The sequence below is a fragment of the Eubalaena glacialis genome, chromosome 17 (assembly GCF_028564815.1).
Source record: "Eubalaena glacialis isolate mEubGla1 chromosome 17, mEubGla1.1.hap2.+ XY, whole genome shotgun sequence".
In the NCBI taxonomy this organism is placed as follows: domain Eukaryota; kingdom Metazoa; phylum Chordata; class Mammalia; order Artiodactyla; family Balaenidae; genus Eubalaena; species Eubalaena glacialis.
In genome coordinates this window covers 50,284,779-50,573,136 of record NC_083732.1, presented here as the reverse complement: position 1 = coordinate 50,573,136, position 288,358 = coordinate 50,284,779, and the positions used below count along the sequence as shown (strand labels likewise).

At 43.1% G+C, this 288,358-nt stretch overlaps 6 protein-coding genes, 1 long non-coding RNA gene and 2 other non-coding genes across 16 annotated transcripts; 5 read left to right on the top strand and 4 right to left on the bottom strand.

The window, feature by feature from the left end:
• Positions 1–15,928: 15,928 nt before the first annotated feature.
• On the bottom strand, positions 15,929–60,989 carry POP1 (POP1 homolog, ribonuclease P/MRP subunit). 5 transcript variants are annotated; one of them, XM_061171466.1, is made up of 17 exons: positions 60,903–60,912; positions 55,185–55,206; positions 54,796–54,936; positions 53,146–53,313; positions 51,260–51,435; positions 46,593–46,841; positions 42,789–42,876; positions 41,779–41,966; positions 40,833–41,089; positions 40,597–40,708; positions 38,316–38,427; positions 37,667–37,786; positions 30,707–30,822; positions 28,468–28,659; positions 27,218–27,372; positions 17,652–17,993; positions 15,929–16,692 (listed from the first exon to the last, which is right to left on the bottom strand). In XM_061171466.1, exons 3-17 carry the CDS (start codon positions 54,932–54,934, stop codon positions 16,038–16,040), a joined length of 3,069 nt encoding a protein of 1,022 aa, XP_061027449.1. In that variant the 5' UTR covers positions 54,935–54,936; positions 55,185–55,206; positions 60,903–60,912; the 3' UTR covers positions 15,929–16,037. The 5 variants fall into 5 exon arrangements, with proteins under 5 accessions (XP_061027449.1, XP_061027448.1, XP_061027450.1 ...); XM_061171465.1 differs by lacking the exon at positions 55,185–55,206 and having other exon boundaries at positions 60,903–60,989; XM_061171467.1 differs by lacking the exon at positions 55,185–55,206 and having other exon boundaries at positions 40,609–40,708; positions 60,903–60,989.
• Positions 48,136–50,091, top strand: LOC133077121 (sentrin-specific protease 2-like). The gene is given in 1 exon segment (XM_061171807.1): positions 48,136–50,091. A coding segment is annotated over 1 exon segment (1,752 nt). The 3' UTR covers positions 49,888–50,091.
• An 84-nt stretch (positions 60,990–61,073) lies between the features above and the next one.
• On the top strand, positions 61,074–69,146 carry RIDA (reactive intermediate imine deaminase A homolog). Its single transcript, XM_061171679.1, has 6 exons — positions 61,074–61,265; positions 63,442–63,547; positions 65,108–65,162; positions 66,471–66,539; positions 67,452–67,507; positions 68,479–69,146. Exons 1-6 carry the CDS (start codon positions 61,201–61,203, stop codon positions 68,539–68,541), a joined length of 414 nt encoding a protein of 137 aa, XP_061027662.1. The 5' UTR covers positions 61,074–61,200; the 3' UTR covers positions 68,542–69,146.
• A 12,171-nt stretch (positions 69,147–81,317) lies between these two features.
• ERICH5 (glutamate rich 5) lies at positions 81,318–101,259 on the bottom strand. 2 transcript variants are annotated; one of them, XM_061171966.1, is made up of 3 exons: positions 100,935–101,259; positions 83,531–84,466; positions 81,318–82,029 (listed from the first exon to the last, which is right to left on the bottom strand). In XM_061171966.1, exons 1-3 carry the CDS (start codon positions 100,990–100,992, stop codon positions 81,917–81,919), a joined length of 1,107 nt encoding a protein of 368 aa, XP_061027949.1. In that variant the 5' UTR covers positions 100,993–101,259; the 3' UTR covers positions 81,318–81,916. The 2 variants fall into 2 exon arrangements, with proteins under 2 accessions (XP_061027949.1, XP_061027950.1); XM_061171967.1 differs by having other exon boundaries at positions 83,531–84,436.
• LOC133077253 (uncharacterized) lies at positions 100,886–104,756 on the top strand. The gene is made up of 3 exons (XR_009697693.1): positions 100,886–101,236; positions 103,626–103,677; positions 104,638–104,756. It is a non-coding gene; the product is annotated as an uncharacterized LOC133077253 (long non-coding RNA).
• Positions 104,757–110,327: 5,571 nt separating this feature from the next.
• Positions 110,328–113,782, top strand: RPL30 (ribosomal protein L30). Its single transcript, XM_061171968.1, has 5 exons — positions 110,328–110,416; positions 110,535–110,586; positions 110,847–110,992; positions 112,813–112,943; positions 113,683–113,782. The coding sequence occupies exons 2-5, from the start codon at positions 110,566–110,568 to the stop codon at positions 113,730–113,732; spliced, it is 348 nt and encodes a 115-aa protein (XP_061027951.1). The 5' UTR covers positions 110,328–110,416; positions 110,535–110,565; the 3' UTR covers positions 113,733–113,782.
• Positions 113,373–113,504, top strand: LOC133077498 (small nucleolar RNA SNORA72). The gene has a single exon (XR_009697766.1). It is a non-coding gene; the product is annotated as a small nucleolar RNA SNORA72 (small nucleolar RNA).
• Positions 113,783–127,151: 13,369 nt separating the features above from the next.
• On the bottom strand, positions 127,152–127,289 carry LOC133077501 (small nucleolar RNA SNORA70). The gene has a single exon (XR_009697769.1). It is a non-coding gene; the product is annotated as a small nucleolar RNA SNORA70 (small nucleolar RNA).
• Positions 127,290–127,535: 246 nt separating this feature from the next.
• On the bottom strand, positions 127,536–280,826 carry MATN2 (matrilin 2). 3 transcript variants are annotated; one of them, XM_061171607.1, is made up of 19 exons: positions 280,601–280,826; positions 265,989–266,156; positions 229,764–230,333; positions 218,975–219,097; positions 197,734–197,856; positions 184,606–184,728; positions 165,299–165,421; positions 157,881–158,003; positions 155,039–155,161; positions 154,644–154,766; positions 142,747–142,869; positions 141,361–141,483; positions 139,016–139,138; positions 134,794–135,207; positions 131,919–132,071; positions 130,794–130,865; positions 130,370–130,504; positions 129,885–129,983; positions 127,536–128,103 (listed from the first exon to the last, which is right to left on the bottom strand). In XM_061171607.1, the coding sequence occupies exons 2-19, from the start codon at positions 266,128–266,130 to the stop codon at positions 128,048–128,050; spliced, it is 2,871 nt and encodes a 956-aa protein (XP_061027590.1). In that variant the 5' UTR covers positions 266,131–266,156; positions 280,601–280,826; the 3' UTR covers positions 127,536–128,047. The 3 variants fall into 3 exon arrangements, with proteins under 3 accessions (XP_061027590.1, XP_061027589.1, XP_061027588.1); XM_061171606.1 differs by having other exon boundaries at positions 130,370–130,447; positions 280,601–280,685; XM_061171605.1 differs by having other exon boundaries at positions 265,989–266,130; positions 280,601–280,675.
• Positions 280,827–288,358: the final 7,532 nt, after the last annotated feature.

The following is a 288,358-nucleotide window of genomic DNA, read 5'->3' as shown; positions in this document are numbered from 1 at the left end:
TTCTCTCTCATCATTTCTGTGCGTAGGGAATTTAGGAGCCGCTTGGCTGGACAATTCTGGCTCAGACTCTCTCATGAAGTTACAGTTGGGTTCCACCAAGGCTGCAACTATCTGAAGGCTTGGCTGGGATTGGAGGGTCCACTTCCAAAGTAGTTCACACACATGACTGGCAAATTGGTGCTGGGCTGTTGGCCTGGGGTCTCTGTTCCCGCCCATGTAGGCCTCTCCACAGGACTGCATGAGTCTCCTCCTGGCATGGAATCTGGCTTCCTCCAGAGCAAGTGATCCAAGGACCAAAGCAGAAGCTGCAATGCCTCTTTGACATAGCCTTGGAAGTCATCCATCGTCACTTCTACCATTGTCTATTCACCACACAGGTCAGCCCTGATTCAGTGTGGAGAGGGGCTACACAAGGTATGAATACCTGGGGGTAAAGGTCATTGGAAGCTCTCTTGGAAGCCAGTTAGCGCATTATGTTTTGTGACATCAAGTCATCTCCCCGAGTTGGGGTACATGGGTCTCTGGTTCCAAGCTTGAGTTAGAACTGGAGCTTGTGTAGCTGTGTTGCCCAGATCTCATTACTTAAACTTCCTTTGCCTCAGGTTTTCATCTGGAATGTGGGTCTAATGATATTGACCTGGGGATTCAAGATTAAGTTAGGTAACTGTCTTTGTTGGCTTGGGCTGCCCTCACAAAATATCATTGACTGGGCTGCTTGAACAACAGATACTTATTCCTCATAGTTCTAGAGGATTGGAAGTTCAAGATCAGGATGTCAGTGAAGTAGGTTTCATTCTGAGGCCTCTTCTCTTGGTGTATAGGTGGCACCATCTTGCTGTGTGCTCACATGACCTCCTCTTTGTGTGAGCGTGGAGAGAGTGCCAGCAAGCACTCTGGTGTCTCTCCTTAGAAGGGCACTAATCCCATCATAAGGACCCCACCCTCATGACCTCATCTAACCCTAATTAACTCCCAAAAGCCCCATCTTCAAATACCATCACATTGGGGGTTAGAGCTTCAACATACAAATGGGAGGGTGGCGGGAAGGGACAAAAACTTTCAGTCCATAACAGTAACGTACACTGAGGAGTCCCCGTGTGCCAGGTGCTAATTCCCTGGCCCTCATGACCTCCCTCTACCCTCCTTACACCCCAGCAGGGTGGCACGAGGCAGGGCAGCTTCGTGGCTAACAGCCCAGCTCAGAAACTACCCGCCTGACATACAGAATGTGCCAACCAGTATTTGTCATTATTTGCTTTACTTTCTGGATAAGGAAACTGAGATGAAAGAAGACAAGAAACTTGCCAGAGGGGTGAGCTGGGCTGTCAGTCCGGGCTCCCCAGCTCTAGGCTCCACATGGAAAGCACTTGGTGTGATTCCGGCACAAGGCAGAGAGATATTGAACAGGAGAGCGAACAGTAGTGCAGCCGCTGCTGACGACCGTGGTTTCCTTCTCCCTCAGGCAGCTGCCCGGCCACTGTTGCCTGGGTGCTGCGGGAGACCCCGCAGGGCCAAGCCCCCATCCCTGAGCCATGCCCACCACTGCAAACTGTTGTGTCGCCTTCCACCCTCTCCCACTCCCATCAGCCATGGCCCAACTGCAAGATGCAGCTTTTCTCAGCTGGTGCTTATGCGGGGGCTTCTGGTGGCCAAGGGAAGTCAGGTGTTGCTGCTGCAGGGTGGCCTTGGCCATGGTTCCAGCCTCCTTCCCAACCTTTCTGTGCACTTCCCATCAGGGGTCAGCTGCTCGGGCAATGCTGAGCGAGCTCCCGTGTGCCTTAGTCTGTGCTCCTCCCCGTCAGAGCTAAGTGGTACCATGTTCCAAGGGCTGGTGTGAAGACTCCCCAAATCACCCCCCATGCACCCTCTACACACACGCACAGACACACACGCATACACCCCTCCACAGGGTCTCACCCTTCTTTGTCTTCCGGTTATTAGAGCACATGCGTTCTCTCTCTCACCAAACTGCATGCTTCCTGCAGGCAGAAACCAAGAGAACATTGTGTTCTGAGTGTCCAGAGACGTGCCAGGCCCCCAGCACTCGCTCCAGGAATGTTTATCAAACTGGATTGAGTTGTTGGAGTGAAATCCAAAGCTCTCAGGGAATCTCATTATTGCCTGATCCGGGCCAGAAATGCCAGGGTGAAGGAATGTCTCTGTGTCCCAGACACTAATTTCAGGCCTCTCCTGAGAGAGGGAAGGGGGGATCAATCAACACCGAGGGTTTAAAACCTTGGCTTTTCTTTTTTTTTTCCCTTTAAGGCAGGTTTATTGTTATAATTGGCCCCAGTATCTTAATTCCCACAAAGACGCGTCACCTCCATTCTCTGTAATGTCAAAATGTCGTCAGGTAACCTCCCAGAAGTCGCTTTTAACCTCTACGTCAGCCATCAACACCCACAAGGCGGGCGCAGCACAAAGCCGCGAGGAGGGGGAGGTATAGTCACCCACTCTCCCTGCCTCTCCTGTTTCTATATATATGCAAAAGAATTATCAGAAATAAAACCTTTGTCTCTGGTGCTCAAGCTAAATCTTGCAAAGATGATGTTTTGCTGCTCCCGCTGTAAACCGCCCAGGAATGGCTTGTCTCCAGAGCTCTGTTATCTTCAGAAACAGAGAGAACATCGTTGTCTCTCTGTGTCATCCTTGCTTTCACCTGCTTGTCTGCTGCTCTTCAAATTTTCTCCCAAAACATCATTTTTTTTTTTCTGTCGTAAGCATAACACTTCGCTAAATAACGGTGGGGAAAAATAGCTTCTTTAAGAAATGCAGCCCTTTTAATTTCCCAACATGCAGATTCTTTTACACAAGTCCTTTCTTTTGGGACACACAATGTTCTGCAGACTCTCTGTGTCTATAGAGGTGGTTTCATATTTAGGACTTGTGTCAGAGCACAGTTCATAGGTGTGTATACTTCTGGTCCAGGCCAGCCCCTGTGTCTATGTAGTGGAAGATGTTACTAACAGAATGTTTGTGTTCCCCCAAAATTCCTATGTTGAAGCCCAAACCCCCAATGTGATGGTATTTGGTGGTGGGGCCTTTGGGAGGTGATTAGGCTTAGATGAGGTCATGAGAGTGGGGCCCGCATGATGGGATTAGTGCCCTTCTAAGAAGAGGAAGAGAGACCAGCACATCTCATTCTCTCCCTCTCTCTCTCTCTCTCCTATGTGAGGACACAAGCAAAAAGGTGGCCATCTGCAAGTCAGGAAGAGAGGCCTCACCAGGAACCAAATCTCCTGGCACCTTGATCCTGGACTTCCATTCCTCCAGAACTGTGAGAAATAAATGTCTATGGTTAAAGCCACTCAGTCTGCAATGTTTTATTACAGCAGCCAGAGCAGCAGTCTTGGAAAGATGTATTCTAGATGAAATAGCTTTGAGGTAGAAGAAGGCTATGGCTGTGATGTGAAATATAACTTCTGGTGTGTTACGCATTTAGATTTCAGGGTTGACCTGTTGCAGCAACTAGCATCACCTCACTTCTAAAATAATGCAGATAATACCAAGTGTACAGGGTGTTGTTAGGACTGAATTAGGTAATCACTGTTAAAAAAATCCTGTGTGCGGTCTCACTCAAGTAACTCAAATTCAACAAGTACCTAAATAGCACATTCTACCTGCCTGGAACTGTGCTGGATGCTAGGGATTCAAGTCCAAAAAGCCTGCCCTCAGGGACATTTTAGTCTAGCAGGGCAGACCTGTAAACAGACAGATTACTATACGTGGCAAATGTCCAGCCATTGGAGGGTACACAATACACAGGAGGGAGTGGTTAATTCTGGAGGATTCAGGAAAAGTGACACCAAAAGGGTAGATGGGTAGCTATTTGAGGAAGAACTAGAGCTTGCCAGGTTAGAAGAGGCAGAGGCCTGCCCCAGGTGAGATGGTTTTGGTCATGAATGGTGGGATGTGCTTAGTGAGGAAGGCCCATTACTGGTCTTTAGAACATTCATCTAAGCCCTGGGATTCCCAGATTCCACTTCCTATGGGGATGGGTCACTCCCAGTGAGCAGGCAGGGCTGGCGGAGGTCTGGGAAAGCATGAAGTTCTCATTTGCTGGTGGTAAAGAAAATACAAGTTTTAATTTTTTTTTAAGGCCATAAAAACCTGTCCTGTTTTTTTTTGTATTCACTTTGAAGGGACCAGCGGTATCCGTGTCTGCCTCCCCAGGTGGCCTGTGATTTCCTAGGGGACAGGGACAGACCTGGTCATGTATGCCCCCGGGTTCCCAAAGCCCAGGTCCTAGTCTGTGGCCAGAGCTCCTCAAATCCTGTTGAATCCAAAGGAGCGTAAACCTCACCTGTTCCCAGGCCGCAGCGCTGGACAACAAAACTGAAGGCTCCTCCAGGGCCTGCTTTCCTGAATATCCATCCACGGACGTGTCAGAGGCTGAACTGAGGCTCCTCTTCCGGGGACCTGGGGGAGCGCCTGTGTCGGTCCACGGCGCCACCCCGCGGCCAGACCCGGGAACTTCATCGTCTTGTACTGTGGGAGCCCGCCCCCCCCCCGGCTCCCCCCCCCGCCCCCGGCTTGCCAGTAGGATCATCCTCATCCCCCCGGTTTTGAGGGAAATAGGAATCCTGAGCTGGTCATCCTCAGCCCCACCTCCTTCCCCCTATGAAGTCTCTGAGAAAGGACAGGCAATGCTTTGACCTCCATTGTTTTGGCCCTTGATACCTTAAGCCCCTGTTTGCTAAGGGCCTATTAAAGGGAGGTCACTGTGACAACCCAGTTAAGGACTTGGACAGATGTGGGTTTGATCCCAATTAGCTGTGTGACCCTGGGCATTGCCTCACCTCCCTGAGCCTCAGTTTGCCTCTCTATAGAATGCGGATTATATAACTCACAGAATTGCCGTGAGGATTACAGAACATAAGCCGTGTAAACGAAGCCAAGGATCTGTGAATGGCATGTGGCAAGTGCTCGACAAATATAAACACAAGCATTTGCGCTTCTATAACTCCACTTGAGTCTTGCTTCGAGATGGTGAGGTGGACGTTAATATTATTTCCATTTTAACGGAAATCAAATGGAAATGGTGGATCCAACCGCTTCAGGGACCTGCCCGGGGGCCTTTCGGCAAAGGGAAGGCCAGGACTTGAACCCAAGTCTTGTTGTTCTTGCCAGCTTTCCAGGCAGCTTCTGAAAGAAGAGATGCAGAGGGCAGAACTGCCAAAGAAAAGTTGGGGGCATCACAGGAGAGGAAGAAAGAGGCGCTGCAGAACTCGAGTGCAGCATATAGACCTGCTCCATTCTCTTGTGGAGGTCAGACTCTTTCTGGAAACAGTTTTAGTTTAAAAGATGGTCCTGAGAAGCACCTGACCCTGTCAGGAGACCTGGGCTCTGGTCCCAGCTGTGACTGGGTGACAGTGCAACGTCCCCTCCTCGGCAAAATGAGCGAGGGGGTTGGCCAAGACGTCTCTCAGGGCCTTTCAGCTCCCAACCTGTCCCTGGACAGCCTGCCTTGCAGAGGCCCTGTATGTGTCCAGGGCCGGGGGTCATCACCGTTGGCCCTCAGAGACCTCGGATGGAAGGAAAGGAGGACACAGAGCTCTGGCCTGGGGGGTGACAGATGGAAAGAATAACTCAACTCACTCTCACGAACAGGAGATTAACATTAATCCTCGTTGGGCCTGCAGGGCTGGGCCCGAAGAGGCCCACACAAGCGGCCGGGGGAGGAACAAGGCTCAGAGGGATGCAGGCGGGGGAGGCGGGGGAGCCGGGGCCACTGATGGGGGGGCAAAATGAAAAGAATCAGATGAGCGGAGGCTTCGAAGACCAACACTGGGCAGAGCAGGAGGAGAGGCGAGGGCTGGGAGACCACCTCTCTGCGTTCAGAAAGACCATGCTGTGCTGTGTATCCACTCCTCTCTGGGCGGAAGAGTGGCTGCTTTTTTATTGCTTTGCTTTTTGGCTGATGTTTCAAACATGAGCAGGCCAATTGGGAGATGTAATCACGGGCCTTTCATACATGCCTATCAATGGCAAGATGAATGGTTTGGGTGGTGCTCGAATCATAAATAACAGCAGCATATCGGGGCAAAATGAAGAGAGAGAAAAGCAAGTGAAATAAATCTATTGGGACTCCAGGGCCATCTTTCCTAGAAAAACATCAGGATGAGAAAGACTTGATTCCTATGCCAGACCAAGAGCCAGAATTCTGAACACTCTTCACGTGGCACCAAAGGAGCAAGTTGTTGACCTTGAATGGCTTCAGGACATGCCCGCGTCTGATCCACGCTTGTGTCTGACCCTCCGGTGCCTGGCACAGAACAGACACGACTCTGATGGTCCAAATGGGTGAAGGACGGGGGGCAGCACAGCCTGGCGACCAGACCCTGAATCTGTATCTTTCCAGCAAATTACTGAATTGCTCTAAACCTCAGTTTCCTCATCTGTAAAATGGAGACAGTAATGAGTGTGGCTGTAAATAGTAACTGGAATATTGCACACAAAGCCTAGTGTACAGTGAGCACTGTGTCAGTGCCTCTTTGTCACTGCTAATGACTGAAGGAAGTAGCTGGAAACTGAAAATCCATCCCACATGCCACGCTGGTATAATTAAGTTTTTTCATACCACAGGGAGATACAGGCTGAGGAAGCACTGGTGACGATGATGAGGGAGGCGTTATGCTGGGGTTTGGGGGTCCCTAGCCACCCCTGCTCCCCTCTTTCCTCTCTCCACTCCCCCTCAGACTCGGGGAGGTGTCCGCTGATTCAGGCTGCAAACATGGCAGACACGCAGCCCATGGTCCCCCTCAACTCTGGCCTCTGGGAGGGTGGGGTGGGCAGAGCTGTCTGTGATGATGCTGGCCCAGGAAAAATTAACCCCAGACCCCAAACCCGCATTGACCCCAGGCTGAAGGCCAGCTTCCCCTTGGCTACCACTTCCTTCCCCGTCCAGGGTACCCTGTCCCCAGTGTGTTCAGCCAAACGAATGGCAAGCTTTTGGGGGAGCCAAGCTCTGCCCTGAGGAAAAAAACAATTCCTACCTTCTCTCCTCTCTGTTCCAAAGGGATAGCTCTGCCTGCCACAGAGAGGCAGAAAACCATGAATGACACATCAAGGAACTTAATGGGGTGAGATATTAGGCTTTGCATGAGAGCCCAAGTTCCAGGAGGACCTTCGAAGGAAACCTTTCTTTCGGTTTGGTGCCTCCTGCCACCCGGCTGGGGTGCCTGGAGGTCTTCAGCCGCCTCAGTGCTCTGCGCTCTGGGGCCAGTTAGTGCCAAGCCAGCCAAGCTCCTCTCCACATGAGGTGCCACCACAGATGCCCCCGCCAAGGCGCCCATGGCGAAGGATTGTAGCTACTTCTCAAAGGCTGCTCAGGCTTGCGTGGGCGTGAGGTCGGTGGACAGGACCAACTCGGGGCATCCGAGACGCCTGATGAGACCAAATGCAATCAGACACTCTGACTTCTCTCCGTAGACGCTTCGGGCTCCATCTCTCAATAGCATCACCAGGGAGTCGGGACCGGGCATCTCAGGCACGGCATCCAGCGCTTAACGCCTGAGGGGCTGAGGCAAAACGCCATCCCAGGCGCCACTGGAGCGTCTCCAGTGGGAGCTTCCAGGGCTTGGCAAAGTACCCATGAGTTACTTAAAGGGACATCAGGACACTGGGACTCCAGGGCCATTAGATGTTGGAAGAAAGACAAGTTCCTGACCAGAATATTCAGAAATTAGAAACCAGGCCTGTTTAAAACACACACACACACACACACACACACACACACACACACACACACACACACATACATACAAAAACCTTAGGTCCTGCTAATTCATAACACCCAAAAAGAGCGACATTCAAATTTGTGAAAAGTCAGTGAGCGGCAAAAATGTCAGAATCTTAGAAGTGGAAAAAAGCCAAAAGATGCCAGTTCTGGTGATTCTCAGACATGATCCCACGAATGGCCTGTGTTGGAATCACAAAGGGAGCTAATAAAAATTACAGATTTCAGGGCCACCGATGCTCAGAAATTTGTGTTTTTATCAAACTCCCCAGGTGCTCCTGATGACAACCAAGTTTAGAAACCACTGAATCGATCTGCTGCTCCTGCAACTTTCCTGTGGACGTGAATCCCCTAGTGACTTTCTTCAAATGCAAACTTGTTTCAGGAGGTCTGGGGTGCGGCCTGAGACCCTGCATTTCTAATGCAGATGCTGCTGGTCTCAGGACCACATTCTAAGTAGCAAGACTGTTCTCCAACCTCCCCTTTATTGAAACCGGCAGAACGTGTCTCGGGACTTAGTAGAGCGTAAGTTCTTCTGTCTCAGCGCTGAAGGAATTCAGGGGGAGGCAGATGACAGGTAAGGAGAGAGTTTATTAGTACAGGGTGCTTGTGAGAGATACAAGCGGGCGGGCAAAGGAGTGGTGCCCTGAGAACTTAGTGCGCTACAGTTTTATAATCAAAGGAAAAGTCGGCGGGGAGAGGGGAAGACCACCTTCTTCCTCATGCTTGAGTAGACGTCACCGTTTCATCATCGGTTCCTCCTGCATATTGGGCAGGGGAGTTTTCTTGTCCCTACATGGTCAAACTGGGACTGTCATGGCACAACGGAAAGAGCAAAAAGGCAAGTAACGTATACTAAAATATGATAAACCATCTCAAGTTTCAGTCTAATTTCATCTTTTCCTTGTATTTTTGTGTTTAGTGTGTGCAGAGGAGCGTGCCCTAGGAATCATTAACTTACTGACCTCACTGGGCAGGATATGGGTCTCATGTTACCATTGTTTTGTCGTTTTGGGGCATGTTTCATGCTTCTGTTGCATGTTTTGTTGCTAAGCAAGCCTGCTTTCTTGAGTGATCATTAATTTACAGGGGACTCCCATACTTTTTTTGTCTACTTGCAATCCCCCAGTGGGATTAATTATTTAATCACCTACTTTGGCCCTTTTCTCTGTCCCTATCAATATTACCGAGGAAATGGATAAACTGAGCTGCAGGCATGGGGGAGGCTGAGAGAGGAACCGCTGAGTTAGGAGGAAAAAATGAGATGGGTAGGGATAAGCCAAAGGGAGCTGGAAGCTAGCTGGGCAAAAATGACGGGAGAGCCAGCCCTGGAGCCAGCAGGACATCTCCACGGGGGGATTTCCTTACCAGACACGAGTCTTGGGACTTGTTTCCTAATGATGGTTGCAGGCGTACAATGGGGAATATTCAGAACCGTGCCAGGCAGGGCTCACCAAAGGAGAAAGGCTCTCCGCAGAGACACCCCACCCCCGGTCGGAGAGCTGGCAGCGGCTGGACCATAGCTGTCCCCACTTTGGCAAGATCAGCTTCAGAGTCTTCATGCCAACTGCTGGCACTTATTCCAGAAAGCTCATCAAGCACCTCCCCCATACAAGCGTGCACACACACACACACACACACTCCTTGGCTTCTCAAAAGTGGCACCATGAGAGAGTCACCTATCCCGAGGGCTCTACCCCCGGGCACAGCTTTTGTTCAGCGCTTGCTGCAGCCCTGCCTTAGCTGCACCTCTTCTGCCTCGGGGCTTTGCACAGGCCTCCCTGGGATGCCCACGAGCAGACTCTGCCGTTCTGTTTGCCCTTGTGCAAACCTGGAGGTGCAAGGAAATGAAGACTCCCTGGGGCAGCCCTTTCCCCGGGAGGAATGAGAGCTGATATAGAGATTCCCCTCTCCTGGGCCTCACGCGGACAGTGCGGGGTGCCCTTACTGGCCTCCACGCGTGACCAGCTGAATAACGCACGCTTCATCGGCTCTCACTCCTTCCCCAGTTCCCTTTGCCCCGGCTCCGCATTCCCGTTCCCTTAGGTCACTTCCTAAAACAAACTACCTGCCCGTAAGCCATCCAGGCTCTGCTTTTGAGGAAAACCACGCTCACAAACGCCTCAAGCAGTAGCGGCTAAATCCTGCAGGGCAAGGGAGGAGAAGGCTGGAGACTTCAGAGAGGACCCACAGCGAGCCAGAACGTTCGACGCGCTCCCTAAAGCCAGCAGCCCCTGCCCGAGGCTCATGCAGCAGTGCAGGGGTGTTCTGAGAACAAATTATGTCTTGTCCAAAAAATAATTTAAGGTCCTCTGTGAGATGCTGGAAACAAGAGAAGGGAAGCTAAAAGAAATGAGGCTTGTTTAGCCTGGAGAAGAGAAAGCAAAAAGGTTAATAACTGACTTCCTAAAAGTAAAGTGCTGGTTCTCAATGTTAGCCGACGGAAGCAGGGAGGAGGGGAGACAGGCTGAAGCCGGGGCTAAAGGGCCAGGTCGCCCATCAGCATGCTGCCAAGGGGGAGATGGCATCTTCAGGTGAAGTAATGAGCTCCCCGTCATTGGAGGCATTCAGCAAACTTATTGGGGATAATGTGTATGGGATTTATTTTTTAGATGACAGCTTTTCAAGTTGTTTCTTCTCTAGGCTCCTCTTTAAAAATCACGGAGCCTTTTCAAAGTAGGATCTTGGGAGTAGGGGTCTGCCCCAGAAGAGGGAACACTGCTTGATCTGTAACCTCATGAACTCCCCCGGTCCAACAACACACACACTACTGAATTGTACTCCAGTTCTGATGTTATTCCACAGCAGGCAGTTTTCTCATGAGGTCTTGGCACCACCTAGTGGCCCCTTAGTCCATTACAACATACACTGGGGATAAATGGTATTGTAGTTTGAACACAAACACCCTCTTTGATTAAGACATCGATTCAACAAAAATATATTAAATACAAGATATGGGTGAGGACTTCCCTGGTGGCGCAGTGGTTGAGAATCCGCCTGCCAATGTAGGGGACACGGGTTCGATCCCTGGTCCGGGAAGATCCCACATGCCACAGAGCAACTAACCCTGTGCGCCACAACTACTGAGCCTGCGCTCTAGAGCCCGAGAACCACAACTACTGAGCCCGCGTGCTGCAACTACTGAAGCCCGCGCACCTAGAGCCCGTGCTCCGCAACAAGAGAAGCCACAGCGCACCGCAACGACCCAACGCAGCCAAAAATAAATGAATGAATGAATTAAAAAAAAAAAAAGATATGGGTGAGAGACTGTGCTAGAATCTGAGGTGCAATGGTAACCAAATAAGACGTGGTCTCCCTTTCATGAAGCTCACAGGCTAATGGAAAGACAACAAACAAGTAAACAACAAAATAATCATTACACATTGTGCTGTCATCAGGAAATAAATCCATTGTGTGATAGAAAATAATGTAGGCAGGAGTGGGTCTCCCTAAGAAACATTAGGCCAAGCTCAGCAGGATGGGATGAGAGGGACAGGGGTGCAGAAAGCATGGGGGAGGGGTGACAACATTCCATGAAGGCAAAGCACAGCACATGTCTGGTGGCATCAAGAGCCTGGCTGGTCAAGGAGCCTAAAGATCAGTGTGTTCAGTGCAAAGTGAGGAGGACGAAGGGGGTGCAGTGAGGCTGGGGCAAGGACCTAGGAGTGGTCCGCGTTTGTAAACACTTCCCTAAGCGAAAGCACACGGGTGGTTAGCGTGGGTTCTTCCAGAACAGTACCTGGTTGAATTTTAATTTTTAAAAAAGAAGAAGGAAAATGCCATTATGTGACCTTGGCCGTTTGCTCCAATGCAGCAGGACCCCATCCGGGGACATCAGTGACAGCTGCATGCCCTGCTGAAGACAGCCTACATCTATCTGCTCCTGCCCTGCATGATAAGCTGATAAGCTTCTGTGTCCTTGGCTAATTGCATTGAACCTCATATTAAAGTCTAGACCACGGGTTCCCAATCCTGGCTGCAAGTCACCTGGAGCTCATAAGAATCCCAAAGTCAGGCCACACCCCTGACTCGTGAAGTTGGCATCCCTCGGGGTGGGCCTGAAGTAGGAGATAGATAGGCCTCTGGACCAGACAGCTGGTGTTTGTCAAATGGAGCAAAAGTGAAGTTTTGTCCTCAGCCAGACGAGAATGACACCCGTTTCCCTTCCTTCATTGATATGGAGGGAATGAACTAGCAGTGGGGAATTTCTTGCAGCAAAAATAGAAATGAATTTTCCTTTTCCTGAGAGCAAGGAAAAAAAAGGGAACAGCGAACAGACTAGAGAAGAAACATAACCTGGCCTGAAAGAGTTAATCACTCCTAGTTTTGTTTTTTTTTTTGTTTGTTTGTTTAATAAATTTATTTATTTATTTATTTGTGGCTGAGTTAGGTCTTTCTTGCTGCGCGCGGGCTTTCTCTAGTTGTGGCGAGTGGGGGCTACTCTTCGTTGCGGTGTGCGGGTTTCTCATTGCAGTGGCTTCTCTTGTTGCGGAGCACGGGCTCTAGGCTCATGGGCTTCAGTAGTTGTGGCTCACGGGCTCTAAGGTGCAGGCTCAGTAGTTGTGGCGCACGGGCTTAGTTGCTCCGCGGCATGTGGGATCTTCCCGGACCAGGGCTCGAAACTGTGTCCCCTGCATTGGCAGGCGGACTGTTACTAATCCGTAGTGTCTGTAACTAGATTTGTACTTCACAAAGCTAACCTCACTCCCTGACACTATGTAAATTACACTCTGCACCTATCACCCCTAACTCTGTGTGAGTTACATCCTGTGCCTATCACTCCCTAACCTTATTACATCCCGGTGCTTACCTTCCCTATGTCCCCCTCTAACAAATCACCCCCTGTAGGGTCACCATTTCAGAGAGAAGGTCGCCGGCCGATAAACCAGAGACAAACGGACCCAATTACCAGAATACCAGACCCAAGTTACCGGGCTGCCTGATGCCAGCTATGACTGCTTTGAAATAATGCAAAGGAAAAAGAATACAAGGCCTTCACTACTTTGATCCTTATCACATACCCCAGACTGCAAGCCCCGCGTATAAAATCTTCTCCGATTCCCCGAGGAGGGAGGCACAGTTCTTGAGGCTCTAGCCTGCTGTGTCTTCCCTTCTGCCTGGCAGAAAAATAAAGCCATCTCTCTCATCCTCCAAAACCTCTGTCTCCCTATTTCTGTTCGGCATCGGTGCACAGAGAAGCCGAGATTTCGGCAACACCACCTGCCACTGGCCGGGAAGAAAGAACTCACCCTGGGCAGGTGGCAGCCAAGACAGCAATGCAACATTGAGTACTAACTTCCGATAAAAGGAGAATGAACGTTAGGGTCACGATAATCAAGCTCCATAAGGAACTGGCAACATGCACTTAAGCGGCACATGTCCTGCATGGGTTTTTTATACATTATATATTGCTGATGCTATTTTCCTTAAAAGAAAACTGCCGACACACATCTCAATGCCTAGAAGGATATGCACCAGAAAGGTAACTGTGCCTACAACCTGGATGGTGAAAATCCAGGTGACTTAAGTTTTGTTATTGTTGTTGCTTATCTGCATTTTCTAGGTTTTTATGATGAATGAGGGTTATTAATATAAAAATGTTACTTATGTTAATGTTTTTAAAAAGCAGAGCATAATCACACAGACAGAATTCTGTTTCATGCACAATTCAGGCGTGCAGCTGGTCTCCAGGTGCTCAGCTCACAACTTGGCTGTTCAGGACACTTCCTGACCGAATGAAATCTCTGCTGCTCAACCAGAGGGCAGGAGCCACACTGTACTTACTCGGTTGCTCGGCAGACACCTAGTAGGATCACCATAAACACGTCCATTCATTTCATTGCTATAGAGAATAAGACCATTCTTATCAGTCTTTTTCACAACAGAAATGGACACTTTCCTGTTTATCTATTTATGCAAATTCTGTCACACTGTTTTGCAAGGTATATTCCACGCATTCTCCAGACAATAGGTATGCAAAAAAAAAAAAAAAAAGTGGTGGTCTGTGAAAGACAGATTTCCTTCCTATAGGTATTTGCAGAGCCTCAACTATACAAATATTCATTGTGGATCTGCACTAGGAGGGTACAGTATATGGCCTTCCCCAAATTTATGTAGCCATGAAACACTTTTTTCCCAGGAAACATCTCCAGGGACCAGTGCTCCCGGGAATGTATTTTGGGAAATGTTAGTCTATCCTCTCAGCACATGGTTCTTTGACCTGCCACCACAAAGCAGAGCAATTGTGCCCTGTCCCTTGTGATGAGGGCAGGGCAGCAGGGCCCACGCGGGGTGCTGTACGGAATGAGGCTCAGTGTCACAGCTCGCTCAGACTTCTGTCATCAAGCGAGCTAAGCCACAGAAGTGGCTTAGAGCCTAGAAAACAAATGAGGAATGGCCCATGAAATATTAACAACCAAGCACCAGGTGACATTTTAATTTATTCTGCTTACAGAAACCAAAAAAAAATTATACTATTTTTTTCAGTCTCATCTGCGTTGGACACAAATACTTTCAGAGGCAGGGTGAGAGGGAAAATGACAGACGTTTCACTGGCTACTGTAATACTGCTGTATCTCTCCCCAACTTGTCACTCCCAAAGACAGTCACTGCCAAATGCTACTGCAAAAACACAATGCATTTACGTCAATAACACCTAACTGTACATTTAAATAAAAAATTAATACTAATCCCATCTAAGCTCTGCTAGAAATGTATGGCAGAAAACGACGGAGTAAGAGTATGAGTGAGACATGCACAGCCACTAAAAGCTGATGAGCACCTAGCTTCCCTGCAAGTGAAAAAAAGCAGTGATGACGCCACTCTTCCTATGGGGCAGGAGGAGACCCCTCTTTTATACCCTGCTCAAAATGTCAGGTGGACAATGGGACTGCATGAACGTTTAAAAGCAGCTCGACATTTTAGCTATCACCTTGCAGAGGTCATCGCTGCACTGCACGGCCGCACTTCCCAAAGTATGTCCCTAAGAAGACGGGTCCTACAAAGTTCTCCTTGAAAACAGAATTTGGGGCTCAAAAAGATTTATAAGATACTATAGACTATTATCCACTTCTTAGAGAATCACAATGTACATTATCACATGGAAGGTTCTAGAAGTCCTTTAAAAAGAAGTGCTTAACTGTATTTATTTATTTATTTATTTATTTTTGGCTGCATTGGGTCTTTCTTGCTGAGTGCAGGCTTTCTCTAGTTGTGGCGAGCAGGGGCTACTCTTCATTGCAGTGCGCAGGCTTTTCATTACAGTGGCTTCTCTTGTTGCGGAGCACGGGCTCTAGGCGTGCAGGCCTCAGCACTTGTGGCATGCGGGCTCAGCAGTTGTGGCTCGCAGGCTCTAGAGCGCAGGCTCAGTAGTTGTGGCGGACGGGCTTAGTTGCTCTGCAGCATGTGGGATCTTCCCGGACCAGGGCTCAAACCCATGTCCCCTGCATTAGCAGGTGGATTCTTAACCACTGTGCCACCAAGGAAGTCTCGCTTAACTGTATTTAACCCAGAGTTTCCCACTCTGTCCTTGGACTCTTTTCCTTAGGTAACATACTTCATAGAATATATTTTGAGAAATGCTCCTCTATGGCTTTGAAAAATTCTTTGCAGAAACAAAACACAGAAAAATTAAGTAACTCCTGGAATCATGCGCTGGTCAACAACACAGAGGACGAGTGGTCATAAGACCACAGACCACCACTCTAGTTCCATCTCAACACTTTTGCCATAAACTGAACCTGTCTGAAAAGAGGCAACAATACATTTTCCATGATTTCCTTCTTTATGGTGTAAAGCGTTGGGCATGCTGATCAGAGTACAGAATTGAATGTGGCCCACAGGGGCCCATACTTCATGCACAGAGATCAGATGTTTCTAGTCTTTTCTTCTTCTGTAACAATCAAATCATTAAACAACCGTCGTTGCTTATCACGTGACTACAAGATTTTTCAAACAGACTTGACAGCCCTTTGTTCTTGATAGGACACAAGAAAACAATAGAGCTTCTAATTATTTTCAGCAAGAATTACACAGACCAAGAAATCAAAATACAAAAGCTTTTGGCTATATATGCCAAAAAATTTTAAAGTATTACAGCATGGACAGGGAAAGATGGAAATCAAGGACATTACTGGAATGAGGTAAACATTTCATCCATTTGCATAAATACATAATTTTTTTAATTCTCGTTTCCAAGGAATTTCACATGACATATTGAAACGGAAGACAGCAAAAACAACTCTCCAGTTGTGGGACTTGGCAAACACAGTTATTATCTGTGCCAGGATGTAAACCGACCTCACACCTCAATAGCGATTCTCGCAAATCGATACTGCAGAGAGGCAGGCGGCCTCAGCAACACGAGACCCCTCTCCACTCCTGGCTGGCTGGACAGCATATCCAGCAAGCCTGTCAAACTAACAAACCCCAGGGCTTCCCCACAGCCGACAGCCATGGAAAAATCTCCCTGTGTGACAAAGCCAAGGAGAACTCTGGAGCAGTGAGAAGTCACAACCGGGAGAGGGCCTGACCACAAGCCCAGGGTCAGAGGCTGGTGTCCAGCTGCAGGGTCCCCCTCTGCCAGGCCCTCAGATGCAGCACAGCCTCGCTTCTGCCTCTTCTCTAGTTTCTTCTTCTCCTTCTGTTTCCGGATCTGGCTCTTGAATGGGTCACTATGCTTGGGTTCCTGGGGCCCACAGTACAGCCGATCCTGGCTGAGCTGGAGGAGGTCCTCCTCAGCTGGAACACAGATCATGGTGTGCGGCTCAGGGCTGCCCTTCCTGAGCAGGGACAGCCTGACCCACACCAGGGCCTTGGGGAAGCGGTCCAGGATGGACGGGCAGGCCTCTCTGCTCAATTCTTGCTGCCCTGTGCCAGGAGCTCGCGGGGCTGCCCGACTGTCCCCAGAACTGGGCCCACACCAGGCTGACAGCTGCCTCAGTAATTTTCTACTCCTGCATGAAGTGGGAGACACACGTTTTGAGGATATTTTGTTCAAGGAGAAAATATGCAGTTAGAAGACTGGACATTGCTAGAGTTCATTTGATTTTTTAATACTCTATAGGGGGAAAGGATCAAAACTTCGATTTTTTAAAAATCAAAAATACACATTTACACATTTATGTAATGATACTTTTCTTTTTATGTGTCTACTATTCTGAGACTCAAGGATTAAAGGTTTAAAGTTGAAGGCAGAGAAAAATAAGACAGTGGAGTAGAATCTATGGCTATATTCACAGTGAGAGGATTAGAGTAAAAAGGAACTGATGTTTTGATGAAAAAAGAAACTCTAAGGGGCCCTTATCTGAAAAGTAAGAAGGAAGGATATGAAATTACTGTACAGAAAAATAAGTATAAAGCAAAGGGGTGGCACTCTTTTAAAATCAGAGCACAGAATAAAGGGTAAATGACAAGCAGAATCGAATAGCCTGCAGCAGCACTGAGAGAAGAACACATTTTACACAGTAACCTCTGTGATATGACAATATCACAATGAATGGGGATCTAGTCGGCCACGAACGCAGATCATTCAAAAGCAATGGGAAGAAATCTAATTCAACGATTTAAAGAATGCTTGCAGGGGTTCTTCATTACTTAAGATCACCATCGTGAGGGGACTGCTTTGTGAGCAAAGACTAAATAAAAAAGGTCATAAACTGCCTTGGTTTAGGTCTATTGATGCGATATTTTAAATCATTTCGTCAGTTAGCATCATGCCCCAAATCAAATGTATGTGATTTAGCCTTTTCCCTGGGCCCTCTATGATTCACTGGCTTTCCCTTCCAGAAGGTCCATAAATTCACTTGGGCTTTGTGTAAAGGAACAATGATAACTTTTACTTCCTGTAGCCTGGTCAGTATCAAAAAAAAAAACAGACAATCCAAAAACGTACCAGGAAGTCGTGCGCACTTACCTCAGAACGCAGAGGACACTGTCGGTGGCACCCTGGCCCACCACCCCCTCAGTCCCCGCCCAGGCTGGACCATCTGTGTCCATCACTCCCTTGGGCTCGCTGGAGTCGTTTAGGGGTGTGCCCTCGTCATCAGACAGCTGACGAGTCCTTCCAGGCATGGGAGCGCAAGGCACCACATCTCTCCTCGGGCTACTCTCCTCACCACCTGGAGAGGAAGCTGCAGACGATTCGTCTTGGGCCTGGACTCTTGATTCCCAGTCCCGAGTTAACTGCTCCCAGGGACAGCAGAAAGGTGCCAGGGTGCCAAGCTTAACGTAGTTGGGCCGTTTTGCCGGAGGGCGTCTGATGGAAATCAAAGAGGAGAACCAATTTTGAACAATTTAGGATGGACAATCAAAATAACCATGGCCACCGTACTCCATCTCTATTTTAAAAGCAAACATACAAAAAAGTTTTCTAAGAAATACGATTTTAAAAAATAATAATAACCAACTCTACTGGCTGAGCTTTTTTGTGTTCTTCGGTTTTTACTGTAATAGATAATGCACCCACAAAGTCGCCCTATGTGCACCACTCCGGGGAGTGCCACTCCTGAAGAACTGCAGGTAAAGGGTGCTCCTGGAGCTGTGCAGTGATGCCCCTGAATACTCACAGGGTTTGAAGTTCAAAAGGTACAAAAGGGGGACTTCCCTGGTGGTCCAGTGGTTAAGAATCCGCCTTCCAATGCAGGGGACGCGGGTTCGATCCCTGGTCAGGAAACTAAGATCCCACATGCCATGGGGCAACTAAGCAACTCTGAGCCCGCACACTCTGGAGCCCGCGTGCCCCAACTAGAAAGCCCACGCACCGCAACTAGAGAGCCTATATGCCGCAACTACTGACCCTGTGCACCACAACTAGAGAGAAGCCTGCGCACCACAACTAGAGAGCGCACCACAACTAGAGAGAAGCCCACGCGCTGCAACACAAGATCCCACGTGCTGCAACTAAGACCCAATGTAGCCAAAAATTTAAAAAAATTTTTTTTAAAAAGGTACAAAAGGGGTGATGGTGAAGTTTCTCTCTCACCCTTGACCTCTGGTGACCCAGCTGTCCTCCACAGAGACAATATCATCATCTGTTTCTTATATATCCTTCTAGAGACATTTTATAAACTTACAAGCAGATATGTACATATTTCTTTTTTTACCCATTTTACACAAATGGTGGCAAACCGATCCTGTACTCTTTTGCTTAACTTTATTCATTTAACAAAATATCTTGGAGGTCATTTTATATTAGCACATCAAGACATCCCTCACTCTTTTGCACAAGTCTTATCCCACTGGATGGTTATACCCTAAGTTATTTAGACAGTCCTCTCCTGCAGGACATTTTGGTTATTTTCAAGCTTTTGCTTCTACAAACGATGCTGCCATGAATGACCTTGAACATGTTGTACAAGTATATCCACAGGATAAAGTCCTGGAAGTGGAAGTGCTAAGGCAACGAGTATTATTAGCACTTGCAATTTTGACAGATATTTCCAAACTGCCCTCCACATGGGTGATACCAAATGACCTTTCCAGAAACATGTAAGTGAGGGAAAACCTTCAAAAAACCACAATCTAGTGGGAACCAGGGCCTGCTCTGGTATGTAATGACCCCAAGAGGTAGGGAGCAGCCTGGTCATGGGCCCTTCTGGGCTGAGGTACTCTGTGGGAGCCCCAGCCTGCACCCTCAGGCTGATGGTCTCCTCGGGGACAGGCCCAGACATTCCTTCCCCCCTTTGTTTCTTACTGTGTGCTATGCCCTAGGACCTCAAATGGAAATGAACCTGTACGCTTAATCAGAGGTTCAGTTTGAGCCTATATTCTGGAGATTGAACCAAATGTGTTCTGGCCTCCTGAGAGGGGCAGCTGGTGAAAAATCCTCTCAGGGTACTTGCCTCACCCAGAAACCTTTAAAAAGAGAGATGGGCAGTTTACAAAAAAGAGACAAAAAATGGTGAAAACACTTAAGAGTACCCAACCTCACTTGTAAGCAAACAAACAAAAAATGAAAACGGTAAGATGCCATTTTTTCATCTATGTTTTGTCAGTATTAAAAGATTGGTAAGGACTTCCCTGGTGGTGCAGTGATTAAGAATCCGCCTGCCAATGCAGGGGACACGGGTTTGAGCCCTGGTCCGGGAAGATCCCACATGCTGCGGAGCAACTAAGCCTGTGGGCCACAACTACTGAGCCTGCGCTCTAGAGCCCGCGAGCCACAACTACTGAAGCCCGCACGCCTAGAGCCTGTGCTCCACAACAAAGAGAAGCCACCACAACTAGAGAAAGCCCACATGCAGCAACAAAGACCCAACGCAGCCAAAAATAAATAAATTTATTTATTTTTAATTAATTAAAAAAATAAAATAAAAGATTGGTAATAGCCCATGTTATCGAGATGTGAGGGAAAACAGGCACCCTCAGAACTAGAGGTAAAATTCTACACTAATATAAATAGCAATTTGTCAATAGTACATCAAATCCTCAAAGCATGCATCTTTTTTTTTTTTTAACCAGAAATCTTATTTATGAGATTGAGCCTAAGGTCCTTCTTTGCTTTCTTTCCCCTACAGCTCCTCTCAAGTGATAGCTCTTTCTTTTTCACACCCCACAGGCCTAGGGGTGGGCACATTCCTCCTGATGCCCCCAGACGGCTTTTCTTCTCCTTCCTGCTCCCCTGAAGCATAAGCCATCAGATAAACCACTGGCTCTCCCTGCTCAGCCAAGTCCTTCGTCAACACCCCAGGCACCCCATTCCCCACCACTCTGCCTTCCCCTCCATCCCGACCCATTCTCAATGGCTTCAGCGGCTACATATATCATCCTTCTAGTACCCTGGCCCACCAGAAACTTCTCACACCTTTTACTTCACCCCATCTCAACCACCCACTCTCCTGGTCACACCTTACCTTTGGTCACTGCCAACACCTGCTCCACCTTAAAATCTCAATTTCAAGTATCCTTCACTCAGAATGATGCCTCCTATTTTGCCTGCCCATTTACCTCTCCACGGCAACAATTCCTCAACCACTGGAACTTACTACGGTAAGTCCCCTACATACGAATGAGTTCCGTTCCAAGAGCGAACTCATAAGTCCAATTTGTTCGTAAGTCCAACAAAGTTAGCCTAGGTACCCAACTAACACAATCGGCTATATAGGGCTGTAATAGGTTTACAATATCAATACTTTTCACACAAATAATACATAAAACACAAAAAATAAAGAAAACGTTTTTAATCTTACAGTACGGTACCTTGAAAAGTACAGTAGTACAGTACAACAGCTGGCATACGGGGCTGGCATCGAGTGAACAGGCAAGAAGAGTTACTGACTGGAGGAGGGAGAGGAGGTGGGAGATGGTAGAGCTGAAGGATCGTCAGCAATAGGAGACGGAGGGCAAGCTGCAGTTTCACTCATGCCTGACGCTGATGGAACACACGTTCACATCGTTGAAAGTTCGCAACTTGAAGGTTCGTATGTAGGAGACTTACTGTATTCGTTTACCACTTCATCACTGCTCACTACCGTCCTCACATCTCTCTCCTTGGAAGCCTAGATGCCACCGTTCCTAAGAGACTCACTCCCTTTACACATACCCCCAAGTCCCTCCCCCGGCAAAGCCCCTCCTGGTTACATTCAACCCTCCACTACCCCACGCCAGCACCTGATTGGGGAAGAACATGGCTGGGGAAGAACATGCGGTAGTCCTGAAGGGTCTCACTATCAACACAACTTAAGTGGACTCTTACATTTCTTACAAATCTGAGACGTTTCTCCAGTCAATTCTATCTTCCACTCTCCCAGAACACTGTTTATATCAATTCCTCTCTCCTCAAATCTCCAACAGCCTCTGTCCCCCTTATTCCTAGATGATAACCTTGTCTATTTTTCACTGAGAAGACGGTCACAATCAGACTACTACCCAACCTCTGCGCAGAGTCTAGCCTACCTAAATCTGTATTCACATTTTCAGAGTCAGCCTTCCAGCCTATTAAAATAAGACAGCTAAGCCTGATCCTAAGGAATGCCACTCCTCCCCTTATGCCCTGGATGCTACCCCATCTTCCTCACTCAAGGGCTTTGCTTTTGCCATTTTAGCCTCCCTCCCCTTGCCTGGATCCCTCCCACTAGCGTAGAAACATGTACTTCCATCAAGAATAAGCTCCATTGTAGTTTTGATTTGCATTTCTCTAATGATTAATGATGTTGAGCATTCTTTCATGTGTTTGTTGGCAATCTGTATATCTTCTTTGGAGAAATTTCTATTTACATCTTCTGCCCATTTTTTGATTGGGCTGTTTGTTTTTATGTTATTGAGCTGCATGAGCTGTTTGTAAATTTTGGAGATTAATCCTTTGTCAGTTGCTTCATTTGCAAATATTTTCTCCCATTCTGAGGGTTGTCTTTTCGTCTTGTTTATGGTTTCCTTTGCTGTGCAAAAGCTTTTAAGTTTCATTAGGTCCCATTTGTTTATTTTTGTTTTTATTTCCAGTTCTCTTTTTTTTTTTTTTTGCATCTCCCTCCCTCCCACCCTCCCTATCCCACCCCTCTAGGTGGTCACAAAGCACCGAGCTGATCTCCCTGTGCTATGCGGCTGCTTCCCACTAGCTATCTATTTTACATTTGGTAGTGTATATATGTCCATGACACTCTCTCACCCTGTCACATCTCACCCCTCCCCCTCCCCATATCCTCAAGTCCATTCTCTAGTAGGTCTGTGTCTTTATTCCCATCTTGCCACTAGGTTCTTCATGACCTTTTTTTTTTTCCTTAGATTCCATATATATGTGTTAGCATACTGTATTTCTTTTTCTCTTTCTGACTTACTTCACTCTGTATGACAGACTCTAGGTCCATCCAGCTCACTACAAATAACTCAATTTCGTTTCTTTTTATGGCTGGGTAATATTCCATTGTATACATGTGCCACATCTTCTTTATCCATTCATCCGATGATGGACACCTAGGTTGCTTCCATGTCCTGGCTATTGTAAACAGAGCTGCAATGAATATTTTGGTACATGACTCTTTCTGAATTATGGTTTTCTCAGGGTATATGCCCAGTAGTGGGATTGCTGGGTCGTACGGTAGTTCTATTTTTAGTTTTTTAAGGAACCTCCATACTGTTCTCCATAGTGGCTGTATCAATTTACATTCCCACCAACAGTGCAAGAGGGTCCCCTTTTCTCCACACCCTCTCCAGCATTTGTTGTTTGTAGATTTTCTGATGATGCCCATTCTAACTGGTGTGAGGTGCTACCTCATTGTAGTTTTGATTTACATTTCTCTAATGATTAATGATGTTGAGCATTCTTTCATGTGTCTGTTGGCAATCTGTATATCTTCTTTGGAGAAATGTCTATTTAGGTCTTCTGCCCATTTTTGGATTGGGTTGTTTTTTTGTTATTGAGCTGCATGAGCTGTTTGTAAATTTTGGAGATTAATCCTTTGTCAGTTGCTTCATTTGCAAATATTTTCTCCCATTCTGAGGGTTGTCTTTTGGTCTTATTTATGGTTTCCTTTGCTGTGCAAAAGCTTTTAAGTTTCATTAGGTCCCATTTGTTTATTTTTGTTTTTATTTCCAGTTCTCTAGGAGCTGGGTCAAAAAGGATCTTGCTGTGATTTATGTCATAGAGTGTTCTGCCTATGTTTTCCTCTAAGAGTTTTATAGTGCCTGGCCTTACATTTAGGTCTTTAATCCATTTTGAGTTTATTTTTGTGTATGGTGTTAGGGAGTGTTCTAATTTCATACTTTTACATGTACCTGTCCAGTTTTCCCAGCACCACTTATTGAAGAGGATGTCTTTTCTCCACTGTATATGCTTGCCTCCTTTATCAAAGATAAGGTGACCATATGTGCGTGGGTTTATCTCTGGGCTTTCTATCCTGTTCCGTTGATCTATATTTCTGTTTTTGTGCCAGTACCATACTGTCTTGATTACTGTAGCTTTGTAGTATAGTCTGAAGTCAAGGAGCCTGATTCCTCCAGCTCCATTTTTCGTTCTCAAGATTGCTTTGGCTATTCAGGGTCTTTTGTGTTTCCATACAAATTGTGAAATTTTTTGTTCTAGTTCTGTGAAAAATGCCAGTGGTAGTTTGATAGGGATTGCATTGAATCTGTAGATTGCATTAATCATTAGAGAAATGCAAATCAAAACTACAATGAGGTATCATCTCACACCGGTCAGAATGGCCATCATCAAAAAATTTAGAAACAATAAATGCTGGAGAGGGTGTGGAGAAAAGGGAACACTCTTGCACTGTTGGTGGGAATGTAAATTGATACAGCCACTATGGAGAACACTATGGAGGTTCCTTAAAAAACTAAAAATAGAACTACCATACGACCCAGCAATCCCACTACTGGGCATATACCCTGAGAAAACCATAATTCAAAAAGAGTCATGTACCAAAATGTTCATTGCAGCTCTATTTACAATAGCCAGAATATGGAAGCAACCTAAGTGTGCATCATCGGATGAATGGATAAAGAAGATGTGGCACATATATACAATGGAATATTACTCAGCCATAAAAAGAAACGAAATTGAGTTATTTGTAGTGAGCTGGATGGACCTAGAGTCTGTCATACAGAGTGAAGTAAGTCAGAAAGAGAAAAACAAATACAGTATGCTAACACATATATATGGAATCTAAGGAAAAAAAAAAAAAAAAGGACATGAAGAACCTAGTGGCAAGACGGGAATAAAGACACAGACCTACTAGAGAATGGACTTGAGGATATGGGGAGGGGGTAAGGGTAAGCTGTGACAAAGTGAGAGAGTGGCATGGACATATATACACTACCAAACGTAAAATAGATAGCTAGTGGGAAGCAACCGCATAGCACAGGGAGATCAGCTCGGTGCTTTGTGACCACCTAGAGGGGTGGGATAGGGAGGGTGGTAGGGAGGGAGATGCAAGAGGGAAGAGATATGGGAACATATGTATATGTATAACTGATTCACTTTGTTATAAAGCAGAAACTAACACACCACTGTAAAGCAATTATACTCCAATAAAGATGTTAAAAATAAAAAAAAAAAAGAATAAGCTCCACAAGGGCAGAGCAGACTTTGCCCGTCCTGTCCTCTGCTGCAGCCTCAGTGCCTAGAAAGGTTTTTGACACATGGCAAGTTCTAAGTAAACATGTGCTAAATGAATAAATCAGACAAATACGTAGAGATACAAATGGAAAGCTGTTCACAGAAGCACAGAGCAAAAAATCAGAAAGAACCTAAAGGGCCACTGATAAATCACAAACAGCCATACTGCATTGGCAAACTACAACTCACTGGGCGAACCTGGCCCACTGCCTGTTTTTGTATGACCCACGAGCTAGGAATGGTTTTTACATTTTTCAATGGTTGAAAAAAACACAAGAGGGAATTCCCTGAAGGTCCAGTGGTTAGGACTCCGCGCTTCCCCTGCAGGGGGCCCGGGTTTCATTCCTGGTTGGGGAACTAAGATCCCACAAGTCGCGCGGTGCAGCCAAAAAAAAGAAAAAAGAAAAGAAAAAAACACAAGAGAATAATATCTTGTGGCACATGAAAATGCTATGAAATTCAAATAGGATTGTCCATAGCGTGAGCCTGGAACACAGCCGTGCTCACTCATTTATGCATCCTCTGAGGCTGCTTTTGTGCCACATGGCAGAGTTGAGCAGCTGCCATGGAGACCAAAGGGCCCACAAAGCCAGAAATAGTTATCATCTGGCCCTTTACAGAAAAAGTTTGCCAACTCTTGGTTTAGAGTCATATTTATTGATATGGGAAAAATTTCCATAACAAACAGCTAAATGAAAAAAGCAGGTTTCAAAACAGTATATGTAATACAATGCCTTAAACAAAATTTGTGTCTATGAAAAATTTATATACATAAAAAAATCTAAAGAGTGAGAAATAAGTATTACTGTCAATTATTATTTAACAAGCATGGAGAAGCCCCTGCACACTATGGGAGGCATAGGATGTACAACACACAACGGCTGCCCTCAAAGGGCTTGTAAACCAGCAATCCAGGAACGTATCCCTGTTCACTCACTCACTCATTCATCCATCATTCAAACAATAGCTGGAAAGCCAAGCAGGGCCTGTCTCTGGGGTTGCAGCAGTGCACAGGAGAGCACAACTGTGGAGCTCACAGTTAAGGAAATACAACATTCAATTAGTCACCCATTCATCAGTCAACAAAAAAAAAGGTATCAAGGCCCACTGTGCACTAGGCACTGGCTAGATACTGCAGATGCCACAACAAACAACAGAGTTTTTGTGCTTCCAGAAGTCTACAGTTCAGTAGGAAATACAGGTGCCCTATGTTTCCTTCCCAGAGTATAAAGGAAATAAAGCCCCTCACTGGCCACTCCTCCAATGGAAAAAGAAAAAAGTCTAGATGGATAGATACCAAAATGTAAAAACAGTGCTTATCTCTCTGGATAAAAGGAATACACCAGTTTATAAAGTATTTTTGTTTGTTTCCATACTTTCATTAAAATTCATAAGTATGTACTCCATCTATAACCATTACGAAAAACACAATTTCCATTTTGAGGAGGCAGGGCTCAGTAGCGGGAATCAATTAACAAGCGCCTGGAACTCAGGTCCACAGCTTAGGTGTACACCATCATCAGTGAAGCAAATAACCAAGAGAAAGGTTTGTAACCTGCATGGGCTATAAAATCTAGATATAGGGCAATCTCCTGACCTAAGTAGTATCTTCTTAATTATGTCTTGGGAATGTTGACAAGTCTAGGAACTCCACATTATACAGTAAGAGTCCCTGAAGCCAGGACAAACATGATTGTTCAATGTGTCTTCCCCTTAAGACATCAAACTAGGGACTTCGCTGGTGATGCAGTGGTTAAGAATCCGCCTGCCAATGCAGGGGACACGGGTTCGAGTCCTGGTCCAGGAAGATCCCACATGCCGCGGAGCAACTAAGCCCGTCCGCCACAACTACTGAGCCTGCGCTCTAGAGCCCGTGAGCCACAACTACTGAAGCCTGCACGCCTAGAGCCCATGCTCTGCAACAAGAGAAGGCACCGCAATGAGAAGCCCACACACCACAATGAAGAGTAGCCCCAACTCACTGCAACTAGAGAAAGCCCGCACGCAGCAACAAAGATCCAACTCAGCCAAAACTAACTAAATAAATAAATAAATTTATTAAAAAAAAAAAAGAATCCGCCTGCCAATGCAGGGGACATGGGTTTGAGCCCTGGTCTGAGAAGATCCCACATGCCGCGGAGCAACTAAGCCCGTGCACCACAACTACTGAGCCTGCGCTCTAGAGTCCACAAGCCACAACTACTGAAGCCCGCGTGCCACAACTACTGAAGCCCGCACGCCTAGAGCCCATGCTCTGCAACAAGAGAAGCCACCACAATAAGAAGACCGCGCACCTCAACGAAGAGTAGCCCCTGCTCGCCGCAACTAGATAAAGCCCACACTCAGCAATGAAGACCCAACACAACAAAAAATAAATAAATTTATTAAAAAAAAAAAAAGACATCAAACTAGAGAAGCCAGTTTCTTACCTTTTGTACTTTTCAAGAAGATTCTTAGCTTGCTCTTCAGCAAAGAGAATCCCAGCAGGGCAGTCTGGGAAATCACCTGGGACATTAGGTGACCTTTTATACTGAGAATGCACTACAGTCTCTTTTAATCCTCCAACTCTTGCACCTCGATAGATCTAAAAGAAATGCCAGAAAGATCCTGTCACTATACCAACTTTAAGTGAAACTGCTAAATTCTTTGTATGGGGAAACATGGGAAACCTAAATACCCATCAAAGGTAGAATGGATAAATACACTGGGGAACTACCCCATAATGGGTTACCATACAATAGTAAAAATGAATGAAATACAGCTTCACCAATCAACATGGAAAAATCTCAATGTTGAGTGAATATTCCAAGTTGCAAAAGCATTTATACAAGGAATAAAGTTTAAAAACATGTCAAATATAGCTATTTTATTTAGGATATACACACACACTTAATAAAGCTATAAAAACATGCATGATAGTGACAAACACCAAAAATAGGACTAGTGATTCCTTTAGAAGGAGAGAGGGAAATGAGATTGGAGAGGGATACACAGAGTGCTTCCAATGAACCTATAATGTCTTATTTCTTAAGCTGGATGGCGGGTGAAAGGTACACAGGTATACCTTCTGTATGCTTAAAACAGTTCATAATTTTAAAGTTGGATTTAAAAATATTCCCACTCCTAAATGATTAACTGAATGTCCTTTGCACTATGCATAATCACTAAAATTAATTATCTGCCTGAATCTAACAGTCTTACATGTCATGTCCTTTATGCTCTCTAGCTCAAAGTAATTATTTAACCAGGAAAAAAAAAACACACATTAGATTTTTAATAAAATTTTTAGCTGCAGTTAATAAAAGAGGAATATATGGAACAGCACTTACAAAAAAAACTGTATTCTATACATCTATAAAAACTAAGTCTTTTGGCTTTTAAACTGTAACAAATTTCAAGTAAAGAAACCTCAACATTTTGTTGCCACTACTATTCAAAAATCAGGCCACTTTTAAAACCTCAAAAATTCAAAAAATGTCAGCACAACTCTTAGTAATGAAAACCGGGCTCCAGGGACTCTATGAAGTATCTCATATCCAGGATTATAGCTCAAAGGGCAGAAAACTAGCACTCAATTTCTAGGTCGTGCGTAAAGTCAGGAACATTTTCAGGGCTTGGCATTCACTAGGAATGTATTTTAAATGTTGTAACTGTTGGTCAGCATCGAAGAGTAACTTACAAATGGAATCCAGAAAGCCATGCCCCAGCCCTTTGGGAGGAGGACATCCCAGCCACTTCCCCAGCCTCGTTGGTCATCACCGGTCACTTTTCCTGGCTGTTGAATCAAAAGTATAGGAACCTTGGATTCATGGGGACCTAAAAAAAGCTGTGACCCGGGCACCAGCAATTCACTCCTCTTCCGGTTTAAATCCTGAAGTGGAAGAAAATAATTCAAGACAAACAATCCTAGTCTTCCGGGAGATCCTACTGGGTCTCCCTATAAGCAGCTTTAGAAAGTTAAATGCGCTTTTAAAAAGCAAGAAAAAGGTGTTCTCAATAAATAAATGTGAGCCATTTTAAGTACAAGGTATTCCTCCCAGGATGATTTTCCTCTATACAAGTGCTTTGGTAGAAAATGCCAAATTGTCTTAAATTAGAATATACTAGGTGATTCAAAGTAATAAAATAATATACATTCATTCTGCTAATTCCTTATCTATCAGGATTAATCTTATATTTTGATACTCTGTCCCTACATTTATTTTGGTTAAGATTGGTGGTCAAGAAGTAAAAGGGCTATAAACAACAACTTCTCAAGGAGGGGCAAGTGGGAAAATACTCCAGCTTTTAAGAAAATTTCTCAGCAGGTCTTAAAAGAGAAGATGCTATAAATTATCTATTAAGTGGACTGCAGGGAGTGGATAACAACATCCTTGCAGATTTTTCTTGCCAGCTGGAGACAGGCCTGCCGCTCAATTAAGAAGACTACACAGGAGACCACCTCCATGCTACAAAGTCTAAGTCATGAATGCCCTTCATGCATGATCAAGTCCCGAGTCTCCTTTTTTCACCTTTGGTCAAGTTTCCACTACCTTCTACATATTGGTAATTCCAAAATATCTATCTCTTTAGTCCCAACTTTTCCTCCTGGGATAGAAACCTGTCTCCTGGACATCTTCTCCTGGGACGTCCCGAGGCCCCTCAGTTTATCTGAGACTAAACTCATCTTCCCCGCTGCGTCACTCTCTTCCTGTGTGCCCCGGCTGGCTGAATGACATACAATTCTCACAGTTCATTAGCTCATTCATTCATCCTTTCAAATATTTAGTCTTCATTCATTTACTTGTTCATTCAAATATTTCCTAAGCACCTGTTATATGCCAGGCACTTAGCTAGAACTTGGGAAGACAGCAGTGGCAAGTCAGACCTGGCTCTGGCTCTCTTTTAGCTGAGCTCCTAAAACCAAGCTAGACCATTAGGAGCTAACCCACAGGTCTCCTCCTTTCTCACTTCCCATCTTCCAATCAACCACTGAGTCTAGTCAGTTTTACCTTCCAGGTATATGTATTAAACCCCAGCCCCTCCACTCCAGCCATACTGCCACACTTCAGGCCCCCATCACGCCATCTGGACTACTTCAAGGGTCTCTTTTAAGGCCATCCAACCACAAGCCCTCTCTCCAGCTCCTCCGCCCCCTTATCCCCATTCCTAGTCTCCACAGCACTGCCAGAGTGAAATCTGATCATGTCATGGCCCAACTCAAAATCTTCAATGGGCCCTGCATCTTCAGTCCAAATCCAAAAATGTCTCAAGGTCTTTTATGCTATAGCCCCTTTTTATCTCCTCAGTTCCATCTCCTACCCTACCCTTAACTCCAAGATACTGATCTACTTGGAGATTCCTAAACATGCCATCCTGTTTTTGGCCTGGGCCCTTGCCCTCGTTCTCAACTCCGACAATCCTTTCTCCACTGTAGCCTTGGCTCCTGGCCCCTGGCCACAAGAAGTCTGGTTAATTCTGACCACACACCTAAGAGTTAGCTCAAATACCAGCTCCTCCACCCAGGAAGCTTTCCCCAGTTTCCCTAGTCCGGGCTCAGTACCCCTTCTTTGGGCTTCCTTTGTACTCTGTACTTCTTCGACCTAATCCTAGTCATCTACCCCATTGTCTAGTACAATACCTGGGGCTGACAGGAGCTCAATCATTGTGAAATTAATGACAGAGAACATTTAAGGGGAAAAATAATAAAAGGAAAAAAAATTTAAACCATAAGATTATCATTTCAAGAAAAAATATTTGTATTAACCTTTTCTAGAGATTATTCTTCTCTAAACGGAAAATAGCATTGTATATATCGTAAGGGATCAAAAAATTGAAAATAAAAGGAAGTCTATGGGATTCTATAAAGTATGAAATAACGTTCATGGTCTCTAGGATGATGAATTTCAGCCTGTTTTCACGACTTTACCATTAGTTACCTGATCCGAGATTTTATTCTCTGTGACACTCTTACAGATATCTTGGTTCCAAAGAAAGCTATGCGAACACTCCACGGGCACACCCTCCAGAAGCAGCTGTCTAACTTTCTCATTATCTAAGAGGGAAAAGAAATAGCCTTAAACCACATTCCTTAGATCAGTGAGGTCAAATTCTAAACAATGCCAGGTGACCTTGTGTTACAAGAAACTATTCTATAGGCTTCTCTAGAAGCCTAACTTCTCTAGAGGAATTTATTTACTTGAGTAGAAATTGTTATTCTTACAGTTGGTTTCATAATCTGTGAAACAGCAAAGGCTCCTAAACTTATTTCTTTCACATTTATTTTTAGTCTGTAAGATGCCAATATTACATTAAATTGCCTCTAAATATCTGCCTGATTCCACATTTAAGATAATCACGTTCTAGGCATCACTGCAGAGGCGAACCATTTCTTGATTATCTGCTCTGACGGCACAAATCATATTTTAACTATTGGCTTCAGGGCTCTTTATATCATCCCTGACCCAATGGTCTTGAGCCAACAGATACCATCCTTTTCTTCTGTCCTATTACTTCAAGTCTCTGATAACCCTTTTTTATTGAATTGAATTTATTCCTTTCTGTAAAACGTATTTTTCTCAGTCCTTTAAAATGAATATATTTGTTGTGAAATATGTTGTTTCATCCTTTTAAACGAGCAACACCATGCCAAAAAGTACTCTAGTGGGAAAGGAGGAGGAATTTTTTCAGTTATAAACATATATATTGATATAAGAGACTTCCTACATGCAATTCCTTAAACACTAGGGGAAAAAAAATCTTTCAAATCTTATTTTGTTGGACTGAAGAATTAAAAGTAAAAAGTCAGACAATTCATGAGTTTAGGCTAAGGTCCTAAAATGCCAACATAGAAAGGTCACTCAACCTGCATGGGTCTGATGGCTGAAAAAAATAAGTTGGAAGTGACTTGGCCATAATGTGACAGACATCAGGGATAAACAAGTTAGAAAAAACTAAACTGATGAAAAGATTTGAGATGAAAGCTCCTTAAAAGCAGCAACTGCTTCTAGTGCTGCTGGAAAGAATAACCAGCACCATCTCAAGTGACGTGTGCTGTAAAAGTTCACACAGCCTGTCTAGGAGCAAAAAAGCCCCATCAAACAGCTGTCTGCCGAGAAGGCTTTCCTGTGGAGTGCTGCCACAGATCTGAGTGACAGAGCTGGGATTTTATTCAGATTTGGCTGCAGACAAAAGAGATGGCTAATACTTAGGGTGTAAAGGCATAGGAAAGCACAACTTCATCTTCAAATATTCTAAAATATAATAAGTAAATAGATGAAACAAAGTAGATGGTACATCCAAACAATGGAATATTATTCAGCACGAAAAAGAAATGAGCTATCAAGCCATGAAAAGACAAGAAAGAACCTTAAATGCATATTACTATGTGAAAGAAACCAATCTGAAAAGGCTACATACTGTATGATTCCAACTATGTGACATTCTGGAAAAGGCAAAACCATAGAGACTGTTGAAGGATCAGGGGTTGGAAGCAGTGAGAAAGGGATGAATAGACAGAGCACAGCTGACTTAGGATAGTGAAACTATTCTGTGTGATACTATAATGACAAAGCAGAGTATGTCTGAAGGCAAAGGAGACCTTTTAAGTCAACAGTCTTCACTACTGAGAAAAAAATATTATCAGCTGAGTCAGCACACCCCTCAGTGTACCCAGAATGACTGTCAATTCCGAGCGTAATTCTAAGTCCTTCCCCCAAGACTCACATAAAGCACATTCTCTTTCATCTCGGACCAAAGCTAATTGACTACATAACTCCAGAATTGTGACTTAAAGGTTGAATAGCTTATCTTCTCCTTTCTTAAATGTATTTGAAGATCACCAGATTTTAAAATTTTCTTAAGTGTTTCTTAGAGAAGCAAAGGAAATGAATAAAAGGTTTAATCATTTGGGATTCAAATGAACCAAAGTTACAGCCTTCAAATTCACTCTATTTTAAATTAAATTTGCAGAACAGTTAAAAAGGCCCAGCTGAAGCTATCAGATATTTTTTCTCCCAAGAGCAGAAACTGAGACGTCATGGCAATAATGACCAATAACTGGGCACTTGAGAAAGTCAACTGTTTGGGGTACACGGTAATAGAGAGGGTGTAAAGAAAAAGACTAAAAAGAGCCCATGAGCACAATGTAAGGTCAGTATTTTCTAAAGCAAATTCATCTCTGGAAGACAAAGACTAGTTAAAATAATCTAACAAAGCAAACCAGATGTTAAGGAGAGCAAATACTAAAAGAACAGATAGTAGAGCAGAACTTGTATTTTTAAATTTCACCCAGAAAACCAGTTCTTTACACAGTGAAATGCTGTGTTAATGAAGTTGAAAAGATTCGCAAAAACATATTGTTAATATTTATCAAACTCAAGAAATAAATGATAGGACTTCCCTGGTGGTGCAGTGGTTAAGAATCCGCCTGCCAATGCAGGGGACACGGGTTCAAGCCCTGGTCCAGGAAGATCCCACATGCCGCGGAGCAACTAAGCCCATGTACCACAACTACTGAGCCTGTGCTCTAGAGCCTGCGAGCCACAACTACTGAGCCCACGTGCCACAACTACTGAAGCCTGCACGCCTAGAGCCCGTGCTCCACACCAAGAGAAGCCATCGCAATGAGAAGCCCGCGTGCCACAACAAAGAGTAGCCCTTGCTCGCTGCAACTAGAGAAAGCCCGCGTGCAGCAACAAAGACCCAATGCAGCCCAAAATAAATAAATTTAAAAAAAAAAATTAAAAAAAGAAAAAAAAAAGAATCCGCCTGCCAATGCAGGGGACACGGGTTTGATCCCTGGTCCGGGAAGATCCCACATGCCGCGGAGCAACTAAGCCCATGCGCCACAACTACAGAGCCTGTGCTCTAGAGCCCATGAGCCACAACTACTGAAGCCTGGGCGCCTAGAGCCTGTGCTCCACAACAAGCGAAGCCACTGCAATGAAATGCCCATGCACCGCAATGAAGAGTAGTCCCCCACTTGCCACAACTAGAGAAAGCCCGCGTGTAGCAACAAAGACCCAACGCAGCCATGAATAAATAAGTAAATAAATGAAAATAAATAAATTTATTAAAAAAAGAAAAAGAAAAAATGATCAAGTAAATCTTTTCAAAGCACCTGAGGATGTGCATCATCACTTCAGGGTCTTCACTGAAAGAGAAAACCATTTCCATCTCTGTACTCTATTCTACTCTCAATATTTCTGACGCTCAAGTGTGTGGGTGTTTTTCCCACAGCAAACAATTCTCTGACACCAGCTGGGTGTCCTACAATTTAACTCAATCCTGACACTACCTACCTAGAGATAGCATCAGATCCCACAGGTTAAGGGCTCAGTCCCAAAGACAGCTCCCACTTCAGACGTCAATTTTAAGTCCTGACCAACTGGCTATAAATTGGCCAGGTCCAATAGTTTGCTAGAATGGCTCCCAGAACTCAGGAAAACAGTTTACTTACTACATTACTGGGTGATTTTTTAATAAAAGGATACAACTCAGAAACAGCCAGATGCAAGAGGTGCACAGGGCAAGGTAAAGGGGAAGGGGTGTGGAGCTTCCACCATGCCCTCTCTCGGCACCCCACCACCCAGCACCTCCAAGGGCTCAGCAAACAGGAAGCTCTCCAAACTCCACTCTAGGATTTTTATGGAGGTTTCATCAGGTAGGTATGATTGATTGGCCATTAGGGATTAAGCTTAATCTCCAGCCCCTCTCCCTTCTCAGGGAGAGAAGGGGTGGGGCCTGAAAGTTCCAACATTTTGGTTGGTTCCCCTGGCAACCAGCCCCCAACCTTAGGGGCTTTACCAAAAGACACCTCATTAACATAAACTCAGGTGTGGTTGAAAGGGGCTTCTTAGGGATAAGAAAAGGCTCTCCTTTTAGCCTTTAAGGCTCTTGTCACTTAGGAAATGACAAGAGTTTTAGAAGCAAGGTGCCAGGAACCATGGACAAACACCAAAACATGTATTTCTTATTACTTCACAGTATCACATTGCTGTATCTTCTCTTTTCCAAGCTCTCTATAATTCCCAGCACACATAAGAAGATAAATTGTTTATGTTATGCAAGTCAGGCAAACCCTTCCTATGGTTTAAGTAGCACCAGAATTGATCTGTTTTGTCCAAGTCAAAACAAAGAATGACTTCAGATATGGAAAGATAAGACTGGAAGTTATGTCAGAGAATTAAGACCATCATGACCTTCAAAACAAAGAATGACTTCAGATATGGAAAGACAGACTGTAAGTTATGTCAGTGAATTAAGACCATCATGACCTTAAGATTCTTCCAAGGATTAATCTTTTATTAATTGACCCAGCTCATCAAAGTATATTTCTAAAATTAGTTTTGAATTGTCATCCCAGATGGTACGTTACACTTGTTAATAATATTTGTGTAATACTAACTCCTTAAAAAGTTTACTTTTTTATATAGCTCACATGTCGATACTTCTTCAAAGAAATTACTTAAAACAGGTTTTAATAAAATACAGCAATAAGATTGGTGGCCACGATGGTGAAGTAAGACCCTGAACGTACCTCCTCACATGGGCACACCAAAATTACAACTGTTTACAGAGCAACTATCTATGAGAACGTCTTGAAGACTGGCAGAACAGGCTCTCCATGACTAAAGATAGTAAAGAAGGAACCGGGTAGGAGAGGTGGAGACATGGTAGAGTCAAGACACACACCCCTGGGTAGGTGACCCACAAACAGGAGGAGAATCATAATTGCAGAGTTTCCCCGAGGGAGCAGGGGGACCAAGCTCCACATCAGGCACCCCAGCCCGGGGGTGCTGCATAGAGAGGATAAGCCTGTAGAACGTCTGGCTTTGATGGCCAGCTGAGCTTGAGAACAGGACAGCTGGAGGGCTACAGGAAACACAGACTCCACTCTTAAAGGGTACACGCAAAATCTACATGTTCCAAGTCCCAGCACAGAGGCAGTAATTTGAAAAGAGCCACTTGCTGATCTTAGAGAGTTTCCCAGAGAGGCAGAAGGCAATTGGGAGTCCTCCTGGGGACACAGATCTGGCGAGGATGTGGAGAAAAGGGAACCCTCATACACTGTTGGTGGGAATGTAAATTGGTACGGCCACTATGGAAAACAGAATAGAGGTTCCTCAAAAAACTAAAAACAGAACTACCATACAATCCAGCAATTCCACTTCTGGGTATATTTCCAAAGAAAATGAAAACACTAATTCGAAAAGATACATGCACCCCTATGTTCACTGCAACATTGTTTATAACAGCCAAGGTATGGAAGTATCCATCAACAGATGAATGGATAAAGAATATGTGGTATATATACAATGGAATACTACTCAGACGTAAAAAGAATGATATTTTGCCATTTCCAACAACATGGATGGACTTGGAGGATATTACACTAAGTGAAGTAACTTAGAGAAAGGCAAATAGCATATGATATCACTAATATGCGGAATCTAAAAAACAAAACAAATGAACAAACATAACAAAACAGAAACAGAGTCCTAGATACAGAGAACAAACTGGTGGTTGTGAGAGGGGAGACGTGTGGGCGGGATAAGTGAAATAGATGAGGGAGATTAAGAGATACAAACTTCCAGTTATAAAATAAGTAAGTCATGGGGATGTAATGTACAGCATGGGGAATATGGTCAGTGATATTGAAATAACTTTGTATGATGACAGATGGTAGCTAGACTTATCTTGGTGATCATTTGGTAATGTATAAAAATATTGAACCACTATGTTATACACTTGAAACTAATATAATATTGTAAATCAATTATACTTTGATTATTAAAAAACACAATGACTCATAAGATGGTAAGCTTTAATAGTAGAAATTAAATCATGTTTTTCAAGATAGACTTTAATTTTCCTTGAACTGATTTATATTAAGACAAAAGCCTTAGGAAGAATTTAATACTGCCTTATTCCAAAAAAGGATTTGAGGCAGCAAGAGAAACTAAGTAGAGTTTAACTACAGTTTTGAGATGACTACGACAGTAAACATTTATTGGTGTAGTAGACGCTGTTAACTTTTATGGTTGTTCCAGACCATATTGCTATTAAAAAAGAAAGAGGCAACAATTCATTGATTAAAGTGTTAGGCTCCGTAATTAACTAACTTACCTATATATCTTAAACTCCTCCCTCATCCAATCCACCTTTCATGTAAAGTTCTGGCAGAGTACTTTATTGCCCCCTTAATAAGCTATCTAACTACATGTGAAGTAAAAAAAAAAAATTCTGAAGTTGTTTCTACACACACCTGTATCCTTTCTCCAAAAATTCATAAGCTGATTTTAATTATTCTTCCAATTAACTGTGTTTAAATGACAGTAAATACGAGACATTATCACAATTGCTGCAAATCGCAATTTTAGACTAAAATTTTAGCCATCCCCTACCCATCCCCCACCGTGTCACCCCAAAGAACTCCTGCAGGCCACTCTACTGAGTCTAAACCAAGACATCTTACCCTTCAGCACCTGGGATGGCCTTGCCAGGATTCGAACCTGGATCATCTGTATGGTCAGACAGAGGCTTCCAAAGAGCACAAGACCAGCTGCGGGTGCAGATCCCTTCCTCACAATTAAAATTCTGAAAAGCCAGGCATTTTCAGAGAACCAAGTTTGCAGACACAGGTTTTACTAGATACTAAAAATAGAGAACTCAGGGAAAAAAATGAACATAAGGATCAGGCTACATGTTTACAGCTAAAAGATACTTCCTCATACACCATCTCCTTTGATCATAATCACCTTGAAAGGTAGGCAGGTAAAGACTGCCCTAATTCTTCTACAGGTAAAGTTACCGCAGAAGTGTCACAGACAGAACTCTTCTAATGGGACTGACTGCTCTAAATAGTAAGGAAAACCAGGTTGTCTCAAGAACTTTACCTTGGCATTTTTCTGGATTGGGCAAAACTTTGGACCTCTTTTGAGGCAAATTTATTCGTGGATCACCAACTGTCAGTCCCAGAATAGTACCTGCTGGAATTTCTGCAGGTGATGTTATTCCTTTAGCAAAGAACAAAACAAAACAAAAAGCAAACAGAAAGTTATTCACAAACACATATATATTTGCTTTTATTTTCAAATTTTTCTAATGAAACTTTCATCTTGGGCTAATTATGTAAAGACATGTATTCCCCTTTGTCTCCCCCAAAGACACTTTCAGAGAATAAATTAACGTTCATAAAGAGTGAAGTTTCTTACAAAAAACATTAAATTAACATAACAGATTATTTTACTACATGAACATGTATGTTCCTATCAATAACTACAGGAGCTTCACACACAAATGCAATCATGTGAAGGTAAGTAAGATTTTAGTTTAGTAGCTGGTACATGCATTTATCTACAGCAATGGAATGCCAATTATTTAGAATACTAACACCTCATTTGTGCTTTCTTGCTGTATTTTAACAAACAGTTACAAGTTAAAAAGCACCACTACATTTAGGTAGCTCAACTGCAAGAGGCTCTTTTAACCCATTTCCCACTCTTCCCTTCTTCCCCAGTACAACCCAGTATCCCCCTGTTATACCTCCCAACAATTCAAAAATGGTTTCCTGTCTGTGATGAAGGGAAACGCTATCAGGATTCCTGCAGGTTTCAATCCACCAACAGTGAGGTGTCTTCTCTGTGTCCTCTCCCTCCTGGAAAACAACAACTCCTGTTCACCAGACAAATAATGGATCAGACTTAATAATTTTGGTTAAAATGGTTGTGCTATTGGCCCCCATCCTTTTTTCCCTGTTTGTGGGAATGAATCTTTTATGAGGGGAACCAGGGAAACTGTCACATCAGACTAATGATTCTTCTAATTACAGACAAGGACACAGGACTATACTTCTCTCAAGATTTCACAAGCTAAGAAAAACATTCGTGGTTTTCTGAGAGACTACCTACCTAATTTACTGCACACCTGTGGTCTCTGTAGCACAGTGCCAACGAGAGACGCCTTGCTCCTTGTTCTTCTCCCACGCTACCAACTTCATCACCACAGAATGAAGCAATAAAATTTTCCTCACCAAAGAAAAACCAAACCAATACCTTTTGAAGAAATCTTCAGCAAAAGGATTTATTACTACTATAGTATTTCTAGAAATTTCAAGAAAGTTACACAAGTATTTTACTTGCCTTTTTCCTGAACAGAACTAGGAATTGGGAAAGGTTTCAAACAGCACTTCAAATATTGTAAGCATGCCCAGGAAGAGAACCTACAGCCACGATTCATACCAAAGTTCACTGAAGTAGGATGTGCCCCTACAGATTCTAACCTGTAATACATGCGCCCTTTACCTCACACAAACTCAGGTGGCACAAACTAGTGGTTCAAAGTACAGGCCCTGGAACCAAACGTCCTAGGTTCGAATCCTCCCTCTACAACTTATGAGCTAGCATGGAGTAACAACTCTGCACCGGGCACTGTGCTAAGCCCAGGGGACAGAGTAAAGAATGGGACTGCCCCGTCCTTGCCACCACGAAGCTCAGACTCTAATGAGACACGAACATCGAACAGATATGCAAACAAATCTAGACGTAAATAGAGGAAATGTGCAAGATGGGATGAAAACAACAGGAGGGATATAATTTAACTTAGGGGATCAGAAAAGGATGCTAGAGGAAAATGATATAGATGTTGAAACTTAAAGAATAAGGAAGGTTTAGCCAAGAAGAGCGATAGAGGTGGGACATTCAGACAGGCTCTAAGGGAGGTGAGATCTGACATATTCTAGAACCTGGAAGAAGGCCAGGGTGGCTGAAGTGCCAAAGGCGAGGAGAGATGAGGCCAGACAGACATGAAGGTATAAGATTACCAGTCAAATTAAGGGCTTTGGAATTTATCTCAAATACAATGAGAAGCTATCCAAAAGCTTTTAATCAGGAAGTAGCATGATGTGAATAAACTGTCAAAATATCACTTTGCCTCCTGCGTGGAGAATAGAGTGAAAAGCGAGAGCAATGAAGGAAAGTTAAGAAGCTGCTTCAGGATCCAGGAAAGAGACAACAGTGGTTGAGACTACTGTGGAAACAGGGAAGAGGGAGAGAGAAGTCGTCTTTGTTTTTTAAAGTATCTGTCTTCTAACAGCTCAAACTCTGTTCAGATCTATCACCATATTCAACGTGTCCAATCTGCGAGAGGCACAGGCACTGAGAGGTAAATTGCACAAATACAGAAAAACAAACTGAATCTGAACCCAAAGTGTCTTGATTCCTAATCTAGTCTCTACTCTCCAGACCTGCACTGTCAACATGGCAGCCACTAGCCACAGAGAACGGTTTGAATTTAACTGTTAGTTAATTAAAATTAAATAAAGGAACCAATTCACTTCCTCAGTCACGCTAGCAACTCGGTAGCTACATGTGGCTGGTGGCTCCGTAATGGACGGCACAAAGAAACATCACCCTCGCAGAACGTTCTATTGGACAGAGATGCACTCAACACACTGTTCTCAACCTGTTAGATATCACCCTTAAAACTAGCCCCAGAAAATATGCATCACACAAGTACAAACAAAAAAAAAAACTAGCATATACTTTCCAGGATTTTAGGGGCTCCCTGTTAGCTGCCTATGGAGAAGTTAAGAACCTTCTACAAGACTCAGAAGCTGCAGGAACAGTCTGTATTTAAATAAGAACAAGTCAGTTTACTTATTACATTCACTTAGATTTGCTCTTCTAGGAAAAGTGAAAGATAAAAGTCTTTGATAATAAGCGTAAGTAGGGAAACAAACATTTATAAGCCATGGCCCAAAATGTTACCAAATTACATTAGGTTTCACAAATTTGCTAAGAAGGAGGTGACCAGAATAAAACATTACAAGCACGTTTACTCTCACAGTGTGGACAGAAGCAGCTTTGAGTGCTTCAGTTAGGATGGAGTGGGAAAGTGGACCAATCAGCCGGAATCTGTTCATCTCCATCGTCAAATCACTGAAAGAAAGAAAAGGTCTTAAAATGGAAACTTCCATCGTATATGATGTCTGTTTCACTGGCAAAAACAGAGCACACCTTCACTGAAAACGGTCAGTAGGTTCAGAGCAAATTCAACCCATACCTGATTACAATGCCTGTGGTCGCAGAGACCCAAGAATACGGTTGAAGTGGATCTCTAGTTCCATCACCGATGATTTTTTTAATTGGTTTAGCATTTTCCTCATCATCTTTCCATTTTCTTTTCTTGCCAATTTTCTCTTTGGGCAGGTCATTTTGGCTTTTTTCTTGGGGTGGTGTCAGAAGGGGATCAGGGAGGCAGACAGTCGACTTGGTGGGTTCCATACACTGGCACGCTGCTTTTATTTCCTCTAAGATATCCTAAGGATATGTTCAAACATTTTACTTTTAAACTCTGGAATTTAAATATGTTTCGAACTTAAGCTGGTTTAGTGTATGTTATTTTTTCTACCTTTAAAAATGTACATTTTTATTCTTCACGAATTAAACTAAATTTATCATCATCAAAAAGGTTTTTTGATTCCTCTGCACTTAGAACAAAAAAAGAACTCCGAAATGTCAAAGATTAATGAAAACAACATGAATACTATGACCAGTTTTTTTTTAAAACTAGTTTAAAGAGGATTTTGGAGAAAATTTACAGTCTACTGTATAAAAGCAGTGAGTATGCTAAAAAAGGAAAGCTAAGCTAAAGGCAGTATTAAAAAATCATCAGAATTACTCAAAACAGATTCTCATCATCAAACAGGCTCTCACAAGCACCTGAATACCAATGAACCAATTCAGGCTGATGGAAGGATTAGTCCCAGTGCACCATTTCAAGCCCTTTGCATAATAAGATTGGTTTTCATCTCTCCTTCTACTTAGGGCTTACTAAAAGTCAGCTCAAGATTTGCTCCACTTAATATTCACATAACTATCCTCCTTATATTCAAATACCAAGCTATCAATCAAACTTTTAGACTATTGAAATTTCTATAGCACTGATTTCCAACAGTAATCAAAAATACAGTAACAGAGTGATGAGGAAATACTGTCAAGGATTATACCTGTTTAAGACTTGGATGAAGCCAGATCCACAACTGCCTGCTCTCAGAAGTGTCACCAAGGGTCCTCTCAGCCTTCCAAATAAATGTCACAGGACCCAGCATTTCTCTAGGATATTTATTTGCCCGGTAAAGCATGAGACTACCTTGGCGCTTTCCAGACAAACAGTGAACTGCTGCAAAAGTCAATCCTGACATAAACAAAAACAAAATTCTAAGATTTCAAGTGCTGAGACTGCAGTATTAGTTCCTGATAGCCATAGTGTTATTTATTGTCTATCTCCATGATGGATGAGGTGCTGGCTTTGATCACTGCTTAGATCAAGAAGTGATCAAAACCACCCAAGAAGTTCTCAACAAATATTTGAGTAAATGATTTAATGAGTTTTGAGCTTCCTCCTGCCTAAATTCACTCCACCAGAATAATGGTTCTCTCACTTTACACTCAACAATATTTGAAATGGTTTAAAAGCCACCCCAAGCTTTCCTTATATGAACATAGTCATTGGTAACAAGAACTGTCTCAGTAAAGCATGTTTAAATTCCAAAATGCTTACAGCAGACACTTGTTCATGAAATGAATACATATATAAAGACTAAAATAGGACTCTGGGCTTCCCTGGTGGCGCAGTGGTTAAGAATCCGCCTGCCAATGCAGGGGACACGGGTTCAAGCCCTGGTCTGGGAAGATCCCACATACCACAGAGCAACTAAGCCCATACGCCACAACTACTGAGCCTGAGCTCTAGAGCCCGCGAGCCCCAACTAGTGAGCCCACGTGCCACAGCTACTGAAGCCCGCGCACCTAGAGCCTGTGCTCCGCAACAAGAGAAGCCACCGCAATGAGAAGCCCGCGCACCGCAAGGCAGAGTAGCCCCCGCTCGCCGCAACTACAGAAAGCCGGCACACAGCAACGAAGACCCAACGCAGCCAAAAGTAAAATAAATAAAAATAAATAAATTTATAAAAAATAGAATAAAATAAAATGAGACTCAGCTCTGAAACAAGTTTACCTGTGTCTATGCTACACATTGGAGAAAGTGCCTTCAGTATTTCTTCCTCTTTGCCCTTCAACTCCAAACAACAGTAGTAGGATAAATCCTGCAAAAAGAGGGAGATACAATCAAATACTTGAATTTCCATTGAAAATGTAAGTGGCAGTGTCCTACTTTTTAGAAAGAAAATATGTGTTTTATCCCATATTCACAGATAAGTTCGAAGTAGGGTGTAAAAACTACTGCCTCTAAGTAACGGATTATCCCTCCCCAAAACCTACCTAAAGTAAAAAAAACAGAGTAGAATAAGCAAGACAGTAATAAATTCAGCAAAATTATGTTAAGGTTGCTCCCTTTGGTTACCTAATTCAGGACCTCAGGATTACTAAACACTGAGCCTAAAGACACACGTGGCAGTTTATCCCATATTTCTCCACTGCTCAGTCGACCATGATACCCAAATTTGACTAAGCAATGTACAAGGAAAACTGAGAGCAATCAGAGTAAGGCCGTACCAATTTAAATAAGACGAAGAGAGCTCAGACTGAGCTAATAAAATCAATTACATTAAAGAACTATAATAATGGTTAATGGATACTGGAAGGTTACTGAGTGCCAGAACTGGGCTAACTCCTTACACGGACTGCCATTTAATCTTCCCAAGACCTGATGAACCAGGTACTATCGTAAACTTATTTGACAGATGAGGACACTGAGACAGAGACTGTTACTTGAACAGAGCCATATCATCAGTAAGTGGAGAAGCTAGCTTTCAAGTCAGGCTCACTGACCCCCGAACCAACCCTTCCGCCATAGCGCCTTCAAGCAACTTCCGTACACGCAGCAACTGAAACTAAAATTATAGGTAAGGCTCTGACAAACTCACATTAATCAATGCTATCACTCACACACAGAAATCTTCCCAGCAATAGCGATCCACTCTCAGCTGTCAGTGGCAGAGGAACCCCACCAGAGTGTGTACAACTGGGTGACAGCAGAGAATAATGGTTAAGAGAGTGGAACTCTGGAACTAGACTACCTGGGCTCAAATCCCAACTTCACCACTCATTAGTTGTATGGCCGGGGATAAACTGCTCAACGTCTCAGTTTTCTCATTTGTAAAATGGAAATAATGGTAAAACTTACCCCATACTGTTGTTGTAAGGATTAAGTGAGTAAACACATGTAAAGTACTAAAACAGACATAAATTAAGTACTCAAAAATATTTGTTATTACTAGCTATTATTTTTATTACTTAGGACTAATCAAATGTAAAGAAGATATCTGATAACCTCAGCAAAAATTCTGTCCAAAATGAGAAGTAACTACATGTCTGCCTTAAAATTTGAGAGATGACAGAGTACAGTGGAAAAAGCAGAGGCCAGGGGAATCAGCTCCCGATGTAGCACTGGGGAGGGCCTATCTTGCTAGGTAGGCCACCAACAAGCTGTGCAGCCCTAGGCAAGTCACTTCATCTCTCTGGATCCCAGGCTCCTCAACAGTCAAAATGAAGAATTTGACTATAATCCATGATTTCTGCTGCTGAGTCTTCAAATCAAAGGCTCTTAAAAGGTTCTTGTATTTAGTTTACACCCATTAGGATGGCAATTATCAAAAAAACAGAAAACAACAAGTGTTGGTAGGACATGGAGAAACTGAAGCCCTTGTGCACTGCTGATGGGAATGTAAAATAGTGTAGCCTCTATGGAAAAAAGTATGATGGTTCCTCAAAAAAATTAAACATAGAACTACCACATAATCCAGCAATTCCTCTCCTGGGTATATACCCAAAAGAACTGAAAGCAAGGAACTGAAGAGATATTTGTACACCCATGTTCATAGCAGCATTATTCACAATAGCCAAACGGTAGAAGCAGCTCAAGTGCCCATTGACAGATGAATGAATAAACAAAATGCGGTATATACATACAATGAAATATTATTCTGCCTTAAAAATGAGGGAGGACTTCCCTGGTGGCGCAGTGGTTAAGAATCCAACTGCCAGTGCAGGGGACACGGGTTCGAGCCCTGGTCCGGGAAGATTCCACATGCCGCAGAGCAACTAAGCCCGTGTGCCACAACTACTGAGCCTGTGCTCTGGAGCCCGCGAGCCACAAGTACTGAGCCCGTGTGCCACAACTACTGAAGCCCGAGCGCCTAGAGCCCATGCTCCGCAACAAGAGAAGCCACCACAATGAGAAGCCTGTGCACTGCAACAAAGAGTGGCCCCCGCTCACCGCAACTAGAGAAAGCCCGTGTGCAGCAAGGAAGACCCAATGCAGCCAAAAATAAATAAAATGTAAAAAAAAAAAAAAAAAAAATGAGGGAAACTGATGAATGATACAACATGGATTAATCTTGAAGACATCATGCTAAGTGAAATAAGCCAGTCTCAAAAGGAGCTGGCTTACTGTATGAGTCTGCTTATACGAGGTACCTAGAGTAGTCAGATTCATAAAGATGAAAAGTAGAATGGTGGTTGACAGCGACTGGTGGAGGGAAGAATGGGGAGTTAGTGTTTAATGGATGCAGAGCTTTGGTCTCGGAGATGAAAAAGCTCTAGAGATGGATGGTGATGACAGTTACACAACAATGTGAATATACTTAATGCCACAGAACTGTATACGTAAAAATGGTTAAAATGACAGATCTGTTGTTATGTCTAATTTACCACAATTTTTTTTAAGGTTCTTGTATTGATTATTCTGCTACATTGCTCTCAAGAGGTAGCAGAGGATGCTAATACTAACGGCTTTCAAAAGTTGGCCAAGGGGCTTCCCTGGTGGCGCAGTGGTTGAGAATCTGCCTGCCAATGCAGGGGACACGGGTTCGAGCCCTGGTCTGGGAAGATCCCACATGCCGCGGAGCAACTGGGCCCGTGAGCCACAATTACTGAGCCTGCGCGTCTGGAGCCTGTGCCCCGCAACAAGAGAGGCCTCAATAGTCAGAGGCCCGCGCACCGCGATGAAGAGTGGCCCCCGCTTGCCGCAACTAGAGAAAGCCCTCGCACAGAAACGAAGACCCAACACAGCCATAAATAAATAAATTAATAATGGAAAAAAAAAAAAAAAAGTTGGCCAAGGCCATTCTGCCATTGAAAGATAGGCCCTCTGCAAAGAACAAATTTCTAAACGTTTACTGGAAAAGAGAGAAAGCTACTGAATTAGCAACTGACCGGGGGCGGGATGGGGTGGGGGGAGGCGCAGGAGAAGATAGGACAGCCAAATAAATACTATTACGCAGCTCTAAAACCAACTGTCCTCTCAAAGAGTTTAAAACAAACTTCCCAACATAGATGGTTCTCAAATATCTGTGGTGGTGAATGACTGTTGAATGAATCCCGAGCATGACCAACAAGACCCTGCAGGATGTGGTTCCTACTTATTCTCCAGAACTAATCTCGCCCTATGTTAGCCCTGCTCTCACTCTCTTCATCTTCATCACAATGAATTTATTTCAATCCTTCCCTCCTATCTGGCTGCCTCTGCCTTCACCCACTCTGCCATTTCCTTATCCCTTAGAGCTCAGCTCAAGCATCACTTCCATGGGGAAGCACTCCTATTCCTGTTACGAATGCTCACGGTATTGTATAGTATTCCCTTACAATTGTATATTTGGCTAATTATTTGATTAATGTCAGTATGCCCCAATAACTTTAGGCTGCTTCATCTCCAGCATCTAGCAAAATGCCTCTTGCCCAGTAATTATTTTTAAAATGAATAATCTCAGATAGGGCTTTGGCATACCATGAACTAGTCTAAAAGTCTAAATCAGAAAGGGTCTAAATGAAAATAAAGGGGAAAGCAATCGGAAAAGCATACCTGAAGGAGGCAGCGGCTCGTCATGGCTCGATAGCAGGCTCTGTGGCTCTTGACAGTCGGCCTCTCCCCCAGGCAGTAGCCCCACCTCTTGACCATGTGAAACCGCTTCGCGTGCCAGATGTGAGTTTCTAGCCATTTGTTCTTCTTTTGTCTCCGGTTAAATTCTAGCATCCGGTTTATGTGACATCGTCGAGCTTTATGGCACTTATTTTTTGAGTGTTCTTTTTTCTGATGAACTGCTTTCTCTGCCTATAGTTTCAAGAAGACAGGCAGATCCTAGTTTGTAACCATGTCAAAACAAAGTTAAACGTTAGGAATTCAAACAGCTAATTTTAGGTGAAGTGGAGTACCTTACAGACTCTATTAGTTTGCTTAATTTTTTAACTTGGTGATTTCTCCAATTAAAGCAGAGGAGGCAACAGAAAGAGTGAAGATTTTAGAAAAAGGCAAACCTAGGAAGGAAACACAGTTCTATCACTTACTAACTGGGCAAGCTTTGGGGACTGGGAAGATTAGAATATTTATAAAATGTTCAACACAGTAACTCAAACTTATTTGCAGCTATTAATATTAGAAAGCAAGAAAGAATAAATCAAATGCTAGCTTTGTGTTGATTTTTTTATTGTTTTTTAACATCTAATAATATAACTAAACCCAAAACTTAGGACCAAAGATATAAAAGTGGGGAAAACCTGCACATTTCATATCACTTAGGTACTGACAGACAAATGCTAAATGCTATCACTAGGAAACAGACCTCACATTAAATCTAGAGAGAACAAAATTCCTGTTTAGTTTTCATTCTTCATTTCTTCCATAGCTAAGCTAAACTTTTGTGGGAAAAACTCTTTTCCATTAGTTTGTGGGCCCCTTAAGAATAAGGACTTTACCTTAATGGACCCTAACCTCACCACCAGCATAATACCAGTACACAGAAGGCACTTGATAAAGAAATTTTGAATCAATTAGTAAAGACATAGGGTGGTTAGACAATCATAGAATGTCCAAGCCAAGAATTTTGGTAAAGCCAAAAACAATTGGACTTGAACAAAAAATTAAATCCAAGTTCAAGTTTTCAACATTAAAAAAAGACAAAAGGCAAATACTAGGCATTGATGCTGCCTTTTTTAACCTTCCAACTCTCAACTGGTCACACCCACAAAGTGCAGAGCTAAAATTACTTATCTGGTAAGAAGGTCAAATTTTCATTTTAAATCTGGCAGGGGAACATCAGCTGTTTAACATCATAAAGAGAGAGAGGTTCCAAATGCTGTATTTAAAAGTAGCTGTAGAGGAGCTCTTTTTGGAAAATTAGGGTAACCGGTTAGGATATCCTGTGAAAACTGAAGCAATGAGGTTGTGCTCCTCTGGCGGTACATGGGTGCAAGTTATCCAAACCAAGGGCAGAAATCTCAGTATCCTTGTTACTCCATGTGATTTTGAGATTCTCCTCTGGGCCTCCAGTGAAGAGTTCCTGAGTCTGGGAATGGCTCCGGCAGTAGTGGATTTGGGGTTAAGGATAATCCCACTCCTTGGTCAGTGGATGGGCAGTGGTCCACGCCTCTACTGTGGACGACAGGACATCGAAGGCACCAACTGGCAGACAAGACCCAGGCAGAAGCGACTCACTCTGCTTTCTACAGTGGACACTGATGAAATACCAGCCAAAAGACCGAGATTAGGTTGCTTTATTCACCAAGTGAAAAACAGTCTCTACAATGCTGCCAGCTTATCTGGATTCCCATTCCAGCTGACCACAAAGCCCATAGTGACTTCTGCTTGTAATGGAACACAGAATGTGGTCCCTTCAGGAGAGGTATTTTCGAACTCTTCATCTTCTGAACTGACAGATTCCGGATCCTGGAACAACATGCTGAAACTGGGTAATAAATCTCCTAATGGAATAAGTGACTATCCAAAGATCAGAGTGACAGTAACTCGAGATCAGCCACGCAGAGTCCTGCCTTCCTTTGGTTTTACTTTGAGCTAAGAAGCCTATAATAGAAGACCAGGTGGCCGTCGCCATAGCAAAGGCAATCTGGAGAGTTCCTTAACGTGGAAGCCTCAGGAACAGGTTGTAACAGAGATGATTTCTGAAGAGGGTGGCAAGGGTCTGAGGCGTCCCCACTGTACTGTGGAGGAGGGTGTTCAAAAAGAGGAAAGAGAGAAATACCGAAGGTTATTGGAGCAACTTAAAGAAGGTGGTCATGGAAACTCTGTTCCTCCTGTAACTTCAACTCATCATAGTTCTCAAAGAAGTCAGATGGACACATTAAAGACCAAAGGCTGGGGGCAAGAGCAAATTCATGGAGTCAAAACAACTCAGTTTGTTCCAAAACAATATAGAGTTGTTGAAACAAGGGGACCTCTATGTTCAGTGAGAAGTGAAAAGAGGTGTTCAAAGGGGAAACTTTCTGATACAGAGAAGACAGTTGGAATCAGACTAGAAAATGAAGGTAGGAGGGGACTCCAGCTGGAACCTGACTTATCTGAAGAAGTGTCAGCCCGATTCCGCCTGGGCAGTGGAAGCAACGGCTTACTCAGGAGGAAGATGTCAATACTTGAGACAAAAGAAAAAAATTGCTCAAGCAAAGAGAGGGATAAAAGGACAGATGATCTTCTTGAACTTACAGAGGACATGGAAAAGGAAATCAGTAATGCTCTAGGCCATGGCCCACAGGATGAGATCCTAAGTAGTGCTTTCAAATTACGAATCACTCGAGGAGATATCCAGACCTTGAAGAACTATCACTGGCTCAATGATGAAGTCATTAATTTTTACATGAATCTCCTGGTGGAAAGAAATAAAAAACAAGGGTATCCAGCACTTTATGCATTCGGTACTTTCTTCTATCCGAAATTAAAGTCTGGGGGTTACCAAGCAGTGAAAAGATGGACCAAAGGGGTCAATCTCTTTGAACAGGAACTTATTCTGGTGCCTATTCATCATAAGGTACATTGGAGCCTGGTGGTGATAGACCTAAGAAAAAAGTGTCTTAAATATCTGGATTCTATGGGACAAAAGGGCCACAGGATCTGTGAGATTCTCCTTCAGTATTTACAGGATGAAAGTAAGACCAAAAGAAATATTGACCTGAATGTTTTAGAGTGGACCCACTACAGCATGAAGCCACATGAGATTCCTCAACAGTTGAATGGGAGTGATTGTGGAATGTTTACTTGTAAATATGCAGATTATATCTCTAGGGACAAACCTATCACATTTACTCAGCACCAGATGCCTCTGTTCCGGAAGAAGATGGTGTGGGAAATCCTTCATCAGCAGTTGCTGTGAGAACGCCCTGCCGCAGTCCCTCCCACTGCTGGTGGTTCTTTCACGGATGGACGTTTCCATATACCTCATGCATTGTGGGTTAAAAAGTCCCTGCATCACCTCTGTTCTCTCACAGGTACTGAGCTGTTAGAAGTGCATGAAGGCCCCTCTCTGCACCCTAGTCCTGACTTGGTGTGTGGAGGGCTGCTTGCAACCCTGTTTATAAGGCCATGCCTGCTCAGAGCCCTGGACTGTCAACCCACACAAGAACAAACGCTAATTAATACTTTTTTTAAGATTTTTTTTTTTCCCTATGAATGTGGGAAATGCAGGATTTATTCTATGATTTGTTTTTTCTGTGTGTTTGTTCACGTGTATTCATTCACTCACTCATTTGCAAACATAATGGGCAGTGGCTGCTTTCTGCTGCTCTTTTAAAGTTAACTCTAAATTTCTCATTTGAACTATTTATTTCTGAAAGGAATGTTAAGCTGCTACTCCCTGCTGAAGATCAGGAGGGAAAGCAGTGGGGGGAGGAAGGGTTAATTAACTTCTCTAGCTGGAGCAGTAACTGCCGACTTGAAGCAGGAGGTCTTCTTTCTTTTGAGGCTTGAAAATGCCAGGAGAAGCGCTGTGGTGTAGGGCTCTGGTTGCCTTTCAGAGGAAGTTCCACACTACAGCATTGGCACGGTGTCGTGGAAAAGTGGAACTGTGGCCAAGGAACTCTGGCTATCCAAGTGTCTTCAGAAGAGAGTCGTGGTCATCCTAAAGAGACTTCCCTTTCTGGAAATGAGGTGACTTGGCTACTCTTGAAACTGGATTTGAAGTCACTGTAAACCCTAAATCTTCATTTTCATCCCAGATCTGGCTGAGTATAAGCCTCAGATATGTAAGGGCTGGCCTGAGCTGTGTATTTCAAAAGATACTATTCAGTTTAAAGCTATTTTCCTCAAAGTTTCTTTTTCTATATATAAAGCCAAAATTAAGTTTTGTACTCATTAGTATTTACATTTCCCCATTCCACCGCCACTGAAATCTGTGCAAGAAAATTTAGTACTCGGCTCTGAGGTTGCCAGTTATACAGTAGTCTATTTTGCCTATGAAATTTGTATTTAACTGTTTTGTTCATTAAAAACCTTACAGTGGTAAAAATAAAAAAAATAAAAAAAATAAAAAAAAATAAAAAAATAAAAGTAGCTGTAATATCCAACAGCCTGCTAATTTTGGAGGGGAGTGGAGGTGGAGATGGGGAAGATAATGATTAAACCAAAAAATATGCAAAATGAGCATGCTGTTTTTTAGTCTTCATTTTAATAAATTCTGTTAGGTTAATACTTCTCAATTTCCTTTAAGAACCACTAACCTAAACATTTACATTAAAGGACACTTATACCTCTTTCTGGGCAATCTCCTGTAACCGTCGAGGAAGGCGTTTGACATTGTGACTCATGGCTCTTCGTCTCATGTGCCGTGGCAGCGTCTGGAAAACCAGTGAATTAGAAGATTTCTGGGTCACTGCTTTCAACATGGCACTGATTTCAGCAGCTCGAGCTTGAGCAAAAGTAGAAGCTGTCGAAGAAAACACCACCGTCATTAAAAACTGATCTTGGGGCTTCCCTGGTGGCGCAGTGGTTGGGAATCTGCCTGCCAGTGCAGGGGACACAGGTTCGAGCCCTGGTCTGGGAAGATCCCACATGCCGCAGAGCAACTAGGCCCGTGAGCCACAACTACTGAGCCTGCGCGTCTGGAGCCTGTGCTCTGCAACAGGAGAGGCCGCGATAGTGAGAGGCCCGCGCACCGCGATGAAGAGTGGCCCCCGCTTGCCGCAACTAGAGAAAGCCCTCGCACAGAAACGAACACCCAACACAGCCCAAAATAAATAAATAAATAAATAAATAAAGGAGTTCCTTTAAAAAAAAACAAAAACAAAAACAAAAAAAACTGATCTTGAATTGACACTTTTCCTGGTAGGTTTCAGAAGGAAAACAGATTTGAAGCACATGAGCTTCCAATTCACCCACTACCCTAACTTCTAATAGATTAACACCAATAGTAGTTATTTCTGTGTTATATGATTGTGAAACTAAGGATTCAGTTTTACTTTTCTAATCAGAAAAAATTTAGTTAAAAAATAAGGTAAAAAAGAGTTTTTTTAAAACAGAGAGCTGGGCTTCCCTGCTGGCACAGTGGTTAAGCATCTGCCTGCCAATGCAGGGGACACAGCTTTGAGCCCTGGTCCAGGAAGATCCCACGTGCTGCGGAGCAACTAAGCCCATGCACCACAACTACTGAGCCTGCGTGCCACAACTACTGAGCCCATGTGCCACAACTACTGAAGCTCACATGCCTAGAGCCCGTGCTCCGCAACAAGAGAAGCCACTGCAATGAGAAGCCGGCGCACCGCAATGAAGAGTAGCCCCCGCTCGCCGCAACTAGAGAAAGCCCGTGTGCAGCAACGAAGTCCCAATGCAGCCAAAAATAAATAAATAAAATAAATAAATTTATTAAAAAAATAATAAAAATAGAAAGCTACATGCAATATAATCACAACCATTCTTAAGTGTAATAATCCCACAAGAAAACAAAGAAAAAACAAAATTTTAAATGATTTTGACTCCAGGGGTTTTCTTCCTTAATATTTCCTGTTTTTTTACAAATATGTGACCATACCTATTTTTAGTTTTCTTTATTGAAAAATAGACTATTTTTTCTGAATAATAAACAGAGCACTGGAGAATTTAAGTGAATTCCTCCAAGAAGGCATAAAGAAACACCAGAAGGCACGCTTAAGGTGTGTACAAGGAATACAGGGTTACCAGGTAGTGAGGGGTGAGCGTGAAGGGTGGTATTGGGAAATGAGACTGGAAAGGGCCTGGAGACAGGTACTTACAGATCTTGGTTGCCCTCAGAGTGCGTTAAATTGGGTTTTATCTTTGGAGATGCTGTGCTGAGGAGTGTGGATGGTGTTTTATATTTTTTAAAAAGGGGGGAGGGGGTGGCAGAGATGACTTTAAGACAAAAAGGAACAGTTCACAAATCAGAACCTCTAAGAAGACAGTAAGAGAGAGGAGGGAGCCCGAAGGAGGGAGAGCTAGCAGGCCCAGGGAGGCGCTGGCCTGAGTCCAGGCTGGAGGTGAGACGCGCCCATGTGGACGGAGGGGAGGAGAGAGACGGGGAGGCAGGGCCAAGGCCCCGGCGGAGAGAAGGCATTAGAAATCTGGCTGCAGGAGAAACAGAGCTCCGGGTACAATCAAACTTGGCTTCTGTACAAATACCTACCGGTTATATACTTGGGAATCTCCTGAGAAGTGCCCTCGGGACCTGCTTTCCATCCTCCCTTTTTTTTAAAGGTTACCCTGGAGGAAGACTGCTCCTTCGCATCAGATTCAGCCAGTGAATGGTGGGTCGTTCTGGTTTGCCGCTGTCGTGAAGTTCCAGAATGAGGCTCTAGTACATTTTCAAAAAAGAAAACAAAAAGAAAAACGTCACTTTTATCAGAGAAAGGATTAGAGTGTTGGGTGAAAACTGATCAGGTTTTTAATCCTGCAACCACCCTGTAAGTGGCTATTACTGTCCTCCCCTTAAGGAGGAGGGATCTCAGGCAGGGAGGTGAGTTGACTTGCCCAAGGTCACATAGCTAGGAGGCAGCACGCTAGCTAATCATGTCAGTGTGACACATGAAAGAACCTTGGGTATAACAGATTCGAGGGAAATTTTCTCCATATAAAAAGTGCAATGTGGCTTTTACACCTAAGCTCCCTTAAATATTATAATCCACATGATTTTGCATATTCAGTCTTTCATCATAATTCTCTGGCACACTCGAGTTGAGAGCCACTATGCTAAGAAAGAAATAAAAGCAGAGTCTCTATACAAATGTCTAGGCATTCAAACCATTCTGACTTTAACACAATATCTCTATGAATACAAGGAAAGATCAGTAGAGAATTTCACAGCCTTCCTGTTTATTCCCATGGCAGTGATAATTATTAAGCCCCTATAATCATGAAACATGTTGAAGGTCTGTCATTGTGAGGTTTAAATGAGATAATGTGTGCTATGGCTTCTCACTTGGCACAGTGGGCATCAATGTTGGATCTGAATCAATTTTCTATTGCTGCCTGATGAACAGCTATCCCCTTCATATCACTTTACAAGGTTCTAAAGTCAGCACACAAGTTAAATGCAGATAAGATGAATGCACTGCATTTCTTTTAGGAAATATAGAACTGTCATTTAATAATAACTGTTAAGGTACAGATAAAATATATCAGCTCTACAATACCTACAGCAAATTCTCATTATTCCCAGCAGTTATGTTCTAGAAAGTCACAGCCAACACTGAACTAGTGAACACTGAACCACTGCTCCTAGAGAAAACAAGTATGTATCTATGTATGTATGTATATATACATCTCACAGAGATTATGATCTTAAATCGTAAGAGCAACTCATCCTAGTAGATTCTACTTCCTTTCTTTTACAAAGAGAAAATGAGGTTCAGAAGTGTTAAGTGACCTGCCTGAGGCTGCCCCACAATCGGAATTCAAACCCCGGTGAGAGCTGGAGCTTCTTGCACTACACTGCCCTGTCCCACCAGTCTTCTTCCTCTGGTCATCTCCGTAAGAAGCTGAAGCAGGAAGGCACTGGGAACCTCCACTGGGAATACCCACGTCAGGTGACTCAAAATTTTTCCCACTCTTTGCACCTCCGCGAATGACCGTCAAAGTGCCATGGGTATTAAGTTTGGGGTTACAAATTTAGCAACTAGGTGAATTTGCAAATACAAAACTTGCAAATAATGAGGGTCAACTGTATCTATTTTTAACTCAACTCCTTTATCATTTAGATTATGACTATCAAAAGGAGCTGACAAGAGCAATCTGATCCAAATGGAAGTATGTGTAGAGAGCACCATGTATACCTTACCTTTTTGAGACTGGAAAGGTTTTCCACCTCCATTATGGTACTTTACACCACTATCAGCCACAAAGCCAGAGGATAAAGTCACATTGGTGGGCTGGTTTCTCATTTTCTTGGCATGTTTCCTTTCCTTTGCATTAGACATTTCTGGAAAGAAAGTAATAAATTTAGTACAGGGAGAAGGAACTTCCTTTCAAAAATAAAAATAAATGTAATGAATAAATGTTCATGTGACTCAAAATTTGATTCTTCAATATAATAAATCTCCATTTATTATAGCTGGATTGATGATATCAAAACGTTATCACGATATTGATCTACAGCAAGGACCCAAAACCCGATTCAACAGAAAAAAATAATTTTGTTTTGCACTGTCAAATAATTAAGTCACATACCAGTGTTGACACTGCATAAAGTCTGTTGGAAGAATGAAAAATGAAGTGTGAGATAAGATCCCTATGCCACGGTAAAAAAATTAAATGAGCTAAACCAGTTTATCAAAACTCTTAGGTGAAACGAGTCACATGAATCAATGAAATACGGGACACACTATTCAGATATGGTAACCTCACCAAAAACTGAACATAAATTACTGATGTTTTCATTTCTGCTGCTGAGATGAGGCCAGCTGTACCTTTAATTTAGAATAGCAAAAAGATTTCAGTTTGAAGTAAGAAGGACAAAGGACAAAAACCTAGTGGAGCCTGATTACACAGTAGTTTCTCAACTCTCAAACTCAATGCCCCCTTTCTTTTACTGAATAGTTTGAACACCTATTTTCTATTTTTAAATGAAATTCATTAATTACATAACCTACTAGACACATAACTTTTATCAAAGCATGTCCTACAATATGTGTCCTCATTGTGATGTAAAGGAGAACTAAAAGTAATTCTAATAAAATAATATCTATTTTCTGTATGTAAATATTTCACCATAACTAGATGGCATTACGAAATAGAGATATTTTTAACCCAGAGAGATAATCACTGACACAGGCACCAACACAGGCATGGGCACAATCTGTAGAGCTGGAGAAGGGTCCTGAAGCCCCCATGCAACAGTCATTAACTCTTTCCTTGCTGACTGTAGGGAGGTCGGACACAGGGAATGGTCCTGCAGGAAAAGGGGGACACTAGGAGGCTGGGAAGCTCAGAGTAGCAGAACCAAGCTATTCTCCAAGCATTTAAATGTTTTAATACTAGTCTTTACTCACACCTAAACATAGAATTATGTGTCTGGGGCTTCCCTGGTGGTGCAGTGGTTAAGAATCCGCCTGCCAATGCAGGGGACACGGGTTCGAGCCCTGGTCTGGGAAGATGCCACATGCCGTGGAGCAACTAAGCCTGTGGGCCACAACTACCGAGCCTGTGCTCTAGAGCCCGCAAGCCACAACTACTGAAGCCTGCGCGCCTAGAGCCCGTGCTCTGCAACAAGAGAAGCCACCGCAATGAGAAGCCCGTGAGCAGCAATGAAGACCCAACGCAGCCAAAAATAAATAAATAAATTTATTTAAAAAAAAAAAAAGGATTACATGTCTGCAACAGCTACAAAGGCAAAGTAGTACCGGTGTGTTGTACTAGTACCTCTAAGAGAAGGTAGTAATGCCACTGGCGACATAATTTCCCAAATTGGTAAACACTCTTTGGTAAAGTACAAAATTTAAAAAAAAAATACAATCTTGCCTCATTTATTGTATTCCTGGAAAATTCAGTGTATATTAAATCCATGAAGCCGATGCTTTTATGCAAAGCAGAGTCAGGTACTACACCCTGCAGGATGGCTAACATCCCTGACCCCTGCCCAGTAAATGGCAGAAGTGTTACCCCAATCATTATGCCGACCAAAACACCCGCACAAACTTTCAAATGCCACATCCGGATTTGCACCACGTCCAATAAGTAGCACTGAATTAACTACCTTCCATTCACTTACCACCTTTCCAATGCAAGACTTCATGCAAAATTAAGAGTAACCTATGTGGCATAGTGTTTAAGAGCCTTCACTATCTTCCTTAACACTTTTTAGTTGTATAATCTTAGGAAAGTTACTTTCCCTCTTTGAGCTTCGGTCTCTCCTTCTATAAATGGGAATAATCAGCAGGTTGCTATGAGTATTAAATAAGGTAATGTACATAACACAAATCATGGGGCTTTGCATAAACTAAGGGCTCAGTTTATGGTAGCTCTTATTCTTAAATAATAAATGAAATAACAGAGACTTATGTCATTTCACTTTCTCACTCCATTCTGCTTTGACCTAAATGAAAGACAACCAGATCTACACCCCAAAACATTTTTTTTTTTAAACTCATTTGTGGTTTTTTTTTTTGTGGTTTTTTTTTTTTTAATTAATTAATTTATTTATTTATTTTTGGCTGTGTTGGGTCTTCGTTTCTGTGCGAGGGCTTTCTCTAGTTGCGGCAAGCGGGGGCCACTCTTCGTCGCGGTGCACGGGCCTCTCACTATCGTGGCCTCTCTTGTTGCGGAGCACAGGCTCCAGACGCGCAGGCTCAGTAGTTGTGGCTCACGGGCCTAGTTGCTCCGCGGCATGTGGGATCTTCCCAGACCAGGGCTCGAACCTGCGTCCCCTGCATTAGCAGGCAGACTCTCAACCACTGCGCCACCAGGGAAGCCCCCAAAACATTTTTCAAACTAAAAAATATGTAGGAGGTAAATGGAGTTCTACAGAGCTTGTTGGCTAGTGAAGGACACGATTCAGATCAGTCTGTATTAAGAACCATTCAAAATTATCCTACAAAACAATTTAATCCACCTGCTTGAATCAGAACTTGCCCAGCAAAACAGAGCACTACCTGGGAACCCTGGGTGGGACACCAGGGTTAGGGTAACTCACATCTCTGAGCTTAGGTTCGAGAGCAAAAAATTAGCAGATTGAACTAGCAATGATCCTCAAACAGTTCTGACAGCAGAAGAGAATGAATATAGAATACATCCTTATCAAGTCTGAGGATTTAGTTTAAAATAGCTTCCAGAAGGAATCTTAACTCTTACCTTAACATTCATGTGAATTTTACATCTACTCCTAATAGTCACAGTTTGTGTTTGTTTTCATATCCATTTAGTCAAAATTTTAATGAGCACTAAATATGTGTCAGGCTTTATAAAAGTGTTTTCTCCCAAATCTTCAAATTGGACATGTCATGTTTTCTCATACAGCATATGATCCCCTGGTTGAACAGACACACCCTTTGGTAGAGTGGACTCTGGTTTGAAAACCTGGGGATTAAAAGGGTTATGTCTTATGATTCCATTTATATAAAATGTCTAGAATAGGCCAAATCACAGAGATAAAAAGAGTGGTTTACAGGGGCTGGGGGAAATGGAAAAGACTGCTAATGAGTACAAGATTTCCTTTTGGCATGATAAAAATATTCTAGAATTAGGGGTAACGGGTATATAACTCTGAATATACTAAAACTCACTGAACTGTAGAGATTAAAATGTGAACTGTATGGTATGTGAATTATACTTCAATAAAGCTGTTATTACAAAAAAAAAAAAGGGTTATGTCTGATTTCTTTCAATCTAAAAAATTGGTGACTCAGACTTAATATAAAGTCTGCCTTATGAATACAGGTATGTTGTTTCACAAGAAATATTTTACTCAAGTTTAATTATTTGTAATGCTCCAAGAAAGCGCCTTATTTAAAGAATCATATGGTGAACTGTTTTGTAAGTTAAAAACACCTCCGAATTATCCAGTTTAATCAAACTTAACAAGCTTTTGGGTACCTACTATGCGCATAATAGCTTTGGGCTGTGCGTATACCAAAGTAGTACACGGGTGCGGCCTCCTTCCTTAAAGAATTAGTCATCTCAGGCAGCCAACACTTACTGAGAACTTCCTATGTCAGGCACTATTCCCCATGCCTCACTCATCTAGTCTCACGACTCCATGAGGTTAAGTACTAGCACTATCCTCATTTCATAAATGAAGAAACTGAAGCACAAGAGAGGTCACACGAAGCTTGTGGTTGTACTGGGATTCAAACCGGGCAGTCTGGCTCTATTCACTATTTTTAAAACAAAGAAAACTTAGGGACTTTCCTGGTGGCGCAGTGGTTAAGAATCCGCCTGCCAATGCAGGGGACACGGGTTCATGCCCTGGTCCAGGAAGATCCCACATGCCACGGAGCAACTAAGCCCGTGCGCCACAACTACTGAGCCTGCGCTCTAGAGCCCGCAGGACAGAACTACCGGGGCCGTGTGCCACAACTACTGGAGCCCACGTGCCTAGAGCCTGTGCTCTGCAACAGGAGAAGCCACCGCAATGAGAAGCCCGCGCACCGCAACGAAGAGTAGCCCCCGTTCGCCACAACTAGAGAAAGCCCGTGCGCAGCAACGAAGACCCAACGCAGCCAAAAATAACCAAAAAAAAAAAAAAAAACTTAAAGAATAAGACCACATATAATAAGAGACTAAATTTTGCAGTATAGCACAATAGGAAACTGGATAAGGGAAAGAAAAAGTGTGAATCTGCAGGAAAAGTCAATGAGAAAATAGGATTTCACTAGTTGGAACTTAGGGAAGAAAGTATTCAGGAATCTCCTTTGTGAATTCAGGAGTGAGGATGCTGGATGACTAGACTAGAATGGGAAGAGACAGTAGCAGGGGATAAAACTGAGTAGGCAAGGGGAGGCCACAACTCTAAACCAATGAAAAAGCCAGAAGTTGGAAAGCCAAAACCTTAGCAGTATGTAGAACAAAAGGAGGGGGAATAACGAGGATTTTCTTATATTCCGTTTCAGAATCAGGGTAGGGCAGGGATTTTGCCAGTCTTTTTCACTGCTGCATCTCCAGGACCTAGCCTTGCACAAAGCAGGGACTCAATATATATATTTGTTGAATGTACATGTGCACGCATAAATGGAGTGAAACGTGCCTATAATGCGTATATTAACAGCAAAAAATATTTAGCCAAGTGCCACCGCTTCTGATACAGCATGACCGAATATCTGCCAAGGGAACAGCTCTGGGGCCATTTGCTGGACCAAGACCTATAATCTCCTACCTGAAATCAGATCCCAGTCACTAGGCTTCTGCTGAGATAGAAAGGGAACGCAGAGACACCTTGAAAATCTTGGGGAGCTCTCCCAGAGAAGGGAGCATGGGAGGGGGGAAGTGAACAATGTCCAGGTCTCAGCGTGGTCCCCTCAATGACCCATCTTATTCCTTTAGGATGTGCAAGCCTGCTCCCAGGACGGCCTCTGCCCGGAGGGGCAATGCAGAGAAATGACAGACACAGTGGGCTCGGTCACAGGGGCTGAAGTGTAAGTAGATGAAGTAGGGGGTCCCTGGAGAAAGAGAACCAGGCATGGATTTCTTGACATAAGAGAAGCCATTTTTGGCCCAAGCCATTTTGTGATCTAAGCCTGGCCACAATGCTTGCCTTTAAACAGTAATAGTGATCTTAAGGGAACTAAAGAAAAAACGACTGTTATCAGGCAAAATAAGTAACAATAGTAAAAATCAGTTGTAAACTCCCATTTCTATTTCCATGACAAAGGTTAGCCTGAAGCACTTTCTTGAGCTGTTTTGCAGAAGCTGAACCCCCTCGGGCACTCAATCACCAGATCAACAGAACCTAACTGATGATGATGTTGACCTTTCTTATGACCCTGGTGGTTTCAACTAAAGCTTGGACTCTGTTGACCTGTGCCACAATTCAATGCTGAATTCCCCTCTGCTGGAGCCCCTTCATGAATATGCATGTATCCTTAGCTTAAAACTTCCCCAATTTTTCTGCTGGGGAGATACTGCTTTGGGAAAGATCCCCGGTGTTCTTACTTGCAGCAAGTAATAAATCCTTCCTTCTCCTGATCTTTGTCTTGGTTGGTTTTTTTGGTTTTGTTTAGTTATGTTTGTCTTGACACCCACCAAGACGTGAACCCAGTTCTTGGATAACAGAAAGAGGTGTCAGGCAGGAAGAGGGGCCCCTGCGCAGGCAGCAAGAGAAGAAGAGTAGGTCAACTGGGTGTGAGGGAGAGAATCGGAGGGGAGCCCAGCCAGTACTGGGGCGCCGGTGGGGACCGCCACACACACTCCCCCATACTTGCGAACCCTGGCGGACGCCAGTCCCTCACGACCTACCTGCCAGACGCTCCGTGGTCCCAGGTCAGGATGACAATGTTCTACCACAGTCCCCGACGCGACGTGCGCGGCGAGAGAGCTGGAGGGCGCATGCGCCACTGTGACTGCGGCCTCCACGTGGCCCGGAGTCGCACGGAAACTACAACTCCCAGAATGCCGAGCGAACCCCCCTCCCCCGCCAACCAGCGACTCTTTAAAGCTGGGATTCTACCGCCAGCTGTTTAGACCCGTGAGACGCGAGTAGGAGCAGTATACGGGGTAGTTGTCTCCGAGGGGCGGCAAAGGAGAAGGATTAGCCATGTCGTCTTTGATCAGAAAGGTGATCAGCACCGCGAAAGCCCCAGCGGCCATTGGTCCCTACAGGTACAGGAGGCCTGTGGGAGCTGAGAAGGACGCGGGGCCTGTGGGGTCGGAGGTTGTGGGGTCGGAAGTTGGGGGCTTGGGCCAGTCCGGGTCCGAGCTGCGGCGGGCCTTCGGGGTTCACCGGGCAACCTCATACAACATGCTGAACCCGGAAACGGAACCCGGGAAAGCGGGAAGCCCACCCAGAGACCCACTACGTGTTATAAAATTACCAATTTTGTATTTAAAATTATAAAGAAAAAACATAACGGTCTGCAAATCAGGGGAAATGCCATGAAATGAAAGATAGGAAAGTTGGGAGCATGTTGGAAAACAAACTATAGGGAACTAGAAAATTAGAAATGAGAATATCTTGTTTTCTAAATAACCGTGAAATGGGGTAAAACAAATTTTACTTCTGAATTTAAATTGATATTGTTTTCTTTATCAAAAAAAATTTTTTAAACGTTTAATGCCATTGAATTGTGTACCTTAAAATGGTAAATTTTATTTTTATATAAATTTATTTATTTATTTATGGCTGTGTTAGGTCTTAGTTGCGGTGCACGGGCTTCTCATTATGGTGGCTTCTCTTGTTGCGGAGCACGGGCTCTAGGCGCTCGGGCTTCAGTAGTTGTGGCGCACGGGCTTAGTTGCTCCGTGGCATGTGAGATCTTACTGGACCAGGGATCAAACCCGTGTCCCCTGCATTGGCAGGTGGATTCTTAACCACTGCGCCACCAGGGAAGTCCTTAAAATGGTAAATTTTATGTTTGATATATATATTTTTTTATCACAGTTAGGAGAAACAATGGCGGGGCTTTCTTTATCCAAAAACGAATAAATTGCCTTTGAAGTTGATGTGTTTGGCTCTCTTTCAGGTCTCAGTGTAGCTTATGCTTTTTCCTGTGATCTTATCCTAATTCTGATATTTAATATCCTCATTACAGAAATAATCAGTTCCGAAAGTAAGCACTTTGCAGAAAAGTGTACCCTCACAGGTGGATCTTTAATTGATCCTTCAGCAGTGATTAACCTTGTCTAATTACTTATTTTCTTAAGAGTGCTCTTGGCATTGCTTTCTTTTGTTTGTTTTACAGCTTTATTGAGGTGTAAGTTACATATAAAATTCACCATTTTAAGTGTAGAGTTCCATGAGTTTGGGTAAATGTATCGAGTCATGCACCTACTACCACAATCAAGTATTTGAACATTTCCATCACCCCCGCAAACCACCCCCCCTTGCAAAAAAAATCCCTCATACCCGTTTGTGTTCAATTCCCACCCCTACCCCTGACCCCAGGCAGCCACTAACCTTTCTGCTGCTTTTTTTGTTTGTTTTTTCTAGAATTTTATATAAGTAGAATCAAATAATATGTAGTCTTTAGTTGGATCTATCCGTGGGTGTTTTTTATTTTTTGTTTTTCCTTTTTGCTATCATGAATAATGCTCTTCTGAATATCCATGTAAAGTCTTCGGACATATTTCTTTTGAGTAGTTGTCTAAGAAAGAAGTCGCTGGGTTGTATGTTATGTGTATGTGGTTTGTTTTTTTTTTTGGCTGCGCCTCGCAGTTTGCGGGATCTTAGTTCCCCCACCAGGGACTGAACCCGGGCCCTCGGCAGTGAAGGCACATCCTAACCATTGGACCGCCAGGGAATTCCCTGTTTAAATTTTTAAGAAACTGCCAAACTATTTTCCAGAGTGTGTGTACTATTTTGCATTCGCACCAACAAAGTATGAAGGTTCCAGTTTCTCCACATCCTCATCAATACTTGTTACTGTCAGTGATGCTTTATTGTGTGTGATGGTATCGTAAGTGTGGCTTTGGTTTCCATTACTCCTTCACTTTTTGTATGTCTTCTTTAGTGAAGTGTCTGTTCAGATCACTTGCCGATTTTTTAGTGAGTTGTCTTTATATTATTGAGTTGTAAGAGTTCTTTATATATTCTGAATACAAGTCCTTTGTTAAATATGTGTTTTGCAGATATTTTCTCCCAATCCGTGACTTGGGCTTTCATTTTCTTAAAGATGTCGCTCAGTAAGCAGAAGGTTTTAATTTCAATGAAGTCCAATTATCAATTTTTTTTATTTTACATTTTGTTCTTTTTGTGTCTTAGCAAAGAAATCTTTTAGCATTGAGTTTTATATTTTATATTTATGTTTTACATAATATCCTGGATTTCTGTTCATTGCAGTCAGGCTGTGTTAGTCGACAGGACCATTTACATTTCAGGACAGCTAGGCATGGATCCTGCAAGTGGACAGCTTGTGCCAGGAGGGGTGGCAGAAGAGGCTAAACAAGTGAGTCATTTTCCACATTTGAAGTTCCCTTCTCTACTCCTTTTTAATATTGAGGAGTATTAAGAATCCATTTGGCTGATTTGTTTATTATAGAGATAATCAGATAAGTACTTTTTAAGTTACTGGTTGACTTAAGACAGTTGTTTGTCAGTAGAAAGTTGGAAATGTGATGAATCATTTAACAACCAAAAAAAAAAAGATTTTACTTCCAAGGTGACCTTAAACCTGGATTATTGGATATCAACTAAACTTATTGTGGTAATGATTTCACAGTATATACATGTATCAAATCATCATGTTATATACCTAAAACTAATAAATGTTATATGTCAATTATATTTCAGTAAAATGGGAGGGAAAAACCCTGAATTATTGAAAACATCTTGCCACTTCCACATGAGTTGGGAAATTGTTTTATCAGGGCCAATGACCTGCAAAAAAAAAAAAAAATCCACCACCACAAAAGTAAAAGTCAACATTTTGTTAGAAAGAGAACTATCAAAGGTTACATGCAGTATGTTTTTTTAAATAAGAATGGGGGATATAATTCTAATCCACTAAATGGAATTAAATTATAATTTAATACATTCACTGAGTCATTTGTAATATCCAAAGATAGAAAACAACCTAAATATCCATCCATGAGGAACTAGTTAAATAAATCATGCTAGATCTGTACAACTAAATTCATATGGAAAGATCTCCAAGATAAATTATTATATGATAAAGTAAAACCAAGATGCAGAACAGCATGCATAATAAGCTACCATCTGTGTGTGTGTCTAAGGATACATACATTTATGTTGGTACAAGCATTGACTGTCTCTGGAAGGATATACAAGAAACTAGAAACAGTGGTTACCTTTGATGAAGGAAACCGGGGAGGGGGAGTAAGGGTGGAAGACATCTTTTCACTGTATATGCTTTTTTATAGCTTTTGAATTTTTTGTCATATCTATGTATTACCTATTTAGAAGATTAATTTTTTTAAATCATCAACTATTATAATGTGACCAATCAAAGTGGAAGAATGAATTGAAAAATAATAAATTAAGGACAGGGTGAAAAACTAATGTTTTTCCAAAGCCCAGAATATCAAACATGTATACAATTTACTACTATTATTTTTTGAGAAAAAGGAAAAAAACCTTTTTAAAATCAAATATTGCTTTAAAGAAAACAGGTTTTAATGCTTACTAGCTCATACTTATCCTCAGAGTGATATGGAATTAGGAGCCCCAGTAATAATTTCTGTTTTAGCATAGTGGACATTGGCTGAGAATTTCACCATTCTAGCACTGAGGAAGAGACTTCAGTCTTTTTCCTCACAAAATGAGGCAACTTCTCACTGTATTTCAGAAAGATTCATTCCATTAAAGAAAGCCAAGAAGCAATTCACTTGTATAGAGGTGGCCTACAAAGAGTAGAATTTCCTAGAAAAGGGAGATTTTTCTGCAACATAGGCTATTTAAGGAGATATTAGTAAAGATGGTTAATTGAATTGAATTAAAGCTTCACTGTAGCATCAGTGCCTTAGGCCTTTCTTACCTCTGTTCACAGGCTCTTACAAACATGGGTGAAATTCTGAAAGCAGCGAGCTGTGACTTCACGAATGGTGAGCAACTTGATATTATTTCACATTTCTGTTTGATATTTCTTTGGTCTTTTTGAAGAACACATGGCATCCAGTAATATGTCATGCCATATCTTTGTTATTTGAAGTTGGTTTAATTTCAGTCCCATTTTAATCAAGAGAGTCCAGAGCCATATACATAATATCGATGAAAAATTAATCATTAGTCAATCTAAGAAAAAAATGGAAAATTTTATTTGACCCAACCTGAGGATTATAACCTGGCAGACTTACAGAAAGATCAGAGGACTGTTGCGAAGAGGTAAGGGGAAAGGCCAGAATATATATGATTTTGGCAAAGGGTACATGCAATCAAAATGGCACACATCTTGGTAGAAGGTTACTGCTGTTGGCGAGGAAGAGATATCTTAGTTAATGGTTTTAGTGCTTCTCTTAGTATGGGAACATGTGAAAAACTAGGTTCATAAAATTTTCTCCTGAAAATATCTGAGGGCCGGTACTGCCAGTTTTCCCAGAACACTAAGTGCCTTATCCTGATCTTTTCCCTGAATTCCTTTCTCAATGTATTTTAGGTCAGCGACTGCAGTGGTTAATGACTTGATTCTTGTAGAACTGGATGGTGGGCAACATTCTCACTTTACAATCCCCTCTCTTTCGATCTTAATTTGAGCCAAGGTTTGGGAGGCATTTCGTGACCAATTTGTCCTGCGGTGCTAGAAATGCTCATTCCCAGGTCAGGCGAGGATTTCATTGATATGCCACTCAATGTGCTATTAGTGGACTAAAGCTCTGTTCGTAGTAGCCAAAAGCCAGGAAATGATTCTCTCTTGTTGCTTCTTCCCAAATCTAGAGTTACACTATTATAATCATTGATCCTGTAGAACTATATTTTAGGTGAATAATTTCAAGTCATCTAGTTATTATTTTTATTGGAGGCTCAGTCACATTTGATAATGCAAGAAACAATAATCTTGTAAAATAGGCAGAACACAAGTAATATAGCTAGTGACATTGATAAGGTCATAAGTAAGTAATGTTATGTTCTAAGGGGTTACGTGGCTAGCACCAGCAGAAGAAGAACTGAACGTTATGGTTGGGCAGGTATTTCTGCTGTTGGAGGGGTCCGGCTAATGCTCAGTGCAGATGCACACTGCACACTAGAGGGGACAGAGGAGGACTAAATGGGCAGAGAAAAAATTTTTATGTTTAAATTTTTCTTGTCTTGCCTTAAAATATGAATTTTATTTCATCAGTACTATTTTTCTAAGTAACGTTTTGGATTAGACCAAATAACTAAATAAACCTAATGACAATGTATATATCTCCTAGTGGTAAAAACAACTGTTTTGCTGGCTGACATAAACGACTTCAATACTGTCAATGACATCTACAAACAATGTAAGTAATTTGGCTTTATTACTGTTTTCCATTTTAAAGAGAAATATATCTATTAATAAGTGTCCATTATGAATTAGGAATGTTGGGAGATGCTAAAGAAATGGTCATAGATCCTGTCCTAAAAGAATTAATAGCCTGATTAGAAACACACAGTGTGCCCCCCATGAAAACATCCAAGATATTTCTATTGCATTCCCTAGAATAACATACTACAACCGGACAAATCCATTTCCCTAAAGCTTAATTTTGTTACACCCTTCTCAGGCTTTCTAAGCCCTCCTAATCATTTTTCAACACATAGATTGTATTTATTATCGCTGTGATAAGGTCTAGCCACCACCTCTGTTCTACTCTCTCAGAATCATTAGCTGGTTAGTTAATATTTCTGTGCCTCGGTTTCCTCATATGCAAAATGGGGATAAAACCTTATAAGGTTGTTGGAATCTTAAATGAGTTAATACAACATGTAAACATGTTAGAACAGATGCTGGCACGTTGTAAGCACTCAGTAAGTGTTATCTGTTATTATTAACATTGCTGTCCTAGTGGGGAAAATGAGTATCCCTACTACCTGGTGAGATAAGACAAAGGTATAACACGGAAAAGGCATCATTACTTATAATTATCACTTTAAAAACAACCTCCTTCATGTCAAATAAAATCAAAGTGTCAGAGTATGTGAGTATTTTCATTTTTTTTCCCAGAAAACTAAGATATTTTTAAAATATTAAACATCATGGGAATCATGGCAGAGTCTTTTATCAAACAAATATAAATATGAGCTTCTTTTTTTCCACGTTGCTTATATCTAAGAACTGACACATATCTGAAGCACTTACCAGATTCTTGATCCTGCAGTGTTGAGTTTCAGCATAGTATCTGAAAACTAAAATGAAATTCTTTTAAATTTAGATTTCCAGAGTAATTTTCCTGCAAGAGCTGCCTACCAGGTTGCTGCTTTGCCCAAAGTAAGTACACATTTGTCTTAAAATTAAGAAAATTAAAAATCAAGGCCACACATGGACATGAACACAACGGAATCAGAGTACTTAAATTGTGAGAAAAAGTAAAATAGCAGCCATATTGTTTTACTGTTACTTAGAGACTATAAATTGAGCCAGGTCTGTGAGCTCTGCAGTAAAAATTTTACTTTTCTATCGTATAATAAAAAATCTAGGGAATTCCCTAGCGGTCGGTCCAGTGGTTAGGACTCTGCACTTTCACTGCCAAGGGCCCGGGTTTGATCCGTGGTCTGATCCTTGGTCGGGGAACTAAGCCTGCAAGCCACGCGGCGTGGCCAAAACAAAAACAAAAACAAAAAACAAAAAAGCACTAGATCTTCTATTAGAAAAAATCATCTGAAAACCAGTGGCTCATAGATTTCTCACTGTTCCTACTTTGGTATTCTAGTCGAACTAGAAGCTCTTCCTATGCCCCTTAGCAGCACAGTATTTCTACCTATAAAGAAGCAGCTCTGATGGACTTCTGGCAGTTTTCCACTAAAGAAATTTATCTTCTATGAGTGGTATTTTTGTTGCTTTAATTTGTTGTTACTTGGAATGATCAGTATCATCAAATTTATTAAGGTATAGAATGTGATAGAAGGAGCTCAGAACTTAGAGTTATAAGACATGGGTTTGAACCTCTGCTGTTTAGTTTTGTGTCCTGGGATGGGTTAAACAACCTTTCTAAGCTACAGTGTATCAATCCTCTGCATTGAGAGAACCCCTGATAACAGAGCTGCTGTGGGAATCACATGAGCTAACATAGACGAACACATTGAGCATGGTAACCTGGCCTACTGTAGATTCTTGGTGCATGTGCCCCCTCCTTTACTTCTTTGATAAGTTCAATGTTAAAAATGCATATGTTAAAAATTGCATATGTTTTTAGTAGGTATTATGGCGCTCTCTTAATTTATTCATTATTTTCCTGACAGGGAGGCCGTGTTGAGATTGAAGCAGTAGCTGTCCAAGGACCTCTCGTGACAGCATCACTCTAAGTGGGCCCACTGTTACTTAGCCTGGAATTTTAATAATGTTTTTAAATTAACATCTTAATTTTTACAGTATTTGTTGGAAAGTGTAAGGTTGACTGAAATATCTGAAGTTATTATGGAAATACCATATAATAAGGGGAATTGAACATGAGCTGAAGATAATAATGAATCTAGTTACTGATGCTATAAATTACACTTCTGTAACACTCATATTACTGGATGTGGGAAAAGAGACATGCATTACATAGTTACTCAGAAAAATAAAAGTAAAGGGAAATAGCATGTAGGAAAGATGAGTTACTATTCCTTAGAAATAATAAAGAGCACACCTAATTCAATTAAACTCTATTAATTTAATGATGTGAACTATTTAGTTCTCATGTCAGATACATGATTCTGCTTTTACTTGAGTAAAATTAAAGCATTTAAGCTTGAATGGTAGAGGTAAAGGAGAAGAAACTGGACCAAATTTTATATAGATAATATTTTTCTAATGGAAGTAAAATAGCATGCAGATTTTCCTCTGTGTGATTCTGTTCACTTATTTTTTAACAGTTTAATGTATACACTAAATCCTATTACCTAAATAAAGGTGGGGGAACTATGAAGTTTAAATTCCAACTTTTTTTCTCAAAGCTTACTTCTGGCTTTACATTTTTACACCGTGGTAATAAGGCTATGTATAACCATTTTGTGTTTGTTCTTTGAAGTCTTTTAACATTTTTAGAAACTACTACATGAATACCTCCTTGTTGTAGAATAAATTCCAACACAGAATTATATAGATTAAAAAGTAAAAGTCCCAGGACTTCCCTGGTGGCACAGTGGTTAAGAATCCGCCTGCCAATGCAGGGGACATGGGTTCGAGCCCTGGTCCGGAAAGATCCCACATGCCGCGGAGCAACTAAGCCCATGCGCCACAACTACTGAGCCTGCGCTCTACAGCCCACGAGCCACAACTACGGAGCCCGTGAGTCACAACTACTGGAGCCCGTGCGCCTAAAGCCCGTGCTCCACAGCAAGAGAAGCCACTGCAATGAGAAGCCCGCGCACCGCAACAAAGAGTAGGCCCCGCTCGCCGCAACTAGAGAAAGCCCGCGCGCAGCAACGAAGACCCAACACAGCCAAAAATAAATATATAAATAAATTTTTTTAAAAAAAGTACAAGTCCCCTTCACTCACTGGCCATTCCACTTACCTCCCCAAAGACGACCACCGCTAAGAGTTTTGAGTGTAACCAGCAGATAGTTTTCTATTCATTATATTTAATCATCTAGTTTGGTTTTGGCTTGTTTACATAAATGGAGGTTACTGTATATATTATTCTACAGATTGCTTTCTTCTTGTCTTGAAGGTCTTCCATGTAACTACATATTGATCTACCTCATTTTTAAAGCTGTTGCGGAGTCATCTTTTGTGTAAATATACCTTAGGTGATTTAACCATTGACCCAAACAATTCCATATTTGCAAAATTATCATATCAATGCTGCTGTAACATTCTTACATACACACATAACATTTTACATATACCTATTTGTTTGAGGTTAATTTAGAAATGTCATGCTAATTTGAAAAGTTTGGTAAACCAAAAGATAATATTAGAAGCACTTGGGAAGAGCAGTTTTAACACATTGACTAGAGATGTATTAATGTCTTTTGTTACCCGAACGTTATTGACCAGAAAGACATACCAGTATCACTTAATAACAAATCACCGGCCATAGGAGTTAGTTTCTGCAAAAATCGCCCAGTCAATAACGAGTTTAAGAGCACAGACTTTGGAGTAATTCTAATGGGATTCAAGGCCCAGATCTACCACTTATTAGCTGTATGATCTTGAGCTAGTTATTTAACCTCTTTAAGTCTCAGTTTCCTGAGAGATAATAATTGCACCTTCTCAAAGGGATGTTGTAAGGATTAAATAAGATAATGTATATGGAAAGTACTTAGCAGTGTCTAGCATACAGCAAAGGATCAAAAAAGCTGTCACTATTCGTCAGTATTTAATAATTATCATATAGAATAATGTGCTAGATGGAAAAGTTTCTGCTATTTACATACCTAAATTTATTGACATAAAAGATAAGGATGAGGATTCTCCAAGGAGGTAGAGTTGGGGAGTATAGCACTATGAGTTGATAAACAAGATTAGGCCCTGAAAATTATTTTAGACATTTTTACATGAAGCAATACAGTGCAGTAGTCAAGGGTGTAGGCTCTGGAGCCAAACTACTTGATTTCAAATTCTATTCCGCCACTTATTAGCTTTGTAACTTTGGACTAGTTACTTAAGCTCTCTGTTCTGTTTCTTCTGTAAAATATCTCCTTTGTTTCATCTGTAAAATGGGGCTATTACTAGGACCTACCTTATAAAGTTGTAAGGTTTAAATAAGTTAATATGTATAGAGCACTTAGAATAATGCCTGGCACATAGCTATGATGATAATGATAGAAACCTTTCTGTTATTTGGCAATAAAAAGAAATGAGGGAATTCCCTGGCGGTCTAGTGGTTAGGATTTGGCACTTCCACTGCCATGGACTGGGTTCAGTCCCTGGTTGGGGAACTGAGATCCTATAAGCCGTGTGGCACCGCCAAAAAAGAAAAAAGAAATAAGCTATCAAGACACAAAAAGACATGGGGAACCTTAGATGCACGTTACTAAATGAAAGAAGTCAATCTAAGAAGATAACATACTGTATGATTCCAACTATGTGACATTCTGGGAAAGGCAAAATTATGGAGACAGTAAAAAGATCAGTGGTTGCCAGGGTGGCGGAGGAAGTAGGGGAGGGATCAACAGGTGAAGCACAGGAGATGTTTAGGGCAGTGAAACTACTATGTATGATAACTGTAATGGTAGATACATATCATGCATTTATCAACCATAGAATGTACAACTCAAAGAGTGAACCCTCATGTAAACTAGGGGCTTTAGTTAATAATAATGTGTGGGTGTTCATCAATTGAAACAAAGGTACCACACTAATTAAAGACGTTAATAATCGGGGAAACTGTGCAGTGAGGAGGAGGAGTATTTGGGTACTCTTTGTACATACAAATGCCCTAGAAAATTTAAACCTTTTTTTTAAGGACTGTAGTAATGCAGTCTGTGGTAGACGGTTAAGTGAAAAGTCTTTTCCCTTTCAGTTACAAAATGTTGCTCATAGTTAACTGGTATTGCCTAAAAATATAAAGACTTAGGAAAGGGCTTCCCTGGCGGCACAGTGGTTAAGAATCCGCCTGCCAATGCAGGGGACACGGGTTCAAGCCCTGGTCTGGGAAGATCCCGCATGCCGCGGAGCAACTAAGCCCATGCGCTACTGAGCCTGCGCTCTAGAGCCCGCGAGCCACAACTACTGAAGCCCACGTGCCACAACTGCTGAGGCCCACGCACCTAGAGCCCATGCTCCGCAACAAGAGAAGCCACCGCAATGAGAAGTCCGTGTACCGCAACGAAGAGTAGCCCTGGCTCACCGCAGCTAGACAAAGCCCGCGCGCGGCAACGAAGACCCAATGAAGCCAAAAATAAATAAATCATAAATAAATAAATAAATAATTTAAAATTTTAAAAAAAGACTTAGGAAAATCAGCAGGTGACAAACACCCCCCGCAAAGTGTGCTTGGAAAAATGTTGGCAGGTGATGAAATTTGTCTAGGACAATACCTGAGTTTATGTTACCCATCAAAACCGGTTTATTATCCACTACTTCACACTTATCAAAGAAGCTATGTAATTTATATGCATGGTTTAAACAATAATAAAATGAACACCTGCTTACCAAATCCAGCCCAAGAAAGGAACATCACCAATACTCTGGGAGCTCTGCATAAACAATTACCCTCACTTCTGCCAAAGGTAACTACAGTCCTAAATTTTATATGAATTATTCTTGCTTGTCTTTATAGTTTTGCCATTTAGAAGTTATGCATTCAAATAAGAAGTGAAGATCATTTAGTTTTGCCTGATTTTAAATTTTATATTAATAAAATACAGAATATATTTGTCTGACTTGTTTTCACTCAATATTATGGTCTAAAAAAATTTTAAACATCTAATACCAAGCAGATACAAAAGAATGTTGACCACCCACGTTCCTACCACACAGTTTGAGAAAAAGAACATTCTTACTGCTATATAAGACCAGATATGATGCTCCAATCCGAATGTCTCCTTCCCTCCCATCTCAGAGGAAACCTGAATTTTGCATTTATCATTTCTTCTTTCTTCTGTTATCATATGTTTGAATCACTGAAATATTTTAAGTCTCTGAGCTGAAACAAAAATGAAATATTTGCATTGTTATTTGTTTTTAAAGGAATGTCTTTGACATGTCACCATTGAGTATGATGCTTCCTATTGGTTTTCTTTTAATAAATTTATTTATTTATTTTTGGCTGCGTTGGGTCTTCGTTGCTGCGCGTGGCCTTGTTGCTGCGCGTGGCCTTTCTCTAGTTGCGGGGAGCGAGGCCTACTCTTCGTTGCGGTGCACAGGCTTCTCATTGCAGTGGCTTTTCTTGTTGCAGAGCACGGACTCTAGGCGCGCAGGCTTCAGTAGTTGTGGCTCGAGGGCTTAGTTGCTCCTCAGCATGTGGGATCTTCCTGGACCAGGGCTCAAACCCGTGTTCCCTGCATTGGCAGGCGGATTCTTAACCACTGTGTCACCACGGAAGCCCCACTATTGTTTTTTATATATCCCTTTTATTAGGTCAAGAAAATTTCCTTCTAGCCCTACTTTGCTAAAAGCCCTTCCTCCCTTCCTTCTTTCCTTCCTTCCTTCCTTTCTTCCTTCCTTCCCTCTCTTCCTTCCTTCCTTCCTTCCACAAATACTTAATAAGCCAGATATTGTCATGAGTGCCGTGATTTCCACAATAAACAGCCTAAAATTCTTGCCCTCAGGGAATTTACACAAACAAAGCAAGTAAATTATATACTAGGGAAATATATATCATAGGGACAGAAAATAGATTAGAGCTTACCAGGAGTTGGGAGTAGCAAGCTATGGGGAGCTATTGCTTAATGGGTTACAGTTTCTGTTGGAAGAGATGGAAGAGTTTTGGAAATGATTGGGATGGTTGCACAGCATTGTGAATGTATTTAGTGCCACTGAATTGTACACTTAAAAACAGTTAAAATGGTCAATTTTGTTATCTATATTTTACCACAATTTTTTAAAGTAAGAAAGAAAAACCAGACACAAAAAATTATGTTAGATTGTTAAGAGCTATAGGGAAAAGCAAAGCAAGGGGAGTTGGAGAGTATAGGGGATTGCAGGTTTAATAGGGTCAGTGAGAAGGTGACATTGGAGTTTAAAATGGTTGCTGAAATTCGTTGAATTTTTTGTTATCTATGAGGTCATGATATGATTTTTCTCATTCAATTTGCTAATATGGTAAAATACAACTATAGTAATGAATTTTTTATAATGTAGAACCAACCTCTCGTTCCTAGATAACTTCAACTTGGTCAACACATATATTATAATGTATGTTTTATACACTCAAATTCAGAATGATGTATTTTTTTGTTTGTTTAGGATCTTTACATTTATGTTCATCTGTGAGACTGGCTTTTTTCTTTTATAAAAGAGTTTATGGTTGTAAATATCTATCCTTGAATGTTTGATGGCGTTTACCTATAAAACTGTTGGGGCTTGGTATTTTCTTTGGGAAAAAATTTTAAATTACTGATTCAATTTGTTTCATGGTAACAGGAACATTCAGATTTTCTAGTCTTTACTTCAGTTTGGGGTCATTTACATTGTTGTAGAATTTGCACACTTCATCTAAATTTCACCTTTTTAATCTCTTGCATCTGTATTCAAGTGCCTTCATTTCATCTAATATAGTTTATTTGTGCTTCTATTGTTTTTTAATCAGTCTTGCCCAGAAGTTTATCAATTTTATTAATCTATTTACAGAACCATTTTTTGGCTCTTTTGATTCTTTCTATTACCTTTCTTTTCTTTAGCATTAATTTCTGCTCTTATATTTAATATTTTCTTCAGCTCATTTATGACACTTCTTTCTACTTTTAATATTAAGACTCTTATTTGGATGTGACAGAAACCCAACTCAACTAGTATAAGTGGAAAAAAAGAGGAGTTCATAGGCTCATGTAACAGAGAAATCCAGAGAAATCTGGAGAAATCCAGAGCCATGCTGGCTTTAAGCATGTGTGTTCCAGAAACCTCCCGGCTCCATCTGTCTCTTAGGGGAAGATGCTGTAGGGCCACCAACGTAGAGAGAGACCACCAAGGTACTAACCCAGCAGAAAGACATCATTTCCTGATATCTCTGGCAGGAGAGTCTCAGAGAAGCCTCTGATTGGTCCAGCCCAGGATAGGGCCGCATTCCTAAACCAGTCACTGTAGCCAGGAAATCAGATACTACTCTGGCCAGTCAGGGTCTAAGGGGCATAGTTACAGATAGGTCATGACTTCAAATTCTAACCCTACAATGAGAAAGCTGGAAATAAAGTGGTGGTATCCAAGCTGGTTTGTTAGTGGCTGGGTTGGGATTTTGAGTCTTCTTTCCACAAGGAGAATCATGATTTTGTTAAACGTGAAAAGGAACACATTGCACGTTAACCTTTCAAACATAAAGAAATAGCAATCCCTTTGAAGTGTGTTATCATTAAATAAATGATCATAAAATGTCTAAAGAGTCACCCATATTTCCCTGCTGTTGTCATACTCGTTACCTTTGAGGGAGTGGGTAATTTAAAAAATGCTTTTCTTTCTGAAGGACACAATGAGTCAAAAGTAATATGTTTCTATAACAAAAATTCACATAAATACAGAGAAAAGCTTCCAAACACTTTATTTCTAATAACATTCAATCAAAATTGTAAATATTGAACCAGCAGTACAAAATAATTTTATAAAAATTTTGGCCATATTTTCCCTATAGCCAATTATATTCAGTTCTGAGGAAATTATCATGATTATATAAGAATAAAGAGCATTTGTCATCAACAAGCATTTAGAGTGCAAAATTTGTACTAGGCCCTGTAGGGCACTTTTCCTGCTCTCTAAAGAGCTTACAATCTTTTCACTAACATTTGGTCAACAATTAGAAAGCATTAACAATAACTTCAAATAAAATTTTTAGTTTCAGTGTTTTTTCCTAAGATATCAAAAAATTAGTTATCATAAATTGTGGTCAGCTAAGTGCTAATATACTTGGGCATAGTTGCTCTCTCTATAACACTCATCAATATTTACTAATATAGCAAGGATTATTGGAACATTCTCTGTAACCTGCTATCTGCAATAGATTCCAGTGAGGAAAATCCAGAAGTGCTATGCTCAGTGGTTCAACAGACAAAGTTCTATTAATAGTTGTGCTTTGGCTAACTTGCTATTGCAACACTAAAAAAATAATAATCCCTCAGATGCATCAACATGATTTTTGACTGACTGTATTATGTGTAATGTTAGATTTCCTCTTTTTAAAGTTTATATTTTCTGAAGTTTCTACCATGAACATGTATTCATTTTTTACTAAGAAAAAATTATTTTTTTAATAGTAAAGGAGTTCTTCCTTGCAATTATTACCTAAATAATCACTGTGTCATATACAAGTACTTAGACAGAAGCAGTGTTTTTACCAAAAAAAAAAAAACCAACACTTTTTAACAAAGCTCTGATATCCAGAAAACTTGAAGCAAATCCATACTGATCCACTAAATAACCACTAGCTGAAATAAACTTTTCATTTGTTTTCACAGTGGACTGCTATGAGTTCACCTTTGGGCCTTGTGTCTTCCTAGTGAGGTGCTGGGGCTGAAACTCCCTCCCAGCCCAAAGCCCCTCTACAACAGTACAGCTGCTGTGGAAAGCCTCTTCTCTTTATCACTGAATATATATATTTTTAAGTATTTGGAATCAGGGTCACATAAATTGATTCAGTATAATATGCATTACTTTTTTCATAAATTTATATGATAGCATGAATTATGTTTTGCTACAGTTACTTTTATTTTGTTAAGAAAAATTTGAGAACTACCTATATTTTACAAGGAAAAAAAAATGAGGCAGATTTCAAACCAAAATTATTGTCCCTAACTGGTTTCTCAGAACTCTTTTTCTGGAAACTGGTGAGGCTTGCAGATCTCTGTCCCAATAGTGGATAGAGTTATATGTTTATTCACATCAGTTGCACATTATTAAACAGAAAGGGTAATTTAGATTAACATAATACAGACTGGCCCCTCTTCGACCTTCAAAAGTTATTAAAGCCTGGCTGATGTCTGGAGACTTCTTTCATTAGGTGCAGAAGTAACGATATGGTTGTTAACTTGCAATATCTCAACTATTGCCCAATACATTTGCTGGGTGGTATTTCTGAAGTAAAGCTGAAGGTCTGCAGTTTGACTCCATATGGGTTAACACTGACAGGGAATTCCTTAACTCTTGCTGAAAGTAACAAGAACTGAAAAGAGAAATTCCACACCTGTCAACAGTTCTCTGAGATTACACTGATTCTGCAATTAAAACTTTGAGATTACAACCAATCTCACTCGTTAACTTTATAAGCTCTGGGGACAAGAGGAGCTGACAAAGTTTTAGATTAAATGATACCTTGTGAGCAAATGCTTTCAACTTTTCAGACACAGCCATGCCTTGCTATTAGAGGATCATTCTCCTTTCACCCAGCAGATGTACTGGGCTACATGAATGGCTTTATGATGTTCACATTGCTGACTTTTGTGAAACAATTCAGAATTGGGTCACCAGATTAGCTTTATAAAAATGAGATGATCTTAATGTTAGATTCTCTAAGAAGCTATTGTATTTACCAAAAGAGCACAGATTATTTGACTATGACCACCCAACACTCTTTGATTACTTCAATGTGGAAAAGAAATATTTTCCTTTAAAAGCCATTTTTAACTCAAGGCCAAGTGTGGAATAAAGCATTTGTTAAGAATGATGATGGGGAATTCTCTGGTGGTCCAGTGGTTAGGACTCTGTGTTTTCACTGCTGAGGGCCAGGGTTCGATCCCTAGTCAGGGAACTAAGATCCCACAAGCCGTGCTGCATGGCCAAAAAAAATTTTTTTTAAATAATGGCGTGGGTGTTTTGACTGCTCAAAGGCTATTAGCTATGCTAGGACTCTTATTGCAAAGTTTAAATGGAAAAAGCAATGAGGTCACATGTTGGCCACACACTCCTATCCTGTGGGTCCCCCAGGAGTGATGCAGAAAGCTCAGCCTCTCTGTACACCAGTGCCGAATCAAATCTTGGAGACAGAGTTTTGGGTGAAGTAGAAAAGGATAGCTTTATTACTTTGCCAGGCAAAGGGGGACACAGCAGGCTCCTGCCTCAAAAAACTGTGTGTCCTCACTTGGAGAAGATGAAGTTTTATAGTAATTGTTCAAATACGGCGTGATCAGCTCACGGCCATTCTTCTGATGGGTTGGTGGTGAGGTAAGTAGGAGTCGGCATCATCAACCTTCAGGTCCAACTGGTCTGGGGTCTACATGCTTGTGGGCAGCATACCATCGTTAATCGTTTACTTCTCTCACCTGGAGGGGGTTTCAGTATCTGCAAAATAGCTCAAAGATATTGTTGTGTGCATCCATTGATGGGGAAACAGAGCCTTGCCCCAAGGCTGCTCTTGACTGTTTGTTTCTCCCTGGTCTCGCATCCCCTCCCTTCCCTAATTAACAACTGCTTGAATCTGCCCATTGGAACTCAGGGAAGGTCATGGAGGCTGAATGAAGGCTGTTTCCTGTAATCAAAGAAATGGGGGACACAGAAAGGCTTTGTGCCCAGGAGCCCCACAGGGCCCTGCTTGGTATCAGGAGATGGTACAGAGCACATCTGGCCAAGAGTTTTGGAGTCTGGATTGGGAATTTCCTAGATTTGCAACCGGCACCCTCTGTCAGTAAACACCAACGTTCACTCCCTAATGGGGATACCAGCTGGCGAATCGTTTGTTCACCATTTCCTTCCCAGCTAGATACAGAGAATTCTGCAATCATCTTAATAGATCACAAAACTGGGTTACAAAGTAGTTGTACGGCCACTGGAATTAGAAAATCCAGTGGAAAATCCAGCCCTGATGGTAGTTTTTCTATTAATTCATTATAAATAGCTCAAGCCTTATCCAACTTGTGCATTTTGAATCTGGAAGCAAAACTGATAAACTCCTCTCAGAGTCTGGGGACTTAGAATGCACTTTGCTATGCTAAGTCTGTATACCAGTTTTAGGCAAAAGAAAAAAATTCTAGCATAGGAAAGGACGGATTCGTGGTTTTACATGCACTTTTTCACAATGTAAGGACAAAATAGTGATTCGTGGTTTTTTTTTAAATTAACTTATTTATTTATGGCTGCGCTGGGTCTCGTTGCTGACCGGGAGTTTTCTCTAGTTGCGGCCAGCAGGGGTTACTCGTCGTTGCAGCGTGTAGGCTTCTCATTGTGCTGGCTTCTCTTGTTGTGGAGCATGGGCTCTAGGCGCGCGGGCTTCAGCAGTTGTGGCACATGGGCTTCAGTAGTTGTGGTGCATGGGCTTAGCTGCTCCGCGGCATGTGGGATCTTCCTAGACCAGGGCTCGAACCCGTGTCCCCTGCATTGGCAGGCAGATTCTTAACAACTACACCACCAGGGAAGCCCGTCATTTGTGTTTTAAAATGTGGATGTGTAATCATACACTTCTGTTTTAGCATATCCATATAGCCTGGCTTATACATTACCCTTTTTAAAAATTTATTTATTTGGCTGTGCCGGGTCTTAGTTGCAGCATGCGGGCTCTTTTAGCTGAGGCATGCGGGCTCTTAGTTGTGGCAGGTGGACTCTTAGTTGCGGCATGCATGTGGGATCTACTTCTCTGACCAGGGATCGAACCCAAGCCCCCTGCATTGGGAGCGTGGAGTCTTAACCACTGGACCACCAGGGAAGTCCCTACATTACCTTCTTATGGAAGTAAACACAAGAAGCTTTATCATCTTTTCATAGAAGGACTAAAGGGTATGGGAGGAACAACTTTACTTCCCATTTTATACCTTTCTTTATTATTTGAGTTTTACTACAGGCACTTATTACTTTAATTTTGTTTAAAAAAATAAATTAGCAGGTTATTTAGATGAAACGTTTTAATTTTGGAATATTCAAATATTATGGAACATTTCAATTTTCTTTATAGGTTTTGAATTACAAAGTTATTAATATTATCTAAAAGAATAATTTCTAAAAATGTCTTACTAACCACATTAAAGGCCAAAGACAAAAGTATAGAAAGTATCAGAAACTTATACAAATTTCCAAATTTTTCTGAGAATAAATGATTTTAGTTATTATGGAAAATAATGGTATTAATAAGTAATTTGAAAACTTTTACATTACAACTATATAATAATGCTTTTGAGAAAGACTTCTTTCAAGAATGAGCTCTGCATAGAGATCTCTTTAATATATGTTAGAGATTTTTTAAAAAATCCACACGATGGAGAATGGACCTTTATGCCTATTAAATAAATGAATCCTACTATTTCAGTACTTGATACAAAGTACAATCACTTTTTAAGGTGATCATATTTTACACTAAGCTCTGACATTTTCTATTTACTAGATATCTATGTAAAAATACCTTTGGGTCAGGAAACACACCTTTGGATTACAAAATGTAGCTTGAAAGATGTTATATCAGTTCTGAGTTATGTAACTTTCTGACCCCAAATTATTACTATTTTTGGAACTACACCAAATATATAGTCTTACTAAGCTCGAGCAGCTTTGGAATGAAAACGTTAGTGTCACACAAATTCATATTTCAAATTCAATATATAAAGAATTCTACATTCTTTTTTAATGAATTAAGTGTAAATGGGAACACTTGGTATTTATTATTCATTTATTGATTCGACAAATACTTATCAAGCACCTATCATGTCCCATTAAAAGAGCTAAATGCATGAATTCAAAGACACATAAAACAACCCTTGTTCTCAATAAAATCACAATCCAGCTTCTTTACTTTGCAGGAAGGATGAAGTCATCTACTCAAGTAACTCCTCTTGTTAGCTACCTCAACTCTTTAAAGTCAGAAACAAACATTAAAATCAGAGTAAGGATGATAATTCTTCCCTCTATCCTATATTCTTAAAATTAATTACATCATCTTAATAGTCAGTTTAATATAGAAGCTAAAGTAAAAGAGTCTAGTTAATTCATCTGAGCAGTTATCTTTAAACTACATATTTACAAATAAGATAAAGATACAAAATGTTTCCAGAATATAATTCTATCCTGATATTCATAAACACAAGGCACTCATTGGTGGGCAAGATTGCTATCATTATTATTATTCACATATCATCATTTACCAAAATCCCTTGGCAACTTTGGAGGAATACTTGAAAAGTGACTTTCTATGGTGTATCATTTTAACACGAATGAAATATTATAAATGGTTTTTAAATCTTGATTTTTCAGCTCTTTTCCACATCTAAAGCCTAATATTAAATCAGAGTAATCTTAAAAAAAAAAAATAGGGTCCAAGGAATAGACTCCACATAGGCAACAAATCTAGGTTTTAATTCTTGCTGTTTGTTGCCTCTGAAATACATTTAAAAGTCAGTTAATTTAAAATACCCTTAATGTCAGTCAAAAGGATAACACCAATTGAAACACCTCACATAAGTATAAAATCACTAGACGATTCAAAATGGCACATAAAACATGTGTAACCTTTCATTGTGAAAATACCTAATCTTATAACAGCACCAGAGTCTGCATTCCTTTAAGAAGAATTTTGTTACCATATTTAATACACCATGATCAATAAGGATGTATGGTAGTAGATAGACTTAAGGTGAGAAGGTAATTAGATGACATACTTTCCCAGGTTCCCACTAGCTCTAAATTCTGTGATAGGAAAGAAATACTAGGTATAGTTTGCCCGGTTATTGTTGATCATTCTTACTCCATCCTAATTCCAACTGTATGACTTTATTATCATGAGCTCCCTAAAATCTGCTAACTCCTTTCTCCAGCCACCTATACTTAAAGGTTTATACTTTCTTTTAGGGTCTCATTTTCTACACTGAATGGACCCATTGCCACAGTGAAGAAAACACCCTCACACTCTTAAACGAACATATACCCTAGTTGGTATTGGCTCTGGCTATCATACTTTTCTTTTTCTTTTTTTTTTTTTTTGTAGTTTTGAATTGTAAGTAGCTAGAAAAACTGTTCACAGCTTAGCAGTTTTATGGAACAATGTAATCAAGAACATGATAACCACACTCCTTGTATAAAACATGTAGATGTTGAAAGATAAGATCTGTAACCACAAACTTCACTGCAGCTTTCTGTCTTCTCTGTTATAATACGCTGTGTCGGTTCACCCTTCCATCACCATACCTATCTATGTGGCTGCTGAAAGACCCACAGCTTCTCCTGTTTCTTCTTCTTTTGTTTCAGCCCCTTCACTTACTTTCTCATTCTCCATCTCTGTTTCAACCTCTTCTTCTGTTTCACCTGGAAAAGTAACCAAAGGTGATATTAAGAGATACTTGTTTAGCATTAGCAACAAAGTGCCCCGCAGCTGGTTTCCAAGGGGGGCAGCTCTTGCTTTTTAGGTCTAGACGGTAAGTTTCTCTGGTGGTGTCAAGAAAGGCAATTGCCCTGGGTCTCTCAGATCCTCAGAGTGGCCCATGTCACTTACCATTTCCGAGTCTTGGCGTTTTCTTATATAAAATCAGGATGCAGAATTACCCAAGAAAGACAGTAGAACATATTACAAATAGAAAGTTCCATTTATATCTAAATCAAAATGTGTTCTATGGGTGCCCAGAAAGCATCTTGTTTGGTCATTCTGGTGTTTAAAGAAAACAATCATTGAACTTTTAAAGAGTTAAACATTTAAAAGCCTGGCCATTGCACATACAAATTTTTCCCTAAGAAGTCACTCTGGGCAACGCTGGTCCCCGTGCTTTGAGTGGAGCCCAGAAGCAGCTGCCTCTTTTGATAGGATTGTGCGCCTGTTCACCAAGGTGCCCGGGGCTTCCCACAGCATTACATGTGCCCCTCACTTCACCCACTGTCATGATCCTAGGCCCTAAAGACTTGAGTTTGCCAACCCTGATCTAACAAATATATACCTTTACTTGCTTCTCCCTTGTTATTCCCAGAGCACTTTTATATACCTTCACTAAAGCACTTACCTCAGTAGACTGTAGTATTTTGTTTAAATTCTGCCTTCTCCCCGCTAGACTGTGAGCCCCTTGAGAACAGGGACTATCCCTTATTCCTGCAGCTAGCAGATGATTAGACACTCAAAAACTGCTGCATTAACTAATGAGAGAATTAAAAAACGGAGGAATGTTTCACTTAATTATACTGTAGGGTGAAGCCAAAATTTACCAAAATGTAAATCCTGCCCTAGAAGAATTTTTTTTTATTATAACTCCAATAAAGAACAGTATAGATACCATTTGCTTTATACTGGTAAAGTACATTAAAAAAAAAAAAACACCATTTGCTAAGACGTACATTTCTCTAGCCTTCTAATAAAGATAAAAAGACTATAGGAGGACAGGAGCAGGCTGACAGTAATTTTCTAAGGATAAGAGTGCAAAGATGAAAATGACACTCTAAGAGGCATTATTTGTGTGTTCTTTCATTAAAAAGTTAGTTCCTCCACTGACCATCTTTAATTTGTACCCTCATGCCATACATGGGGCCTGATGAAGAGTGAACTTGGAAAAATTCAGAAATTTAACATTCCTTCAATATTCCATTTTATTCCACAATGAAGCTCTAGGTTACAAATCTGGACACAGACTATGCTTTAGAAAATTTGTGCCAGAAAGTCAAATGCCTGTTTTTCAGGTATGGAAGCCTTTTTGGTTTGGGTCAAATGAACTTCAACCACTGAAACAGAGACTAGAGGGACTGTGTCAGCCACCCCTGTCCCCCAGAGCTGATCTTTTATGGAGCACACCTAAACAACCTGAATCTGTGACAGCATGACTTTTACCTTCAACGTGTTGGTCCTCTTCATTAGCGTGAATTTTCCTGACCGTTTCCACATTTGCCCCCGTCTCTAGAATTCCTGCTGGATGTTCCATGTTTCCAACTATTCCTTCAGGTTGGATCTGCTCCATGTCTCCTGGACCTTCAGGAGTTTTATGGAGCGAATCATTCTTGACAGCTGTTTCCATAAGCTGACTTCTGTCTGATACTTCTGGTGTTCCATTCTCTCTGGGAATCATCTCTAGAAGTTGGGACTGCTCATCTTCTCCCAATGTTTCTTGAAGTTGCTGCTTTTCAGCTGTTTCCACAAGCTGACTTCCTTCCAATATTTCTGGAGATTCCATCTCCTTGGGAACTGTTTCTGGGAGTTGGGACTGTTCATCCGTCCCCAGAGCTTCTTGAGATTGTGGCTCTCTAGCTGCTTCCAGAGGTGGAATTTTCTCAGCTGTTCCTCGAGGTGTCATCTCTCCTGCAGCTTGTGGATTCTCAGTACCTTCCACTGTTCCAGGAGAGTCCGTCTCTCCCGCTGTCCTCAAAGGTTGACTCTTGGCTTCTGCTCCTAAAGGTTCGGTCTCAGCGTTTCCTTTAAAAGGCTGAGCCTCTGTCAATGCTTCCGCGTCCTTCTTCTTTTCTCCTGCTCCTGGAGTATCATCTTTGCCACCTGACTGAGGTGACCCAGACTCCTTCAGTCCCTTAAGAGGCTGAGTTTCCTCTGTGGATCCTGGTGGGTCTGCAGCATCCTTTGCCAGGGGCTGTTCATGGAGGGATTTAACACCATTAGCTGTAGACACGGCTGAAATCTTGAGCTTTTCTAGTCGAGGAAGGCTTTCCTTTTGTACCTTGCCATATAACGTAGATTCTCTTCCCAGTGTACGTGGTTTTGGTTGGACAAAGCAGGACTCACTTTCTTCTGTGGTTGAAAAATATATATTTGAAGTTACTTTTTATCATTCATTTGAAAAGAAAAAATACAAATTATTGTTTAGTTTCTATCCTGAGAAAGCGTATTGCTATCAAGAAGTAGATTTAACAGTTCAAGACAGTCCTGGGTACAGTAGTTGAGTACAAAAAGGCCATACCATGACCCTGACATGCCCTAAGTCAAATCTCTTTAGTGTTTTCAGCTCAAATACCTAGTCTTAAGCATGAAGGTCCCCCAAAATCACAGGGTTTTTTTCCTGTTTGCTCCTTGGGCACCTTCTCATGACTCCTGTTCCGTATTCTAATTTAGTGCCTTTTGTCTCCTCATGCTCTTTCCTCTGTCCCACCCTTTCTCCTCCTTAGGCTTAGTAGAAGATTTTATAGCCCAAGAAGTGGTCCTTGGGCTGCTAGAGAGGTCTTACCTTCCCCCTAAAGCAGAATGGCCCTCAGTGAAAGGAAAGGGTCCCATGACAGAGAAGCCCCACTAGGTCAAAACTAAGATGTCTGGGAGAGAAAGTGGCAGGCACAGTCCAGCATGAGTTTCATTTCATTTGGGGGTCCTGGTTAGAAGAAAAGTCAAGAGAGAGTTGGGAAACATGCATTTTAATTCTGGCTCTTCCCCCAGCTGTGTGACCTTGGGAACTTAGCTCCCAATAATCATATCTATAAAATGGCAGTGAATCTGTCTCTCCTACCTACGTCAGAGTTGCCAGATGCATCGTATCACATTAAACAATGAATGCATAAGTGCCCTCTGGACAGTTTAAGAAAGCAACGTGGCAACATGTTTATACTCTTTGACCCAGTGATCCTACTTCTGGAAATTTACCCTAAAAGCATAAACTTCAGGGAAATGCTCTGGGGGAAAGTATATCATCCCAGTATTCTTTATAACAGCAAAATCTGGAAAACAACTTAAAAGTCTAATAATTTGGGGGAAAGATCAATAATCCATTGGGTGGAACATTATTGTACCATGAAAAAGATGATTATGAAGACCATATGATAAATAATAAAATAATTATTATATAATAAGTTAAAAAATCATCACTCCCAGTTGGGTTAATCACATAAAATAATGGATATAAAGTGTATATTAGCACAAGGTCTGCTGTGCAATTATGTCTCAATAAGTTAGCTATCAATTTTATATACAGTATGATTATAGCAATGTTAATCATTGGAAAGGAGAAAGACAGGAAAAGCAAACAGAGGGGCAGATACTGGAAGAAAATAAACCAGCATGTTAAAATGGGCCTCTAGGTGATATATTTCCTCTTCTACCTTTTTTTCCCCAAAGATAATTTTTCATCTTTTCTTGTTCTTTTTTTCCCTAAGTTACCCCTGACCCCAGTTATATATGCATATAGTTTAAAGAGTTACCTGCTTATTTAATGTAAGTTACGATATACAACTAAGACTCAGGTCTCCTCTCTCTTTTCCCCTTCTCTAGGGTCAAATTTAGCTGTCTGGGAGGGATACTTTTTTTCCCTATATCTCTAAGTGAATTGCTACTTCATTATTTTTTAGTTTGGGCATTTCAACTAACTCCCACTATGGAAAATAAAGACTTAGCTCTTTTTTTCCACACCTCCATCATCCTTCACCCTCTCCCATTACACATTCACATTTCCTTTCAATTTAGTAATTGCATATTAGTAATGATTTAAAATAGTAATCATGAGACTTCCCAGGTGGTCCAGTGGTTAAAAATCTGCCTTCCAATGCAGGGGATGCGGGTTCGATCCCTGCTCTGGGAACTAAGATCCCACATGCCGTGGGGCAACTTAGCCTGTGCACTCTGGAGCCTGCGCGCTGCAATGGAATATCCCGCATGCCGCCACAAAGATCCCACGTGCCGCAACTAAAACCCGATGCAGCCAAATACATGAATAAATAAATATTTTTTAAAAAATAAAAATAAGGGGCTTCCCTGGTGGCACAGTGGTTGAGAATTTGCCTGCCGATGCAGGGGACACGGGTTCGAGCCCTGGTCTGGGAAGATCCCACATGCCGCGGAGCAACTAGGCCTGTGAGCCAGAATTACTGAGCCTGCGCGTCTGGAGCCTGTGCTCCGCAACAAGAGGGGCCGCGATAGTGAGAGGCCCGCGCACCGCGATGAAGAGTGGCCCCCGCTTGCCACAACTAGAGAAAGCCCTCGCACAGAAACGAAGACCCAACACAGCCATAAGTAAAATAAATAAATAAAATTTTTAAAAAAATAAAATAAAATAAAAATAAAATACAATAGTAATCATGTTGTAATTTGGGTTATATCGATATTCAGTTATATGTACACATAATGAATATGTCTGCTATGAAGAACTGAGCCATGTAGTAAACTATTACTTGTGTAGACATTTTTTTTTGTTTTTCCCCTGAGTTAGTAACTGTCATGGATCTTCACATCCTTAGTTTATGTATTCTCATTACTTCATTTCACTGCCAATTGTTTCTCTTTTTAATACATTTACTCACATCAAATAGTCTCCCACCCTACCTCTGCGACTGTGTTTGAATCCCCCAGTGGAAAGGAATTAGAGCCCGAAGCTGGAGAAGCAGAGGTCAGAGAGGATTTTGTGAGACACAGGACACAGGCTGTGGGCCTGGGGTCCAGAGCTGGGAGGAGGGCTAGCCTTCACCTCCCCCTCCAGCTTCATTATGCACGAAGCCTGCAAATTAATAGCACAGAAGGCAACTTAACAGAAGCAATTTCTCAGGCCTATAAAGAAATTCATTACGACAAGATAATTCATTTAGATACCACACAAAGGATGTTTAGGTGATGGCTGCCTTAGGGAATTGACAAGGAAATGTATTATTATGCTAATCACAGATGTCTGCCAAATTATATTTTCTGGTAAAATAGTTATTACAGTGTTCAGTACTGTCAGTTAAATGAGACGAATGATTTTCATCCAGTTGTGCCAGCTGTGGGTGCATTATATTGTCATCATTCTTGTAGAGCAGAAAGCTTGAAGGAAAAAATGTGTTGACACACCCAAATCATATCCACTCAATTTTATATTTTGAAAAATATATTATGCTATCAGGCTAAGTCAAGTTTTTTTCCCCTAAAACCAAAAGCTTTGTGAAAATTTATTTATACACAAATGGTGTCTCAAGTTTCCAAAGGATCTATCAATTTTTGCCATAACTAGAACATTGATGCCCATGATCACACTATCGATTTTCATTCTTATATACTTTTTCTAATCTTACTGGCATACGTGAAGTAGGGAAATATCCTCAACATATAATATTCTTATACTGCAACCTGAAAATAGTCAACCAAGCTGGGAAATATTACAAAAGAAGTTACTGTCTCTAACATTTTTCTGAGGTAGCCCCAAAAGCTAAAACATCTTTAAAATGATCACCAAAAATTAGAGAAAATGTGAAAAAAGTGTAGTGACACACTCATTTTGTAATTCATGTTAACTGCACTCTGAATTTTGAAATAAATGTATTTTGGAGTTAATAACTCCTCACTAATCACTCAGTAGTTCTTTTTCCTATGTGATAGGAGAGTAATCTGCTCTAAAAGGGAGGACAGAGATCTTATGATCTTGAAAATGACACCTCCAATGTACTAGGTTTGAAACCTCATTCTTCCACTTACTAGCCTTGTTAAGCCTCTTTGTGCCTCAGTTTCATCACCTGTAGAGTGGGAAGAGGAGCAGTCGAGCTGTTGTGAGGATTACACGAGTTAATACCTGGAAAACACCAGCACAGCGACTGGCACCCCCTGAACACCAAGCAAGCCAGTCATGGAAAGCGTTACACTTCACCTGCCAGCCCTAGCAAGGAAGAGACCGTGGTGGACACACAGAAAGGGAAGGTAATTCCATTCATCCTAATACTGGTACCTTTCTCTGAGCCTATTCAGAAAAAAAGAAAGATCAGAGTCAATAAATGAAAAGGGTTGGAAAACAAATGGTTGTTTCAAACTGTCTCTCAGAGAACACGATACTAAAGACTACAGTGACCACAAAACTTCCTTTCTTATGCTTCGGAATGTTTTTATCCCCAGCTGCTGAGGGAAGTACAATTTTGGGATCCATCTGGGCTCCTTCCTCTTCAGCTGGAGCAGGGCATTCCAGACTGTTCTGATGTTCAGTGTGACTCCTTATCCCATCATTTACTTAACTGTGCAATCCAGACAAGTTACGAAACTCTCTGGACCTCAGTTTCCTTATCTATCAAATGGGGATATTATCTTTGCCTTTCAGGCTTGTTAGGATCATTGATAATTCTGAGGTGATATGTGTGTAATTACTCAACATGGTATGTGACATGAGAAGGTACTCAGTAAACAGGGACGCAGCAAACGGCTCTGCAGGTTTCTCATTGCATGGGGTGTGTCCCGCTGAAGGGGCGAGGGAGAGATGAAGTCCAGCCTGTGTGCACCAGCAAGGTTGCATGCATCAGGGGTGGGAAGGGCAGCTTTTTCTAATTTCATAAAGGTCCTCTGTGGGTTAGCAGTAGCCCTGTCAATAAATTATAGCTAATTTAGCAACAGAAAGAATGAACTGCAACATTAAAGAGCTTGGATAAACAGTCCCCTAAACACTGTAACGTTGTCACTGTTGACCTATAAAATTCTGTTGTTACTAATGGTAAGTTTTAAATCATGATTGTTGATAGAGAGTGAAGTAGTATTCATGTCAGCCATGATTTGACCGGACTTGACTGGCATTAATAAAGGCCACTGTTAGCTTTTATATACACAAATATGCTTCATTCTGTTTGTTGGCTTTGATTTCATTTATTCATCAAGTATTGATCAAGTGCCTACTATATGCCCGCTCTGGGCTAAGCACAAGGGTTACAGCAGTTAACAAGGAAGATCTGGTCCTCGCCATCCTAGACTTTACTGTCTGCAAGGAAATTCAAATAATAGCTACTTCCCTTATTAAGCACAGCTTGGTACCTACACACGACCTCTTACCCAAGGGTCTCCACACTCTGTCCACATGGTTTTTTGAATCCCCAGGATAACTCCTTGAGGTGGAAGAAGGTTCTACAGCATATCTTCTAGCACTCTAACTTGAAAAGCAGTGAGATCTTTTGTTCACAAACAGGAGACATTCTATGCCCAATCTGTATTATTATGTAATAAATATTGTGGACAGATGCATTGTTTCCACACCCGAAGTTGTTTAAGGGTGTGACTGTTTTCTGAACCCTACATTTTATCAAATCATACACTGCTCTGGGCCTAATCCTTTGGTGCTCATTATCTCTCTTGATTCTGTTGTAAGTTGATCCCTGCACAAATTTGTTGTGACAGCTGAACTAACAGAACCCTTGTTGCAAGCACCGTTGTGATAGGCACACAAAGAAATTAAATACTAGGCAACATTACAGAAGGGATTAGAACCAGAACTAACATACCTGAAATTCACATTATGGTGGAAGCTTTTCTACTCAGTTCATCACCCTAATCAAAAATGAAAAGTTTCTACCCAGCAAGGAGAAAAACTTGAGGTCAATATTTCCTAATCCATGGCTAGGGCATATCAGCCATCCCAAAGACCTCACTGGATTGTCTGCTGAGTTTTCTAGAGAATCAGTGAGAAATGGCATCCTGGTATTTTCCCTTGCTGCCACCATTTCTAGGTTCTGGTAGCTTTTGAGCTTTGGGAACCAGGGATGCGGCATGAGTCTGCTCTAAGGGAAGAGTCCGCTCATCTTCTTCTCATTTTCTTTCTCTGCTTTCTCCTCAATTCCATTCCATCATTTATCCATCCATACAACAAATATTTCTGGAGCTAACAGTGGTGCTATTCTAGCTGTTTTTGCCCTTCTCCCTCATCAAAGTATGTAAAGATACTGTCCTTATGTGCCTTGGCACAAATGTTAATCCCCAAGGGTGTGTTCTATCAGTCAATAGATGTTAAAAAGGCACTCATTTTGAAGAGAGGTGAACTTACGCAATATCCCATGTAACTGGAGTATGAAACCATTAGCCAAAAAAATCCTACAGAGGACAAATAAAAATCAGACAAACCACCTTTCATTTTTTAGTAGAACTACCTGAATTTACGTATCTAAAATTAGGTTTTTTTAATAAATTTATTTATTTATTTTATTTTTGGCTGCTTTGGGTCTTCGTTGCTGTGCATGGGCTTTCTCTAGTTGCAGCGAGCGGGGGTTACTCTTTGTTGCGGTGCACGGGCTTCTCATTGCGGGGGCTTCTCATTGCGGTGGCTTCTCTTGTTGCGGAGCATGGGCTCTAGGCGCGCGGAGGATTCAGTAACTGTGGCACGCAAGCTCAGTAGCTGTGACTCGCAGGCTCTAGAGCTCAGGCTCAGTAGTTGTGCCACACGGGTTTAATTGCTCTGCGGCATGTGGGATCTTCCCGGACCAAGGATCGAACCCGTGTCCCCTGCATTGGCAGGTGGATTCCCAACCACTGCGCCACCAGGGAAGTCCCTAAAATTAGTTTTGATATCACAAGGTAAATGCAATAAAGTTTGAAGGTAGATCTAATTTTGAAATTTAACTACAGAGTAACAAGAACATGTAGTTGGAAAGATACTTCTGGAATACTTGATAAGTACACATGGAGATGGGGGGCTTCTGCCTAGGGGAGAGGCTGACATTGAAGAGCCTCAGAGCCAGTCATCAAACATGACAAATAGTCACCGCCTTCAGATATGATTTTCTAGTTTCATTTTCTTTGGTTTCTTCTAGACTCCCATAAGATAAACTCTTATTTCAAAAAAGGTGTTTTACAGTGATTGCATAAAACATCACTTTAAAAATTATCAACAGTATTTGTACTAAAAAAGGCAAGTTTCATTGACTGATGGTCATTATTGGCACATGGGGATCCAATATTTGAGCAGAAATCCAGTCTACAAAATCAAAGACTCGTCAGTGAACAAGGAAAAAGAGAGAGAAAGTGAAGATTATGTCTCTGATATGTATAAATTGTGACACTTCACCAACCTAAACAGGCCTCGCCCATGATGCTTCACTAGGAACAAGAGTGGCTAACATTTATTGAGGCACTGTGCCTAGAGCTTTATAGGGATTATCTCATTCAATCTTCCCAAAAACTCCACAAGGTAAGTCCATTATTATCTCCATTATATAGTTGAGGAAATACGGCACAGAAAGATTAAGAACATTTATCCGGGAAGGGTGCACAGTTCAGAGCAGCAGAGCTCAGATGTGAGCCAAAGGAAGTGTGATCCTACTTTGAAGATTTAGGTGCTTTAAAGCAAATTGTGGTTCCAGAACCTGCACCATCAGTATTACCTGGGAGGTTTTTGGGTTTTGTTTTAGTGCTGACTCACAGGCCCTAGCCCAGATCCACTGAACCAAAATCAGTATTTTTAATAAGATCCCCAGATAGTTAGCTTATCTATGGCAGCACTCTGGGTTTATCAGGGAAAGGCATGATGGGATTAGTTAGGACAGACTAAAGTGGATGACGAACACACAGAACTGATGGGTGTGGGTGTCCCTTGTTCTCCTCAGGCATTGCTGCCCATCTTTAAACATTGGGTATGGTCTCTGTCCTCATGCTAGCATGCCATGGCAGCACAAGCGATGAGGTGAGTATATTGCTTCAGCAGTGAAGCAAGGGCCAGAGCTGATCTAAGTGAGCTCCACACTGGGGAGCAAGATTTTTCTCAAGCTTCCTCATGTCCCAGAACTGTCTGGGCTTGCTAAGCCTCCACCTTGGCTAGGTCAGGACAAAGAGGTCTTCTAATTTCTCATCTGAAATGAAGGTTAATACTTGCTGTGCCTTGCTCTCTTAAGAGCTGTGAGCAAGCACCTCCACCGCTGCGCATATTGGTGGCTGTTCTCCCGGCTCAGCCACTGTGTCTGTGCCTCACTCCATCACGGTGCAGAGTACAAAGGTGCCTGTGGCCAAGAGCAGGTGTCTGTGCTCAGGAAGGGAGTATTCCCATTAGCAGTTAGCAAGTCTGTGGCTGGGATGGAATACTTAAATTTTGCAACAGAGCAGTCAGAGTCACACCAGACATTTGGACCTCAAGTCTGGGTGGTTAGTGTACCCTGAGAGCCCCCAGAAAAAGCAGCGGGCAGACCAGGTAGGATTGTGAGCCCAGGTCTTCAGCTGACCGCTGCTACTGCTCTCTCAGGTTAGGGATCCACATGCAATTCAGATGACTTTGCTGTCATGGTTAGTACAGATCACATTAAGGGAAGTGAGGGGGGACTTCCCTGGTGGCGCAGTGGTTAAGAATCCGCCTGCCAATGCAGGGACACGGGTTCGAGCCCTGGTCCGGGAAGATCCTACATGCCGCGGAGCAACTAAGCCCGTGCGCCACAACAAGAGAAGCCACTGCAATGAGAAGCCTGCTCACCGCAACTAGAGAAAGCCCACGCGCAGCAAGGAAGACCCAACGCAGCCAAAAAATAAACAAATTAATAAGTTAAGTAAATTTAAAAATAAAGTATGGACTTTGGTTTATAATAATGTATCAAGCTTGGTTCATTTCTTGTGACAAATGTACCCTACTAATGTAAGATGTTAATAATAGGGGAAAGTGGATGTGGACTATATGAGAACTTTCTGTACTATCTTCATAATTTTTCTGTAAATCTAAAACTATTCTAAAATCAAGTCTATTTTTTAAAAATTATAGTAGCAAAAGTACAAGAGCAAGTAACCTAGCAAAATAAGCTCTAGAAGCCTTAGAAAAATGTTCATAAAACTTGGCCATTTGCATAACCACTTTTGTGATTTTTGAATATTTTTGTACCATTTGTGCTATTACTGACAGTATTTTTGTCACTTTCCTTTAACACATTTACTAAAAAGAAAAAAAGGTCAGAAAATCAACAAATTCAGATCTAGACCTTGATCTTGAGGGAAAAAACAAAACTTGATCTTGGAAAAGCAATAAAAATTGAGATTTACTAAAATTGATATTAATTGATCATTTTTATTGAGGACTTACTAGACAATATTCTAAGCCAGGGGTCAGCACATTTTTTTCTGTAAAGGGACTGACAGATAGTAAATATTTTCAGCTTTGCCAGGCATAGGGTCATTATTGCAACTACTCAACTCTGTCATCTGTCATTGTAGTGAGAAAGCAGCCTTAGACGATGTGTAAGTGAATGGGCATGTCTGTGTTACAATAAAACTTTATTTATAAAAACAGGTGGTGAGCTGGTTTGGCCAGCAGGCCAGTTTGCCAACCCCTGGTGTAGGCAATATTTAGGTTCCATTCCAGGTACACTATAGTATTAACTCATTTATTCCTCAGAACAACTCTATGAAATAGGAACTACTGTTAATCCTATTTTACAGATGATATCACTGAGGCATTAAAGAGGTTGAGTGGCTCAAAGTCACACAACTAATAAATGATCCTGAACCAGGATTTAAACCCAGACAGTCAACTCCAGACCCACATTTTAAATTGGAACTCTATACTGTCTCTTAGTATGTTGAAATTCTCGCTCTCACGTGTGCCCCCCACCTCTCTCTTTCTCTCTCTCTCTCTCTCACACACACACACACACACACACACACACACACACTAATTCAAGGTGTACAGGTGATTATAGCCTCTCATAACCATCTAGTCTGTAGAGGACTTCTCTGGTGGCGCAGTGGTTAAGAATCCGCCTGCCAATGCAGGGGACATAGGTTCGAGCCCTGGTCTGGGAAGATCCCACATGTCGCAGAGCAACTAAGCCCGTGCGCCACAACTACTGAGCCGGCGCTCTAGAGCCTGTGAGCCACAACTACTGAGCCCACGTGCCACAACTACTGAAGCCGGCGCCCCTAGAGCCCGTGCTCCGCAACAAGAGAAGCCACCGCAATGAGAAACCCGTGCACCACAACGAAGAGTAGCCCCTGCTCGCCACAACTAGAGAAAGCCGAGCGCAGCAATGAAGACCCAATGCAACCAAAAATAAACATAAATTAAAAAAAACCAAAAAACCATCTAGTCTGTAGAGGCTACTCCAGGGCAAACAAAGGAAAAGGAAATTAGCCAAAGAAACTATGCGGTTCCCATCAGTCTTAGGAAAATGGAAAAGGATAAGAATAAGGAGGGGAAAAAAGTTCCTTATCATTACCAATGACAGTGAGAAAGAAGCAAGGAGGGCGGTTTGGGGAGGACATTTCAACAGAGGTCCTCACTGGGATGGCTTAAGGCAAATGTTCTCTCTCAGTAAGAGAAACTACTAGTGAAAGCGATAGAGCAGTTGGAAGGCCTAGCCCAGGGCTTCCCATCTCTTTAATGTCACAGCACACATAGAATATGGTATTTGTGCAGCACACAGGGCACATGGAGAAAGCTGTACCCGGAGGGCTCGGACCATCCCGACCCTGCCTCCCTAGAGGCTGGGAGGAAGGCTGGCACACTGGATCCCATGCTCACAGGCTGGGAAGCTCTGATACATACAACACAGGGACAAATGTACTTCTGTCACCAAAAATAGACTAGAGCAGTATTAGCTGGGCAAGGCTGAGAAGATAGATGAAGCAGGGCAGTCTGCAAAGGGTGGAATGTTCTCATCCTGCAGGGACCCTTTAGGACTAGGTTTTAAAGAAAAGCTGCTTGTTGGAGAGAGCAGAAAGGGCCTTTTCACTGAGTATAAAGACAAACACATTACAGGCTTGAAAAAGTATTGTCCCCGAATGAGTGTCCTGGTGGAAGGAGCAGACAATTAATTGATAGGAAAAAAAAAATACTTGATTTGATGGTACATCCTTATGACTGTAGGGAAAGGAAGCAGATCGCAAGGGCCTTTCTTTTAGTGAAGAGGAGGCAGGTCTGTCACTGACCCCCAGGGGCCTGGCGTGGGGGGACCTGGGGGAGAGGAATCTGGAACAGCCACAAAGGAGCCGGCCGAGGCTGGGGGCTCAGGTCGTAGAGAAGGCTTGTTGAGCAGCCTCTTGACCAAGAGTCATTTCAATCTTTAGCCTACGAAGTCAAGTTCATTTTATACTTATCTGTCTTACATGATGTTAATTGGTGCTATTTTGATGTCCACTTTGAATTATACTGTCATGGCCATAGAGTAAATTGTATATAAATGAAATGTGATTTTCGGTGACCTGGAAAATATATAGATAGGGCAGAGATGTCATGATGCTTCTTGCATCTTTTTACATCTTGCCTCTCCTACTTAATGTTCATTTGGACCTGCCACTTATCTAAACGGGCCTAATGTGAATCTGCTCACCTCAAAGCGAGTAAAGCCATACAGATTAGAAAGTCAAGAAGTGTTTGGTATGAATAAAGAGCATGTTATCAGGCCTCGGGGGCTTTTGTCTTATTAGAAAAGCCAGGCTGCAGGAGAGGCCCAAGGACTGTTGATTGTGTCGTCTGAGAAAAGAGGGTCATCTCTCATGGATGTGGGGCTACGGCCACACAGTCACCATGTCACCAGAGCCCAGTTCAGTTATCCTGGGGACCCTACAGCCCCTTGGGCCCTTCCACGGAGAAGAAAATGGGGTCAGCTGAACTTGACCCCATGACACAGGTTGCCCTTTCTTTTCTCCATCTCCAATGACCACCCTTATTTCTCAGCATGCTAGCACCACCTGGCTTATTTCACCCACCTTCATAAAGCGTAATGCCTATGGCGTTTTAGCTGTTAAAAACAATGTGAGGTTTTGTGGTTTGGGTTTTTGGGGTCCGCCCCCCCCCCCCCCCCCCCGGCAATCTTCATCCTTAAAGGGATGAAGCTCTGACACCCTTGAATACACACAAAAGAATGAACTCTAACGCCTGATGGCAATTCCCAAGGAAGGGTTTAAGGAATGTGAACAACAGCAATAGCTCCGGGACAGTAAGGAAGCTTCTGAGGCCATCATGATACTTCCCTGACATTAACACTCACTTGGAGAGCTATATTCTGATATTTCGCTTTAAAAAAACAAAATAATTACCTGTACTACCTACACTTATATACACCGGGATTCGAAGCCTGGCCAAGTTTGATGTTTTTTTAAAATCAGTTTTGGTAAGCCTTTCAGGAACCCTCACAAGTATTAGTTTTTTTATTTTAAACTTGATGTTGTAAAACATTAACACAAAAGGGAAAGAGTGAAAGTGTACATGTGAGCTGGGACGTGTGGCAATTTTACAGAAGAATGATTTCATAGAACACAATAAAGCTTTGTTTTGCTGGGTTGATCTTTTCCTGCACGACTAGGAGAGTCTCTTCACAACCCAACCCTGTCTTCTCAAGTCCATCTTGGCCAATGTTACCTTCCAGTCTTTGTTATTCCATGGGTCCTGATGCCTACTCTCCCTCTGCTTTTCTCAGTCGTACTCTCATCCCCCTGAATCCCCATCTCCATCAGTCCATCCATTGACCCAACCACCCCCTCAAGAGATATGGATTGCATTTCTCCTTTGTGGACAGCCACATGATGAGTTCTAGCAGAACCAGGACAGGACCCAGATGGAACTGGAGTTTGTGAAAAGAACAAGAGCTTCGGAGGCACACACATTGGGCTTAAGCCCCAGGTCCATCACTTACTAGCTCTGAGACCTTGGGCAAGTTACTTATCCTCCCTAAGCCGCAGTTTTCTAGCTGTACTTGGTGAAACTAAGGCTCTTATGGGGATTACATGAGATTATGAGCTAAAGCATCTGAAACCAACTGGGTGCTCCTACCTTGTCTCCTGATTTCTGCTCCATGCTCATGTTTTGATGAGGTTGAACTAATGTCAAAAGCCTTCAATTTTAGAAAAAGATGTATTATGTTGTTGATGAGAGTGTAATTTGGTACAACCCTTATGGAAAGCATTTAGGCAGTTAGCTCTCAAAATTATAAATGTGCATACCCTTTGACCTAGTAATGCCACTTCTGGGAAATGGTCTTACAGTTATGCTTGCATACTTTCAAAATGATGTATGTGTAAAGGAATTCACTGCAGTCTTGTTTGCAATGGAAAAGACTGGAAACAAATCAAATGTCCCTCACTGGCAGTCTGGGTAAATAAATTACACAACGGATTCTTAAACAAGGGTAAAAAAGGAGAAAGAAGTACTCTATATTATAGAGAGATTATAGAAAGAGCTCCATATTTTTAGCTGAAAAAACAAGGTAAAGAATAATGGGTATAATACACTATATTTTCTGAATAAAGATGGGAGAGGGAAATAATATTTGCAGTGTATAGAGAAACTTTGGAACAATATACAAAAAAACCCAAAAAACCTAATAAAAGTATTTACCCATGGCTGTGATTGGAACTAAGCAGATGGTAGGGCTAGGGTGGGAGGTATACTTTTCACTGTACGCATTTTTCAAATGTTTTCAATTTTTTGAACCATGTATATAGTTCTTATATTCCATTATAATTAGCTGTATGTAATAATCAGGCCCACCACAAAGACTTACCGAGCATTCTCTGTGCCAAGCTCTACAGGCGACACAAAGACATACAAGACTCAGTCCAGAGACTTCTAGCACTTGAATGAAAGTAATCCCATTTATATAATATGTGTATGCCAGAAAAGCCTATAAAACTCATTTTAATGTTAATGATGTTTGTTCTTCAATTACAAAGAAGTGTTTGTCTACTTAGGACTGAAATGTCACTGTGTGAAAATATTGGTTGATGACTGAAGGTATTTCTACAGTACAAAGATCAATTCACATAACTGTGAAATTCAACCCTCATCCTATTACCTAAGCAGTGTGGACTCCAAGCGGCTAGTGAGAGTTCAGATAAGAACAAACACATGATTACAGCTGTCAGTGGAAATGTACACATTAACCTAGCAATGAATTTGTCAATAATTACCATCTGTTTACTCTGTCCACGTTGGTGCTTAAGCTATAAAATCTCAGGAAGAAGTCTGCCAGAAATGGATGGCATTTATATCAGGAAAGAGTGGAACAGTAATCACCTAGAAGCAGGGGGCTGGTAGCACAGGGAGGAAGGTTTGGATGCCAAAGACCTGGAAACCTTTGGGTCCATTAACGTCTATGAAGTCAACAGAATCTCTGTGTTCAGATTCATCAGCTCCTCAAGGCACTGAAAGGACCAAAAATTGTCCTAATATGTAGAACATGCTTCCATGAACACAAGAAATTCCAAATTCAATCTGTCTAGTTGTCCTTTGGAAAAGAAAAGCCTCTTTCCTCACACATTTCAGGGCATTCAGTAAAAATCTATGTGTGACTACCACATACCAGGCTCTGTTCTGCACTTTGAGTAGCACTGGATAATTATTTACACCGGAGGCCAGTCTCTACCTCTGTCCTCGTCCCCTCCCCCCCACATCTCTTTCCCTAGTGAGTCATCTTTTGGAGGTGATGGAAAGCAGCTCAGTGGGATTCGGTGTCTGATAGGTCAGAGCAAATGTCTGCCCGTGATCAATAGTATGGACTATTCCTATTCAGCCTAACAGCTACCTAACCAGTAGTAACTATCTGATTCATTGGAGCCCAGAAAATAAGTATTATACCTCCATATTTTAGTGTTACACGATTTTAGAGCTGTAAGAGATCTTAGAGGTAATCTAGTCCAAGCCATTATTTTATGATGCTTTTGCTTCTAGGCTAATACTGCACTATGTATAACAGTTCTTAAGCCAGTTACAGAAAATTGTTAGGCGGAACTGTACAAACAGAAATCCAGTCTACAGGCTAGTTGATGTATTTTAGCTTTAACTCATGGAGTTCTAAGGTTGATATTGTGAATTTTAAAAGAATCTCTTATGATATGAAGATTATCTGTAGCTCTATGGGAGGGCACAGGAAACTTCTCTACATCTATGTAGCTGCTGAAAATATCTCTAAGGCTAAATGTCCTCCAAATATTTCTAGTTTAAACTTGGAAGAAAATATAAACTTCATATTTTACTGACTCTTACTTAGGGATAAATATTTTACTTGTGATAATATTTATTATATTTATATCATATTAATATATTATGTATTATAATATTTCTATAATAAACTATTATAATATTAAATTAAATTTATTAAATTATAATAAATACTCTATTATACTTTACTATATTTCTTTTGTTGTTTGCATAGTGGATGACCACACACCTAATGGGGAACCAGAGGGATTTGAGACAAAAACAGGTTTAAATCTAGTTATCACAAACTGGTTTAAGGAGGAAAAGAACAGATAAAAGGTCAAGTTCTAGAATCACAGCACCTGAGTTCCAAACCCAACTCTGACTCTCAAGGAGCCCCGCAAACTTGGACAAATTATTTACTCTTCTCTGTAAAATGGGGATGATCATAATACTTAGTCAAAGCGTTGTTATAAGGATTAAATGAAGTAATTCATTCAACAATCATGTGCCAAGCATTGTTAAGCACTGGGGGTACAGTGAGTAAATGCATGTAGGGGACATTTAATAACCTTGGACTATTTTTATCTAAAAGCACATAAACACAGGCTTAGGGTTGTATACAGAATTTAAAGAAGTTGAGAGCTACAGAAACAGGAATGAATTATTTATGGGGCCTCCAAGACCACGGAGTTGAAATGCTAATGAACATACAATAGTATCCAATTACAAGAGAGTACTGTCTAACTGAGGGTCAGAAGCAAAATAGACCTGTTGATTGATTCGAGATGTGCCTTGAGCAATTTATGCAGTGTATTAATTAATTTTCTATGCAACTGGTTGTCCCTCGTTTTAACATTTCTTTCAGAACAACATCCGCGAAAACTTAGAACAGCAATGAAAGCATGAATAAAAAATGAAACGGTGTGACTCATGTGGATGGTTATTTATACTGGCGATAAAATGTTTTTTAAAACAAGGTTACTCATTCTTTTCTGAGAGGATTAAAAAACCCCTTCCGTCCGTTGGACACTTTTGTCCCTCCCCAAGAGTAACATTCCGTACAATCATTTGTTTAACTTGCTTGTTGTCTGTCTCTTCCAACCTCAACCCCCAAGAGTAGCGTCACTTACACTGAATACCTTCAGCATCTAGCCAAGCACCTGGCTGTTATACAGTAGACACTTAGAATACGTGTTGAATTTCTATATAGGATTCAGTGAAGACCACTTTTTTATCACATGCATTTTCGTCAAGAAATACTTAAGCCAATGATAGAGGAAAATGTATCTGACCTCTTTAAAAGTGCAGGAACCTATTTGATGGAGTGAATGCCCATCTGTAATCTAAAATCTCGTACGTTTAAGAGACTAACAGCAGTTATCGTAAATTGAGGAAATTCCGCCTCTGTTTAAGAGAACTCTGTGGCTGACCGTGTTAGGGATTTAAGGCGAGCTCCCCGCGCTCACATCCCCCCCCAGCAGGGCCTCCCCACGCCGGGGCTCTCGCGGGGGGCAAAGTGCGCGGCGGAGCGCACGGGAACCGCCGCATCCTGGGGCACAGCAGCGCCGCTCCGGGTTCCACTCGCATCCTCAGGGAGGAGCTGCCCCCTGCCGGGCCGCGTGGGCACGAGACGCACCTGACGGACACCCGGGGAGCAAACGACCCGAAGCCCGAGGCCCGGGCGGGGGTGGGGCCGGGTCCCCTGCTCACCGGTGCGGGGCCTGCTGCCGTCGCCGGCCTTGTTGAGGGCGCTGCTGGAGCAGCCCATCGCGGGCAGGAGGGCGCCCGGCGGGCGAGCGCGCCCCCTGTCCCAGCTCCGCGCGGGCTTGGGTCCTTGAGTCCGGATCCCGCGCGAACCGCTGCCTCAGCACCAGTTCCTCCGACTCCGCGCGGCCGGCTCCCGCGGCTGCAGAGCGCAAGCCTGGAAAGGAAAGCGAGCCGCTCGCTGGGGGAAGGAGCCAGGGTGGGGACAGCAAGGACGCAGAAGAGGACAGAGACAAGGAAGGAGCCAGGTAGGGAGGAGGAGGTGGAGAGGGTTGGAAAGGCAGAGAGGAAAAGGGCTTCAGCAGGGATAGGGATGATGTCAGGGAGAGAGAGGGCGAAGGCCTGGGAGGGCTCGTCTGAATCATCGCGAAATCGCTGGGGAGGGGAGGAGGCGATTGTAGCCAGTGGCTATTGATTGGTGACTAGATTTGTGATGACAGTCTTCTTACATAACTTCAGTACTGTTACCACAAGGAAGTTTAACGTTGATAACATACTATTTAGTCCACTCTCTCTTCAAGTGTTGTCAGTTGTCCAACTCAGGACCACACATTGCATTTAGGTGTCGTGCCTCTCTTTAGTTTGCTTTAACGAACTAAAGTAGTTCCATCAGTCTTTCTTCGTCTTTCGTTTTTTGTTTTGTTTTGTTTTTTCTTTGTTTTGAGAACAGGCCATTTATTTTGTAGAAAATTTCTCAGTTTGAGTTTGATGTTTCCTCATGATTGTTTTCAGATGATGCAGTTTTGTCTGGAATGGGCAGACGTTATGTTGTCTGTGGATTCATATAAAGGGCACATGATGTCAATTTGCCCTATTACTGGTGATGTTAACTTTTTGCTGCGTGCGGGCTTTCTCTAGTTGCGGCAAGCAGGGGCTACTCTCTGTTGGGGTCCGCGGGCTTCTCATTGCCGTGGCTTACTCTTGTTGCAGAGCATGGGCTCTAAGGAGTGCAGGCTTCAGCAGTTGTGGCACATGGGCTTCAGTAGTTGTGGCTCGTGGGGTCTAGAGCGCAGGGTCAGTAGTTGTGGTGCACGGGCTTAGTTGCTTCCCGGCATGTGGGATCTTCCCGGACCAGGGATTGAACCCCCCTGCCCTGCATTGGCAGGCTGACTCTTAACCACTGAGCCACCAGGGAAGTCTGGTGATGTTAACTTTGATCAGTTAGTTAAGGTAGGTTTCTTAACTACCTAGCAGTTAGTCTGCTAGGTTTCTCCACTGAAAAGTTACTATTTTACTCTTTGTAATTTATGGGAAGAGAGTTTAAGACTAAGTATCCTGTATCTCATCAAACTTTTTTTAAAATTTTTATTTTATATTGGAGCATAGTTGATTAACAATGTTGTGTTAGTTTCAGGTGTACAGCAAAGTGACTCAGTTATACATATACATGTATCTATTCTTTTTCAAATTCTTTTTCCATTTAGGTTATTACAGATTTTTTTTTAAATTAATTAATTAATTAATTTTTGGCTGTGTTGGGTCTTCGTCTGTGCGAGGGCTTTCTCTAGTTGCGGCAAGCGGGGGCCACTCTTCATCGCGGTGCACGGGCCTCTCACTGTCGCGGCCTCTCTTGTTGCGGAGCACAAGCTCCAGACGCGCAGGCTCAGTAGTTGTGGCTCACGGGCCTAGTTGCCCCACGGCATGTGGGATCTTCCCAGACCAGGGCTAGAACCCGTGTCCCCTGCATTGGCAGGCAGATTCTCAACCACTGCGCCACCAGGGAAGCCCTATTACAGAATATTGAGCAGAGTTCCCTGTGCTATACAGTAGGTCCTTGTTGGTTATCTATTTAAAGTGTAGTAGTGTGTACATGTCTCATAAAACTTTTATCTGCTAATTTAGCATACATTAATATTCTTGCTTGGAACACTTACTACTATGATGGTTATCAAATGGTGGTTTTTCTAATTTCCTAATTTCTACATTATTCCATCTACATTTATAATTGACATTCTACTGTAAGGGAGCACTTTCCCTTTCCCTCCATTTATTATTCATTTATTTAGAGCAATAAATACTCATTAATTCTTATATTAGTCAATGAGTTATGTTATCATCTGTGTTAGTTTGCTAGGGCTGCCATAACAAAGTACCAGACTGGGTGACTTAGACAACAGAAATCTATTTTCTCACAGTTCTGAGGCTGGAAGTCTGAGATCAAGGTATCAGCAGGGTTGGTTTCTTCTGAAGGCCTGTCTCCTTGGCTGGTAGACAGCAGTGTTCTCCATGTGTCTTCACATGGTCTTCCTGACATGTGTTTCTGTGTCATAATCTCCTTTTCTTATAAGGACACCAGTCATATTGGATTGACATCATTTTATCTTAATTACCTCTATAAAGGCCCAAGCTTCAAACACAGCCACATTATAAGGTATAGGGAGTTAGAGCTCCAACATATGAACTTGGTGGGGACCCTATCAGCTCATAACACCATCATTATTTATTTTGATGCTCAAATTGCCTAAAATTTGTCATATTTCCCTCTATGGGTCATGGGGTACACAGCTATGGACATTACCATATGTTTAGAGGTCTCTCCCTCCCTCCCTCCCTTCATTCCCATCTTCCCTTCTCCTCCCCCTCCTGATCCCTTCTCTTTTCTCTCTCTCCATCTTCCTCTCCCTCTCCCTTCTGCAGCACAAGCCGGATGAAGCCTTGGCCATCCAGCAGTCGGTTCACAAATCCCTTGGTAAGAAGAGGAGACTGGGTATCTTTGAGGAAGTACGCTTCATAACATTACAAATATGTACTGTGATTCTTCTCCTTACCTTCTATCTGGGGTTACTGTGCCCCAAGGAAAGAGAAGTACTTTGAAAGTGGCTAATGATTTGGCGGGATTCCAAGTCAAGAACTGAGAAGGAGCAATAATACAAGATTAGCGCCAGGAAGTTTAAAGGAGGAATGTGGATGGACCTTTCAGAATAAGCCTAGATTTGGGAAATATTTATTTCTTATATAAATGTTCTCAAAAGGCCCTGTAGAAGTCAGTGTGGGCTGCCATAACAAAATACCATAAACTTGGTGGCTTAAACAATAGATGCTTATTTCTCATACTTCTGGGGCCTAGGAAGTCCAAGATCAAGATGCTGGCCAATGTGGTTTCTGGTGAGAGCTTACTTTCTAGCTTATGGATGGCAACCTTCTCACTGTGTCTTCACATGGGGGGTTGCGGAGGGGGGCAGATCTTCCTCTTCTTATAAAGCCAGAGTCCTATCAGATTAGGATTCCACCCTTACGACATCATTTAACCCGAGTTATCTCCTAAAGACCCTGTCTCCAGATTGAGCCACAGTGGGGGTTAGGCCTTCAACATAGGACTTTGGGGTGGGCCACAAGTCAGCTCATAGCAGGCTCCCACTTCAGATGATTCTCTTTCTTTTTTTAAGTGAAAGCCACATTCTATTTAGCTAGTGAAAATGTTCAACACTCCATTGTTACAAAAAGGGATGCAATCACTCACAGATTAAATATAAATACATGACTTGGAATTCTCTGAATCTTAATGCTTTCGTGCTAAACCAGGGCTTACTGAACCCAGGTAAGTTCCCCCCTTTCCCCATCATTTATTGTTTAGGAGCTGACTTGGGTATCTTACTTTGCCTCAGAGATAATTTGTTAGTCAAGTCATGGTCTCTTCCATTTCTTTCAGAGGAAGCATTTTATAATCAGGTGAACAGTAATAATCAGGTGCCCCATGGATGTTAGGACATCTTTCTCACGAGCCACCCCAATGCTTGCTCAATGGGCTCAAGTATAAAATGACAAGGATAGAAGGTATGTATGGGCTCAAACCACTTAACATGGTTTTCCTGGCTGAGTGCCTAATTTGCCAGCAGCAGCAAGAGTAACCAACTGTAAGCCTCTGAAATGGTATCCTTACTTTGAAGATATTCCTTGCAGAAGACTTATTGGATCTCTTTGGGGACAGTAGAGAATCTTTACTGTAATAGACACTGGATTAAATTTGCTTTTCCTGCCCATCATGCCTCTGCCAACACCATCAATTAGGGGATGGTATTATCAAGCCATTACACATCCATCAAGACATTACATTCAGTATCATATCTTATCAAAGAACTCACTTTACTATGAGACAAGCAAGGTAATAGGTTAATTTCTATGTGATTTACTGGTCTTTCCATATACCTCATCATCCAGAAGAAGCCAAACCTATAGAATGATAGGGTGGCACTCAGTTATGGCACAGCCAAGGTGAAGCACCTTTCAAAGTTGGGATGCTGTCCTGAGGTTTGCAGAGTGTGCTCTGAACCAGTGACTAATAAATGGTGGTGCCTCCCCCATGACCAGTATACACAGATCCAGTTCTTGCTCTCCAGGCTTCCTGTTCATTTGGTGAACTACAAAATAAATTCCTTTTCTGCTTAACTGGCTAACTTGTTTCTACTGCTTACAAAATAAGTATCTAAACTAAGATACAATGCTTACTCTCCCTCCCCTCTCCCAGACCACACTCATTCTTACAATTACCAGTCCTGTCTTATTCCTTTAGTCCTGTCTTGATAATATGGAATCATAACTGATACTGTGATTTTACAAGCTGATGTGTTACATCTTGAAGGCATAGTTCATAAATCTTTTTTGCCTTCAAGGACTCCTTTTATCACTTTTCTTTGACATACCCATGTTATGATGTTGTCACAAAACTACATTTATTATCTATTTCTCCATTAAGTAATCAGGGACATTTTCTGATCAGCATGACATGCAGTGTTATGGAATTAAATTTTAGTTAAAAGAAAAAAAAGAAGCCTGTGCATTATAGCTTTATTAAGAATAAAAGTATATGTTAGACTTTTCAAATTATTAAAAATAAAATGTAAAACGTCATACTTTTGTGGACCCTTAGAAACACAGGAATCTCATTTAACACTAAAATTTCAAAAACTGACTCTAAGAAATGTAAGACGACTCTACTTTCCAAAAGTGTCACTCCTCCACAGTAAAATAGTGAATAAAGTGCTCTGGGTTCTTTGTATCCAGGAGTATAAAAATATACCCATTTTGAGGAATGGAAAAATGATTTTTAAGAAAATAGGAGAAGGTGTTTCTCTGCCCTATTTTTAATGCAGTGCTGTCTGGAGCATTCCCAGTCTGAACAGAAAGGGGTATAGGAGAAATATTTCGGATTCTTCACTATTGTGGAGGCAGAAAGGGTGGACAGGAATAGGTGGCATTCATTCCCTCTTGTCCTCTATGGGTTCAGAATTCGCGTCTCAGTGTACGTGTGTTTAGCTAGCTGAAAGGCCACCAACATTCACTGAGTTTACACAGGGTCTTTTCACTTGGATTCACAATCCCTCCCTCTCCCTGCTTTATTTCTGAGCATGTTTAACGTCCAGGGTGCCTTAAGAATATGAAGGCTGAGTTAGACAAATAGAATTCCAAATCATTAATGGGTTGTTTCCTAATTTGGACATTGAATAAGTAATAGTTGATGACAATGAATATGATAGATTTAATTGCTTAACAATAAGGGGATGGGCCAGTGTACTGAACCAATGAATAGCAGATGATCTTGTTGGTATTTGCTCTAACAGGGAATGCAGCCTGTCACTTTTCATTCTCACAGCAAGTAAAAACCAGAAGCACAATAAATGCAGGTGCCTGCAGAATTCTCAGAAATTTAGAGCAGTGATTTTGGGGAAGGAAAACCAGAGAGCCTTGTGTGAATTCTGTCCTGTCACATTTACCTGTTGGTATTCTTTCTAAATCACTCTGAAGTGCTACAGACTAGCATCCAGAAAAAATAAAATAATGTCTGAATGGCAAAGTCCTTTCTTGAAACATATAAATTCCTCGACTTTTTGGTATGAAGATTTTCAAACTCACAAAAAGTTGAATAGTACGATGAATACCTGTATACCCCCCACTTTGTTTTTCATTTTTATTTTTTAAAATATTCTTGGGGTTTTTTTTCTGTAGTTTTACTTATTTATTTATTGGCCACACTGCACGGCATGCAGGATCTTAGTTCCCTGACCAGGAATCAAACCCAGGCCCCCGCCGTGGAAGCGCAGAGTCTTAACCACTGGACCACCAGGGAAGTCCCACCTCACCCCCTCCCCCTGCACCGTAAAGTCAACAGTTGTTAACATGTTGCTGCATTTGCTCTACCTACTTGTTTATCTACATTTATTTTAGGATTTTATTTACATTTATTTTAGCAATTTGGAAGTAAGTTGCAGATATCATGACACTTCATCTGTAAATACTTCAATACATATCTCTTTAGAATAATGACATGACTTAAAGTAGCTATTTTTTTGGTTTGTTTTTTTAAGTTTATTTATTTATTTATTTATGGCTGTGTTGGGTCTTCGTTTCTGTGCGAGGGCTTTCTCTAGTTGTGGCAAGTGGGGGCCACTCTTCATCGCAGTGCGTGGGCCTCTCACTATCGCGGCCTCTCTTGTTGCGGAGCACAGGCTCCAGACGCGCAGGCTCAGTAATTGTGGCTCACGGGCCCAGCTGCTCCGCAGCATGTGGGATCTTCCCAGACCAGGGCTCGAACCTGTGTCCCCTGCATTGGCAGGCAGATTCTTAACCACTGTGCCACCAGGGAAGCCCTAAAGTAGTTATTTTTAATGAAAGTAATAGTAATCTTCTAACACAGGGGTCAACAAACTATGGCCTGCAGGCCAAATCCTGACTTTGTAAATAAGGTTTGATTGGAACACAGCCGTGCTCATTCATTCAATGAATGAAATTCATTCATTTACATATTGTGGCTGCTCTTGTGCTACATCAGCAGAGTTAAGTAGTTGCCAAAGAGACCATATGGCCCAAAAAGCCTAAAATCTTTACTATTTGGCTCTCTACACAAAAGGCTTGCCAACTCCTGCTCTAATAAATACAAGTGTGGAAATATTTACAAAATCTTCATGAGCCAAAGGATTTGACTGTCGTTCTTGCATGGCAAGTGTTTCTTACCCTAGCGTTTGGGTTTTGCAATGTTGTGAACCACAACTTAAGTTGTGGATGGGTGGCTGCAGTGGGGAGTTAGGGAGATAGGAGTGGGACTGAGGAAGAGAACTAACATCCACTGCACACTTATTATGCACACGGCCCTGTGCTAGGTGCTTCATACACCATTACGTTTACTGTGATCCTCATAACAATACCGTGAGGTAGACATTATTATTCCAGTTTTTTGATGAGGAAGCTGAAGCTTAGAGAGGTTAGACAATTTGACCAAAGTCCTGCAGGTATTAAATAGAAAAACCAAGAACCTAAATATATCTCCAAAAAATATGGCAAAAATCAGTTAAGATTCCCTAGGAAGAATTCTCAAACATTTTGTGGTCATGATTCATATATATGAATGTACGGATGAATGAGTACTTCGGGCTTCCCTGGCTTCCAGTACAAAACCATGGTAAGATCCCTGTGAGAAAGCACCTAAGGCCTTTCTTTAAAATATAGTGAGGACATTAAGGAAAAAAAAAAAAAATATATATATATATATATATATATATATATATAGGGAAGACATATATTAAGGACCAGAAATTTGGTATTATAAAATGAAAAGCACCCAGGAAAGTCACCTCAAGTGCTTTAATCATATACTTTCTAAAATGCGGGTAATATTTGGCCTGATTACTTTGAGGGAAAGTAGATATTAAAAAGCATTCAAAGTATAGAGCTCATTATAAAAGTGTAAGGCATCATTAGTTTGTGTCTCTGTCTAAGCATGCATGCCTCAGAACCAACTAGGCTATTTCATTCCTCTCTACTTCTGAAATTTAAGTATGTATGAGAATCGTGGAGGCTGCTCATTAACCTCAGATTCCCAGGCCCTACATCCAAAGATTTATTCCACAGACCTGGGTGGGGCCCAGGACTCAGAATTCCAGGTGATTCTGAATCAGGTGATCTGGGAGCCATACTTTGAAAAATACTGCTTTAAGATATAATTGATGTTTCACAAGCTCTATTGAAAACAACCACTTTTTTATTAAAAAGGAGCTCTTTACGTAACAATGCATGCTGGAAAATAATCCAGTGTAAAATAATTCAAGCAGTACTGAAACATACAAAGTAAAAGTAAATGTTCTCTCCTCACCACCTACTCTTATCTCTCATCCAAGATACGTTCTGATGATTAGCTTTCCAGACTTGAATTTTCTATGCATATACCAACATATATATTGGCTAAGAATGATGAACATTTGATGTTTCTATTTTTGTTTTGCTATTAAAAATTAACGCTGAGGGGCTTCCCTGGTGGCGCAGTGGTTGAGAATCTGCCTGCTAATGCAGGGGACACGGGTTCGAGCCCTGGTCTGGGAAGATCCCACATGCCGTGGAGCGACTAGGCCCGTGAGCCACAATTGCTGAGCCTGCGCATCTGGAGCCTGTGCTCCGCAACAAGAGAGGCCGCGATACTGAGAGGCCCGCGCACCGCGATGAAGAGTGGCCCCCGCTTGCCGCAACTAGAGAAAGCCCTAGCACAGAAACGAAGATCCAACATAGCAATCAATCAATCAATAAAATAAATAAATCTTTAAAAAAAAAATTAACGCTGAAATAAATATCCTTATTCTCATGTCTTTGGGCAAGTGTGACTGTTCCTGTAGGATAGATTCCTAAAAGTTGACACACGATGACAGCTTACCTATTGGTCAGATTTTACCTTTTTTTTGCGTGTGTGTGTGTGTGTGTGTGTGTGTGTGTGTGTGGTGGTGAGAGACTTTCTGTGCCTAATATTTTGAAGGATTCGTTACTGGATATCTGCATCAAGGTCCAACGTTCACAACAAAAAGATTTTTAATTAGACCTGTTATCACTCCCAGTAAAAATTCGGCTTACAAGTTCCCACTAACACGGCCACAAAAGAGGTGAGTTTAGGGGAGCAAGAGGGGGGCGCCACCGTTCTCCGACAACTCGTACCGGCAACTTGGGTGAGGGCAGGGGAGTGCACGGAGCTGCTTCAGCCCCGGCGGAACCGACGGCAGAGGGTAGACCCGGGAGCTGCGGCACACCCCGGTCCTCCCCGAGTCTCCTCAAGAGCCCCGACTTGGGGCAGAGATGCGCTCAGCGGCGCTAAGACCGAGGTCCAGCCGCTGCCGCCTCTTCTCACCGCCCCTCCCGCCTCACTCTCAGTCGGCTTCTCCAACTCGCGTCCGGTTCCACTTTCCTCACTTCCTCAGTCCTCAGCTATGAGCAGCGGAACAACACACACGGCGAGGTTTACGGCCCGCAGCCGACAGGTGGGCAGCACCAGTCAGCTGCCAAACCAATCCAAAGTCCGTAGAGATACTCACAACAGCCCTTCTCTTCTTGCCCCGCCCCTTCCGCTTGTGATTTGCTTCCGCTTCCGGTCGCGGGCCCAGCCTCGACCTGAAGAGCTTGGCATTGTGGGATATCTTTCTTTTCTCGCTCTCCGGCCATCTTGGCGGCTGCAGTGGGTGAGTAGGCTCCTCCGTACCGAGGTTTAAGCCACGAGGGGAGTCCAGGGACTCCCGTTTGGAGTAGCCGTTTGGAGCTTCGGATCCTAAACTTCCTGTCTTGTCCTCTGTGTTCTAGGCTGGGGGCGTCCCGCGGCTAAGGCAGGAAGATGGTGGCCGCAAAGAAGACGGTAAGTGTAGCAGGCCAGGGCCGGAAGCCTGTTCACGTGGAGAGATGAGTCTTGGCCGGGGCGGGCAGGTCCGAGCACAGTGGGCGTACAGCGTGCCCGCTGGCTTTGTAGGGGTCCAGAATGAACCCGAAGGACTCTCTCAGGGATTTGGGACCCTCTACGGAGGTTTTATTAAGTGGTTCAGCTTCCAGGAAGCTGGATCCAGTTTTGAGTGGTTACAAACAAGGCCTTCAAGTCCGTGTTACGTGTTTGCTTTGTAGAAAAAGTCACTGGAGTCGATCAACTCTAGGCTCCAGCTGGTTATGAAAAGTGGAAAGTACGTGCTGGGGTACAAGCAGACTCTGAAAATGATCCGACACGGCAAAGCGAAACTGGTCATCCTCGCCAACAACTGCCCAGCCTTGAGGTAATTGAAAGAACCTGAGTATGTTTGTCGCCCACTGCAAATTGGTCGTGAGCGAATATCCAGGAATGTGAACTTGCAATCTGGGTAGCGTAAACTGGGTATCATGTAAAATTTTGTACTACAAAGGGACACCTGGAGAATAATTTAACGGTTGTTGATTTTTGGCTCTTGATTTTTCTCCCCCTCGTTATATTCTCTTCTCGTATGAGGTTCTCTTTGGGAGAAATGCGTGGCAGAAGGGGTAAAAACCAGAGAACGTCAAAGTTTGAGGGCAGCGCAGAAACATAACTTGTTTGTCCATGTGTCCTGCCTTTTGGGTCATTTTTTTTTTAACTTTGAGATAAAGAGCTTCATTTTATGAACTTGTTGTAGTGTAGAAAAGCTAAGGTCAGAAAAGTTCAGGCTGGCCTGTAGAGCTGCAGGTTCCCAGTTCCCCCAGTTTTTGCTTGCCTCACTGTTTTGAAACTGAATTTAATGGGTATTGTAAATAAGTTAAAGAAACTTGGACCATGCAGAATATAAGCCGTGTTTTCAGTCCCTTTCCCTTGTTGATTTTTCTATGGTAATACATAACCTCACAGCGTTTCATATAGTGTCTGTAGATAATTGGCAAAGCCTGGAGAAATCTCTTCTTCCATCCCATCCCCTCCCAAACCTTTGGTCTTATTCCAAACCTTTCGTGCTTACCTTCTATAGCAGTGTATTTCAAACATGAATATGCACACAGTCACGAATGATCTGGTTTAAATGCAATTTCTGATTGAATGGATCTGGATTGGGGCCTGAGATTATGCATTTTTAACAAGCACTTTTTGGCACTACTTGTCTGCGAATCCACACTTTTGAGTGAGTAGTGGCAACAGTGTATTAGGACTCCCTTCAAATTCGTAAAACCATTCATGTCTACCTACTTAGTGGACACAAAACTGCTAACTCTGGGTAAGTACAAGCATATGGCATCCCTGGTTTTATTGCACTACACTTTATTGCGCATCGTAGATACTGCGGGGTGGTTTTTGTTTTTTTGTTTTTTGTTTTTTTTTACGAATTGAAGGTTTGTGGCAACCCTGCATTGAATAAGTCTGTAGGTTCCAGTTTTTCAACAGCATTTGCTCACTTCATGTCTATGTCACATTTTTGTAATTCTCGAGATATTTCAGACTTTTTCTCTGTTATTTGTTATGGTGATCTGTGATCTTTGATGTTACTACTGCGACTCCCAGAAGGTTCAGATGATGGGTAGTTTTTAAATTTATTTATTTATTTTTACAATAAAGTATTTTTTAATGTATGTACGTTGGTTTTTTTAGACACAATGTTGTTACACACTTAATAGGTTACAGTATAGGGTAAGCACAACTTCTGTATGCACTGGGAAACCAAAAAATTCCTGTGACTAGCTTTATTGCAGTATTTGATTTATTTTAGTGGTCTGGAATGAATATGCAGTATCTGAGGTATACCTGTAATATCACTCTCCATCTAGGTTTCAGAGCACCAGAGGGTGATAGAAATGGCTTAGAAGTTGTCATGGGAATTATATAATGTAAAGTGTCTGGCGATAGTAAATGCTAAGTAAATGATAATTTTATTTTGTACTCTACTCTTTTCCACGAGCACAGGTGTTTACTGGTTGTCCCATCCCTTGTAAGGGATCCAAGGAAGGATGGTTTGTATTGAATAATGGATATGGTAATGTTTTTAAGAGTAATAACTGGCTTACTGTTTGAAGGCCTTACCAACATTAGAACTAATGAGAGAAGTAACATTTAATCTGTCACTTGGTATGGTATTTATTTACCTTCTTTTGGTTCCCAAAGGAAATCTGAAATAGAGTATTATGCCATGTTGGCCAAAACTGGTGTCCATCACTACAGTGGCAATAATATTGAATTGGGCACAGCGTGTGGAAAATACTACAGAGTATGCACACTTGCTATCATTGATCCAGGTATGCTTTTTAAATCATAAAGTAATTCTTTTCCTTTATGATGTAATACAAGTATTTCTTGCTATACAAATGTCTTTGGTTTCTAAGTTCAGATGTTGAGGATTTGGATATAGCAAGGGCTGTCCTGTAATTTTATTTTACAGAGAATTGATAATGAATGTCAGTACAGAATTACCTTTTTATAAATGAAATTCTTTTTACTTTGAGATCGTGAGTTTCATTTCATGCAGTACCTAAGAAATGATGACTTTAGGGCCTTGGTAAAAGGTGAAATTATAAAGGGACAGAATAATCAGGTGAAACAGTAGAAAAAAGGAATGTTTACTGGCTGCCTGAGAACAGATGGATAAAATTAAGTTGAGAAAAAGAAGGGCCTACAAAAACATGTCATGTTTTGAACTTACGAATTTTTAATTAATTCATAAAATACTGCGAATATTCTCGCTGTTCTGATTTTGTAATAATCAGGGCAGGCTAAACATTCGCTATATTAAGACCATGCATGTGTCCCCAGACCTAGTTCTTTTCCTAGGTCTGGTTTTATAAATGCTGGTGATAAACCAAGTCTGATTTACATGATGAATCTTATGTGGGAAATGTCTGTGACTCTAGGTATCCGATCAACCTTGAGAAATGGTAGCACAGCTAGTGTAATAACTTTTGAAGATAACTATTGCTAATTTGATGATTACCTGTTGACATTAAATGAATTGTAAAATTATTGTGTTTTATTTTCTAGGTGATTCTGATATCATTAGAAGCATGCCAGAACAGACTGGTGAAAAGTAAATCATGCACAATTTTTCTTTAATAAAACTGGCCAGAGCTTCTTTTAAAAATACTGTATTCATTTCAGTCATTTTTTAAAATTTCTTTTTGTTTCAGTATACCTTCCTGAAGCTAGGATTAGAAAGGATGGGGCAGCTAGATATATTGGCAAGACTTCCCAGACATCCCAGTTTCTTCCCCTGTTTTTGTAAAGGGAGCGCACTGAGTTCCTTTCCTGTACTAGATTTTTAAGAGACTTAATTTTCATCATTTTCAGTCTCAGGATATTGTTATTTTATATTTGAGTATGTCAGAGGCAGCAAGGTTCAATACCCAGAATCTAACCAGAATTGCAGTTTACAGTCCAGCTTAAATCCACAAAATCTGAGTAGCAAAGAGGATTAAGTGAAATATGCTCCTTCCACCCCAAAATTTTCACAGGCTGAGAAAAGTTCTGTTGAACTTTAATGAAGCAAGGTCTTACCGAAGGATGTGCAGTGGTTAGGGTAGAAGAAACGTACTTGGACAACTTAAGACTATTCCTAGATCTTAAATAGTGTTAATTCCACAGTTTTGCAAAGTGTGTTTTATATCATTTTAGTCCTAAAAGATATACTGTGAGGTAGGTTTGGTGTTCAGATTTTGGGGAAACTGCATACTACATCTCCCAAGTATGTCCTATGTAAACCTTTTCCCACATTTAATAGTATCCTTTGGAACATTCAAAGGAGTTAACTTGGGGGAAGAATGTTGACTTAGATTTACAGAGCTGAACATTGCTGGTAGGGTACCCTGCACAATTTGTGTTGGGTTCTAAGGTTGCAGAAGTGTCAGAAATGTCTTTTGGTCTTCAGAATCAATCAACTTGGGTAGGCAGTTTTTGGTGGTAGAGGAATGAGCCATAGGAGATGTGGTTGCCTTCAATACACTATCCAGGAAGTATTTACTGAACTTGGAGTCAGAAGGCTACCTCTTAATAGTTATGTAACAGCCATGGGTGGGTCAAATTCCTACTTTCACAGGTGAGGGAATTGGTTTCTTTCAAGCTGGATGTTGCATGATTTTAGTTAATATCTGAAGTTAATCAGGTTGTGGGTATAATTTGGAGAGTGGCCATTATTAACTAGAGTTTTCTTACCAGTTCATTTACTCAAGTTTTCTCGATTAGGGAGTACTACTGACATTTTTCGATGGGACAGTTCTTTGTTGTGGAGGATTGTGGATACTACTTGATATGTCTCATTCCTGGTTTTCCTTCCATGATATTGTAACAACACCCCTAAGTGTCACCACATTTTCACAGCATCTCTTGGTTAAGAGCCACAGTTATAAAATCTTTATCTCTGATAAGAATTCCTTGGTCAGACTACTGCTGATTTCTAATGCTGTTAGTCTGTTTCCATGGTCATTCAAATGTTTGTCTTTTGGTTAAGGAAGTTTGTGTGATTATTACTTACTTGGTCAATTTCTTCTTTAAAATTGACCTTTCTTGCTATTTGGTGGTTTTTTTTTTTTTTTTTTGGCTGTGTTGGGTCTTCATTGCTGCGCACGGGCTTTCTCTAGTGCGGCGAGCGGGGGCTGCTCTTCGTTGTGGTGTGCGGGCTTCTCATTGTGGGGGCTTCTCATTGTGGTTGCTTCTCCTTGCAGAACATGGGCTCTAGGCGCGGGCTTCAGTAGTTGTGACACACGGGCTCAGTAGTTGTGGCTCACAGGCTCTAGAACGCAGGCTCAGTACTTGTGGTGCACGCGCTTAGTTACTCCGTGGCATGTGGGATCTTCCCAGACCAGGGCTCAAACCTGTGACCCCTGTGTTGGCAGGCGGATTCTTAACCACTGCGCCACCAGGGAAGTCCCTTCGGGTTATTTTTGGATTATTTTCCCCCTCAAGGTTGACTAGTTCCAATTAATTTCTTAAGGTTTGGGTGGTACCCGAAGAATACAATATTGTGACTACCAGTGTACCAGTTCTTTGTAAAGGTTCTGTTGCATGACTGGCTGTAGGCATTTTGGAATTATGGTTTTTAGAAAAATAATTTATGATTTCTAGGGCCTTCTAGGTAGTGTTAATATGCTGTAAGATCATTTGGCTTTTACCTTTTCTTTATATGTGGCTTTTGTGCACTCATCGTTCCAGCAGAAAGTTTAAAGTTCAGAGGAAAGGAGTTTAGAACTAGTAGATGGGAAACATACCTCATTCATTCTGGCCTAGAGCAACTGTGATGAAGTGCCATTAACGTGCTGCCAGAATTGGAGAAAATAAGGTCTAAGGTAGCATTTTAAAATATATTTTTCTGATTATAATGAAAGTACAGTAAGTCCCCTGCATACGAACGAGTTTCGTTCCGAGAGCGTGTTCCTAAGTCCAGTTTATTTGTAAGTCCAACAAAGTTAGCCTAGGTACCCAACTAACACAATCGGCTATATAGTACTGTACTGTAATAGGTTTATAATACTTTTCACACAAATAATAAAACAAAAAATAAAACATTTTTAATCTTACAGTACAGTACCTTGAGAAGTACAGTAGTACAGTACAACAGCTGGCATACAGGACACGTTCGCATGTTTGAAAGTTCGCAACTTGAAGGTTCATATGTAGGGGACTTACAGTAATGTATTTGGCCGGGAAGCTCTAATATGCAAGGATTGCAGGAAATTCCAGTCAGTTGGACTTAATCCATACTTAATGCTGAACTACCTGTTTTTAGGCCTAGAGATAGGAAGGTCCCAAAGAAGAGTTTGGATATTGTGGAGTATGTTAATTGCAATCGATATGATATGGAAGCAGGAGCAAAAGGTATATGGAGAAGAAAGAAAACTTCAGGCTGGTAGCAAATGCAGTTAGTTGGGCCTTCTAGACGATGATCATCTAGTTCATAGAAAACAGTTCTCTTTGATTTCTTACACCTCTTACTTCCAGCTACCCCTTAGACTTGCACTCCCTCTGCTTTCAGTGGCATCTTGTTTATTTCCCTCTTTCCTCTTCTTGTTGATAGTAGGTCTTGAATATCTTGTACATTTACCATTTATTACCTTTACTACCATGTACCTATTTGCTTCAAAAGATAATGTAGGAGTGGGAGTCTGCCAAAGTACTTTCCTCAGGTAAGATAAGCAAAGAATCCATTCATTCATTTAACATACAGTTAAAGTATCATCCTTGTGTGCAATACTCTTGGCTACTGAAGAGTAAAAACATGATATCTAACGTAACATGTAAGTACTGTACATGTTAATCCTTGTGACAATCCAATGAGGTAGTACTATTTTATTTTTTTATTGAACTATAGTTGATTTACAATATTGTGTTAATTTCTACTGTATAGCAAAGTGATTCAGTTAAACATATACATCTTTTTTATATTCTTTTCCATTACAGTTTATCACAGGATATTGAATATAGTTCCCTGTGCTATACAGTAGGTCCTTGTTGTTTATCCACCCTATATATAATAGTTTGCATCTGCTAACCTCAACCTCTCACTCCATCCCTCCCCCACCCCACCCTCCCTTGGCAACCACAGGTCTGTTCTCTGTGAGTCTGTTTCTGTTTCATAGATAAGTTCATTTGTGTCATAGTTAAGGTTCCACATTTAAGTGATAACATATGGTATTTGTCTTTTCTCTTCCTGACTTCACTTAGTATGATAATCTCTAGGTCCATCCATGTTGCTGCAAATAGCATTTCATTCTTTTTTACGGCTGAGTAGTATTCCATTGTATATATGTACCACATCTTTATCCATTCATCTGTTGATGGACACTTAGGTTGTTTCCATGTCTTGGCTATTGTAAATAGTGCTGCTATGAACATAAGAGTACATGTATCTCTTTGAATTATTATTATTATTATTATTTTGGCTGCAATGGGTCGTTGCGCGCAGGCTTTCTCTAGTTGCGGCAAGTGGGGCCTACTCTGCATTGTGGTGCGCGGGCTTCTCATTGCAGTGGCTTCTCTTGTGGAGCACGGGCTCTAGGCGCACAGGCTCAGTAGTTGTGGCGCACAGGCATAGTTGTTCTGTGGCATGTGGGATCTTCCCAGGCCAGGGCTCAAACCCGTGTCCCCTGCATTGGCAGGCAGACTCTTAACCACTGTGCCACCAGGGAAGCCCTGAATTATAGTTTTGTTTGAATATATGCCCAGGAGTGGGATTGCTGGATCATATGGCAACTCTTTTTTAGTTTTTTCGGGAACATCCATACTGTTCTCCATAGTGGCTACACCAATTTACATTCCCACCAACAGTGTAGGAGGGTTCCCTTTTCTCCACACCCTCTCCAGCATTTGTTATTTGTAGACTTTTTAATTGTGGCCATTCTGACCATTGTGAGGTGGTAGGTACTTCATTGTAGTTTTCATTTGCATGTCTAAAACAGCAGTGTGGAGCATCTCTTCATGTGCCTGTTGGCCATCTGTATGTCTTTGGAGAAATGTCTATTTTGGTCTTCTGCCCATTTTTTGATTGGGTTTTTTTGATACTGAGTTGTATGAGCTGTTTGTATATTTTGGAAATTAAGCCCTTGTCAGTCATATCATTTGCAAATATTTTCCCCCAGTTCATGGATTTTTTTTTGTTTTGTTTATGGTTTCCTTTGTTGTGCAAAAGCTTATAAGTTTGATTAGGTCCTATTTATTTTTGCTTTTACTTCTATTGCCTTGGGAGACTGACCATTGGTACAGTTTATGTCAGAGAATATTTTGCCTAAGTTCTTTTCTAGAAGTTTTATGGTGTCATGTCTTATATTTAAGTCTTTAAGCCATTTTGAGTTTATTGTAGTGTATGATGTGAGGTTGTGTTCTAACTTCATTGATTTACATGTGGCTGTCCAACATTCCCAGCACCACTTGCTGAAGAAACTCTTTTCCGCATTGTATATTCTTGCCTCCTTTGTCGAAGATTAATTGACCATAGGTTTGTGGGTTTATTTCTGGGCTCTCTATGCTGTTCCATTGATCCATATGTCTTTTTGTGCCAATACGATGCTGTTTTGATTACCGTAGCTTTGTAGTACTGTCTGAAGTCTGGGAGGGTTATGCCTCCTGCTTTGTTCTTTTTCCTTAGGATTGCTTTGGCAATTCGGGTCTTTTGTGATTCCATATAAATTTTAGGATTACTTGTTCTAGTTCTGTGAAAAATGTCATGGCTAATTTGATAGGGATCACATTAAATCTGTAGATTGCGTTGGGTAGTATGGCCATTTTAACAATGTTAATTCTTCCAGTCCAAGAACATGGGATATTTTTCCATTTCTTTGAATCATCTTCAGTTTCTTTTATTAATGTTTTATAGTTCTCAGCATGTAAGTCTTTTCACCTCCTTGGTTAGGTTTATTCCTGAGTATTTTATTTTTTTGGATGTGATTTTAGAAGGAACTGTTTTTTTTACTTTCCTTTCTGATTTTTCATTGTTAGTGTAAAGAAATGCAACTGATTTCTGTATGTTTGCTGTATCCTGCTACTTTGCTGAATTCGTTTATCAGTTCTGGTACTTTTGTGTGGAGTTTTTAGGGTTTTCTACATATGGTATCATGTCATCTGCATATAGTGGCAATTTTATCTGTTCCCTTCCAATTTGAATACCTTTATTTCTTTTGTTTGATTGCTGTGGCTAGGACTTCCTGTACTGTGTTGGATGGAAGTGGTGAGAGTGGGCATCCTTGTCGTGTTCCACATTTTAGCAGGAAGGCTTTAGCTTGTCACCATTGAGTATTATATTGGCTATGAGTTTGTCATAAATAGCTTATTATGTTGAGACATAGTCCCTCTGTATCTCTTGGTAAGAGTTTTTATCATGAATGGATGTTGAATTTTATCAAATGGTTTTTCTGTATCCGTTGAGATGATCATGTGTTTTTTGTCTTTTCTTTCATTGATGTGGTGTATCACATTGATTGCTTTGTGTATGTTGAACCATCCTTGTGACCCTGAGATGAATCCAACTTGGTCCTTGTTTATGTGGTGTCGGATTCAGTTTGCTAATGTTTTGTTGAGAATTTTTACTTACATCTGTATTCATCAAAGTTACTGGCCTGTAATTTTCTTTTTTGGTAGTGTCTTTGTCTGATTTTGGTGTCAGGGTTATGGTGGGTTCATAGAATGTCTTTGGGAGTGTTCCCTCCTGTTCAGTCTTTGGGAAGAAGAGTTCAAGAAGGATTGGTATAAGTTCTTTGTATGTTTGGTGGAATTCACCTGTGAAGCCATCTGGTCCTGGACTTTTGTCTGTAGGGAATTTTTTTTTTTTTTTTAAACAGGTTCTGTTTCATTACTAGTGATCAGTCTGTTCAATTTCTTTTTTTTTTAATTAATTAATTTTTGGTTGCATTGGGTCATCATTGCCGTGTGCAGGCTTTCTGTAGTTGCAGTGACTGATGGCTATTCTTCGTTGCGGTGCGTGGGCTTCTCATTGCAGTGTCTTCTCTTGTTGCAGAGCATAGGCTCTAGGCGCGTGGGCTTCAGTAGCTGTGGCTCATGGGCTCTAGAGCGCAGGCTCATTAGTTGTGGCGCACGGGCTTAGTTACTCTGCGGCATGTGGGATCTTCCTGGACCAGGGCTTCGAACCCGTGTCCCCTGCATTAGCAGGCGAATTCTTAACCACTGCGCTACCAGGGAAGTCCCAATTTATTTCTTCTTGATTCAGTTATGGTGGGCTGTATGTTTCAGAAACTTGTCTTGTTTCTTCCAGGTTGTCATATTTGTTGGCATATAATTCTTCATAGTATTCCCTTAGAGTTTTTTGTATTTCGGCGGTATCGGTTGCTATTTCTCTTTTTTCGTTGCTTATTTTGTTTATTTGGGTCTTTTTTCTTCTTGGTGAGCTTGGCCAGAGGCTTGTCAACTTTTGTTTACCCTTTCAAAAAACTAGCTCTCGTTTTTATTGATTTTTTTTTTTTATTTTTAAAACATCCTTTATTTATCACCTCTCTGATCTTTATTATTTCCTTCCTTCTGCCATCTTTAGGTTTTGTTTGGTTTTTTTCTAATTCTTTTAGGTGGTAGGTTAGGTTGTTTGAGATTTTTCTTGTTTTTTAAGGAAGGGCTGTATCACTATGAACTTCCCTCTAAGAACTGCTTTTGCTGCATTCCATAAATTTTGTATGGTTGTGCTTTCATTGTCATTTGTCTCAAGGTATTTTTTAATTTCCTCTTTGATTTCATTGTTGACCCATTGGCTTTTTAGTAGCATGTTTAGTCTCCATGTAATCATTTTTTTCTCATTTCTATTTCTGTGGTTGATTTCCAGTTTCATGCCCTTGTGGTCAGAAAAGATACTCAAATAATTTCTGTACTCTTAAATTTGTTGAGGCTCATTTTGTGCCCTAGTATGTGGTCAATCCTAGAGAATGTTCCAAGTGTCTTGAAAAGAATGTGTATTCTGGTTTTCTTGGATATAATGTCCTGAAAATATCAATTAAGTCTAAATGTTCTATTGTATCATTTAGGATCTCTGTTAACTTATTGATTTTCTGTCTAGAAGATCTGTCCATTGATGTGATTGGGTGTTAAAAGTCTCCTACTATTATTGTATTCCTTTCAGTTTCTCCCTTTATGTCTGTTAGTATTTGTTTTATGTATTTGGGTGCTCCTGTGTTGGGTGCATATATGTTGACAAGTGTAATATCCTCTTCTTGTGTTGATCCTTTTATCATTGTATGGTGTCTTTCTTTATGGTCTTTGTTTTAAAGTCTATTTTGTCTGATAGGAGCATTGTGACCCCCCACTTTCTAGTCATTTCCATTTCAGTAAAATATCTTTTTCCATCCCCTCATTTTCAGTCTGTGTCCTAAAGTGGGTCTCTTGTAGGCAGCATATTGTAGGCTTTTGTTTTTTTTATCCAGTCTGCCACTCTGTGTCTTTTGATTGGAGCATTTAGTCCATTGACATTTAAGGTAATTATTTTTTTTTTTTTTTAATTTTATTCATTTATTTTTGGCTGCCTTGGGTCTTCGTTGCTGTGCGCGGGCTTTCTCTAGTTGTGGCAAGCGGGGGCTACTATTCGTTGCAGTGCGCAGGCTTCTCATTGCGGTGGCTTCACTTGTTGTGGAGCACGGGCTCTAGGTACATGGGCTTCAGTAGTTGTAGCACGTGGGCTCAGTAGTTGTGGCTCATGGGCTCTAGAGCGCAGGCTCAGAAGTTGTGGCGCATGGGCTTAGCTGCTCCGTGGCATGTGGGATCTTCCCGGACCAGGGCTCGAACCTGTGTCCCCTGCATTGGCAGGCAGATTCTTAACCACTGCGCCACCAGGGAAGCCCTAAGGTAATTATTGATAGGTATGTATTTATGGCCATTTTAAACCACGTTTCCCAGTTGAGTCTCTATTTCTTCTTTGTTTCTTTTTGTTTTTCCTTTTGTGGTTTGATGAGTTCCTTTTATACTGTGCTTTCGTTCTCTTTTTTTTTTTAATTTATTTTCAGCTGTGTTGGGTCTTCATTGCTGCGCACTAGCTTTCTCTAGTTGCAGCAAGCGGGGGCTACTCTTTGTTGCAGGGCACGGGCTTCTCATTGTGGTGGCTTCTGTTGCGGAGCACGGGCTCTAGGAGCGTGGGCTTCAGTAGTTGTGGCACTTGGGCTCAATAGTTGTGGCTTGTGGGCTCTAGAGCACAGGCTCAGTAGTTATGGTGCACGGGCTTAGTTGCTCCGTGGCATGTGGGATCTTACCAGACCAGGGCTCAAACCTGTGTCCTCTGCGTTGGCAGGCGGATTCTTAACCACTGCGCCACCAGGGAAGCCCTGTTCTCTTCTTTTTGGTTTTTGTGAATCTCTTATATGTTTTTGATTTGTGGTTACCCTGTTTTTCAAGTATGTTAACCCCATCCTTTACGTGCTTTAGACTATTCATATATGCTCAAACATATTCTAAAAAAACACTACATTTTCTTACTCTCCTCCACATTTTATGATTTTGAGGTCTTCTTTTACATTTTCATGTTTATCCTTTTGCTGTTCATTGTGGTTATCACTGCTTTGACAAAAATTTTTTTTTCTTTTAATCTCTGTACTGGCGTATTTTCTCTTTCCTATAGCTTCTTGCTTCTTTTCTATTTAGAGAAAACCTTTCAGTATTTCTTTTAGGATAGTGTTTTTTTTAAGCATTTAAAAAAAATATTTATTTATTTATTCATTCATTCATTTATTCATTCATTCGGCTGCACCAGGTCTTGGTTGCAGCATGCAAACTCTTCATTGCGGCATGTGGGATCTAGTTCCCTGACCAAAGGATCGAACCCGGCCCCCTGCATTGGGAGCGTGTAGTCTTAGCCACTGGACCACCAGGGAAGTCCCTAGGATAGGTTTAGTATTGCTGTATTCTTTTAGTTTTTGCTTGTTGGAGAAATTCTTTCTCTCTCCTATTCTAGATGATAATCTTGCTGAGTAGAGTATCCTAGGTTGCATATTTTTCCCTTTCAGGACTTAATGTGTCTTGCCACTCCCTTCAGGTCTGTAACGTTTCTCTAGAGAAATCAGCAAGAGGGTTCCCTTGTAATTAACTCTTTGTTTTTCTCTTGCTGCCTTTAGAATCCTCTTTTTATCTTTAACTTTTGCCAGTTGAATTATATGTCTTGGTGTAGGTCTGTTTGGGTTCATCTTGTTTGGGACCCTCTGTACCTGGATATCTGTTTCCTTTCTAGGTTTGGGAGGTTTTCAGCCATAATTTCTTCAAATACATTTTCGATCCCCTTTTCTCTTTCTTCTCCTTCTGGAATTCCTGTTATGCATAGATTGGCATGCTTTATATTATCCCATAGGTCTCTTATATTGCTTTCTTTTCTTTTTTTTTCATTTGGCTTTCTGACTGCTGTTCTGATTGGGTGATTTCTATCTTCCAGGTCACTTATTCGTTCTTCTGCACTATTCAGTCTGCTGTTTACTGCCTTTAGCTTTCATATCTGCAAATGAGTTTTCTAATTTTTCTTGGCTCCTCTTTAGAGTTTCTAATTCCTTTTTACAGTAATCTGTATTTCTGTTGATAGCCTTTCTTAATTCCTTCAGTATTTTCATTATCTATTTTTTGAACTTGGTGTCTATCAGACTGAAGAGATCTGTTTCATTGTTTGCTCTTTCAAGGGGAGTTCTCTTGATATTTTAACTGGGGGTCATTCTTCTGCTTCATTTTACTTGTATTTCTCTTACTCTGAGTTTAGGAGAAACAGTTATCTACTGTGATCTTGGAGGGCTATGTAGGAGCGTCCCTGTGTAGCCTGTGTGGGTTTAATATTTTTGGTGCGAGGGCTGTGTTTAGTGTGGATGCCTGCCACCTCTTTCCTCAGTGTGTCCTGGCCCTTATCCCCTTGATAAGGGGGTGTGACTGGTGGTGTGGTGACCAGCGCCTGCACCGGATGTTAAGTGGGGCCTTTTTGCTCTGTGGTTGTCATAGCCCTGTCAGGGACCGTGTCTGCTCCCTAGTTGTTGGAGTAGAAGCCCCCAGATCCGTTTCTGAGTTGCGCTTCTGAGCTGCGGTGCGAGGTAGGTGGGATTGAAGTGCTCCCACTGGGAGAAGAGCCACTGACTATTACTCTGCCAGAGCTGTCTGCCTGGGAGTGCGCTCTGTTGTGTCACCTGTCATCCTTTTGTGCGGGCTCACAGAGCACACTGTTGGCACTGCCATCTGTCCTGCCTCAACCATAGGAGTGCTGGCAACTGGCCCTGGTGTCCCTGAGGTGGTGTTTTCACAAGGGCACCAGCGCAGATCCACTGAAGTCAGGTCTCAGGACTGCAGTAGTTCGCACCTGGACCCTCTGTGGAAGCTATGGAGGCAGCCAGACTTGTCCCAGCCACGGGGACACCCGTTTTCCACTCCACGTCCCGTAGTGCTGAGTTTACAAAGCTGGCGGTGGAGGTGTAAACCCGCGTCTCACGCAGCCCTGAGAGGTTTAGCCCTGCTTCCTAAGTTGCACAGCCTCCGGCACCTGATCCCAGAGGCCGCTGGGGCAGTGGCTGGTGCACAGAGGAAAGAGGCTGCCACACTGGGCCCTGCCCCTTCGTGCACCGCTTAACAGTGGCGCTTTGCTTCTGTGGTGGGCCTGGGCTTCTGTGTACACCTCTGCTTGTGGCCGTACCGCACTCCAGCCCCTTCGGGCTGTCTCCACACAGCCAACCCCAATCCTCTCCCCAGGTCTGTCCTCTAAACCCGAGTTTCAGCCCCCAGCCCCCACCTGTACCCACGGGCGCGTGCGTCTCAGGCTGGGGAGCACAGGGACGTGGCACGTGGTTGTGCTTCCCTCTGAGCCTCGGAAGCTCCCGTTCTGCCCGGCTGATTGCTCTTTCACAGCTCCTTCCCAGGGGCGCAGGTCCCATCCCGCTTCCCCCACCCCCCACCCCTGCCGCGTCCTACACAGGTTCACGGGGACATCTTTCTTGTCCTTTCAGGTGTTTAAGGTCTTCTGCTAGTGTTCAGTAGGTATTCTGTGAGAAAACATACGTAGATGTATTTTTGATGTATTTGTGGAGGTGAGTTCCATGTCCTTATGCTCCGCCGTCTTGATTAGAGCCCTGAGATAGTACTGTTTGACAGATGAGGAAATCAAGGCTTGGAAAGGTCACACAAATAATGAAACTGGAAAGCAAAACTTTACCCTGAGATGTACAGAGAGCAAAACAAGGAAAATGGAGAACTATTTTAAATTTTAGACAATATTCAAGTTAAATATCTTAGATTAATACGTAAATTTGATGGATTGGTTGGAGGTTTTGTCTCCCACAAAGGCATTTTCCTTCCCAAGTTGGAGAAAGTTGAAACATGTATTTAATAGCTAAAGTGTGTGGGAGTGGTGGCTGTGTGTTTGTGTGCGCACAGTCTAGAGCCACTAGAGGGAGCCAGGACTCAACAGAAGACAGATTTGTGCCAGCTGGAAGCAATGCCTGAACTATGATTGCATCTCAAAAGGTAACGCCAACCCAAATCAGCACTTCTAATGAAAACCTGTTTTCAGGATCACTCGGAGGACTCAAATATGAATATAAACTGAAGGTTTAATACTTCAAATCACAACTCTTATACCTGGAAAGAATTAGATGATTTCCAGATAAGATTGTAGCCCAGGAGATGTTCTTCCTAGTTTACTGCACTGCCCTTTGGGAGGAAATTTTGATGGGAACACTTGTCTTGAAGTATTTAAACATAAGCTTATTCAAGGTGTTTTGTTTGTAAAAGCATCATTTGGCCTCAAAAATACAGTAGCTTCCATAGGATGGATGTCATTGGGGGTGGGGGAGGTCTTCATTTCTTAAAGAAGCTGCCACTTGTATTTTCTTGATCCTATGAGTGCCTTGAACTCATAGATTTGAAGTCTCCTTTGACTCTGTCCCAATTCTCATTTCCTTGTTTTCCCAGGGACAACACCACTGTTGTGTATATTCTTCTGGAACATTTTTTGTACTTAAATGTACATATTTATGTATCTTTGAACAACTAGCAGTGTAGTTTGTTTACATTTACAGAAATGGTATGCTAAGCACAGTTTGCCATTGACTTTTTAAATTCATCTTTGTTTTTGAGTTTTACCATGTATACATGTAGACAATACGTTTCTTTTAGGTTTTTTTTTGTTATTTTTTCATTTATTTTTGGCTGCGTTGGGTCTTTGTTGCTGCGTGCAGGCTTTCTTTAGTTGCGGTGAGCGGGGGCTACTCTTCGTTGCGGTGAGCGGGGGCTACTCTTCGTTGCGGTGCGCAGGCTTCTCATCTTGGCTTCTCATTGCGGAGCACGGGCTCTAGGCATGCGGGCTTCAGTAGTTGTGGCTCGCAGGCTCTAGGGCACAGGCTCAGTAGTTGTGGCGCAGGGGCTTAGTTGCTCCACAGCATGTGGGATCTTCCCGGACCAGGGCTCGAACCCATGTCCCCTGCATTGGCAGGCGGATTTTTAACCACTGTGCCACCCGGGAAGCCCAATACATTTCTTTTAAATGTTGCATAGTATTTCTGAGGTATGCCACAATTTATCACTTCTTCCTCTGAGGATGATTAGGTTATTTGTAATTTGTTAACTTTTATCAACTCGAGTAACATTTCTTTTTTTTTTCTTTTTGGACAAGAAAGTAGGATTTATTGGTGGGCATGAGTAAGGAGGGGACAGCACCAAGGCTCTCATGAGTGTAGGGCCCGCCATTTGTCCAGAGAGCCACAATTAGGGATGTATTTGACCCCACAGGCACCTGGGATAAGCCACTTTTCTGCCACCATGTTTTCGAATTCATCCGCATTAAACTTGGTAAATCCCCACTTCTTGGAGATGTGGATCTTCTGGCGGCCAGGGAACTTGAACTTGGCCCTGCGGAGGGCCTCAATCACATGCTCCTTGTTCTGCAGCTTGGTGCGGATGGACATTATGATTTGGCCAATGTGGACCCTGGCCACTGTGCCCTGGCGCTTTCCAAAGGTACCGCGCATACCTGTCTGGAGCCTAGATTGGGGACAGCATGCCAGTCATTAGTGTACTCTGGAAATGGCTGTCTCCAAGGTCCCTTAGGGAAACCCGTATAGGCAACAGGCTGCATACACTACTGAGGAAGCTAAAATCATCTAGTTAAATACCTGTAACTGCAGTAGCTAGAGTACAGGGTAGGGCTGCATTTTCAGTTTTACTAGGTGTTGATAGATTATACTCCAGAGGCTGCCCATTTGTGTTCTCACTAGCAGTGTACAAGAGCCCCATATTTTCACATCTTTACCAATGCTATAGTCAGACATGCTAACTTTGCCAAGCTGATTGTTTTAACCTGCATTTTCCTGATTATCGGTGAGATTCAACATTTTTTTCATATGTATTTTAGCCATTTCTCATGTATACATACCTTTCATTTAAAGTTAAACTTAGAATTTTACACAGAATACCATTCTCTGAAGTGAATTTTAATATTGTATTAAAAAATCAAACTTGTTACACAGTACATATGTTCTATGACTTTATGTATACATCCATATACATATATCAAGGTAAAGTCCAATACAAAAAAAAAATAGCTTTCCCATGGCCAGTGTTCTACGGAAGTAAGACTGTGCAAACTTTATTTTGTAGTCAAATGAGATTGCAACACTAAGGCAGAACAAGGCAAAAGCAGATGTGTCCACAGTATATTACAGAATATCTTGCATAGCTTATTTGTTCTCACTTGATAAACTCATTTTAGGATTCTGAAAGATTTTTTTTTTCTCAATGAATTTATACAAGTTAGTGTGTACTTTTTGCCTTTGTTCTATAGCAAACCAGCTTTCTCAGTACTAGTTATGTTTTAGTTTACAACCTTACAGAATTAATGATAGCTTGAGCTTTTGGGGCTCTGAACCGTTTCACTGTAATCCTTGATACAATGACATACAAATACATGTATCATTTTGAATCTTCATCTGTATCTCAGGCGATTTTCTAGGGCTTCCATTCTCTGTGTCATTTCTTCTAGTAAATCTCAAATTAAGGAAGAGGAATCTGAATGGCCTGTATTTATTTACATTCAAATCAACTTGATTTATCTACATAAGAATTTGTGTCCTGAAAAATCCAAGGCTTTTGGGGTTTTTTTTTCCCATTTCTGTTAAGTATTTTAAAATTCTGACTTACAAGTTTATAGTAACTCATTAGCACATGCTATCAAGACTATAAATCTGTATGGGGTTAAATACTTTTTTTTTTTTAAAGCCAGATAGTTCAGTTCAAATTTTTCTTTTTAAAAATTTTAATTCTACTCACACCCCTGTTGCTTATAAATTAATTTGCCATAGCACACCTCTCGAAGCCAAACTGATAATGTCGGGAATGAGGTGAAGAGAAGAAAAAAGGATTAGGGCTTGGAAAGTAAGATGACATCAGAAGAGATGAAGAAAGATGGGGAGTTTTCACCAATGATGATAGGACCAAAGTGTAGCAGCCTTGAAGACTTCTGACCTATGCTCTTTTAATTTTTTTTTAATTTTTTTTTTAAGATTTTTTTTTTCTTTTTTTGGATGTGGACCATTTTTAAAGTCTTTATTGAATTTGTTACAATATTGCTTCTGTTTTATGTTTTGGTTTTTTGGCTGTGAGGCATGTGGGATCCTACCTCCCTGATCAGGGATTGAACCTGCACCCCTGCATTGGAAGGCGAAGTCTTAACCACTGGACTGCCAGGGAAGTCCCAACCTATTTTCTTTTATATATAACTTCCTTATTCTCTTGTGAAGTAAACCCTCAGAGGTGGGCTGGGAAAAGGCAGAGCAGAGGAGCATTAGAATAAACATTTGTCTTCCTTCCTGAAGCTTCTTAATACCCTCCACCACCTGCTCCCTCAATGGCAGAATGAGAGCCTGGATTCATCACCTATATTAAACACTGTCAGATTATTTTACTTTACTTTATGGAGCATATTTCTGGTTTTCAGAGAGGGAATGGCTATATGCTGTTCTTTATTTTATAAACCCATTTGCACAGAAATAATAAAGAATTAAACCATTTCCCTTTAGACTAGTTGATGCATGTTGAGCTAGATATCAGGCAGCTTTAATAAGCTTGCTATAATTTTAAGTTCAGAGCATTTGGCAGGGTGTTCAGTGTATAAAAGCACTGAATCCTCATTTCTCCATTATCCCAAAGCATCCCTTTTATTTGTAATAATTGTATTAATGAATCATTGGATCCTGCTGTTCCCTTGGTAGAATGTTTCATCTTAGAGTGCTGATATAAAAGATCTCTGCTGCCAAACAAAAAAAACCCCACCCCAGTCCTCTAGAACCTACACACTGACCAGATGTGGCCGCAGTGTGGCTTGGGACCAAAGGAAGGGTTTGGAGTTTAGGTAAAAGACTTTGAAACCTCTTCATTCTACATTAATTCTTTGTCTGTACGCACTGTATCTTTAATGCACTTCAGATCTGGTATATAGCTTTCATTTCCTCCCAGCAGAGAAGGAGTTAAATAAGTCTGTTTTTTCTTTACTTTGCATACTGACTGGCTGACTGGCCTTACTGCTAAACCTCCTAGAACCAACCGCAGATAGCAGCTAAGTGCCTGACCTGTGCCGGAAGCTTGGCTTGCCCTTGGCTCTCAAGCACCTATCAGTCTGCTTAAGAAAAAGCCTTTCTTGGAGTTCACTGTTCTTGACTTTATGGAAATGACTTCATTTGATATATACCCATGTATAGAATTTTTTGAAGTTGTGATAATATTCTTTGCATTCCATACAGAAGCATAACATTAGAAAAGGATATAGCGCTGCGTTAATTTTCTTACTTCTTCATTTGCAAGGTTCTGGAACATTATAAGGTTTTCACATTTGCATTGATTGTGTTTTTCTTCCAAAGGACTTCCTAAGAAAGCAGATAGAAAGTGTTCACCTCTATAACCCACCAAACTTCCCAGACTCAGAATAGTAGGACTGAATCAGCATATGAAGGAAACCATAATGAAAGAAATGTTCAACTTTTTCCATGCAGCCAGATCGAGTAAATACCAGGAAAGTGCTGTATGTGCTTCCAATGCTGGAAGTGGCCTTTATTGTGGACTGCGGGAAGACTACTCCACTTTCTTTTAGTTTATTTTTTTAGTTCTCATTTTTCTTAAGTTCTTCTCTTTCCCCCTCTCCTACTTCCTACTTCCTCCTTCCTCCTTTCCTGTCCTCCCTTAAGCTGAGTTTGTTGGCAAATTGAGAGGCTGATAGCAAATTACCCTATAGTAATATTTTACTTGGAATTACCTGAGGATTTTGTCGAATGGAAAAGTTTTTGTGTAGACCGTGCAAGATTGTTTTCTTCAAACAGATATCTGTGTTGCACTGCAAAATTAGAACAGGAAAGTATGTCTCGGATATTTATGGTGACTGGCTCAGATTCTGTAAAGAGAAAGTATACTGAAGTCAAACCTGTTTAACATGGTTGTGGTTATAATACAGCCATCAACTGTTAGAGTAAGGTACTTGGTACTTCTAGAATGGGGTACATAGCTTTATTTTGGGACATACTATGGCAGAAAGACTGTCAGCAGAGAGGCTATTACCAACTATGGCTAAAAAAGTGTAGAGTAAATGTTTCCTGTGTGATGGAACAACTTTTGTCTGTGGGGAAACCATGGTGCAAAGCATCAACCAAAGATTCTAAAAATACTGCTTTTAAAAAATGTACCTGTTGGCTTGCGGGCCCTCTTTGGCAGTTCCCCTGCTGGGGAATCCCGTCTTCCATCAGAGTCTTCCAGAGCTGAGAGGTAAAAGATGACCAAAAGAGTGACAGTTGTCCACATGGGCACATGTGTTCTTTAGAAAACTGGTCCCAGACCAACTCCTTACCTACCTGCCACCACCCAGGATGTTCTGGTTTGATTTGGTAACACCACCGATTCACAAAAGCACTTGGTTCCCCCGATAATCTAAGACCTTTCTAGGGCAGTTCTCTCTAGTAAGAGAAGCCTGGATCCCTTAAATGCATCTTAAGAATATCCCCAAAAATGTTACGTCTAGAAGGTAGGGTGGGAAAAAAAATTAAGTTTGTCCAAGGATTAAGTTGCAGTAGCAGCAGCTCCATTTGAGGCGTTTCAGCTTAAATGAAAGAGCTTAAAGGCAAAAACATTATCAAGTTGCATTAGAAATCTGAAAGGCCTTCCCTTCCTGGCCTCTTTCATCCCATTGCTCTTTCCTTTGGAGGATGAGACACATCACTTTGACTGGGATTTTACTGGCGACTGAAGCTGGGACAGGAGTAAAAGGAAAAATGGGCAGAACTGCTATATGCAAGGACACCCGGCACAATAGTGAACTGGAGAAAAGCACAAGGGGCTCCTATACGTAAGAAAATCTAAATTCTAAACGGCAGTTTAATGTTCTGTAAACAGAAGTAGTCCATGCAAGAGGGCATTCTTTAAATTTTCATCAGTGAGCTTGGAAGGACTACCATCCTTTTCCACTCTAGTTACAGGTGTATCCCAAAATTGTGCATCAGCTTTCCTGATTTATATAATGGTTTTTTCTAGTTTCGTGATCATCTCCATAGGGTTTTTGTGAGGATTAAGAATTTTGCCATGTGTCAGAACACTTATCACACTGCTCAGTACAGAGCAAGTGCTCAAGCAACGTTAGCTATTATTTTGTCTTCCCTCTCCTCTATTCCACTTTTTGTGCTTAGTGTTTCTGGGCGTCACTGGCCCTGCCTACAAGGGAGGCACTTTTTTGAGCACTTTGAAGGAATGGATTGAGAATTTCTCATTCACGTGCTGCTGTGTTTGCTAAGGTCTCTCCTAGACGTAAGCTATAGTACCTTCACATATGCCTTTCCGTAGTTTATCACTTATCTCGCCCATCGTGCTGAAGTCTTCGGCATAGAAGAGATGCTCTTCTGTGGGCTCAGAGGCAATCTCTTGTAGTTCTTCCTCAATGGCTTTCCCTACCCCAACAGCATACATGGTTACACCTAAGGAACAGCAAATTAAGAACAGGGTAGTTACACAGACATGGAAAACAAACTTATGGTTACCAAAGAGGAAAGGGGGGGAAGGGATAAAATAGGAGCTTGGGATTAACAGATACACACTACTATATATAAAATAGACAACAGGGTCCTACTGTATAGCACAGGGAACTATATTCAATACCTTATGATAACCTATAATGGAAAAGAATCTGAAAAAATAATCTGTGATTATATATAATATATATGTGATATATATATAATCTGAATCACTTTGCTGTACACCTGAAACTAACAACATTGTAAACCAACTTTACTTAAAAAAAAACACAGTAGTTAGAGTTGTATTCCCAGGATCTGGAAGTTGTGTGTACTGCACCCAAAGCCAGCTAGATATTAATAAGTGGTGTGATTTGAGGGGTCCATGTCAACCTCCCTTTACTTTTGCATCATTTTTATTTTGGCCTTGTGAGCAAAAGACAGGGATCCAAGAGAGAGGAAGGTGAGGCATGAAGGAGAGGTTGGGGAGCTAGACCACCAACCTGTTGCTCAGCTCTGGACAAGGTCACTAACAAATCTTCAACTTTTCCCTGAATTAGCCTTGTGGGTAGAGTAGAAAAGAGCACTACCTTATGGCTTGCTTGCTAAATGAGAATCTCTTCTGGGAGAATTCTAAGAAACGGGTCAGTTTATGACCTTGTAACCTAGTTTCTACTTCTCAGAGGTGCAGACAGGAACTTTAAGTGACCTGTGGCCAAGTGAAGCTGGATTCTGCCCACCCATCTTGGGAGGACGAAGCCTTGTTGAGGAGGTGCTAAGCTGAAAAGGAGAATCTGTAGACCAGTGGAAATCCCGGAAGTCAGAAAAAAGAACAAACCCAAGTATCAACCTTAGATTCCAAGAGGCATATGAGATTGTTCCAAAAGCTTTTCTAAACAAAATTAATCATTTGACTCCCTTCCCCAATATCCTCTTCATTTGAAAGTAAAACATAATAACTTAAGTTCTGCTTGATTTTCAACATTTTTCAGCAGGTATCTTATTCTGGCTAATTCATTAGACTAGATTTTTTTTAAAAATAGACATAAAAATGGCTCTTTAAGCCAAAGGGCAAGAGTTGGCCTCGTTCTAAAGTCTATGTCAGGTCAACAGCCAAGTTCAGCATATTTGTCTGAGAGCCCAGTGACTTTATGCACAACTTCCTAAAAAGGATAACTACTATTTTAAGATTGTGTAGCTATACATAGGAGTAATTAAATTCATTAGAGGATGTCACTTCAGATAAATCTTGTTGATTCAAGAACCAAGTAAACATCTGTTTCTTCCACCACCTGTCTTTCTTTGGCGGATTCGTGGAAATTTGAGTGGGTAAGAGAGTACGGTAGATGATTGGCTTCAATGAGACAAATAAAAGGGTTAACAACTGTCTTTGGAGACAGGGTGCTTTCCCCTATACATTTTAACAATGCAGGTTAGAGGGGCCTGTGGGTTTGACATAGGCTCAGGTAAGCTAGTCTAGAAGCAGGGGAACTGGCTGTGAGCAGCCAGTTTTACAATCCACCCAGATGATTCAGGCAGGACACTTTTTGTGGCTCCTACTCTATTGGGTTCAGAAGAAAAGAGTGACGTAAGCAATATCAATAAAACGGCCTCCTCCGTGAAGAGAGTGACTGAATGTTGACGTGAACCAGCCTTTCTGTGAGCAGGAACGGAGTTCACCAATGCTACTGCCAGCACTTTCATCCTTTGTTCATTCACTCAGCAAGGACTGGTCACACATGTACTGTGTTCCATGCCTGATGGAGGCACTGAGTCCATAAAGTCTTGGATGAAGCCCTGGTTGGTACATATCCTTTCCCCCTTATAGGACCTGCTGAAGCAATGTGCCCTCGACAAGTTCTTAAAGAAAGCAGTTTTCAAGCAAACTGCTTCACAGCCTCAAGGTTTCTCATCTCCCCAAGGAATCCAGACACTTTCCCTCAAGCTCTCTCCACCAGCCGTCATAGCTTTTGGGTTTCCTTTTGTCAAGAGCCATATTCCCCCACCACACTTGACATCTATACACAAATGAAGTCACCTCAAGTCCCCCCTGCATTATACATGGAGTCAGACAAACCTCAGAGAAGAGGCTGAGCTCTACTGAGCAACAAGAGTTTAGAGTCAATATCTTGTCTGACATTTTGATTTTCTCAAAAGTTAACTTTTGCCTCCTGCAAACACAAGAGTATTTGCTGTCCTAAGGCTACTGCACTCCCAGAGTGTTCACTGGAAGCATTGCTTAAAAAAGAAAAAAAAGTATTGGTAAGCGTTCCTCCTACCAGGAGTCTATTTTTATCAAGCTCTTCAGGTGATTCTAAAGCAACCAGACCAGTGTCTGGGAACTGTTGTGTATTTCTCTGGTTAAATAGCACGTGCAGGATTGATTCTCTGCTCTGGCGGTCACACCCTGGCTAGTAAATCACAGTAGATGATTACTCAGGTATAGTCTGTGTGTAGACCAACCTTCCAGTCCGCAAGATTTTCGTATCCTTCCCGAGTCCTTTAACTCCTGTGGGGTGCCTTTAAGGCCACTAGGTGGCAGTTTAGTAAAGGTGTGTAACAGTGGTGACAGGAAGCCCTTCTGTCTGCTCAAAGAATCTCACTCCTGTGGCCCCATGTGAACGCCAAGTGAGTTTAAGAAACCCGAACCTTGAGTGGTGTAAACCACACCTCCATCCCATATTACCATTGGCCTGGGCTTTACTGGCCCACTCGGAGACATCATCCTGAGCCCGTCCATCTGTTAACACGATGGCCACTCTGGGCACCCGTGCGGAGAGAGGCCTGGCCCCTTCTACTTGGGTAAAACTTCTCTCAAACATGTGTTTCAGAGCCAGTCCGGTCATAGAGCCCTTGCCCATGTATTTCATGTGGGCCACAGCTTTTTTCATGTCTTTGGCCGAGCTGAAGTTTCTCAGGGTAAACTCTGTGCGGACCTGCGTGGAATACTGGAGCAGCCCCACTCGAGCGGCTTTTGGGGAAATTGCCAAGGAATTTATAATTCCAGTGACAAACTGCTTCACAATCTCAAAGTTCTCTTCTCCAAGGCTTTTGGATCCATCGATCACAAAGACCAGGTCAACTGGGCCTTCAGTGCATCCTACAGGAATGAAAGGAAAGTTGAGCTAGTTAAATGATAAAAATCACTTATGCACAAGAGGAGAAGAAAACTGCTTCCACTGGAGGCATAACCACTTGGGAGAGCCACCTTTATTCTTTACATAATACACAGGACAGACAGTGTAGGGAGAGTAACGAGCAACAATAATGCTCAGAATTGCCTTTATATGCAGCTTGTCAAATTGTTAAAAAGTAGTATTTTCCACAAGCAAAAACACACAGCAGATGTACAAATTGGAAACCAGGTCCACACTGTACCCTGGGTCACCGGCAGCCAGGTCTGGGAGGGGCTGTGTGTACAGTACTCTGAAGGGTCTGACAGCACCCAAAAGATTCCAATAACTTTACTCCAGGCGGGTGATATCACCCCGGTGCTGGCATCTGACAGACAACGGACTTGGAAAGTCTTCCAGTTCAGCTCGGCCATCACCTCTTCCAGGGAGATTTCCTAGTAACTCAGCTTGTCTTAGTTACTCTTTGTGTAGCCCTAACACTACTAATTTAGTTGACAAAAAATTGTTTATTGAGCACCTGCTTTGTGTAAGGCAGCCAGTGCAGCAGGATCGCAACAGTGACCAAAGCAAACTCCCTGACACCACGTTGCTTACAGTCCAATGTACTCTGTGCAGTGTTCCACACGGTACAACGGCTAGTTAATTATGTGTCAGTTTCCTCCTCCAGTCTGCCAGTTCCTCCTCAGCAGGAGCCATTTCTCATTAATTATTTCTGTACCTCCAATACCTGGCACACAATAGTTGTTAAATAAATACTAAACGAAGGAGGTGATGTCCATTGGGTAGCACACCCGTTAGTATCCTATTGACTTTTTTTTTGGCTGAGCCACACAGCCTGTGGGATCCTAGCACCCCAACCAGGGACCGAATCTGGGCCCTCGGCGAACCTGGGCCCTTGGCAGTGAAAGCACGGAGTCCCAACCACTGGACTGCCAGGGAATTCCCCCCATTGACCTTTTAAAGTTTTAAAATGAATTATCACTGTGAATTCTTTATCTATATGGAAGTTTTCCAAGCAACTCAGATTGGTGACAGTAAAAGCTTTATGCAAATATGTATGCAAACTGGGTGTGGAGAGATTTTTTTGTTATTTAGGGCTGCATAAGAAAAATCTACAGATCCCAAATGAATGATCTCATTTCAAACAGTCTACAGTATGCAATATACATTCTCTTTTACATATCAAGCAGCTGTCTAATATTTGAAAAATGAAGCACAGCAATATTAGGAAGTAAAGACACACATGCAAAAATATTTCTATTCCTGGGCTTAACTAACATGCTAATGTAATTGTGTGTGTGTGTGTCTGTGTGTGTGTGTGTTGGAACAGTTGGGTTCCTCTTTTTCTTCATTAAGTGCTTGTCCTCTTTACCCAACCTATTGATCTGTTATTAATGAAAGAGGAAAAGGCCAATTCAGAGCTTCATTTACATTCACAGCCTGAATCTCAAGGAGTGTGCACGTGACTCTTCAGCAGATTTCAGAAATAGTGAAATAATTTTCCAGCAGTGAATCTGTTTTCTCTTCTTCCCCATATACTCTTTTCTTACAGAATGAAACCAACACCTGCAGCCTCCATGCATAGAGGGGTGTAGAAGGCTTCGCCAGGAAACAAGAATCCTAGGTCGAGTGGAAGAGCATCAGGGTGAGAGGTGCCAGACTCTCACTTTCAGATCCAGGGAGAATGACAGTCCCTCTTGCTGGCTACTTGTTTGCAGGAAGGTCACTCAGCTTTCCTTGGATGTTTTCTTTTGGTAGTTAAGTCAATGAGACTGGAATGGAGCAGTGTTTTGCTTTCTGAACTTAATTTTCACAGAGTTCCAGAATTTCAGGGTTGGACAAGACCTTTAAAAGCCACTGGTCCAGCCACCCCTGTTGCTCACATCTTTACTGCATCCCTACCCAGTAGCCATTCATTCAGCCTGGACCTGAACACCTCTCCTGATGAGGAACTCATCACTTCACCACTGAAGCCCCATCTGTAGACAGCTCTGCTGTTGATGATTTCATTTGTAGCTATCATTTGTCGAGCAATTGGAATGTGCCAGCACTGGGCTAAACACCTTTAAAAACATGATATCATGTATTCCTCATGACGATTCTGTGAGGTATTATCTTCATATTATATGAAGAAACTGAGACTCAAGTTAAATAATTTCTCCAAGGTCACACAAATGTATGAATAGGGGGTTCAAATCCAGGTCTGTCGAAGCTCATGATCTTAACTTATTAATCACACAGCTTCTCTGAGACAAAGTGTCTTTGTCCTCATACTCAGCTGTAGCTTCTCCCTGATGTCCTTTCTTTCCCTGGGGTTTGGGGGGAGTGTCATATAAATAATGGGTGAGGAGATTGTCAGTTTGGTATTTGAAAGGTACCTCAAGTCTTTTTTTCTACATAGATCTTCCTTTATTTTTCACTTGACATCGTATTGAACTTCCCCACCATGATGCTTTCTAAATCTTGTCTCTATCCTTTTTATTTTTTTTCTAAAAAAAATATTACATGCACATGGAACAAAGTTCAAACACTACAAAGGGTATCTATATCTATATATCTCCATCTACCTATATAGCTATATCTATATTGAGAGAGAGAGAATATAGGTTAGAGAGAGCCTTTTGCAAAATACATCAATGGTAACATACTATAAAAACCATTCAGTACCATGCTTTTTTCACCTAAAATATCTTGGGGATACATCTAGAGCTGCTTCATTCCTTTTAACAGCTGTATAGTATTCTATTGTATAGATGTACCATAATTTATTTAATCAGTATCTTATGGATAGACATTTACCTTATTTCCCATTTTTGCTACTGCAAATAACGCTGCACAAAACATCCCTTTAAATATGGCTATGTGTTCTTATGTGATAAGAACACATGCACTTATCTGTGGGATAAACTCCTAGAACTGGAACTGCCTTTAAAATATCGCCAAATTGCCCTCCTAAAAGTTGTACCAATTCAGATGCCTAGTGATAAATTTACAATTGCCTATTACAACATACCATTGCTGGAGACTTCCCTGGTGGTCCAGTGGCTAAAGTCTCCACGCTCCCAATGCAGGGGCCTGGGTTTGATACCTAGTCAGGGAACTAGATCCCACATGCCGCAACTAAGAGTTCACGTGCTGCAACTAAGTGTTCGTGTGCCACAACTAAAAGATCCCGCACGTGGCAATGAAGATCCTGCGTGCTGCAACTAATACCCAGTGCAGCCAAAAAAAAAAAAAATATATATATATATATATATATATATATATACACACACACACACACACACACCCCATTGCCAATGTAGGGAATCATCAAACTTTTTGAACTCTGATAACAGGTAAAAAAATGTATGGTAGCTTTAATCTCTCACTATACATTTTCCCTTTTTTTTCTTGTATGGCTTTTATGTTTCATGTCATGTTTAGAAAGTTCTTCTCTACTCTGAGATTATAAAATAACTCAAGATTTTTTCTGCTACTTTAGAGGTATTATTTTTTAAGTTTAAAAGCACAAGTCTTACCTCCCTCATTCCAGATATTCTTATTCAGCTAGGATCATTCTAGCCTCTTAGCTGATAGTGAACTTACTGTCAACTAAAACCAGAAGTTTTTTCATAGGTGCAGTTAAGCTCTCTCTTCCCCATTCTGTATCTATGCATACACATTTATATCTATGGTAGAAGCAGAGGTGAGGGATTTATTTCCTGCAAATACTCCAAAAAGCAATTGCTCCCAAACCAAATTAAGGCAAAAAACCAAGTTGAGATCACTTACTTTTGCACCGTCTTCCATCCTCAGCTAGAATAAATCCCTCTGAGCATTTGCACATGTAAGAACTGCCACGATTAACACAAATGTGTTCACAGCCATGGTGGGTTGATTTGCAGACATCCTTCCCTGAGGGTAATGTAGGAAGTTAAGCAACCTCATCAATGTAGAAATGAGCTGGGTTGAACAGTCATGTCAGGACAGATCATAGAAATGATCCATTAAAAAAAATCTCTGTTCAAACTTCCTCTATAACATCCCCCTTTTCAGTCTAATACTCAGGATAGGGCATGGTAAAGGAAACCTCCTCCTCTCAGAAAGCTCTAGTTCCCATGAAACTGAATGGTGAGATGGGTGATCAGGTGTCCTGGATTTATTGTTAATTTTTAGAATTGTTCGATGTGCTTTGAGTTTTGATTTTCCCAAGCTACTGATTTTTCCCCATAGACATCCCAAACGCTTCAGTTTTAATTGTCTGATTAACATTTTTCATGTGTGAGATACTTTTAACTCTCCAAAGTAGTTAGAGCCTTTTAATCTTCACAACATCCTGTGGAAAGAGGAGGGCAGGGATAATTATACCCAATGTATAAATGAAGAAACGAAGTTTCACAGAGTTGCCCAAGGTCATACAACCAGTTGATGACACAGCTGAAGCAGGATGTGTCCTGAGTAGTCCTCCTCCACGGCATGAAAGCCTTTGGTTCTCTGGTTCTTTTCTGTCATTAGCTCCCTAAAAGGAGAAGCTTCCTACAAAATTGGAATCAGTGACTACAGATCCCTCTGGAAGTGGGAATGGTGGGATTTGATTTAGCAATCAAATTTCAGAGGAAGAAGTTGTGCCTTGTGTACAATAGCTCAACTTATTGAGCAAAAAATATGTTGAATGAAGAAATGATGCACATGTGTGCCCATGCTTACAGAAAGGGAAGCATGAACAAATGGCTCAGGCAGACATAATGGGCAGAACTGTAGCCATGGGCTCCGTAGAAGGACACCGCCTTGTGAAGGCAAAACATAGGCTAGTGTAGGGAGCCCTGCAGAGTCAGGCCACGGACCCACGGGCATCCCAGGAATCGGTTTTTCAGACAGAACTTCTCACGAACAGTAGAAGCCCCTCTTCCTGGCAGAAGAATGCGGAATGAGTTCTCCCCAACCCCACTAAGGTTGACCTGTGGAGGCCCCCAGTTATTTCGGGAATCCATGAGGATATTCCCCCAAATCAACCTCAACAGCAAGTGAATTTTTTTTTTTTAAACTAAAAAAGGAACATCCTGCCCACCGGAGCAGAGTATCACAAAAGCAAGTAGACAGTGTCAAGATCCCCCAAAGTAGGGATTAACAGCTCAGAATCTCACAGTGGAGGAAAAATCCCCACCCTGTTCTTGTCTACTGCCCACCTCACTGAGCTCGGCCAACCCTGTCTCTTCTGTTGGGGGCTGTGATGGTTAACTTGATGTGTCACCTTGTCTAGGCTATGGTGCCCAGTTGTTGCATCAAACACCAGTCTAGATGTTGCTGTGAAGGTATTTTTTTTAGATGAGATTAACATTTAAATCAGGAGACTTTGAGTGAAGCAGATTATCCTCCATATTGTGGGTGGGCCTTATCTTGAAGACCTTTAGAGAAAAAAAGACTGAATTCCCCAAAAGGAAGAGGGAATTCTGCTTCCAGACTGCCTTTGGATTACAGCTGCAACATCGGTTCTTCCCTGGGTCTCCAGCCTGCCAGCCTGCCCTACAGATTCCCTGTCTATCTATCGATCTATACACACACACACACACACACACACACACACACACGTACACATACATTTTATTGGTTCTCTGGAGAACCCTGACCAATATACCTTCTAAGTAAACTCTCAGAATCTGTTTTGAGTGACCTACAGAAGCAAATGATAGAATGGATAAACAAGACTCACAGAAAATCCTTTCGGCCCTTCTCGCACCTTCTGCCCTTACTTATAAGGTTTTCCAAGAAGAAATAGCACTATAACTATTCTTTGATCCTTACAGAGATTGCTGGCAGAGATTCTAATCCCATTCAATGACTAGCCAGGCACCGTGCTAGGCTCTGGGCATCCACACAACTCTTGTGGAAAGGGTCTACAGCTGGGAGAAAGTGAAAAGCAGCGAAGAGCCTGACAACTCAGAACCTTGACTGAGAAATTCTTGAAGAACTAAGGGTCTATTGTACTGATCACTAGCACAACAGTTTCAGAGCACCCAAGGCAGGAACTTACAATAGTGACATTGATTATAAAGGAAGACTTTCAATGCTTAATGAAGTTCTCCAACTGTCCAAGACCCACAGATGGAAAAGTCCACCTCTACCTTGAAGCCACTTACTTCTGCAGTGTTTCCCGTCCTCAGCGAGTCGGAATCCCTCCAAGCACTTGCAGATGTACGACTCACCACTGTTCACGCAAATGTGTTCACAGCCGTGGTCTACTGCTTGGCAGACATCTTTCCCTGAGGACAGCAGAGCAAGTTAAATGTTACCAACATCAATTTTCCCTGGGCTTCACCTGGGAACTTCCATCCATCTCAGCCACTGGACTCCAGGGCCACCTGAGCTCAGTGATCCGTGGGGAGGAAGGTAAAACTGAGGATGAAGTTCAGCGGCTCTAATTCGGGCTCACTCTCCCAACTTCCTCACTATCACCGCCACCGTCATTCACCAGCACCTACTTCAGTGTCTCATAAATATGCAATCCATCATCAGCTTTCTGCAGATGCAGTTTGTGATATCAGAAAGGAAACACTGTTGGTATGATCACTTAGGAGATTAAACCTCAATTTAGATTAGTGGCACTGAAATCTAATTTTGGCTTTTTCCCTGACATATGACTTTGGAGAATGACTTAACCTTACCTTTCCTTTCTGAAAAATGAGAAAAATACTTCCAGTTACCCATCTTTTCTTCAAATGTGAAATATGAGGTGTTCTTTGTAAAGTACTTTTGAGAAGCTTGAGAAAAAGACGAATGATAGGGGTGGGAATCATTTGCTCAGGGTTACACACCCCCCTTTGACTATATAGAGACGTGTCTTGGCCCCATCTAAGAGGCCTTGCTTTCTGAGACGTAGAATGGCCTCATCATAAGGTGGTCTCTAAGAGGGATTTGCGCCACCAGAAACAACAACAACAATACTATTAAAGATAAAGAAACAGAGGCTCAGAGAAGTTAAGCAACTTGCCCAGCTAATAAATGGCAGAGCTAGAAGCTGATAGAACACTGGATTTCAGACTGTACATCTTTCCAGTAGAGCACACTGCCAACCTGTCGTTTCTTTCCACAGGGCATAAATGAACACCTTCGGTTGTAGCTCTGGCACTGACTTTTTTCATTTGTCCATTTGTTTGTTTTCTTTTTAATAGACTTTATTATTTAGGACAGTTTTATATCTACAGAACAACTGAAGATAGTACAGAGAGGTCCTATAAACCCCATACCCAGTTTCCACTATTATTAACATCTTTTACCAGTGTGACACATTTGTTAACAATTAATGGACCATTACTGATACAGTAATGTGAACTAAAGTCCATAGCTTATTTATATTTCCTTAGTTTTTAAGCCAAAGTCCTTTTTTTCTGATCCAGGATCCCACATTACATTTAGTGGTCTTGTGGCATTGGTTTTTGAGAGTAACTGATACACAGAGATCAGGACGGTGGATTTCATGCAGAGGTCAGATACAGTAATGTGAGCCCACTCCAATAAAAACTTACTTCTGCAGGTTTTCCCATCTTCACGGAGTATATACCCTTCAAAGCACTGGCACACAAAAGAGCCTCCACTGTTTACACAGGAATGTTCACAACCATGGTTCCCCAAAGCACAAGAGTCCAATTCTGACAATCCAATTGGAATTAGAGAAAGAGAAAAAGGAAATGATTCATACATTACTTATTCAATCTTATAAGACATTTCAGACACCTTAAATGAAAGCAGTACTTTATGCCACAGGGCACATTTCAAAATAGAAAGCATGTCTATGAGCAAAAATTCTTAATATATAAAGAGCACATAAAATAAAACAATATGATCATCTCCATAGGAAAAATGAACAAAAGACATGGAAAGAAAAGTTACAAAAGGAGAGATAAAAATGGCCTATAAATATTAGAAAATAAGTTGCACATTATTGATTATCATATAACTATAATGTCAGCTTATCTACATATCTGCTTATGTATGCATGTATGTGTCCTACTTTGGTCATCCATCCATCCAGTCACTCATTCATTTGTTCACCGAGTTGTGGAATATTTCATGAGTCCCTTCTCTCTGAGTCAGGTACTCTTCTAGGGTCTGGGGATGTAACAATGAATAAAACCAAGTTTCTGCTTTTGTGAAGTTTACATTTGGTGGCAAGGGTGGGAGGAAAGAGGGGGCAAGACAAACGACAGCCAAATATGTATGTTAGATGGGGAAGGCGCTATGGGGAAAAGCAGGATAAGGGGGATGGAGAGTGCCCACTGGTTTGGGGCACAGGGAGGGCTTGTTATTTTACATACTGCAGTCAGAGAAGGTGACGCTGAGCAGAGCCCTGAAGAAAGAGATGAGTGAATACGTAGTGTTTGGAAAGAACAGCAACCAAGGAGAACAGCATCTGCAAATGGCAGTGGTAGGAGTGGGTGTGGCACGTTTCAGGAAAGGTAAGGAGACCAGGGGGCCAGGCAAGTGATAAGCCAGGATAGACCACGTGGGAGTCACAGGCAGTGGTTGCATCTAAGTAAGAAGGGGTCACTGGATGGTTTTGAGCAGTGGAGAGACATGAACTGACTTTATTTTTAAAGGACTACTGTGCACAGAATGGGGCACAGGTAAGGCTGGAGCACGGAGAGCTGGAAGAAACCCAGTGCACTGATCCTGGTGGCCCAGACAGGCTGGTGAGAGGGGTCAGACTGTGCCTGTACTTTGAAGGTAGAGCCTACAAGCTTTGCTGATGGGTTGATATAAAGAGTTTATCTTCATATGGATATGACAGAAGAGTCACAGGTGACTCTGAGGTTACAGGACTGAGCAACTGCAGAATGGCATTGCCGTCCACATGGCTGGGGCAGCTTCTGCGGGAGCAGGTTTGTGAACCTGTGAAAACCAGGCTGATATTTAAAAAACCTATTACTGAGGACAGGTGGGAAGTGATTTTTTATAAGAACCAAACATAATTCTGAGAGTCAACGCTATCATTTCAGATCGAGGAGAATTTCTACAATGCATATGACTTGAGGTTATTAAATAAATGTTCCAAAGTGCATAATCACTTTTATAGTCAGGCACAGATGATACGCTTTTTTCTAAGACATTTTTGCAGTATTTTTTTTGGAAGGGAGTCCTGAGAACCACCCTATGCGTTAATTAAAGCAGCTGTTGTTATTCTCATTTACTAGCTAGGGAAACTACGGTTTGGGAAGATTAATGGCTTGCCAACATCAAATGCTAATAAGTGATAGCACCAGATTAAACATGTAATCTTCTGACAATAAATCCCTAGCTAAATAAATGTTTTCCCTAGCTACACTGCGTTGCTATATTCTAAAGTAAGCTTCCAAACATGAAGGGAATTGTGCTTGTCTTCGTTTGGGCAGAAGCGCCGCCAAAATCGTTGTACAATGGGAAGGCATTATATCAACTAACATTACAACTGCAGAGGAGAGTCAAAACAGAGCTGCCCCTTCCTCTTTGCTCTGAACATGACTTACTTCTCTGGGCACGATCTAGACTCATTATTAATGCAGAACATCACCCGATGGCTTGGGGTAATTCCGCACATAGTGTTGAGTGGAAATGCAGTTGAGTGATCCGTAATACAGACAGCTGGCTGGCTGTGGAGGCGAGCACTTTTTTCCTCACCATGAATTTATATTAAGAATACTCCATTTTCCAATGCAATAAAATAGCTATACATAACTCTTTCAGTCCAGTCTTGCCAAGCCATAATCCAGACAGAACCCCCTGAGCACACCCCTTCTTTTTTTTTTTTTTTATAAATTTATTTATTTATTTTTATTTTTGGCTGCGTTGGGTCCTCGTTGCTGCACGCGGGCTTCTCTTGCTGTGGAGCACAGGCTCTAGGTGCGCGGGCTTCAGTAGTTGTGGCTCGTGGGCTCTAGAGCGCAGGCTCAGTAGTTGCGGTGCACGGGCTTAGTTGCTCTGCGGCATGTGGGATCTTCCTGGACCAGGGCTCGAACCCGTGTCCCCTGCATTGGCAGGCGGATTCTTAACCGCTGCGCCACCAGGGAAGCCCACACGCCTTCTTTCTGGAGCTTCCCCCATGCCCTGTCCTGTCACCGTAGCTCCATCTCAGGCTGCAATTTTGAAGAGTGATTGTCTCGGTGCAGGGGCCCTGAAAGGTCATCGGCCCTCAGGTTCTCCCACGCCGAGCCGTGATGGTCTGAGCCTGTACTAGGCAGAGTGGCACTGCTATCCTTTATCAGGAGGCTGCTGAGCCTGAAGCCCCTGTTCTCAGGGGGCGTATTCACTCTTGGCTGCAGACTATCCCAGGAGCTCCCAGCCCAGCTTCTGAGCTCTCCTGGGCTTTGTACTAATAGCTGTTTGTTTGGAAATTTTGTGGTGTGCATGCTTTAAAAGCATGTAGAGAGTTTGGGTTTTTAACCTTTCCCCTCCTCACCCCCTTAGAGCATCTGATCAAGAGAGAGGAGAGCTGCGGTTCTCACCCTCTGGTGAGCATCAGTCACTTGCAGAGATTATTTTAAAGGCAAAACAGGCCCATCGTTCAAAATTCAAACATATTAAGGGCAGACTTCCCCTATGGAGGGGTATCTGGCAATATCTACCAAAAGTACAAAATGTACCTTTGACCCGGCAACTTCACTTCTGGAATTCCCTCCTGCAGATACTCTGGCACATGTGAAGTGTATCAATAATTTGATATACTTTCTAAAAATATTTATTTATTTTATTTATTTATTTTTGGCTGCATTGGGTCTTCGTTGCTGCATGTGGGCTAGTTGCGGCAAGCGGGGGCTACTCTTTGTTGAGGTGCGCAGCCTTCTCATTGCGGTGGCTTCTCTTGCTGCGGAGCACGGGCTGTAGGCGCGTGGGCTTCAGTAGTTGTGGCTCCCGGGCTCTAGAGCGCAGGCTCAGTAGTTGTGGCGCACGGGCTTAGTTGCTCCGCAGCATGTGGGGTCTTCCCGGACCAGGGCTCGAACCTGTGTCCGCTGCATTGGCAGGCAGATTCTTAACCACTGTGCCACCAGGGAAGCCCCTGGTCTACTTTCAAGTTATTCACGGCAGCATTGTTTGTAATAACGAAAAGTGGGAAACAACCCAAGTGTCCACGACTACTCAGGAGACAAGCTGAATAAATATTCTATACAATGAGACACGAAGCAGCTGTAAAAAGAATGAGGCAGTTCTCTATGTAATGATTTGAAATCTCCAATAAGTATCATTGAATGAAGAAAAAAAAGGCATAGAATAGGGTATACAGTGTACCACTTTGTGTGTGTGTGTAAGGAAAGGGGACAAAATATACACAGATATTTGTATTGGCCTTTATTCACACAAAGAAACATGGAGGATAAATAATACACAAATAAAAATGGAATATTAGCTATCTGTTGCTACGAAACAAATTATACCAAAAGTTAGCAGCTTAAAGCAACATGTATTATCTCACACAGTTTCTGAGGTTGTGGAATCCAGGAGTGGCTCAGCTGGGAGGTTCTGGCTCAGAGTCTCTCAAGACGCTGCAGTCGAGCTGTCCCCTGGGGCTGCATTGATCTCAAGGCTCGACTGGAGCTGGAGGATCTGCTTCTGAGCTCACTCATGTATTCACTGGCCTCAGTTCCTCCCTGGTGGTTGGCTGAAGGCTTCAGTTCCTCACCATGTGGGCCTCTCCACAGGGTTGCTCCCGACATGGCTTCCCCCAGAGTGAGTGATTCAAGAAGTGAGAGAGAGCTCCCAAGAGAGCAGCCACAGTGTCTCTGATAACATAACTGGAGAAGTGACATACCATTGTTATTGCCATATGCTGTTGGTCACACAGACCAACAGTGAAGGAGGGACTACGCGTGTGTGAATTCAGGAGATGGGGATTGCTGGGGGCCGCCCTGGAGGCGGCCCACTACCCGTTCCTGATGGGAAGTGGAGGTAGGGGATGGGTGGAAGGGCAAGAATAGGAGTCAGACTTCTTAATGTACATCTTTTCGTATTGTTCTGATTTTTAAACCATGTAAAAACCTTTTACCTATTCTAAAAATAGAATAAACTTAAAACAAAAAAATCTTACAAAAGTACTCCTCTTGCTCACCTTTGACACACTACAGCATTATTTTTAAAGGCTGCACCATGATTCATTTAACCAGTTTCTTATTGGAAGGGCATTTAGGTGGTTCCTAGGCTTTGCTATTACAAACATTATTGCAATGGATATTCGTGTGCCTGTACTTTTGCGTACAATGTGAAAGCATGTCTGAAAGATAAACATCTAGAAGTGGAATTGCCTAGTTAAAGGGAATGAACATTTACAACTGGATACATATTTCCAAATTGTCCTCCAAGGAGGTTGCATCAATCACCGTAAGATAATCTCTATTTCTGGGGGTCCAGGGTGCCGCCTGGGCTTCTGGATGTTTTAAAAGCCCCACAGATGATTCCAGTAAACCACCAGGGGTGAGATGCTGGCACTGGACCCAGAACTTATGTTCAGAGACCTTCCCAAGTATCCAGATGATTCTGCACCTCCACCATCATGAACCACACGCTATCGTCTTTCTCTTGGGCTATTACTACATCGTCTGCTAACGGGGTCTCCACAAACCTATTTCCACCCCCTCCAGCCCATCCTCCCTGACTCAGCCCAAGTCCTCTTTCCAAAATGTGAATCTGCTCACATCACTCCCTACCTCTGCCTGAGATCCTTTAATGCTTCCAAGAGTCTGGATAAGACACAGAATCGTTGGTGAGGTTCGCGGGACCTGCCCTGCTGCGTCATCTCATCCACGCTCCCCCAACTCTGAGTACTTTCTTTCAGAACCTCAGTGCCAAGCCAGAAGCTCTCCCCCCACAGGGCTCTGCATAGCCGTTCCTCTGCCTCTCCTTCCTCCGCCACCTCCTCCAGATGTCTTCCCAGACCCCCCTGCATAGGGCCCAAAGCACCAGGCATCTGCCCCCTCTGGTAACATCACAGCTGTCTCTGAACAGTTAGTTATGTGGTTCTTTGGATCTGTGCCCACCTCCTCACTGGACTACGCTCCCATGGGCTCTGACCTCCAGGGGACCACGGGCTGCATCTGCCCTCCTCTCTGTGGACCTAACTTAATGCTTGGCCCACAACAGGTCCTCAGCAAACGCCTGCTGAGTACAAGGAAACATTTCCTCAGTTTTCTACTCTGAAAACAGGGTAACTAGATCCACCGCCCAGGGGTTTTGTGCAGGTGTTTTAAATCAGAACCCATGTGGTGCGGATGCTGGTGGTCAGCTGGGCTCCCCTTTCTCTCCCACGTACCAGCCTTGCAGAACGCAATTCATATTTGTTCAGCAAAATGTCCAGTTTCTGCACATCAGGGACATTCCGGTCACTCATAATTAAAGAACTACACGTGGTAACTCCCCAACCACAGGCTCTAGCTGCCCTCCAGTCACCAAGTCTGGAAACCAGCTTGGAGTCAGCTTCTCCCCAGAGCCAAAGGTACTCCCACTAGGAAAGCACTTCAGTGGTTCCCTAACAGGCAAAGAGAGCCACCATCCCTGACTCACGATCACGGGGTGCCTTCAACCTGGGGAGAATGGTGGGCACCCCGACGAGAATTCATTCATTCAGCAAGTGTTAACGGAGCACTTACTCTGCCAGGCTCTACCCTCATTCTCGGGCTGGAAGGGACCCTGGGGATGAACTGGTCCAACTCCTTCCTTTAGAGTCCAGGAAACTGATGGCCACAGAGAGGAAGTGACTTTCGCAAGGCCCCTTACCCTGCAGAGATGATTAGTGTCAGCTGTGCTGGGGGCAGAGGCGTGATTAGATCACAAGTCTATCACCTCCATGTTCCCTGGCCCAGCTGCACATCCAGTGGTCATCCTAGCCCAGCAGGGTCAGCAGAGTCTGCTCAGATAGACTGGTAGATTCTCAGAAGACAAACTAAAATGGTTTTCTCAAGGGAGGCTGGGTCTCTAAATAGTTTAATGTAACTAAATGTTGCAGGTGATTTGTCCCAGCGGCTTCTCCAGGCTCACCTCTCTCCAGTCTCCCTCTCACACTCAGCACTCAGTACTTAGTACTCAGTACTCAATGTTTAGTACTCAGTACTAAGTACACTTAGCTTCCTTCAGTTCACTTTCTGGACCCTGGGCTTGCATGTGCTATTTCCTATGCCTGGGAAGACTGCTCCCCTCCGTTTTAGTCCTTTCGGGCTGCTATGACAAAATACCACAGACCGAGTGGCTTCTAAACAATAGAAATGTACTGCTCACAGTTCTGGAAGCTGGAAGTCTGAGATCAGGGTACCTGCATGGCTGGGTGAGAGCCCTCCTCCGGGTCACAGACTTCCTGTATTCTTACATGGTGGAAGGGGCTGGAGAGCTCTGTGGGCACGAATCCCATTCATAAGGGCTCCACCCTCATGACCTAATCACTTCCCAAAGGCCCCACCTCCTAACACCATCACCTTGGGGGTTAGACTCTCAACATATGAATTTGGGGAGGACACAAACATTCAGTCCATAACACCCTCCATCTCTGGCTAGCTCCCTCCATCAATCTCTAGGTGTTGGATCAAACATCTCTTTCTCAGGAGACTTTCTCTAGACTAGGTGAGGGTCCCCCTGCCACACGCCCCTGTGACACCTCTTCTTCCCACATCATGACTCTCATCACACAGAATGGATGATCCATCTTTAATATCCTTCCTCCCTGAGAAACTTTAAACACTGTCAGGGCAGAAACTGAACCTGCATCAACCCCAGGGATGCCCAGTGCCCAGCACAATATGACCAGCACAAAAAGGCAGGTACATGGTAAATACTTGTGGAGACTGAGAATCAATGAACCAAGAGCTTAAGGAAGTACCTAGACTCAAATCCAGAGACGAGAGTGAGGACAGACTTGATTGGGAACCATCACTTAAGTGAAATGGATGAGAGGAATTAGGAGAAATCTCAGGGTGCAGGAAGAAAACATTTTTCCTGTAAAAGAAGGATCCTCTTTTTTTTACACGTAAGGAGGCAGGTCTACACATTAATTAAACCCTCATCGTGAATGGGGTCTGCGATTTGTGATCAAGGTGAGCAGAAGTTTCAGGACATAGCACAGGTTTTTAGGGCCCGTGTCTAACAGCCCCACACACTGATACAGCCTGCGCGCCTCACATCTGGATTCCACATGCACGTGACTCATGGTGACTCATGCACGTCTGTGGTGCAGTAGTCATGGGGTGATGTGTTCCAAGGACTCGCACCTCTGTGGCGATGACAGACAGCAATCCTGCGTCTGGCGCTCCACGTAGGAGGTTATTAAAACCAACCCCAACCCCAGAGGGAGAAAGCCACAGTGGCCACCTTCCAAGAGGGTAACCAAGGCCAAGAGATAGAATTACACCATTTGCTGGCTTTTTAAAATAGTAAAACTAGGAGCAGCCATTCGTTTGCTAACTCTGTGTATGCTTTTTCTCAGAGAGACCAGAAGCAGCTGAACTGAGATGTACTTTTAAAGGGCATCTCACACTGGGTAAAAGATCCTGAAGTCAGGAGACCCCAGTCTAGTCCTGACTCTGTCACTGACCCCCAGGGCCAGCTTGAGGGCACCAGTTTTCTCCCTGTGCCTGTTTCCCACAAAAGAAAGGAAAGATCTTTAAGTTTCCTTCTGTTCCGTTAAACCTCTAATGTGAATACATGAGGGTAAAGGTGGTCTTTTGCCTTCACTCTCTATGATGGACTGAATTGTGTTTCCCCTCAAATTAATATGTTGAAGCCCTAGCTCCCAATGTGCTGGTATTTGGAGGTGGGGCCTTTGGGAGGTGATTAGGGTTAGTTGAGGTCATGAGGGTGGGGCCCCCATGATGGGATTAGTGCCCTTCTAAGAAGAGACACAAGACAGCTTATTCTCTCTCTATCATGGGAGGACACAGCAAGAAGGCATCCATCTGCAAGCCAAGAGGAGGGTTCTCACCAGAACCTAACCATACTGGCACCTTGATCTTGGACTTCCAGTCTCCAGAACTGTGAGACAATACATTTCTGCTGTTTAAGCCACCCAGACTACAGTATTTCATGATGGCAGCCTGAGCAGACTAATACACTCCTCTTGCCCTGCTCAGGGTTGCTTCTGTCCTTCAAAGTCAAGCTGGGAGGCATCAGGTGGGAAAAGGCCTTTGCACACCCACCTCTGGTGGCCACAGTAGGAGTATCCCCAACCGAAATTCCCAGTGCCCTATGCTTGTGGCTCAGATCCCCATCAGCACCCTCCACTTGCTAGAAGAAGGTAGTCCCTGGGTTCCTGAGTCTGACTCCTCCCAGGGTGGTCCATCTCTGGAGCCCCACAAGGGGGGCAGGCCTGGCCCTGGGAGTGGGTCTCCAGGCAGCAAGGCAAGGATGCTACCTCAGCCCTCTCCTCATTGTGGGGCAGTCCAGCAGTGGGAAGCAAGACCATAACAAGAGTACCTTAGGGTTTATGGCAATTGACAAGTTTCCCAATGAATGTCTCTCCCTGTGCCACATAGAGACCCTGAGAGAGAGGCAGAAATGATCATTCCCAGTTTACAGATGAACAATCAGATCCAGAGAGGTCAATTCCCTTGCCCAGCATGGGAGCTACAAGATTTAAACCCAGTCTTTGGGCTCTCAGTTCAGTGTTCTTTCTACTCTGCCACGCTGGTTCTAGATCTGGGCACAGACAGCCACAGGGTGAGGTGGGGCCACGAGAGGTCCTAGTGGAGCCTGCCTGCAGTGGGTGGAGCAGAGCTGCTCCCAGCAGGCGAGAGGGGCAGGAAGTTCCCCATGGAGGTGATGCTGGCCCTGGGCTGGGTTTCCGCCAGCAGGGTGGGATAGGGACGTTGTCCTAAGCGGAGACAGGATGGGCTGGAGGTACAGGGCTTACTCAGAGGATAGGGGAGTTGCCCCCCTAAAGAACTGGAGGGAGCAGGGAAGACCTGGGTGGGGCTCAGGAGGGGAGGAAGGGGTTCTCCGCCACTACCAAATCAAGGCACTCGAATGGAAACTGGGGGAGACAGTGGAGAGCCACTGAAGGTTACTGGGCAGGGGTGGACCCTGTGCCAGGTGCCACAGGATGAAAAGACTGGTGGTCTCTGTCCATTCACTCTCTCATTCATTGAACTTTATAGAGCATCTCCTGTGAGCCAGGCCTGGAACTCAGGCTCTGAATAAGATCCGGTCTCTAACCTCCAGGAGCTCGCAGGGCAGTGGGCTGTGTGTTCCATGCACATCTAGCCTACAGAGTCTTTCCTGGTGCTGGGATGCCCTTGTACTAGGTCTGTCTCAGGGAAATTTCCAGGAGGTAGAGATGGGAGGAGTCCTCTCAGCTGCAGCTTGTAGAAGAGACTCCCCCATTCCTCTCCCCACCTTACCCCCCAGTCTATGGAACAACCCTCCAAGGCAAGGAAGGCTCCTACAGGCAATCACAGCTTGGGGGCCAGGGGACCTAGAGGAAGGGAGGATGGGCATCACTCTAGAGGCCAGAGAGCCCAAGGTGTCTGCAGGGGTGTGGGCATAACTGTGTCTACTTCCTTCCCGGGTCCTGGGAAACTGGGCCTGCTCTCCATGCTTCAGAGAACCTTCCAAAAAGCGAGTGAAGTGTTCTTCAGGACACCTGCTATCAAGGCTCTAAGTGGAGGCTGCCTTTATGAAGGGCCAAGGACACCCTTAGCTCCTGAGCCAGGCCTGGCTGAACCCCAGCTGCCTCCCCATCCAGAGCCCAGCATGATTTACAAAAAAGATGCAGTCATGGCATCAGGCTCTTTGTGATCTGGCATAGAGCTGGGAAACATACATCGCAACCCCAGTTAACTACGGCCACACGGAAAACACAGCCCATTATTTCAGGACAGGTCAGCTAGACTGAATCATCCTTGGGCAGACAGAGAGTCTTCAATTAGGGGATGAGCTCAACAGATATGTATGGGTAAAATGCATCTCTTACATACCACCATTGCCTGAGGATAGGATAATTCTAACCCATCTGATCATCTCACATCTCATATGGACACACCATATATAAATAAATAATTATCAAAATTCACTTCTAATGGCATTGTTGACCATTTACTCATGTGGATGATATCACTGTATCATTAGTTACAAACACTATAAATGAGAAAATGGGCAACATTTAAAAGTGTCAGTGGCCATAACAGTTGTGGATGTAGGGAGGGAGGGAGACGGGCACGCGATTGTAAGGAGAAGGAGTAGCATTTGTTTGGAAGGGCCCTGAGAATTTCGTAGAAGTCCCGCAACTATCTTATAGTCAGCTCTTGGTCATCACAGTAATGGGGAGGACCAAAGAAAGGCATGAATAATCTAAGATGATGAGAATTAAAACAAACCAGTTAAAAAGTGTGCTTCTGGCTTTGGCATGCAGTCAAAGGTAGATACAATTCGACACACCCACCCTCTTTCTGCACCCCGATACCCAGCCCGTCCCTGTGCTGGCGGTGCTGGCCATGCTGGCCAGAGCAGCGGGCTGGGAGGCAGCTGGGCAGGCAGCCACACGCAAGCCATAAGACTCAAGACTCTATCCCAAATGGGGGAAACATTTTCTCACAGGCTGCACAGTTAGAGAGGCACACCCAGCTGTGCAATCAGCTCACCTGCCCAAGAGAACAGACGATATAAAAAGGTGGACAAGTTGTGGCCACAATTGTATCAGGGGTCAGGGAAGTCGGCCCTATAACCAGAAAGACCAGCAGGACAGACAAGGTACATTACAATCCTTTCCCTCCACTTTTGATCCCTTCTCTCAAAATGACTATTTTTTAATCTTTATCTAGGCCAACTTGGAAACAGGATTGCAGGGCAGAAGACACAGCATTCTTGAGTGAAGAAGAGAAGAATATCTGGGAGTCTTTTTTTTTTTTTTTTTTTTTAAGTAATGGAGACAGGAATTGGGACCAGCTGCAGGGAAGTATGTACCCAGGAAACATCACCACCTGCTGCCAGATTATCTGGATTGGGGGTGAGGTTCTCAGCAGCTTCCCCTTCTCCCAGAACTGACTTTGGAGTCACATAGCCCAGGGTTTGAACCCATCACTTAATAGCTGGTAACCTTAGGCTCTTTACTTAATCTGAGCTGCAGTTACCTCATCGGAAGACGGGGATTCCACGGGGCTGCGGCCGGACAAAGCATGTGCTCAGCACAGAGCCCCGCCTGAAGTCCCCAGTCAGTAATGCGTCTGCATTATTATAACTCGTGCCAGCTCCAAAATGACCACGAGGCAGACAGGAATAGGAAACAGCCATCTCAGGCAGTGGGGAAAGGAGCTCGGGGCAGGGAGAGCAGCAGCCACCAGCGCTGAAATCTCTGGGAGAGGCCTTCACACACTTTCACCCACGAAAACCGGGGTGCAGACACACCGGTGGCCCCTGTCCTCAGTGCCCCCCCACTCACGATCGCTTGTGCCAAGTCCCGCTCGTCCGACCTCAGAACACTCACTGGCACAGGTCTTGCCATCACTGCGGAGCACGTGTTCCTCGGGACACTGGCAGGCGAAAGATCTGTCGGTGTTGACGCAGGAGTATTCGCAACCGTGGTCGCTCAGCAAACAGTAATCCACTCCTGCAAAACCCAACAGCCTGGTGAGATGTCCTCGAGGCTCCTGGGCTACTGAGGATGGGAATCAAGTGACCGTTCGTGCTTACACCACCCCCCCACCTCCGCCCCACGTTCTGCACGGGGAAGGCACGCAGTCCCCAGGAGACACCCCTACGATCTCCAGGGGGCCAAGAGCAGGGGACAGAGGGAGGGGGCCTGCTGTCCTCTGCAGTCGTCACATTTTTCACGCCTGTTGCAAAAACCTTTCGCTGTAAGAGAAGCACGAAGGGACTCACGGGAGCAGGTCTTGAGGTCCTCGTTGATGAGGAAGCCTTCCGAGCACTGGCACACGAAGGCGTCCTCGGTGTTGAGGCACAGCTGCTCACAGCCGTGGTCCTGCTCGGCGCAGTGATCCACCCCTGAGGCAATCACACACGGAAGAGACCGTAAGCAAGGGCGCTGCGCCCACCAGCGAGGGGGCGTCAAAAACCAAAACCACCTCCCAGGGAGCCCCTGCTGGGCTACTTCTCTTCAAAAAGAGTGACGTGGAAGGTTTCATTCTACCCTGTGCCACTGGCCTTGTTTGTTTTTCTTCGCATTTCTTTGAGGAGTAACGTGCATACGACTCCTGTCATGGGTGGTAATGAGAACAGCCCTCTGTGCCAGGCCTGGGCACGCATCACCTGCAATCCCGGGGCAACGCTGAGAGCGGGTGCCATCCCCATTGTCACAGAGAGGAGAGCCAGGCTCAGGAAAGTCGAGCTGCTGAGCCCACAGCCCGCAGCTGACAGAACCGTGCGTCAGAATGAGGGCTCCGCACCCAACTACTTGGGCTCAAATCCCACGTTCGCCGCTTCCCAGCCGCGGGATGCTGGGCCGTCATTTGGCCTCTCTGCCGTCATCTCATGACTTCAGAAATGGGGTTGACGATTACTTTCTTAGAGGAACGTGGTGAGAGGAGTTGATTCACCTACAGCCCTCAGAACAGTAGCTGGCATACAGTAATTACTTCCTGAACGCTTATTATTACTAGTACATTGCTGGGGAAGAATTAATTGTATAGTTTCCTTACATCTGAAAATGAAAAAGTGTTGTCACCCCACCATAACCAGGGCACCCAGATTCAGAAAACAAACCAAAGCCAAGGTCTGCATGCATGGCCGATCCTGGCACCGGGGCCCTGAACAGCTGGCCCCGCTAGGATAACAGACACACAGCTGCGGTGAACGGCTCCCACAAGACAGCTGCAGGCTGCCTCCCAGATTTCCTTGATGGAGGAAACGCACACCCGGAGACTGGAGAGACACTGGAGGCCTTGTGCAGGGCCATCGGGTGGGCCGCTTTGACTCCAACAGGGCCTGGGACTGGTGCCTTCTGGAACATTCCACCAGTGGATCTGCCTACTGCAAACACTTGCAGGATCTCAGGAGCCAGAGGCCTGTATTCACATCTCAGTTATACCATTTACCAGTCATGTGACCCCCGGGAAACTCAATCTTTTTGTGCCACAGTTTCCCCATCTTTAAATAGGGATAAGAATGTTGATGCCTCATAAGGCTCCGGTGCAGGTAAAGTGAGCGAGTGCCTGGAAAGTGCTCACGGCCGTGCCTGCACAGAGCAGGTGCCTTGTAAGGGCTTCCTGTCATGACGGCCTGGGGGCTCCCTGAGCCCCCATGGGGAAGAGGATACCATGCCTTTCTCTGGGGACCCCTGGGAAGAAATGGCTTGGTTTATACCTTCTTGAAGCTGACTAGACGGTCCTTCTTACTAGATCCCAGAGAGAAAGGATGGTTCAATCTCTTTTGGCCGCACCTCTGAGTGCTTCTAGGCTCCCCCAAGGCATGCTGGGAGGGAGAGGCAGGTCATGGCCCCTGGGGCTCTAGGTGGGCTCATCCAGGTCATGCCAAGCCTGCCCTGGGATACCTGCCAGAGCTGTCGGCTGGCAGACCCCGCACTCCTGGAAGAAGGCAGACTGTACACAGATCCATCTTCCCCAGGGCATCTTCTTGAAGAGTGGAAGGACTCTTGCTCACCACTGGCTTCTCATAAGGACTCAGAGACTTCCAGAGGCAAATGCAGAGCAGTGCCAACTTTCTGGTTCAAAACTTCTTTGACTTCCGAGATCGATTCTTAGAAAGCCTAATCGAGGCACTTTGTTCCCTCTGGAGACGGACGGGGCACTAGCTTTCCTGAGGACTGCTCTCTATCTAATACTTCATCTGTGAAACTTCCCCTCCGGGCAGTTTAAGGTCCAAATGCTGAACAGCTGCGCTATTCTCATTCACAATCTATCTCTGTCCCCAAAGCTGGAGCAGATGTGCGGCTTGCTGGGTGGAAAGCGACACAAAGGGCCCCTTCTATGCTGGTCACGTCACTGCACCCCTCTCCAGCGCACCAGGGTCACAGGCATCCACCGCAGTGTCATGCGCCCCCCACTCCCACTGGCCTGGACCAGTGGAGACTGTGCCTCATAAAAAACGACGGAGCCATCCAGCTGGCAAAGCCTGCACGTTTCCGTGCATTTACATCACCAAATGGAGATTTGTTGTGCCTCTTACAAAAGAAAATTAAGAAAAGTCTTCATAAAAAGTCCCATGTTTCTCAGCTCTGCCCTCAGATCAGCTCTGTGGTAGCCCAAGTGCTCTCTGAGGTCTGTCTCCTCCGTCCCATTGTCTCACCCTGGGGCCAGCACTGGTTACTCTGCCAGGCTCCATGACAATAATGAACTATTATCTTTAACTGTATGTTTTCCTTGTGCCAGGCACAGTGCTAAGAGACTGAAATGGTCCTGATTATTCCCTTTAACAACTCTAGGAGACCAATACTATTATTATCTTCACTTTTTTAAACAGATGGGGAAGTCAAAGCTTGGAGAACTTAAATAACTTGCCTGGGGTCACATGTCTAGTATGTGGTACTAAACAATCTAATCTCTGAGGTAGGTGGCATGAATAGTCCCATTTTACAGGTGATGAAACTGAGGCCAGGAACGTAAAGGCTGTCGGACCGTCAAGGCTGTCGGACCATCAGGCTCACTGGAAACCCAGGGGCCTCAAAAGTGACTGGCTGCTAGCGAGCCTGGGGACCTGTGTGTGAACCTGGCCTTCCCATCAGAGCCCCTGCCCCGGGCACACTCACGGCTGCAGGTCTTGCCGTTGGGGTCCAGGGTGTAGCCCCGGTGGCAGCGGCAGTAGTAGCCCTCCTCCGTGTTGATGCATTCATGCTCGCAGCCCGGCTTGTTCAGCGCACAGTAGTTGATCCCTGAGGGGAGAAAGGGCAGACCCTACTTCAGGCTTGGGGCTTCTCCAAGGGCTGATGTCAGCCCCTCACAGTAAATATTCAGTAAGTAAGATGCTCTATAGCAGGGGTCCCTAACCCCCGGGCCACAGACCAGTACTGGTCCGTGGCCTGTTAGGAACCGGGCCGCACAGCAGGAGGTGAGCGCCGGGCGAGCGAGCGAAGCTTCATCTATATTTACAGCTGCTCCCCATCACTCGCATTACCGCCTGAGCTCCGCCTCCTGTCAGCATTATGGTGAGTTGTATAATTATTTCATTATATACTACAATGTGATAATAATAGAAATAAAGTGCACGATAAATGTAATGCGCTTGAATCATCCCGAAACCATCCCCCTCCACCCCACCACCCCCCAGTCCGTGGAAAAATTGTCTTCCACAAAACCGGTCCCTGGTGCCAAAAAGCTTAAGGACCACTCCTCTATAGGATGGAGACAACAGCTCCTGCTCTCCATGTGCTTGTTTGAAAGAGAACCTGGCACCTGCAGCGAACCTTTGCATTCTCCAGCATAGGTCTCTTCCCCATTTGATGGCCAAAAAGCTGGTGAAATGGATTGAGCGCCATAGTTCCCAGCCCATCTCCCCCCAAGAAAGATGGAAAAGCTGGGAAAATTCAGTCTCTTCTTACAGTTAACCTGATAACTAGGGCTCAAAACACGTAGGGAGCTGCTGTTGGCAGTGACATCTGACAGTGACATGGGACAGCACAAGGCAGAATACACAACAGCTGATCTTACAAGATACCCAGCTATTTAGGAGAGGCAGGAAAAGGCAGTTGCATTAAGAAGGATCCAGTGCTCAACCTGGCTCTGGGTGAGAGCATAACAGCAAAGGTATCAAGAAACTGGAGAAGATGCATCTCTGATGCTGGCCCAGGTAGTTGCGGCTCTGTCCTATGGTAACATTCACCCCCATCCTAGCTGTGTTTCTGCCAGCAGAGGGAAGCAACATCACAATTAGCAGTTTCATTTTCTGGTAGAAAATGCTAAAACCACAAGATAGGCCGCTCCCGCCCCCCCCCTCCCCGTTCCCCCCCGCCACTCACACACACCAGAGAGGGTAATGGGAGAGATGGAGAAGTATAACGGGAAATAAAATAAGCTTGTGGAGGGCCTCTATGAGACTGGTGTTGTGAGAAGTGGTCACCAGCAACCTCAGGGGCTGAGCTGGATCCATTTAACTGCATTGTTCTTTTTCCTGGGGATGTGGCAGACATTGTTGGTTGCCTTGCCAACAACTATTACCCTGTCTTCTTGAAACCAGAATCCTGACCCCCAAGGCATGAGTCATGAGTTGTCTAAGCCAGCCTGGCAACCATGTTTTCCTGTGTCAGTGATTGGTCTAGAGCTGGGAATATGCCTAGTTCTCGCCAATGAGACATAGGAGGAATTTATTGGGGCCCCTAGGAAAGATTTCCCTTCCTGAAAAGACAAAGACGTATGAAAAGAAATGAAATGAAACCCACACCCGAGGGACCTCAGACTATCCCTTAAAGGGTCCATGATGTGCCCTCCCATGTGACTGGTGGGTGGAACTTTCCACGTGCACAGAGCACGGGCAGAAGTAGCTGCAGACCAAGCACAGGAAGAGAACTCCCACGACACGCAGGGGCTGGCCTAAGAGGAGAGATCCCACCACGAGGGTCACGGACCCCTTGGCACTCTGTCTGTACCTCATCCCTTCTGCGTGACAGAGGCAGAATATTGTTAGCTGTGCACGATTTCTCAGTTCATCAACAGCCTTACCTGTGCAGCACAGACTGAATGCCAGGAAACAAGTCAAGAGCTTCAGTGAAGAACAACAGGCCCGGCCATAAAACTCCGGCCACAGACACACAGACAAACAAAAAGCCAAGCAAACAGACACAGAACACAAAGGGTCCCACAGTTTGGGACCACATAGTGTAGGGCCTGCAAATCCTACACTTCATTATACCATCAGAGAAAAGTGAAATTATCTTCAGTAAACACTGTTTTTAAAAGCCAGCATTCAGCCACTACGGAAAACAGTATAGAGGTTCCTCAAAAAAATTAAACAGAATTACATGTGATCCAGCAATTCCACTTCTGGGTTTATACCCAAAAGAACTGAAAGCAGGGACTTGAACAGTAGTTGTATATCCATGTTCATAGCAGCATTATTCACAATGGCCAAAAATGGAAGCAACCCAGGTGCCTATTGACAGATGAATGGATAAACAAAATGTGGTATATACATAATGTGGAATTTTTTTTTTTTTGCAGAATTTTATTTTGAAAAAAATTTTTAATAGATCTTTATTGGAGTATAATTGCTTCACAATACTGTGTTAGTTTCTGTTGCACAACAAAGCGAATCAGCCATATGCGTACATATATCCCCATATCCCCTCCCTCTTGAGCCTCCCTCCCATCCTCCCTATCCCACCCCTCTAGGTCATCGCAAAGCACCAAGCCCATCTCCCTGTGCTACGCTGCTGCTTCCCACTAGCTATCTATTTTACGTTTGGTAGTGTATATATGTCGATGCTACTCTCACTTTGCCCCAGCTTCACCCTCCCACCCCATGTCCTCAAGTCCATTCTCTATGTCTACTTCTTTATTCCTGTCCTGCAACTAGGTTCATCAGTACCAATTTTCTTTTTTTTTTTTTTTATAGATTCCATATATATGCGTTAGCATACGGTATTTGTTTTTCTCTTTCTGACTTACTTCACTCTGTATGACAGTCTCTAGGTCCATCCACCTCACTACAAATAACTCAATTTCGTTTCTTTTTATGTCTGAGTAATATTCCATTGTATATATGTGTCACATCTTCTTTATCCATTCATCTGTTGATGGACATTTAGGTTGCTTCCATGTCCTGGCTATTGTAAATAGTGCCGCAATGTACATTGTGGTGCATGTCTCTTTTTGAATTATGGTTTTCTCAGGGTATATGCCCAGTAGTGGGTCATATGGTAGTTCTATTTTTAGTTTTTTAACCTCCATACTGTTTTCCACAGTGGTTGTATCAATTTATATTCCCACCAACAGTGCAGGAGGGTTCCCTTTTCACCACACCCTTTCCAGCATTTATTGTTTCTAGCTTTTTTGATAATGGCCATTCCGACTGGCGTGAGGTGATACCTCATTGTAGTTTTGATTTGCATTTCTCTAATAATTAGTGATGTTGAGCATCTTTTCATGTGCCTCTTGGCCATTGTATGTCTTCCTTGGTGAAACATCTATTTAGGTCTTCCGCCCATTTTTTAACTGGATTGTTTTTTTGATATTGAGCTCCATGAGCTGTTTGTATATTTTGGAGATTAATCCTTTGTCTGTTGTTTCATTTGCAAATATTTTCTCCCATTCTGAGGGTTGTCTTTTTGTCTTGTTTATGGTTTCCTTTGCTGTGCAAAAGCTTTTAAGTTTAATTAAGTCCCATTTGTTTATTTTTGTTTTTATTTCTGTTATATAGTGTGGAATATTATTTAGCCTTAAAAAGGAAGGAAATTCTGACATATGCCACACATGGATCAACCTTGAAGACATTACAGTAAGTGAAACAAGCCAGTCACAGAAGGACAAATATTGTAAGATTCCACTTATATGAAGTTCCTAGAGTAGGCAAAGTCACAGAGATGGAAAATAGGATGGGGGGCTGTCAGGGGCTGGGGGGAGAGAGAATCGGTACAGAGTTTCAGTTCGGAGAGATGATAAAGTTCTGGAGCTGGATGGTGGTGATGGTTGTACAACAACATGAATGTACTTAATGCCACTGAACTGTACCTGTAAAAATGGTTACAGTGGTAAATTTTGCTATGTATATTTTAACACAATTTTTTAAAGGGCCAACATTGTCTTTAAGAAAGATTTACACACAATAATTAAATTAAAAAACATGAAGGTTCTTAAAGAGGTTATCACTCAGCTATCTGGCAAACAGCAATTTAAAAATGCCTCTTCTCCAAATGGTAGTTTACAGCAGAGGTTTAACTGTAGATCTTTGCCTTCTTTACGTGCTTCAGTCACAATTCTTCACATGTTATTTAGTCATTCACACATTTATTCATTCAATCTGTATTTATTGACTACCCACTATGCCCCCCACATCTGGTCCAGTCTCCTCCCTAACTGTGATGAGCTATACATGGACCAGGCTTGGGTGTAGGTTTATCTGGCAAAGCCTGAAGTGTCCAATAACCCTGCGAGGTCAGATGGCAGGACTGTCAGATGACCAGTTAAACAGCGCTTATGAGTGCCAACTCGCAAAGGAGCTGGACACCTCACTGAGAAGATGAGAAATAAAAACATGAAAGATTAGTGACCCAGACAGTAAATTGTAATGCCAACTGAGTGGCACAGACAGTAAGTTTTAGAAAAATTGGACAGGCTACAAAATGTTAAAGCAGAAAGTCATGTTCCTTCAGTTTGGGAAATCAGGGTCCAGAGAAGCAAAGCAGCCTGTCCAAAGTCACATGGCCAGCATGAGTGACACTGCCAAGACCAGCCTTCGCGTCCCCCGGTTCAACCTGTGGCCCCCGCCCCAGCTGTCCAGAATGTGATGTCTCCAGGACTTCCCTAGCGGTCCAGTGGCTAAGACTCCACACTCCCAATGCAGGGGGCACAGGTTCAATCCCTGGTTGGGGAACTAAGGTCCCGCATGCCGCATGATGCGGCCAAAAAAAAAAAAGAATGTGATGTCTCAGCCATGGTGCCAGTGTGAGCAATCCTGGAGTCCAGCACGCGTGTCCCACCCACCTCTGATTCCACCCTGGGGCCCCCGCCTAGACCGCCAGTTCCGGTCTCTGTGTCGCTGCCTTAATAATTTATGCTTTAAGTCGATGACAGCACTTTCCAGAAAAAGAAATTATGCCTGGATGAGGAGGAAGAACAAATCCTGGCCAAGACTGTTTTCTTCAGTAGGATTCTGCCTTGAACTTTTTTTTTTCCCCAGTTTAACTGGATGACATCAAATTCCTTTGAAAAACAGATTTCTTATTAGAATTGAAAATAGCCCACATCCATCAACTGCCGATTAAATGTGAATGGCTGTACCCTGCGCTTGAGATCTTTAATGCTCTCAGTATCCTCAGACTCCTAATAACAAACTCCAGATTTTAAGCCCCATTTCTCTGCTTCCCGATTCCATGTAATGCTCCAGAGAGAGGGTGAGCGCTCACTTTCCGTTCTGCCCTAACCGCCGGCGTGTGCGCATTAGGGCGAGGTGGCTCTCAGAGGGACCTCGGGAGTCGAGGGCTGGGTTTGTAGCAAAGACAATGGAAAAAGTAATGATGAGGCAGGATGCTGGGAGAAGGGCTGATGAGGACATTGGGTTTTAAAAACAAATTCCATTTTTCTTGGATGAAAAGTAGGGCACCTGGCTAAAGAGGAAATGGAGCTATCACTGAATACATATGAATGAGCGTGAGGGACTCGGGCTGGGTCGCAGCCTGAGACCAGCCGTCTGTGGGCAGTGGTCACACTACTCCCAAATGGTCACTTGCTCTGCACTCGTCCTTCTGTTCTTGGCCTGCCTCCTCCCTTGATAACTGTGCAGTCCATGCCTTGGACTCTTCTCTTACTCCAAGTGCCTCTCCAGGCAGGATGTGGAGGGAGGGGCAGAGGGCGAGGGACTCCTAGACGATTGTAAGAGATGCAGAGCTTCAAGCCAGTTCCCTTCCACTGATGGCCACATGCCCAGCTCGCTTCCTTCTCCCTCCAAAAGCGACACACAGTGAAGCCTGCAACTCCAATGAGTGTCTGAGTTGAACCAGATCTAATTATCCCCCATGTAAGAGATTTGGGTTCACAAAGGAGTCCAATGGTGAGTGCTTTTCCCTGGGTGAAGTCAGCCACTGACACTCTCACCCCTAGAAAAAGGTGTAAATAGCACAGAGAGGAGTGGTCAGGCTGGCCTTTCCCACGTACTGCATGCATCTGTGGTCTAATGGAAAACAATTAGATGTGTCCATCTAATTGTTTTCACATTCCGAATGCTCTCAGTTACAATTCCCGTCCGATGCTTGAATGTTTCCAGGGTTTGCATCCAGGCAAGGTGGTGGGAATCATTTTTTATGAGAGGCTCAGTTTCAAAATATGGGCTCTGCCACCCTCTGCCACCGTACAAGGTTTAACACGAATTAGAGTGAGCGTGTGAGTTAACATGTGCTGTAAGCAGACTGTAGCTTGTGGACACAATTCTATAAACCACAAAGCTTTTCAAAAAAGATATATGGTAAAACTTTTGAAAATCCGGTCCTGTGATGCAGAACGCTGCTGTACTTACCACCAGGAAGAAGTGGATGAAGGGACACATAAGAGAATATGTCCCTTAATGGGAGTTCCAGAGAGTTCTGTGAATGACACTGTCGGGAGAACGTGTACAATTCAGTGTGCATATGTGTGGACTAACTTCGGGAATGCTTTTTGAGAAAACACTTGTATGCCTTAAAAGGGCCATCTTTCTAACAAGATAGAGTAATTCAGACGATAGTTGCCATTTCTCCAGGATGATAAATCTCAGAGGTCCGTTTGCTCATTCATTCATTCACTAAATATTGTGTCACACCAGCATGCGCCAAACACTGAGGTGATGAGGATTCATGAGTGAGAAGAAGAGAAGAATCTCTGTCCTTGTAGACCTTGCATTCTAGCAGCCTCTCAGGGACAGATCTGTTAAAGAGATCTCACTGGGGGTCCGTGCTCTAGATCCCCGGTCAAGCCCTCTGAGGTGCTAGACGACAGTATCTGAGTCACTCAGCACATCCTTAATATCATCCTGCTGACACCATGTACCTCTTGAATGCTGCAGGGATGCCCCAGAGTCTTCTATTTTTCCTTCCTTCATAACAAAGAGGAAAGAGCTGCAACTTCCCCTTTCTTAGCAGCCATCAAGTGTCTCATCTTGTAGGACTGGAAGAAACCAGCTCCTTTTCCCTCCTACTCTGGACCCAGCCTTTTCTTTCTCAAAGTCCCAAATACTTGTTGCAGGTTGGGGGCGGTGGGGGGGGTAAAAGAAGGGAGGATGTGCCCTCATTTCAAATAGGTGGGAGCTTCAGCTTGGGCCTCGATTTCACTAAATGAATCTGATGGGCAGACCCAGTCTATGCGGTCTCTAAAAATTATCCCCATCACAGGATCAGGTGAGACAAAAGGTAAAATAAAAGGCAGAATACTGTTAGCAAACACAAATGCTGAGTACAAGTGCACCTGGTTGAGATTTGCAAGGGAAAGGAAAACCAACAGGGCCATCTGAGGAACAAGCCCTTCTTCAAGGCCCAGTGCAACTTACTTCTGCAGGTTTTCTGATCTGGATTCAGGGTAAAGCCTTTTAAGCAGCGGCAGGAATAGGAATCATCTGTGTTAACACACTCGTGCTGGCATCCATGGTTAGGTGAGGCACAGTAGTCTATCTCTGAAAAGAAAGAAAACTCAGAATGATGAACAAAACTAGAAATCTAGCATAGAAAAGTCAAAGGATTTGCAGTCTTAACTTTTCCTAAACGAATACATTCCCGTGACCTCAAACACTCATGCCACAGAGGGATCTCTCAGCGAAGGTATTTCCATGTTTAGGGATACAGCCCCCCAGGAAGAGAACTTTCTTGACATGTTACAAAATGTTTATGCTTTGTGAAGATGCTTACCTTGTCTTGGTTCATGTCAGAGCCACTAAAATGAAAGTGTGTGACTGGGTGTCGGTTGTTGTGCCACAGGCTGGGAAGAGAGAGCTTAGCTGAATATTTTACTGAACTTACGCAACTAAAATAATGAAATCTTCCCAAAGTCAAACTTTAAACCACTTAACTGAGTGAAACACTAAGCCAAATAGGATAAAAATGATATCCTGGGAAAAAGAAGGCCTGGGAGTGAAAGGCATATTTTGAGGGCAAAACACCTCCCCTGTTACGTCACGGGCCTCATCTACACTTAAATCATCTCAAGGCTTCACAGTCAGGGAATGTGATCTCTAGGTACACATTAATTTAAACCAAAATATTCAGAAACAAAGGTCACATGGAATTTTTAATAGTGAAATTTTACTTGTATAAGAATTTTTTAGATATGGATTAGGACTGTTCTACTGACAGGTCTGCACCAAGTATTTTGCTGTAGTGGAACTTGGGTGCATTATCTAAAATGGCTTGAAATAAGTGGCCACTGATGGGGTCTTAAAAGGCATCTTTTTGTTTTAATGAGGATTTTTATTGTTTTGAGGAATATATGAACTACATATATCATTTTCCTAATGAAGCATTTGGTATAAATGAGTTTTCCCAGCCTGTACCAAAGGAAACGAAACGAGTAAGAGAAAGGCGTACAATATTCTCAAAAGAAAAAATATTGAGAAAATGCCAATTCTTCCGAATTTAAAGTCATGGAAAATTTTAAGCATATATAAACAAATGAACTGAGTAGTATAATAAATCCACGTGCATATCACTCGGCTTCAAGAGAATCAATCTACAGCTGACCTTGTTTCCTGTATACTCCCATCCCCCATGCTAAGATGCCATATTACTTGAAAGCAAACCCCAGATGTTATATCATTTTGTCCATAAATATTGCATAATGTATCCTTAAAGGACTGGAACTCTTTAAAAAACATAACTGGAATACCACAATCACATATAAAGGTATTTAAAAAGACTTTTTATTTGGAAATGATTTTAAACTTACAAAAGTTGCAAACATAAAAATAAAAGTAGATAGGTACAAGAAACACCTATATACGCTCTACCCAGATTTATCTATTGTTAACATTTTATCCCATTTGCTTTATCATTTGCTTATCTCTCTGAATTATTTGAGGGTAAGTTACATATATCACCATCCTTTTTCCTTAAACACAGTGTGTGCCTCCTAAAAGGAGGGATATTCTCTTATATAACCACAGTGTAGCCATAACTTCATAAATTTACATTTATACAAGACTTTTATTTAATCTACCATCCATATTCTAGTCTTCTAAATTGATCTAATAATGTTCTTTGTAGCATTTTTCATCCTCCAGTATAGAACCCAATAGAGGGTCAGAGATTATATTTAATATTCATGTATGCTTAGCTTCCTTTAATCTGGAACCATGCTGTCTAATGTGGCCATTTAAATTAAAATGGAATGGAAACAACCTAAATATCCATCAACAGATGAATGGATAAAGAAGGTGTGATATGTGTGTGTGTGTGTATATACATATGTACACACACAGTATGAAATGTTATTCAGCCATAAAAAAGAATGAAATAATGGAATTTGCAGCAACATGCATGAACCTAGAGATTATTATACTAAGCGAAGTAAGTCAGAAAGAGAAAGACAAATACCATATGATGTCACTTATATGTGGAATCTAAAATATGACACAAATGAACATATCTATGAAACAGAAACAGACTCACAGACATAGAGAACAGACTTGTGGTTGCCAAGGGGGAGGGGAGGTGGGGAGGGAAGGATTGGGAGTTTGGGATTAGCAGATGCAAACTAGTATACATAGGATGGAAAGCAACAATGTCCTACTTCATAGCACAGGGAACTATATTCAATATCCTGTGATAAACCACAATGGAAAAGAATATGAAAAAGAATGTGTTGATATATATGTATAACTGAATCACTTTGCTGTACAGCAGAAATTAAACACAACATTGTAAATCGACTATACTTCAATAAAATTTTTTAAAAAATTAAAATAGATTAAAAGTAAATAAAATTTAAAATGCAGTTCCTCAGTTGCACTGGCCACACCTTAAGTGCTCAGTAGCCACAGTAGCTCCTGACTCCTATGTTGTATGTGGCAGATACAGAGCATTTTCACTATCACAGAGTGTTCTATCCAGTAGCAACAGTCTAGAAACACTTCCACAGCCTCTCTTTGTGTTTTATGACATTAACATTTTTTTTACATTAACATTTTAAAATAAAACAGTCTCCCCCACTCATTTTTAGTTTTATTGATGTACAAGTGACAAAAACCAAACTGCACATATTTAAGATGGACATTTGATGTTTTGACATACATATGTGCCCATGAAACTATCACCACAACCGAGATAACTTACGCATTTCCCTCAGATGTTTCCTCAAGACACTTTCTAATTCATTCTTTCCTACTCCCTCTGCCCCCAAATAATCGTTAATCTCCTGTCAAGATAAATTAGTTTGCATTTTCTAGAATTTCACATAAATGGAATCATACAGTTGTGTTCTTTTTGGTCTGGCTTCTTTCATTCCTCATAATTATTTTGAGATTCATCCATGTTCATGTGTATGTCAACAGTTTGTTCTTTTTTACTGTAGAGTAGTATTTCATTATATGGATATACCACAATTTATTTGTCTGTTCACCTGCTGGCGGGATTTGAGTTGTTTCCGGTTTGGGGCTATCACAAATAAAGCAGCTATGAACAGTCATGAATAAGTCTTGGTGTAGACATATGCTTTCTTTTTTTTTTTTTAATATTTATTTATTTATTTGGCTGCTGCATCTGGTCTTAGTTGCGGCATGCAGGATCTTCGTTGCTACATGTGGGATCGTCATTGGGGCATGTAGGATCTTTAGTTGCAGCATGAGGGATCTTTTAGTAGAGGCATGAAGGATCTTTAGTTGTGGCATGCGAACTCTTACTTGCGGCATGTGGGATCTAGTTCCCTGACCAGGGATCAAACCCGGGACCCCTGCATTGGGAGCATGGAGTCTTAGCCACTGGACCACAAGGGAAGTCCCACAGACATATGCTTTCATTTTGAGTAAACATTTAGGAGTAGAATGGCTGGGTTGTATGGTAGATGTATTAATTTCTTAAACATTCCCACCAGCAGTTTATGAGAGTTCCAGTTGCTCCACATCCTTACCAACACTTGGTAATTTTAGCCCTTCTGGTAAGTACATAGTGGTTATTTCATTGTGGTTTTATTTTGCATTTCCCTCATGACTAATGCTGTTGGGTATATTTTCATATGCTTATTTTCCATCTCTATATATTATTTAATGGAGTGTTTGGTCAAATCTTTTGCCCATTTTTATTAGGTTGTTTGTCTCCTCACTAAGTTTGAAGAGTTCTTTAAATGTTCTAAATACAAATCCTTTGTTGGATATCCATTTTGCAAATATTTTTTCCCAGTCTGTGGCTTGCCTTTTCATTTTAGTAATAGTGCCTTTTGAAGAAAAAAAGTTTTAATTTTGATGAAGTTCAATTCATTCATTTTTTATTTTTATAGTTTGTGCTTTTTGTGTGCTCTTTAAGGCATCTTTGCCAAACGCAGGGTCACTAAGATCTTTTGCTATGTTTCCTTCTATAATTTTTATAGTTTTCAATCTTACATTTAAGTTTAAAACCCATTTCAAGTTAATTTTTGTATGTAGTGTGAGGTAAGGGTCAAGTTCCTTTTTTTTTTGCACATGGCAATCCAATTGTTCAGCACCATTTGTTGAAGAAATTATCCTTTCCCCCATGAATTGCCTTAGTACCTTTGTTGAAAATACTTTCACCATATATGTGTGGGTCTATTTCTGGACTCTGTTCTGTTCCATTGATCTATACTCCATCTTTACACCAATACCACACTGTCTTGATCACTGTTGCTTTATAATTGGTATTAAAAATCAGGTGGTTTAAGTCCTTCAACTCTGTGCATCTTTTTCAAAAAGGGCTAATTTAGTCCTTTTCATTTCTACGTATGTTTTAGAATCAGCTTGTCAATTTCTACAAAAAAAAGCATGCTAAGATTATGACAGATAATACTGTGATCTATACAGATTAATTTGGAAAGGACAGACATCTTAACAGTATTGAGTCTTCTGATCCATGAATATATCTATTTACTTAAGTCTTCTTTAATTTCCCTTAGCAATGTTTTGTAGCTTTCATTGTAAAGGTTTTCACATCTTTTGTCAAATTTATCCCTAGGTGGTACATATTTTTGATGCTATTATAAATAGCATTTTAAAATTTAAATTTGTGATTTTCCATTGAAAGTATATAAAAACGGACTTCCTTCATGGTGCAGTGTTTAAGAATCTGCCTGGCAGTGTTATACAACAGAAGCTAACACAACAATGTAAAGCAATTATACTCCAATAAAGATGTTAAAAAAAAAAAAGAATCCGCCTGCTAATGCAGGGGACACGGGTTCAATCCCTGGTCCGGGAAGATCCCACATGCCGTGGAGCAACTAAGCCCATGTGTCACAACTACTGAGCCTGCGTGCCACAACTACTGAAGCCCGCGTGCCTAGAGCCCATGCACTGCAACTACTGAGCCTGCGTGCTGCAACTACTGAAGCCTGCGCACCTAGAACTCGTGCTCCACAACAGGAGAAGCCACTGCAATGAGAAGTCCACGCACTGCAACAGAGTAGCCCCGCTCGCTGCAACTAGAGAAAGCCCGTGCACAGCAACGAAGACCCAAAGCAGCCAAAACAGAACAAAAACAAAAAAAACAAATGAATGGCAAAGAAAAAAAGAGGGAAGGAGGACATACAGAGTAAAAGAGACTCAGTTTAAAAGAAAAAAGAAAGTATATAAAAAATAATTGATTTTTGTATATTGACCTTGTACCCTGCATCCTTGGTAAACTCAGTAGTTCTAGAGCTTTTCTGTAAATTCCGTTGGAGATGTTGTCTGTTAATAAAGACGGGTTTTGTTTGTTTGTTTGTTTGTTTTACTTAATCTTTTTTTTGTATAGAGTTTTCCATTTTTAATATTTGGTTAAACAAAAAAACATCTTTTATAAACAAACCCAGCACAAGGCCAACAAAAAGGAATAAAAGCAAGAAAAACAAAAAGCCTAGGGTTGCCCCTTACTGGGTATCAGGGTCAGGCCTGCTCCCTTTCTTAAAGGAAGTGGGGCTTTTTGCCCTTGGGCATCAGCATAGGTCCCTGTTCCTAAGCACCAGAATCGGTTATGAACAGAGAAACCAGCCCTGAAATGTTTTACTTAATCATTTTGATTTTACATTTGTATTTGTTTTCTCTTATGCTGAAAGTATAGGTACAAAGTGACATTAACATTATATATATTTATTGTATCATATATTTATATGTGTATATGTATAATTTCAAAATAAGAAAACAATTATATTATTAATGCTAATACTACTGGAAACAGTTAAAGCTCTTTTGTTTTTCGGATATCTGCCACTTGGAGTGTAAAGTCAACATATTCCCTGCCTGTCACTTAAAATAATTCTCTGGGTGATGATGCTAACAACCTCATATACAGTTAGGCTCATTTGCTTCAATTTGTTCTGCAGACAATTCTCCAACACCAATTTGGAGCCCTGTAATTTAATTCAATTCTGACACTAACTACCCAGAGTTAACATCCAGTCTCACAAGGTAAAGTGTAAGGTCCCCAGTAAGACTGCCCTTACTTCAGATACCAGCCTCCAGTGGGGTCCCCAGGCCACCTTCACTTCTGCACAGCAACCTACAATTTTGGGGTCTCCCACAACTCACTCCTTTCAATAATTTATTAGAATCACTCACAGAACACAGGAGAGTGCTATACTTACAATGACCATAATAAAGATGCTTTTAACTCTTCCTTTCCAATCTAGGTTTCATTTCTTACTTTCTTTTTTTCTTCCTTATTACAATGGCCAGAACCTTACAGTCCATGCTAAATAGAAGTGGTGAGAGTGGGTATCCTGTTTTGTTCCTCATCTTATAAGGAAAGCATTCAGTCTTTCATCATTAAGTATGATGTTAGCTGATAGTTTTTCCATTGATGCACTTTATCAGATTGAGGCAGTTCTCTTCATTCCTAGTCTGCTGAGAGACTTTTTTTTTTAATAGTAAATGAATGTCAGGTCTTGTCCAGTGCTCTTTCTGTATCTATTGACTTGGATCATATAGTTTCTGCTTTTTAGTATGTTAATGTTTTAAATTTCATTTGAATGTTAAATCATCCTTGAATTCCTGGGATAAATCCCACTTGTTCATGAGGTATTATCCTTTTTATATATTGTGGAATTTTATTGCTAAAAATAATTAAAGATCTTTTGCATGTATTTCATGAGGGATATTTGTGTGGTTTTCTCTTTTTTTTTGGCTGCACCATGCTGCATGCTGGATCTTAGTTCCCTGACCAGGGATCGAACCGGTGCCCCCTGCAATGGAAGCATGGAGTCTTAAACACTGGACCACCAGGGAAGTCCCTGGTTTTCTTTTCTTGTAATGTCTTTTTCCGGATTTGGTATTAGGATAATGCTGGCCTTATAGAATAAGTTGAAAAATGCTCCTTCCTCTACTGTTTTCTGGGAGAATTTGTGTAAAATTGGTATTTGTTCTTCCTCAAATGGTAGAATTTGGTAGAATTTACCAAACTAGCCCTGGAATTTTCTTTGTGGGAAGGTTTACAAGTACAAATTCAATTTCTTTCAATAGATAGAGGCCTATTCAGATTACCTATTTCTTCTTGAGTTAATTTTAGGAGTTTGTGAATCCAACAACACATAAAAAAGATCATACACCATGACCAAGTTGGTTTCATCTCAGGATCACAAGGATGTTTCAATATACGCACATCAATCAGTGTGATACACCACATCAACAAAAGAAAAGACAAAAACCACATGATATCTCAACAGATGCAGAAAAAGCATTTGATAAAATTCAACATCCATTCATGATAAAAACTCTTACCAAAGTGGGTACAGAGGGAACATATCTCAACATAATAAAAGCTATTTATGACTAACCCACAGTCAACATAATACTCAACAGTGAAAAGCTGAAAGCCTTCCAGCTAAAATCTGAAACATGATAAGGATGCCCATTCTCATCACTTCTATTTAACATAGTACTGGAAGTCCTAGCCACAGCAATCATATAAGAAAAAGAAATAAAAGTATCCAAATTGGAAGGGAAAAGGTAAAATTCTCATTATATGCAGATGACATGATACTATATACAGAAAACCCTAAAAACTCCACACAAAAGCTACTAAAACTGATAAACAAATTCAGCAAGGTAGTAGGGTACAAGATTAACATACAGAAATCGGTTGCATTTCTTTACACTAACAATGACATATCAGAAAGGGAAAGTAAAGAAACAATCCCTTGGGGACGTCCCTGGTGGTGCAGTGGATAAGACTCCATGCTCCCAATGCAGGGGGCCCGGGTTCGATCTCTGGTCAGGGAACTAGATCCAACATGCATGCCACAACTAAGGAGCCGGTGAGCTGCAACTAAAGAGCCCATATGCTGCAACTAAGGAGCCAGCAAGCCACAACTAAGGAGCCCACGAGCCGCAACTAAGGAGCCTGCCTGCTGCAACTAAGACCTGGTGCAACCAAATAAATAAATAAATATTAAAAAAAAGAAAGAAACAATCCCTTTTAAAATTACATCAGGGCTTCCCTGGTGGCGCAGTGGTTGAGAATCTGCCTGCTAATGCAGGGGACACGGGTTCGAGCCCTGGTCTGGGAAGATCCCACATGCCACGGAGCAACTAGGCCCGTGAGCCACAACTACTGAGCCTGCGCGTCTGGAGCCTGTGCTTCGCAACAAAAGAGGCCACGATAGTGAGAGGCCCACACACCGCGATGAAGAGTGGCCCCCGCTTGCCACAACTAGAGAAAGCCCTAGCACAGAAACGAAGACCCAACATAGCAACCAATCAATCAATCAATTAAAAAAAATAAATAAATCTTATAAAAAAAAAAATTACATCAAAAAAGAAAAAATACTTAGAATAAACCTGACCAAGGAGGTGAAAGATTTACATGCTGAGAACTATAAAACATTGATAAAGGAAACTGAAGATGATTTTAAAAAATGGGGACTTCCCTGGCGGTCCAGTGGTTAAGACTTCATGCTCCCAATGCAGGGGGCACAGGTTTGATACCTGGTCGGGGAACTAAGATCCCACATGCCACACAGTGTGGCCAATAAATAAATAAATAAATAAATAAATAAATAAATAAATAATGGGAAAATATCCCATGCTCTTGGATTAGAAAAATTAGTATTGTTAAAATGGCCATACTATCCAAAGCAATCTACATGTTTAATGTGATCCCTATCAAACTACCCATGACATTTTTCACAGAACTAGAACAAATAATCCTAAAATTTATATACAACCGTAAAAGACCCAGAATTGCCACAGCAATCCTGAGGAAAAAGAACAAAGCAAGAGGCATAACCCTCCCAGACTTCAGGCAGTACTATAAAGCTACAGTAATCAAAAGAGCATGCTATAAAAAGAAACAAAATTGAGTTATTTGTAGTGAAGTGGATGGACCTAGAGTCTGTCATACAGAGTGAAGTAAGTCAGAAAGAGAAAAACAAATACCGTATGCTAACACATATATATGGAATCTAAAAAAAAAAAAAAAAAAGGTCATGAAGAACCTAGGGGCAGGATGGGAATAAAGATGCAGACCTACTAGAGAATGGACTTGAGGACACGGGGAGGGGGAAGGGTAAGCTGGGACAAAGTGAGAGAGTGGCATGGACATATATACACTACCAAATGTAAAACCGATAGCTAGTGGGAAGCAGCCGCATAGTACAGGGAGATCAGCTCGGTGCTTTGTGACCACCTAGAGGGGTGGGATAGGGAGGATGGGAGGGAGGGAGATGCAAGAGGGAAGAGATATGGGGATATATGTATATGTATAGCTGATTCACTTTGTTATAAAGCAGAAACTAACACACCATTGTAAAGCAATCATACTCCAATAAAGATGTTAAAAAAAAAAAAAAGAGCATGCTATTGGCACAAAAACAGACATTTGGATCAATGAAATAGAACAGAGGGCCCAGAAATAAACCACATCTATGGTCAATTAATCTTCAACAAAGGAGGCAAGAATATAGAATTGGGAAAAAGTCTCTTCAGCAAGTGGTGTTGGGAAAGCTGGACAGCTGCATGTAAATCAATGAAGTTAGAACACACCCTCACACCATACACAAAAATAAACTCAAAATGGCTTAAAGACTTAAATATAAGACAAGACACCATAAAACTCCTAGAAGAGTACATAAACAAAACATTCTCTGACATAATTGTACCAATGGTCAGTCTCCCAAGGCAATAGAAATAAAAGCAAAAAAACCCAAATGGGACCTAATCAAACATAAGCTTTTGCACAGCAAAGGAAATCATAAAGAAAACAAAAAGACAACCTATGGACTGGGAGAAAATATTTGCAAATGATGTGACCAACAAGGGCTTCCAAAATATAAAAAACAGCTCATACAACTCAATAACAAGAAAACAAACAACCCAATCAGAAAATGGGCAGAAGACCGAAATAGACATTTCTCCAAAGAAGACATACAGATGGCCAACAGGCACGTGAAAAGATGGTCAACATCACTAATTATTAGAGAAATGCAAACCAAATCACAGTGAGGTACCACCTCACATTGGTCAGAATGGCCACCATTAAAAAGTCTACAAATAACAAATGCTGGAAAGGTTGAAAAGGAAACCCTCCTATACTATTGGTAGGAATGTAAATTGGTGTAGCCACTATGGAGAACAGTATGGAGGCTCCTCAGAAAACTAAAACTAGAGTTGCCATATAATCCAGCAATCCCACTCCTGAGCATATATACAAACAAAACTATAATTCAAAGAGATACATGTACCCTTGTATTCATAGCAGCACTATTTACAATAGCCAAGATGTGGAAAAAAGTGTCCATCGACAGATGAATGGATAAAGAAGACGTGGTACTTATTTCCAATGGAATGTTACTTAGCCATAAAAAAGAATGAAATAATGCCATTTGAAATTACATGGATGGACCTAGAGATTATCATACTAAGTGAAGTAAGTCAGAAAGAGGAAGACAAATACCATATGGTATCACTTATATGTGGAATCTAAAATATGACACAAATGAACTTACCTACGAAATGGAAACAGACTCACAGACATAGAGAACAGACTTGTGGTTGCCAAGGGGGAGGGAGGGTTGGGGAAGGGTGGATTGGGAGTTTGGGATTAGCAGATGCAAACTATTATATACAGAATGGATAAACAACAAGGTCCTATTGTATAGCACAGGGAACTATATTCAGTATCCTGTAATAAACCATAACGGAAAAGAAAAAACAATTAGTAGTTTGGGTCTTTCAAGGAATTTGTCTATTTAATCTAAGTTGCTGAAGTTATTGGCATAAATTTGTTCATCATTTTCCCTTATTATCCTTCCAATATTTATGGGATCTGCAGTGATGTCCACTCTCTCATTCCTGATATTGGTAATTTGTGTCTTCTCTGTTTTTACCCCCTGACCAGTGCGGCTAGAGATTCATCACTTTTACTAATCTCAAAAAACCACTTTTTGATTTTACCAGTTTTCTCTGTTGGTTCCCTATTATCTATTTCTTTAATTTCAGCTCAGATATATACTTCCTTTCTTTGAATGTCTATTAACTTTATGAAAAAGTGTTAACCTCACTATTCACTAAGTCATTCAATAAATATTCTCTGAACATCTACCATGGGCCAGACACTGGAATCAGCAGCGGGCAAAAGTACAGTCCTTTCCTTCGTGGAGCTTATAGGAGTCACTTATATATAATCTCTTATAATGGAACAGATTGTTCATTAATCAAATAACACCAACAAATATACATTTATAAGTTGGACATACATAATTTTATGAAGAAATGGTAACTAAAGACATGATAATAAATAAAGCAATGAAAAAAATAAATAAAGCTTATACATTTATAAGTTGGACATACATAATTTTATGAAGAAACGGTAACTAAAGACATGATAATAAATAAAGCAATGAGAAAAAATTTTCTCCTGGTAAATTAACAAAAATTTAAAAAATCAGGCAATTTGGGCTTCCCTGGTGGCGCAGTGGTTAAGAATCCGCCTGCCAATGCAGGAGACATGGGTTCGAGTCCTGGTCCAGAAAGATCCCACATGTCGCAAAGTAACTAAGCCCGTGTGTCACAACTACTGAGCCTGCGCTCTAGAGCCCGCGAGCCACAACTACTGAGCCCTCTTGCCACAACTACTGAAGCCCGTGCGCCTACAGCCAGTGCTCCGCAACAAGAGAAGCCACTGCAATGAGAAGCCTGCGCACTGCAACGAAGAGTAGCCCCCGCTCGCCGCAACTAGAGAAAGCCCACGTGCAGCAACGAAGACCCAACGCAGCCAAAAATAAATAAATAAATAAATAAATTTATTAAAGAAAATCAGGTAATTTTATGGTATAGTATAAAAAAATGGTACAAAGTTTTTGGAAAATAATTTTGTAATATACATCAAAAGCCTTAAAAATGTTAATAGCCTTTGACTCAATAAATTTCCTTTCATGTTTTGTTCCTAAGAAAATGATCAGAAATGAAAAGATTTATATGCAAGAACATTTATCACAATACAATTTGAACAGCCAAAAAAAGTGCTGAACAAACTGTGATACATACATATGATAGGATATTACGCAGACATTAAAATGTTTTTGATAAAGTTTAAATGACAGGTGAAAATGCTCATGATTTAATGTTATTATACTCCATGATCTCAACTCTATAAAAATATATACATATGCATTAAAAAGAAAGACCAGGGCTTCCCTGGTGGCGCAGTGGTTGAGAATCTGCCTGCCAATGCAGGGGACGCGGGTTCGAGCCCTGGTCTGGGAAGATCCCACATGCCGCGGAGCAGCTAGGCCCGTGAGCCACAGTTACTGAGCCTGCGCGTCTGGAGCCTGTGCTCCGCAACAAGAGAGGCCGCGATAGTGAGAGGCCCGCGCACCGCGATGAAGAGTGGCCCCCGCTTGCAGCAACTGGAGAAAGCCCTCGCACAGAAACGAAGACCCAACACAGCCATAAATAAATAAATAAATAAAATTTAAAAAAAAAAGAAAAAAGAAAGACCAAGAGAAATGTAGCAAATCAGTATTAACAATGGTTATTGCTGGGTGATAAGATTACAGATCATTTCATTTTATACAATTTTATTTCTATACTATCCAGTTTTCTACAATAAGTCTACATTACTTTTGTAATTAGAAAAGGTGTTAAAAATAAATATACACATACATAATTGTGAGACTAGTTGCCATGGAAAATGGCAGAAATAAAATAGAAAAAAAGAACGGTGTGGGAGGTGCCCAGTAATTTGGAGAAGAAAATAACCAGGGAACATTGCTAGGAACAATATGTATAGCTTCTGATGTCTATACCTGACATGCAAGATATAGGCAAACAAACAAACCCTGTTTGGGAGCTCAGCATAGGGGAGTGACTATGAGCTCCCAGGGATCGCTGGAATTTGGGGAGATAGGAAGCAAATGTATGACTGTGGAGAGGGCAAGCTGTATGCACTATGGACCACAACACCTGCCTCACCATCTCTCACTCTAATCTAGTCATATGGACTTTCTTGCTGTCCCTCAACACTGCCAGGCATCACAGTTTCTGCCTCAGGGCCTTTGCACCAGTGCTGTTTCCTCTGCTTCAAAAGTTTCCTCCTTCCCTCACCTCCTTCAAGTTTTTGACCAAATGTCACTTTCTTGTCGAGACTTGTAATCCTCTGTCACCCTGCTCCAATAGAATGTACGCTCCATAAGTACAAGAGGTTCTTGGTCTGTTTTATTTACCACTGCATTCCCAGTATCTACAAAAGTATCTGGCACATAGTAGGCGATCAACAGGTATTTGTTGAATAAATAAATGGTTACTAGTATTACTCTTAATGGAGTGTTTTGTGAAAGTTTAGATGTGTAAACACTGCCCACTAAGAACCAACAAGGAGTCACTAAGAACAGAAGACAGCTCGTGAACCCTCCTTGATGCTTCTGGCCAGGCTGTTTAAACACTTCCCTCCAGGAGGATCTCAGCTCAGACATTCGGCCAGTTATGAGCTCAACCAATGATTCTTTCATCCAGCACACATTTCTCCATCCGGTCTATGGGGCATGGGGATCTCTTTAGCAAATTGATGGAATGTCTGTTAGAGTCTAGATAGTTGCTCCCACATTTTCCATGCCTGGCTAGTCTACTAAATGAAATAAAATTATTCTGATATGACTCATTCTTAGTGAACAAGAAAATGTGAGAAGCTTAATTTGTCCTGTTGGTCTCAAAGTGCAAGGAAGTAGTGATCAGCTCAGTGTAAGGAATCACTTTCTAAGAGTCAGAGCTGTACAAAGTGAAATGCACTGCAGGGGGTGTAGTGAGTGTCCTGTCAGTAGGGGTATTCAAGTGGAGGCTGGATGATGACACGGTGAGGATATTGTAGGATGGGTGGTTGGGCTAGAAGTAGGTTGAACTTGAAGGTCTCTTTCAATTGAGAGTCTTTTTTTAAAGAAAACACATTTATTTTCTTTTCCATTATCGTTTATCACAGGATATTGAATATAGTTCCCTGTGCTATACAGTAGGTCTTTGTTGTTTATCCATCTATATATAATAGTTTGCATCAGCTAATCCCAAACTCTCAATCCACCCTTCCCCAACCCTCCCTCCCCCTTGGCAACCACAAGTCTGTTCTCTATGTCTGTGAATCTGTTTCCATTTCGTAGATAAGTTCCTTTGTGTCATATTTTAGATTCCACATATAAGTGATACCATATGGTATTTGTCTTTCTCTTTCTGACTTACTTCACTTAGTATGATAATCTCTAGGTCCTTCCGTGTAACTGCAAATGACATTATTTCATTCTTTTTTATGGCTAAGTAATACTCCATTGTATAAATGTACCACATCTTCTTTATCCATTCATCTGTCAATGGACATTTAGGTTGTTTCCGTGTCTTGCCTATTGTGAATAGTGCTGCTATGAACATAGGGGTAACTTTTTAAATTATAGTTTTGTTTGGATATATGCCCAGGAGTGGGATTGCTGGATCATATGGCAACTCTATTTTTACCAACTGAGAGTCTTTGATTCATGCACACAGGTCTTACGAAAGCAAGTGGCATATTGCAGGCTGTAAGAAGATACTGGGGCTCAGCAGGTTAACAACAAGCTGGCCAGGAAACCCAAAGACTGACACATTCTAGTTTGTCTATTGCTGATGCAGTAAAAAATTATTTCCTATGTCTGTGTTTCATTTTTAATGCAAGTATAAATATTCATTTGGTACTTTGTGAAAGCACTCCTATTTGAAAAATAAGGATAGAAATGTCAACCAAGTTATCAATGGAGCCTGAAATATAATGACTATAACGATCTCAAAGCCAGTAAGTAATAAACAGCAAGATGCAAAATACGATGTCGACAACTGCCTTTACTCAACATTACAGGTGTTAGATGATTAAGCATTAGACATGAAACCCACAGTCTCCTTGATACCAAAGACACAAATCCCTATCTCCTGAAAAGACCTTGAGCATCTGAGAATGTTCTCGTGCCAACTCAGGCATAATGGTGGCTATGGACCTCTAAAAATCTTGTCCCCATAAGATTCAGCAATTCCACTTCTAAGTATATGCCCAAGAGCTGAAAGCAGGGACTTGAACAGATACATGTACACCCATGCTCATAGCAGCATTATTCATAATAACCAAGAGGTGGAAGCAACACAAGAGGATGAATAAATAAAATGTGGTGTATACATACATGGAATATTATTCAGCCTTAAAGAGGAAGGAAATTGTGACACATGCTACATCATGGATGAACCTTGAGGACATTATGCTAAGTGAAATAAGCCAATCACAGAAGGACAAATATTGTATGATTCCACTTGCACGAGGTACCTAGAGTAGCCAAATTCATAGAGACAGAAAGTAGAATGGTGGTTGCCAGGGGTGGTGGGGAAGAAAGGGGAGGTGGGAATTATTATTTAATGGGTACAGAGTTTCAGTTTAGGGAGACGAAAAAGTTCTGCAGCTGGATGGTGGTGATGGTTGTACAACAGCATGGATGTACTTAATGCCACTGAACTGTACACTTAAAAATGGTTACAATGGAAAATTTTATATTATGTATAGTTTACCACAGTAAAAAAAAAAAGTCTTGCCAATATTTTGCAAATTGATGGCACCTGCATATTTCTACCCTTCTCCCCTCTAGAAAATATTCAGATGGATTCGTATGGGATGCTTTAGAGTAAAGAACTGAACACTACTTACATATTTTAATTATATGATTTGTTCAGGAACATAAAGCTCTATTATGTACATTTTGGCTTAATCATAAATTAATCGTGCTTGGTATATTACATTGACAAGTCTATATTTTTTAGACAATAATTGCACACTTACTAATGGGATTAGCTTTCAAATATACTTTTGGTTAAAAATAGAGACTCAGGGGCTTCCCTGGTGGTGCAGTGGTTAAGAATCCGCCTGCCAATGCAGGGGACATGGGTTCGAGCCCTGGTCTGGGAAGATCCCACATGCCACAGAGCAACTAAGCCCGTGCGCCACAACTACTGAGCCTGTGCTCTAGAGCCCGCGAGCCACAACTACTGAGCCCTCGTGCCTAAAGCCCGTGCTCTGCAACAAGCAAAGCCACCGCAATGAGAAGCCCGTGCACCGCAACGAAGAGTAGCCCCGCTCATGGCAACTAAAGAAAGCCCGCACGCAGCAGCGAAGACCCAAGGAAGCCATAAATAAATAAATAAATTTATAAAAAAAAAAAATAGAGACTCAAATTTAAGGAACTGAGTTTCTTTTATTTCATTTTCTGCAAGTTGGTGAGGAATGGGAAAAAATTGTTTTAAATCTCTCAACATCACAGCAGCAGCCAGGCTCTGACTTGGCTGGAAGCTGATGTGATACCTCATTAATTAAAAACAGGATCCCTGCCTTGATTCTGAGCTTTCACCTCCATCCTGTGTTTCTGTCCTCTTAACTGGTCCCTATTTCTCAGTTTGTGGTCCTGTTTTTGTCAGAGATCTGGAGCATTCCCAAGTGTCTTGGTTCTTACAACTGAACTGCCTTATTCCCTACTTTCACAGCCTTCCAAGTCCTCCCGGGGTGGGTTTCTATTCTCTTGCCAGCCCCCTCCCCAGGTCTGGCTCCCTGCCCTGCCCCCAAGCATAGCAGGAAGGGGACCCTTCTAGGGGACTCATCTCCCGGAGGCTGATTGCCCAGCACTCTTCTCTGCCCACACATTGGGGGGGGCCCACTTCTGGGTCTTGACCCCAACAGGGCCCAGAGACAGCTGAACCGCCAGGCTCCGTGCCTAGCTGGTGAGACCTCACAGCTGGACCAGTCCCTCCCCTGACTTTCAGCCAGAACTCCTCTCCCAGGTCCCCTGCACAGCACTATCTACTTCTAGGGTCTCCTTGTTTGTACTGTCCTGGGACTTGTCATTCTCCACATCCCGTGAGATTCTGGACAGGTGACATGTTGATGGTGAGGCTCTGGGAACAGGGGCTGGAGGGTGAGGTCAGGCGACCCCAGCCAGGGAAGCAGTGCTACAGAGGCAGGAAGGAGACTGGAGAGGATACATGTGTTCCTCCGGGCCTCGTCCCAGGGCGGCAGCCGCATCCCCACCTCTTCTCGTCCAGCTGGCCTCCTCCTTCCCTTAACTCCTACCATGAGTCTTGTCTGTGTCACCCTGGGAGCCTTTGGTCATATAACACCTTGCAGGTGACTGAGCTGCTCTTGGTGGCTTGTGTTCCCAAGCAGCCTCCAGCGGAAGTCTTGAATTTTGAATTTTTTAGGCACTATTACCCCAGGCACGTGGTATATGCTCAATAGATCCCAAGTTAAAGTCTTTTTTTTTTTTAAAATTATTTATTTATTTATTTATTTATGGCTGTGTTGGGTCTTCGTTTCTGTGCGAGGGCTTTCTCCAGTTGCGGCGGGCGGGGGCCACTCTTCATCACGGTGCGCGGGCCTCTCACTGTCACGGCCTCTCTTGTTGCGGAGCACAGGCTCCAGACGCGCAGGCTCAGTAATTGTGGCTCACAGGCCTAGTTGCTCCGCGGCATGTGGGGTCTTCCCAGACCAGGGCTCGAACCCGTGTCCCCTGCATTGGCCGGCAGACTCTCAACCACTGCGCCACCAGGGAAACCCCAAGTTAAAGTCTTTTTGAAGCCAGAGTCATCCCTTCAAGAATTTGCTTGGCACCAGGCCACGTGCTAAATGGTTCAGATGAATTCTCTCATTTAGTCTTCAAGACAACACTAAGGAGTAGGCGGTACTATCTCCCCTATTACAGTCGAGGCAACTGAGGCATAACTTGCCCAAGATCATCCGGCAAAAACGCAGATGAACTGGGATTTGAACTGCACTCGGCGGCATGTGGGCTCCCCTTTGATGGACAGAACTGATTCATCAGCCCAGCAGCCACAACTCCCCGAACGCTACCCCAGCCCGGGCCGCTGGCTCATAGCTCGGAATATTCAGAAAGGAAGGGAGACTAGGAACAGAACAGCCCATTCACTCTTTCTCTTATTCGTTCAATGAGCAACCGTAGGCCAGTTGTGCAGATGGGTCTGCCTGGCTGATATTTTTGCACATTTTTCCTCCTCCTGGCCACCTACATCTCACTCTTCTTTACCTGGTGAAGGATGGCTCTGCCTTCAAGACTCAGCCAAAATATCTCCTCCAGGAAGGACCTGGCCTTATTCATTGCTATTGGCATGTGGTTTGGGGTCCAGAAATGTATGTTTTGACTTCCTGTGCCCCTTACAGTTTTATCCTCCACCGCTGCCTCTAGCTCTGGTGCTTATAAACTGTTGATATGCAGGGACTGAAAAGCAAGTTGATGTTTCAGGAGTTTTGGGGGGATGCTTTTTAAAAACTATGCAGGCGTATCCTGCTTTACATAATAGATGTAGTTAGAAAGGTTGTGGGTACATGAACTTTTTATGAATTGAAATCCTGTTTTCTCATTGATGGACGTTTCAGAGGTGACTTTATTCTAAATTGCTATTAAATGTCACTTTTTAAAAATGCTGGGCCTCAATACTTTAAAAACAAACTTTCTCAAGTGAACCTTTCTATAGGATGATAATTATCCATACACAATCCCTTAAGTGCTCTGACATATCTTTACATTTAAAAGAATGTTTTTGGAATCCTTTTACAAAACGAATGACCACCGTCAGTTTATAAATTGTTATGGTCAGATTTGGGGAGTTCAAATTAATTCTGATGTGGATCGTATAGTTAAAATCAAATAGAACGAAATAGCTCAAACAAAAACTGAGCAGTTCTCTGCAAAATGCCCTCCACCAACTCCTCCCCCACCCAGGGGCAACCACAGTCAACTCTTTTTGGCTCAAAAATTTTCCTTTACTTGTGTGGAGTCAGAGCTGCAGCCCACAAGCCACAAAGCTTCAGTGAAAGTATTTCTTAAGCCCTGTTAACACTGGTGGACACAGGCAGGCTGAGCCAGCATGAAGTAAGATGGTCTGATTGTCAGCACGCTCTGTAGATGTTGGGGGAACACTCCAACATGTGGTCTCTGATCAAAGATACATACTGTTGTCAGATGCTGTGAAGGGTGACACTGAGATAGAGTGGGCTACGGTCTTAGGACAAGTTAAGAAAGGCCTGACAAAGGAGGAATAGGGCAGAAGGTAAAAGGCCCCCTAACCCCAGCACATAATCCTGTGCTACTCTGTGCTTGGAAGATTTCCTCAGCCACAGTGCTTATAGCAGTTGCATCAAAAAATGTGTGTATATGTGTGTAACTTACTTGTGCATGTTTTCTTATCTGGGTTAAGAGCAAATCCTTTAGGGCACCGGCAAAAGTAGGAGCTGTCGGTATTTACACACTCATGTTCACATCCGTGGTTTTCTGAGGCACAGTAGTCCACAGCTGTAAAGATTAAAACACAGAGTTTAAGTAGAAACACAAACAGAGGTAAAGGGCATTGTAGAATGGAAACATACTTATAACAAATATAAGTAAGGATTAATATTTTTGCCCCCAAAAGAGGATGGATAAATAAATATGAATCTAAAACCTCCCTTCCGAAAAACAAAATCAGGAGTCTGGATCAGACAATTCATATCAAAAGATACTAAAGAACTTACAGGACTTCCCTGGTGGCGCAGTGGTTAAGAATCCGCCTGCCAGCACTATTTACAATAGCCAGGACATGGAAGCAACCTAAGTGTCCATCGACAGATGAATGGATAAAGAAGATGTGGCACATATATACAATGGAATATTACTCAGCCATAAAAAGAAACGAAATTGAGTTATTTGTAGTGAGGTGGATGGACCTAGAGTCTGTCATACAGAGTGAAGTAAGTCAGAAAGAGAAAAACAAATACCGTATGCTAACACATATATATGGAATCTAAAAAAAAAAAAAGGTTCTGAAGAACCTAGGGGCAGGACAGGAATAAAGACACAGATGTAGAGAATGGACTTGAGGACACGGGGAAGGGGAAGGGTAAGCTGGGACGAAGTGAGAGAGTGGCATGGACATATATACACTACCAAATGTAAAACAGATAGCTAGTGGGAAGCAGCCGCATAGCACAGGGAGATCAGCTCGGTGCTTTGTGACCACCTAGAGGGGTGGGGTAGGGAGGGTGGGAGGGAGACACAAGAGGGAGGGGATATGGGGATATATGTATACGTATAGTTGATTCACTTTGTTATACAGCAGAAACTAACACAACACTGCAAAGCAATTATACTCCAATAAAGATGTTAAAAAAAAAAGAATCCGCCTGCCAGTGCAGGGCACACGGGTCCAAACCCTGGTCCGGGAAGATTCCACATGCCGCGAAGCAACTAAGCCCGTGCACCACAAATACTGAGCCTGCACTTTAGAGCCCACAAGCCACAACTACTGAGCCCGCGTGCCACAACTACTGAAGCCCACGCGCCTAGAGCCTGTGCTCCACAACAAGAGAAGCAACCACAATGAGAATCCTGCGCACCGAAACAAAGAGTAGCCCCCGCTCGCTGCAACTAGAGAAAGCCCGCGTGCAGCAACGAAGACCCAACGCAGCCAAAAATAAATAAATAAATTAATTAATTAAAAAAAAATCCAATGGTGGCAAGGCAGCATGAAAACAGAGTCCGATTATTAATAGTGGGTGGCATTATGAACTGATAAAAATTCTTCTGGAAGGACGTTTGACAATATTCACTCTGGAAATGTGGCCCCAAGAAATAATTGAAAAAAAAGGAGGAAATTAACTATACAGAATAAGCTATTTGTAGCAGCATTATTTACAGTGACCAAAAAATTAGGAAAATAAGATGAACATTTAATAAGGATAAATGGTTTAGTAATTTACGAGAAAATGTGCTGGCCTGTTTCTCATTAATCCTACAAATATTCACTGAGTGCCTACTCTGGGCCTGGCCCTATTTTAGGTGCTAAGGATGGAACAAATAACAAAACAGACAAAAACTCCTGTCCTATAGAAGCTTCCATTTGGATGGTGGTGGTAGATAAAAAAGAAAATAAACAAGTAAAGAACACAGTCTCTTAGAAGGTGGAGAGTGCTCTGGAGAAAATACAAGGCACAAAGGCGTAGAGACCGTGGCGTGGTGGGTGAGAGTGAGGGTGTGATGTAACAGCAGAGGTCAGGAAGGTGGCAGTTGGGCAGAGTCTTGAATGAGGTATGAGCCCTGTGGATATCTGGGAGGGAGCATCCCGGGCAAAGGGAACAATAGCAGGTGCAAAGGCCCAGAGATGGGAATATGCCTGGTGAGCTGGAGGATCAGCAAAGAGGCCAGAGTGGCTGCAGCAGAGAGGGGTGAGAGATGAGAACAAGTGCAGATCAGGAGGGACGGTAGGGCCACTGCCAGGACTTTGGATTTTTTTTTTTTTTTAAATAAATTTATTTATTTATTTATTTTTGGCTGCGTTGGGTCTTCATTGCTGCACACGGGCTTTCTCTAGTTGTGGCGAGTGGGGGCTACTCTTCGTTGCAGTGCACGGGCTTCTCATGGCGGTAGCTTCTCTTGTTGCGGAACACAGGCTCTAGGCATGAGGGCTTCAGTAGTTGTGGCACGTGGGCTCAGTAGTTGTGGCTCGTGGGCTCTAGAGCGCAGGCTCAGTAGCTGTGGCGCACAGGCTTAGTTGCTCTGCGGCGTGTGCGATCTTCCCGGACCAAGGCTCGAACCCGTGTCCCCTGCATTGGCAGGCGGATTCTTAACCACTGTGCCACCAGGGAAGCCCAGGACTTTGGCTTTTACTCTGAGTGATTAGGGAGCCTCTGGAGGGTTCTGAACAAAGGAATCAAGAATAGATGATAGCAGGCAAATGTGATAGTAGAAAACCAGCTAGGAGGCTAGTACAATAATTCCAGTGAGGAATTGGAAGGGCGGGGGGAGGTAAACCAGAACAGTGCAGGAAGGAGGTGGGGCGGAGAGAGAGGGGTGGTCCTCTGGGTTGAATTGTGTCCCCCTAAAAAGATACCTGTGAATGTGAACTTATTTGGAAATAGGGTCTTTGCAAATACAATCAAGGTAAGATGAGGTCATTAGTCTGGGGCCTAATCCAATATGACTGGTGTCCTTATAGGAAGAGAAGAATGCCACGTGAAGACAGATGAGAGTGATGCAGCTGTAAGCTGAGGAGTGCCGACGACCAACACCCACCGTCAGAAGCAAGGAAGGGTTCTCCCCTACAAGTTTCAGAGGGGGCATGGTCCTGCCAGAACCTTGATGTCAGACTTCCAGCCCCCAGAGCTAGGAGGCAATACATTTCTGTTGTTTTCAGTCACCTGGTTTGTGGTTCTTTGTTGTGGCAGCCCTAGAGAACTGTCAATAATACACCAGGTTGAAAGTGGGGTCAGTAAGATTCCTGTCAGACTAGAGGTGAGGTGAGGGAAAAAGAGAGGGATTAAGGCTGACTCAGGGATGGGGAAGGTGCAGGTTTTGCAGGGAACGATCAGGAGTTCCATTTGGGGCAGTAGGTAGTTATTAACATTATAATTCTAACATAACTGTAAATAGGAAGACAATTACGATATGGTGAAAGAAGTAGATCTGAAAGTTGTATATTTACAGTGATTATATCCAGGTAAAATATGGCTCTAAGGCAAAACCTGAAAATTAGAAATAAAAATGCTTGCTGTGTAAGCAAGGTAGTAGGATTAAGGATGATATTTTTTTTTCCTTAAAAAATGTTTCCCTCTATATAATGATTTAGGATATCTGAATATCAAAACTTTGTAAATAATAACAAGGAAATGGAATCTGCAAATCAATACACATGCACAATTTAAAAAAGCAAAACCACGCACTGAGAAGATATTACATACTTAACACAGTAATCAAAAGATGCAAGGGGAAAAGCTAAAGATTTTTAAAGGGTAATAACATGTGTTGTGTTTATTCTTTTGCTCCCAGGCTTCATTAAGTTTCTGTTAAGTTATTGTTTTTTTGTAACTTCACTCCGTAAAGAGTTCTAATAGTGCCTGATATTTGTGATTTTAATACGCAAGCAATTTTGGTGGGAACAGTGCATTCATACAGTCTTAGGATCTGAATATCATGGACATTAGCCAGTTCCTGGAGTTGAGTCAAAATATAAATTTTGAGCTAGCACCAGATCCTTCTAAAAGTTAATGTCTCATCTTTCAAGAACCAATGTATCAGGACTTCCCTGGTGGTCCCGTGGTCAAGAGTCCACGCTCCCAGTGCAGGTGGCCTGAGTTCGATCCCTAGTCGGGGAACTAGATCCCACATGCTGCAACTAAGAACCCACATGCCGCAACTAAAAGATCCCGCATGTGGCAACGAAGATCTCGCACACGGCAACGAAGATCCCACGTGCTGCAACTCAGACCCGGTGCAGCCAAATGAGTAAATATTAAAAAAAAAAAAAAAAAGAATCACTGTATCATTAAACAAATAACCGGGGACACTGAGGGCACAGATAAAGGATACCAAGCCAGTCCTGGCACGTGCCCCAGGCCACATGTCACAGGAGTGGGCCTTGCTGTAGCCCACGCTAACCTGTATTAGCAGGAGACACTCCCCATCTGCAACCTCCTTGTGCTGGGCCTGAGCTGCCATCTTGAAAATCTCCCAACCCCTGATATGGGTGTCTGCTGTCAGTCAGCTGCGCCCACCTCAGGCCACCCACTCGTTAGTATCCCTTCCAAACAGAAGAGTTGCTAATCTACCTGACATCCATGTTCCACGCCCCTGACAGCACCACGATGATGAGTGGGCAGGTCACTGTACCTAAAAGGCTGAAACTCAAGACTCTGCCTCTCTCTCGAACTTCCTCTTACACACCATGGGGTATAATCTCTGTGCCCAGCCATCTCTGTCCCTCAGAGAGACACTGGCCCCATATTAGACTGGGGAGAGACTAGAAACTTTGCTTAGGCCTAAAGTCTAAGCCACATACTCCAATCTCGCCTTTTTTCCCAGAATGCTCTAGAGCACAGTATCCAATATTGGATCAGGTGTTAAAAAATTTGCACAGAAGCAGCTCTTTTAATTGACCTCCACTCAACCAACTTCCAATCAATCACTGCTTTTCACACCCTCTGAAAATATGGGACCTGATGCCCAGAACATGCTAAATGCTCACGGTTATTGGAACCCCTGTGCTTTCGAATACCTGTGCACTTCTCTTGTTGGCTGGGCTGCATGCTTATTCTTTCTTTCTTTCTTTATTTTTGTCTGCGTTGGGTCTTCATTGTTGCACGCAGGCTTTCTCTAGTTGCAGCGAGCAGGGGCTACTCTTCGTTGCGGCACGTGGGCTTCACATTGCGGTCGCTTCTCTTGTTGCAGAGCATGGGCTCTAGGGCGCGCAGGCTTCAGTAGTTGTGGCACGTGGGTTTCTCATTGCGGTCGCTTCTCTTGTTGCAGAGCATGGGCTCTAGGGTGTGCAGGCTTCAGTAGTTGTGGCACGTGGGCTCAGCAGTTGTGGCTTCTGGGCTCTAGAGCGCCGGCTCAGTAGTTGTGGTGCACGGGCTTAGTTGCTCCGCGGCATGTGGGATCTTCCCGGACCAGGGCTCAAACCCGTGTCCCCTGCATTGGCAGGCAGATTCTTAACCACTGCACCACCAGGGAAGCCTGAAGTCTTCAAATTCTTGCTCCAATTTAAAAAAATCAAAATTGAAAACCATAGACAATACATTATGGGTATGATTTATGCAAGAAAGATCTTTTCAAATCATATATTTAAAAAATGAACTTAAAATTAGTAATTTTTGGAAGAGTAAACAAAAGCAATTTTTATTATAAGTACATTTATGTGTTTTAAAGAAAATGTAAATGCTTAAGGTAGGTTTGGAGATGCATTTTCCATGATTCTGCTCTTTGAATGAAATTTTTCATCAATTAGCCAATCTCACAGGATAAGAAGTTTTCTCCTGGACTTTGATTCTCGTGTTGGTTTTGTTTCTAGTGTGTATAGCTCTCCGGGGAACTGAAGGGAAAAGGGGAGATTGGCAAGGCAGGATTCGAGCATTCCTGGGTCCCAAGACCCTGGCCTGTAAAACCTGAAGGTGTCAAACCCCACTTTGATTTGAGGGCCACCCACTGGCTCACTGCCAGACCTCTGGGGACAGCAGAGGAGGCCATCGTGAGACACGGAGGAGCCCACTTCCGGGCACGTGAACCTAAAAGCTTTCTAAGGGTGAGAGAGTTCCCGTCCATTCAACTCTGACATCCTTTGCTGCATGTTTTGGGTTCTTTGCATAACTTCCTTGGTTGCCAAATTGTACTTATAAAAAGAGAGGCCAAGTTTAGGGGGCGGATGTATGGAGGTGACTTATGTGTGTAACTCAGAGGACTGTTGTTCCAAGTCCTCTCCTACTTCAACGAAATCCTTTCTTGGTCATTTTGCCTGAAAATTCTACTCTCTACAACCAGAAAGATTAATTCCTTGGTTGTGGTCCTTTGGTCCTCCAGATCACAAAGTGCTAAGATCTCAGGGTTGGAAGCCAGTCTTGTCCTAACATGTGAGAAATCGCTCATCTGTCTCCTATTTGGTGCAAGGTAATAAATCCTAAGATTGACAGTCTCTGATTTACAATCTGGTCAGATTCCAAGGTCTCCTCAGCAGGGATCAGTCTGCAAAGAGGATGGCCTTAGAAGAAACAGGATATTTTACAGAGGAGTGTTTGGGTTTTTAAGTGTGTTGATGACAGAGTAAGAAAAACCAAATTTGTCATTTAGAGAAATGGTAGAACCAATTTACTTGCTGAGTATATATAAGACACACTCACAGAGTCAGAGTCACAAAACCTCTCTTACCCAGGGCATGACTGAATTCTTACATGTAGGAGTTTAAAACTCAGAGAAAGTTTCCTATTGATTTTGATAACAATAAGGAAGTGTTCTGGGCTAAATTCTGTCTTCCCACCTTAAATTCATTTGTTGAAGTCCTAATCCCCAGTTGGTCAGATGGTGATTGCGTTTGGAGATAGGACCTTTAAAGGGTGATTAGGTTAAAATGAGGCCATTAGGGTGGGTCCTAATCCAATCTGATTGGTGTCCTTATGAGAAGTGGAAATTTGGACACACACAGAGGCACCAGGCATGCATGGGCACAGAACAAAGACCACATGAAGAATCAGCAAGCCAAGGAGAGAAACCTCAGAAGAAATCAACCCAATGACACCTTGACTTTGGACTTCTAGCCTCCAGAACTGGGAGAAAATAGATTTCTATTGACACTCACTCTGCGGTATTTTGTTATGGCAGCCCTAGCAAACTAAGACAGGGAGAAATCCTTGTACTGGGGGGAGATCATGTTTCAAGCATGTGGAGTAAGCTGCAAATCTGACCTTTCAATACAAAGATTGATCCTCCCATCCCTCGTCGCCAACTTAAATATCAACCATCCCCTTCTCACTGAAGGTGACTGATGTAGGAGAATATAGGAGGAAAGCTTTGAGGGCAGCAATAACAGCATACTAAATCCCCATGTTATGTACCACCATCATTCTGGGTATGGACCTCAATATGATTTTTCAAATGTACCATATGTTTGATGCATTATTAAATGCAAGCATTCATAAGAAGACAAAACTTCATAAAGGATATAGAAATTCAGATTCAACTGTTTCTCAGTTGACCATGTATAGCACTGTTCCAAGTGCTTCCCATATATTTTTAAAAAATTTTTTATTGGACTGCAGTTGATTTACAATGTTGTGTTAGTTTCAGGTGTACAGCAAAGTGAATCAGTTATACATATACATATATCCACTCTTTTTTAGATTCTTTTCCCATATAGGTCATTACAGAGTATTGAGGCTTCCCATATATTAATGCATTTCACCCTCACAACAACCCCTGGAGGTAGGTATTGTTTTCTTCAATCTACAGATGAAGCCACTGGAACAGAGAGGTCAAGATACCTATAAAATGTGGATGACGATAGTACCTACCTCAAAGGATTGTTGCAATTATAAGTAAAAGGTTTCAAACAGGTCCTAGGATTTAGTAACATTAAAGAAGTATAGATTATATTTTTATCACACTGCCTCCCTAATCAGATAAGGTTGAATTTGGGAGTAAAGAGATACCTTAATGCTACTCAGTTGTTCCACAACGGTTTACTGAGCAATTACTATGTGTCAGGCATTGCCCTAAATCCTGGATGGTAATGACAAGCAAATAGCATCTTAAGATGGTAAGACATCTTTTTTCTTTTGAATTTTATTTTATTTATTTTTTTATACAGAAGGTTCTTATTAGTCATCCATTTTATACAAATCAGTGTATACATGTCAATGCCAATCTCCCAATTCATCACACCACCACCACCACCCATCCCCGCCTCCGCTTTCCCCCCTTGGTGTCCATACGTTTGTTCTCTACATCTGTGTCTCAATTTCTGCCCTGCAAACCGGTTAAGGTGGTAAGACATCTTTGAAGAAAGGCAGGAAGGAGAAGCCAGGCTTTTAGCTGTGATTACCTCCAGGAAGTGAAATTGAGGAGTAATGTCTTTCAGGTTTTGATTTTATACACATCTGTACTCTGACTTTTTTTTTAATAAGCAAAAGTTGATTTTGTAATTTAAAAACCAATGAAGTGGAAAAGTTTAAAAAAAAAAACATGAATACTTGAGATTGTGATCACTCAATCTCAGTCAATGATTCAACAAAAACATTTTGCAAGTCTACTCTGTGAAAGATGCAAAGTATAGGAATTGGTTTCTGCCCCCCATGGGTTTACAATCTGCTTGGGCAGATAAGATGCAAACAGGACCAAAGCTACCCCAAAAGACAAGGCAGTCAGTAAACATCAGGAGAGCAAGTTCAGCAAAAAGTTCACCCTCAAAGATAGAGCTAAATGGTCTTTGAAAAATGTCCAGTTTTGGATGGAAATTAACACAGCTGTAGTGGAAGCTGATGGATTACAAACACCAGGACTCAACTAAAGCAAAATGAGGACTTTCGTTAGTCAGTAATCCACTCTTGATCACCTGAATGTTGAAACACATTCAGTTCTAACCAGAGTTAAATGAGCAGTTAGGGAACTGAACAAATTCAGTTCTAACCAGAGTTAAATGAGCAGTTAGAGCTCCCCGGCAGCCACAGCATTTCTTCTCATGCTTGTTGCTCTTCAGTAAATGTCAAACTCCAGACTCTAGCACTTGAGGTTAAAGTTCCACTAACTCAAAAGTGTGGAAATGTTGGCTAAAAGGTCCTGAGTCTGGCTAAGAATTGAATTTTCATGTGGTCACAGTCATAATTCTGGGATGAGTCAAAGTACTCCCATGGGGTCCATTCACCAGTAGCTGGTCATGGTGAATTTCTACCAAACTTCTTTAAACGAAGAGATTAGATTTGCTGTCCCTACTTTCTCACCCCCCCCCCTTGAAATCTGTCCTTTACCCCAGCCCTCTTGATCATTATCAATGGCCTCCTGGTCATTTTTGTGTCCCTAATGTCTAGCAGAGTGCCTGGTAGAGTCTGGAAATGTCTGCTGAGATGAATCAATGACTCAACTCAATGGCTTTTTCTCTAAGTTCTGTTCCATTTGGCCTCGCTGGGGCATGACACTAATATTGACCTGGCCTAGAAATTCTCTTTCCCATCATATTCCATGACTTCTGGTTCTCTCGCCCACCTCTCCCCAACTCCTCCATCCCCACCTTAGGCGGTTCCTTCATGGACATTCTTCCTGCCCCACGTCTCCCTCCTGCTTCCCGCATGTGGCTGCAGCCCAAGGCTCAGCCTTCACTCTCTCCTAAGGCCACACTTCATGGCAACCAGGAGATGATGATGATAATAATATGTGTCATAATAATAACAACAGTAATAACAACAATTGTCTAATGCGTATTAGGAACTTTACTCGTTATCTTATTTAATCCCACAAACTCTATGATGTAGGTATTTTTACTCTATGTTATAGATGAGAAAACCAAGGCTCAGAAATAAAATGACACATGACTCGCAAGTGGCAGAACTGGGATTTGAGCCCAGGTCTCGCTGTATTGAAGGTCCAAAACAAACACGTAAGTGAACATTGGAAATGGAAAGTGAAATTCAGAAGGAAACGGGCTGTGCTGCTTCCTGCCTGCACCACTGGTTCTACCCTCTCCTTGTGGTGTTACTGTCGCCTCTGCTTCCTCTCGACGTGTCCTTGCAGGTGTCCCATCTCAGCTTCAAACCCACTGTGTCTAAAACTCCTCGTTATCTTTTCTAAAAATCCCATCACTCTTTCATCACTGTTGCCATCACTCTCAGAGTCATGGAAGCTCAAACCCAGGATTCGATTGTGACTTTTCCTCCCCCTCTTTATTCATCGCACCTTCTTCTCATTCCTCACCCCTTCCTTCTCTCTTCATTTCTACGGTCGCTACTCAAATCTGGCTCTTGTCACCCCTCACCAGAGGGCTGCCACAGTCTCCTAACTGGTCTTTGCAGCCCTCCCTATCTTCCTCCTGGAATCCATCCTGCCCTCTACCACGAGCTTAAGTTTCCTAAAATGAGGCTTTGCGTTTATCAGTCCCACTTAAAAACCCTTTAGTGTCTCTTTTTTCAGAGATAAAGTCCAGACCCTTTAGCCTTGTTTTCAAAGCTCTGTATGCTCTGGTTCCACCTGATGTCTTCAACTTCATCTCCTACTTCTCACCTGCAGGAATTCTCTGCTTCAACAGCATTAGTCTCCTCAACTGCTGAAGTCAGGTTGGCCTTACCTAGGGTGATCCTATATTTTCGTGTTCAGACTGGAACCCCCTTGAAAGTGAAAGGGAGCGCTCTTGAGAAGTGAGCCAACAGCCATAAACTGGGACCCTCCTGGATTAACTGGGATTATGGTTCCCCATATTCATACCGTTCTCTGCCCATCTACATACAGGCCACTCAGACCAGGGGCTAATGGAATGCTTCCAGGGTCCCTAACAGCCTGTTTCTCCTCTAAATTTCCTGCTCTAAGTCTGATACCTGGAGTCTCCATCTTGGCAAGTCCCTTCAGATTGATGTCTTCAGGTTAGTCTGCCAGTTTAGCTTTCAATTTGGTGGCTTCTCACTGTGACCGTCTCTCCTGATCTACCAGCTCTCTACCTGGCCCTCCCAGCCCGGTCTCAGTCCGCACTGCCACCTCTACACCATCACTGCCCTCATGTCTCCCCTTGCCTTAGACATCTGTCCCATTGCTACCCTTCCTTCCTCACCCAGATATTCCCCACACTTGCCATGAGTCTGTCCCTCTTCTCTGACTTCCTGTGGCCTCTATTACCTCCATCATTTGCTTTGCACTCAGCACAGCCCCATCGAGCAGCAACTGACATTTTGGAAGTTTGTTCAGTCTCTCTAACCAAAGCAACTGGCCACAAAGGTCCAGGGCCACTTAATCATCTGACCCCCCAGCCTCTAACAGGTCAGGCATTTGATGGAAGAGGATGAGAATAAGAACATCTGATGCATCAGGCCGGGGTCACACATAGTCTCTCCCAGTTTCCCATTCTTCAGCTTGAACCCCTGCTCCGAGGAAGGCAGACATTCTTACACACTGATAGCGGCAGCAAGAGCAACGCGCATCTCTAATAAACGCAGCCCATGCCAGCTCCCCGGCAACCACAGCATTTCTTCTCATGCTTGTTGCTCTTCAGTAAATGTCAAACTCCAGAAGTTTCAGCAAAACCCTTAGAGACTCAAAGGCTGTCTACTACAGAGGACCGTTAGGCAATTATTTGGCAGCACCCAGAGACCTGGGCTCCTCACTGCCTTCCAGTTTCCCAAGGGCCAAGGCTGGTCTCCTGCCCCAGCCACGGCCCCTAATGCCCCTGCCCCGCCTACTCCCCATCACTCACACAAGCTCTGGGCCCTCCCTGTTCCTTCTCTCACCCTAATTAACCAGACACCCTCAACCTGTATCCTGTAGCTCATCCACTGGCCTTACTTCCAACTGATTTCCTTCTGACACAACAGCACCCAAAGTTTCTCCCCATTTAACAACTGGTAAGGGAAAAATATATATGTAAAACAAAATAGAGAGTATGACCTCATTTTGGTAAACATTAACAAAATGTTTAGAAGTAGATATTTATGTGGGGAAAGGTCTGGCAGAAAATACAACAAGCTATTAATAGTGCTTTTCTCGTCTGTTTTAAGTTCCTCAATGAAAATAGATTACTTGTATAATAAAAATTAATGAAGCAAAAAAAAAAAAAAGCTGGTGTTTCCACATTGGCTTCTTTTTTGCCAGTGTTAATGGATGTGATACCCTGCTACCTATCACGGTCACCACCCACAGAATAACGGGGAAAAAACAACGCAGTCTTAGGAGACCAGTTCCATTTGTGGACTTCTGATGAGGGCCGTTTTCATCTCCATCAGTGTGTAAAAACAAAGAAACAAACCCATTTTATTCTCATCATCACCTGCAAAGAACAGGTCCCACCTGCACTTTTGTTTTGTTGCTTTTTCCTTTCACATCCTCAGCTAAGAATCACAGTGTGCTGGAAAGTGTAAGTTCTATGTGCAAAAAAATCGACTGTTTGTGGGAAGCAAAACAGAACAGGTCCTCAGAAAACAACAGAATGTGGAACAGGACGTGTAGGAGTCAGAGTTAGAAAATGAAGGCTCCAGTTCTGATGTCAGTCAAGTCCTTTTCCTTCCTTTCCTTATGGATTTTCTGCCTCATAAGTATCCAGCTCAGTTTACTGAACACTTACTATTTGCCAGGCACTGTTTGTTGGTGGAAAGATAAATGAGGCTGTGCAAGTTTAAAGGGCTTTGCAGACAAACTGGGAGGTGCCACATGCATATTAGGGATTCACTGGTCTGCCCTGCAGGTGCCGATGAAAACCATTATCCATCACCGAAGAAATTAGATGCCATCCCCCCACCTCTCACCGGCAATCGCAATGTGGAGTTGCCGCTCAATGGGAAACCGCTCAGCTGATTGTGAGCCAGTGCCTGTAGTTCCGAGCACTGCCCTTGAGACTTCTTACCCAGGACCAGCGTTTGAGGCTGCTATTTGTTTTCTCTGACCGTGGTGTCTCACTACACACAGCTGGCCTCTTACACCTGGCGGTCACTGGGGTCTGTCACTGAACTGCAGATCCGTACTTAGAAGGAAGGCTGCCTGCCTCTTCGAGGTGCCACTCAGCAACCTAACCCACCACCAACTGGACCTCATGTATAACACGTGAGCTATACTGAAGTCAGGCCAGCCCAGACATACCTTCCAAACTGAATGAAAATCCGCCCAGTCCTTTCCGAGGGAATCAGTAGAGAAAATGCTAACCTCAGCCACAAACGAAGTCTTTAAAGTTCAAATTCTGACTAACAACTAGGCCAGAGAACTTGGAGCACTTTGTTGAAACTCAAAGGAGAGCAATTGGATACGTGGGCCCCCCACTCCCTTCTTACTAGCTTCTCTTGTGCTTCCCCATCAAGCAAGGCTGGGTGGGATACTCACCCACACACCGTTTCCCGTCCTCGGCCAGGGTGTAGCCACTGTAGCACTGACAGACAAAGGAGCCCAGCAGGTTCACGCAGAGCTGCTCGCAGCCGTGGTCCTCCGCTGCACACAGGTCCTGGACTGGGGCAAAGCCATACCATTAGAACATGGCTCTCAAGGAGGTGACCCTCGGTGACCCTCGGCCATCAACAAGCAACTCTACAGCACTTGTCAAAATAACCTTTAAAAACATTGAAAGCGTTATAAGATCATAGTGGAAAATTTGGGAAACATAGAAAAAAAATAGAAAAGAAAATTCACCTGTAATCCCCCACCTGCAGTCCTACCATCCAGAGGCCACCGCTGTTAACACTCGGGTGTGTTTCTATGTATATAGAAAAACTCATTTTTCAAAGTTGGAATTATTCATCTCTATTAAATGCATTAAATAATTTACAATTAACATCAATTTGTGGGACTTCCCTGGCGGTCCAGTGGTTTAGACTCGGTGCTCCCAACGCAGGGGACGTGGGTTCGATCCCTGTTCAGGGAACTAGATTCCGCATGCCGGAACTAAAAGAGCCCCATGCCACAACTAAAGATCCTGCACAAGGCAACGAAGATCCTGCGTGCCGCAACTAAGGCCCAGTGCAGCCAAATAAATAAATTAATTTAAAAAACCCAAGAATTTGTATTTTTCCCATCTCAATGAAAGTGTTCTGAAAACATTTGGATGGTTCTTGAGGACTGAAGTTATCACAAGCAGGTATTTGCGCTTGTCTGCATCAAGTACCATTCTTATTCTTTGAGAACTAAAAGGCTTTGTAATCAGAGTCTCACCAAGGTACACACCAATATACACAGTCTCACCAAGGTAATCTGGTGCTGTCTTTGACATTTTGCAGAAGCTGAGAGAGAGCACAGTGAAAAGACCTGCTACTCCACCAAAAACATGGCAGGTGTAGAACAGCCCCTTATTCCCAAGTCTGCATTTGTCTCTTTGGACATAGTTTTCCTCATTCCATTTCTCTATCAGAAGGACCTTTCAAAATCCATTTTGTGCTCTACTTATTCATCCCATAGATGAGGAAAATGGGAAGCCAAAGGAGGTTAGGTAGAGGTAACAAAGATTACTAGGGAGAAATGAATGTATGGCTATTAATTCTATTTTGGTCAAATATTTATTAGTGCTGGGCCCTGGCTATTTAGTCAAATGCAATGTAAGAACACATTCACAGCAGTGCATTTACTGCCGTGGAACTAAGAATCTATCAGAGGATGAAACGGTTAAAGGTATTTTCACTCCATCACCGACTCAGTCTCTCCTTTGAAGAAACAGGCTGACATGATGGCATTACTTCTCAGCAAGGAGAACGGCTTGGTTTCATAACTAGCTTTTTGAGTGACTTTACCATTAAAGTTGGAGAAAATCAAAGAGCATTAAAGGGATTGAATATATTAAAAATTGTTTTCCTCTGGTTAAAAGTTACCACTAGGACAGCTATGGTAAAAACTTAATACATAGAAAGCTGGATTAATCCCTGACTCCAATGGCTACACTTTAATGTAATCTCCTAGGTCTTTGAGTTTTATAGTTTATTATGCTTTTAGATAATTATAAAATATCAAATTGATAAAAAAGATAAAAGCTGATATATTCATCACCTCTATCAAATGCATTAAATTTTTAAAAAAAATAAAAGCTACATCATAAGATTAAAAAACATTTAGGTCTAAGATTCCAGAAATAAGGATTCTGGTTTTAAAATACTAAAAGAATTATTTTTATTCCCAAATCAATAAAGTAAATGAAAAAATTATAGATGCAAATTCCTCTCTTACCAGTCTATTTCTATCTTATATTTCCAATTGGGAACTCCAACTGAGATTTCCCATGGATCCAGATACAAGGAAAATAGCAAGAATCAGAAAAAACTTCAGCTCATGCAAAAATCATGGTGAATAATTAAAGAGTGACAAAATTTACAGTTAGTTACAAGCTTAAGCCAGAGACCTAAGAAAAATCTGAATCATCAGACACTTTTCATTTATTCAGTCAATGAAGCACCTACTTTATCCCAGGCACTGGGGATGTAGTGGTGAACCAAACAGATAAAGGGGTTCCTGCCGACACACAGCTTGTACTCTAAGGGTTAGTAATGTGAAGTTCTAGGAAGAGCATTTCTGATAAAAACTCAGAAGTGGAATTTATCCAAAGAAAACAAAAACACTAATTCAAAAAGATATATGCACCCCTATGTTCATTGCAGCATTATTTACAATAGCCAAGATACGGCAGCAACCTAAGTGTCCATCATCAGATGAATGGATAAAGAAGATGTGGCACATATATACAATGAAATATTACTCAGCCATAAAAGAAATGAAATGGAGGTATTTGTAATGAGGTGGATGGAGTTAGAGTCTGTCATACAGAGTGAAGTAAGTCAGAAAGAGAAAAAGAAATACAGTATGCTAACACATATATATGGAATCTAAGGAAAAAAAAAAGGTCATGAAGAACCTAGTGGCAAGATGGGAATAAAGACACAGACCTACTAGAGAATGGACTTGAGGATATGGGGAGGGGGAGGGGTGAGATGTGACAGGGTGAGAGAGTGTCATGGACATATATACACTACCAAATGTAAAATAGATAGCTAGTGGGAAGCAGCCGCATAGCACAGGGAGATCAGCTCGGTGCTTTGTGACCACCTAGAGGGGTAGGATAGGGAGGGTGGGAGGGAGGGAGATGCAAGAGGGAAGAGATATGGGAGCATATGTATATGTATAACTGATTCATTTTGTTATAAAGCAGAAAGTAACACACCATTGTAAAGCAATTATACTTCAATAAAGATGTTTAAAAAAAAAAAAAAGAAGATGTGCTACATATAATCAATGAATGTTACTCAGCCATAAAAAAAGAATGAAATTTTGCCATTTGTGACAACATGGATGAACCTGGAGGGTATTATGCTAAGTGAAATAAGTCAGACAGAGAGAGACAGATACATATGATCTCACTTATATGTGGAATCTAAAAAACAAAACAAGTGAACAAGCACAACAAAACAGAAACAGACTCATGGATACAGAGAACAAACTGGTGGTTGCCAGAGGGGACAGGTTAAGGATATGAATGAAATAGGTAAAGGGGATTAAGAGGTACAAACTTCTAGCTATAAAATAAATAAGTCACAGGGACGTAATGTACACATAGGGAATATAATCAATAATACTGTAACAACTTTGTATGGTGACAGATGGTAACTGGACTTATTGTGGTGATTATTTCAAAAAGCATATAATGAAAATGTAAAATACTGAATCACTACGTTGTACACCTGAAACTAATATTAGATGTAAAGAGTGTTTCTGACTGAAAGAACAGTGAATGCAAAGGTCCTTAGGTAGAACAAACTAGCCCCATTTGAGGACTGGGAAGGCCAGAGTAGCTATCAGATGCATCCTAAATAACTAAAATACAAAATAAAACATGCTAGAAATCCAGAAGAGAGGTGCTGCCAATACAATGGGAGTTCAGAACGGGGATGGATTACTGCCAGCCAAGGCTGGATCCATCAGAAAAGGCTGGCAGGCAAGCGGGAGAGAATGGAGAAAGGGAAATGCACCCAGGGCTGAGGGAACAGTAAATGTGCAGAAACAGAGGAAAGCAGGACAGGCATGGTAGCTGAATTCCACTCTGGGAATTCCAAGGGAAGTAGCAGCAGGGAGCATCGGAAGGACAATTGACACCAGATGGCAGAGGGCCTGGAATCAGGCTGCGTGGTCTTAACTGTGTTCAGCAGGCAGTGGGGACCACTCAAGGTAAAAGCCTTAAAAAGGGAGATGGGCCATTTCACCTGAGTTGTGCTTTGGAAGGATAATTCTGGTTGCATCACAGTTTCTTTTAGCTCTGGGAAATATAAAGGACTTCCAGAACAGATAAATGAAAATCACTACTTTGGGAACAGCGGTAGTTTTCTGAATTCCAAGCCAAAGTAGCTTGGGTTTGCTTGCACGTTGATGGGAAAATCAACCTCTTGACAAGGGGACCTTCAATTGTTCTTCAGAGCTCTTGGCCCCGCCCATCGGCTGTCAGTGCATGTCAGTGCACCCCTGCACTTCTCCCTCCTGGCATGTATCACAATGTTAATTACATAGGCATTCATGTAGTGATGTATTTACTGTGTCTCCCTTGCTAGGCTCCCTAACTGGGAGGAGAGCGACCCTGCACAAAGTCCTGATGGCTGGAAAATGACACCCCAGTACGCTGGAACAACGTACCCCCAAATCCCAAGCCCATCTCTGAAGGTGGGGGGGTAGGAGCTTCTCCACCTGGGTCCCCCTTCTCAGCTCCCACAGCTGCTTTGTCTCCTCTCTGTGTCCAGCAGGAATCCTGCCTAGCAGTGGTTACGAAGGAGTAGTGGCAGTTTAAGTAATTTTTTTCTCTTATTTATAATGATCTGTTTTGAATTTTCTAACAAGAGCTTATACCAAGAGCTTTTATAATAATGAAAAAAAATCAATGTTACAAAAGAACCCGTTTGAAAGCAGCATCTTAAAAGCAGTGAGGACTTCCCTGGTGGCGCAGTGGTTAAGAATCCGCCTGCCAATGCAGGGGACACAGGTTCGAGCCCTGGTCTGGGAAGATCCCACATGCCACGGAACAACTAAGCCTGTGCACCACAACTACTCAGCCTGCGAGCCACAACTAGTGAGCCCATGTGCCACAACTACTGAAGCCTGCGTGCCTAGAGCCCGTGCTCCACAACAAGAGAAGCCACCGCAATAAGAAGCCCGCGCACCGCAACGGAGAGTAGCCCCCACTCGCCGCAACTAGAGGAAGCCCGCAGGAAAAGACCCAACGCAGCCAAAAATAATAAAATATATAAATTAAATAAAAAAAAAAAAGGAAAAGAAAGAAAACCAAAGTGTCTGGAGCTTAGAGAAGGTAAGAGGTAAGAAAAGAGACTTGAGCCACAGTGCCATTGGATTATGTTCAAGATTGTCGAGTAATAACAATGGGAAATCATGAAGGATTTTAGGTAGAGGAAGGAAAAAATATTACATCAAAACTTGTCAAGTGGTAGTTTCTTAAAAATTGTTGCAATGTGGAATCTGAAACTACATCAATGAGCTTCCTATACTTTACTACATTAAAATCCATTGGTCTACCTTGCACCCTAAATGAATCGTTTATACTTGTCTACTTTTGTAACATGCAAGCATCGAGCGTTTGGAAAATATTGATTCACTGAGTTACATACATCTTCCAAAAGGTTAAAAAACATTCTGGGGGGCTTCCCTGATGGTGCAGTGGTTAAGAATCCGCCTGCCAATGCAGGAGACACGGGTTCGAGCCCTGGTCCGGGAAGATCCCACATGCCACAGAGCAACTAAGCCCGTTGGCCACAACTACTGAGCTTGCGCTCTAGAGCCCGTGAGCCACAACTGAGCCCACGAGCCACAACTACTGAAGCCTGCGTGCTACAACTACTGAAGCCCGCACGCCAAGAGCCCGTGCTGTATAAGAGAAGCCACTGCAGTGAGAAGCCCGTGCACCGCAACGAAGAGTAGCTCCTGCTCACCGCAACTAGGGGAAGCCTGCACGTAGCAAGGAAGACCCAACACAGCCAAAAATAAAAATATAAAAAATAAAGTGTGTCTTTATAAAATAAAATAAAAGCAGTGAACCAGGATCTTGAAGCAATAAGCATTTTTTCCCCCAAGACTTCCCCCCATAATGTAGGTAGAGAGGCAATGAGATGCTTATGGCTTCCAGAACAGGACAGCCATGAATCACTGAAGGGTCCCGTCTACCAGAGCACAACTTCGGCTGCTCATTAGAATCATCTGGGGACATTTGGAAAATCCTGATGCCCAGCCCAACCCCTTAAATCAGACAGCTGGGGCTGGGATGCAGGCAACACTGTTTGCTAAAGCTCCCAGATAACTCCAGTGTGCAGCCAGGTTGAGAGCTTTTGAACTACAGGATAAAAGTCCTCACAATCATCCAAGGGGAAGGGGCCCAGATGCAAGAGTCAGCCTCCCCCTTTATCAACTGAGTCTGCAGGCTCAGATTCTTCTTTTAAGCAAATCTCAGATTTTTTGGCTGTCCTTGGACCCCTCTCCAAGTGGCTAAAAGACTCCGGACACTAAGTGAGGGTGCAAACTGTGGTAGGAACGGGAGGATCATGGCTTGCGTTCCAGAAGAACGATCCCACAAACAGCAGGCCTGCCAGCTGGCCTCAGGCCTTTCATACTGTTTTTAGAACACTGGGGATTTATGGCCACTAGTGATCTGTACTGTCCCAAAGGAAACCATGCAGGATTAATTTAATTAAACAAAGAGTAAGGAATAAATACAGACTAGGTTCTCACAAAACAACTTTGTTGTTTTTCTGGCAGTGGTCGCTTCCATTTGAAACAAATACAGATGTTTTTGGATGATTCCTTATTCTTTAGGAAAACAGCAATTCTTTTTCTCACAGCCTGGGAGGATTTCACTGAAGGGTGATAAAACCGTGGACGTCAGAGAAGCAGTGGATTCAGAGTTCCCATTACCCTTCCAAGCCTTCTCTACCCCGTTACCCCCACTCATGGCTACTGACTTCAGCCCGATGTCACCTCCTCCAGGAAGCCTTCTTCAGCTTGGCTGGGCTTAGAGTCTCCTTCCTCTGGGCTCCTCTAGCCCTATACACACAGCTCCACAGAGCTAGAGCACTTATGCATTTAGCCCACAGTATTAGAAGGACCGGATCACAGGTCTGTCTGCCCCATGAGAACGATCTGGCCTGACTCAGTTTTGATTCCCCAGTGTCCTAGCGCATGTAGTTGGTGCCCCATAAGCGTTCGTCTACTGAATGAACAGTGACAAAGTCCCATACCCCTTGCCTCCCAACAGGGATGTTCCTGGAGTCCTAGAATATCTCCTCCACCAGAAATGGGGTCCTGGGAAGATGAGTGAGATGGGAATAAAATGTTTTCCAAGTCTCTGTACCTCTCCTCGTCCCCAGCAAGAGATATTTCTCTCCCAGAAGAGTACAATGACATCGGGGAGCCAGCCCCCAGCTGCAGACACCAGAATTCTCATGACAGCTAAGGAACCAGCTGCCTTGCTGTCTGCTGCATGCCTGGTACCTAGCACAGTGCCTGGCACATTGTAGGTGCTCATTAAGTACTTGTGAATGGATGAATGGACCCAACACCTGAAATACAGGGTTGTCAGTCATTCCTCACTCATCAGTCTTACCCAGGCTGTAAGCTCTGAAAGGCACAGGATAAGTCTTCGGTGGTCTTCAGGGTGCCTGTGATACCACACACTTCACATAGCAGGTGCTTAGTGGACATGTGTTGATCTGACTTGACAATCACCAGCCTGGAGTACTCAGGGATGGGTGGCTCTTATCTGACCACTCCCTTTTAGAGGTCAAGTTCCCCTTCACAGTTTCCCTTACCACAGTTATAATTGAACACTTAATTTGCAATTGTTAATTTCATGTCTACTTCCCCTGCCATTTGAAGGCAGTGCTTGTTCTGTTCAGCCCTCCAGCTCAAATAACTAGCAATGGTGTTTGGCATGTGGTCAATTTTTAAAAATATATTTGAATGACTTCATTCATTCATTCATTCATTCGTCAAATTGCTCAAACTGCTGAGAAAAAAACAGTGAATAAAATAGATAAAAAAAATCAGTCAATCTCTGTCCCCATGTAGCGGATATTCAAGTGGGAAGCCAGCTCCTACTGACTCACGTTGACAGACTGTGCCCACCTCTTCCCAACTCTGCGTTCATCAAGGCCGAGTGGGTAGCTTGAAATCAGCCATGGTGGTAGTATTGACAACACAGGAATTGGTGAACATTACAAATTGGAGCTTTTCCCCCTGGAGATCTGGTTGTTAAACATTTACTAGCATACCATGGACAGGGGCCAGACATAAACAACATAAACAGGTAAAAATATATATTACATTAGATCTTAGAAGTGCTATAGAACAAAATTAAGCAGGAAAGGGGGGTTGGGAGTATGGAGGAAAGGGAGCTTTTGTTTTAAATAGTGTGGTCAGAAGGTGGTCTCACAGAAAAGATTATTTTATACAAGGACCTGAGGGAGGTAATATGAAAAAGTAGGGATCAAGGGGGTCGAATCTTGGAGGAGGAGATAAGGGGCAGTTATGTTTCTTTCCATAGGGCTTAAGGGAAGCAATCAGATAGAATGAAAAGAATATTGCCTTTGGAGCCAGACCTGGCTTCAGCGAGGTGACCTGTGTGACTTCATATAAGTGATTTCTATGAGATTGAATTTTCATAGAGGTTAAATAATTAAGTGGAGAAAACATCTTATTGCAGGGTTAAATAAGATAATATAGATGATAAAGCATCTGAGAGATGGGAGGTACTCAACAAATGTTAGTCTCCTTTTTTCCTAGTTTAGGGTAAAGAAAGGTCTTGGTGGTGCAGGCCTAGTAAAGCATGGAGGAAAGGTGAACCCCAACCAAATTTTGCCTACATCACAATTCTAATATAATATCACTTTATTGGGTGCCTATGAACCCCCCCACTAGATTCAGATTTCTTTAAATGACATCAGTGTATCTGTGACTAAGTTTTGGTTTGTGAGTTCTATGCTGAATTGATCTGACACAGCAAAGTAGGCAATTTTGAATTTGATAACAAAAGATCTCAACAAACTCAAACAATGCCTTGCCAAAGGGCAAATGTTAGCCTATACAGCTGACAGTCAGCAAAATCCGCTTGCTTCTCTTGTTTCCTGGAGAATTTTAGGAGGGATGTTAGCTGCATCTGTTCAGTCTTCCCAAGTGAAATAAATCAGTGAGGATTTGATAACTAAGCGCCCCAGGGCTATGCTCAAATCCTTCCCTAGCGTTCCCCTGAGGCTCACAGCCATTCTAGATTTAAGGGCCTTCCTCAGTGTGTGATCTTGAAACCCTAGCACAGCGCCTCGGCCGAAGAACTTGGAAAACTTCCATCTGGTTACACTGGATGAGAAGCACGGGACAAAGACTGCAGTGGCCGTGCCTGACATCATCCTGGGCAAAATTAAAGGCTTTTTACTGACTTTTCAGAATTGGAGACAAGCCTCATGGCATGCTATTGACACCAATGACAGTTTAATTTCTCCTCTGGACTTAAAGCAAAATGAACACCTTTAAAGACATGCTCCACTTTTTTTTTACGGCTCCTGCTGCTATTTAGCCTGAGATGGAGAAATCAGAAATTATGTATCACAGCGAGAGAGAAGAGAAATGTATTATTAGAGCTGTTATTTCACTCAGCTGGGAAACAATGCGATTTCTGCCTGCTCCAACCCTGAAAAGTCACTTGGAGTTAGGGCTCTGCAAACACCTGCCAAACCTAAGCCTGCATTTTGGGGACCATCCCCCTTCTTTCATCATATCTGAAAGCCCTAATCTTATTTTGACAGCTGCGGTTTGGATTTAAAGACTTTCAGCAGTAACTGTGAGCCATCAGCCTTGTGCTTCTCTGCTGGAAGAAACACCACCAACCCAATGTCACCCAGAAAAACAAACCCGTCCTTCCAGGCAAACTCCAGCTGTGCCTCGCATCCCTCCTCCCCCAACGGCTTCATTCTTTTTCAATCAGTTCTCCAATTCATGAACGAGATTTTAGTTTTCTTTTCAGAAGGGGAAAAGAGGAGGATCCCCAAAACAAAGCCTGACAACATAAGTAAATCCGACTGAATGAGGTTGATCAAAATAATAAATAAGCGTGAACGAATAATGCCCTAGTCATGCAGAGCGCTTTGCAATTTCCAAACGGCTGTCAGTCACATCATCACGTTCTCACTATGAACTCCCTGCGGAGTGGAATCTCCCAGGGAGAGATCTAGTTTAAAACAGCGGGAGCAGTGGTTTTCAAACTTGACCAGAATCCCCTGGAGGGCTTTAAAAGGATGTTAAAAGACACCTTCCTAGGCTGCATCCCTGGAGTCCCTGATTCAGTAGGTCTGGGGTAAGTAGGGCCTGGGAATTTGCATTCCTAACAAGTTTACCCGCAAAGCCGCCTGTTTGTGTGCACGCACGCAGTCTGCTCGCTCTTGCACTTGCTCCGCGCTGTCTCAGCTTTGTGGGCTGCCCCAAAGCTGAGACCTTGACCTCCCCTTTCCACACTCCCTTTCCCACTCCCTCCCCTTTCCCACAATCCCTCCAAGATTCCATCCATCTTCAGGGTCAATTACCACCACCAAGCTATCCAGCCAGGCATTTTTCTTGAACTCTAACCCTCATCTCCAGCTGCATCCAACCACTTGTGTGGGCTCTCGCCCGGACTCACTGCTTTCCCCGCAAAACCAGGTTTCCTCTCTTAAGTTATTTATCAGTTTAAATTCTGGTTTCCTCTCTTAAGTTATTTATCAGTTTAAATTCTGGTTTCCTCTCAAGTTATTTATCAGTTTAAATTCTGGTTTCCTCTCAAGTTATTTATCAGTTTTAATTCTAACACCCCTCACCCACCATTCCCCATCTTCAGTCATAAATCCTCCCTGGGGCGGGGATTATTGCTGTGATCTCCTAATTAACTCCATGGGCATAAGAAACACACGCACTGAATTGACTGAACTGATTTGAACTGTAAACTGATGGTATCGTCCATGTTCTGCTCCGCATGTGCAGAGCACAAGGGAAGCCAAGATCTGAGTGTTCTTGGAGGGTCTTGGGTCTCAAACATATAAGAGGAAACACTTACTTTTCTCCCACACACCACAAGAGCGTCTGGCTCATAGAGGGGAATCAGTAAGTATTGAATGAATAAATGAACGAATGAGTGGATGGATGGATGGTATTTCTGCACCTATTATCTAATTCTAATTCTAATCCTAGGTATATATTACTGCCATGGTCAATTTACTAAAATGTGGTTTTCCCCTTGACACCCTGTGTTCAGGCCCTCTATCCACCAGAGACAGCAGCTGGAACTCAGCTTGAGAATCAGATCACTCCATAATTTGTTCCAGCTTAAATTCATTTCCTCATCCCCCACTAATGTCCCAAACTATTCCAAATAGGCAGCCTGTACAGTTAGCATCCCCTAAAGACAACAAGCTCTACATTTCTCTTCTCTTCTTTGACTTGCTAGAAAAACCCTTATTCTCCAAAGCCTTCCCTGATTGTTCCATGACTCTTCCTCCAATCTCTTCTCTTGCAGCCTTCTGTCTCAGCACCAGTTACCTACAATAAACTACACATATTCAACATAGACAAGCTGGTAAACTTGACATATCAACATATCATCACCATAATCAAGATAACATATCCATCACCTCCAAATCCCCAAAGTTTCCTAGTGCCCCTTTGTAATCCCTCCACCTGTCCCTTCTCTCCCCTTGGCCCCAGGCAACCACTAATCTGCTGATCATAGATTAGTTACCATTTTCTAAAATTTCATATAAATGGAATCCTACAATATGTACTCTTTTTTTTTTTTTTTGGTCTCCTTTTTTTCATTCAACATGGTTATTTTGACATTCATCCAGCTTGCTGCATGGGTCAATAGTTCATCCTTTTCATTGCCTAGTAGTATTACATTGTATGCATATATCACAATTTGTTAAGAATTCACCTGTTGATGATTTGGGCTGTTTCCAGTTTTAGGTTATTACAAGTAAAGCTGCTATAAACATTTGTTTGGATATAAACTTTAATTTCTTTTGAGTAAATACCTAAAAGTGGAATTATGGTAGGTACATACTTAACTTTGTAAGAAACTGCTAAACTGTTTTCCAAAGTGGTTGAACCATTTTACATTCCTACCAGGAACAATGATAATTCTGTTCCCAACTTTGCTAATACTTGGCATGGTCAATATTTTAAAATGTATCCAATCTAGTGGAAGTATAGTGGTATCTCATTGTGGCTTTAATTTTGTATTTCCTTAGTATCTAATAAGTTTGAGCATCTCTTCTTTATATATCTTCTTTGGTTAAGTGTCTATTCAAATCTTTTGCCCATTTTGACTGGGCTGTTTATTTTTCTATTATTGAGTTGTAAGAATTCTTTATAAATTCTAAGGTCCTTTGTTGGATATATATTTGCAAATATTTAATTCCAGTCTGTGACTTGACCTTTTCCCTTTAGTAGCAGTGTATTTGGAAGAGCAAATGTTTTAATTTTGATGATGTTCAATTTACTGAGTTTTTCTTTTATGTTTTGTGTCCTATTTAAAAAATCCTTGCCAAACCCAGGGTCATCAAATTTTTTTCTTATATTTTCATCTAGACATTTAAATGTTTCTATTCTATATTAACATTTAACATCAATTTTGAATAAATTTTTGTATATGGTGTGAGGTAAGGGTCAATGTTCATTTTTTGGCACATGGCAATCCAATTGTTGTAACACAATCTGTTGATGACATTATTTTTTCCCCATGAATTGCCTTGGCACCTCTGTCAAGAATCACTTCACCATATGCGTGTGGGTCTATTTCTGGACTATATTCTGCTCAGGTGATGTCCATCGTTACACCAATACCGCACTGTTTTGATGACTATTGCTTTACAGTCAGTCCTCAAGTAAGATAATTTGATCCCCACAACTTTATTTATTTCAAAGTTTTAGTTGATCCTCATTATTTGCAGATTCCATATTTGCGAATTTACCTACTTGATAAAATTTTTCTTGGAACCCAAAATCAATACTTGTAGCATTTTCAGGGCCATTCATGGATCTGTACAGAGTGGTGAAAAAATTGAGCCACCTAATGCACTTTCCCAGTGAAGGTCAAACAAGCAATGCTCTGACTTCTTGTTTTAGCTCGCATACTGTAAATAAGCATCTTTTATGTGTTCTATTTAGGGCCATATTTTAAAAAATTTTTGTGCTTTCTATTGGTGACCCCACTGTGTAAAATGGCCCCTAACAGTAGTGTTGAAGTGCTGTCTAGTGTTCCTAAGGCAAGAAGGCCGTGATGTGCCTTTTGGAGGAAAGATGTGTGTTAGATGAGCTTCATTCAGGCATGAGTAATAGTGCTGTTGGCTGTGAGTTCAATGTTAATGAATCAACAATATATACTCAATAAGGCGTCTTTAAACAGAAACACCCATAAAACAAGGTTCTGTATCGATTGGTGAGATGTTGTGGCCAGAAGCTCTCAGGAAACGAACCCTGTACTTCACCTAGGAATGATGATCCAGTAATCACTAGTTCAATGTTAACAGAGACTTATAAACCATAACTATCGTGAATAATAAGAATCAATCGTATTTGACTATTCAATTTTTTTCATTTTCATTTATATATTAGAATCAGATTATCAGTTTCTACCCAAAAAATTCTGCTAGGATTTTGATAGAGATTGCTTTGAATCTATAGGTCATTTTGGAAAGAACTGACATCTTAGCAATAGTAAGTCTTCTATTCGATGATTTGACATATCTCTCCATTTATTTAGGTCTTCTTTAATTTATTGCAGACATCTTTTGCCTTTGTCAATGTACATCTTTTGTCAAATTTATCCCTAATTTCTATATTTCTGATACTAGTGTAAAATGGTACTTTTTAAATGTCTATTTAAGATTTTTGTTGCCAGTATATAAAAATACAATCAAATAATTTTGTAAATTGAGTTTTTATCTTGCAACCTTGCTGAATTCATTAATTAATTTTAGTAGCTTTTTTGAAGATTCTATTAGCTTTTCTACATATGCAATCACATAGTCTGTAAATAAAGACAGTTTTACCTTTTCCTTTCCAATCTGTATGACTTTCTAATTTCTTTTTATTTCATTATTGTGTCAGTTAAAACATCCAGTCCAATGTTGAATGGAAGTGTGGCAGTGGACATACTTTCTTGTTCCTTATCTTAAAAGGAAAACACTTAGTCTTTTGAGTATGATGTTAACCGTAGGTTTTTTCACAGGTGCTCTTTATCAGGTTGAGGAATTTCCCTTTATTTCTAGTTTATTGAGAGTTTTTATCATGAACAAATGTTGGGTATTGTCCAATGCTTTTTGGCATCTATTGAAATGATCCTATATATTTTCATTTTTTAATCTGTTAATAGGGTGAATTGAATTATATTGATTTTTATTGAAGTCTAGTTGATATTGTATAAGTTACAGGTGTACAATACAGTGATTCACAATTTTTAAAGGTTTTACTCTATAATTATTATAAAATATTGGCTATATTCCCTGTGTTGTACAATATATCCTTGTAGTTTTGTGTGTGTGTGTGTGTGTGTGTGTGTGTGTGTGTAGTCTTTTTTTTGTGGCTGCATTGGGTCTTCATTGCTGCGCAGGGACTTTCTCTAGTTGCAGCGAGCTGGGGCTAATCTTTGTTGCGGTGCGCGGGCTTCTCATTGGGGTGGCTTCTCTTGTTGCGGAGCATGGGCTCTAGGTGTGCGGGCTCTAGGTAGTTGTGGCACATGGGCTCAGTAGTTGTGGCTCTCAGGCTCTAGAGCGCAGGCTCAGTAGTTGTGGCGCACGGGCTTAGTTGCTCCGCAGCATGTGGAATCTTCCCAGACCAGGGATCGAACCCATGTCCCCTGCATTGGCAGGCGGATTCTTAACCACTGTGCCACCAGGCAAGTCCACTGTAGCTTATTTCATACATAATAGTTTGTACCTCTTAATCTCCTACCCTTACTTACACCTCCCCTTTCCCTCTCCCCACTGGTAACCACTAATTTGTTCTTTATACGTGTGAGTCTGTTTCTTTTTATTATATTCACTAGTTTGTTGTATTTTTTAGATTCCACATATCAGTGATAACATCCAGTATTTGTCTTTCTCTGTCTGACTTATTTCACTTAGCATAATAATACCCTCCAAGTCCATTCATGTTGCTGCAAATGGCAAAATTTAATTCTTTTTTATGGCTGAGTAGTATTCCATTGTATACATATATCACATCTTCTTTATGCATTCATCTGTTGATGGACACTTATGTTATTTCCATATCTTGGCAATTGTAAATAAGGCTGCTATGAACATTGGGGTGCATGTATCGTGTTTTTGTTTCTTTCAAATATATACCCAGGAGTGGAATTGCTGGATCATACAGTAGTTCTTTTTTTAGTTTTTTGAGAAACCTCTATACTGTTTTCCACAGTGGCTACACCAACAGTGTGTGAGGGTTCCCTTTTCACCACATCCTCGCCAACATTTGTTATTTGTGTTCTTTTTGATGATAGCCATTCTAACAGGGGTGAGGTGATATCTCACTGTGATGAATTTGATTTGCACTTCCCTGATGGTTAGCGATGTTGAGCTTCTTTTCTGTGCCTGTTGGGCAACTGCATGTTCTCTTTGGGAAAATGTCTGTTCAGGTCTTCTGCCCATTTTTCAATTGGGTTGTTGTTTGTTTGTTTTGATGTTGAGTTGTATGAGCTGTTTATATATTTTGTATATTAACCCCTTATCAGTCATATCATTTGCAAATATTCTCATTCAGTAGGTTGGCTTTTTGTTTTGTCAATGGTTTCCTTTGCTGTGCAAAGCTTTTAAGTTTAATTAGGTCCCATATGCTTAGTTTTGCTTTTATTTCCTTTGTTTTAAGAGACAGATCCAAAAATATATTACTATGATATATGTCAAAGAGTGTTCTGCCTGTGTTTTCCTCTAGGAGTTTTGTGGTTTCTGATCTAACATTTAGGTCTTTAATCCATTTTGAGTTTATTTTTGTATACGGTGTTAGGAAATGTTCTAATTTCATTCTTTTCCATGTAGGTGTCCAGTTTTCCTAGCACCACTTATTGAAGAGACTGTCTTTTCTCCATTGTATATTCTTACCTCCTCTGTCATAGATTAATTGACCATAAGTGAGTGGGTTTATTTCTGGGCTCTCTATTCTGTTCCATTGATCTATGTGTCTGTTTCTGTGTCAGTACATACTGTTTTGATTACTGTAGCTTGGTAGCACAGTCTAAAGTCAGGGAGTGTGATTCCTCTACCTCTGTTCTTCTTTCTCAAGATTGTGTTGGCTATTTAGGGTCTTTTGTGTTTCATACAAATTTTAAAATTATTTGCTCTAGTTCTGTGAAAAATGCCATTGGTATTTTGATAGGGATTGCACTGAATCTATAGATTGCCTTGGGTAGTATGGTCATTTTAACAATATTAATTCTTCCAATCCAAGAACACAGTATATCTTTCCATCTATTTGTGTCGTCTTCAATTTCTTTCATCAGTGCTTTATAGTTTTCCAAGTACAGGTCTTTTACCTTCTTAAGTAGGTTTATTCCTAGGTATTTTATTCTTTTTGATGCAATGGTAAATGGGATTGTCCCCTTAATTTCTCTTTCTGATAGTTCATTGTTAGTGTATAGAAATACAACAGATTTCTGTATATTAATTTTGTATCCTACAGGGTTTCCCTGGTGGCGCAGTGGTTAAGAATCTGCCTGCCAATGCAGGGGACACGGGTTCAAGACCTGGTCCGGAAAGATCCCACATGCCACAGAGCAACTAAGCCTGTGTGCCACAACTACTGAGCCTGCGCTCTAGAGCCCATGAGCCACAACTACTGAGCCCGTGTGCCACAAGTGCGGAAGCCCGCGTGCCTAGAGCCCGTGCTCCGCAACAAGAGAAGCCACTGCAATGAGAAGCCTGCGCACTGCAACAAAAGAGTAGCACCCACTCGCCACAACTAGAGAAAGCCCGCGCACAGCAACGAAGACCCAACACAGCCAAAAATAAATTAAAAAAAAAAAAAATTTTGTATCCTGCAACTTTACTGAATTCATTAACGAGCTTTAGTAGTTTTCTGGTAGTATCTTTAGGATTTTCTATGTATAGTATCATGTCATATATTGACTGATTTTTGAATGTTAAACCAACCTTGCATTCTTGTGATAAATCCCATTTGGTCTTGATTACATTACATATATGGATTCTATTTGATAAGTTTTTAATAATTTTTGCATTCACATTCATGAGGAATGTTGGGTATAGCTTTCTTTTCCCTTTTTAATAATGTGACTGTTTTTCTGTCACATCAAAGGGGTCATGCCCTTTGATTAAACTCGAATATAAAAGCTCTTGGACTTCCCTGGCGGTCCAGTGGTTAAGACTCCACGTTTCCACTGCAGGAGGCGCAGGTTCAATCCCTGGTCAGGGAAGATCCCATATGCCGCACAGTGTGGCCCCCCAAAAATAATAAATAAAATAAAAGCTATTAAATCTCTTATGTAGCTTGGGAAAATAATGTCAGGAACATATCTGAACAATGAAAGCTGTAAAATGCATTTGGTGTGTTTCTTGAGAGAGAAAAAATGAGAAAGCTGCACAAGAAAGTTACATTTTCTTGCCAAGTGAAGTTTTCTAAATGTTGCATTTTCATTATTCTTCCAGATAGATTAAATATTCCAGAAGGGAGGCAAAGAAAGGGAGAATTCCTTATTTTTAAAAAAAGAAAGAAAACAAGATAAAGTTCCTTCTTGTTAGTGGGAAAAGAATTCAAGGGGAGGGAAATGGTAGAGGGAAATAGACATGTGAAGATAGGCACACTTCATGAGGATCGCCTCCCCCCACGTTTTTAAATGGAGAAAGGGAAGAACATAAACTTCTATTGAGCCCTATGGGCTATGCACTATGGTAGTGCTTTTGCATATATCTTATATAATGGTTTTGGATGGGGTAGCCTTTTTGGAGAACAGAAGAATCCATAATGTTACCTCCAATACATTCCAAATTGCTCATGCGGGCAAAACTTTGAACATAAGATTATTTAATATGCTTGATCTGGTCTTTAAATGAAAGGGCACATTTTGAGACACTGACTAACTGGTGTCCAGAAGAGGGTTTCTGGACAGTGAAAAGACCCAAATCCAAGTCATCTTAAGATGTATTCATGCCTCCCCTGAAAAAGAGAAAATTAATGGGGGGTAGGGGATTACACTCTTCAATAATCAAAGGGCTTTCTCTTTTTAGTTGGAAAGGGAAATAAACTTTTTGGTATATAGCTTCAGATGGCAGAAATAGGATCAAAGGTGGGAATTACAGAGAGTAGGACTTCAGCTCGACCACTGATCCAGGCTCTCTGGAGGTGGGATACAGGTGCTTTGTAATGACCTGGTGTTCCAGATGGCTGATGATGGTTGGACATGCACCATCACTGTGGGACACCAGGAAGAAACAGAATTCCTGGGTTAAGTGGGAAAGAGAGCTAACAGTCTGATAGACAAGGTCTGTTTCCACTCGAAGAACCTATGAATCAGCTGTGTCTGCCTACTCTCTCCACACAGGCAGGGTTGGAATAGAAAATGGTGGGTATAGTGTCTCTGTGTGTGTGTGTGTGTGTTTGAAGGCCATCGCCTAAGAGTCCCTCTCACAATCATCCTGTACAATGACAATATCACAGGAGTTGGTAGTTAACTTGGGGGAACGACAATCATTTGAATGTTAGTCCTGGTGAATTAGTTCTGAGTCTCCCCTGGGAACAGTGAGCCTTTGAACCTGCCTGTCCTCGTGGGCTTGGAGGAGTATCTCCGGCTGCAGGGCTGCCTTCCACCTCAAGGATCATGGGACAGTATCGAATGGTGAGTAAAAGCTAGGCCCATGCAGTCACACATAATAGGATTTGGGTTCTGGTTTGGTCTCATTACTAGCCACAGGACCTTGAGTAAATCGTCTAACCTTTTTTGGTACCTTATTTTCCTTGCCTGTAAAATGAGAATGCTAAACCTACCTGAAGAGCTCAGTGTCAGAGTTAATGAGATGATGAGTATGAAGCACTCAGGAGAGCTCCTGGCGCATGGTAAACACTTAATGAGTGGCTATAGTTAGGCCAGACGTCCTGTGCAGCACGCTGAGCTGGGCAGGGGCTGCAATCACTTTGGACCGTAACTACCTTGGCTGTTTATTCAATTTACTTCCATGCAAGAATGTAGATCCAAGAGAGCAGAAACACGGCTGTTTTATTCACTCTCTGATTTCTAGTAATTTGTACGGGGCCTGGAACACCTTAAAGGTTCAAAACTGGAAATAGCTGTGTCTCATTCCCCTCCAGGCCCAGTGAGTCTCTCTCCACATCGGCAGGGACAGGCCCCCGCGAGCGGCTCAGAACAGCCTCCCCTTGGCACAATTTTGCACTGTTCGCCAGACCAAGATCACGGCTCAGTAGCTGCAGCACACAGGTTCAGTAGCTGTGGCGCACAGGCTCAGTAGGTGTGGCGCACGGGCTGAGCTGCTCCGCGGCATGTGGGATCTTCCCAGACCGGGGATCGAACCCATGTCCCCTGCATTGGCAGGCGGATTCTTAACCACTGTGCCACCAGGGAAGTCCCCTGGGTGACTCTTAATTACTGAAGCTTGAGAACCACTGCCTGGGTTCAGGCCCCTCTGACCCGGACCTCCTTGCTCCTCCACCCAGATCAGTCTGTCTGGACCCAGGCAGTTTCTGCATCACGCTCTTTGCACCCACAGCCCGAGAACAGGAGGGAGCCAAGGCCAGACCGACCTTGGGAGAGCCTGGGGCCTCAGGACTTGAGGTGGGACCAGGCGGGGGCTGGCAAACCTGCTATGTGGGGAAGGCCCAGCTCATGACATCAAACTTTTTATTTTTTAGTTTCTGGTCTCGAAATTCCTCTGGATTGACTAAGCCAGACCATGGAAAGTGGACATTGGCAGATGCCCGGATCCCAGCGGATCACCGGGGCAGGTTGCAAGGAGAAGAACTTTTTGTGCTCCGGAGAAGGGAAGGGCAGGATGTGAGTTAGCAAGGTGGAGGGAGGCTGAGTGCTCTGCAGAGAAACGCTGAGTGGGAGGCTCCTGGAGAGGATGGGGCACGACTAAGAAGATGTTTAGGTTGTTTGCTGAGCGGTATGTGAGGCGACCTTGCCTGGGCTCCCTCAGTCCTCCAGTAAATTCTATTAAACCCATGAGCATATGGTACGAGTGATTTTCGTTGTGGAAACTGAAGAAGGGTCAGAGGTTCAAGCGGAAGGCCAGGATGATTCAGGCTCCACAAAACAAACAATCTGGCATCCTGGAGGAGCCTGAGAACACAGGGTCCCCCAGGACTTACATAGCCTGAGGGCTTTGGGCTTCTACAGGCCACAGAACTGGAGAAGTCGAGCAGATGTTCCCTAATCTTAGGGGCCAGGGGGCCCCTGGCCAACCACTCTCAACCCAAAGAAAAGTGAGAAGACAAAAGGAAAATGTGGTTTGGCTCTATAAACGGGATACTAATTATAGCCATTTGTGCAAACTGTTTTCCATTAGTGCTTAATTGCTTACCATGCGGTATAATAACAATTACGCATTGCATGACCTACATGTCAGATTAGCTGAGTTTTATTTGCCTCCATGTGGGCCAGTCTTCCTCATGTCTTGAGGAAGTCTGGTTGTCTGTGGGCTAACACAGTGGCTTTATTTATAACTTGAAAAAAAATTATAGGCACAACACTCAGTGTATGGGTAATTCTCTCCTCTAAGAGGCGGATTACCTCATGTGCCTCAAATGTCAGTATGTTGTCTAGTTTTGGGGCTTGGCCAGAAAAAGAGAATGTGCATTCTATTAACACTTTATATCTGTCTGTCCTTTTCTATTTAGGAGACCTATAAAGCATCCCTCACCAAAGCAATGAGGTCCCCGCACACCTCTAAAACAGAACTCGAATAATCATTCCCAGCCAATGTTAGTAGCTCATCCTAAATCCACGCTTCAGGGAAGAGAATAAAATACAGAAACAATTCCTCAGGGCACAGTCAATAGAGACAGCGGATGAAAAGGCTCTTCAGCGGTTCCCCCCTAAAGAACAGCTTGGAAGTAAAGGACAGCAGCTCACGAATTCAAGGAGGCTATTTCTTTTTTTTTTTTTCTACCTACTTCAGCACCGAATTATATTGAAGCCAATCTTTGACATCATATCATTTTACTTGTAAATATTTCAGTGTATAAAAAGGTGATTTGGGGTGATGGGTCTTAATCAATTAAATTTTCTGATTTAGCATTATCAGAATATCTTTGTAAAATACTCAACCTCAGCAAAATGACTTCAAGGAGGCTATTTCTGAGAAGGAGCCTCCAACGATCTTCCAAACTCTTCCTGATGGCCTACTGTGTGCCTGGCTCTGGCCTCAGCGCTGTGAAGGCAGAGTGGGGGCCAGGGGTCAACACAAAATACACAAGTTACAAAACCTCGTTTCTGTCCTTAGGGAAATGATGACTTGGTTGGGGGAGGGGCCACATGAATTAAATGGGCCCAGATAAAAGAGGAGAGAGTGGGAGAGCAGAGGAGGACAGAACAAATATATCAGCAAAGCAATCTTACTTCTGCAAGTCGTCTGATCCGAGTTGAGGATGTAGCCTTGTTTGCACCTGCAGACATACGAGCCAGGAGTATTGATGCAGAAGTGGGCACAGTTATGCCCCAGGATGCTGCACATGTGGACCGCTGAAAGGGAAGACACGGCAAGTTAAGGCAACGATGATGCCTTCTCTAACTTCATCCCCCTCGCAAACATTCATCCAGAATCTACACTGTGAAGGAACGAGCAGGGCTCAAAGAGAAACAAGCTGCAGTCCCTCCCCTCAAGGGGTAGCCTCTGGTAGGACAAGACACTTCTACATAAATGCCATCAGCAATATATAGATAGAGGGCCACAGAGGGTCAAAGGAAAATGATGTTAGGCTGAGCCATATGAGATTGCTGATATCCAACTAAAAACAGGTCAAAAACGACCTACAAAAACAGCAATTTCAGGGCTTCCCTCGTGGCGCAGTGGTTGAGAGTCTGCCTGCCAATGCAGGGCACACGGGTTCGAGCCCTGGTCTGGGAGGATCCCACATGCCGCGGAGCAACTAGGCCCGTGAGCCACAATTGCTGAGCCTGCGCGTCTGGAGCCTGTGCTCCACAACAAGAGAGGCCGCGACAGTGAGAGGCCCGCGCACCGCGATGAAGAGTGGCCCCCATTTGCCGCAACTAGAGAAAGCCCTCGCACAGAAACGAAGACCCAACATAGCCAAAAATAAAATAAGTAAATTAAAAAAAAAAAAACAAAAAAACCCCAGCAATTTCACAGTGCAGTTAATACAGTGCAGTTAATACTATCCAGCTGGTGGGCAGAGGGATCAGAAAGTCTGCTGATACCAGGGGTGGCTCTGACGTGTGGACTTGGTAGGCAGCAGCGGGTTTGGAGGAAAAGCTATTAGTTAAACGAGGATGTGGTAAAGAATCAATGGTTTCTCAGGATCATAAATCCCAAGAGTAATGTAATTTTTAAAAAATTATTAATTAGTTAATTAATTTATTTTTGGCTGTGTTGGGTCTTCGTTTCTGTGCCAGGGCTTCCTCTAGTTGCGGCAAGCGGGGGCCACTCTTCATCGCGGTGCGTGGGCCTCTCACTATCGCGGCCTCTCTTGTTGCGGAGCACAGGCTCCAGACGCGCAGGCTCAGTAGTTGTGGCTCACGGGCTTTAGTTGCTCCGCGGCATGTGGGATCTTCCCAGACCAGGGCTCCGAACCCCTGTCCCCTGCATTGGCAGGCAGATTCTCAACCACTGCGCCACGAGGGAAGCCCCCAATGTAATTTTTTAATAGGCAAAAGTATTATAAAAATTTTTGGAGTTAAAAAATGCACTCATATGTTTCCATAATCTTTATGTCTCAATTTAAAATATTTCTGGATGGACCTAGAGTCTGTCATACAGAGTGAAGTAAGTCAAAGAGAAAAACAAATACCGTATGCTAACACATACATATGGAATCTAAAAAAAAAAAAAAAAAGGTTCTGAAGAACCTAGGGGCAGGACAGGAATAAAGACGCAGATATAGAGAATGGACTTGAGGACCTGGGGAGGGGGAAGGGTAAGCTGGGACGAAGTGAGAGAGTGGCATGGACATATATACACTACCAAACGTAAAATAGATAGCTAGTGGGAAGCAGCCGCATAGCACAGGGAGATCAGCTCGGTGCTTTGTGACCACCTAGAGGGGTGGGGTAGGGAGGGTGGGAGGGAGGGAGATGCAAGAGGGAAGAGATATGGGGTTATATGTATATGTATAGCTGATTCACTTTGTTATAAAGCAGAAACTAACACAACATTGTAAAGCAATTATACTCCAATAAAGATGTTAAAAAAAAAAAATTTCTGGGACTTCCCTGGTGGTCCAGTGTTAAAGAATCCACCTTACAATGTAGGGGACGCGGGTTCGGTCCCTGGTCAGGGAACTAAGATCCCACATGCCGTGGGACAACTAGAGCCCGCGTGCCGCAAACTACAGAGCCCACTTGCCCGGGAAGCTGCGCACCACAACTAGAGAAGAGAAAACCTGCACACCACAACTAGAGAGAAGCCCACTCACCACAACAAAAGATCCTGCATGCCTCAACGAAAATCCCAAGTGCCGCAACTAAGACCCGACGCAGCCAAAAATAAGTTAAATTTCAAAAATAATAATAATGGGGACTTCCCTGGTGGCGCAGGGGTTAAGAATCCACCTGCCAATGCAGGGGACATGGGTTCAAGCCCTGGTCCGGGAAGATCCCACATGCCGTGGAGCAACTAAGCCCGTGCGCCACAACAACTGAGCCCGTGTGCCACAACTACTGAAGCCCACACGCCTAGAGCCCGTGCTCTGCAACAAGAGAAGCCACCGTAATGAGAAGCCCACGCACCGCAACGAAGAGTAGCCCCCGCTCTCCACAACTAGAGAAAGCCCATGTGCAGCAATGAAGACCCAACACAGCCAAAAATAAATAAATAAATAAATAAATTAATTAAAAATAATAAATAAATAAAATATTTCTGCACTTAGTTTCTGAAGTACCTCGGCTTTCAGATACATTGATTCATGCATAAGTCTGTTGGAGCTCATGAAAATTCTTACTGTTTTTTACATCTTAATTTATGACTTTACTCCATATAATTCAACCTGAACATATTTAAAGTTAACAAGCATCAGCATAAGCAGAGTACAATTTATGCAAATGTTGTCATAAACAAAAAGGATGTCCATATGTAGAAATATATTTTTATAAAGCTACTCAGCTACTGATGAAATCGATGGCATATCTTAAGTATATGTCCCTTTACTTCAAAGTAAGAAACATGGTGGGCAGTAAGTGAAAGTAAAATTTTTTATTTCATGATACAATTTAGAATGATTGTTCTGAGTTTATGATTGACTGTGTTTTAATTCCTGTTAGGATACAAATAATGTTAGGAAAGTTCATAGATTAAATCCAATCAGTCATTTTTACTTCAGAGTGAAAGAAATATCTGTTTTTGTGACCATGGGCAATTTTCTTAACTTCTTTATATTAAATGGGAGTAAAAATAGTACCAACCTCATAAGGGCCTTATAAGGGTTAAAAATAATTAAGATGGTAAAGTGCTTAAAACATAGCGCAGGGGAATGCTTGATATGCGTTAACTGTATGTAGCAAAGGAGAAGCATGGTGGACTTTTGTTTTATTTTACATACCTGGGTTCATCCTATATATATTCATCTTCACCTTGGTTTTTCACTCAGCATTAATAACAGATTCTATCTCTATTGATATATACTATCTTTCATGGAATCTAAGATGCACCCAATTTCAGAGATGTTAAAGTGTGAGGACACATACATTGATCCTCATTATTCATTATTCCATATTTGAGAATTTGCCTACTTGCAAACGTTTATTTGTAACCCTAAAATCAATACTCAGAGTGCTTCCATCATCATTCGTGGACACACTCAGAGCGATGAAAAATTTAGGTCGCCAGCTCAGGTTGAACAAGACGATGCTCTGCATTCTTGTTTCTGCTCTCAGACTGTGAACGAGTATCCTTTTCAAGTGCCACACTGTTTGCATTTTTGTGCTTTTTGTTGATGATTTTGCTGTTTAAAATGGCCCCAAGTGTAGTGCTGAAGTGTTGGTGTTCGCTGAAGTGAAGTGTGTCTGGTGTTCCTAAGTGCAAGGAGGCTATGATGTGCCTTATGGAGAAAATGTGTGTTTGATAAATTTCATTCAGGCAAGAGTGATAGTGCTGTTGGCTGTGAATTCAATGTTAATGAATCAACAATATATAAATAAGGTGTCTTTACACAGAAACACACATAAAACAAGATTACGTATTGATCAGTTGACAACAGTGTTGGACCAGAGGCTCCGAGGAACCTAAATCTGTATTTCCCCTAGGAGCTGTGGTTCAGTACTTGCTACTTCAGTCAGTGTTCACCATGATGTTATAGAACATAATTACCAAGAACAATGAGAATCAACTGTACACCTTAGCTTTGATCAAATACATTTGATCTAGTTCATTCCTTTTAATTGCTTTATCCATTGGTCATATGACTAGTCCTCATTATATTTAGCCATTTCCCCACCAGTCCACAGTTTCGCTTTCCCAATGCTGTGATGAACTTTCTTAAACACATCTCCTTGAGCACATGTGCAGTTGTTTCTCTAGGACCGAGTCCTACTTTTTTTTTTTTTGGCTGCGTTGGGTCTTCATTGCTGCGCGAGGGCTTTCTCTAGTTGTGGCGAGCGGGGTCTACTCTGCGTTGCAGTGCACGGGCTTCTCATTGCGGTGGCTTCTCTTGTTGTGGAGCAGCGGCTCTAGGCGCGTGGGCTTCAGTAGTTGCAGCACGTGGGCTCAGTAGTTGTGGCGCACGGGCTTAGTTGCTCCGCAGCATGTGGGATGTTCCCGGACCAGGGCTCGAACCCGTGTCCCCTGCATTGGCAGGCAGATTCTTAACCACTGCGCCACAGGGAAGTTTCTGGGTCCTACTTTAAATAGATATCACCTCACTGTCTTGCAAGGTAGTTTATACCAGCAAGGCATGAGAGTAATGATTCCCACCTCAAAACTTCAGCACTCAGGATTATCAAACGTTAAGATTTTGACCGTGTTAAGAGGGAAAAATCATTATCCTGTTTTTAATTTGCATTTGCTTTGCACCCTGGAAGGCTCTCTTCTTTTCCTAGGCTTCTGGAGTCAAATTACCCACGGGCATAGAGGCGTTCTTATGCAACTCCCAGCATGTCACTATTTTCCTCCATAACGAAGAAAATCTAAAGTCTAGACAACCGGCAACACAGCGGTTATCCACTGGTATGAGGCCCAAGTGATGACCCTGCTGCCTGACTTCTCACCGAGACCCTGACAGATAATTATTTTGACAGGAGATGTGAGGCACAGAAAATACCTGCTGGGCAGCAGACAGCACAGTGGTGATGAGAAAGGCTTCTGGAAATAAGACTACAGCTGAGCTTCACCAAGACCTTGTATGAATTACTTAATTCCTCTTAACTCCACTTTCTTCACCTGTCAAATAGGGAAATTAAAAGAACTATTGCATAGGGTTTCGGAGTGACAGCTTGTTATTAAGGCTTGTCTTGGCCATGTACGATAAAAGAAATTGGAACCAGGAGACTGTCCCACGTACCACAAAAGAAACTGAAACCAGAAACTTGGTGTAATGGAAAGACCACTGGGTCAGAAGCCAGAAGACAGGTGCTCTAGTTCCCCTCTGCCTCGAACAAGTGAGGGAAGTTCATGTAAGTTGCGTAGCTCTTTTTGGCTTATTTCTTTACCTGTAGAATCAAGGCATGTATGATGTCCAGGGACCTTCAGTACAGACACTTAATTATTTTCTAGAAGCTGCCTTCCTTCTCATTCCAAACGCGTGCTGACTGGGGGAGCGGCTGTGTTGGTGTGAGATAGCCCCTCTCCTGGCCACTGTTGGGTGTTCAGGGTCTGACAGTCAGAGTCTTTTCTTGGCATTTAGCCACTAGAATTGAGGAAAAGGGGGTTTATACCGAGGGCAAGCATATCTGGGGGCTGACAGGGTGCATGCTCTCTGCCCATGGACCAGAGAAGTCCAAGGGGAAGCAGAGTAGGGAGGGAGAGAAAGCAAAGCTGTCATTCACTATGCGTCTCCTTATTTCCATGAGTAATATAACACAATCCGCCCTTCTAAAGCTAGTTCAAGTTGAATTTCTATTACTTTCAACCAAAAGAATCCCAAACATTTTTACTAAGGTAGTATAAAAGTTTTCCACCTGTAAAATTCTACAGATGAGGAATCGGTGATATTAAGAGCCTCTGGCCCTAATGCCTTGCCCTCCCGTGGGGCAGGCCTTTGTGATGTGACTGAAGGGGGCACAGAGTCCTGCCTCCTACAGTGGCCTGCAGGTGGTCTCACACCTCGGAAGGCCTTGTAGGTTGAAGCTGGGTCAAGGCTTTGCATTCAGCGGGAGAAATCACTAATCAGCAGACTAAGTCTTTGGCAGGATTGGATTTTTAACCAGGCGAGCTGAATGTTCATAAATGTTTATTAATGAATGTGTGATTGACTAAAGGAATGATCAAAGGAGTGGTGGGCTGACTGGGGGTCTTGAAAGGAACAATTACTGGGTACGGAAAGTCAAGGCCTGTGGAAGTCCATCTGGCCTCCCACTTAGCAACAGGGCCTTGAAGGGCTGCAGTAAGTGTGGACTTTACCCAGGCTGGTTGATGGGAGGTGTGTCTTAGGAACACTGTTAGGGCCTTCAATAGTGCCTGGCCTGGGTGGGGTGGGGCTCTTAGGGTAGGAACAACCAGCCCCCAGCCTTTAAATACCAGGCTAAGCTGATAAAGCAGATACCAAGAGGTTAAGTAAAAGCAGCCCTGGGAATTCCCTGGCGGTCCAGTGGTTAGGACTCTGCGCTTTCACTGCCGAGGGCGAGGGTTCAATCCCTGGTGGGGGAACTAGGATCTCGCAAGTTGCTTGGTGCGGCCAAAAAAAAAAAAAAAAAAGGGCAGCCCTGCCCAGGTTGCAAGTCATCAGAAGGCTCAGGATAGACATGCATTTTTCAGCCCCTAGATTCAGTGTCCTCTCTCACTGGGTGGCAAAAATGGTGGGCCCCAGGATGGGTAGGTTTTGGTCATCTTGTAGACAGGGCCTCATTCACAGGAGGCCTCTAAGATTCTCTTGGAGGTCTCGGAGCGGCCTGAGAATGCAACCTCAGGAGCCCCCCTGCCCCCAGCTGTGGCTGGTGTGGGAATTCACTGCCTGTGGGTACAAAGCCACCGCTGTGCCTGAGTTCACGTCCACACAGCCAGTGAGCACAAGAGCCTACTCTCTTTCTAATTGTACGATAAAGGTTCCTGTCTTGATCACTCCTGGAAATACCCTGTCCCCACCGATCCACTGATCCAGCAGCGGTTTTCGGTTCTGCCCAAAAGCATACGAGCCTCTGCTCAGTTTCCCTCTGAAATCCCTTCTCTAGGTGCACTTTGACCTCCACGTCCCTGCCTAGCCTCTCATCAGCATTTCTCAAGCTGTGGGTTATGTCTCCTTAGCAGGTCACGAAATTAACAGAGACTCTGGACTCATTTTTTTTGTTTTTGTTTTTAAATGAAATAGAAAAAAACTATTAAAAATATCATTCTTAAAAAAAAAAAAAATATATATATATCATTCTTTTCCTGGCTTACTGCAATCGCCCTCCCTACACATCTCTAGCCGGTAAACTCCTACTCTCTTTTTTTTTTTTTTTTAAGATTTATTTATTATATATTTATTTAATTTATTTTTGGCTGCGTCGGGTCTTAGTTGCAGCATGCGGGATCTTCTTTGGGGCACGCGGGATCTTTTTGTTGCGGCGTGCGGGCTTCTCTCTAGTTGTGGCGTGCGGGTTTTCTCTTGCCTAGTTGTGGCGCGCAGGCTCCAGGGCACGTGGGCTCTGTACTTTGCAGCACGCAGGTTCTCTAGTTGAGGCGCGCGAGCTCAGTAGTTAGGCACACAGGCTTAGCTGCTCCACGGCATGTGGGATCTTAGTTCCCTGACCAGGGATCAAACCCGCATCCCCTGCATTGTAAGGAGGATTCTTTACCACTGGGCCACCAGGGAAGTCCCCCCTACTCCTCTTTCAAGTCTGTGTAGCACATAGTAGTTAAGATGTAGGTTCTGAGCCAGAATGCCTGGGTTCACACCTCAACTCTGCCACTTAGTGCTATGTGACCTTGGACAAGTTACTGAACTCCTCTGGGTCTCTATTTCCTCTTCTGTAAAATGGGAATTATAGGAGCACCTACTTCACAGGTTTGTTGTGAGAATACAATGAGTTAACATACACTAATAGCGCAAAACAGCAATGCACATATTAATATCCATAAGTGTTAGGTATAATCATTATTATCTCTTTAAAGCTCTCCTGGACTCCCTAGGCAGACCCTGGCATTCTTTGATCAGAGGGCCCCCAGTGCCAGGTGACTTCCCAAGGCCTCTGAAGTGCATACTTCATATAGCCAACATCCCATTTCTCTGTGATGAGAGCATCTTCCCACCAGCCTGAAACCCTCAGACCTGGCAGGTGGAGGGTAAGAATTCTGAAGCCAGAGAGACTCCAACTCTGCCACCTGAAGCCACTTGTCCTTTCTAAGCCCCAGTTTCTACTTCTGTAAAATGGGGTAATAATAGTACCTGCTTCACAGGGCTGTTATAAGTATTCAATGAAATAACATATTGGAAAGTACCTAGCCCAGGACAAAATTGGCTGTTATTCTCAGAGTGTAGCTCAATAAATGTTTAAGGAACAAATGAGACTTCCAAAACCCAAGAGAACTGCCATCTGCAACATGGTAGATGCTGTAGTCTGAGGATTGGAGGGCAGGTCAAAGCTGAGGCCATCTGCCTACCCTGCTGGTCCTCCGTGTGTTTGACCGCAATCATACACAACATGGTGTACACTGAATGGGGCTCTACAGTTTATAACGCCTGTTCACACATCTACTCTCCGCAGGTAAAATCCCCAGTTTACAGATGTGCTCAGCATCTACACAGCTGGCAGGTGGGGTCATTGAAACCTCAGTCTGTCCCTCCCCATCGCAAAGGCTTCCCATCAAACTCTGAGGTGAATATCAACCTCAGAGCTGGTGTGCCTAGCATGGCTGGACTGCGGAGGCTGTCTGCAGAAAACCGTTTACCTTAAAAGAGGAATTTCTATCTCCCAATGCGAAGAGGAATGAAATGAGCAAGAGGTTTGGAAGTAGAACCCACCATCTCCTGGCTGCTTGGGAATTCACTTAACAAGTTTACAGTCCTGTGAAAGGGAGGGATAGCATCGTGCTGCCTCCCCAGATTTTCGTGAGGATAAAGTGCAAAAACACAGGAGAAAGTGCTTTGTAAATGTTAGTTATTGCGATCCTTACTGCACGGTTGATGAAGAGGCCCCGGGGCCTCCTTCACCTTTCAAGACAGTTGACAAGTCTGCTCAGCAGAGCCCTGCAATGAGGAAAGACAGGAGCTGGTCTTCTGTGGGGTAGGAAGGGGGATTCAGTTCCCGGGCCCTAACAAATGAATGAATGAATGGCACAATACTGATGTTTTCTTAGAGCTTCAAGATTACAGAAACGGGAGTAGCCAAACTGCCTTTTAATTTTGCTGCCAGGCCATAAAGCACAGAGAAGCTTCTTCTACGAACAAGTCCACATCCTCAGCCTCATATTACCTTTCCCTTTGCTGAGCAATTCAGAGAGCTTATAAAAGAACTCATCCATTAACATTTTTCCAAGACAACTGAATAAACACGTCAAAACTGTTACAGAACCAATTTCTTTTTTTAATATTTCCAGGAAAGGGGGAATATAAATTCTGCAGAAGTCATTTAAAGTCATAAAACCTTAAAAATGTTTGCAGTGCATTCTACTGGCTGAAGTTTTCCAGGTGACTCAGGCCACGGCACGCCACAGAGACCCAGCCCCTCTGCGGCGCCAGGGAAATGGCACTTCTGAATGTTTTCCAAGTGACATTGCAGAGCAAAAGTTTCTTTTTCCTTCATGGCCTTGATTTTTTAAGTAAAACTTTTGATTTTGGAGTCAAGAATTAATGGAGTCTCTGCTTTTTGAAGTTAGTTTTCAGCAGAGAATTTTTTAAAAAGACGTCAAAAGCACACCGTACTTCCTTCCTGAGGCTTTGGCAGGGTCGGGGGAGGTTGGTGGTGGTGGGGTGTTTCTAGGCTTTGTCACATTCTGAGAACTGGTCTAAAGGTTCCCGCTCCCGGTGAGTTGGAGATGAGTCTGGTACTTAAGGTCATTCTCCATGCAGACTCCAGGGAAATACTAGTCATTTCAGAATAGATACTTGCTTTTGTTTTCCCATCAAAGAAGCATGGCAGTTGGAGGGGACAGGGACCAATGGGGGTGGGCAAAGCTGGATTGGACACTGTTTACCAGGTCAGGAGGCTTGCTTCCCATTTCCAGGGACTAGTGTGGAGCCTGGGTTGGCAGCCTGGCGCCCCGCCCTTCTGGAGGAGAAAAGGACGAGAAGACGGTGGCAGAAGCAGGAAACTGGGGAGAGGGCAAGTTGACCTGCTGGGAAAGCTGAGGCAGGAGCTCGGCTTGGAGGTAGCTGGGAGGAGTCTGGCAAGAAAGGGTGAAAGAAGCCTTGTGGAGGGTAGGGTTAGAAAGCAAGACGGGGAAGAAGATGCTTAAAGCAGAAGAATGCAGCTCAAGGACTTGGGGAGGCATGTCCTTGCAGAAGGAGTCGGGAGGCACCTGCCATCCTACCAGGTGGGAAGGTACCAGGAGCACGTCTTGGTCTTCCCCGTACACTGGGCCTCTTTCTGGGTTGAGAAAACATCCACTGCTAGCACCACCATGGGGCAAAAATGCTCAGTATTCCACACCATCCAAGGAGAAGTTATGTTATTATTGTTGCCCTCCCATTCCCATGCTTACTACAACTCATGAATTCCAACCTAGGGAATGCCAGGGCAAGCCAACGTGCTGGAGAAAAACTTCACCTACCTACTGTTACTCATTCTACAGTTTGAGTGTAAATGTCCCTTCCTCAGGGAAATCTCCCTGAGCCCCCTGGCCTAGGTCAGGTCCTGTCCTGAATTCTTCCTCTGTTACACTGTTACAACTGCAGTTACTTACTTATTTGTATGATTGCATCCTTAATATGTCTCCTTGGCCAGAGCGTGAGCCCCAAGAGAGCACTGTGTGTACCTTGGCCTTTGCTAAACACCCCTTGCCAGCCCGGTACCTGGGACCAGGTTAGCACAGAATGAACACTGGAAGAGGAATGAACTCATCCTAATGATTCCCTGAGAAGAGCCCCAGAGAAACAGGACTTACTGCACAACTTGTTCTGGAACACTGAGGTCAGCGACTCAATCTGGCTGAAGTTGGCCACCAGGAAGACGTGGTCCTCGTGGGGCTCGCTCCCGATGGCCTTCAGCGTGTTGAAGTCCACTTGGCCCACGCCGATGGCAAAGATCAGGATGCCTGTGTCTCGGGCCTTTGCAGCCACCTCAGCCACCGAGTCCTGGGGCCTCCCATCGGTCACAATCATTATGACCCGCGGCACGTTCTCCCTCAGTGGCCGGGCGCCCTCTGCTTCTGAGAATGCGATGTTCAGGGCGTACTGGATGGCCAGCCCCGTCATGGTGCCCGTGGACAGATGCCGCATCCTCTTGACGGCGTGCTCCACCTCGGACTTCCTCTTGAAGGTCTTGAGGGAGAACTCGTTCTTGACGGTGCTGCCATATTGGAGCAGGCCCACACGGGTGACGTCAGGGCCAATGTCCAAGAACTGCAAGATGTCCACGATGAACTCCTTGACCTTTGCATAGTCGTGGGTGTTGACGCTGCGGGAACTGTCAATGATGAAGACCACGTCTGCCCGCTTGTTCTCACAGGAGCTCTCTGGGGAAAGAGGGGAGGGCAAACGCATCAGAAAAGTGTTAAGCATAAACACACTACTATATATAAAATAGATAACCAACAAGGACCCACTGTATAGCACAGGGAACTCTACTCAGTATTTTGTAATAACGTATAAGGGAAGAGAATCTGAAGAAGTTATATATACATATATATATGTATAACTGAATCACTGTGCTGTATACCTGAAACTAACAGGATATTGTAAATCAAATATACTTCAATTAAAAATAAAGAAAAGAAAAGGAAAGGAAAGAAAAGAAGAGTGTTAAGGACCCAGTGCAGGTTGGAAATCCTAGGGCCAGGGATCACCTTTCAAACCTCCCGTCTTCATCGTTTTTCTTCCCCCCTTGGGAAGGTTGTAAGGGTGTATATGTGCATGACTGGGTGATCATGAGTATTGGCAACAAAGATACTATTTCTTTTTACAAGATAAATGAACTTCAGTTTCTAGAAAGTCATCAATGCAGTATTCAGGTGGGCAAACACCTGAGCAGGGTCAAAATTACTTTATTATTTACTGCACAGCACATAGGCTTGGCTGGATACTGCAGGGAGTATAGAAGACACTTGGGGGGGGCGACCCAAATCAAGGAGCTTACAGTCTACCTGGGGAGACTTAATTACTGGAACAAGGAAAGAATAACTAGTATGAAACTATGTGGTGTGACACTAGATGTTCAAAGAACAGGGATATTAGTGGGCTGGAGTCAAGGAGATGGGACACAAGCTGGCTTTACAGATGCATAGAGTTTGGACTGAGAGAAGGAACACACGGAGACGGACACGTGAACAAAAGCCCAAGATGGCATGAATAGAGTGGATAAAAGAACGAGTGATGAAGGCTCTGCTAGGAGTTACGGATAGGAATTAAGTTGGAGGGGTAGCATGAAGCCAGTTACAAAATGACTTTAAATTCAGACTGAAATTTGTACATGATGCCACAGGTGATGGGCATAATATGACTGGCATTATATTATGTAACTTATCTCTTCTGTAGGGAAGTTACGTAATAAAAAGTCAATTGAGTGGGGCAGAAGTTTGTGGAGAGGACAAAAGGGAACCCTCCTACACTGTTGGTGGGAATGTAAATTGGTGCAGCCACTGTGGAAAACGATATGAAGGTTCCTCAAAAAACTAAAAATAGAATTACCATATGACCGAGCAATTCTACTCCTGGGTATATATCTGATAAAAACAGAAATACTAATTCAAAAAGATATGTGCACCCCAATGTTCATTGCAGCTCTATTTACAATTGCCAAGATACGGAAGCAACCTAAGTGTCCATCAACAGATGAATGAATAAAGAAGATATGGTGTGTGTGTGTGTATATATATATACACACACACACACTGGAATACTACTCAGCCACAGAAAGAATGAAATTCTGCCATTTTCAACAACGTGGATGGACTTGGAGGGCATTATGCTAAGTGAAATAAGCCAGACAGAGAAAGGCAAATACTGTATGATATCATTTATATGTGAAATCTAAAAAACTAAAACTAGTGAATAAAGCAAAAAAGAAACAGACTCACATATGCAGAGAACAAACTAGTGGTTACCAGTGGGGAGAGGGAAGGGGGAGGGGCAATATAGGGGTAGGGGATAAAGAGGTATAAACTACTATGTATAAAATGAATAAGTTACAAGGATATATTGTACAGCACAGGGAATATAGCCAATATTTTATGACTATAAATGGAGTATAACCTTTAAAAACTGTGAATCACTATGTTGCACACCTGTAACTTATAAAATATTGTACATCAACTCTACCTCAGTCTTTCTAAAAAAAGCAAAAAAAAAAAAAAAAATAGTTGAGTCAGGCAGGGGTTTGCAGGGTGGACGATCCAGACCATTTTTGCACAAATCTGGTTGAGAGAGAAACTTAATCTCAACCAGGGGTGGGTGGTCAGGGGAGGGAGGTGGGAGCAGTAGTGGAAATGGAGAAGGTACCTGGCCAAGAAACATTTCAACAAAGGGCACAGTTAAATTGGAAAAAGGCAAATGTCAAAGTCTCTGCCTTACCACCACAATCGCCGTACTCATTCCTCAAGCGCGCAAGCAAGAAGGCATTCTGGGAAGCGGGTGAGATTGGATGAGATGAGAGGCCTCTGGCCTCACAGCGTGGAGGCTGGGCGTTCCTGTTGGGATTTCTCAGATGTTCTGAGCTATGGCCTATAGCCCCTCCCCCCTCCCCCTCCCTTTCCCAGACTTCCCACTGCTAAATCCGGATTTGATAGGGATTAGAAAAGGGATCTCAAATGCTTGCCCTAAATCCCAATCACTGCAGCTGCAAGAAAGAGGGAGAAAACCAGAAATGAAGCAGTGAACCCAGTCATTAAAATGAGAAGTGGAAAAGGCGGCTGAGGTCATCCCATCCAGGCCGGCCTGCCAGGTCGTGACTCGCTCCTGAGCGCCTGCACACACACCTCATGCATCGCAGCCTCACAAGTCTAACAATTTTAGGGGAGGAAGCACGCCCGCATGCCAGCATCATGGCAGAAAGCCAACCTTCTGTGGCACCCACATATAACACTGGAGGCTGGGTGAATTTAAGGTGAGTTTCTCAAACCAGAGCTCCCAGAAACTGCCTTTGAGGACGCAGGGATAAGATCAATATCAACCCTGACATTTGCAGGGTGTTTTAACATCTTTACTCCAGAGAGCTTTCATCACTATGGTCTCATTTGATTTCCAGAATAAGCTCTTAAGAAAGGAGCTAGGAGTACTGTACCCATTGGACAGATGAGAACATGAAGGCACTGAGAGTTTGAAAATCTCTTATAATTTAGAAAAAGAAAACCTATATGGAGACAACACCAACACCCATCTCACTGGGTGGTTGTGAGGATCTGAGGAAATGCTGTGGGTAAAGAGCTTAGCCTTGGGCCCAGCATGTGGAAACCCCCAATACGTGGGAGCTGCATATGCAGGCTCTGCTCAGCCCACACCGCCCCCCAAGTCCACACCTTCCTAGGCCCAGGCTGGGGAGGGGCAGGGCTGCTACTGCTGTGTAGTTTGTGCTGCACACAGGCACCTGCCCAAGGAAGCGAGGGGCCTGAAATCCAGGCTAGCTCTGAGCCCCAGGGGCTGCATCCACCCTGAGAGGCACCTGGAGGGAGTGCCTTTCTCTAATTTTCACAAAGGTGTCTATGGTCTAGCACGTGGTCCCAGGCCAGAGCAAAGCATGACAGACCTGCGGGTCCCAGGAAAGAGGACAAGGGCCAGGACTGAGGCTAGCCCCACTCCAGGAGCCACACCTGCCCCCCATTTCAGTCTGAACTTAATGCAGGGAGGATGTGACCCAATGACCTCCACCTGCTCAGGAGGACCGGAACCAGCCCAGACCCTGCCACGGAGGAGGATATTAATGAAAGACTCCTTGGAAGGGAGACAGGGAAAGAGTCTGCAGACTGGCTCCCTAAGAACTCTCCTTCTCTGGAAATCTTTGGAAGCAGGGGATCCTCTGGGACTGGGATTGTTACTGTGGGTCTTAGTCATGGTGTCAGCATCCCAGGAAGCATCACAATCAATTTAAAGGGAAGCCTGGAAGTTCCATGGGGAATTATGTGCTCAACTGGATTAGTTCCCATCAAAACAAATGGGGAGTTTCCACAATGCCTGGCATTTACAAAAACACCACAAAGGTTCGAAATAGAGTTGGAGGGAACCTCCAGAGAGCAGTGATTGTGAGTTGAAAACGATGAGTACTGGCAGCCCAAGTGACCGAGTTTCTTCAGGATGTCTCCTCGGGTCCCTCGAGAGCTCAGAAGCTCTGCAGCTTGTCCCTGAAAGGGCCAGTTCATTGGTTCTCAAACTCGAGGTGCCTCCCAGTTCCCAGGAGGACTTGTTAAAAACTAAGGTCAGTGGGCCTCACTTCCAGAGTTTCTGATTCTGTAGGTCTAGGCTGGCACCTGAAAATGTGCATTTCTAGCAAGTTCCTGGGTGAAGTTGATGCCACTGGTTCAAGGACCACACTCTGAGAAACCACTAGTTTAGGAACTACAGAGATTTCCGGAGAAACGAAGTTCTGGCAAGTCTTGACCTCATATCTCACTGTGAATTCCCCAACATGGGAAACTAATCATCTCTATAGCCATGCGGTGGGAATACAGTAAGTCTTCAGTCAACATTTGTGGAGTTAAATGGAATTCTGGGTGGTGGAGCAAGGTTTCAGGTGGAAGGGACTGAGTCAGAGCAGGCAATTCAAGGAGGTGGATTAAAACCACAAAGTCGGGCTTCCCTGGTGGCGCAGTGGTTGAGAATCTGCCTGCCAATGCAGGGGACACGGGTTCGAGCCCTGGTCTGGGAGGATCCCACATGCCGCAGAGCAACTGGGCCCGTGAGCCACAACTACTGAGCCTGCGCGTCTGGAGCCTGTGCTCCGCAACAAGAGAGGCCGCGATAGTGAGAGGCCCGCGCACCGCGATGAAGAGTGGCCCCCGCTCGCCACAACTAGAGAAAGCCCTCGCACAGAAACGAAGACCCAACACAGCCAAAAATAAATAAATAAATAAATAAATAAAATTAAAAAAACAAAACAAAACACAAAGTCAAAAAGTGCTAGAGCAGGTCTCTGGGTCCTGCTAACAGAGTCACAGATTCTAGGACCCAAATCTTTGCCATTTTATGAGGGAGCATAGCCACTTTTGAACTTCCGGTCCATGGACTCACAGACTAATAAAATCTTAGAGCTGGAGGGTCTAAATAGAGTCCAAGTTACTCACTTTACAGAAGGGGAAACTGAGGCCCAGGGAGGTGACTCTATCTCCACGAGGCCTCATGGCTCATTAGGGTCAGACCTGGGACCATACTGGTGCCTTTCCCCCATGTCATGGTGGGCATCCGGGAAAACTCTCAATACCGCTGGCATTACAATACGAGCTTTGTAAATACTTGGGGACATTCTGAAATATGTGCCTCACAGTTTCTCCACACGGGGACTGCTGAGAGATGTTTCCAGAAAATGGACTCTCCTCTCTGCGTGTTCCTTTCACATACTGGTTCTGATAAACAGCCTCCCTCCCTGTCTCAGCCTGTGAGAAGAACACACACGATCTTCCTTCTCGCCCCTCACAACAGACTTTCCACAGCAGTTGGAAGAGGGTTTCTGGGCACATCATAAAAACGTCATGCCTTGAACCAAAAGAGTAACGGTCTGAGCCTTGTGATCAGTACTTCCAGTTCTGTCAGCTTGACTCTACAGCCTACTCAATGGGCAAACAAGTGTCTCTTCCCCCTGCAGAGAAGGTGAACCTGAGCCAGAACAATTTTAAGCAACATTCCCACCCCAGCAGGATTACAACGTGCAGCCTTGGAACTATTTCCTTCCTCTCAGGATTGTAGATTTGTTGCTAATCGGTCTCCCTTGCTAGAGCTCAATTTAATTACGGCCGTGTAATTGTACAGTAAATATTTGGTACCATCTGCCTGGAGAGGTCAGGGCATGTTTAGAGAAGGAAGGTATGTGAATCTCGATGACAAGGGTAAAATAATTTCATCCAGAGACTGAAAGGGGCTCTAAATGCTCAGTGAAACAGCAGCAGAGTCCTATGACCTCAGGGCAAGCCCAGCCAATGCCACTTTCTGTCCACTTTCTCTCCTTCACCTCTTTGACCCTCAGTCTCTTCTTCTGCGAAATGAGAATAATAATACCTCACAGGGCTATCGGGATACTCAAAAGAGAATATAATAATAATTTATAGCTACTGTTTATTGAGCACTTAATAAGTACCTGGCCTTGTTCTGAGTACTTTTACACGAGATGGCTTATTTATTCTTCACACCCAACTTAGCAAGTAGGTACTATTCCCATTTTACAGATGAGAACAATGAGTCTAGAAAGGTTAGATATCTAGCTCAGGGCCTCATACTTAGGAGGAGCCCGGATCTGAACTCATCTTGTCTGGCTCCATAGCCCACACTCTTAACCACCAAGCAATGCTCAGAAAGGATTCTGTCCTTTTAGACCTGCCTTTCCCAGCACACTCAAGATGCACCAGAACTGCACTGGCTCTCTGGGGTCAATTCTTTCCTTCCCTGGAATCAGGGCCTGAAAGCTATGGCTCAAAATTGCCTGTCTCCTGCCAACTGCTTCTCCCCTGCTAAATGCTTATTTGTATTTTTTTAAGATTTAATAAAATGATGAAAACAGATGCTCGCCTCTCTGAATAGCAGCGGCTCAGCACATGAGGCTGCTAGTGGTTCACATTCTCATGCACTTAACTTGCCTACTGTGAGATTAGTAGGAGCAGGGCCCTGGGGGAGACAGAAGAATGGGACAGGTATGACAGAAAGTCGATCACCGATCGTTGATGGAACAGGAGAAACATGATCTGGACAACAGGCAAATGCCCAGGGTGGGGTGGAGAAGGGAAATGGATTTCAGAAAATGTGATGCTTCCTAACAATTCCCAGCAAAGTTCCCACAAGTAGATGGTTTGTGGGCACTTTAAAAAAAGAACTATGAAAAATATAATGATACAAGGGGAAAAAATGGAATAATTTCTAAGACACTGCAAGAGTGGATGGACGAGGGGACTGAAGTATGATTTCCAGGTGACACTAAAGGCCAACTTGAGGGTGGTGAGCATGAAACTGAAGGGACACCGATAGCATGTGGTGTGTTTTGCTCCGGCTACACTCAGCTGCACAGGAACAGGGGAAAAGCAGGCAGAAGTTGATATAACCAGGGTTGTCATTTAGCCAAGCGAGAGTGATGAATCAGGAGAGTGACAAAGGTAGGCAACAGAACGACTATAAAGATTTCCTATGGAATTAAACTGGGGGAACAGGAAGTAGAAGACAGGAAGGGGTGAAGGGCAGAGAAAAAGCAGCAGGGCCAATGGATTGAAAGTCCAGATGAGGTCACAGGATTGTTGAATCCTAGAAGGGGTGAGCTGGGGAAATAGGAGGTTTAAATTGAGATGATGAAGGGACTGCAGTTATTATAATCACAGGGTCAGGAGTATGGTAAGAGAGGTAAATGGCTGAGATATGGTGGAGGACACAAATACTCCAGTAATGATCCCTCAAAGGAGGGATCATTCATGTGGATATTGAAATCACCAAGAACTATGACAAGAGTAACGTTGGAGAAAGTGGCAAGGAGCCGAGAGCTAAAACTGGTTTTACAACTAGGACTAACCAGAGGGGTTTCTTTAATTCCCTAAGAGTGACCAGAGACACTTTGGAACATGATTCAAAGGTCATAAAGGGACAGAGAAAAAACTAGCTCACCAAGAGTTTCAAAGGGAGAAAAGCAGTTTTATGATTACAGAAAGTGGGGGTGGCAGTAGGGAGAACTTGATGATTTTGAGCCAGCAGGACTGAGAAGGGAAAAAAAGCATGCACAATTTATGTTTTTACTCCTAGTTAGGATAGATCAGGAGAATCAGAGGAAATCTATAGTTTGTATCTCAGCAAGACAAATAATTGACTCCAGTGAGGAAGAAATGCAGATTCCACATATTTAGACCAGTTAGGTAGAACAGTTAAATAAAGCCAATCTTAGAACAAATATTTAGTGAGAACCTATTGTGTGTCAGGCTCTGGGAATATAACAAAGGAAAGACTCCCAATTGTTAACAGCAGGCATACAGACACATGATAACAGGATACAATAAAATAGGCAGACTGGGCTTCCCTGGTGGTGCAGTGGTTGAGAGTCCGCCTGCTAATGCAGGGGACACGGGTTCAAGCCCTGGTCTGGGGGGATCCCACATGCCGCAGAGCAACTGGGCCCGTGAGCCACAATTACTGAGCCTGCGCGTCTGGAGCCTGTGCTCCGCAACAAGAGAGGCCGCGATAGTGAGAGGTCCGCGCACCGCGATGAAGAGTGGCCCCCACTCGCCACAACTAGAGAAAGCCCTGGCACAGAAACGAAGACCCAACGCAGCCAAAATAAAATAAATAAATTAATTAATTTAAAAAAAAATAGGCAGACTAAAAAGATAAGTAGGATGCTCAGAGAGAGAGGGAGAGCATGGCTGACTACCTCTGGGTGTAGGTACCCAGGCTCCAGGGCAGGATTAGCAATGTCCCCTTTCTTTTTTACCTTGTCCCTGGCAGACATTACTAATCAATTCCCACCCTCTCCCACTCAGCCTGGACTCAGCCTCAGGATCCTTTCAACACTGCCCTGCAAGTACCTACAGACAATGAAATGGAATCATTTTGCCAACCTGGTTTTAGAGTCTGGGGCTCTACAACAAAGGTTGAAGTACTCAATTTTATCTACTTCTAAGAAACTGAATAAAGGTAAGTTAGCTAATCATACTTGTGAGACATTATCTGATAATTTGTGCTAACTTACTACTAGTCAATGAGAAATAATAAGGGCGACCACGTCGATGGCCTGCACATGAACTTTTAGGTAAAGTCACACTTATGATGGAAGGCTGCTGGTGGGCATGGGGTCAGAGCAAAGGAAATAGAAATTTCCTAAGAAATAGTCTCCTCGGGCTTCCCTGGTGGCGCAGTGGTTAAGAATCCGCCTGCCAATTCAGGGGACACGGGTTCGAGCCCTGGTCCGGGAAGATCCCACATGCCACGGAGCAAGTAAGCCCGTGCGCCACAACTACTGAGCCTGCGCTCTAGAGCCTTCGAGCCACAGCTACTGAAGCCCGTGCGCCACAACTACTGAAGCCCGCGCGCCTAGAGCCCGTGCTCCATAACAAGAGAAGCCACCGCAGTGAGAAGCCCACGCACCGCAACAAAGAGTAGCCCCCGCTCGCCGCAACTAGAGAAAGCCCACGCGCAGCAACAAAGACCCAACACAGCCAAAAATAAAATAAATTAAATAAATAAATTTATAAAAAAGAAAAGAAATAGTCTCATCAAATTGTACAAGTGGTATGTATCCTCCATTATAAGAATATAAAATAGCACATCAGAATTCAAGGAAATTGCATCCCTTAAGCAATTGGTTTATGTGTATTGAACTATATGGGCTTAACAAAGACAGACAGACTGAGAGAAAAGACTACCGCATAACACCCACCATCACGTTCAATGAGCTTGTGCCCACAGACGTCTGAGATGTGGCCCCTGTGGCCACCTCATGTGTTCCATCCCCATGTGCCTCTAGACTATGACCAGCCCTGCGATTTACAGGTGATCTCATGGATATTTCAGAGGCAATTTGGAGCACCTTTGATTTTTGCCTCCAGTGCGACTTAACCTGCAACTCCCCTGTATTTAGGGCTCTTGACTAGGGTGCCATGGTCCTTGGCCAGGGCTGAAAGGACCACATTTCAATCCTTCCCCCTCTAATTCCCTTCTTAGTCAGTTGCCAGCTACTGCATTACCTCACGCCAGACGTTTTACAATGCAGATGATGAGCTATGGCTTCCTCTGAATCAATCATGCTCCACTCACATCTTCCTAAAGAACCCCTGGGGAGTGGCCTGAAAAGCTGATTATATTATATTATGGATACACCCTGGACTTCTTAATGGGATCTAAGACATATCGTAGAGACATTAGAAAATCAGTCCCCACTTGGTAACATTTTCCAAACAGTTTTCCAAATTCTGGGGGCATTTGTGGTTCTCACTACACCACTACACACTATGCTGGAAGGAATCGCTAAAAAGCTGAATAACAGACTCAGGACCAGAAAGGATTTCTGAGGGCTGGAATAATGAGTCAAAACTAACAAGAGGACGGAAGGGTAAGCTGGGACGAAGTGAGAGCGTGGCATGGACGTATATACACTACCAAATGTAAAACAGATAGCTAGTGGGAAGCAGCCGCATAGCACAGGGAGATCAGCTCGATGCTTTGTGACCACCTAGAGGGGTGGGATAGGGAGGGTGGGAGGGAGACACAAGAGGGAGGGGATATGGGGATACATGTATATGTATAGCTGATTCACTTTGTTATAAAGCAGAAACTAACACAGCATTGTAGAGCAATTACACTCCAATAAAGATGTTAAAAAAAAACTAACGAGGCAATCTAAGTGGTATAAATGTCAAGCCCTGAACATAAGGTTCAAGAAATCAACTGTATAAACCACAGAAAGGAGACATCTGGATTGACAGCTAGTCACATGATAAAATCTCGAGCCAGGACAGCAAATCCCAAGCCTTGCATGCCGGCCCCGAGACCCCCAACTCCAGCACCTGTGAGACACCAATCCCCCTGCTAATCAATCCCAGCCTCAGAATCAAAGCTCAGCCACAGGGGTCCTCTCGGCACCCCCTAGTGCCTGGAGGGGACTTGAGAAACAAAACCAATTTGCCAGTCAGACATTCTCTCCACTCACTCCCATTAGAGCCCTCCAGGCCTTAATGCCCCATCATCTCACCGATGGTTTTCCTGGCCTGGGAGAGTAGAGAGACTCTCTCCACAAATGGACCTTACTCTTCCCCTCTTTATAGCAGAACTTTCCGATGACTAAATATTTTGGTGAGTTTCATCAGAGTCACAGTAGCTCAACTTGGCAGCTGTGAGTTCTCGGGATAAATGAGACCAGGATGCTGTCTCATCAAAGCAATTTCTTCAAAAGCCACCACCCTAACGGTCACGGACAGCAAGGTCATGGGAGAATGAACTAATGAACTCTTTAGCCTCTTGGACCCACCCACCACTCCCTGCCCTATATCTTACACCTCAGTGATATCTAACGGTTTGTAGTTCCCTACACACCATCCTCTCTCAGCTGCCTCCTCAGCTTAAGACTTGGCCCTGTGGTCACCTATGTCTGAGCATTCTCCTACCAGCATCTCATGTATGGAGCTACCGGCCACATGTAGTGTCTTCTATGAATCCCTAGTACCCAGCAGAGTGCAACGCACATAGATGCTCAGTAGGGTCTTGGCTTCTTTCCTTCAGGGTGCATATGTGATGGGAGGGGTAGGAGGGCAAAGAAGGGAGAAGTTGCACATACCCCTCCATGAGCCAGAGTGGTCTGGGGGAGCTAGTCAGTGGAGGTACAATAAAAACAGCCCACAGTGGGGATCCTCAATGTCCTGATGACGTCAGAAACACCTGGGGGTACTTATTTAAAATGATGAATCCTGGGCAGCACCCTAGACCCAGTGAATTAGAATCTTTGAGGCTGAGGCCCACGAATCTGCACTTAGACAATTGTTCCAGATGATTCATAGGTGTGACAAATCTGAAGACTCTATCCCAAGGGGCATGTGAGCCTGAGAGACCATCCAAGAGGCCACAGAGCAAGAGTCCAGAAGAGACCCCTTCCTGTGTCTCAGCACCCTCCTCGCAAGACCACGAGAGACCTTGTAAATATGGAAACCTTACAGCCTGGATTCTCTCATGGGTTCTGATCCACATCTGGTCCATTGTCAGATCATGTGTAGGTCAGCTGTGTCCTGGCTTTTGATTAGGTTCAGAAAATGAACGAGGTAGGCACCATTATTACTTCCAACTCACAGATGAGGGCGCTGAGGCTTAGAGAGGCTAAATGACAAGTCCACTGACATGGGGAGAATGAGTGGTACGAGACAGGGATTTCACATCCAAGCCAGTCTGATTCTAGCACCTGCATTTTTACCCTCCGTTTCCCAGCAGGTGACCTAGCATGAAGTGTCTCCTCTGAACAGAAAAACGTCCCAGAGGAGAGGCTTATGAACTTACTCTCCCAGTCACCAGTTAACACATTAAACCCCAGTTAATATCTGGGAGGGCCAACGGCAGAGACTTGAATGAGACTCAGGAGTTAAAGCTCAACTCAAGACACTCCCCCAAGTGCGAAGTCCTCTTCACCCTCTGCCCTGGGCCAGTGCCTTCGGCCCCAGAGCTTCACCTTTATTTTATTAAGTTCCTTCTGATACCTACAAGCACACCCGCTGCACCTACTCGAGTCCACAAGTGCCCTCTGCACCCCCAGGCAGTGATGACAGTAGCACAACTAGTAACAATGTGCAGTGACGTCATCCCACAAATTCCGTATCTGCTGGCCTGCCAGCCCCACCAGACCATAAGGCAAACCTCTGAGGTCACGAGTGGGCCTTGTTCATCCTCATTTCACGGATGCCTGGCTCAGGGCTGCACATAGAAGGCAGTGAACTGAAGCCACTACGGGCAAAATACAGGCACATCTCAGAGGAACTGCAGGTTCGGTCCCAGACTACCGCAATAGAGCAAATATCGCCATAACGCGAGTCACACGAGCTTTCTGGTTTCCCAGAGCATGTAAAAGTTATGTTTACACTATACTGTAGCCTATTAAGCGTGCGATAGCATTATGTCTAAAAAAGTGTACCTTAATTTACCCTAATTTAAAAATACTTTATCGCTAAAAAATGCCAGCCATCATCTGAGCCTTCAGCAAGTTGTAATCTTTTCGCAATAGAATATCAAAGATCAACGATCACAGATCACCGTAACAGACAGAATAACAATGAAAAAGCCTGAAATATTGCAAGAATTACCAAAACGTGACACAGAGACACAAAGTGAGCAAATGCGTTGGAAAAATGGCACCAATGGTCTTGTTTGATGCAGGGCTGTCACAGACCTTCAATTTGTGAAAAACACAGTATCTGCGAAGCACAACAAAAGCAAAACCCAATAAAACAAGGTCTGTCTGTACAGTGCTGGTGCTGTGGGGCTGTTGCCACCCAGAGGATGCCGGGCCTGGCCTTGGGCGGCTTACGGCCCAGGCAGGCAGTGACACGAGTGTGCAGATGGCGGAAGAACGAGGCAGGGAAAATGAATTATTATTCAGGAAGCATAACATATGCTTAGCCAGAACAGCTGCACCCTCAGTCACAAAGGTCAGTAGAAACTGTACTGATGAACAAGGAGGCATGAATCCAGCAGAGGTACAGAGCAAACACATCTCTATCTCTTGGCCGATTACTGAGGCCAAAAGCAACGATGTACATCCAGACGGAGGTGATTTCTGTGATCTCCTCCCCACACACACCTGCTCTGAATGCCAGTTGATACTATTTATGTGCTCCCCTCATGAACGCCCGAGATATGGTCTGAATGTCAACTTTCATTCTATTAACTTCTTTCCAACACCTACAAGCAGAACCAAAGTTCACAGGCAAGCACTGAAACTTACTGTCAGATTTGACCTGTGTACACGTTAATCAAAACCCAGAGGAGCCCCTCTGCAGTGCAGAAAGAGATGGCTGTGGTGGGAGAGAGACTTGCAGGATGGATTCTGTCTGCTCGTGGAGATCCACACTGGGAAGTTTTTATGCAAAATATACTCGCCAATGTCACAATGAGTTTGTTTGGGGTTTTGTTTTTATTTAAAAGAAGGTTCTGGTGAATGAGCCTGCATCTTTGGTTAGCAATGGTGCTCCATAAACCAGAGACAAGGGCCAGTGTCGCCCTGAGGGATCCTGGGTTGACACCAGCTCAAATTTCCTTTGTCCCTGCTGACCCTCATAAATTCCTTTAGGAACGCAGCTCTCTAAGGCCCTCAGGGAGTAGGCACCAACTAGCCAGCGAAATGGAAAAGAAAAAGAGAAGAAAGAAAAAACATGTCACATCACACCAGTCTCCTCTCGTAACTCTTACATGAGCTGAAAGAAAAGAGACATCGTATGAAGTTCGACAACTGTGGTTTCCAGAACCCTGGACAATTTTCTTTGCGAGGGAGCCAAAGAGAAAGCTGCCCCAGTTTAGCCCTGGAGAAAAAACAGTTTCCAATGAATTGAATTTCCTTGCAAGGTAAAGCAGTTTGCTAAAGTTTCGCTTAAAAAAAAATGCCCCTCACGTCTACTCTCAGTGTGTCTACAAACAGGCTTTCTCTTAATTGAGAAAAGAAGGATAAAGAAGCCCTGAAATGGTCAATGGTTTTAAAATTCACTGAGCTGACTGAATAAATACAGAATCAGTTTGGTATTCTCTATCAAAACCCTTCTCATCAGCTTTCTTCCCTCCTCAAATTGAGAAATGACTCATATCTTAAAATTGTAATCTACACACACACACACACACACACACACACATACACACAACCCATCCCCCAATACAAGACAGTACAGAAAGTACTGGGAAACAGGTGATCTCTCCTTTCTGCAAAGTGAAAAAGAGTGTAGGTGGCTTTTAAAAAGCAAACTGGCATTTCACCCACAGGAGCATTTTAACTTAATACATTGAACAATTGCCTCATCTGCTTCTTGAGTGTCCAGATGGAAGTCAGGCACAGAGCAGAGACCTGTGAATAGCAATAGGGTCGGGCTGGGGAGGGGTGAGGGCCACGAGGAAGAGGCCTTGCTAGATGCAGTCTTGTAGCTCTTCCCTGGAAGGGGAGGGGTGCAGGCACACACAGAGGCAGGGGCGGAAGCTTCCACAGACGTGTACCAGCCAAGGAAAAGTTTCTCTCATCATTTCAGTTTGGTTGAGTTACGCAAACACTGTAGAACCCTCCTCTCTGTGCCAGGTGCTGGGGATACAGCCCAAGAACCAATCTCAGCCTGGGAGACGCTTACAACCTTGTAGAGAAGACAGCTTCAGAAGATTCATAAAAATCATGTGCAACTAGAGCCTGGAGGAGAGCACGATCCCAGGATGATGGGTGGGAAGATTCTTAAAGAAGCTGAAGGGTACCACATTGTATTGTCTTATAATATTATTCCATTATTAAAGGATGAGCAGGTATTGGCCAGGCAGAGTTGGGTTGGGCATTTTAGGCAAAGGGTCGGCATGAGCAAAGGCCTAGAGGCCAGAACAGAGTAGGGTGCCATGTGCATGGGTAATGCAGATAGGGTGGTATGGCTGGATCTTAAAGGACAGGATGGGGATGACAGGGAGGGCTGCATGTACCTCCTACTGAGAGGTTTGGACTCCATTAAGGAGCCCATGGGGAGCCACTGAAGGGTTTTAAATGTGCCCATCCTCTTTTAGGTCACATTCTAAGGGCTCCTGATTCAGCCCAGACTTCACTCTTCTCCATCCCTGGCCTAACCCAAAGCCCCTCCTGCTGGAGTTCCCAGCATGGTCTCAGGTATAAAGGAATGTCCCCTATGTATATACTATAGAGAAAGCACCAGGGAGAATTTAAAGACAACTCCTTTGTCTTTAGGAGATGAGTTTCTGCCCCTTTGTTATCTAACCCTGGAGTGAGTCTACCTGAAGGACTTTCAGCTGGTGGAGCAGAAAGCTTAGGTCAGCAGTTGGCCTCTTCCAACTCATCCCTCTTGGGTGTCCAACTCCTCTACTGCTATTTCTCTCCCTAGTTAATTGAATATTCAAAGGAAATAACTATTGATTGAATGTCAGTGGGCACTCAGCATGAACTCCCACCTCTTTTTATGAGCCTTCCAGTACTGCAGACGTTAAAAAGACAAGAAGCACATTTTACTGACTCCCTTGCAGCTAGGGTCCTGGGTGAGAATTAGGTAACACCAAGTAGATACACTCACAAAGGAGGAAGTGAAGTGAAGCCTGTTTGTGCTGGCAAGTAAGGTGGTAGAAACACAGACTCGGTGTCCTAGTGTCTGCTCACCAGCTTCACAGATGTAGCTATGGCAGCAACAGCATCCCGATCCCAGCAATGGGTTCTTAGGTGATGGTCCTGGACTTCCACTCCTTCACCCTTTCCATTAATTATGTAAGCACCTAATTCCCTGTATGAAATCCCTTTCTGCTTAAAATACCTAGAGAGGTGGACTTCCCTGGTGGCGCAGTGGTTAAGAATCCACCTGCCAATGCAGGGGACACGGGTTTGAACCCTGGTCCAGGAAGATCCCACAGGCCGCGGAGCAACTAAGCCCGTGCGCCACAACTACTGAGCCTGCGCCCTAGAGCCCGTGAGCCACAACTACTGAAGCCCGCGTACCTAGAGCCCATGCTCCACAACAAGAGAAGCCACCACAATGAGAAGCCCGCACACCGCAACAAAGAGTAACCCCCGTTCGCTGCAACTAGAGAAAGCCCGCACACAGCAACAAAGACCCAACACAGCCAAAAAAATAAATTAATTAATTTTTTAAAAAAAGTAATGTTTATGTTTAAAAAAAAAAAAAACCTAGAGAGGGACTTCCCTGGTGCTGCAGTGGTTAAGAATCCACCTGCTAATGCAGGGGACATGCGTTTGATCCCTAGTCCAGGAAGATCCCACATGCCACGGAGCAACTAAGCCCGTGCACCACAACTACTGAGCCTGCGCTCTAGAGCCTGTGAGCCACAACTACTGAGCCCTCGTGCTGCAACTACTGAAGCCCGTGCGCCTAGAGCCTGTGCTCTGTAACAAGAGAAGCCACTGCAATGAGAAGCCCACGCACCACACGAAGAGTAGCCCCCACTCGCCACAACTAGAAAAAGCCCGCGCGCAGCAACGAAGACCCAACGCAGCCCAAAATAAATAAATAAATAAATTTATAAAAAAATAAAATAAAATACCTAGAGAGCTTTGTTTCCTGCACTGGCCCTGGTGGTCCCCTCAAATCCTCAATACATCTGCCTTCTTGATGCCTCCCTCATCTACTGTAGGGTCTTGATGAAAACTCCAAATACATTGGAACAAAAAAATACAAGGCATGCCCAGTCCTCTTCACAAAGCTCACCTGAAGACCTAGTCCCTCCAAGCTTTGTGAAAGCGGGGCCAACTTTCCTCCCCTCCCCTGAAGCCTCTGTTTGCCTATCCCCTCCTCTTCTCTACAGTGACTCCCTCAGGAACCTAGATTGTTCTCATCACCATGTCCTTTGGAAACTTGTCCTCTCTCTTTCCACTCTGATACAACACTTCATTTCCTCCGTCCTTACTTAACTTGGCTTAGGTTTCCACTCCCTAAGTACACTGAGACAGTATATTACACAAAAGGAAATCTACCGAGCCAGCGATTTGTTTCCTCATCACTCGCGGTGCTCGAGCAAACACTGGGCTCCAGCTGCTGCAGTTGACTCCATTAAGCTTAATGCCCAATGCCAGGGTTGCTATGGAAACCAGAAATAACATTTCAGGAATCCCTCACAGCCTGGGTGACTTTGGTTTCTAGGCTGTTCTACAAATAGTCTTTCTTGTAGCTGATCATTAAGATGAAGAGCAGTTAATAAGACAGCAAGTTTCATGATGATGAAATGATCAGACTTGATCATCACAAAGCACTTAGGATATGCAAATTTTAACACTGAAAAGGAACTTTAAAGGCTGGATTCAATTTCCATATTCTGCAAAGGGAGAAGGTCATGCAGGGTAAAGGTGGGGCAGCCTCCTGACTCTCAGGCCGCCCACGTTCCCCGACACCACACACATTCTCCATCCTGGGCAAGTTACTTACTCTCTCTAACCTTCAGTTTCCTCTTTTACAAGATGGAGACAATGACTGTACCTGCCTCAGAGGGGTGCCATGAAGATTAAGTAAGTGAATATGTGTAAAGTACTTAGAATGGTGCCTGGCACAAAGTAAGAATCAAATAATTATTTTTGTTATTATTATTATTTCCACCTGGTATTGTGTTGAGGGCTGTATGGAAGCAACACGGCCATAGCAAAGAAAGCACTGCTATGGACTGGGAGTCCACAGACCCATGTTCTGGTCCCCACTCTGCCACCCACGACGTGACAGTGGCCACATAACCTTCTTTTTTTGGAGAGGGGGAGGGTGGCTATGTTACTTTGATCTCTAGGGTTGGACTAAATAATTTCTCAGTTCCTTTCCAGCTCTCGTATGCTATGGTTTTAAGTAAAATGAATTAAATAGGGATGTTCCTTGACCTTTACAAGTGGTTATATCCATATCTATAATGATAGCTAATACTGATTGAGCAACGATTATGTATCAATATAATGCTACATGCACTAACTCCTTACCATTCACAACAACCTATTATCCCCATTTAACAGGTGGGAAAACTGAGTCTCAGAGAGTTTAATTTGTCCAAGGTCACACAGTTAGTAAGTAGTAGAATCAAGATTCAAATCCAGGAATCTAGAATTCATATTCTTGATGATTAATCTACAGGAAACAACAAATGTACAAACACAGCTGTAGAAGGATACAACCTGCATGACTTTATATCACATTAATGTTCCTTCATTGTAACTGTAGGTACTCTGCAGGCTTTACATAAATTCCCAGCAACTGGTACTATTCAAGAAGGTTTTGGGAAACTTGCCACAAATAAAATAATTCTTAGTTCTTCATTACACTCCAGGGATGATCACCTCCACCAACATCCCTCACTGGGATGATGTCGTTAGCCTCCTAAACGGCCTTTGCCTTTGTTCCTCTACAGACTGTTTTCAATCAGGCAGCCAGAGCAATCCTTTAAACACAAGTGAAAGCATGTCACTCCTTTGCTTAAAACCCTCCGATGGTTCCCATCTCTCTCAGAGAAAAGCCAAAGTCCTAACAGCGACTCACCAAGGTCCCCATGTTACTTCTCTGAGCCACACTGCACTGGCATTGCTGTTCTGAACACTTCAGGCGAGCTGGAACATTCTTCCCCTGGATTCAGCGACTCTCCCCTCACCACCTTCAAGAAAATAGCTTAACAAAGTAGACTGGATGACACTAGTGTTGCCTACTTAAACTTCATTTCTCTACTGATTCCCTTCCTGCTTCCTTGCTAAGATTCCAAGCAGCAAGAAAGTGACCATGATCTCTGCGAGGATAGGTCCCATCCCCACCAGGAATGACTCCTTATTGGAAGAAGACAGTCTTGGTTATCCCAGTCTCCAGACGAGGTAGCTGGAGTAGGCATGCAATCCAGTTTTGGCCTATGGGGAGTAAGGGAAAGTCTACTGAAGATTTTGGTCTCTGATAAAAGGAGTGAGTGAAGGGACAAAAAAGTCCTCTTTCTCCCACTCTTATTCTCTTCCTGCCTTGACCATAACCATGGAAGGATGTGATGTTTGGAGCTGCAGCAGCCATCCTGTGACTATTAAGGCAGAAGCCTAAGAAAGGAAAGCCAATCTCCTGGGATGAGGTCGCTTCAGCTGGAAATAACCCTGGCCTCAATGATAAAGCTGAGCCACTGCCACGAACTGGGAATCACGGATCTCCAGACTTCTTGTAAGATATTCAAATATCTTTTAAGAAAAACACTGTTAGCTTATTCCAATTGCACCCTACCTAATACCCAGAGATTTCACTACTGATACCAAGCCTGCTATAGAGTAGCTGCTCAACAAAAATGCGTTTGTTCTACGTATGAATATGTATGAATGAATCTGATGAATGAATCTGATGAATGAATGAATGAATGAATCTGATGGTACAACTTTTGACACTTTAAAAATAAAATGTATTAAACTGTTTTGCTAATTACACGTATTTTCTGAAATGCTCATGTAATCAATTTTTTAGACGTCCTTCTCTAAGATCAATATCTGATTTAAGGGTGAAAGAGAAAAAAACTGCTACTTTATATTTAAATCAGTAGGTGCTCAAAGAGATAAATAAAAATTAATAATACTAATAATATTAATAAATGTCATCTCTCATTCATTTATTCAGTACACATTTATTGTGAGGCTGCTACACCAGATGCTTTATACCCAGAGACGAAAAGACCTAGTTCCTAGTTTTAAAGATCTCACAGTAGAGTGGGAGCACAGGAGAGTTAACACCACTTTGCAATGTACAAATTGTTTTTTAAAAATAAACTTTAAAATCGACAATAACAGCAACAAGCATTTATTGAAAGCTAAGTCCATGCCAGGCTCTGGGCCAAGCCCTTTATCTGCATGATCTCATCCCATCTTCATTTCCACTCTGAGGGAGGTGCCATTATCATCCCCATTTCACAAACTAGACAACTGGGATTAGGGTCGTCCCGCTACTTACTCATGGTCACACAGTGGAAAGCCAGAGCTCACACTTGTTCAAAGTTAGCTATGGTTATTTGTAAAACCAAGCTGACAAGTGTGGTGGCAGGCGTGGAAAGGTTCAGGAGCCACGGTTGATTGGAAGGTCAGTAAGAAAATGGGGCCATGAGACTGTCAGGACAAAGGAAGCCATCTTAGGCTGCCTCTGCAGAACTAGAGGCTCCTGATCGAGAAACGACAGTTCAGGACACCATTCTGTATGTAAAGGAAACATAGGCAGGGTTATTTCTCCCTCCTGAACTTTAACATGTAAACCAAACTATCAGTTTAGCTTCTCCAAGGGATGTCCCCTTGGGTGCCCCCTAGACACTCCAACTGAACATGGTGTTTGAACTCACACAAGGCACTCAATGTTTGTTGAACAAATAAAAATATAGCTACTGTGGTTGTGTGTGGCAGTTTTACACTGCAGCAGTTTGCAGACAGGGATTATGTCTGTCTTGTCTGTGTCTGGGGCTGGCCTTAGCTTCAGTGGCTGGTTGGTTGATGGCTTTGTTCCAGCCCTGACTCAGTCTGACCACTGGCTGAGGCAAACGTCTACGTGAGAACAGCCCATGTGGTAGGAGGGGAAAGGGCTCCCCTGAGCCCTGGAATACTTGGTATTAAGCCCTAGGCTGCTGCTGGTCAATTACTTCACCTTTAGCAAGAAGGAATATTTCTGGACTCTGGTTCCCTCACCCTTAACCCTTATTTGTACCAGGGACTTCCATGGCAGTCTGGTGAAGCCCATAACCCCTTCTCAGAATACAGTTTTTAGATGTCCAAAATAAAATGCAACACACACTAGGACGGCAGTTAGAAAAAAAATGGAGAATAACAAGTGTTGGTGAGGATGTGAAGAAATTGGAACTCTTGTGCATTATTGGTGGGAATGCAAAATGGTGCAGCTGCTATGGAATACAGTTTGGCAGTTCTTCAGAAAAGTTAAACATAGAATTACCATGTTTCCCAGCAATTCCATCCTCGGTACATATCCAAAAAAATTGAAAGCAGACACTCAAACAGATACTTGTATGCCAATGTTCATAGCAACACTATTCAAGTAGCCAAAAAGTGGAAACAACCCGAGTGTCCATCAACAGATGAATAGATAAACAAAATGTGGTATATACATATGATGGACCATTAGCCATAAAAAGAATGAAGTTCTGATACATGCTACAACATGCCTGAACCTTAAAAACGTTACGCTAAGTGAAAAAGGTCAGACACAAAAGAACAAATATGGTATCATTCCACTTACATGAGGTATCTAGAATAGGCAACATAGAGACAGAAAGTAGAAAGGAAATTCCTGGGGGATGGAGGGGGAGGGATGGGGAGTTATTTCTTAATGCGTAGAAAGTTTCTACTTGGGATGATGAAAATGTTCAAAACGTCCTGGAAATAGACAGTGATGATGGTTGCACAACAGTGTAAATGTACTTAATGCCACTGAATTGTACACTTTTTTGGGGGCGGGAGGTGAAGTAGAAAAGAATAGCTTTATTACTTTGCCAGGCAAAGGGGGACACAGTGGGCTCCTGCCCCCTAAAACTACGTGTCCCCTGTACCCTTTAACATGGTTCAAATGGTTAATTTTATTTTATGTATATATTAACACAATAAACAAACAAATAAATAAATCCAAAGGATGAGAAAGGAGGCCAATTATTTGAACTACAGTGAATCAAGATATTAAAAAGAAAAAAAATTGTGGCTATAGTAACATACTGACTTTAAAAAATAACACTAAATAACAAGATCAAAAGATGGGTTACTAACTAGTGTTAATTCTGAAGTAGTGGTGAGTGTAAGCACCATTTTGAGTTATCTCTCACGACTATAATGTGCCATGAACAGATCTGTGATCTCTATTGCTGAGACGGCACTGCTACTACTCTTGTGGCTTGTGGTTTACAATTATAATAGAAGGAAATGCTAAGTTGCAGTTAGAGGTTAGCGAAAAAGGATGTTATTTTTTTCTCATCCAAATTACGGACCCACTGAAGTCTATCCAAGGGATCTTTGGAGGCCCATGGACCCCAGGTTAAAAACCTCTCAACAAGATGATCTCTAAACTCTCTTCTAATTAAAATGGTGTGATCTAGCAGTGATTTCTGGCTCATCTGAATATTATGGATAAATTCACATCTCTGATAAGTTTTTTTTCTTATCTGTAGCTGGGGATTATTATAAAATCTGCCTCTCAAGGGCTTTGTGAGGGAAAGGGAGGTAAGGAAAGCATTAGGAGCTTTGTAAAACCGTAAAGCTCTCTTGTAAATGCTAGGTAGTATCAGGGAAACCTAAGAGTCCATGAAGACGTCTGTCCCATCCCCTGCACACCCGTCCCCCAGGGCTCAGGGTTCCTTCAGAATTTTTGCTCAGATCTTTGTGAACTATGGGAACAAAACAATGGGCCCCCTTTGTTAAAGAATACCATGCCAAAAAAAAAAAAAAAAAAAAAAAAGAATACCATGCCCCGTGTAAAAACATAGTGTTATGAACTATAATGTATGCCAGCAGACTCGAAAATACAGACAAATCAGATCATTTTAAGGAAAATACCAATTATCAAATAGACTCAAGAAGAAACAGAAAACCTAAACACACTAATGACTCTTAAAGAAATTGCATGAGTTGTCAAATATATCCTCTCTACAGAAGGCATCAAGCCCAGATGGTTTTATGAGTAAGTTTTACTAGCTCTTGAGGACGTCTTCTCTCACTGATCCCATACAAATTTCCCCCCAAAAGACCCATGCTGCCTGAAACTGTGGAATGTGTACCAAACCCTAAAGACGCGTGTTCCTTTAATGAATGAATAAATGATAAAACTGAGGCAAATTATGAAATGAAACATAATGTATTAGAACTAAACTACCCTGGTAGAGAAAAACAGCTAGGTAAAATGCATGGTCTACCTATTCCTCTTCATTTTGGAGACAAATTCAAGTTTGATTGGAAGAGGGGAGTGAAGGAGCCTGCTACCTTCAGTGGTTGGGACAATCACACACAGGACAGCCACAAGACACTGGCACCGGTGCATACGGGTGAATGGTACCCTAAGGAGGAGGGGATGCTTCCCTGGCTGTCCATCAACGAGTCCCAAAGATATAAGGATTCTTCATCTTGCACCAGGCTTAGCACAGCGCCTGGAACATGGGGACTCTCTTAACATATTTATTCAATGAATGGATGGAGTAGACTGGAAGAAGGCCCAGTGTCAGGCCTGGGGAATTAAGAGCTGGAGATGGAAAGCAGCCTCTCACAGGCTTGGCCAGACCTGAGCCCCTTGGACAGGATTCCTCTGCAGTTTACTTCATGGTCCAACCTAACTTTAAAAGCCCCAGGGGCTCATCCTCCCAGGGTTTCTCAAGGCCAAATGCCCCTCACTGCACCTCCTCCATCGTGCCTTTCCAAAGGCCCCTCCTGGCTCTGAGCCCAAGCAGTCAGATGCTTACGTTCCTCCTGTTTCTCCCCCAGCCCCTTCCCCTGCATCAGCTCTTTGTACATCTGGCCGTCCAGCTTCCTCTTTGATGTTCTTACTCACTGACTGCCTGCGGGCTTACGATAACTTCTCCCTCCTCCTCCTTTCTCAGCCCCACCATCCTCTTGAGCCGCCAAAATACACACACTGCCCTCCTTTCTCCTTTCATCTTTCCCTATAAATCAGCCTCCTCTGGATATACTGAAAGGAAGCTTGTCTGAGCTAGTGGTTTTAATTCCTGGCTTTTGAAAGATCTTACTCGGACTTGGTTTCACATCCTGGCTTGACTGCACTGGTTTCCCATCTGCAGCCCGAGGATATTGGCTGCCCAACCCCCTGGGCTTGTCCAATCTGCTTTAAAGACTCAGAAATGCACGATGGTAAATTAAAAAGTACCACACTACTGAAGTCTTTGAACATGCTTCCCTGGCGTTTATCAGTAACGGTATATCACCCTGAAATGGGAAGATAAAGGGAACAGAAAGGAAAAAGAGGCTACTTAGGAACATGTCAGAGAAGACATACTGTCCTCCACAAACTGGGAAAGCAGGAAGCAAAGCAGCTTGTTACGGGCTGAACTGTGTCCCCAAAATTCATAAGTTGAAGTCTACTACCTCAGAATGTGACTGTATATGGAGATAAGGTCTTTAAAGAGGTGATAAAGATTAAAAGAGATCATTAGGGTGGGCTCTAATCCAATATGACCGGCGTCCTTATAAGAAGAGGAAATGTGGACGCAGACAGGTACAGAGGGAAGCCCATGTGAGGACACAGGATGCGGGTGGCCATCTGCAAGCCCAGAGGAGAGGCCTCACTGTAACTGAGCAGGACCCTATGGGGCATTCCTGGGACAGACCACTCCCCACATCCTCTTCTCTAGCTCCTCTCTGAAGTACCCAGATAATAGTATCTCATGCATGTTTCCTGAGCTTTTCAGATACTAAAAACCACCACCCAAACAGAAAAAATTAACTACTTGATGATCATCAGCAAGTAGCCCCCAGACCTTCTGGCACCTAAGGATTGATAATGTTAACCGCCCTGCTACCTCACCATCAACAAATAAGGGAACTGTGAATGAGCTGATCACATGCTCTGGGACACCCCTCCTCACCTGGCCTTTAAAAATGCTTTGCTGAAACCCTTCAGGGAGTTCAGGGATTTTTGTGGGCATGAGCTACCCGTTCTCCTTGCTCAGCTCTGCAATAAACCTTTCTCTGCTCCAGACTACGATGTTTTGGTATGTTTGGCCTCACTGTGTCTCTGGCACACAAACTTGCGTTCGGCAACATCACCAAGAATCCAGTCAGCTAGCACCTTGACCTGGGACTTCTGGTCTCTAGAATCATGGGAAAATAAATTTCTGTTATTTAAGCCACCCAGTCTGTGCCACTTTGTTATGGCAGCCCTAATAAACTAATATACAACTCAAGTCTCCATAATATTTCCTCTCAAGAATACATGAAATGTTTATGGATTGATTATTCAAGCAACTTTGGAACTAGCTCTCCTTGTATCAATATTTTCAGTATCTAATAGTCATTAAATATTTAGACATGAATTTTTAAAGTAAAGATGATTATTCTCTATAATTATTTCAAAAGAATATAAAATATCTTTTAATATTTTCAGTGGGGACTTGGAGAAAGATACAGAAAACATTTCATCAAATTTGCAAATGATTCAAACTTGCTAAGTTAAGGAGGAAAAATAAATTAGTTGAGAATGATGAACCCAAATGAAGAAGATAAAATTTAATACAAAGAATTTTAAGTATTCCACTTAAGTTTAAAAAAAAAGTTTGGTATATCAGGGGTCCCCAACCCCTGGTACCAGTCCACGGCCTGTTAGGAACTGGGCCGCACAGCAGGAGGTGAGCGGCCAGTGGGCGAGCGAGCAAAGCTTCATCTGCCGCTCCCCATCGCTCCCCATCGCTCCCCATCACTCACATTACCGCCTGAACCATCCCCCACCCCCGTCAGTGGAAAAATTGTCTTCCACGAAACTGGTCCCTGGTGCCAAAAAGGTTGGGGACCGCTGTGCTATATGATACTAAGCCACCTGTAATAAAAGTTTAGTGATTTTTGTTGACTACAAGCTCTATGTGAATTAACCAAAAAAGCTAAGGCAATATACCTGTAATCATTCTTTCACTCATTCAGTTAACATTGCCAGAAGTGAAACCCAGATATTCAACAAATTATATGTTGCCAGTCACTAAAAATTTGGCAATTTCTCCCTTGTTTAAAAAATGTTATTTCAAAGGCTCCTAAGGCAGATTTTTCTTGGAAAGCAAATATTTAGCATTTTTTTTTTTTTAGAGGAGAAAGTCCTTATCTTTGAGTTCATTTCCTAATTCTGCAAGCACCTCCCCAGAATCCTGGAATGTGATGGTTTGCAGATGAGAGGTTTATTTAACCCCCTGCACACAAGGCCTTCAATATCCCTGAAGCCTGAGGAGCAGTTCATTTCCTGGGCTAATCCAGGGGCTACAAAGTTTCATATGGAAGAAAAATCTGTCTCCTTAAAAGCACAGGTATTGGGACTTCCCTGGTGGCTCAGTGGTTAAGAATCTGCCTGCCAATGCAGGAGACACGGGTTCGAGCCCTGGTCCAGAAAGATCCCACATGCCACAGAGCAACCAAGCCTGTGTGTCACAACTACTGAGCTTGCGCTCTAGAGCCCATGAGCCACAACTACTGAAGCTGGCACGCCTAGAGCCTGTGCTCCACAACAGGAGAAGCCACAGCAATGAGAAGCCTGCGCACCACAACGAAGAGTAGCCCCCGCTCGCTGCAACTAGAAAAAGCCTGCGCGCAGCAACGAAGACCCAAAACAACCAAAAATAAATAAATAAATTTATTTATTTTTAAAAAAAGCACAGGTATTTGGGTCCGCATCTCCTCTTTAAGGTCTTAACAAGTCTAAACTCTGCCATAACACAGCCTTCAGAGAGTCCTTCATCTTCACTTTTTTTTTCAAACTAAACATCCTCGGGTCTTTCAACTCTTCCGCATGCCCTGGCTTTAGAGACTTCTCCTCTTTGCTCATTTGTTGGTTCATTTTCTCCTTCTCTAGGAATTTACTGAGTGTCTGTCGTGTACCTGGCACGTTACTAGCATCGCCAATACAACACAGACATCGACGCCAGCAATCAATCACTACCAAGGCTGACAAGCGCTGGGCTGGGACAGACGGGCATGCTGTGGGGATGTGATGTGGGGTACTTAATCCCAACCTAGAAGATTAGGGCTGCTTCCACATAGACCCGAAAGATGAGTCCAATTCGGTTGGATGAAACAGAGGAGGTAGGATTGCCAAAAAGGGTTTGAGCAGAGGAAATGTTATGCTTCTCCAACCCCGCCTCTGCTGCTCAGTGGTTGCATGACCTTGTGCAAAACATTTAACCTCTCTAAGCCTCAGTTTCTTCATCTGTAAAATAGGGATAATAATACCATGAAGGGAAGGGTGAACTGCCTAGCACAGTGCCTGGCACATAGATGTTTCCCCAAAACGGGCAGCCATCGTTACCATTGTTATAAATATTATCATCAGGTGAGGAAACCTGGGACACAATTGGCTCCAGAGGGGTAAGGCTGTATGCCTCGCCCCCCAAGAGCAGCCGCCATCAAAGAGGAGAAAAGAACGGTGGCTATGTCACCCACCGAGGGGACGTCCTCCACCCCATCCCCCCACACATACACACTGCAGGTGCCAAACACATGGGCAAGCTGAGGATCAAACATCCTGGAACTGAAGGAGGGAGTGAATGGAGAGGAAGGGATAATGGAAAGTTATGGAAAAGGAAGGGGATAAAGAGTTTACTAGAGAAGAGAAGGTGAGAGAGAGAATCTGTAAAAGAAAAAAAATCAAGTTATACATTCATTGGGTAGGAAAGCTTTTAACTCTGTGGCTTGTTAGAAGTCAGATACTAATGCTTTTTGGAGTTTTCCCAGTATTAATCACAAGATTGGAATGAAGAATTCACTTCATACAGTTTCTAAAAATTGAATGATAACAGAGATGTTAGTTTATACGTAAAACAGAGCACAGGCAGGGAGAGATGAGATGAGATGTACTTTCTGCATCTGGGCTGAGCAGCAGCCATGACAGTCCCTCCATCAGGTCCATAATTCCGTCCCGACCGTATTACAGAGGATGCGTAGAGGGGGACCGATAAAGGGGGGGGGGGAGGTGATTTTACTTCAAAGCGTTTATTTTTTTAAAAGCCTTTGCTACAGGACTTCCCTAGTGGCACAGTGGTTAAGAATCTGCCTGTCAATGCAGGGGACACGGGTTCGATCCCTCACCTGGGAAGATCCCACATGACACAGAACAACTAAGCCCGCGTGCCACAACTACTGAAGCCCACACGCCTAAAGCCCGTGCTCCGCAACAAGAGAAGCCACCGCAATGAGAAGCCCACGCACCGCAACGAAGAGTAGCCCCCGCTCGTCACAACTAGAGAAAGCCCACATGCAGCAACGAAGACTCAACGCAGCCAAAAATAAATAAATAAATAATTTAAAAAAAAATAAAATAAAAAGTCTTTGCTATAGTTAAAACAATTCGATAAGCTCTACGCATCAACCTTCATTTTTATAATCAGTTCTAATGATAAAGACACACGCCAGCCACTGGATTCTTTAGATATGTGTTCATCGCTGCGCTGTAAGAGGCTTGAGTCCCCCCCCCCCTTTGCTAACTCCACTTAGGTAGAAAAATGTTAGCAGCTTATCTTCAAAGCCCCAGAAAGGGTTGATTGACCTGGCTTACAGTTTGCTTATACTCTCCAGCTGCAATTTTCTCAGCAAATGTTTTTCATCCTGCATCTGGCTCGTGCCCCACAGCACCTCTTCCTAAGACCTTTTCCTCCTGCCCATCCCCACCCCACCTCCTAGATTTCTCTTCTGCGAAGGTTCTCAAACTGAGGTCTCCAGAGAAATGCAGTTTCTCAGGCCCCAACCCAGACTTACTGAATCAAACACTCCAGGCATGGGAACCAGTGGTCTGCGCGTAACGAGCCTTTCAGGAGCTTCTGACGCCCAGTGAAGTTTGGGAACCACTGTTCAGTTTCCTGATCCTTACGCACCTCCCCCCACCTGCCGCCGCCTGTCGCCTGATTCTGTTGCCCCACTCCTTCTGTCTCAAACTTCTCCCTCTCACCTGGAGAGAGGGAAAGAAAGCCAAAGATTGCATGGGGGGCGGGGGGGAGGGTTCACTACGGGAACCAGAGAAGGGACAACTGGAGGGCGGGAATCGGTGACGTCACCACGCCCCAGACGAGACCTGAAGGATCCCTGACTTCAGCCACCTCAGAGGAAAAGCGGCTGGCCCCGGGTCACTTGCTAAGAGGCTGAAACCATGCACAAGAGGATGAAATCAGCCACCTGTACGCCGCATCCCCTCAGGGGTCCAACACACGCGGAGCTTTCGCTGTGGGCGGGGCCAAAGCAGGGGCTCGAGGTCGGCGACCCCGGTGTTTCCCGCAGGAGCCGCAGCACCTCCAAATACTGATGGGCATTTCCTGTTCTCAAAACTCCTGGTCAGGGAGCAAGCTCGAGTGTGAGGTGCCTTTTTCTTTGCTCAAACACACATCTCCTGAGTCACGCATCCTCTCCTGGGGCGAGGGGCGGGGGCGGGAGGTCACCTTTTCATTCTAGGTTTACAGAAGCCTTAACAAGTTTGCCAGATCGCTTTACTTCTCTTCGCCTTGGCTTCCTCGTCTGAAAATGAGATAAACCAAAAACCACCTTGCAGTGGTTTTTTGTTTTTGTTTTTTTTTTTTAACAGATCAAGTGAGCTAGCTTGTCCCTGCTCACAACAGGGGCTCAGTAAGTGAGATACCTCCAGAGGTGTCATGAGACATGAATAACAGTCCCTTTCTTCAAGGGTTTACAATCCGGTGCTAAAAACAAGGCAAGTACAAAAATAACCAGAATAGGAATCCTTGGATAGGTGCCATTATCACCCCTCAGAATAAGGCAAAGAGGGTTGTCACCTTGGTAGAGGACCTGCAGTGCATGTGGCCCATCCCGGGATGGGAGGGTCCTGCCTGGCGGGCAGCCGGAGGAGGTGGCATTTGGCCTGGCCCTGGCTGATAACAAGCCTTGGCCAAGGAAAGATACTCCAGGTAGAAGGAAGAGGGTGAACAAAGCCCTGGAAAGCTCAGGGAAGGAGACAAAAGTTGTATCCATGACAAAGTGGCTTCAGGGCATGTAAGACTGGTGGCCTCAATGGGTCTGTCCTTCCAGAAACCAGAAGCTCAGATGGCTTCCGGCATATGCTTTTCCTCCTTCACTGAGGGTGCTAACAAATGTCAATTAGGGGGATTGTTTCAGGATGTGGAAATTCATTTACTGTCAGCCAATGCTTGAAAATGTTAATAATTATCAACCTAGGCGAAAACCTCCACTGGCAATACAGAGTAGGACATTCTTACGCTTAATCCTCTATGCCAGCCAACTCCTTCAGTCACATTGCTAATTTAGGCGGTTTCAGCTCCTCATACAAAACACATTGCATTTATGCTCATGTTTTGATGTCAGATTTAATTAGAGATGTATGCAGAATTGAAAATAAATGCCTCCTAATGTACTGTGATTTCCAAGGAACAGAATTTGGGGCTGTATACAGTGAGTTCTTAGATTATCTTTATTAGCTTTATTTTTAAGTAGTAAATTAACTGCTTTGAAGAAATTTCACTAAATTCTGTGACCTCCACCCTCGCACACCTCTGGAATTTTTCCTAGCAGGGTGTGTTGGGGGAGGGAGTGTCAGCTCCCACCATCCCCTGAACACACTGTGGGGTCACCCTCCTTTTAAATTTAATTTTTTTAATATTAAAAAAAAACACAAACATGAATTCTTCGTGGGTGCTCTTGATCCAAAAGGGGAATCTATTATAGGGAAAGGAAGTAGAAATAAAATGAGATAGGCTGGTAAATTTAGAAAAAAAAGCACATGTCAACAAGACTTGGTAAAAGACAGATGAAACAGGGGAGCCAGTGGGCTGAAGCGCAGACAGTTTGAGTGTGTGCTCTCATTCCAGGAGTGAGGGGAGTCACCAATACAGTGGGAGTTTGGGCAAGGAGGGTGAAGGTTTCCAAAAAGGCTGATATGCCCCCACTGGTTGCCCTGGCAACAGGTCCACCCCCATATGACTGTGATATGGTAAAGAGAAAAATGTGCACAAGCAAAGCAGGCAGCAGTTAAGGATGGGGAGCAACATGACTTCCAGTTAGCACCACCTTGAGGGGACCTTAGGGAAGAGTCTGGGAGGGGACGGGTGCCACTGATGCAGGATGGGTGCAGAGGGAAGAACCTGAAGGCTTCCATGAGCTTAGGCTCTGCGTACAGCACACCCTGCTGCTCCAACTCCACCTGCCGGCACATTTGCCTTGAAGGGACTTTGAGTTGGAGAATGTGCTCACTGGTTTTCCTGGTGGCCTGGGAGTGCAGGCTCTCCCTGCCCTTTGCCCTGGAAGGCTTAGGCAGTCCAGATGGCACAGTATGGGGGAGAAAGGGAGTCAGCACTGATCGCCACTGTTGTCAGCTTAAAGTCCTCCAGGGGCTCCCACCCCTGCAGCATGAAGCCCAGACTTTTCGTTGGAGCCCCTGAGGTCCTAAGTGAGCTGGTTCCCAACTCCTCTGGGCTTGTCTCCAGCCCAGACCACCTGCCTGACAGACACGGTGGCCCCGATGGCTTCACCAGGTCCCACCTCCGTGCTCCATCCTCACTGCTCTCCTGCCAGCTCATCCCCCAGCTCCACGTGGTCTCAACTTTCCCTAGGAATGTCTCCCGAAACCAGCCATTTACAAAGTGTGGTTTGGGGACCCCCTTCACAGGGTCCATGAGATCAAAACTATTTTTGTACTAATGTTTGCCTTTTATACTCTAACTCTCTTATGTGTGAACATAGTTCGAAATGTTTATTGATGTGGTTTTAGATTCCACATTGCAATTAACCTTTAAGGAACTACCATTTGTCAAGTTTTGGTGTCATATCAAAGAAGAATATCCATAATCACATGAAAAGGCTATTGAAAAAGTCTTCTTTTTCTGACTACATATCTGTGTGAGGCCATATTTTCTTCATGTAACCCAACCAAAACAATATTTCATGACAGACTGAATGGATGAGAAATGAGAATCCAGCTGTCTTTAATTAAGCCACTGAACAGATTTGCAAAATTGTAAAATCCTGCCATTCTTCTCACAATTTTTTTATTTAGAAAATATTATTATACAAATATTTTTACTTACATTATGGTTAGGTTATGGGTTTATTATTGTTATTTTTAAATTAATTAATTAATAGTTTTTAAAGTTCTCCATTTCAGTTTCTGATCCAGTAAACTTCAGTAGACTTAACCCACAAAAATAAAAGCTCTTGGGTATCCTCAATAATTTTTGAGTGCACAAGGGTCCTGAGACCACTTTCTTCTACTGAGCCTACAGCAGGCAGAGTAGAGCTGTAACTTAGCTATGCCTCTACCGCTGCATGCCGATTCCACCAAATTAATGACCTTTTTACATGTCTGTCTCCCCCACTGCACAAGTGCTTCCTGATGATGGTTGTTCTTTTTTTTTTTTTTTAACATCTTTATTGGAGTATAATTGCTTTACAATGGTGTGTTAGTTTCTGCTTTATAACAAAGTGAATCAGTTATACATATACATATGTTCCCGTATCTCTTCCCTCTTGCATCTCCCTCCCTCCCACCCTCCCTATCCCACCCCTCTAGGTGGTCACAAACCACCTAGCTGATCTCCCTGTGCTATGAGGCTGCTTCCCACTAGCTAGCTATTTTACGTTTGGTAGTGTATATATGTCCATGCCACTCTCTCTCTTTGTCCCAGCTTACCCTTCCCCCTCCCCATATCCTCAAGTCCATTCTCTAGTAGGTCTGTGTCTTTATTCCCGTCTTACCCCTAGGTTCTTCATGACCTTTTTTTTTTTTTTTTCTTAGATTCCATATATATGTGTTAGCATACTGTATTTGTTTTTCTCTTTCTGACTTACTTCACTCTGTATGACAGACTCTAGGTCCATCCAGCTCACTACAAATAACTCAATTTCGTTTCTTTTTATGGCTGAGTAATATTCCATTGTATATATGTGCCACATCTTCTTTATCCATTCATCTGTTGATGGACACTAAGGTTGCTTCCATGTCCTGGCTATTGTAAATAGAGCTGCAATGAACATTTTGGTACATGACTCTTTTTGAATGATGGTTTTCTCAGGGTATATGCCCAGTAGTGGGATTGCTGGGTCATATGGTAGTTCTATTTTTAGTTTTTTAAGGAACCTCCATACTGTTCTCCATAGTGGCTGTATCAATTTACATTCCCACCAACAGTGCAAGAGTGTTCCCTTTTCTCCACACCCTCTCCAGCATTTATTGTTTCTAGGTTATTTGATGATGGCCATTCTGACCAGTGTGAGATGATATCTCATTGTAGTTTTGATTTGCATTTCTCTAATGATTAATGATGTTGAGCATTCTTTCATGTGTCTGTTGGCAATCTGTATATCTTCTTTGGAGAAATGTCTATTTAGGTCTTCTGCCCATTTTTGGATTGGGTTGTTTGTTTTTTTGTTATTGAGCTGCACGAGCTGCTCGTAAATTTTGGAGATTAATCCCTTGTCAGTTGCTTCATTTGCAAATATTTTCTCCCATTCTGAGGGTTGTCTTTTGGTCTTGTTTATGGTTTCCTTTGCTGTGCAAAAGCTTTTAAGTTTCATTAGGTCCCATTTGTTTATTTTTGTTTTTATTTCCATTTCTCTAGGAGGTGGGTCAAAAAGGATCTTGCTGTGATTTATTGATGGTTGTTCTTTAACCCCCTCATGTCTGGCACAAAGCAGAAAGTCCAGATGAATGAATGAAGTAGAAGGGAAGCCCACGTGGACACACATCACAGGCTACTGCCCGAGCAACGTGCAAACATTCATAGGAGGGCAGATAAATATCTGCATTATTTTTTTTTAATTGGCTCAAGTTGTTACTGGGCCTCTGACTTGAATTTAGACATAAATATAAATTTTTTTTTTAAAAATCAGAAAATTCAAACGAAAAATTAACCTAAGAAACAATTCTGCTTCTACTCTGTTAAACTTTCAGAGACACCCCATGCAAGCAAGTAACTGGGGAAATACACCATGCAGTGGATATCACAAATACAGCCAAAATGATTTGCCACAAAAAAAGAGATCAGGGCAAGGACCACAACAAGCACAGCTTCTCCATCTCTGTTCGCTGTCAAGGTAGACCAAAAGCAGATGGCACTAGAGGATCCAGGCCAGAGTTGCGGTGTTTGCCTTTGGTTTCACGATTCTCACTCACTCACCATGTTCCCAAGTCAAGCAGCCCTCCAGCATGTCAGGGAGCGGCCAGGCCATCCCCTGGGGGGCAGAGATGTGCCATATCCCATCCCCCTCTTTGTCCCTGACACATTCTCCTACAAAATGAGAAAAGGGGAGGGGGAGGATACTGGACGTGGGATGGATGCCCTTAGCAAAACAGGATCTTTTACCTCCGAAGACAAGGGGTTTCTACTTCAGAGCTTGAGCTCAGAGTGACGGAGAGGGCAGTGAATGCTGACAACTAGGGGAGGCTCCGTGGGGTGGGGGGGGGGGGGAGGGGGTATGAGAGTGTGTAAGTGTGTGTGTTTGTGTGCATGTGTGTGTACAAGTATGTGTCGGAGGTGGGGAGAGAAGAGAGAGAGAGAGAGGCAGGGGGTGGGGACGGCACGGGGGGGGCAGAGATATTTGACACCAAGAGGAGTATGAATTTCTGGCTAAGAGTGTAGAGGCTCATTCGGAAAGCAGCCCCATCAGAAACCCAACTGTGTAATCGCTGCTGCTGATCTAGGAATCAGGCGTTTCCAGTTCTCTCTCTCTCTCTCTCTCTCTCCCACACACACGCCTACACATCTCCACCACCTCTGTCTTTCTAGATAGAGAGATAGATGATAGATAGATAGATACATAGATAGATGATAGATAGATACATAGATAGATGATAGATAGATACATAGATAGATGATAGATAGATAGATGATAGATAGATACATAGATGATAGATACATAGATAGATGATAGATACATAGATGACAGATACATAGATAGATGATAGATAGATACATAGATAGATATGTTTATCATATGATGGTATATGTTTATCATCTTGAAATTTGTTTTTAAAAAACCCTTTATTCAGCGTACTAAATATCCCCCAGCCCTTTCCACATTTTCAGAAGTCCTATGTTTATGTCACTATGGAAACAGATTCTCAAGAGACTAAAGACATGGAGGGCCCAGCATCATGGAGTCATTGTTTAGGTTAACACCGTAAAGATTCTGACCTCTCAAAACAGAGCTTTTGGTTCTTCTGGTCTCTAACTGTCATTTCAGATGCTGAGGCGACCAGGCACTGGGCAGTTCTCTCAGTGGCCTTTACAGGGGGTGAGATTTTAGGGGGTACAAATATAAAACACAGTTTTGGAGAACAACTTCATGGAATGATGGTTGTGGTAAAGCCTTCATTCACTGCACACCTATAATTTACATATATTAATTATCTTGCTTTCTCCTCACAAAAATATTCCAAGATCAGCATTAACATTCCCATTTTATGGATGAGGAAACTGAACCTCGGAGAGGTCATGTTGCCTAAGTGTACACACTTGGTCAGTACCAGAGCCAGGTCTATGAACTCAGGTCTATGCCAAAACCCACCATCCTTCCACTGGCCAGCCTTCCTGTTACCCCCGCATCCTAGGCCTTCCAGAGCCCATGTTTAGAACCAGGCCCATGCATCTATATTCTGTGTGTTTTCAGGACTTTTCCTTCCTCTTGGAGAAAGAAAAGAATTCACCTGAAGAAAACATGTTCACTGGGTGAGCCTAACAGACCTCTAACATTTTCCATTTCTAATATCTTGATTCCACCTCTCTTTTGTGCCGGCTCCCACCTTCCCCAAACCCGCCTGCTCTTCTTCCCACGCTGCCAGGCGGGGAAGCATTATTAACACAGATTAGCCAGACAAATCCAATAAAAAATTCTCATAACACCCTTGTCCAGGCAAGTCCAACCAGGACTTTTTCAGATGAAAACTCGTGCCCTTGCTTATTGGAGAAAAGTCATGAGCTTTGGATTAAATGAAAAGCTTTGCAATAGAAGAGGTTTAATTTCATTTGAAAACCCGTGTACAACCACATTCTCAACTCAGGACGCACTCATTGCCAATGAGATGCCCTCTCCCCCAGCACGCCCAACACGGGACCCAGGGCTGGGAGAGCTGCCCCGACGGACACCCATCCCCTGGTCTGGAGGTCCACCCTCGACCACCTCTTCCTACTTCTGTAGGTGGAGCCCCGTCACTCACCCAGGAGGGCCGTATGAGGGTGGGTCCGAGCATGTCTCCCTCTGGAGATGGACCTGGAAGGAGGCCACTCCCTGGTCTCAGCGGGGAGGAGGAGGACCTGTCCGAGGATCAGCAGAAAGCAGCCCACCAGCATCTTTTCCATCTTCAAGAAGACAAAGAGGGGCAAGGCTGTGACAAACACAATGGGAGAAGAGGGCTGGGTGAGGTTTCTGGGTCTCCCTGAATGCTAGGTGCTGCAGACTCGCCCCCCGCCTTTCCCCAGATCAGACAGGCCACTTGTACTGAAAATTCCATTTGTGTGTATGACCCTCAGACCCACTGGTGGGTTCTTGGATACTCTGAGCAGGGCATGCATAGTTGGAATTTTTTGTCACTTTGGTCACTATAAGACTGAATGGAAAACTTGGGGGAAAAAAGTCTACCCTGAAGTTTCTTTTCAATCAAGTTCATTATCAATTATTCATAGTCACATTCTATATCTTGGATTTGAAAAAGGAAAAACTACATCTGAGGATTCTAAGTAAAAATATTTTCTTAGTCTAATAATAGTGGATGGTACAAATTAATATATATGTTTCCCAAGGAATACATATACGGTTGCATAAGTTAACATGACTTAGCCTCCTAGCCTCCCCGCCTTCCACACACATCTATTAAGAGGGAACATGGTGCAGTGTTTTTAAGGGCTTGGACCCTGGCACCAGACCACCTGGCTTTGAAGTGTCCTGACTCTGACACTTGCTAACTGTGTGTGACCTTGGGCAACCTGCTTAACCTCCGCATGCCATGTGGGAATATGGTTAATTAGGTGACTTAATCCATGTAACGAAAGCATTCAGGATAGCGTCTGGCACACATGGGGAGATGTGGACAAGCAAACAAGCAACAGCGTTAGGGGACCAGAGAAGAATAGGATCAAACTCAACGTTGACCACAAAGCTCTCGGATGCAAAAAGAATTTTGACTCTTGAGTTGAGTTTCAGATATCCACAGGGGCGAGGGAGTTTCAACCAGAGTAGCACACTCTTGACCAGACTTTACCCGTTTTCTCTACTGGTCCTGGAGAGTAGCTGGTGTGAAGGCTCAGGAGGAAAGATTCTGAGCAGGGACGCGACATGGTCAGATCCAGGGTTTCCCAGGATGGCCAATCTCAGTGCTTCACATGGGATGAGAAAGGTACTTTCCACATGGTGAATGATGTTGACTATTCTGCCTGGCAAACCCTCATGGAGAAGGCAATATCCTGGGACTAGGTTTAAACGTATTTTTCTTCTAGTTTCTATCATTATGGTGGGTGTCATAGCAATTTATTAATTTATACAAATTAGGAGGAGGGAATACTTAAGGAGGAACAACATTTAAGGAAGATCATCTGCCTGTAAAGTCTTTACTAAATCCTCATCCTGTGCTTGGCAATTTCACCCAATTGATTTCATTCAATCTTCATACCTATCTTGCATAAATCAGAATTATTATTGCTGCTTTTTAAAGATGAGGAAACTAAGGCTCAGAGAAGTTTAGTAACTTGACCTAGGTCACCCAGCTAAAGTAAGTAGCAAAGTAAGGATTCAAACCCAGGGTAAGAGGCTAATTTGCCAATTCACTGATTAGCAGAAAACTTGATTAGCTGCAAGTCAAGTCCCCAGAAGGCAATTCATGAAAGGCCATAGCTGTTTCACCATCAGAGGTGGAAACAGGGCAGGGCAGGGGCAGGGACCACTTCCTAAAACGTGAAAAAATAATACTCAATAATTCAGTGAACTGTTTGCCCAGCAAACTGCTTTCAGGAATTGAACTGGAGATGAACCCAGGCCTGTCGACCTTCAAAGTCCACAGTTTTTCACACTTGCTGTGTTGAGCTAGCTCACTTTTCACTATGCATTAAAATTCTATTAAAAATAGCAGATGCTTATTCAGCACTTACTATGTGCCAGGCACTGGGCCAAGTGCTTTAAATTTATTAAGTCATTTAATTCTTACAGTAACTAGAGAAGTTCAATAATTTGCCCAAGGGTATGCAGCTGATAAAGGGGTGAGTCTCCAGAGCATTGCTAGTTCATTACAGATAACTACTGCCCACCCCTTATAAACAAATTAAACTCTTTACTAATTGGACTGTTCCCTATTCATAGCTTAATCTGTGAGATTCCTTTTTAGAAAAGGAAGAAAAAAGATTTTGCCTCTTTCTCTGATCTTAAACCTACTGTTTACTGTCGAGTTTCCTTGGTATTTATCACATTTTATGTTACATTCTAAGTGTGTTATGTCATTTATATGTGATGTATTATTTTAATGATGTTCTCCTTCCTCCCATCTGAGCAAATACAAAGTCCACGTTTATTTCTTTTAAAATGTATACAACATGCTCTGAAGGCACACGTCCATCCTGACACATCTGCAATTAAATCCAAACATTTAGAGCATGATGTGGTGGATAATTATCATTTTCAGAAAACAAATACCACTTCATGTGGCTTGGGTTTACTGTGGATTTCAAGAAGTGTTTGCATTTTCAAGTCACCATTGCTAACCAAAAGGCCCTGAAGATAGGTGAGGGATAGGGAGTTAAAAATAAACAGAAATAAACACTTCTAGCTGTCTAACCCTGAGAAGGTTACTTTCCCTCTCTCTGCCTCAGTTTCCTCATCTTTAAACTGGGGATAATGAAGAAACCTGGTCGTTGTATGAATTAAATCAGCTCATATATATGTAAAGCACATAGAACACTGCCTGGCACATAGTAAGTGCTCAAGAAGTGATAGCTACTTATTATTATTATCATCATTATGCAATCAAACCAATTAATATAAAGTACACATTGCTAATTTTTGTCATACTGAGCCATTTAATGTACCTTAAATTAACTTTGATGCTTACCTATGACTACTCTAATAAAACAATGACACACAAATCCATAATTTAAAAATACATGTTAGCATCTAAAAGTATTTAAAACTCTCTTTTTCAGAATGAAATAATGCCACTTGCAGCAACATGGATGGACCTAGAAATTATCATACTAAGTGAAGTAAGTCAGAAAGAGAAAGACAAATACCATATGATATCACTTATATGTGGAATTTAAGATATGACAAAAATGAACTTACCTACAAAACAGAAACAGACTCACAGACATAGAGAACAGACTTGTGGTTGCCGAGGGAGAGGAGGGATGGATTGGGAGTTTGGGATTAGCAGATGTAAACTATTATATATAGAATGGATAAACAACAAGGTCCTACTATAGCACAGGAACTATATTCAATATCCTGTGATAAACCATAATGGAAAAGCATATGAAAAAGAATGTATGTATAACTGAATCACTTTTTGTAGAGTACAAATTAACACAACATTGTAAATCAACTGTACTTCAATAAAATATATTTTTTTAAATGTTCTTTTTTCAAAATGCAATGGCACAGCAAGTCACAGTCTGGTAGAAAAGATTTACAAAACATTATCTGATATATCATTTATCTCCAGACATAAACTCTTGTAACTCAACACAAAGACAAGCAACCTACTTGAAAATGTGCAAAATATTTGAACACTCACATTGCCAAAGAAGACATTCAGATAACAAATAAACATATGACAAGATGTTCAACATTCTTAGTCATTAGAAAAATGCAAATTAAAAATCACAATGACATTCCATGACAAATCCACTAGAATAACAAAAATTAAAAAGACCGATATAACCAAGTATTGGCGAAGATGTGGAAAACTGGAATCCTAATACATTGCTGGTAAGACTGCAAAATGGTGTAGCCACTTAGGGAAACAATTTAGCAGTTTCTCATACAGTTAAACATACACTTCCCAAATGAGACAGCACAGGGTGACCAACTGGCCTGATTTGCCTAGAATTGCCTGTGTTTTTGCACTGAAAGTTCTTCATCCCAGAAAACTCAGTCCTGGGCAAACTGGGCAAACCAGCAACCTAGATATTTACCCAGAAGATATAAAAACACACCCACACAAAGATTTATCTCAGATGCTCATAGAAACTTTCTTTGTAAAAGCTGAAAACTGGGGCTTCCCTGGTGGCGCAGTGGTTGAGAATCTGCCTGCTAATGCAGGGGACACAGGTTCGAGCCCTGGTCTGGGAAGATCCCACATGCCACGGAGCAACTAGACCTGTGAGCCACAACTACTGAGCCTGCGCGTCTGGAGCCTGTGCTCCGTAACAAAAGAGGCCACGATAGTGAGAGGCCCACGCACCGCGATGAAGAGTGGCCCCCGCTTGCCGCAACTAGAGAAAGCCCTCGCACAGAAACGGAGACCCAACACAGCCATAAATAAATAAATAAATATATAGATAGATAGATAGATAAAGCTGAAAACTGGGAACAACGCAAATGTCAGCTACAAAGGGGCAGGAGGGAAATTTCGGGGGTGATGGAAATGTTCACATCATGATTGTGGTGGAGGTTACATGGCTCTATACATTTGTCAGAACCCATCAAATTATACACTTAAAAGTGATGAATTTTATTGTTTTAAGTTTGACTTCAAAAAAGCTGTTTAATAGAAACTAAAAGAATGGGGAAAAGGATACTGCATACAAGTCAACATAAAACCAGCATGGCAATATTCATATCGGACAAGACAGGCTTTTTTTAAAAAAATGCAATGGCAGTGAAACAAGAAAAAATAAGTCAGTACACGTAGCCCACATTAATCATTGTTTCTCAGGGCAGCATTTACAGCTGCTAGCATTTGAAGAACAGGAGCCAGAGCCAGTTCCAACTGGAAAACAAAACGATGTTTGAGAAACAGTTCCTTTCACATATGAGCATATGAGAAGAATTGTTGTGCTGAGAAATAGAGGTTAATTCAATCAGGACAGATTCCATGAAGCATTTGGGGGCATGGAAGGAATATTTTTAAAACAATTAAACAGCTTTGACTTTTGTTCTAGCAATTTTTCTCCTCTCCATGAGACAATGAGTCTTTTCATTTAGTTTTACCGAGAGGGTGGGGAAGAGAGAGAGAAGGAGATTGTTCTAAGCATCACTGTTTCAAGTAAATCGACAGATGCGTAGCATCCCATCAGAGCCAACACTGTGTGCTGTGGGCCTTGAGAGGAGAGGCCTGGCTCTGTCACAACACGCTGCGTGACCTCAGTTAGGTGATTTAACTCCCTGGGCTTTAACTAGTCAGCCATGAAATGAGAGGCGTGGTCTGGAAGCAGCGTTTCTCAGCCTAAACCAGACCACAGGCCCAGGACAGGGGCCCAGGACAGGACGACAACGCCGCTGCCCTGAGGAAGATGGGCATGACACCCTCTTCTTGCCCCTGCACAAGAAGACAACGGGGTTAAGGCACTAATATTTCCTAAGTGCCTACTATGGGCCAGGCAGTGAGCTGGGCACTTGTAGACTGTTATCTCATTTGGTCCTACAATCATTCTGTGAGGTGGACGAGGTCCCAATTTCATGGGAGGAACACCGGGAGCCACAGATAGAAAGACACTCTCCAAGGTCTCAGAGCTAGTGAAGTGACAAAGCCAAGATTCTACCCCCGCCACCTCTCAGGCAGCCAGCCTACTTGCTAAAAAAGAGATTTTGAGGCCCTTCTCCAATTCTGAAAGTTCTTAGACATCATATTCAATAGTTTTGTCCCTCAAAGGCCACTCCATTGGCACACCAAGTGTGCATACCAACTACTCTGTGTTCAATGAGAACCAGTCACACAGGGCTGGGGCCGCAGCAGCCCCAGAGGCCTTCCTTCCTGTCTCCCACCTCAGACCAGAATCCCCAGCTCCCACAGGGTCGGCAAATGGAGCCCAACCTCCGTTTAGATGTTGACATTTAGATGTTGACCTGACGTTGGCTTTCTGTGACTTTCACCCAGTGGTCAAGGCCTGCTTGCCAGCCCAGCCTTTCCAGATACAGACTCAGGTCCTTTCATGGTCAAGGTAACTCCATCCACTCAGGTACCCGGACTGGAAACTTGGCCTCAGCTTCCATGTCTCCCTTGCATCACCATCACATTCATGGGTGGACAAGTCCTGGCTTTCCCGCCTCTGCCGGCTCCCTGCTCCAGCCCTCCTGACGGTTCCCGCCACTGCAGCAATGCTCCAGTCTCTCTATTTCTCACCCAGACTTCTCCAGAAGCTTTGGAACTGCTCTTCCTGCCTTGGGTCCTGTCCCTTCCCTGCTCAGAACCCACCTATGGCCTTACTGCGTAACATTCACGTTCAAGGCCCTCCATGACAGACTACTGCCCGCCCTAGAACCATGGCAGTCCCACGTGCACCCCAGCCCCTCTAACGGTGCCAAAAGAATTCAGATTCTTGTCCTAGCTGGGTGCCTTCATCCATGCTGGTCCCTTGGCCTGGTCTACCTTCTGTATTATTCAAAAACGCATTCATTCCTAAAGGCTCAAGTCACACGTCACCCACTCTCTAAAATGTTCTCCGATTTTCTCAGTAAGGATTGACTTTTCTACGCACCCCTGACAATGGGTTTGTTGTCTGCTCTAGCACTGGGTTTTTTGTTTGTTTGTTTTTGTTTTTTGGCCGCACTGCGCAGCTTGTGGGATCTTAGTTCCCTGACCAGGGATCGAACCCACACCACCGCAGTGAAAGCATGGAGTCCTAACCACTGGACCGCCAGGGAATTCCCTAGCACTGTGTTTCTTTTTCTTGCTTCCATATCTGTCTCCCTGCCTAGACTCTGAGCTGTTCCTTGAAACCACATCCATGTGCTAGATGCTGAATTTTATAAATAAAGTTTTAGAAAATAGGTAAATGTTGAATAAACACATTTATTGATCAACAAAAGATCAATAAATGTTGAATCACATTGGCCCTAGTTCTGCACCTGACAACTGGCAAGGCCGAGCCCAGGGCTTCGTCTACATACTCTGTTTGCCTTAATGCAGGCAACTCCAATGGCTCTCTCCTATGATGGGAGGAGCCTCTGCCCCAGATTTCTTGGCCTTGAATATATAATTTTTAAATGATATAGATGAGATATCAAATATCTAGTTATAATAATTAAAGTATCCATTTAGTCATACATGCATATTCAAAACATTTGAAATTACAAAATATATATTCGTTTAGAAATAATGCTTTATTCATTAAAAATGTTTCAGAAAACAGTGTTTTCTCTCTTTCATTTCATAAAACAGTTTTCAAATGTTTGCCTCTCTAACATCAGTATTTCATCAACGCTAAAGATTTTTTTGTTTTCTGACATCTTTACTTCTAGGTTGTCTGAGATACAGCACTTTCTGAATCTATATATGATGCTGTCACTGGAAATTTTATCTCAGACCACCAGTTCCCACTTACGTAACATGAGGACAGTCGTTGGGTTTTTTAATATGTCCTGGAGGCATAAATTCACCATCTCTGCAACTTACTCATTCACTGTGTTGCTCTTAAAGTATCATATCCAGTGTCATCCAGCCCTTGCAATTGTGAAACTGTGCCCAGAAGAATAATGACTAAATTTGAGATGATTTTTCTTTTATTGTTTTGGTCATTGACTTCTACATGTATTCAAAATTAGCACACTGATTGAGGACATTTCAAGCTAACGTGTCTTCCCCAAATAGTACTTTGTTTAACATATTTGACAGAGTTCCACATAATTTGAGAGACTTTGCAAGGACTCACATATAGAGCAATTTCCTCTTTTCCAAGGAATCATTTTCTGGGGGAAAAAAAACCCTCACCTCATATTTTGGAATATATGGTCATTCCTACCTTATCTTTTCTCCCTTCCATTCAATCAGCACCATGTTCACCACGTGATGTCTCGCATGCCTTCTCCCTTTTCCATCCACACCAAGGTCACAGCCCTAGTCTTGCCCCTTATTCATATTGGAGAGACTACAAAGGTCCTGGCAGACACTGCTGGTTGCCCCCCAATATCCTCCCCTCCTTCTTTAGTAACAGAACCCTCACTTTTTAACTGGACACATAATGGGGCTGGAATAAAGACCAAGATGCCCAGTCTTCCCTTCTTCCCTATCAGGTGACTACATGGGGGTCAGGAGGGATGGAAGTGGATGTGGCGAGTACAACTTCAGAGAAGTGTCCTTAAAGGAGGGGTGGGGGGATGACCGCCTTGCTTCTTCCTTCCTGCTGGCTGGAATGAGCACATCCTGGCTGGAAACCCAGCAGCCATTTTGAACCACGAGGCACCATGAAAATGGAAGTCATGCTGCATGGTAAAAGTGACAGGGCACAAAAGTGTGGGTCCCCGACCCCATGCTCACTTTGGACACACTGCCTCCAGGCTTCTAGACAGAAATAAACTTCCTTCTTCAAGTCACTGTCATTTCAGTTTTTTCCTATAACTTGGAGTTGAACATAATCCTAATTAATTGACTGTTTCCAAGTCTCTCCTATTGACGCCATCTGGCACCAGCTGAATCCAATCTTCCCAACATAATATCATGCTTATCATGCGCCTGCTCAAAAACTATCAGTGACTTCTACATACCAAGCCGATAAAAACCAGATTCCTTAGCTTAGCACTCAAAGTCCCATAATCTGGTCCTGTCTTACAACGCTAACCTCAGAAACACCACCATCCATCCCACCAACACACACACACACACACACACACACACACACACACACACTAACCCTCCATTCCAGCCCGGTAGCTCCATACAATGTCTCTTACTCGCCACTGGTTGGATTGAGTTTAGGACAACGGAGGTATAGGGAGGGAATCACTCCCTTTCAAGTTGAAGTGTGAATGGAAACAACTTTAACAAGAGAACAGATACACTGTAGTGGAGTCATATAATGGGCTATTATACAACCATAGAAACGAGTGAATTACCGCTTGGTGCAATATCATCATAAACTTACAAACATAATATTGAACAAAATAAAATTCAAAACTGGACAAAATGAATCTACAGTCTTAGGAATCGGGATAGTGGTTACACTTGAGGTGTCAGTGCACAGAAGGAGGTGTGAGGGGGGGATTGTGGGGTACTGGGAATGTTCTGCTGATTACTCAGGATGCTGACTACACATTCATGAAAAATAATCCAGCTACACGCCAGATTTGTGCACCTTTCTATATGTATGCTTCAGTAAAAAGTTTACTTAAAAAACAGGCAAACTAAGTTAGAAGAGCAGTTACCTTCAAGGGGAGGTGATAATTAATTGGGTAATTGTGGGCACAAAGGAGGCTTCTGGGGTGCCGATCTGGGAGGTGGTCACATGAGAGTGTTCATTTTGCAAAAGATCCATTGTACTGTTCCCTTATGGTTTGTGCATCTTTTTATATGTTCTTTTGATTAAAAATTTACTTAACAAATGAAGTGTGCAGTACTACTTCTGCCCCCCTTGCTCTCTGATCATGCCATGGACAAAGGGATTCAGGGAGAGATGTGAGCTGCAGCAGAGATTTTAGAGAGAGCTAATGGGTGTTCTTTCTTGAGTGGGCTATTGTGCACATTCTGGAAGAGGTGTTAATAAGAATGAGGGTGCACAGCTGGTCCTGACCTGGAACTCCTTCTCAAGCCCTGGGGTGGGCAAAATAATGTCCCTCCAAAGATGTCCATGTCCTAATCCCCAGAATCTGTGGATATGTTATGTTACACAGCAAAGGGGAATTACAGTTGCTAATCAGCTGACTTTAAAAATAGGGAGATACCCTACATCAACTATACTTCAATTAAAAAATAGAAAAAAATAGGGAGAGCATCCTGAATTATCCAGGTGAGCCCAACGCAATCACCAGGGTCCTTAAAAACAGAAGAGTGAGGCAGCATGAGAAGGACTAAGCCTGACATTGCTGGCTTTGAAGATGGAAGGAGGCGACAAGCCAAGCAATGAGGGAAGATTCTAGAAGCTGAAAAAGGCAAGGAAATGGATTCTCCCCTAAAGCCTCTAGAAGGAACAGTTCACCCAGTAAGAACCATTTCAGACTTCTGACTTCCAGAAACATAAGATAATAAACTTTTTAAAAACTGAAGTATAATTTACAATGTTGTGTTAGTTTCAAGTGCATAGCAAAGTGACTCAGTTATACATATATATATATTATATATAATATATATATTCTCTTTCAGATTCTTTTCCATTATAGGTTATTACGAAATATCGAGCATAGTTCCCTGTGCTACACAGTAGGTCCTTGTTGTCTACCTATTTTATATTTAGTAGTGTGTATATGTTAACCCCAAACTCCTAATTTATCTCTCCCCCCTCACCCACTATCTCCTTTGGCAACCATAAGTTTATTTTCTGTCTGTGAGTCTATTTCTGTTTTGTAAATCAGTTCATTTGTATCATTTTTTGAGATTCCACATGTAAGTGATATGATACGATATTTGTCTTTCTCTGTCTGACTTAATATGATAATGTCTAGGTCCATCCATGATGCTGAAAATGGCATTATTTCATTCTTTTTTATAGCTAGGTAATATTCCATTGTACATACATACCACAACTCCTTTATCCATTCATCTGTGGATGGACGTATAGGTTGCTTCCGATAAACTTGTTTTATGTCACTAAGTTTGTGCTAACTTATTACAGCAGCAATGGGAAACTAATACAGACACTGTCTGCAAATTTCAGAGAGGTGGTAATTTTATCAGAGGAGATCTTGGGGATGGGGGCATTCTTTGTATTTCAATGGAAATGGAGAAGGAGAAGGAGCTAGAAAAAGTCAGCAAACACTGTTGATGGGGAAAAGGAGACATTCTGAGGGGCTAGTGTTAAAAGTTGAGGGTTTGTCAAAGAAAGGGAGAAACTGTGAAAGTAGCAACTTCAGAACTGAGTTTGAAGCAACCCAGGGCTCACAAAAGATTTGACCCATAGTCTTGACCCCTGTAGTCTTGAGCTTCTCATCTTTAAGACAAGTGAAAACAAACTCACCTAACTGGGAAGGTGCAAGGATAAGCCCTAAACAGAAGTGAGATAAAATCCTTTGGGATTTCCCTGGTGGTCCAGTGGTAAAGAATCCGCCTTCCAATGCAGAGGACGCAGGTTCGATCCCTGGTCTGGGAACTAAGATCCCACATGCTGCGGGGCAACTAAGCCTGCGTGCCACAACTACAGAGCCCACTTGCCGCAACTACAGAGCCCACGTGCCCTGGAGCCTGCGTGCCACAACTAGAGAGAGAAAACCCACATGCCACAACTAGAGAGAAGCCTGCAGGCCACAACGAAAGATCCCGCATGCCTCAAAGAAGATCCCGCGTGCCGCAACTAAGACCCAACACAGCCATAAATAAATAAATAAATAAATAAAAATAAATCTTTAAAAAAATTCTTTGATCTACATCATTTTCTCTAATAATAACTGTTTATCAGGCAGAATAATGCCCACAAAGATGTCTACGACCTAATCATCCCAGAATCTGTGAATATGTTACCTTTGTGGAAAAAGGGACTTTGCAGATGTGATTAAGCTAAGGATATTGAGAAGGAGAAATTAGCCTGGATCATCCAAGTGGGCCCAGCGTAATCACAAGGGTCTTTATAAAAGAGAGAAGAAGGGGGGAAGCAGAAGAAGGGGGGAGAAGGGGGAAGGGAGAGAAGAACTGGAAGCTGCTATGCTTCGAAGATGGAAGAAAAGACCAGGAGCCAAGAAACATAGGCACCTTTCAGAAGCCAGAAAAGGCAAGGGAACAGATTTCCCCCTAGAGCCTCCAGAAGGAACATAGCCTTGTCGACACCTTGATGTTAGCCCAGTGAGACCTATTTCAGACTTCTGACCTCCAGAACTGAAGGACAATAAATTTGTGTTGTTTTAAGCACTAAGTTTGCAGTCATTTGTTACAGCAGCAATAAGAAACTAGTACAATAACCTAAAATAGCAGTGGGGTATTCCAATGGGGATGGAGCCACGGTCTCCAACAGTAAAGTTTTCTCTGACAATACTCCTAAAAGAACTTTCGAAAAATGTTAGCTAGGCCACCTGCTCGGCCACTGACTTTACATGCAGATATTTCGGTAAAAATCTTATTTTCAATCAACTCACTCCGAGCACTGGCAGATTAATTCACATTAATTATCTCATTTAACCCTTATAACAACACTATGACATAGATCGTATCATCCCCATTTGATGGATGATATAATTGAGGCTCAGATAATAATAACAATAAGTATAGGTAATAAATATTGAGCACTTACTCTGACCTAGGCATTATACTAAGCACTTCATGTGTGTTAACTAATTTAATTCTCCCAACAATTCTATTCCCATTTACAGATGAGAAAACTGAGGCAGGGTGTCTAAGTAACGTTCCAAAATCCTTGCAGGTAATGAGTGGCAGGGCTGAGACTGGAACCCAGGTCCCTCAGGTGCCAAGATCAGGGTCGTACTCCCACAACCTCTCACTGTCAGCATCATTACCACCAATTATTGATAACAGCCGAGGCCTCTGGGATGGAGCCCAGCCCTGCCTTTCTCTCTCAGTCCCTTTCAGGGTCCTACCAGGTAAGGCAGTGGTGGCTGTCTAACGAGCCACGTGGCAGGGTTCAAAGATGACCTCACAGCTAGAGCTCCAAGTGGCAACTGGTCCCTTGGAAGGGCCTCCCTGGCACTGTTTATTAGCAACAGCAATGATAGCCTCCACTCTCTCCTTGGCACTTCAGCCTCCCTCTTCCTCTGACCCTCCTGACTTATTCCCACATGTACGTTAAACAGGGGTGTCCTCCTGAGCTTCCCTAAAGACAGGGAGTCCCAGGAAAGGGCTCTCTTAAACACACACGCTAAAAACCAGAGGGGAGCCAGTCCCGTCCCAGGGATAGCATTTGAGGCTTTGGCTCACTTGGCTGCTCTCAAACTCAGCTGCTCACCCCTGAGTCCCAGCATGTCCCTTCTCACCTCCCACCCAGCCTCACACCCAACACCCTGCAGGCCAGCGTTTACACTGGCACTCCCTCTTCGCCCCAGGCAGAGCTGATTCTAGGAAAACTGTGGGATTTCTCTGTAGAACCTTCAGTGATCCTCTTATTCCTCCTCCATCTTTCAAGGAGCAATCTTCTATTTCCTTTTCTTTAAATCTTGGGCCTCATTTCAACTACCTCTTGCTGAACAGAGATATATGGTGATGGTGATATATGGTAAGAGCTTAGAGCATGACAGCCATCTGAGGGTGTCTCAGAGGTGGACTCTGGTACGGCACCTCCAGCCAGTGAGCTCAGACCTCGGTGCCTCCAGCTTGCCAGGGCCTGGACTCCTGAGCCTGGAACCCTGGATTTGTAGAAAAGAGAAGCCTGGCAACACAGAGGTCTGACTGAATTCTATTGGCAGGACTAAAAGTTTGGGCAGATAGGAAAACAGAAGGTGAAGAGCCAACAGATATCTACCTGCATTCTCAACAGGGGGTTCTAAGGGACCAAGCTTCAGGGGCTGAGAGGAAACTTTCCAGACCATATACCCATCCTGGAACAGCAATATGGTTTTCTGAGGCTGGGAGAAACAGGCAGGGAGAACCGTGTAGGATGCACTCCTGAATGGAAAACTCCAGTTAAATACATGTAGATCATCTGCCACCCTCACGTACCCACAGAGGGCCCACCTTCCTGACTTGGAGAGGAAGTGACTGCTTATAGGAACGCCTCGCTTTTCTGGAGAGACAGGTGATGGAACTAATCACCAATCTTAAAATGCCTGGAACTGTTCTAAGGACTTGAATCCTCACAGCCCTTTAGGTATTATCAACCCCATTGGACAGATGAAGAAAGTGAGGCATAGAGTAGTTGGGTAACTCCAAAGTTGCCAACCTGTAAGCTTCACTCACAGCCGGGGTCTGAACCTAAGGAAGCCAACCTCAGAGTCTCTGGTCTTGACCACACCCCTCCCCCACCCCTCCCCCACCCCCACAGCGGGAAACCAATTAAATGCACTTGGTGCAGATGCAGCCCAGCTCCCTGATTTATGACGATTTGGGACTTGGTCAACTGGGTTTGTTCCGGGCGGGAGTATGTGTTCCCGAGGAGCTACCTTCCTGTGCGTCCAGTCCGGGAGACCTTAGCGAGAGAGGGTCCCCATTTTTCTGTCCTCTCTCCAAACTGCCCTCGGGGTTTCTAGCAACTACCACAAAACGCCCTCCCCTTTCTTTCCTTTCTGCGCAATGTAGAGAAGCTGGAGCTTTAGCTGTCCTAGAGAACCAAGAACAAAATGCAGATGACACGGGCATTAAAATACCAGCCGACCGAGGCGGGGAGTCGGAATCGATCCGCTGGCCAGCTGAACAGCAATCGCACCGGATCCCCCCTCAACAAGTCTCCCTTTCCCAGGGTCGGTGGAAGCCAGGTCTGGGCAGCCCCGCGGCGGGGCACAGCGCCCCCACGGGGCACTGCGGGGTGGCTGCCGCGCGCTGCGCCGGGCTCAGGGAGCTCGCGGAGCTCGCCCGGTCAGGGCGGCCCAACTGGCCCCGACCGGGGGTCCCGCAGCGCCACCCTCCCTCTCGCCCTCGGCCCCGAGGGGTCGAAAGCCAGGGGCCCGGGGCGGGAGTGGGCGTCCGGCGGGAGGGGCCGCGCGGGGCCGCACGGGCCGGGGCGCGGGCCTTTGGGCGCGCCCGCGTGCGTGGGTGCCCAAGCTCTGCCTGTCTGTCCGTCTGCGGGGCCAGGCAGGGCCCCGGGGAGAGCGCGCCCCGCTCACCTGCAGCCGCCGCCGGCGCCTGGGAAGCGAGACAGGGGCGCAGCCTTCCGGGTCTTCGTCGCTGGCCTCCTCGCCGCTCCGAGAGCCACGGCTCTCCTCGGGAATCGCTCGTGGGAGCCGAGGAAGAAGCCCGAGGTGCTGCCGCTGTCTCCTTCTCCGCTTCCTCCGAGTCCCATCCCAGAGCGCTCCGCTCGCTCGCTGGCTGCCTGGGCGGCTCTGGGCCAGCGCCGGCAGGCGGCGGGGGAGGCGGCGCCGCGGAGGGTGGGGAGCGGGCCGGCGGGAGGAGGGGTGTACTGTTTGGGGATGGGGCAGGAGCGGAGAGGGAGAGGCCGCGAGGACCGCCCCCCCCGCAGGCAGCCCCGGGAGCTGGGCACCCTGGCCGCGCGCCCTGCCTGCTGCCACCTCGCTCTGCGCGGTCCGTCCCCAAGCCCAGGAGGGGATCGGACTCCAGGGGTCTGGAGCCGCACGCAGGCTCAGAACAACAAGGAGCTTTGGGGGCTTGGCGGGGGGGAGTGGGGTGGGGAGCGGAGGAGAGCATCTCCTGGAGGAAGAAAGGCATGACAGGGGTCCTGTTTCCTGAACTGGGGGTCATGATCTACAGGAGGAGACCATCGATGACGGTGATGAAGAAGAAGTGGTGAGAATTGGGCTAATTGGTGACAAGTGCCAGGAGCTGTCTTGGCAGTGCCCAGAACACCGGTGCCAGTTCATATTAACAGAGCGTCCACTGGCCAGAGACCAGGCCCCTGGGTGGGGACGGGACTAAGGATGCCAGGACGGAAAGGAAACAAGGTTCCTACCCTGAAGGAGCAGAGAAAGTCTAGTCCAGGCAAGACTTCTGAAATTATGGGCAAAGATGTTTGCAATTTTGTAAAGCGGGGGAACGTGCCCTGAGAGGTCCCCAAGTGAACTTTGGAGGGATGCGAAAGCCAGGATTGGTCGGTGGCAGGGAAAGGGCTGGGGAATGCCACTCTACCAGCTCTCCCTGCTCCTGGGCAGCTGGGGGTGAGTGGGGTCGTTACAACAGGCTAGGACATCTCCTAATAATTGCTCCAAAATTCTAACCCCAAACCATTAACCCAACAACTCAGTTCAGGTTTTAACAAGCTGTGGGGGAGAGGCAGCAGAATTAACAAGTTTCAAAACATCTGGTGCCAGAATCTGATCATTTAAGTCCTCTTGGCTGCCTTTACTCCGAACCGTCGTCAGTCCTATTTGATGATAGAGTTGGTTTCTAGAATATGAGTAAAAACCTTGTACAAAATCAATTTTCCAGGAAAGCTCCAGGTGGGTTATTAAAATCCTAGCCATAAGGCAAGGGGTCAACATACTCAAGCCATCGGGCAACTCAGTGGTATCCTAATGCCAAGAAAGAATCTTGGATTCATGTTCCCTTACCCTGCACCTTAGGCCCACTGGGCACTCTTGGCTGCCTGCACTGATCAGAAATAGTTTCTTTGTATGTCTTTGGGAGGAGGTAGGTGGAAGTCAGAAAGCAGAGGAAAGTCTTCAGGAAATGTTTGGTCTCTGAAGTCTTGGATCCCACAAATAATTCTTCCTGAGTCTGGGCCAGTGAAAATCTCCTAGGAGCTGGGGAAGTTAAGTTACAGTTTAGGGAAACTTACAGTTTAAATGTGTTGCCTTATTTCAAGACACCAGTATGATCCAGTAACTTAACCAGGAAAACAATAGTAATTCCGAAATCCTTCCAAATTTTAGTGAATTGTAATTTAGTAGTAACAGATTTCAGTGATTCTGGTGTATGCCAACTAAGATGGATGTTTTTCCCCAGGGAGTTCTATCAGAATTCTTCAGAAGAGGAAATTTCTGTACAAAGCATGCCTGCAGCCAAGTCAAATAGGTCAGTGAGTTGTTCACCTTGTGGAACGATCTTCAGGTCTGCCAGAAAAAAAAAAAAAAAAAAAAAGAAGCAAAAGCAAGTTCAGTATCCTGAAATATCAAGTAAGAAAAAACAATGGCTTAGTTTCCCAGTTACCTTTACGGTGAATGCAAGTTGATAATAATAAAGGCTGCTGGGGAAAGCCCAAATTTGCCTTTTCTGCCAGAGGCCCTGCTGCTGGCTTAATGTAGAGAACCTTATTCAGAAAAAGTATGATTTCTTGTTCTCAGGTAGGCACTCATACAAGCAGACAAGAACGAGGGTTTGTAGTATCTCAGAACGTGTGTAGTATCTCAGAACTCATGAGTTAGAATCCATAACTGTTTAAATTACTTACACCTTGGTAGCTATACTGGGTTCAGCTCACTTCTCTGTCTCTGCAGGGGGTCTATTGTGGAACAGGATGAGGCTGGGGTGGGGGGGGGCAGTCATCTGACCCAGGCCTCACATTCATGAATAGCCTCAAATATAGACTTTGGCCCTAAGCATTCATTTGTTCCTTGTAAACATTAGAACTTTTTGTTTTGCTTTGTGTTGCACATTAGAATCCTTCCTAGAGGGCAGATTAAAATGAGACTCTATCAAAGAGAAGAGGACCAGAATATAAGGAAAACAATGAGCAGACAGGTTGGCTCACAGAACTCATAGCCTAAAATAACTTTTGTACTGAATTTTTTTTTTTTCTTGAAAATAGAAACATCACTCTTATTGACAAGATAGGGCCACCACGGGCGGCTCCACAGAGCACAGATGAGGAAGAATCTAAAATTGCAATGTCACCTCACTCGCACTGTGTTTCTCTAGGTGACTGATGATGTTTGAGTCCCATGTAAACTGTTGGAGCCCGTCCCCGTCCCACTCAAGCAGAAGGGCAGGATGTGTCCCCTGGGAGAGGAGCTGTCATTCCTTTGGGGCACCTGCCAGTTGGTCAGAACAGGAGATAAGGTAGAGAGGGGAGCACTGCAAAGCAGTGGCTGGGGCTTCCCTGGTGGCGCAGTGGTTGAGAATCTGCCTACCAGTGCAGGGGACACGGGTTTGAGCCCTGGTCCGGGAAGATCCCACATGCCGCGGAGTGACTAGGCCCGTGAGCCACAACTACTGAGCCTGCACATCTGGAGCCTGTGCTCCGCAACAAGAGAGGCCGCGATAGCGAGAGGCCCGCACACCGCAATGAAGAGTGGCCCCCGCTTGCCGCAACTAGAGAAAGCCCTTGCACAGAGACGAAGACCCAACACAGCCAAAAATAAATAAATAAATTAATTAAATAAATTAAAAAAAAAAGCAGTGGCTGGGTTTCCACTCCAGCCTTGGGTAAGGAACCCTCCGACATGGGGCAGTGCTTCCTTCCAGATGCCCCATCAATGTGGACAGCTAGTTCCATGTCAGAGGTCCCCCCTGAGGACAGGCTGGCTGATGGTACCATCATCCCAAGTGAAATGATTTCTAAATAAACATATAATCCCACCTTGGAAAGAGGATTCAAATGTTTTTATGTTATCTTGAACCATGAGCTTCCGAGGGCAGGGACCAGGCCTTTAGCTTGTTTACACATCTTCCTTATGCCGTGCTGTGGAAGAGACTGAGCTGCTGTGGAAGAGACTGAGCTGCTGTGGCCTTAAACCTGGAGTTTAGAGTGGTTTTTGTGGAATCAGGCTGATGAGGCTACTTATCAAGAATGAGATAATAGGATGGCGTGGGGAGCCTTAAAACCTGGGCAAGACTGAATGGAATCTGACTGGTTTCCTTGGATATTGACAAGGCTGAAACATTGCCCGTCTCCCTGGAGACTAGTTTCCACTTTGGAAGTGGAGGATGGACCTGCTATGTGTGGAAGCATCACTCAGCAATGCAGATTGCTGCTTCTTGCCTCCTGAAGCCCAGGAATTGGCAGGGAGCCATCTGCTATTAGAAGCCAGTAGCCTCATTCCTGTGACACTCAGCTAACTGCCTTCTCGCCACGCCATTACTGAGTCTCTGTCTGCATCGGTTGCCTGGTGTTAAATCAGACTGCAAGATACTTGGGCAATGAGTATGTGTATGTGTCCTATAAAATCTTCCAGCATGCTGGCAAAGCTCAATAAACTCAAGAATAACAAAAATATCAGAAGAATAACAAAAATATCAGAAGAATAACAAAAATATCAGAAGAAAGAATGTGGCTTTTCCATGTTCTCTCTTGCTGAAGAAAATAACTGGAACATGGTTATTACCGGGATCCAACAGAAGGGGAAATGCTACAGATGGTCCAGTGGAAAGAATAAGGAATAAGGCAGTGAACTGCTGAGAGCCACAATAAATCATAAGATGGAGAAAAATAAGATGTAATGCAATAAAGTGAACAATTTTTTGTTGGTAGAGCACTCTCTGAAAAGAAGCAATGGAAATGTCTTGACTCATTTAAAACAAGAATTGACAAAGCAATTCCCAAGTACAGAAAGTGCCAGAACATTACTGGCTACATGTACACTAGCTCTGAACAAAAACATGTTGAAAAGAAGATGCAATAACCAAAGTGTGAAAGAGCTGAGAGTTTCTTTTAGCTAGAGCAAGTTTTAAGACAGCTCAGCATCCCTGGCCAGGCCTAATGAGAGGGTACAGACCCGCAGTGCTTCACCGTTAGCTCCAGACTATCCACGGAGCAGATAATGTGTCAGACAATTTTTGAAAATCAATCAATGTAATACACCATATCAACAGAATAAATGACCAAAACCACGTGATCTCCTCGATAGATGCAGAAAAAGCATTTGACAAAATTCAGTGCTCCTTCATGATAGAAACATTTGACAAACTAGAAGTATAAGGGGATTTCTTCAATCTAATAAAGAGCATCTGCAAAAAACCCACAGCTAACATCATACTGAAAGCTTTTCCTCTAGGATCAGGAACAAGACAAAGATGTGCTCTCTCACCACTTCTATTCAACACTGTGCTAGAAATTCTAGCCAAGGCAAGAAGATGAAATAAAAGGCATCCAGATTGGAAAGAAAGAAGTAAGACTATCCCTATTTGCAGAAGACATGATCTGGTAAGTAGAAATTCTAAGGAATCTACTAAAAAAGTATTAGAACTATGAAAGTAGTTCAGCAAGGTTGCAGGATACAAGATCAATAGACAAAAACCAACTATTTCTATACAGTCTGAAAATGAAATTAGCAAAACAATTCCATTGAAAATAGCATCAAAAAGAATAAGTCACTTAGAAAAGGATTTAACAAAAGAAGTACAAAACCTATACTCCAAAAACTACAAAACATGGTTGAAAGAAATTAAAGGAGATCTAAATAAATGGAAGGACATTCCATATTCATAGATTGAAAGACTTGATATTATTAAGGTGGCAGTACTCCCTTAACTGATCTACAGAATCAACATAATCCCTATCAAAATCCCAGCTGGCTTCTTTACAGAAATTAACAAGCTAATGCTAAAGTTCATATGGAAATTCAAGGGACCCGGAGTAGCCAAATAATCGTGAAAAAGAACAAAGTTGGAGGATCCACACTTCCTAATCTCAAAACTTACTACAAAACTGCAGTAATCAAAATAATGTATACCTGCATAAAGATAGACATAAAATTAAATGGACTAAAATTGAGAGTTCAAAAATAAGCCTTCATATTTGCAGTTAATTGGTTTTCAACAAAGGTGCCAACACCATTCAATTGGGGAAAGAATTTCAATTGGTCCTGGAACAACTGGACAGCCACATGGACAAGAATGAAGTTGGACCCTTACCTCATTCCACATACAAAAATTAATTCAAAATGGATCAAAGGTGTAAGTGTAAGAGCTAAAGCTATTAATCTCTTAGAAGAAAACACAGAAGTAAATCTTCATGACCTTGTATTAGGCAATGGTTTCTTGGATATGACTTCCGAAGCACAAATGACAAAAGAAAAACAGTTAAATTGGAGTAGATCAGAATTAAAAACTTTTGTGCTTCAGTGGACACCATCAAGGGAATACAACTCATAGAATGGGGGAAATTTTTTGCAAATCATAGACTGATGACAGATGTGTGTAGAATATATAAAGGACTCATAATTCAATAATTTAAAAATTAATAAATGGACAAAGTTTCTGAATAGACATTTCTACAAAGAAGACATTGAAATGGTCAATAAGCAAGTGAAAAGATGCTCAACATCATTTACCATCAGAGAAATGCAAATCAAAACCACAAGGGACTTCCCTGGCAGTTCAGTGGTTAAGACTCCACACTTCCACTGCAGGGGGCACGGGTTCAACCCCTGGTCCGGGAACTAAGATCCCGCATGCCGTGAGGCACGGCCAAACAAAACAAAACACAGGACATCACTTCACACCCACTAGGGTGGCTATAATTTAAAAAATGGGCAAAAACAAGTGTTGGGGGCTTCCCTGGTGGCGCAGTGGTTAAGACTCCGCACTCCCAATGCAGGGGGCCTGGGTTTGATCCCTAGTCAGGGAACTAGATCCCACATGCATGCCGCAACCAAGAGTTCAAATGCCACAGCTAAGGAGCCCACGTGCCGCAACTAAGGAGCCGGCGAGCCGCAACTAAGACCCGGCACAACCAAATAAATAAATAAAAATAAATATTAAAAAAAAAACTACGCATGCTACATGATTCCATATCCAGAACAGGGAAATCCATCAAGACAGAAAGTAAATTAGTGGTTGCCTAGAGCTGAGAAGTTTGGGGGGAGAAGGGGGAGTGACTATTTATGGGTGTGGAGTTTCTTTGGGGATTAATGGAAATGTTCTAAAACTGATAGTGGTGATGGTTGCATGACGGTGAATAATATTAAGAACCATTAAATGATACAATTCTATGGCATGTGGATTACATCTTAATAAATTTTGGTTTATGAGAAGAGGGCAGGTTTTAGTTCTGAGTCCTCATGCAAACACGTTTAGTCTCTTTTTGAATCAGACTGCTCCTCTTCCATGTTTGCACACCTTGCTTGAAACACTCTCCTTCCTGGAACCAGGTCTCTCACACATGGGCAGGGGGGCTTCTTGCCCCAGTCCTCAGCTTCCCTTCCTGTGCTTTCACACACCTTTTCTGGAGTTCACACTCCTCCTCTGATTACTACTTTCCACTGCAGGACTTACCTGCTGGTGGGGACTTCTGGACTAGTGTCTGTGGTCCCCGCCACAGAGAAATGCGCAAGGCTTGAGATACTCTTGAGATACTCTTGTAAAGGCTGCAAGACAAACATGCTTTATCACATACAGCCTTTCAGGGGTTTTATTTAAATCTGAAGTGCCCGGGAAGTTGATCCCGGACCAGGGATCGAACCCACGTCCCCTGCTTTGGCAGGCGGATTCTTAACCACTGCACCACCAGGGAAGTCCTGGTCACTGATTGTTTTAACAATACATTGGTCTACTAGGAAAGGGAAAAGAGAAAGTTCAAGGGAGAGGCACATCTAGCGATTTAATTTTTCATTCAGAGCCCTACTGAATTAGGCTCACATAAAAGGAACTTGATCACAAGAATAGAGCTAAGAATGTCATTTCCTTTTGATTGCAAATTGCAGCAGAGCATCAGCTAGCCCCTCGTCTTAGCTGTCCTTTAATTTTCCTTCAGAGATCAATCCTTCTATTGCCGTGTTGCTGAGTTTTGCCCATCACCTTTACAACTTCTAGAAGTCAAGACGCCCCCGCCCCATAGTAGACACGCTCGTAGGGTCTGTGGAGGAGAGACCTCCCTTTGTTCCCTTGCACAGTCTATAGGAATGAGATTTTTTTTTTTCTCCAGTGGTCTCTTCTGGGAGAAGTGGTCTCTGTGGAGCTTGAGCCCCACTGAGTTGTTGTTAAGAATTAGTTACAATCACCATGGGTGGGGTTACAGGTGGTTTTAATTCCTC

Coding starts and splice junctions, on each gene's coding strand:
- ERICH5 (XM_061171966.1), bottom strand. CDS start 100,992: ATGGGCTGCTCCAGCAGCGCCCTCAACAAGGCCGGCGACGGCAGCAGG. Junction 84,467..100,934: donor CGGCAGCAGGCCCCGCACCG/GTGAGCAGGGGA, acceptor AATGATAAAAAG/TAACTTCAAATATATATTTT. Junction 82,030..83,530: donor AGAGGACCAACACGTTGAAG/GTAAAAGTCATG, acceptor TTACTTTTCCAG/GTGAAACAGAAGAAGAGGTT.
- RPL30 (XM_061171968.1), top strand. CDS start 110,566: ATGGTGGCCGCAAAGAAGACG. Junction 110,587..110,846: donor TGGTGGCCGCAAAGAAGACG/GTAAGTGTAGCA, acceptor TTTGCTTTGTAG/AAAAAGTCACTGGAGTCGAT. Junction 110,993..112,812: donor AACAACTGCCCAGCCTTGAG/GTAATTGAAAGA, acceptor TGGTTCCCAAAG/GAAATCTGAAATAGAGTATT.
- RIDA (XM_061171679.1), top strand. CDS start 61,201: ATGTCGTCTTTGATCAGAAAGGTGATCAGCACCGCGAAAGCCCCAGCG. Junction 63,548..65,107: donor TGGCAGAAGAGGCTAAACAA/GTGAGTCATTTT, acceptor CTCTGTTCACAG/GCTCTTACAAACATGGGTGA. Junction 67,508..68,478: donor AGGTTGCTGCTTTGCCCAAA/GTAAGTACACAT, acceptor TTTTCCTGACAG/GGAGGCCGTGTTGAGATTGA.
- POP1 (XM_061171465.1), bottom strand. CDS start 54,934: ATGTCTAATGCAAAGGAAAGGAAACATGCCAAGAAAATGAGAAACCAG. Junction 41,090..41,778: donor TTCATCCAAGTCTTAAACAG/GTATAATCCTTG, acceptor ACATATCCTTAG/GATATCTTAGAGGAAATAAA. Junction 17,994..27,217: donor CTTCTTGAAAAGTACAAAAG/GTAAGAAACTGG, acceptor GATTTCCATCAG/ACGCCCTCCGGCAAAACGGC.
- MATN2 (XM_061171607.1), bottom strand. CDS start 266,130: ATGGAAAAGATGCTGGTGGGCTGCTTTCTGCTGATCCTCGGACAGGTC. Junction 184,729..197,733: donor GGACGGGAAACGGTGTGTGG/GTGAGTATCCCA, acceptor TAATCTTTACAG/CTGTGGACTACTGTGCCTCA. Junction 130,505..130,793: donor GAGGGCCCGCAAGCCAACAG/GTACATTTTTTA, acceptor TTCTCTTTACAG/AATCTGAGCCAGTCACCATA.